Below are 279951 nucleotides of genomic sequence, written 5' to 3' on the forward strand. Positions count from 1 at the left end.
GTTTTCCACTTTTCTGCTGACTCTGCAAAGATTTTCAGGTAGATGTGTGTATATTACAGGCCTCATTATGTCATGGGATTTTCTTATTATTGGTTTGTTCTATCAATCTACACGAGAATTTGGAAATAACATGAGGCACTTTTCTGATGTGAGAATACCATCACTGGCTTATACTTTTGTTGTATCTCATATTGGATCAGTTCATAGGATAAAAAGGTCTCTTGTATTCATCACAAAATGAGTCTTCTTGGATCATACCAAGTTGCAGATCTCATGCCATAGCTTAGAGATGACAGTTTTGAAGGCTAAATATTGTTAAGCCTGTATGTTTTTGACTGCCTTCAATTTAAATGGGTAAAGGAAAAGCTTGAGAGATGATTTAGAAGCAGGGGGAACTGTACTGCAGCAGTAGAACCTTAAAAAACAGTTTACTGATGTGCAAACCATAAAGAATCCAGTTATTGGTCCTGGAGTGGTTGGTTTGTGCTGATGCTTGTAAACATTCCTGTCACCAAATTAAGCAGATGTCGCGGAACATGAACACTCAATACGCATAAGGTGTCCTTTTAATTAACCTTGTTTGTTTATGCTGGGAGAATATGATCTCTTGTTATTGTGCAGGTTAGCAATGAATACAACAAAGAACATTGCTGATTTTCTTTTTTGTGTGTCTGTGTAAAGCTTATTTCTGAATTTCCATAAATCAAGTAGTACCCTACATTTTATGAAGTTTCCTCTACTTAATGCCATAATTTTAAGGGAAAACAGTTTATGTTGGCAAAAGCTGCCACTTGACTGAAGAACATTAAATCTTTTTTTAGTTTAAAGAGTGAAACATGTATAGACTGGAGATAAATAGTTCTCCCAAAAAGGAATGTGTATTTACACATTCTTGGTGTAATAGCAGAGGTTATTTTTACATGTTTCAGATTTACATTCCAATGTGAACATTGAGAAGCAGGATGTTAATTCAGTGGCTTTCAGGGGTTGGTAGAGCAAGCTGGGCTTAGACAATAAATGCTGTATTAATAGTTAGCAGTGACAATTTCATCAACATAGGAATTGTGGGGTATAATTAACATCAGTTGCTTTGACACTATGCTCTTAATGTATGGTTTCAACCTTGCTTTCAGTAGCAGTTGGAGAATGCACTGTGACAAATTATTGCTGATACAAAGTAGGTCAGCAGTAAAATGGCTGACTTACCATAAAGGAACAGATCTAAATTATTGTTAACTTCATGTCTAATGGAATTTTCTTAGTGGCTAAGTCTGTGCTCTTGTGTTTCTCAAGCGTGAACCTTGTATACAGCTTTTCCTAACTCCTTATTTCCTAACCATTTGATATTTTTGTCTAAACAAGAAGGAGCATTTCCTCCCAGCTGCTGGGAAGAAATCCACACAAGCAGTAATGCTACATGCCTGACAGCAGATGTTTGCCCTTGTAGTATTGCAAATCTGTGACTGCAAAGCTGGCAAGGAGAAATGACTTGCAACTAAGGAAAACAAGTAAAATGCTGCATCCTCAAGTTTCCAGGTTTTCTGTACTGAAAGTGACCAGTGACAACACACGAGGAAGGGAAACAGGATGATATTGGATGAGAAAAATCCCAGGCTGAGGGAATGTCGATTATGTTTTCACAGAGGGAAGTGATCCCTGTGATCAGCTGCTCAGTGTCTCATCATGGCTTACAACAGCCTTCTAATGTTTTCTTGAGAGGTGTAGCTTTTACCTTTTAGATATCAGGAAACAGCCTCTAGCTTTCAGGTTCTCTGGGGCATTGTAAAATCCAGTGTGATTGTTCTATGTGCTGATTATTATATAACTGAATAAAATTATAAACATGAACCTGCTAACATAGTAAGGATGCAAACAAGGAGAACTTCAGTCTTCTTGGAGCAGCCTTGAATGTATGCAAAGAGCAGCAGTATCTGGACTGCCCAATGACAGTGTCAGGGCTGGGGATGCTGCCCAGCATTCACAGTTGGGTTCCAGGCAGCAATGCTTACCTAAGGGGCTCTAACATGGAGCTAAGGCTTGGGTACGTTTCTAACTCACTGATCAGCTAAAAGACAGATTTCTAGTGCCAGTGGTATCATCTGATGACATTGGCTGCAATTAAGAATTTCCAACAGTGTGCCTTTGCTTTCCTGTGTTCTATAAAGTTCAATTATTGCTTTTTGTAATGTAAGAACATGTAGTATTGGGTGGGTTCTGAGTTTTGCTGGGCACAAACTGAGTTTCTTGTATGTTAAAAAGAATATTGAAAGACAACATTCCTTTTCTGCACTGAAGTATAAACGAAGTTTTATTTGTATGTATACAGGGGTATATTTGTAAATTTCTTGTATAAATGTATATATATGCACACATTTAATTATTAGAGTATTTTTCAGGGGTTCATCCTGAAGTCCCTGCTGGCTGTGATTTAATTCAAGTCACTGCAGGTGTTCTGAAGATGGTAATTTTGCATAGGTGGGGGGAAATTACCCTCCCTATTAACTTTTTATGCCTTAAGACGTTGGTATTAACAGGAACATGTGTTCTTATTTTTCTCTTTAATTCTTCTGTATGTGAATTTGCAGCTTGACTCAATCTACTACTCAGCTGAGTAGATTTTCAGGATTTTCTGTGTTCTAAAGCAAATTGTAGCTGTCTAAAGGAACGTTTGCAACATTTTAATGAATATGATGCCGGGCTGACAGGAAATAAAGCTTAGATACTTTTTTACTTTGTATATTCATGCCAATAGTTTGTAACATAGGAGAGAGATTTCTCTGGTTTCTGGTAAGCAGTTGGCTGAAGAATCAACCAAGAGTCTGTTTTGGTTGAGCCTAGCACCCTTCCCTGGATGGGTGCACCAGAACAGTTGCTTCTGTATGGTAACATTCACATTCTATAGTGTGTAAGTTAAACATTTGTTTACAGGTGTGAAAAAACCCTATTTCCTAACTACAGAATAAAATCAAGGTGCTCGTGTGGTACATCTAATGCTATAAAGTTATACTAGTGATATTAACCAATTTTGCAGTTCCACCTCTAGATGTAGCCTTTGTTATAATCATTTCATTTTTAACCCCTATCTTCCCGCCTCCTTTGTCATTTGCAGCCTATTGTCTAACTCCCTCACTTGCAGGCAGCATGAGGTCATTCTGTTTGTGGATCAGTAGGGAAAAAAGAAGGCAGTGGAAATGGCAGTATCAGCCTGAATCATGATGACATTTAAGAAAAGGATAAATTTAGTTCAATGTTTGTAAAGGGCCTGTTTCTGTGTGATGAAGGTACCAGACAAATTTTGATGGTATTTATCATACTTTCTTTGTTGTCTGGATACATTGAACATAGGTGACGCTTTTGCAATACAATTGAGGAAAAACATGTTGCAAATATGTAAGTACTTTTTAGAAGGGACAGCTGAACAAATATATCTGCTTGATTGTTTATCCAAATGTTCCTGTGACTATCTTCAAAGCTTGTTGCTTGCAGAATTGACAAGCCCTGCATCGTGAACAGCAGAACCCTGTCTCTGAATACTGAAAGTGATAGTTTCTGCAATTATTCAGTAGAAAAATACGTGCATGTCATTCAAATTTGAAATCACTATTCATAGAGTTTACTGAAGTTGAAGTTAATTACAAGCCAACCTGATATGTATACGAAATGTCTTCTGAATTATTAAACTGATGTAACCCCATGACTAATTCTGCAGTACAGATATGTAATTTCTTTTTCTTGCCCCTTTCGCTACACCCCCCCTCTCTACAGGAACATCCCTTTGCAAGCAGTTTCCAAACAATAAAATGAAGATTGGAGTTCCAATGTTTTAAAAGATAAGACCTCAGCCTTTGCATGTTCCTAATTTTACTGGTATGAGTACCATGAAGGCTTTTGACTTATTCATGTGAATACGTCATATGCCCTTCAGTATTTTATGAGATCAAGTATGTGTCAAAAGCTTTCTTAGTGAAGCAGAAATGTACTTTTATTATTTCCACAGGCACTGGAAGGCACATTAAGATCTTTATTTTTGACTGAAAAGAAACTTTCTTCCTTATTACTGTAGAATAGAGATAGTGAATAGGCTGAAAAGAGAATGCTGCACATCTACTGCATCATGATCTCATTCTCAACATGATTGCCTCGGTGCTTGCCAGTTCCAATGTTCATGAGTCACACTCCAGTATGTGATTTGCTTAAAAGCAATAAATGTCAGCACTTTTATTTACGATCTGCCTTTGAAGATTTGGAAGTCATAACTTCAACACATTTTTTTCTATGACTGTGAAGGCTAGGAACTGGCTTTACCTTTGTCTTTTAAATGAAAGATGAAAGCTTTGACTGATGTATTGCTCAGTCTGACCTAGCTGCAGTGGGTTAAGATGTGTAACTATCTAAACCCACTTCTTCCTCCACCGTGTGAGAAATTACCGTTCTGGTAGGTTGGGGTGGCAGAAATGGCTTTTCTGTCTCCTGCTCAAAATTAGCTGAAGTTGTCAGGGTCGCTAGACTTGTACCACATCAGCCTGAAATGCCTGAGCCACAGTGGGAGCCCGGTGCTGGGGAGCTGACAGCCTCCAGCAGACGGCCGGGGGTGTTGGAAACCAGATGAGCTCAGCACCTGTACGTGTGAGCCACTCTTGTCACCTGCCTGCGAGAGCTGGCACGCACTGAGCAAACGCTCCTGTGCTGGAATTTCGGGAAGGGGTCATGTATGGTCCGTGGGGGAGGGAGAGAAGTGGGGAAGGTGAAAGACCAGACAAATGATCCATATGGTGAGTCAGTGGGAAAGAACTGAATGCAATTCCAGCCTAATAATGATTCATAGCTACACTGTTTATAGTTCTTGAGAGAGTGTCTGATCACATGGGCTGCAACGTACACGTTTGTGTGCTGTCCTTGAGGACAAATGAGGGAATTTACAAGGGAAAAAAACCCAACAAGCTTTCAGTTTTAGCTTACCTCTTTCTTGTGTGCATTTGAAAGTTTCCATTTATTCTAACTCTCATTGCCCCAGGGTCCTGTGCTAATAAGCCTGGCAAATTTTGCTTGTGAACTAAGTGTGCTTGCTAGAAACCTTACAAGCCTTATAGAGCAACTTTTAGGACACCTACAGGAACATGGGGCACGTCTCTGCAGCGTTCATGTTACCTGCTTGCTAGGTAGCACAGCAGCCCTGCTTTGAGGAGCTGGCTTTACACATTCACTACTCAGTGGATAAACCTGTCTCTCATCCTCATGGTCCTTGAGTTTGGTATGCATTTGACTGCCTCCACTGTTGCTATATATTGCTCAAGTCCAAGATAAATGGCAGTGATGATTTGCTGGAATTAGTTTCTCAAGTGATTGTTTTCTCTGCAGCCTGCTTTCCGGATGTAGCTGTGGGCAGTGTGGATCCTGCCCATGTACAGTGAGCAGCCAGGGCAGCTGCAGTGGTGTAGAAGGCAGTTATTCTGGAGGTGGTGGTGGTGGGATATAATACAAACTACAAAAAGACCTTTTTGGCTAAGGATTCCTAAAGAAAGAGCCCTTTTCAGTGGAATTTATTCAGAGGGACGTAATTGTGGTTGAGTGGCTGTTCCCAGGGTGGGTCTGCACACCACCTTCCCTTTTCAAGAATGGTCACATTACTTAAAATATTTAACAGTTCAGTCACTTACAAGCTACATGTATGTAGAGGTACATCCATGCAAGTATGCAAGAACCTAGATTATTGCTATGAAAGAAGATACTGGAATGGCGTAAAATGTGTGAGAAGTTTCTGCAAATACGATTATATGGTTAAGCAATTATTATTGCAAAATATTTATGACAAAAAGTGGTGGGCACAAGCAAAGGCAAGAAAGCCCCCTGTGTCCTTCTCCCTGAAAATGTGGTGAGAATTCTTATACAAAGGTTTTTTTTTCTGATCTTCTTCCCTTTGGAGAAATGGCAGTGAGAGGAGGGAACAGGAGAAACTGGAGGGTGGAAAGACAAATGAAAGTCTAAAGTTAGGACACGTTAAATGTCATTGCAAAATGCTTGAGCCATGAACCAATGCCCCTTTATGAACTGTCTGTGACATAGGTGTCATTTGGGTTGACATTAATTTGCTTGGTTTTTATCAGGAGTTGGAGACAGTGGTCCACAGGTGAAGAAAATACTTTCAGAGGGGCTTTTCACCTCTCTTATTAGTGCTCAGCATCCAGCTGAGAATGCCTCTCCCTGGCCTGTTGTCTCCTCTCTTACAATATTAATCTCTCCAGTAATTTCCACACCTGAGTCTGAGACCTGTTCCCTAGACTCTCCTGATGGTTGATGAAGAGAAGAAACAGACCCTTCATAGGAAAATCCTCAAATAGATTTCAGTGTCCCAGGCTAGAAGAGATGCACTCTAGAGTGAGCACTGGGTTCTCTTCATATGAAGTGAGCAAGAGCTTGCTCAGATATCACTGACTATCTCTCATTAGGTAAGTCTCACCCCCTCCTTCTGAATGGTCCACATGTAATGTACTTTAACTTGCAGTATATTGATACCTGTACCTATTTTACTAACTCCTAATGCCCCAAGTGAAGAACAGCTAACTCTGCTCACATGTACATTTTGAAATGCACTGGAACTGCAGTACCTTAAAGGAAATAATTAGCAGTGTGTTTCCTGAATTTCGGGAACATGTTCCCGAGTAGTTGGAACAGGGGAGATTTATTTCTGAGAAGTTGCAGGGTTTGGCTCACCCCGTGGTGTCTTCCTGTACTCTGTGACTGTGGGCATGCACACTTTTTGTCAGGGAATAGGGTACTATGCTCTAACATATATGTATAATTTTCTTAATGAAAGGAAGAAATAAGTATTATTTTAGTCCTCATCTCTTTTGATTTTAAAGAGTCAGTTACCAAACACAAGAGGCCAAATTCTGCTGTTTTGTTTCAAAGTAAACTGGAAATTATTGAATTCACTTTGGATTGATGTTAGAGTAAATTGTTAATCAAGTAAAGCTCACTGGACATTTTATGTACAGCTTCCTTGAGAAAAGAGTGCTCTAGTAGGACTTACACACACTCCTGGTTGGTTGTTTTTGTTTGTTTGTTTGTTTTTTGTTTGTTTGTTTTTTGTTTGTTTGTTTATTTGGTTTGGTGGTTTGGTTTTATTTTTGGTTTGGGTTTTTTTTGTTTTTTTTTGGGTGTGTTTTTTTTGTTTTGTTTTGGTTTTTTTTTGTTTTGTTTTGGTTTGGGTTTTTTTTTGTTGTTGTTGTTTTTTGTTTGTTTGTGGGGGTTTTTTTGTGTATTAGCTACACTGACTTTACATGTAAAACACACCGGAGTGGCTTGTTTTTATTCCAACTGCCAGGCAGCAGTCTTGTGTTGTGTACAGGGAATTCAGCTGGGCTCCTGCCCATGGGTGGTGGCTGTTGTAGCTATAGCTCTGTCAGATAAATCGAACCCCCAGGTCAGTTGTGTGGGGTTGTGACAGGAGTACCACACTGGCAATAACCAGTTTGAAGATTCACAGGGTAGGACAAGGGACTTTACTTTTATCAGGTGGTATTGCAAGCCCAGAGGAATGCATTGTGTGATACTGGCTGCCAAAGTGCATGGGATGTATGCTCACTGCATCCTGGAAAGTGCCTGGTGAAGGGAATCTCTTGACAGTTTAACACAATTGTTTTCTTGAGTCAAACCCCACTGGGTGAGAGATGCTGCCTGAGTACTCTGCAGTCTTGCAAAGATTGTGTCTGCCATTCCCAGTACTACTGCTGGTTTCTTAGGGGATCTTAAGGGATTTAAATGGTGCTACTTTTGTGTAATAGCTAGAGACCATGTACTGTTTACTTTTTCTTTTTTTGTAACCCACTGATGGAGGTATCAGCAGTTAACCATAATGAGTCAGAATAAGATTAAAACTGATTTTTCTTACATAGCTCCAGATTATTGCTATCTTTGTCTTCTCACATGTCCATTTTTGCACAAGAGGGGTATGCTTCTGCCAAGCTTTGGGGCTCTAAAGTCCAGAAGGGCAGTTAGGGAGCCAGGGCAACTCTAAAATCATCATTATGAAATACAAAATAAATTTTGGAAACAACAGGGGCTGCCCTCTTCTCTTACTTTTGGAGACTGCTAGCACACCCCAAAGTGTTTATTTTCTTTTTGCTCCATGAAACGAGGGGGAGGTTCATGTGGAACTGGCATGTGCAATAGGGCTTTCCCATAGCTTGGAAGATGCTTGGACATTACAGGGAAGAGTAGCCAGGGTCACTAGTGGAGCGGAGAGCAGTAGATAGCATCTTAGACATTCCCTGTTTTAGGTGGTGCACTGAGCTCCACCTTATCTTTCACTGAATGTGTTGTAAATAAAGCTGCCTCCTACTCCTGTTTGCCTGTTCAGCTAAAGCTTCCAAGATGAGTGATGGTGAGAGGGGCCAGGCAGTGGGCTCATCTTCACAGGAGCACATGAGCCCTTTGACTCTCATTGTTTCTCATTAGATTTTTACTTGTGTTTGCTTTAAAAGGTAGGAGTGGGTCTCTTCGTTTTTGTCTTGTGCTGTGTATTTTATTGCACAATGATATTTAAACATCACCCTTCAACTGAATATCACAGTTTTTGCATGATGATCTGTTGATATGGTCATGGAATGAATTTATACCACCTGTAAAGTAATAGACTTAGAAATAAATAATTGCTGCTCAATTTCTTTTGCTTAGTTTGGTTTTTCAAAGTAAGTTGCTATTCAGTCTTGGCTTTTTGTCTATACCTGTGAATGCTAATGGTTGTTTTAGTTAAATCCACTAAAAACTTTCTGAGCTGACTAATGTCATTCATATTATGTAGATTTTTGTTCAGATTAGATAGATTCAGCCAATATTTTGATATATATTTATATATTTGATAAATATTCAGATTGCAAATATTTTACATGGATTACAGAAAATATTGTTACCTTGGATTAGAGGGAAAGATGTTGACTGCTGCAAATTAATTTCCTCTGTGAATGTGGCAATATAGGAGTGAGTTGTGGTTTAATTTTTTTAGATAGTGTCTGCTCTTGCTCTCAACAAAAAACATTCCCAGGCTCTACTTGATTTCAGAAAGAAGATTTGTCCCTTGGTGCTCTAACATACAGAGTTTTCATTTGTTTGGATATTTTTTCCAGTCTTAATAGGTTTGTTAAGAACTGTGTAATGTATCATAGAACACAATAAATGGAGCAGAACTGCCTGTTCTCAGAAAGACTGTCAATGGAGACTCATCACTAAATGGAAATGCTTCCAGTCAGGTTCTACAGGGACCAGCACAAAAGTGCTGTTAAGGATTTTCAATAGTTTTGAAAGTTCATATAAAATCTCTGCTCTTAAAATGCCTGTGTTCTACCATTTGGAGGAACACAGACAAGGGCAAAAAAGTGCTGATACTGAATGGTCTATAGTGCTTATAAGCAGTCTGTTTATGTTATATTTGACCTTACTGAAACATATTCAAAGTCACTTAGGAGTAAGAAATACAGGTCCTCTGTCTAGGCAATGGGAAACTGTGTGCAGTGGCTGGGATGAATTTGCAGCTTGGCAGAGGAGCAAGAGCAGCAGCTAACACCACAATGTTAGGGCAGAAAGTGAGACCCTTGGGTGTATAACAATTGGGCAAAGGAAAGGTGTGATTTTACTCTGAAATGTGACATGACATGCTGGGAAATTGCTTCTCGTGTTGGTGTCAATGTTGGTGTAAGGACTTCAGAAACTGGGGAGAGGGCTGAGCAGTGCCACCAGAGTGACATCAGGGTTGAAAGAGCTCTCTGTCCTGGTTAGCGTATCAAAAGGACAGGTCTGAGAAGCCACTTAACAGACTGAAAGAACCTTCTCGGCATCAAGTACTGGATGATGAAGAATCCTAAAGCCTTATGGAAAGGAGATAATGAAAAGTTTGGGAAATGCCTGAATTGAGGCATTTTTGGGAAGTAGAAGAGACATTTTTCACAAGGAGTTTAATCCTTTGAGCAGCCCACCAAAGGAATCAAGACCTCCGTTTCCTGATGGCTGCATATCAAGGCCATGTGACTTTCTGGAAAATATATCTAAGTTGAACATAAGTTAGTAAGTTTGTTATTTGAAAATCTGTATGAAATGTGGAGGCCTGGATATACTGAGAGGTTGAAACAATAGAAAAATTAATAACATATTAAATTATCTTTTTTTTTTTTTCGTCCTTACACTGAGTGTAGAAATATCTAAGCTTCTATATTTTGGCCATTTTCCTGTTTTCTCATTTTCCCTGCATTCTTTGAACAGCAACTGGCCATACCATGCTGTGTAGTTAGTCATTCTTTGCATATGGGTATAAGGTTCAGTAAAGGTATGCAGGTTTTTTGGTACTTTCTTCCCAAGCTCTGCCTTATGCTGCTGTCCTGACAGCAAAAAAAAAAAAGCCCCTCATAAATATTTTGTAAGAGTATTTAAGGATCAGCCTTTTCTTAGAGAGGAAGAACCCTCCTTCCAACACTATCTGTTATACATACACTTTTAGAAACACTTCTTTTGTTTTCAAGACTAAATTGGTTTAAGCTCTGATTCTTTAAAAAACTTGCATGATTAAACGATCTGCATGTACCCATAAACAATGCCTTTTCAAATACTTGGTCTTAGGCCACTTTTCTGAGTGTACTTCTATTATTATGAAAGTGAAGAAATGTAAAAGAACTGTGGGAGGCATAAACAAGTATAGAGAAGCACTGAAAAGGAAGCCTTGTATGTTCACCTGAACTGGAATAAGAGGCCTGGAGGAAGGGGAGAGGCTCTTGAATCTTGAAAGGCAGAGGTGTTTTTACTGCTTTTTTATACTGTTGAAATTGTGACCTTTCAAAAATAATATTTTAATTGCTTTGATGCCTGTTTTTTGCTTAGGTTATATTATCATTTTGAGCTCACAGTTTATTGGATAGAGGATAAGGTAAATAGAAAAGGGAAACAGAAACCTACCTAGAGTTTGTATCAGAAAAGTGACTGAATGACTAACAGATGCTTCAATGCATGTTTAAACATGTATTAGAGTTCCAAATACATCTCAGAAGTGCAGAGCATCAGTTGCCACTTCATAGTGACAAATTAGTTACCTGCATCAGATTCCTCATGGCTTTGAGCTGTCTCTGTGTTAAGTACAATATTTCAGGATGGACCACAGTATTGAAAGACAGATGTTTGATTGATCTTGTGTTTTATTTTCATGTGTACACTAGTGATTAGAAATGAAAACCCAGATTGTACCCTAGCTTCTAGGACGAGAGGGTCCCCCAAGTAAGGAGCATAAAAGTTCAATAGATGTGGTGCAAAAGCAGTAGCATTTTGCATAGTTGACCAGAATATGGTAGTATGATGTAGGGGACAAGAGAAGAACACAAGTTTTCCAGCTGTGGGTTGTGTTTCTTATTGAAGCAGTTACAGAACTCGTCTATTTTCTTTTTGCTTAAACACAAGTTCAGACAAGAAGCCTAAATGAACAAGGAACTTTTGTTCTTTAGCTGTACTGGCCATGTTTTCGTACTCCGTCAATCATTATTAAGCAAATCTAATTTCTTGTAACCTGGATGTTTTTGTGAGTCAGTCATATCCATGGAAGTGATCCCTGTGGTCAGACATGCTGGTCCTGCATAATAAACACAGGATGGTTTTCCCTGCATTTTACTGTTATGATTAGGAAGCAGTTAATTTTGGAAGCTTACAGCTGCATTTTGGCTTAATGTTAACATTCTGTTTAGGCCTTTTGGTGGCTAAGAATTACCTTATTTTTCTTTGCCAGAAATATTGCTTCTTATTATTTTTCTTAAATAAAAGACCTGTAGAGATTTTCATTAATTTTTGTGGAAGAAGCTATATGGAATCGTTCCTGCAAGACAGGGAGGGAAATGGGCCCGAAGCTGAAGGTCCTGGGCATCCTGTTCTGTCTGTGCTCCTTGATACAAAATATCTTTGCCTATGTTGGTGTCTGTCTTTGTCCTGCTGCTGTAATGGTGAAAGTAGCCACTTACAGATAAAAATTGCATTATAACTGTGATACCGAAAGTTTGATGTGCTCGACTAAAGGGAGTTTAGGGGCCTGAAAGCTTGTGCACTGCCATCTGGATGGTGAAAGAAGCAGCTTTGTCCTCTTAGAAGCCATGATGCTGTGCCTTTTTCTGGCTCTTTCTACAGAAGTGTGCCTTGGGAGCGGCCCTGGGGAGCAACGGCACAAGTATTGCACCAGATTTGCATCACCAGAGAGCCCAGGCTCATTAGAATGCTCCTTCTATTCACGGCTTTACAGTTTTGCATGGCTTTTGGGTAGCGGTGAGAAACCTCTGAAAGAGGTGGGAATGCCAGAGAGAGCAACCAGCTTGTGCATTCTGCTCCTGCTTTAGGTTCACAGTAAAGATGAAGTTGCTGGTTACTCAGGGTTACATACATCTTATGTCATAATAGATAATCTAAAGAATCAAAGTTATGGAAATTATATATTTAGGGATCAAACCACACAATGGAACAAAATTCTTCAAATTGCTCAAAAGCAAAATCCATTAAAATTCTTGCTGCTTGTAAAAAGCTTTAGCTGCATTTTGAATGAAAACATCCTACAATCAGAAACCTACATGGTTTGACGAGCAAATATGGAAAGCAAAGGTTTCTGTGTTTCTGATTTCTCCCCCTCTTTTCCACCTGTCAAATTAATTCACTTAATCCAAATTTGCAAAAGGTTTTTTATCTCTGGAAGATGTTTTTAAGTAGTTTATTGTTTCTTTTGCAAACAAAGAGGGAAAAAGAAATCTCAACAACAAAACCTCAGTTGTATTTTACCTGTGTTCTCATTATTTTCTCAAAGTCCCCTAAGAAAATAAAAAACTCTTTCTTGTGCCTCATAGTTCTTATAACCTGAAGAGCAGTTCAGTAAAGCTTATGATAGTTTCTTCGCTGGCTTTAAGACACTCTGTTTTCACTCTGTAGAGCTTAATGTTAAAAAACTAATGGGAAATTTCACTTATTTGTAAGTGATTTGTTTCTGTCAGTACTAAAAGAGCAATGTTAAGGTTGATACACCTGCACAGCTTGTATGGTGGTAAATAAAGGAGCTGCCTGGTGTATCTGCATACGTTGTCACAAATCTTAAGCCAAGGTCAAAACCTTAATTTCAAGCCTTAACACACTTCCATTTGCCTTGTTCAAACACTATATATAGGCTTATATCCTGCAAATGGTGGTGTGAGGCTCATCCAAGGGTCATGCCTGATAAATGAGTTAGGATTCAGGTCTACACATGGTATAACCCCTGCTCAAACTGACACAGGACAAAAGAGTAGAAATCTGGAGTTCTGTCAAAGTTTCCTTCCTTTGCTTCATATCTATTCCTGGTACCTGGCCAGGGCACCACTGATCAACTGTTCCCAATTAGAAATTGGAAAAAAAAAAAAGCCTATGGGCAGGCACTGGGGAGTGCCAGGTTTTCTTTGTAGCTCTGGTGTGAGCTTAAAAACATCTCTAAGGTGGGTGTCAGGATGAGAGCAGTAATTATTTGAAATCATTTATATCTTTTATAATATTTTAAATTCCTGAGGGTATAGTTAATCTGTAGGTACCACCATTTCACATGTGGTTTTTCTTTAATTTTAGAAATGTTGGTGCACAGAGTCTGAAAAAACAAGTTGACAGTACAGCACACTACAGGTAGTGGTAAATGGAGATAGTCTCTTAACAAGGCTCGGGTTTTGTAGCCATATGTACAAGATATGAGAAGCAAAATACATATTGTGTAGGAATAGCTCTGTTCCCATGGCTGTGGGTGTATCAGTGTGTGCAGCAGCCAGATAACTATCCTGCAAAACACTCTGCAAAGGGCAGTGCCTGTATCTAACTGCCAGATCAGCAGCTCTGCTTCCTCCCAGGGGTGCATCGTCCTGCAATCTGCCCAACAAGGCCTTATGGCTTTTTTGTGTGTTTTGTTGCTTATTTGAGTTTTTCTTTTTGGAGGAAGGATTTTGTTGACCTCTTATTACCATGCAGTGAATAAGATCACCTGGCATTAACACTTGGAAGAATATTTGACAAACATCACCTCAGAAATTCAGTCCTCCTGACACCGTGGGCCACCAGATATAAATACATCAAAACAGTTCTTCCATTAACCTCATACCACCAGTCTGTATTTTTGGGCTGTGGGATACTGTCTGAATATGAAATATTAATTGTGAAATGAACTGTACATGGGGATTCAAACTAAAAAGCAATTTTAGGCAGTTCTCTTATTCCTTTTGACTAAAAATTTTATTCTGGACCTAAGCAACCATTTCTTCCTCAACATTTTAGCAAAAGTAAACCATTCCCATTAAAGTTTCCATTACTATAACTTAACTTTTTTTTTCCATTGTGGAATGAACTTCCATTTCACACTTCTTTATAGAATTATACAACTTTATAGAACGATGCAACTATTTACAGAATTAAGCCATAGTGAGGTCTTTGTCAGATGGGGTCCCAGTATGGTATTATGGTATTAAGGAAGACAGCACATTCTTGTAGATTTGATACATAGACTCAGAAATTTTTGGTCCAGAAAGCATTTGGTTCATTTTCAGGTGACTGACTGGGGCTAGTTCACTTTTTCTTATATCCTGATTTCCATTCAAAAATGGGAATTTTGATACTGATCTCATTCATAACATACTGCAGAATGTACAGATGGAAATGCTACGCGTATTCTATTTATATGAAATGCGTATTATAAGGCAAGATTGTCTATTAAAGAGATTCAAAGATTGAACTTTTCTAAGTCTTTCGTTTTATTGGCATTCTTAAATAATTGAAGCGTGTAGAAGAGGTACATTTAGCTATCTTGCTGGAAACAAGGACTTGATCCATAGGACTGCATCCCTTATGAGTCCTTTGGTTTTTGCTTGGAAAATGGCATAGTTTATCCTGAAGCCAGTCCTGTGTTATCAAGTAGGCATCTGATTTGAGACAATTCTGCTGACTGACCAGATTCATAGAAGAGTTTTATGTCTGGCCCATGAGTGTGATCAGATTGCTCTGATTTCACTCATAGTTTTGTAGTTGTATTTTTTTGCACCTGTGAAGCTTTGGCTGCTGTGAAGGTGAGGGGTGGAGGAGGGGTTGTCCTGTCAGTTTACATTAATTGATGATCTTTCCCAACACTTTCCCTCTGCCTACCCTTGTCTCTTGGGTTGACACCCTATGGGTGATGTTGACTGCAGAGCAGTAGCCCCATGCTAATGGGCAAGGCTTGATGCAGACATTGGGCACTGGAGTATGCTATCAGTGAACACTCTCAATATAGGAAGGTAATAGAAATTCATGTCTCTTCCTGAATTTGTGAGCATGTCCATCTAGCTAATAAAAACCCCAAAGGATGGCTCTTTTATATCCTGACAAAAAGGCTTTTCGATTAATCTGTATTAAGTAATATAGTTTAGTTTATTGTAAACATGTAAAAACAATTGGTTTTGTTTGTTGGTGTTTTTTTTGGGTTTTTTGTTTTTTTTTTTTTTGTTGGCATCTAAATTTCTCATTATCATTTTTGACTATGTGTTTGTTCTTTCCAGACACCGGTACTGTAGTTATAGGCATTGATTTATCTTTCCTTTTCCCTGATAAAAAATCATGTTAATATGATATCCTGCAGTTCTCTGATGTTTACGTAGTATCAGCACAGGGAAATACTACTTTCAGTTTGATACATAAAGCCCTCCTTGTCTCTTGTGTCTTTTGTCTGCAGGCTATTATGCATGTGACTAAAGCCATGCATGACTTGAGCAAATGTTTGAATAGGGTTCTTGTGTAGTAGGACTGTATAAGCCATTAGGCATACTCTCTTTAACTTGCTGATGAAAACATTATGGTACATTTGGTCACACAAAGTAGAGTAAAATTGCTTTTGTGGCAGCAGAATAAACAGCATTCTAATCTGTGGGGTTTTTTATTGTGCACGTGTGTGTGTGCTGCATACTTGTGGCAAAATTATCAAGCAGGACTGAACATGAAAAGTGTTAAAGTTATTTGAGTTGTGGAGTAAAAGCTGGGCTGAAGAGAGAAAAAATGTATTGCTTTTTTCATTCTGAAATTTGAAATCAATATTATTCTCTCATATTTGTGATCTGAGCCTGCAATCTGTTAATTGACATGTGAGGCAGTTGCTAACCATCTTTGTCATTTATAAAGCCTTTTGTAAGGGCATTGTTTTTCTTTCTTTCTTCTCTATATGCGATGAATACTGGAGTAGGGACTTGTATTTTTGCTGTGGGAATGTGAAAAACACAGGAAGCTGCTCTCTGCCAAGTTATTTCCCCAAGGATCTGCTTTACATACTGACAATCAATGGCCTGTCAGGTGTAGTTATGCACCATAGCAATGATATGAGGTCAATCAGACAAAACCAAGGTATGTATTCCCAGCAGATCCCAGCTATCTATTTAACATTGTCAAACTAAGTTTTCTTTGCTTTTCTTTGAAAGAGCAACCTCTTTCAGTTTCATTTCTTTTTAGATTTGATTAACTCTGAATTTTCATCTAATTTGTGAAATTCTAACAATTGAAAAAATATTAATTTATTTTGCTTTGTCTTGACAAATACTATATCACGTTTGCTATTTTGTCTTTTAACATAAATCCATGCTTGTTATATTCCTCTGCAACTCTTCATCATATAAAGAGTGTGTATTTGATGTAAAAAAACTAAAAAAAACATGTATTTTGCTGTGAGGAGATATTTAAGTAATCTGTTTTACAGTAACATAAATTTAGTGTCTCATAAACACAAAAATATTTCCTTAGAAAAAGCCACCTTACAGATATAACACATTTGTTTTGCCTTGCAATTCCATATTTGTGAAGCAAAAGATGTATAAATTTGATCTGTAAATCAGTATTTTTATATAGAGTCACTTCTCATTGTGCTATGGAAACCCTGCATCTTGCTAATGTTTCAAATCTTTTGATACCAGAGGAGAAAATACTTTCTTAAAATGGATACAGGATTTTCCATATTTTTCCCTTAAAAAAACCAACCAACCAACCAAAAAAATAGAGCTGTGTTTTGTTAGCTAGTGACTGAGAACTGCTAGGGATTAAGAATAAACATGCACTTGGTACACTGTGTACTGCATACAGTGTAACAGTACAACAGCATTTTTAGCTACTGTGTGTATCATATTGAAAGCAGAAGACAGCAATGATAACATGCAAACTAAACAACTGGGTTAAAATGTATTTCTTAGGTTACAAAAAAAAAAAAAAGAAAAAAGAAGTGTTGCTCTTTTGGGGGAAATGATACAATGAAGTAACAAGAAACTAAACCCAGAGCTTTTAAATAAAATATTAGAAATATCTCATTCAGGAATGCAGATTAATCCTGTCTGAAAGCAGCTGCAAGGTTTTGTATGAAAAATCTGTTTTGTTTTCATGATGTTGTAATTCATCCTTTATTTGTTGTCTTGCTAAATATAGTTCAAGCACTATCATTTGAGCATGTTAGTGTACATCTGCGCCGTGATTCCTTTTTTTTTTTTCAGATATTTTGAAGTGATCTGTTGATTTTCTGTGCTGGGAGACCAGCATGTGAATCATGTCAGCAACAATACTCCATGTTTCAAAATATGTAAAAAGATTACAGTTCTTCAAACAGAAGAAGAAGAGATCTGGATCTACAGCAGAGTGCTGGAAAAAGAACACAAAGGTGGGATGTAAGATGATACCCTCATCCTTTAATGGGGGATAATTTGTTGCTAACTTACGAAGTTGATACACAATTTGAGGAAACGAGCATCCCACCCATTTTTTTTGTGTGTGCTCTGTAGAATTCATATCCTTCCATTTTTGTTTTTTGTTTCCTTGAATTGTGCCTCATAACTTATTGTCATTGCTCATTAGCTGTTGGTGTGTTGGGAGGGTTGTTCAGACAGTGACCCTGCATGGTAACAGCTGAGCAGTTCAGAAGAGAGTCATAATTCACGGTGACCTTTAATGAAATATAAATTTAAAGAAAGCTTCTTTTAGTTTACCATATCTGAAACAAAGTGAGAACTATTATTATCTTTAGTCTTTGCTGTCATGGTATTTAAAGATACTCTGAAGCAGGGGAAATACATTTTCTCATGGGAGTTACTATTATAATTGTTTTGGTGAATGGGGTACAGCATTTAAAATCCCGTTTACCTCTGACCATCAGGCCCTGGTTGAGCAGTTCTCAGCCAGGGGTGCTACATGCTTTGACAGGGAATCCTGAGAGCTGCAGTGTGTTTGCACATTCCCCTTTCTCCTGGAAGATCTATAGGTAACCTGTGACTGCAGCACAGTTTGCATTTTCTCTTTCTAATTCCGTCCTGTTTTCCCAATATCAGTGAGGAAATGCCAGATCCAATTGCCTTTCTCCTTCCTACTGCTCCAGAGCCTTGCTGTAGTAGCAGTTTGGGTTGCTCCAAACCAGCTGGCAAAGAAAAGCATCCATATGACAGCCGGGCAGAATGGCAAAGGGGAGGTGAAGGCTGGAGAGGACCACGCTCTCCAGGGGAGCTGTTTTTGGGCAAGCTGCAGTCTGCCCTCAGTGTGCACCTGCCCATAGTGCAGGCAGGCAGAGGGTCTGAGGGCTTCGCTGCCAGGGGAGACCCTGCAGGAGGGCATTAAGCACTGGGGGTCACATCCTCAGCTGCTGCTCTGCTCCAGTGGGACAGTGAAAGATGGTCCTGCTTTCATCAGGTGAGGAACTGAGCCTGAAGGCTAATTAAGTGAGTTTTTCCCTGATCCAGTTTATCAGAGGGTGAAATTAACCTCTCCCCCTAGATGAATGTAATGCCAAGACCAAGTACTCACCTCTCCAGGGAACAAGCCCCTCCTGGAGCCTTTCCCTCTACTCCCTGGTCTGTTCCATGCACTGTGCCCTGCAGCTTCATGCTACTCCACTGTTTCCCTCCCCCAAACCCTGGTAGAGCGGGGTTGTGCTGGCTGCCCACCTCTCTGCAGAAGACACTGCATGCTGCCTCCCTGAGCAGTGTCTTGTCCAGGTGCCATAGCCCAAATGACAGCTTGTGGGGCCGCTGGGGTAAAATGCTGCCTGTCCAGCCTATCACGGGGCCCTGTTTTACCCATTTGGTCCTGAATGGGGAATAAATGTTCATTGAAATGACAAAAGAGGTGCCATCCTATTGCCTGAAACAGATGGGAAACCTACTTGCTTTGGCCATATTGCTTTTGGCAGTTCCTAGTTCATCTGCATAAAAATGTCTGTCCCGTGAGCCTTAGGCCTCCTGTGGACAGCTCATTTGAGGTACTACACAAATCTGTCTGGTGAAGACTTACTGGATACATCTGACTTGCTCATATTTCTAAAACTGAGCAAAGGACTTATTTATTTGTGACTGTTCTCTCCGTTTGTGTGGTGCAGGGTTGGTTGCCCAAGAAGGGGTGCCTGCCATGCTCTAAAATGGGGAAGATTATCTGGGTGCAGCTTGAAAATAAAGCTGTGTCGCAGCACCTGTTCAATCCCATTACAAAGAAAGCCAGGATGGCAGGAGCAGAGATGGAGTAGAGTATATAAGATGCGGTTTTAAGTGAAATTCAAACCCTACCACTAGGAATAAACTTGTTCTTCATAAAGCAGTAGCAGGGAAGGGAGAATACATTTTCCAAGCAAATTGCAAAAGTTCAGGAAATTCTTGGCTCACTATTTGTTCAAGTGATATAAAGGAGAAGGAAGAGACTCTATCCAGCACAAATCATATTTTTAAGAATTTCCCAATATTGCTTCCTGTCTTTGTGCTTGTGCAGCAGATTGTATATAGAAATAAAAGAGATTTACTTTATCTTTTCAGAAGAAAGTGTCTGCTATATAATTTGCTGGCTCTCGTTCGTTCATTCATTGAAAAACAGCAGGAAAAAGGCTTTTGTGTTAAGTACAGTCAAGGTCAGGGATTTTTGTTTTTGATGTTGGCTGCCAGTAGCTTGCTTTCTCTGACTACTGTTTCCAAGTCAGTCTTGGATAACAATCTAGTTGTTAGCTTACAGGGAGATATTTCACAGCTACAGGTCATCTGCACTGAGTGCAAACTAGAAAGAGATTTTAGGACCAAATTAATTGTCTTGTACTCAGCTCCTATTTGTGCCAGTCTCAAATTAAGTTCATCAAGTCTACTAAAGGACACCCAAATTTGTGACCCTGATGCTGCAAACTCTTCTTTATGCACAGTCACCTTTAGAAACTGTATGAGCAAAAGCTTTAGCTATGTGACTTGGTTTACAGAATCAGAGCCTTTGATACAAGAATTCACTATAGCAGATGCTCAGTTTCATGGTAAGCAAACAAAACCGGAAAACGTTGTGATTTATAAAAAAGAGAACTAATGTTCTGCAAGTGGACATTTTTTAGGACATAGTACCTTAACATTGCACAATCAATTGCCCTCACTCACTCACCATCAAACTATTGTATTTCCAAAGTCTCAAGTTAGTGTTTAAAGGAAAGGAAAAGAAATCCTTAGACAAAATATCTGTGTCATAAAAGGTCAGTATGAAAGTTTGAGCATTTCTTGTTGAGCTTATTTTCCTGGCAGCAGGGCATTTGGGTGGCAGGCAGGCACAAAGTAGAAATCTGCTGTAGTTTATTTCGTGGACTGTAAAACCAAGCCACTATGTAAGAGTGCAGCTTAATCATACTTCCACTGACAACTCTTGTTTAAACCACTCACAAGCAGTCTGTGACACATAGAGAGATTTCACTTTTTCTCACCCTTTAATATAATTCTAAAGATTTTGTGAATATATCAATTAGAGATTTCCAGTAATGGAAAGAAGGTTTCAAACACTGGAGAAGTACAATAAATCACCAGCCATATGGGCTTTTGTCATTAAAAGAAAGCCATAATAAGACAAAAGCTGAAGTAAGTTAGAACAGCTGAACAGTGATTTTAGGCAATCTTATGCAAAACCCACTACCTTGGTTTGTTCACAGGAAACTTCTTTAGAAGACTGAAAGAAAATCTTTTTCAACTCCTTATTTCTTGGCTACATCAGAAAGAAAGCAAGTAAAAGCCATCTCGGTGATGCTTTTCATGCTCTGCTTACTTTGTTTTCACATGAGATCCTGTCTGCTACCTTTGTTTTTTTCCCCTTGCTTTTTAGAGGGTTCCTTGTGCAAAACAATGAAGAGTCCTGATAACAACAGGCAGTTGCTCCGAGGCCTAGTTGTTCAGCAGGATTCACTCCAAGAAATTGAGAGGGGTGTGTTGGGTCTTTTTTCCATCACCAGCCTTTACAGTTAGCGGGCCAGATGGCATGAGATGGGCGCAAAAAATAACGACAATAAATAATACTACAACTTGCAACGTGGACCAGGCTCAGTTACTTCCACTTCATCTCACTGTTTGGAAGTGCCTTTGATGTATAAAAGCACCCTCTAAGATAATGAAATGCGGTGGCAGCTGGCTAATGGCTGGGAAAGTGCAAACCCCGCATTGAACTCTTCCCACCAGGCTATTCAGCACCCAGGCAATGTCAGTCTCAAGGAGACAAGGAGACGGGAAGAAACGGAGGCTTGTTGCTGTGCAGCATTTGCGCTTCTGGGCAGGCTGCTGTAGGTGGGGTGTTATTTGCCTTGGTGAATAGAAGTGATGTGCCCAAGGCACAGGGAAAGTTTTTACTGTCTTAACACATTAACCTTGCAGACTCCGTCCTAGAAATGTTAAATGAAGCCACAGGGTCACACTACTTGAAGAGACACTGCTCTTGGGTAAACTTTAAAATGGACTTTTTTTTTACACTACAATCCCATCAGTCGTGCAATCAGGGTTAGTTTCCTTTCAGACAGGACTATCTCGTGGCTTGATTCCATAGGCAATAAAAAAATAAACACATCCAGACTTTTCTCTCAGCTGCTCCAGGCCTAAATGTGGGCCAGGGTAAATGACAAAGATCCAAAATAGACAGCAGATACAGACAAATATGAAACCCCTATTTGTTCAGGAGCTTTAAAACAGTAGGGGATTTATTCCTCTGACACAAAGAAAAGTTTCTGGTCTCTCTGTTAAATGATCCTGTGTTTATAATATCATAATGGCGTCTGACCCTGCAAATACTTGATTAGATGTGCACTCATCTTCATGCATGTCATTAGTTCTGCTAACCTCAGTGCCGAAGTTTGTCACCAGAAAGTTCAGAATACGCACAGACTTCGCAAGTTTGGGGCTTTCCCCTGCCAAATGTGGCAACAGCCTGTCTCAGCAGGGAGAGTGCAACAGGAGATTTGTGACAGGGTCCCTCTGTAAAAAAGAGTAAGTGGTGAAAGTCATATTTACCAGAATAAATATTTTGGCAAAAAAAGAGATCAGGTTTTTTAATATATGGCAGAAATTTGTTATTTTTTTTATAGTTAAATTTTGGAACATTCATGTGCAATTATAAAATTCAACTTGCCAACAGTCTACATTCAAGGGCTGGAAATATTCTGAAATATTACTGTTGAGGCTGTTATGATCTTGCAGGCAAGGGTCTTGTATGACCAAATGATCACATTGTGACATTTTAATCCTCAGAATATAAATCCCCAATTGTCTGAGAGCTGTAGTAGCCTCCAAATCTCATCGATTTAGGAGGATGCAGAAGATTAAAAGGGGATATTTTGCATACTTTGTCTCAAATAAGTATCCAGATCCACAGTCAGGGCAAGGCTGCTGAATCTCAGTGTGTATTTTGATTGACTGTATGCCAAAGGTGTATTGATTATTGTCACTTGGACTAATGTGTACCGTATCCCCCAGTACAGCTCCAGTATATTTCCTAAGAGTAAACACAAGTCAATGTCACTAAAATTTTTCAGTGCCAAGAGGGAATAGCTCTATTTAATGCTGAGATTATGGCAGCAAATTTTTGATCTGTTCCTTATGATCCCTTATCCTTGCAATGTGTACTTGATTTTTAGGAAGAGTCTTTTTTTTTCATGAGGTTGGCACTCACCAAGAAATCCCAGCCGGGGTGGAAATATTGGCTCTATCAGTCAGCCTTCGACCATTCCCTCTACAGAGCTTGTTCCCTAAATCTGGTTTTGAGAGCTCTTTGCTTGACAGACTGCTTCGCAGACTTATGATTGTTTTTTTCTGGCTCATTTTGATTGCTCTGCTAATCTCTAGACTTTGGCCTTGAGGCTATTATTTATTTTGTACTTTTATTGGTGTTTGTTATTTGAAACTTTGTTTTCAGTAGATTTGCGGCCCCTTTCTAAACCACTTTTCTGATTAAATTTTGTTGAAGAAGTTGGTGGATTACTTTACCTATTTTCCCCCCTCATTCGTCCTCCTCCTAATCGTTCAGTTGAGAACTCACCTGCCTTTTGTTTGTGCCTGCCTTTGTGATTTATTTTCAGATTAGAAGGAGCAGCTGCACAGCTTTTACTTTTATTAGTTCTTCTCAGTGAGTCAGGCAAAATATTAACCACCCATGAACTGCTCTCCCAAAACCTCAAGTGAATTACAATAGAACTTTTGCCTCCACAGTTCAGAAGAAGTATTTTTATTCTTTGCTTGTCATCTCAAAGAGCTCTTTTGTGTGTGTGTGTGTGTGTGTGTGTGTATAGATGTATGTGCTATAAGGATAAAATAAGTTAAAGTATCAGAACACATGAAACTTGCTCGACCTTTCTGACAATTTGTCTAACTTTATTTCTGCAAGAGTTAGAGCATGAAATTTAAATTCGTATTTAGGCCCCATCCCTGCAACTCCAGGAGCTCAGGAGCATGAATATGTGCATCCAGTATTTCACGAGCATACAGCTTTCCAAAGCATTGTGGTTCTTAGCTCTCTGATTCTTTAGGTTTTGCCTACCACAAAATGTATCTTGGTCCTTTTAATATCTGTTAATAAAGTGGTTTTCCTTGATTTGAGTGATCTACCAGGCCTTACTGTTTCTCAGTTATTGAACATTCTGCCTGTTAACATTCACTTGCTTTGTCAATGCCTTAAGCTTAATGGGGAGCTAGCTTTCCTACAACTTACACACAATAGTCTCTGATGTAGGACTTTCTTCCTATTAATACATTTCAAATATGTGTTTTGCTTCTCTTCAGTGCTCAGGGGTCAGTGGGAAGGAGGGCAAAGGGGTGGAATATGCCACAGATTGAGCTGAGCTCCCCAAAGGCCAATTATTCATGGCAAATTTCAGTTGTTTTACAAAGTGTAGGTTACTGCATTTCAATTTCTCAAACTTGAGGCTTCAAGACCTTGGCCACACGAGAAGCTGAATGGCCAGAGGCAACTAAAGGCAATGGCCTCTGCAAGCATTTTAATTTTTTGGGAATAGGACAGGATGTTCAAAACAGGAGCTTCAGTGGGAAAAGATTAAAGTGCAGAACAGTGCTGACATAAAAGCTTAAGTGCCTACAATACGGGATCCCAAATTAACTGATGCATAGTTAGTGGGTTATTTTAAAAATGTATTTCTTGGAAAAGAATGGTAATAGTATAATATGCTAGCCAATACTGAATTTGCCCAAGTCTGTGTCTGCATAATATGTGCTGAGGCTGATAAAGAAGACAAATAAACTGGTTTTCTTGTTAAACATTGCTCTTTCTTTGTATACCATTTTGAATGGTTAAGTACCCCCTGGTGGGACCCTGGTTATTGAATTTTGTTTTTCTAATTATGGCATGTCTCATAGCAGACACTATATTTGTGTGGTGATTGTGTTCATCTCCTGAGTGATCCCACCCCTGATAAAATAATCCAGGTTACAATTTCTCTTGCTTCTTCACATTTCAGATACCAGCAGTAGATTAACCTTGATCCTTTTTTTTTTTCAGTGAGAACTTAGGTCATTCCCTCTGTTCTACACGGGCTCTTTTATCTTCATTTCTGCCCAATTATGTATAAAAAGATTTGCCTCACATTTTTCAGTGGCACGTTAGCATTCATAATTCTCCCGAGCCATGCTTTCTAACCTTCTGACTGAATGACTTTCTGGATTCATTTCTATTGCTCATATTTTGTGAACTTTTTGACATTTCCATTTGCACTTTTATTAGTCCTCTCAACCATCTTTACCTTTTATAATGTTTTAAGTGATTCTTTTGACATCTGGGGTTGCTGAAGTGAAGCACAAGGTGGGTCCAACTCTCTTTTTAGGGTGACGTAGTGATGGTCTTTTGAGGTCTGAACTGCAGCCTGAGCTCATTCCAAGTTCCATTTCATTCTGCTGCAGGTTTCTTTGAAGCACTGAAGCTGTTATATTAATAACTGGGTTATAAGCATAGCTGGTTGTTTGATCTTTCCTGTGCTTTTGATGCTAATTCTACTTTAGCATTTTGTGTTGTTTTAATGTGAATACCTGAAATAAAGTTAGTTTCCTGAGATGCACACAGACTTGCTTCAATGGATCAGGCCCTATTCTCTACATTCATTTTGAGTTTTGTCTCCCAACCAGGGTCTGTCAGAGGTGCATGGCATTCGATGTATATTTTCTATTTGTCAGGAGTGAGATTCAACATCCACTGTAGGACTGACTTCCAAGTGCAGCCACTATGGAAATTTAACCTATTTACACCAGGAGATCTATATATATAGAGAGATACTATATTACAGTATCTTATCTGCTGGACTCCACAAAGCATTTCATAGTCTTCTTCATAAACAATGCATTTGGGTGGTTCATTTCCAAAGAAAAAATGTCGGAAAAGTGTAACTTCTAGTGTCCAGTAAAAAAACCCCAAACAATCCAAACCCAACCCAACAACACAGAATGTTTTTTGGATTTTTTTTTAATTTTACTTTTTTAATTATCCAGAATGCCTTTTCACACCAGTGTGGTAGTGTACCTTTGTGCCACCAAGTCAGAGTTTCTTCTGGAAATATGTGGTAATTGCCTTTGAGCTTTAAGTGCTCCAGAGCAGGCCTGCCCTCTCCAAGAGAAGTCTTCAAGGGTATATCTGTTACTCTAATCTACTCAAAGTGAGTTGTTGAAAATCTCTGGACTCTCTGACAGATGAAATGGGATTGATTGGAAGACACTCTGTTCTGCAAGGAAATCCAAGCATTATTTGAAAGGACTTATTACTAGTAAAGTATAGGCACTCTCAAAGCAAGAACAAAGTAAAACTACCAGCTGTCAGCTAGAAGGAATAAAGGAGGAAAGGAATGAAAAACTTAGTGTGTAGTTGATAATTAATCTGTAAGCTGCTGCAGACTGCACTTAGCTTTTATAGTATCTAGAGAGAAAAGATGTCTTTCACAATCACACATATTCCTCTGTTTTTCTATCAAAAGTTTGTTAGGCCTCACCTCCTTGAAGATTCGTGTACATATTTAATCTTCTGACTTTACAAATGGTAAAATTAGGCATGTAGGTCAATCTCTGCATGAAAAAGATGCGTATTTTTTTTTTCATATCAGCCAAACTAAACTGCAAGAAGAATCAGGGAAGATTTCCAAACCATTGCATTTAGACTTGCTTGGAGGGGTTCCTGAAATGCATCTTCCTCAGATTTTCAAGAGGAAAAACGAGTTCTCACTTGTGAAAAAAAACACAGAAAACACACTCATTTTGGAGCAAAAATGAATAATCTGCTTTGATTAAAAAACCAAAGTGTTTTATTACTCAGATATTAATTTTCTACAGATCTAGCTCCTGCTTAGGGAGGCTCTGCAGCACACCTTTCCCTTTCAACCCTTGTTATTTGGTGTATTCATTTCATTTAACAATAAGGAACTGAAACATTACAATGTGGAGTGAGGAAAGACAGCTTTTTAATACCATTTGGTTGTTTGCCAAACATTTTGCAAGTGTTCCTGTTAGGACATATTATGTGAGCATATATAGTACTTTATATATATACAGCATATTTATATTCTTACAACATGTTTAAACTTCTCAGTTATAAATTTCTTGTACGTCTAGATTCGCCTGGGAAAGCAAACCTGCACAACCTGCCCTTGTCCTTCTCCCTTGGCAGGGTTAATAGAGCTTTTGTCAGGTTGGGGATCTTGAAGACAAGGTCAGCACTCCACAGCAGCTTGCAAATGGGTGTGTTTAAAGGAGAATGGGAGAAAATCAGAGAGGACAGCTGAATGGGTTATGTGTGATGAAAAGATAGAAAGTGATAGTTAGAGATCAAAGTATGTTGATTCAGTTGTATAATTTGGCCTCACTATCAAACGCAGGTTACAGTTCACCAGGGGAAATTTTTCTGCTCGCCTATTCTCCTGCCAAACAAGAGGAATGGAAAAAAGGAAGCAATTTTCAGATCTACCCCATTGTTTTAATTTAACCAAGCTGTAGCAGAGCTCAAGTTGGGAGTATTTGGAGCATTGCTGAGTGACATGTTCCCTTCCTGGTTTGTTTGGTTTGTTTTTTTGGTTTTTTTTTTGTGTTTGTTTGTGAGGGGATTTGTTTGGTTTTGGTTTTGGTTTGCTTTTTGGTTTGGTTTAGTTTGGGGTTTTTTTATTTCTTTTTTCCTCTTCCTTTGGAAAGGCTTGTAGTAATCTCTACTAAATATGAGTGTTTATCACACAAAGAATTTTGGATTTTTGCATCAAACACGAGGCAAGGTCTTCAAGACACTTTTCTTGGTAAGAAATGACAAAGAGTGCCAGTGGGAATACTTATATGATCCTTTATTTTTTCCTGCTTGAGGTATGTGAACAGTGAAACTGCAACTGAGAAATGCCAGTAGGAATGCACTTCACTTCTTCTTCCTCAACAAGTTCCTACATGTACCTATTACTACAGAACAGAGATTTCCTTCTTATGTCTTTGCCCAAAACTTTAAAAAAAAGACCAAAAAAAAGGCAAGCAAAAAGACTTCCCACATTAAGTTCAAGACAAAAGGAAATAAGTTGTCTGTAGGGAGACTGGTGCACACTCTCTTAAAATCCTGTTCCTACTGAAGTCTCTCTGAACTTTTTGATGCTGTAAAGCATGGCCAAATTTTCTTCACTGGTGATGAAAACTTGGTCTTCTATTTCTTTGGAAAGTCACTTTTATTCTTTACTTTATCTCATCAAGGAGTCTCTAGAACAGCCTTGTGCTATAAGAAAATACCCAGTATTTTCCTACGATGTGGACCCACGGGGCCTGATGATGTACTGTCCTGTAGTGTTTCCAGTGGTTGCAAATGGCTAAAGAATACTGCCCTGAGAGAGAGAAGGTGTGCTACAGGCATTGTCCCTGCATAGACTGTTTCCAACAAGTGCAAGGCAACAGGGAATTCAGCAGTGTTGCTCTCACAAGGAGAGCTTTTCCCTTGCCAAGATATTGCCTGTTCTCTGGCAGTACCACCACATTGCAGGCTCACCCTATGTCATTGTTCAAACAACATGTCTAAATAACAGATAATTTTGTTAATTGGCCCAAATCTGAAAAGCTAGAGAGAAGGTGAGATGTGAGTCCAGCAGAAGAGAAACTACTCAAATTTTAAGCTAAATTCAAAACCTTGTATTAAATTTGTGGGATCTTCAACATCTTTTCATTGTCATCTGGATTGTTTTAAAGCATAAAAATGTTATTTTGAAAGGAACAGTAAAAATTTCATTTGGGAAAATATTGAAATAAACACCTTGTCCAAACAAGCCTTTAAATTTTAAAAATGTCATCGTAGAAGTGTCAATAGTCAATATTTAAATGTTTTCCTGTTAATTTTTGATCTTTCCCCCATCAGATTGGTAAAATATGAATTTCTTTCTTTCCCTTAAATTCCCTGGGAGTTGTGGGGAAACAGAATCTTTTTAAAAAGCTCTGCAAAACAGGGGCCAAATAATGTATTTTTATAGCTATTGATTTGCATCCTTCCTGGGTAAGTTGTAAAAATATCTGCTTTTTTTTCCACAGAAATCCCTATTCTGTGAGATGTACTGCAATCTCGTTTGTCCAAAGTACTATTACTAATACCTTTATCTAAAAATGGTAATTTAATTTCTGTGAATCTTTCTTCCTGCCATAATGGAAAGCCCCCCAAGTATATTACCATGCCTGCTACTGTTTGCTGTATCAGTTCCACATGCTAACGTGATTTCCTGCAAGAGGAGATGAATATATTCGTTCTGCAGTGAAATCAGGAAAAAAAAAAAAGAAAAAATAAAAAGCTTGACCAGTGCTTTAAAGAGAGTAATCTCAATGGAAAATATCAAACTGGTTCTATAGGATGAGTGTTAGATGTAAAATCTTGCTCTAGCACAGACTCCAGACTTTCTGTGCTATTCTGGCCAGTGACGGATGTTGTTTCTGCCACCTGTTTGGAGACAATTGTGCAACTGGGACTGTGGAATGACGTCCAGTTGCCTTTTTTAGAATATGAATAGGACTTTTGAAATTGGCTGTGCTGAGCAGTTTGGGGCTGAATCACTCTGTAGACTTGCCAGAGAAAGCGTTTAGCTGATGGACATGAGCCAAAGCCCACTGAATCTCACAGCAAGGCTCTTTTTGGCTTCAGTAGGCTGTGGCTTAAGCTATGTATGAATGACAGTTTCTTCCCTGGAATTATCAAAAAACTTATAATTTTTAGTTTCTGGCTTTCTTTTCCCAAGGTGTTTCACATATGTTTTTTCAGTTTAAACCACCACTGCTTGGTTCTGCTCTTCCCTCCTCTGAAAGGGATATTAGGTTTGATGGTAACGTGGATGTTTCATCATGAAAAAGTCAGGGGAAAGGAGCAATCTCAGAGCTCAGCTGGCTGAACTGCTCAGTACCCGCTGTCCACTTCTACTCACATTTCATTTCTGAGTGTGTGTTATTTTGAAGTGCCTCAAATACTGTCAGACTCCAAGCTATTTTGGACAGGAGCATGTCATTTCCCTTCCTTCTGCTGCAATCACAATTGGATCCTGCAGGCACTTCCCATAACAGGCCTCAGTCATCAACGGCAGGAGTTTCAGTGTATTTCCCTTTGCAAGACTTTAGTTGCCAGATGGGAGTTGTTACTTGTTTATGTCAGGCTGAGAGTAATGCCCTTTTGCTAGAATTGTACACAATGTTTTTGGGTTTTTTGACATTTATCCTTTCTGTTGTTAGACAATTTTAGCTTTGCAAATTGCAAAGAACAATCTTTTCCCCTCAGGTGTCCTTTTTTTCTGCATTTTGCTCTTTTTTTTTTTTTTTTGAGATCCTTTTCCAATTTTAAAGAAAAAGTATAGACAAAAATAGAAAAATTAGCAAGCTTAGAGGACTTTCCCAGTCTGCTACTCACTGCTGTGAATAGATTTGTGTGTCCACTTTCAGACTTCTCAGATGCCAATTCTTTAGAGCCTCCTTTACATCTGTTACAGCACACTGCATGCTATTTTCCTTGGTTTTGTGGGATGCAACCTAAATTTTACCAGCCCCAGCATTTCCGTTAAATGGTAGGATGAGCCCTTTCTCCAGACCTCACTCCATCATAATCCATATAATAAGACCTTATCTTGTGAGCCATTGAGCATGTCCTATGAGAAAAACATTTAATCCACACTTATTTGGAATATTGACTTTCAGTATTTGGTCCATCACCCTGAAGTCATAACTTGATAATGAAAACTGTCCATGATAACTTCAGCATCTCTTTCATTCTTTTCCATTTCATGGATAGATGAAATTTTTTATCCTTCCATCTGCTTGCTTCCCAACTTTTTTCTTTGTTCTTATTCCAACAAAGTTGGCTTTAGCATGACTGTATAGACTGTAAGGCACTATACATTGCTGTAATGGTGTCAAAACTGTGGAGACACCTTCAGAGCCAAATTATCATACTTGTGCTGCATTTCTACATAGAAAATGGACAGCCCATGCCTACCAAACCATTTCCTTGTGTTGCTTCTTGCACATAGGTATATAAAAATCTGCTCCAATAGCCCACTGTGAGGAAATGTCCTAGTTTCACATGGTTCCTATGGATCAAGCTCCCTGTAGACCTCCTAAGAAGATGGGTGTTTTTTGATCTTCCATACTGGCTAGTGCAAAATTGTCTTTTTTGTAAGTTTATTGTCTTGTACACCTTTCCCACTAGAGCTACATGCCCCATCGCAGTGAATTAGAACCTCCCTGGAATGCTCTTTCTTACTTCAGTTATTTTTCACAAACCTCTTTAAAATAACCTTTAACCTTAAATATATAGGTAACATCTGCACTGTGCATTCTACAATGACAGTTATTTTAGGAGAAACTTGTCAGAACTTCTGATCAGATCTTAATTTTATGATTGTCCTTTTGTCTTTAGCCACTTTGAAGTTTCCCCCCACTTAGGGCTTTGGAAGGGCTTGTGAGAACATAAAAAGAAGCAGATGACTGTTGTTAAGACTCTGCCTTCTCTCTAGAACTAATTCAGCCATGGAGAAAAAGAAAGGAAAAATATGTCTTCAGGCATGCTTCCCCTTATACATATACTCATGTCCCATGAAAATATTTATCTGTAAATTAGCTTGGTTTAGTCTTGTCTCCCAAGGTTATCTGCTTGCAGGGTATAGCGTGCACTTCACAGTAAGTGAAAAACAAGTTTAATCACTGGAATTCTGTTATTTTCATCTGCAATAATATGCAAGATCAAGGTAACAAATTTTTTTGCCAGCTGGAGCTGCGGGGTAACAGGCTGCTGGTTTTCCCTGTAGACAACAGTGAAGAACACATTTTGTGTCAAAGTAATTGCACTAACAGGTGCCGTTGAGCAACTGTGTTTTGGTTGCAACACTATTGTGGCTCATTGCTTACCACAAATGTTTATGTATAAAAAAATTCAGTTCTGCTTTTAAATTCCTATTCAACTGACAAGGAAGAATAGGGTAGACAATGGTGAAGCAATAACTACAGTTTAAAAGGGGGCAAGTCTCCTTCCCATTTCTGGTGGGGGAATACCACTGTTCTATCACAAGTCCTTCCTCAGGTGTTTGTCACAGCAACCGTAAACCAGCCTCCAGTGCTGGCAACATTAAGACCTGTAAGAACTGGATGAGATTGTTGCAATGGGATACATGCTGATATGATTATGTCACATGGTTAGGGAATAATGTCATTTCATGCACCAAACTCTCCTTGCTGAGGGCTCCATGTTCAGTGGATGCTCTTCCTGCCTGCCTTCCTCGTGTGTTCCACCACAGGGCTTGGCGGCTCCCGCAGCAGGAAGAGCAGTCGGTGCGGGGTGCAGCAAAAGGAGGGCTGGCATCACAGCACCTGGGAGCCCAGAGCATTTAGGGTGTACAGAAACAGTGATAAGCTTGGTATAGGTTCCTCCTAGTCTTGTGAATCCATGTTAAGTTTACTTGCTGAAACCATCACCTACTTTGTGCCAGGCACAAGAAAATGTTTTGAGTTTTCAAGGCTGTAGACAGCTGAGGAAAAGGGCACTTCAAAGAAATGCATGAGCTGAAATACCCCATGTCTGAGCTGAAAACCTTGTGTGAGATGCCCCGAGGGTGTATTAAAAGGTTGCAGGCATATACTCTGATGTAATAGGACAGATATAAGATCTCCTAAAGATGGATTTGCTAAATCAAAATTTAACAACCTAAAAATGGGACCAGGGGCTTTAGCTGTCTCCTTAGTGTCCACATAAAACCAATACACACCTCATACTGTCTAACCTAGATATCTATATCAAAATTGGTGTGTCTCTCTTTTTGGAAGCCAAGCATTTATGCTTGCATCCTGACAAATGCATGCAGTACAAAGACATCAGCTCCTCACAACAACACACTGAGAACAGTCTGGGGGCAGAGCAGAAATCCGACGCTGTGCTTTTTTTTGTCCTGCACCTCCACTTCTCTTGATACATCTTGTGACTATGTTCTCCATGCATTGTTGCTCTGCCTTAGCGTCTGCCTTGAGGTTTCTTTCTTGCTCTTATTATGGGTAGATGACTTCTGCAAGGACTGCAGTATTTGACAAGACTTCCTTCCCATGCTTGCTTCAGCATCCATCTTTTCTGACTTTTCCTTCCTAAAGAATACTATGTTTGCTCACTTATGGGGGTTCCTCCCAGTCCTGCTACTGCTCTCTTTCCTTCATCCATACACATTAGCCCTGTTTTGCTGAGCTTTTCAATCTTTCCAATTTCTTTTCTCTCTAAAGCCAATGATGCTCAATCCTTCTTAATATCTTTATTTGCTGTTCATCATTCGAGGTATTTTCAGCCCCTGGGAGCTTGCAGAAGGGCGTTTTACCTCTCGCGTGCCGACACAAAGAAGCCCGGATGTCAACGCTGAAACTCCTCTGGAAGGCGGCACTCAGTGCCCAACATACAGTGAAAACTGGTTAGAGCCCCTCACCCAAAGGGGCTGTATCTTCCTGTCACCGTTATGCAGGCACGCAGGCCAAGGGAAAGAAGTAAAGGGAGGGGACTCTCTGTATGTGTTCCACGCAGGTTCACTCCTGTGAAAAGACAGGACGAAGAGGCCAATTGGTGGGAGGGTCCAGGGATCTTATACTGGGTATGGAGTAGGTGGGGAAAGGGATCTCAGCCAATGGTATAGACACAAGCAGGTGGGATTGACGGGAAGGGAACCAATGGGAACAACACATAGGAGGGACTCAGGGAAGGATCCAATGGGGCGTCGAGGAACAAGGAACTTTCTAGAGCTAATACATATTAAAGAAGGAAAATGAATATGCATAATTTCATACAAAAAACAAGGAGACAAAATATTAACTAATCAGGGGAAAACATGCAAAAGGCAAAGCAAGGGAATCATGGGTTCACACCATGACTGCAAAGTTACATGCTTAACTTGGGTTGCTAACCACCACAGCTGGTTGCCTGAGTTCTCCTCAGGACAAAGAGTAGCTGCAGCCACCTGCGCTGCCACACATCATTGCTGCACTAAATGTACACCTGCGTGCTCTGAGCCACTGCCAAGGCAACGGTACTTACTGATACCCAAACTTCAGTGAATATTGTTTTTGATAATTCATTTTACTTCACATTTTCTAGGCTTGATGAGTGTTCACAGTAATGAAGGAAGTATGAACTGTAATTCTATGTTTTGGCACCCTAAGACTTCTCTGTTCTCATTCCTTTCACCTTTAATTCCTTCTCTGTTTGACCAGTAATTCTCTCTTCTTTTGGATTGGTGTAATACCCACACTGCTATGCAGGTATCTTTTTGAATGAATTATTTTAACTCAGTTTTAAAGATGGAACTGAATTAATCCATGATTTCTTCATGTCACACTTTGTATCACCAGAAGAGTGGATGACTATTCTGTCTGAACCAGATGTAAAGTAATGTCACAGAGACTTCCAGGGGGATTCATCCTGGCTCTATCACAGGGTGCTGTGAAGCATCTCCATGTCCTTGACTGTCCCACTCCCAGCCCCTTTGTTTCCATGCTTGTGAGAATGAAAAATATTGTCATGGTATGGGATGATGCTTTCAGTTTGGGCCATATTTGTAATTTTTTTTCCAAGGAAACATCCCTGCACTTTTGCTAACAGCTGTTTATGTGCATGGCTGTGGAGGAGTTCCCTTGTTCTTGTCTGCTTGGCATCTTTGCTGCCCTTAGAGCACTCTAGTATGATGTGATTACCATTGCTTGGTACTCTTCAGAACACAGTGTTTTACAGTCTCTCCATTGAATCCTTTTCTTACACAATGTCCATACTACCGGTATCAATAGCATTTGTATTTTTATTTCTTTTTCTTCCTTTTTTTCCCTCCCTTTAAACAACTCAATAAAACTGCCAAAGCTACCACGTGTTTCAACTGAGTGGCCACAATACTGTGGTGCTGTGCAATACTTTCCCTTTCCTCTCTCCCTACCCCAGAGGCCATGTGCTCTTACACTGACACATCTGGAATTGGGTTGGAGACTCCTGGCATAGACTGACATTGGTCTTCTGATGGGAAATGGCTGAGAACAACTTTCCACCTTACAAAACTGCTGTATCCAAAGGGATACCAAGGGCATTACTTATCTCCTCATGCCACTGTTTCTGGCAGAAGACATAGCTGACTAGTTAACTTTGGTGCTTTTGAAAGGGGTTTCCTCTTTTCGACTCTCTGAATGATTTTGAGGCAACATCAGGCTAAGAAGACCTCTGCTATCAGACACAATTTTACTTGGTCATTTTTGGGGTATCTGACTGATCTTAAGATACTCTTTTTTGTATATAATAAGGCTAAAGTAGACAAAACATGGTACTGGATCTTTTTCTAGTTCTTATGACTGTTCTTGCTTTCAGTTTTGTAGAGGAAATCTAATGCTTCAGACTGGGCTATTCTATTGAACTTCTAAAAATTACCTTTTTCACTGTCAACCAGCATGAACTTGGGACCTGCCCTTGGGTGCCATTCTCAGGGCTGCAAATTTGCCCTGGGCACAGCAGTGCAGAAACCTCAGCTTGCAGTATGTGCATCGCCCCTCATAAAACTGAAAACCAGACAAGTTCACTAGACATAAAAAAATCTAGATTTCCTGAACAACTTGCATGGATAAAACTGGAGGCATGGAGTGACTAATGAAACTAGATGAGGAGAAAGTGTATAATTTTTATCATCTAACAGCAAATTTCATGAAAAGGATCTGAGGAATTATCTGGATGCGAGGCCTAAGCTTGAACTTGTGGATCGTGAGACTATATGAAATTAAAACAGAACCAACCAAACACACATAAAAAAGTGGGGATCATACACTTGGGGTAGAATAAGCTGTTTCTGTCCCTTATGGCACTTTCCCATACCAAAAGGGCTTGTTCTCTGCAGCAGTGGGGCAGCAGCTGCCATCTCATGCAGAGCACGACAGATGGTGAAGAGAAAAACTCTGCCCTGCTTTTGGTGAGTTTCTGAGCTTTCTTCTTTCTGCTATTTACAAGGCATGGGAGATAAAACAGCCTGATGAAAAGGGAGCATTTTTATCTGCCATTTTGTTAAGCAAAATACCTACAAGATTATAACTCATCTGTTTTTTTGAAAATGCAGGTGAAGGACAAGAGGTGATTTATTTTGGTGAAGTCAAAGGGGAACTGTAACTTCCTGCAGCAGGAAACCACCATCTACAGAAAAAAGGTTGCAGGGTAGCATCTAAGATGGAGCTGGGACTACGGATCCTCAGAAGCAGCAGGAGGATGAGGAGGGAGGGAGCAAGGCTGATGTGGCTCTGGCATGAACTGCTGCTTTTGGAGAGGCATCAGGCCTGGGATGGGAGCAGTGCAGGGTGGGACATGAGTCAGCTGTGGGAAAGGCCCAGAGGCTGGGCCTTCTTCAGCCAACCAGGCAGCAGGACATGCTTGGTGATCTCACCTGTATGGAGGCAGCAGCGGCTGTCCCTTAGCTTGGGTCAGATACCAAAACTGTTTCAAATGGCACCATGGCACATCAGTGCTCTCTGTCCTGTTTCAGACCCTGGTGACAGGGCTGCTGCGTGCTCCCATATGCCCACTGGCCCCACTGAGGCTTTCTGTCACAACTGAAACTACCAGAGGGCAAAAATGCTCTTTTCTCTTTGGTAAAAAAAATACCTAGGCAAAGAGTATCACATTTACTCCCTCAAATAATAATTAAAAATTATAAGTCCAGTGGAAAACAGCTCCTGTCACCAGGAGTTTGCCGGCTGAGTTAAAATCCATCCGAAGACTATTTTTTTGTGGGGAAGAGAGGTCATGTCACATGCTCTTGATTACTAGTCATATCTATGATCAGATTACTTAGGAAAAAAAGAGGTATCTCCACTGTGTGTGACTTGGCTGTGCCACCCCTGGGGCATCCCCTGTGTGCTGTGTATGTCCCCATCTGTGGGGCCGTGCAGTGTCGCTGGGAGTGGGGCAGTTGTGCTCTGCAGGGATGAACGCTCTCTGTCTCCTTGGCAACTGCTGTGCCTGATGAGGGGCTGCTGTTTGCCCTCAAATCCTGACAAGGCAGGTGCTGGTGGTAGAAGAGAAAAGATGGTTTGCCCAAAAGAAGATAGTTACTGTTTAACTACACAAAATCATCTGCTGCACACCTTCATGTAAGAAGTCCACAGTTTTCCTGAAAATGCTGTTCCTGGGAAGGGGAGAAGCTGCTTAGAGCCTGTTTCTCTTTTTGGCTGCAGAATGAACATTCAACATTCCCTCTTGGAATTACTCCTTGCCTGACACTGAGGAGAAATATTTGTTTCCCTTTGCCCTGGACCAGCACATGTGGCAGTTACTTTTGCAGCCCCTTCCAAAATTTCCTTGGATGAAGCAGGACTTGACCCTTACTCAGGAGTGGGTCAGCACTTTTTAGACCTGTTCTTTAACTCAAAGAGCTTTTCCTATCAGAAGATATTTTCTGGCCAATATTCCACTTGCAGTCTGGAATAATAAATGGATAGCTTCGACATTTTTCTTGTGTCTCCCCACAGCCGTAAGATTTTAAAAAATCGACTTCTAGTCAGGAAATATTGAGATACTTAAACAGCTATTTTCCTATCAGTGTCCTTCCCAGTGGTTTATTCCTACAAACTGTCTGCTTTCATTGTTGTGCAGGGTAGAAATACAAGCTGACAGTCAGCAGTCTGACAGTAAAACATCAACTGGAGTGGTAACAACCAGGTAACCTGGCATGATGCAATCCGTAGAAGTCCCACTGAGATCTTAGCTTGAGGCTGGGCAGAGAGGTGAATAGCAGATGTACCTTCATGATATTTAAAATACAGATGACATTTAAGATTTTAACTGTTTTCTTAAACTGATCTAATCTGAAATAATGTTTTCTAAATTTTTAATTCAGAACAAAGACATCCCTGAACTCAGCAGAAACAAATAATTTCCCCATCAAATTCTAGGAGTGATGGGTACTTCAGGGTTTTTTTATTGATACAGCTACAGTCTGCTTGCCCCTCCTCCTTCCTCCCCTCCTGTCAAGTGTGCAGTTAAAGAGAGCAATGCCAGGTTGATATGGAAGGTCTGTGGTCATGGGCAGTGACGATGTGTTAGAAGGGAACTGGGAGGGTCTGAAAGTCAGCACTGCTCTGGAAATTAAAAGTTGATGGGCTATGACTGTAGCTGGATTATGGTTCTTCCTGAAAACTGAGAAAATGGAAAGCGATGAACACAGATGTTAATTTCCTGGGAAAGAGGGAGGAGGTTGTACTTATGGATATGGGGAAAAAAGTTCACTTGAAGCATGTGAATATCCAGCAAAATCTTTTTCCCTTCATTCATGCAAGTTCTCCTGCTAGCACTGAGGGAACTATTTGTCCCAGGTTCTGAGTGGGAAGAAATTGCACATAGTGTTGTTTCAGGGCATTCGTGCTCAGATTTGCTCCCAGCAGAATCGATGGGGTTGATGTTGTTATGAAAGCAGCAGTGAGGCTGGCTGCTTCTTATCAGGTGATGATACAGAAATCATGAAGAAGTCACATTTTGTCTTCTTACACAAGAGAGAGTGGCAATCACATTTTGTTCTTTGCCTTTCTTTAGCTCTTCAGCTTTACTCAGCTCTTTGACAGCTAGTTAATTTTTGATAAATAAACCACAATTTTTGTCTTGATCAAGTCAATTTTCTATACTGATCGCTGGGCTTAAAATGCTACAGGTCTCTGCATGAATCACAAGGAGACAAAAGACATCTCAGATTTCATGGCTGTTTACAGTAGGGCTAATATCAAATCCTTTAGCCAGCAAAACACATTAGCTCAAAACTCAGAGGACTAGAAAAGATTACTTTGCTTGATTAACTTTAAGCTGACATGTCTGAAAACATCAAATGAGAATCAGTCTCCTTTTGAAATTTGTTTCCAGTTACAGAACATGACCTTCTGGACTCCCAGCAGCATCACATCCTAACTTAAAAGAGCTACAGTTTCCTCTCACCACAAAGGTGCCTCCACAGACTCTGCTGTGTTGGATAAAACCACTGGAGACCCCTGCTGAAATCCTCCACCCATGTTGAGAGGTATGGGGAATCAGAATGGTCTGGTGAAGATGTAGAGCACAAGTCCTATGAGGAGCGGGTGAGGGAGCTGTGGGTGTTTAGCCTGGAGAAGGGGAGAATCAGGGGAGACCTTATCACTCTCTACAGACCTGAAAGGAGGTCATAGCCAGGTGGGGCTCAGTCTCTTGCAAGAGACAAGCAACAGAACAAGGGGAAATGGCCTCAAGTTGCACCAGAGGAGGTTTGGATTGGAATTAGGAAAAATCTCTTCACCAAAAGGGTTGTCAAGCACTGGAACAGGCTGCCCAGGGAAGTGGTTGAGCCATCATCTCTGGAGGTACATAGAAGATGTGGTAGATGTGGTGTTTAGGGACATGGTTTATTGGTGCACTCAGCAGCGTGAGTTTAACAGTTGTCCTTGATGGTTTTAAAGTTCTTTTCCAACATAAGCAGTTCTACGATTTTTTGATTTTATAATTCTCTCTCCTTGTCACCCTCACATCCAACCCTTTCAGCAGCAGACTCACCCAATAGAGAAAAGTTGTACTTGAGGTGCAGGATATTCCTTCAGCAGGCATTATCTTGGCAATGGAATTGTCTGCGTTTTCTCCGAATATGGGATTATTCAAATGGATTTTCAGGATATTCTGGCAGAGTTTCTCTTTATCTATACACAACAAAAGCCAAAACTTGTACTGTTTACACGGTAGACATATAATGAATGGCCCTGTCTGAGCCACAACAAGGGGCAAAGCACAGACCTGCTGGCCCAGGCAGACTTATAAACAAAACTGGGAGACACCATCTCCCCATGGCTTTTTTCTCATTGCTGTCTTCGTGTGAGAAGACACAGTCCTCTATCATGAGAGGTAGCAAGACATCTCTGCCAGATGTAGAGCATTGAGTATTGAAACAACAAAGGTCCAAAGACCCAGCACAGAAAAGGGAAGAAGATTTTCCTGCAAGATTTCATATACATATTTTGGGCTTGTCTCAGTAGGGAAGGTAGGAGGCACGCTGTTATGTGAGAAGGAGGTAGGAAAGGAAATAACAAACCTAAAATGATTAGGTGTTTCCTTTTGGGCTATGAAACAGAACTGTGCTGATTTAAAGTGGGTAATCTTCTCTCCAGCCTGCATAGCACTTTCAAACAGGTGACTTTAGCTCATACAGATTTTGGTAGACGTCATATAAAGAGTCAAGTCATAAAAAGTCATATAAAGAGGCAAGGACCAAGAATATTACAGCACTTTACACACTGTGGAACAAGCATCCAGTGTTTTTGTTTGTTTTTTTTTTTTTTCAGTGAGTATTCTGTGTGTTTATTTTTCATTCCCTTTAGCAAAAGTATCAATGAACAGAATTTTAGAACCAGGCATGAATACACTTCTCTCAGACTCTTACAAGTGATATACTGGTATTTACCCAGTCAGGATAGCCAGATCAATTGTTTTTGGCACAAATCCATAAGCATCAGTTCCTCTGTCTGGCAATTGCTGTTTTTGTAGCAATCGTTGGGACTGCTGTCTAGTCCACTTCCAAAACATCCTGATAGAAAACAAGGAGCAGATTTAGCAAAACAGTCAAGTCCATGCAGAGCAAAAGCAGTCATCTGAGGCAGGTGGTTTCCATACACATATGAAGTAGTCCAGTGAACTGCTAAAAATATCTGCAAACCAAATATATAGCTCCAGTTTACAATAGGTGGAATTTTCTCCAATGCCAAAGTTTAAAAGTGGGACCTATTTTACATTGACAGCAATCTTCAGCACATGAGGAATTTTCACCCTATGACCTGCTTTGGTTTTGCTCTTATGCTTTAAAATTATCTGCCAAACTTAGCTATAACATCCAATACTTGTATGGAATATCTTTGGAAGCAGTTATATGGAATATAATTTATTTATATATTGTGTGGGGTGACAGCTCATGAGTTACAAGGAGTGCAATGCCTAATGCAATCAATTCTCAACAAATTATTAAGGTTAATTTTATAATCAATTTATAATCTTTATAGAGATAGCAATAAAAAAATAAGACTAAGCTCTCACCAAGCTTAGAAGGATGCCTGCTTTAAATTTTAGTCCTGAAAAGCAAGCAGACCTTGTTTAAAGTAATGCACTGTGCTTCAGACAACCAAGAAAATGCTACAAAATTAAGTTTTCTAAGATACTTTGTAAACTTTTCCCCCTGAAAACTGTTACCAGATTTTAGGCAGTAAAAGTCAAAGAATGAAATAAATCCATATTCCAAGGTCTGGAAAAAGGGCTGGATTGCATTTTAGTTTTAGACATGATATCAAAATATGCTTGAGTTCTGCATTTGCACTAGTAATTTAATAATCTAAATCATGCTTACATGATGCTAAACTAGAAAATGGTCATTACAACTCAGGAAAAGGATCTTGGAGTTGCTGTTGCCAAAATCAACTCACTGTGCCGCATGGACAAATAAGCCCAAAAAATCTTGGGCACCATCAGGAAGGATGTTGAGGACAGGAGATGCTTTATTTTCTGCCATTTGAAATCTCATGTGTCCGCATCTTGAGTATCGTGTGAAATCCTGGTCTCTCATCTCAAAGAGGACTTAGTGAAGGTGAAAAAGGGCAGCTACAATGTTCAAGAGGGTAGAGCAGCTGCCTTAAGAGAAGAGATTAAATATCTGGGACTGTTTAGTTTGGAAAACAGAAGGTTTTGTGATAAAAATGAAGATGGTGGATACATTGAGTGGGCCTGTGCTACTTGATCAAATTAGCAGAGGATCAGCTTAAAGCTAGCAAAAGGAAAGATTCCTTTTTTCGTTGGGCATCAAGCTTCTGGAACTTGCTGCAAATGTTACCAGCAGATCAGAAAGGGATAAGACACGTCTGTGAATACTAGAGGTAATAGGCAAGGAGGTGCCCTCTAACACCCCAACAAGGATAAAGGAGTGAAGGACATGTCCTCACTCACATGCACTTCCCAAATCGCATATGTCTTCTCATTGTTGAAAAAGAATACCATGCAGCATGTTTCTGAGTGGTCTGACTCAGTAGGCACTAGTTGCAGTTTTATGCTGTACAGCTGCTCCCTGTGCTGGAGAGGATTTTAGTGCTAGTTGTACAATGCTTTTCTGAAAACGAGAGCAAACAAGCTGACAGTGTGACAGGATGGGTTACTGAAATAGTAGCTGGAACTTTTCCCTCCAGGAAAGGCGAACATTCCTGGAAACGCTTAGAAATTTTTACTAGCAGCACATTTTCCCCCATTTTCTCACCATTGTTTTGAAACAATAAGGAGTGATACACAAACCGTCCAAATGTAAGGAAAGAGGTGTTACAATACTGTAAGTGTCCGTAAAATACAGATAAAATATAACCTGTATGAGTAGACGAGTCCTTGAAGAGTATTTTCCTTCCTGTTCTCTTTTCACATTTCAGTATCTGTCCCAATTTTAATAGGTTAACAGTACTCTGTAAGTCCTTAGTTTTCATTTGCCATGTTTTGTAAAAGCCATCCAGTCTCATCTCCCTGAGTCCTAAAGCAGCTTGCCAGAAGGTTGTTGCCTATCCTTGATATGAGATGAAGAGTGGAGCTTGAAGAGTGAAGAAGCCCAGCGCACAAGTGCCTGTTAAAATCTTCATTGCTCAAATATGTCTCCTGATAGCATTTCCAGACCTTTATCCTTGAACCTCACATTGTCAGAATTGAAGAGACTCTTTGTTTCTGGGCAAAGAAATTCACACTATCCTGTTGTATGGGTCCTGTAGGCAGCATGGGAGCTTCTAGAGTGTGAATTGTTTGCTTACAGGCTTTTTTTCATGCAGGAGGTGCACATGGTCATTTCCATTTTTTCTTCTCATGCACACTGTACCACTTATTAAATGGAGGATGATCACTCTAGATTTTTCTCTCTGTTGCCCCATAAATAATAAATAATAAACAAAGATGTGTGAAGCTAGGCATGAAGGATATTGGTAGTTTGCCATTTATCTTTCAAGCAGCAGCCAGATTATCTCCTGCCAGTTGTTGTGCATTTTGCCAGGTAAATGTTATGGTTGTCTTATTGGATATTCTGTGTGTTTGTTCACATGTGTGGGGACCACTAAGCTCATTTCAGGTGGTGTGCATGTGGGTTTGTAGTCAGAGACCAGCTGAAGGCAAGACAGTGAGCTACTAGTGCAGATAACCTGGACTCTTAACATTTGCTAGGTTTTTTCAGACTTTTGCCGAAGACCCTTGATTTTGCAGCTTTCTATTTTCAGCCTGGTGACAAGTACTATCCAACCCTTTCTCTCACAGCAGAAACACAGCACTATGAATCTGTGTGCTCTTACTCCCAGCTGCAAATATCCTTACATAGTCTATGGTTCACTGATGCAGAAGTTGTAGTCTATGGTCTATGTCTATGCGGTAAAGAAATATTTGAGAAATTAAGTTCAAAAGAAAACATTTCACACTTCTGACCCAAAGCTGTCCCAAAAATAAAAGTCATATTCATACAGGCTGGACTTTCATATACAAAATTTCTCAAAGTATTCACTCCTGTAGTAGAAAACAGCAGGTGACATACAAATTAAAATGAAATCAAAAACCATTACGGTATTCTGCCTGTTTGGCTGATTTTTTTGGTTTGGTTTGTTTTTTTTCATTGCTTTAGTTGCTGCTAAACAAACCATTAAGTCATTTGGTTGGGGGTTTTTTTTGTAATATATTAAATGGTGTCAGATTAATAGACATAGTTGCTCTGTCAGTGGTGTGGGGGAGCAGAGCTTTCTGGAGACCCTCAGCAGAGCTTGTGCCCACCAACATTACTGCAACTGTTCTTCAGGCTTGCCTGCTACAGCTGAGAAGGAGAATAGTAACAGGACTCTAAGGTATGTCCACGCAGAGGAGCTGTCAAAATGTCATAATATGTTTTACATATATACTAAGTAGTTCTGCCAAGAGCTGGCACACTGAGGAGATAAATCTGTGATTCTTGCAGCAATGCAAGAAAGTGGCCTTGGAGAAAAGATCTCTGGGTTGAAGTGGGGCTGCAGCCCTTTGCTTTCCAGGCACAGAATGCTTTTCACAGGGATGTTCATGTCACATGGAGGTAGTTGAGAATGCGATACCGTCTCTGCTGGTGCATGAACTGAATTTTGGCCAACTCCTACCTTGGGACATAACTTTGGACATGCTATCTGAAACTGCAGTAGATCAAATGAATGCAGAATCTGGCCATCTGGATGCTTCAGGTGAGATTTATCTCTGAGCAAATCTAACAGAAATCTCAGACTTACGTCTTTCTTTGGAATTTCACTGGGGCTTTGCAAAGCCAGCTTCAGGCTTCTTGGCAATGATGCCCAAAATATAATAATAATAATAATGCAAAAAAAATTGCTTCTTGACAGAAAGTAAAACTAGAGGCAGAATGAACAGGGAATGGAGACAGATGGGGAGTGCTGTGGAGAGTCAGCTTGCTGCTCTCACTGCTGCCAGGAGGACAGGAGATGGTTGTACCTGCTTCTGAAAGACATCCTCCTAGTCTTCCTCCTTTGCTTTGCAAAAGTAGCAGACACAGATGTCTGTGGCACAGCTGAAGCTGCCAACGATGTTTTGTTGCTGCCTACAGTATTGAAAGGCTTTGTTCATAGTCAGAATTCACTGGGGTGCTTGGGCTTAGACATAGAAATTCTTTAATTGTTTAATCCTGGCTATGCACAGGTGCTCATTCTGCATCATCCATGGAAGGTTTTTACAGAACTGAGGTTTGCATGCCTTTTTGAGCTTGGTTTTCATTGTTTCTCAGAAGTGTCCTTTTCTCCTTAGGTTTGTCATTTTGAGAAATGATTCATGACCACTGTCTGTGTGGGTACAAGGACTGGACCACAACTAGCAATTTCTGAGCTCATTTCTGTCATGATGCCACAGATTTTATGCATAACTTTAGGAAGTTACGTCAGCTCATCAAAGCATCACGTCCCCACTTGCGTGTAGCTTCCCACTTCAGGGGAGATTGCTACTGTAACTCAACTTAGATGTGAATATTTAACAGCAGAAATCATGACCCTCTGGTTACTCAAATTACTATTTGAAAAATAATGTTCTTGTTAATGACTGTGTAAAATTTCAAGCTGTTGAACAGCAAAGGTCAGAGTGCAGCTTCAGGTGCATGCTTCGTGCAAGCACTATTTGCTTCACTGGAAACTGTTACAGCTCCAGTAGGTTTGTCCCTCAGCTTCCTTCCCAGTTCCCTAGAAGTTTGAACCAGTCACCGCAATGCAAGCTGCTGACAGAACAGCAATAGTGTGTCTGTCCCTCGTTGCCAAGACCAATTAGATTCAAATGTCGCAAACATTTCCAAGAGAATTAACATGCTGGCACCAAGCAGGGGTTCACAAGGATTGCACAGATGCAGCTGGGGCTTTTTTAAGTGCCATGGCAAAATAGACATGTGGCAGTGCAGTAGGAGAAGGCAGGCATTCTGGGCCATATGACACCGGGAGCCACTGGAAGAAATATCTGTGGCAATGTGCCAAACTGGTGGTGTTGAACCTGTTAGATAAGATGATTGCAGTTTGCCAAGATGCCCTGTTTCCTTCTCACTTTGTTTACTTTTCCTCTCTGCTGAATGGATCTGGCTCTCCCTGCCTCTTCCCTTCCCCGACAGTGAAGTGCATACTCTTGGCACATGCTGCCCACAAGTCAGAGGTGGTTTGTCCCTCTGCGGCTGGTGACAGGGAAATTGTTGGCCTTCAGCAATGCCATCCCAAGTGCATCCTCCTCTCGGCATCTGCAGCAAAGTGCACGCTGCATATGTGGAGCAATCAAGGGTGTGTTGCCAGGGAAGAGATGAGAAACCATACAGGAACGGGCTGCAAATGGAAGTCATTGTCCTGGCTCAAAAATCCCTGCTTATTAACTACACCTTTGGGGCCTGGTGCTGTTTGTGTGGGTGCAGTACGAAATCCTGCTCATGAACACCAGCAGCATGTCAATCTCTGGCCTTTCTGGAAAGAAGATGGAGCCCATCTCACTCAAGTCTTTGTGTCTACAAATGGAACTTAGAGGGTTTCAACCATGGTGATATTTTCTGACCCAGAAAAGGCTGATCTGGGGGAAAATGCACAGTCTTCAAGATATAAAGTAGCATCTTGCTTTGAATACTTTTGGTGGAGGGAAGGAGTGAGGATTCATAGCTAACAAAATATTTCTAACATCTCAGTTTTGAGGGACACTTTCCTTTAATGGATTCCAAATCACTCCACAAATGAGTTTGTGAAAATTTATATGTAGGGAGATCTCTGTGAACAAGGAGAGACAAGATCAGAGTTCTTTTGAAACTTACTGCATGTGCCACCACTGATCCATTGGTGGGAAAAAAAGTCACTATTTAAGCATTCAGCATTGAAAAGCCTCCCTAGAAAGACTACAGATTTTGCCAATATTTTTAAAAATGCCTACTTATTTGGGATTTCACAGTTCTGTCTAAATCTAATGTCTAGTGTGAGCAATGCTTTAAGTATCCCGACTTTCCAAAAGTCCTTATATTCACCCTCTGAAAGAAATCTGTTTTGTTGTCAGATGTGCAAAAGTGTGGAAAACAGTCCTTTTTGACTAATGTTTTGAAAGTGTCCTCAGACTGGACAAAGTGTGATCTGTAAAGTGTGATAAAGTGTGCTCTGTAAAGAAGCAAGAGCAAATCAAGATAATATTCTACTTCACTTTTTATGAGAGGTATGATGAGTAGTTAGAAGCAAAATAAACTATAGAATTATGCCTCTATGGCATGAGAAATGTTGCCCCAAGGATATTAATGCTGCACACAATTGGAAGTGTTAATTCCCACCTTAGACACTGAAAAGACCCTTGAGTTTCCCTGTGGCAGAGTTTCAATTTCTAGAGGAGTTTTTGTGTGTGTACAGTGGTGCCCTGGTAGACACATATGGATATGTCCCCTGCCTGTACCTGCTCAGCAGGAATGTAAACCAGACAGAGATGCTGCTTCTTTTAGCTGCTTCATCTCTTGAAATCACCCAAGGAGATATCATAAGAGTGTTTCTTATGTCTGTATGCTGCGTGTGCACATTTTGTAGCAGAGAAAGGAAATTGTGCTCTTTGCAAGTGAGCCCAAGAATAGAGAATAAACTCCTTGTGACTCAGAGAAATGAGAAATAACATAAAGCAAAGGTTAAATCTGCAAAAGTGTCATTCATTCACTATACAGCAAATGAGGCTGGGGCAATCCCTGAGCAAAAGCATCCAAGACAGACAACGTGTATGTCGGCATTTGTCTTTCTTGGTTAAAGCTCTCATGCTATCCACATTGTGCAAGAATTGATATGGAAAGGTCAGATACATTGCAGAACTGAGAAGAGGGCAACTCTGGGGCATTTCAGCATGTTGCAAATGCTTACCAGACCAAAAACTGCACAGGATGCCTGGGGAGCCCATCTCATCAAACCCATTTAATGCTTACTTGATGCTGCCACCCTTGCTGTTTTTCGTTGTTAGAAATGTGTCCTGATGTCCTGATGTGAGAGACGACATCTATAGCCCCTTTCTGGTTCTGGTTTACGTTTTGAAAGACCTGATTTTCTTGTGTCTGACCCTCAGTTTCTCCTTAATTAGAGAGATGTCACTGTACATATGTGTGTGTCTATCACCAGACTTAAATCACTCTTTGCAAAGAACCTTTCCTTTCTCTGGAAGAGCTAAAAAACCATCAGGTGGTACACCTCTTTGACACTAGGAATAGTGCAGCTGCCAGCTGCTGTTTCACAGCTGTGGATTTCTCCACCATGCCAGTGCTACAGTAATAATTAAAATGACAGATATACAGCATCCATGTTTGCTTTTCAAGTCTAGCATTGAGTAAACACAGTACTGACCATGTTATAAGTGCCTGAACTCTGTTGACTCTTGCCTGCACCACTTGGGAATGCAGTACACTTAGTTATTGTTATTATTTGGAACAGAGGGTTTGATCAATGCAGGATTAGTGAGAAAAGTCACATGTACATCTGTGGTCATAATACTCTATTCCTATTCCTTCTAAGGTACAAGAATATGGTTTCCTCGTGGCAGGAATCTTGACACTTTTATAATTACAGGCAGGGTTAAGCCCTGCACTAGGTCAAACTATGAAATTCAATAGTAAAATTCAATACACATTTAAGCATTTTCAGGTGTTGGGTCTAAGCTCTCTGTGCACTAGTGAAACACTCTGTTTTTGAGAGGGCTGGGGAGGAGGAGAAAGCACGTGTGACTTTGTTTCTTCAGCACTGCCACATGACAAGAAGTGGCTTACTTTACCCTGTCAGGTGGAGAGCAGGTGGTGTAAGTTATACAGCAGAACAGCTGATTCCATGAAATGCATCTCAAAATTAGTTTAACAACCCAAGACAAGCACAGCCTGTGGTTTAATGACAGCTGAGTGAAGGTTTGCGTTGTACTGACAACATCCTGTATCTCTGTGCTGGTGGTGTCGTGTATGCACACGTACTCCTTTGCAGCCAGTAACTTCTCGGCAGATTTTCACACTGGCTGATTTGGCTGTTATTTAACAAGTTTATTCCCCTCTTCCTGCCATGGCTTTTTTTTGTTGCTGTTGCAGTAGTAAAACTGTCCCTGATATTCTCAGAAATTCTTCAGAGTGCTGCTAATGTTTTGATTGATGTTTTGCTGAAATCCGTTTTGCTGCGATTTTTTAAAATGTCACATCTGTTCTCAAAGAGCAGTTACTTAATTGGTGTACAGTGCTGGATTGGATCCAGTACCTACACTCATATTAGCAAGGTACAAAGCTGCACGGGTTGTCGGAACATATTTGAAAAAGAAATGGGAGCTCAGCTTCCTATGGCAGAAAGGTGACAAGCTCTGCTGATGTGGGAGGTAGCACAGCAGGGTAATACTCAAGGCAAATCAAACACACAGGCCCTGCTGAATGCTGCAAAACATGAGCAGAAGCCAGGGAAGATTTCTTTGCAGTGGAGAAAGTCCTGATTTTGGGACCATTCAATCTGAATAAGAACAAAATCAATAACATTGGCATCTCCTATAACTTGTCTGGTATCTTCTCATGGCCATCTGATTTCTTATGCATGGGTAAACACTTACATATAAAAATATATAAATACTGTATATTTTAAATAAATAAAATAAAAGTCTAAATATGAAAATACTATATATTTTATATATAACATACAAACAGAATACTCCAGTTTTTCCATAAGGCCTTTGTAATAGATAGCAATTTCCTTAATCAGTGAGAAACAGAAATAAAATGGCTTTACATAGAGGCCAGAGGTTCAGTGGAAAAATCCTGCATAGAATTTAAGTTTCATTTGCTGTAGCCCAGCAAATTGTAGGAATTGCTGCCTCCATATCTTGCAGCATGAAAATGTAAAAATAAGGGGCAATGGGATTAAAACACCAGAAATAACTCAAAGAAAAATAGTAGACAAATGTAAAAAAAAAAATTGGAAGTAAAATATTTTCTAAGTAGACACACAAACTGATCTATTCAATTGTTACTGTCACTTTCCACTCTACTTGTTTTTCCTAAAACAATATCTGATCTACATTCCTGCTTGTATCAACAGACTTGTATTTTTCCAATTAAAAAAAAAAAAAACAAACCCCAAAACAAACCCTTGAAATTTTTTACTCACTTCATTTGCTCTAGGAGAGTGAGAGGAAAACAAGAAAGTACAGCACTTGAGAGGCGGGTTGTTTTTGGGGGTTTTATTTTAATTTTTTTTGTTGTTGTTTTCCTTTTATTTAGTGCACTTTACAAATGTGCTGTAGGCTCAGTTCATAGTAAGAACACATCTTATCTGACAAATAGTAACTGATGCAATATGATTCAAAAGTCTCCCTCATCTTGCAGAAATTAAAATCCTCTCTCCAGGGACATTCCTCAAAGCATAAAGCAGAGCCCTTCTCCACATTTAAAGCATTTTGTTGTGTGAGAAATGACAATGAGCCATACAATCTGGAGGGCAATGCTTACTGAACACTAACATATGCCCCAAACACGTGGAGGCTGTCAACTGCACTTCAGGCCAGGGAAATGAGTGTCTTGATCTTGTCCGGATGGAGGGCAATTTGAAGTGATGTTGCTAACAGAGTGCTCAGGCCCTGAAAGCCTGTTTTCAAAATAGCAGCAGCAGATGCAGCAGCCAACAATGTGAAGGTGCCAGCTTGTTTTGTTTGCAAATGCACATCCCTTTGTCCCTTTACTACCCTGGCATGCTCTTTTCTTAAAAGAATAATTGTCTCCACCATTATTATTATTATGTATAAAAATGGCATAAAAAGAATATAAAGGTTGCCTACTCAGGCACTCAGAAGTTAAAAAATAATGGGATTACTGTTGCCTTGACAACATTTCTCTCTCTTTCCCCTGCCGCCAGTTTCATTCTTGGAAATGGCTAAACTACTTTGCTGAAACTCTATCAAGTAATTAAATAAAAGATTCAGTTGTGGGGAGACTCATAGCATCAAAAATTCCTCTTGCTTTTCCCAGAGCCTGACAAAATCCTAGCCAGCTGAAAAATAGGATTTTATGATGAGAAGGATCAGGTATTCCCTCATACCTTGATGACACTTGTAGCTCCACCTGCATTTTCTCATTTAATTTAATTTAATTTAATTTAATTTATTTTACACAAATCTCCAAAGACCACATTTGATGTGCACCTCTTTGTGCTGCAAGAGGTAAGACCATGTAAGCAGCAGCACAGGCACCTGAATTCCTTTCAGCTAACCGAGGCGGGTGGGCTTCCCACCCTGGCAAAGTGAAGACTAGGTGGGATTGAGGTGGGATGAAATGATGCTGGAGGCAACGCTTTGGTGTTTTTAGCACTGTGCATCATGCTTGGATGACCCAAATTCAAACCCAATTGATGTGTCTGGCAAAACGAAAGAACTCTGCCCCTCTGGAGAGCATTGGAGGGTCTGCAGAGGTCCTGAGCTGGCAGCCCCTGTGGGCAGGTGACAGTGCCTGGTGACATCAAGTTCTCCTTTAGCTGAGCTCTGGATGAGGTCAGGCAAGAGACTGATAAATGGCCCTGCCTTGTCAACACTGCTGTCACTGGTGCTGTTATCACCAGTGTGAAGGAATTTGTATTCTTGCCCTCTCCAAAGCTGGAGAGCAAGTGGGAACAGGAGCTGTGGAGGTGACTGTGTTTGCTCATACCACTTACATTCTCCTGCAAAGAAACTCAGTGTTTGGTTTGTAACAAAAGGGTCTTTGTAGATGATTATAAAATATTATGCCGTGGTTCATTTTTCATGCAAATTGAATTTATGATGAGATTTCTTTCAAAGAGGGTACAGAACATTTCAGCACACACTGGCATGGCTGAAACATTAACAAACCACTGACCTGGTGCAAAGCCCAGAAATACTGTTACGCTCCTTTCCTGATGTCTGATGTAACAGGGCATCCAAAAATGTAAGGTAAAGTAGAATGCATAGGGGCTGGAAGTGGACTCAGCTGACCAGCACAGTCTGTGACAAATTATCTGACAGCACTGTGGTGGGGGGGAGGACTGTGGTTTATTTAAAAACTGATTTCTCTGGGGGGAAAAAGAAAAATCACTAAATTTGCATTTAATGACACGTATTTTAAACCCAAAACAATTACAGCTGCATTAATTTTTCTTCCTTTTCTTTTGCTTGGAGCATAGTCAGCCCTTGCTTGTTGCTTGGGATTCCTGTTGAACACCTTTCTGACTCAAATCAGAGCCCTCTGGCAGGCAGCTCCTCCATTGCCTCTGTGCACAACCAGCACCACTAGTGGTGTTTCATCAGCAGAGAGACTGGTCGATCAGGCCTATCAAGTCCTGCTCTACAATTCGTACTCAGCTAAGGGGTACCAGTGATTGGCCCCACAGGTCCTCACTGGTGTGTTTATGAAAATTGAATCTGAAGTGACAAGCAGAGCCACCCATGACAGACTCATGTGAGGTGACTGTGTGGCTCATTCCGGTGTTGGGAGTGCTGGGTGATGTGGCTGGCAGTGACCTCAGATAGAGGACTAAGGCTTTCTGGTTCAAAAGCTTCTTCTTCAATTAGATATTTTGTTAATTTTTCAATCTTAGTATCCTGTAATAGGTGTTTACTCTCAAGAGAGGACACCTAAAGGAATTTGATATGTCTTGTTTCTGCAGCTCTGAATCAATCCTTTTTTGTCAGGGAGGTTTTGTCAGCACTAACTAGTACTTTAAAAATCTAAAATCCTTGGATCAGTTATGCGTGGATGCAAGAAGATCAAACACTGTATTTCCCACTGGTGACTATCTATCCTCAATCCCTGCCCCTCTCATGCACTCACGTCAAAAAAAGACAGTAATCTGCTTTCCAAGCAAAGCATTAAAGAGTTCTCTTCTCTCTTCCAAATACCTTATTTATATATATGGAAGCGAGCAGTATATTAGGGTCAGATTGCAACTTGTGTAATACAGGGGAGCAACCTCAACAGAGCAGTCCACATGTAAGCCAGCTAAAGATCTGGCCTATAAATTGATGGTTAATAAATATGGAGTACCAGGTTTAACAACACCAGACTACCAACAGCTGCTATAAAGTAGAACTGGTTGTTCAAAATCCTCCGAATACATTAATGTGCTGCTTTGCATTTTATTGGAGAGATGGATGATTGGTCCTGCTGGCCAAAACCCAATTCTTGCCACAAAGGAGAATGATCTGCAGCTGAATTACTTCTGATGTTGGTGTTCCATATTCCTTTCAACACAGTGACCGTTTTGAAAGCATAATGCAGTTTGGTCATGCATGACAGCAATTTTTGCAGCAGAGTAACACATGAAAAATCTAAATCATGCTGGAAATTTGAAAGGAAAATCCATTTGATTAGGATATATGGCCTGGAAAATGTTCTCTCTGTTGTATTTCACATCAATAAAAGCTTCTCTTAATTTGATTTGTGTGTAGCGAAGCTTCACTGGAGAGATTACAGGAAGTCTTGCTGCAGAATTGAAGCTGAGACATAGGTGGTAGCAGATCCAGAAGGGTGGATAAGCATTTTCAACCAAAATACTGTTGAAAAAATAGTTGGTTTTGCTAATATATTTTCCTTAACCGTGACTTCTGACAGGGAGAACTACAGGGTAACATTGAGGGCACTCAGCAGCCCTAAATGCCACCACAAAGAAAAACACTGTGTACACTGAAGGGGAAAAAAAAAATGACCTGGTTAAAATTTGGGCAGATAAACAGGTGTCACATCCTGCTTTTCTGAAAGTAAAAATGAGAAAAGCTTTGATGCATAGACAACAAAGAGGGCCTTGGCTTTCTGTCTCACCCAGGCACCAACACTTCATGCCGTACAGTCAGCCATACATCATGGTCCAGCACAGTCCTTTCTTCATTCCTGGCTCAGGGGCAGGATGGGGTGCTCGGAGTCACTCTGCTCCTTCCTGCAGCACTCCTGCCTCCTGTGGGGAATGTGTTGTCAGGAGTGAGGTGTCCATCCTCTGACAAGCACCAGTATTTCTTCTTTTGGACAGTTTTCTTTTCCACATCCCACTTGTCTTCCCTTTTCTGTTCTTTTGGTTTTTCCCCACTTTCAGGTTTTGTGATCCCTTTTTTATGCCTAGCCCACTGTCTCATTTTTTCCCTGTGATTCTCCAGTCAGGGCTCATCATTTATGTAGGCAAAGGACCTGCTGAACGGAACGAGCACCAGACAGATGCTGCTGCTACCCTGTAGGACCTTTGCTCAGGGTGGGTCCCTGTTTTGCTGCCCTTCTATCTGAATTCATACCTGAGGCTTCCTGCCTGGAAGAGCCCAAGTCTATTTACTTAACATGGGGCTAAAATCATTGATTTGCACCTTTCAATATTGAAAGGACTTGGGAGCAATTGCCTGTCTGTTGTTAAGTCTAATGGCAATTCTGTTTCACAGTCTGTTGCCATTTGTACCCTAGTTATTATCATAACTCAAGAGGTGACTCTGCCTGGTCTTTGAACTCACAGCTGTTTGTTGCCATTTCCCAGCTAAAAGGCAGCTACCGGCCTCATAATCCCTCTTAGTCCATCTGAGAGCAAAGTCACACAAACTTAAATTGCTGCTGAAGATTTGCTTTTTTATTTTTTCCTCATAGGGGCAAGGAGTGTTTGTACAGTCAGTCATGCCTGTCAGCTGGGAGTAAGTAAACACTCTCTGGGAAACAGTTGGGAGCAGATTTTTTAGCCTCTTTGCCAATGCCCTGGCCATGTGACTGCTCCATATTCTCGTTCTTGCAAGGTCAGAGAGGCTGGATCAGACAACCACTGTCTGCTGACTTCGCACAGAGCGTGCGAAGTGCTGCAGGCACCATTGCCCACAGCAGGGAGATACTCTGGGAGGCTGCTCCTTCCTGCATCCATGACTTTGGTCATGGCCACCTTGTGGAGCTGCCACCACCATTTGGGCTGTAGGAGGTTGGAGCTCCAGGAGTCCTGCCTGTGTGCAGCTCAGGGGTGCCTGGGTGACCCCCCTGTGCTCCTTGAGAAGACAGGGACTGTGTGGAGTCGGCATACCCATGGCTGGCACAGGGCTCCTGTTGCAGTGTGATCCTGAGCAGTGGCACAAAGATGTTTCATGACTCAGACTGGCTGTTCCCTTCTTTCCATATTCTGCCAGCAAAGTTCCAAGCTGAGAAACACCATGTCCTGATGGTAGCTGGCATCCAGAGATATGCATCCCTTGGGAAGGCAGTTTGGATCAGCAGGTAGGATCCACAAGTGTGGTGACACACAAAAAAACGCAACTCCAAATATGGAAAGCAAATGTTCATTTAACATAGATATCTAGGGTCCCAAAGAAAGCTGGAATAGAGTGAGTCATTAACTTAGTTGTGGCGCTTAGTTTCTTGAAAGTTATTTCAAGGATTTCTTCTTGAACAGGTACAAAAAAAAGCTTCTTTCAATATGCCCAGTCTGGTTTTGCTGCAGTGTGCAGTGTGTCTTACCTCCATTTGTCTTTAACTGTCAGCAGATTTCAAGCACTTAATTCTACTCTGACATCTGCTTTCTTTAACAAAAATATACAAGTATATGTCTCATCTACATCTGAGGAGCAAACGTTCCTCAACTGTCAACAAAGAAATGATGATAACCTAAAGAAAGTATAGATTACATCATTTGCTTTACTGAAATTTAAGTACAAACTGAAATTCTTGGATCAATTCAAGCAAATTCTTACTTTTGTCACAGCAATCAGAGGTCTGAAGCCCATCAAGGCCAATTATGTGGTTTTTGACTTCAGAGCAGTTTGAACTGGTGCTACAAATAGCACCATTAGTCCAAGTGGCCCAAGCACCTCCTCTGTCTGCATGCTCCTCTGAAGATGCAAGTTTAGCTTTGCTCTCATTTACTCCTGGGTGAAAGTGAGATCACAAGGTATTTATTTTTAGATGTCATATAGCTACATTAATACAAAATGTACTTTTCATTTCACACAAATGTACAGAAGAGGAAGTAGAGTGCTTTGCCAAACATATTGAAGTATCTTGCCATTTAATGGCAATCTGAGAGAAGGAACAATTAATTTTTTAAAATTTAATTTAATTGTCATCTGATTTAGTACTCATCTGTGATGGCTAATTACTTCAAAAGAATTCTACTGACATGTCACAAAATTTATGAGTAAAATATGTTCATGTGCACTTCCTAGGCCAGGTGTCACAACTCAGTGCAGATATCCACACAATAAAATACTTCTGATTTTAATTACTTTATGAATGAATATGCTGATTATGCAAAAAATCAATAAAATACTAACCAGACAAAGCAAGACAGTAGGTGGTCAAAGGTATCAACAAGGCATATGTCTGTGCAACACAAATATCTCTCTGCAAACAGGTGGGGCATGCTCATGTTATCACTAGATATTCTGTGTCACTGAAACAGCCCACGTCACCAAAGTGTCACCATGCAAAGCTGTTTAATTTTTAAGCAAGACAAGACACATTTTCTTTTTAACCCACTTAGTGACTGACAGGTCCTGCTTCTCTTCTGGAAACACACTTTCCAGGCAGGTCAATGGAGTTTCTTTCTGCCTGAGGTGACAGACTGAAGTCACGGAGAGCAAAGTACAACACCACCCACGCCAAACCAAACCAAACCAAACCAGAATTTATGCTTCTTCTCACAGCATTATAGTGTGTTATAAAGGACTCACACCTTTTTGTTTCTTTTTGTTTCTCTTTGGAATATCAGAAATACCAAGATAGTGCATGCTCTTGTACTGTCTCCCAGACCTTCTGTGCATGCTTGTTGTTTAACTGCTTCCGAAATCCATCTGTGGTTATAGAAAAAAATAATAAAACTGGGCCTGACTTAGCCAAATAAAATATGTAGTTTCTTACTTCACAAGCAGATATAGAGCAAGTAGTCTTGACCTCTTAGTTACCATTGCTATTTGGGTGACTGACAAGGAAAACTTATTCATCAGTGACAAGCCAAACATAGTCATCAGCATCCTGCACTCCAGGGCTGGGCTCTGCTCAGAAGCCAGGCTTCTCAGAACAAGGAGAACCTTTTGGTGCCCTCTTGGCATCCTGGGTACAGACTGTCATGCAAGCTGAGTTACTGGCCTGGAAATATTTCCCTGATAATATTTTGAGCTTTGGGCCCTTTCCTGTGCTGTGTTTTGCAGAGGAATGGGGTCTAGAGTGAGACAGGCTTTGTTATTCTCATGTGAGCTCAGCTTTCCTCCCATTTCCCTTTACAGATCCCTTTGCAGGATATGTTTTTATTGCACCCTTGCTCCCTTTGGTTCAAGCAGAGTTATTCATTTCCTGACTGTATGTACCATATGTGTGGCTGTTGCCAGTGATGTAAATCCTCAGCCTTCAGCTGAACCAAAAACCAGCCCGTGACGTTTGATGTGCTGTGTTAATGGGACACGGCTGTTTTGAGATTTCTGACTTTCACAAAACCAAACGTTCAATCTGTGCCTTTAGGAAATAACAATAACTCATTAAGGCAACGCTCCAGTGTTTCTTTTTAAATACAGATGTTATTAAATGTGGAGCTCTAGACTGCTTCTGAAAGTGCATTTTCTGTTCCTTCTCTGTACAAAACTGAATAATATATCTCCCTGAGTCTCCTTTTACTCAAGCAGTGAAGGTTGCTCTGATGTCAGCTGCATGGGTAAGATGTAAAGTGGATAGCTGTGAAATCCTCTTTGACAGTTGCAATCAAAGTGCAAATATCCTTCCAATCCAGAAAACCCTTTCGTCACCTATAGGCTTCTTCTGTTTTGTAATTGTAACTGCTGAATCTGAGCACTTCAAACAAATACTCGAGAGAGACACAAATTCTTCCTTGGAACATTTTAAAATTCAGAATATAAAAGACACATCCCTGGGAGAATGCAACCAAGAGAGATGATAGAAACAGAGCTGCCCTACCAAAGGCCAGTGAAATCCAAAATAAGATGGACTGTGGAGGCAGGTAGTCTGTAAGGGCCCCTTGTTTCCTTTGGTGCCTGGAAGAATTGTAGGGTGTATTTGGGAGGAAAGGGAGTGAATGGAGGAAGAATACCATTCCCTGAGGAGCTCTCTGGGGGAATCTGGCAGGCATTGTGTTCCCATTAGTCCTTGTCCCAGTGATATATGTCAAGAGAGGGTACAGAAAGGAGAAGAGAACATGCTGATAATAAGGGAGTTTTCAAAAAATCTTGGGAATAGTTACTGCGACTGCTTTTGTGGCATCAAATCTTAAGGTTGATGACAGAGGACAATTGAGTTTAAGATCCAAAAGCCAGCTACTTAGGCAGTGGTGGTCCCAGAAACTGAATCCTGGCTATCTGAGGGACAAGCCCAGGAGCTGGGGAACAACTGGGTGTGGGAGGTCTTTCAGGGCCTTGCAGGAACCTGGAGCTAAAACTCCCTTTGAATTAAGTCAGACCATGGAGCAAAGTTGATGCTGGTGATCCTGCCAAGCTTTGTCTTAAAGTACTGGGATACCTTGGTTCTTAACTGCATCTATTTAGCACAAAGCTTTAGGTGTTTTCATCCTGCTTGAGCAACCCCTACAAATTAGCTTTTTTGGAACATGGGACCCTATTGGACTGTGTAAACAAGCCACATTCAGCTAAATGCAAAGCCAAGCTACAGTTTCAATTTCTGTAAATTATGCAAGGATATAAATGATTAGTACATCAGTAAGCTAGACCAGAGGCTGATTCATTCATGTATTGATTCATGCATGATTTATCTTCATGCCTTCCAGAAAGAAAAAAATTAAAATGGTTACACTAAGCTATAGAACTTGAAAGTGGTGATTGAGGGGGAAAAATGATTCTCTGGTGGAAGAGTGGCAGATGAAGCTGTGGTTTTTGTAATAACCCTTTTTTAATAATTTGCATCATTTTAAATGCTTCTTAGCTATGTGTGACCAAAGTAGAAAAAATAATAAGCTTAAAATATAGAGGAAATTCACTTGATATTTTATTACTTTAATGCTATGTGTTTGTTCAATGCCTTTCTTCCTCACTGCCTCAAAAAGCAAAACCAGAAAAAGATGCTTTTTTTTGTTAAAAAAAAAAAAGTTGTGTAACAGAAATAATAGGAAAAAGTTGTTCCTATGGTCTGGGAGTGTTACCAAGCACCTTTGGTAAAATCCCATTAGAGGTTTTAGATGGACAAGTGGGAAAACCAAGGAAAGAGGGTGTTCAAGTTTCCTGAAAACAAGAAACAAAAGAAAGGAGAAAGAAAATATATCTATCCCTTGCAGTCTTCAGCCAATCAGGGTGCAGAAATGGCATACAATTTTCTTCAGTGTGTGGGCGAGTAAACCATAATTCTTCACTCTCATTGTCTTTGATGATAAAATGTAACTATATGAAGGGCCTTTTTTTTTTTATTATCTCTTGAGAAGCTTTCAAGAAACAAAATATCACATGAACAGACAATATACAGGCAGTTTCTTGTATCATGAACTGTTTGTCTGTAAGCTTGAACACAAATGAATCCAACTTACATAAAAGCAAGCCACATAATGTATCTGCTGCTGATCCTTTCAGCTTTTATTTTAATAAGCTGGTGCTTATTAAATATAAGCTGGTGCTGCTTGTTTTTAAGGATGCCTTAGTCATCTGCCATTTTTGCACTTTTTTGATTGGCTACTGCTAAGGGCAAGGAAAGCTCTGTAGTGGTTGTACATAAGAAAAATAACTCCAATATAATGCTGTGAAAAGCTATTCTTTTATCTAGCTTCATCTTTGCCGCCCCCATGTCATTAAGTTCTTTACCTTGGCTGAAAGTTTTAAGTACATCATTAGTAATATCTACTTTTATGTACACAGTTTTCACTTCATAGGTTGACTCTCAGTGTAACTCTGTTTATTCCAGAATAAGACACCTGGGGTTGTTTTAGCCCAGCATGGCAAGGTGTAATGTTAAACAGTTGCTCAGATTGTAATCAATTTGTGAAATTTTACTGCCATAACTGAATCATGGATAAAATTTATTTCCAAACTATGAAAAGGAGTAAACCTGTTTAAAATAGGAAAATATATACCTCTGCTCCCTGCCCCCATCTTTGATTTTTTTTTTTTTTTTTAATCTGGTAAAAGCTGAGAAAATAGGGTTGAACTTGGTTGGGAAGTGCACATGGACCTCCCAGTCCCTGCTGCCCTGAGGAACAAAGCAGTCTCACAAACACTGTCTTTGTCAATGTTTGAAATGGAGGTCTCTCATGGCAGTTTATATAATTTTTTTTTCTTAAAAGCCCGGAACAGCTTTTCAGAATGCCAGCTGTCCACTCTGAATGCATGTACAGATTTTTGATAGACAAGGAACACAACATGTCTTTTCATTTAACCTAGCAAATGTGTATAAACAGACTGTGCCTAGAGTGGTTCAGTTTTATCACTCACTCGAGAATGGTAGAAGTGACACAGTGCCAGGCTTTCCTTTCTCAGCAGTGTGGCCTCCAGCCGTATGTGTCTGTAAACACTCTTGAACGCCATCACTGTATTTTTAATGATACAATGGAATATATCAACCTCCCAAAACATGAGATAAAGTCAACTAAGAATACCCCCAATTAGCCTTTTTCCTCAACTTACAGAAGAAAAAAATCACTTCAATCCTGTAATTAGTGGTTTTGCAAATTTCTCATAATTAGAGAAAGAAAAGAAAATGTCTGAAGAGCAAAAAAATCTGAACACTAAACCCTTGATCCTGGATTTGAAGCTAATCTGTGCAATTAGCAGTGGTATTGTCACAAAGGGAAGAGTCTCAGGAAGAAAGGAGGGAACACTGCGCAAAGAAGTGATCAGGTAAGACTGAGAAAATGGTGCTTCAATCATTTACACAGTCACACAAATCCTTCCTTGAGAGTAAGCAAAGCACATGAAAAAATGACAAATAAAGGAGAACATCAAACAAACATGGGAACACTTCTAAACAATTCCCTCCAGGTTATCTCACCCCAGAGGCAAAATTTAACACTGTCACATCTGGGAGGCTAGGTTCAAACAAGGAGCTTCCCAGTGTGTAGGAGCTATTATAGGGATGTCAATACGGCTTCAAGCTGTTTTTTGGCTTCATATGAGAGGTTAGTTATAGCCCAAGAGAGTATTTGATGGCTATTTGATAATGCACATTCCCACAGCCAAGAAGAACGTTTTTGGTCTGGCAGACCCAATGCGGCCCTAGATGCTGCCAGAGCAGGAGGCAGTGTAATGCGTTTTCTCTGGCAGACCATAAACACCCACTTGAAGAGAGACCCACATGTAGTGGTCCATAGGTATCAATAACCTTTTCTTATGCTGACAGAGGGCTTACAAGAGCAAAATCTTGCAAGTCTTTCAAGAATCAAAAAACACAAAACCAGAAAAAGATGTTTGACTAGCAAAAAAACCCTAGCAAGTTACAGTCCTCCGACACTTTGAACCAATCAGCATTGCTTAGCTGATTACTCACACTAAGCTCAGTGGCAGTTTCTTGCCATTTACACAAAGGATGCAGTAAATTCTTTGACTGTGGATCATCGTTGGGGATGACCTACCTGGAGAACTCCACTGTGTTGTACTAGCTTTGGAGACCTGCTGCCGGCAACAAACCACAGCTCCACATTGCTAGACATGATCAGGTGGCGGGGATTGGCTTGAAATATATCCACAAATGCTCATGTGAGGATACCTTTGCCAAAATGGTCTTGTTCAAAATGCTTCCTGTGAAACAAAGATGTGTCTGAGGCAGTATAGAGCGAGAGGAGGATACCAGCTTTTCATGATTCATGCTGGGTAATGGGTAGATAGAGCTTTGTGCTGAGGCTGCTGCTTGGCTGGCAGAGCTCCTTTCCTTTGTTGACAGCATAACTCAGTCCGTCACATTTCTGATGCCAACATCTTTCTTCCAATACTCCACAGCTTACCAACAAAGGCTCTGCAATCCCCTCTGGCGTACTGTGAAACCAATGAATTCTGCAGCACTAGATTTTCCGACAGTTCTCTGCTGCTACTGAAATGAGGATTGGCTTTTCAGGCAGAGGTTATGGGATGCATGGAGTGGGAGGGAATAGACTCCAGGTTTCCAGAGGCAAGTTAGGGTGCCCAGAGATGAGAATCTGCAGATGAATCCAAACTGTTCAAAGCACATTTAGGTATCTATGCACAGTTCAGCTAAAGGACTGAAGCGTGCCTCCTGTGGCACCATGCTGGTGAAACCATAGAGGCTCAAGGTTAATAGGGCTTTTTATGCACTCTGCACATATAAAAATGGATGAAGCAGATGACATTTAAAATTTCCCATATATTTAACCATGACTTGGAACTTCTTGGCTTTAAAAATTATTTTTCAAGAACTGGACCAATTTGAACTAGGTTTTTTGCTACTGTGTTACTTATTTCTGCTGTCTAATGCATTACAGCTTAATGAAATTTGTTACCTACAGTATTAATCATTGCAGGAAATCTAAACCAACATTTGGGGTGTCCTTGCATTTTTTTTTGTTTTCTTGTTTTGTATTTAAATTGGTTTTCTAAATGTATTTTTGTTTTCTCCCACAATTTCTTTAATTAAAATTTCAGTTTTAACTCTACAGAAAATTAAAAGTGCATTTTACTGCTGCAAAGAGATGCAATGAATTTTTCTTGACTTACTCATCAGGCCCACTGTATTGCTTCTCATATGAGGCAATATGGAACCTAGACAAGGCTTTCGAGGATGGCTTCAACGAACCATGGAATGGTTCTCAGCTTTGTGAAAAGTAAACAATTTGAGCTGAGGAACTGACTGAATCGAGCACAGATTTACCAGAAGCATGGGCGTATCTTGGCTAGAGCTGGAGAGGTTGTGCATGATGAAGTGCTCAAAAAAATATGTTGATGTGGCATCTGGGATATGGTTTAGTGATAACATGACAGTGATGGGTAAACAGTTCAGCTTGATGACCTTAGAGGTCTTTTCCAACCTTAACAATTCTATGCTTCCATGGTTCTATGTAGTAACTCTTTCCTGCATCAACACTTTCCTTGCTGCGGCACCGAGGATTGGTAGCAGAGACTCTCTGGTGCTCTGAATCTTACCATAACCTCACTTATCACCTCAGCTCCTTTGTCACCTCCCAGGAAGTAAAAGGAGCATGGACTGCACTGGCTGCTAATACGTGCTTGGTTACTGACCAAATGTACAGGGTGCAGTTTGTTGCATCTTTTGAACAGTTTAGGCTTTTTGTAGTTGGGTCAGACTGGCAGCATTGTCTGAAATGAGAAGGAAAACAATGTTTTGATTGCAAGCTGTGGTCATAGCCAGCAGGATATTCTGCATTGTTCTGAGGCAAGTGATGCAGCCTGGGAATAACATATGCTATCTTCTCTGCTCTGCACCTGCAGAGATTATTTTCTTCATTAGGTCTGAAGTTTCATGGCAGGGGAATCAATGACAACAAAACCAAAGGTTAAGAACTGTTTGGCTTTACCTTTCCCCCCTGCTTGTGTTTATTTAGCTGACAGACAACAAACAGCGCAGAGCAACAGAACAGGGACAGAGCAGTTAGAAGGAAAAATTAAAAGCCTGCTGTGTACTTCCACTGCCTTTGGTACCAAAACAAGTGAGTGCAGAGTCTAGTTGGGTGTAAACTGAGATGCTATATCATAGCAGAAGTATATGTTTTATATCTTGTTAATGTATATGGATGAGAAGGTGCAAAGAAAGTCTCTTCATTTACTGGAGAAAAAAAATCACATAAAAATGGGAAGCCAGTGAAGAGGGTAGGGTGTCATCCCATTTCACCTGTGAATACTTGGCATGTCTTAGAAGGAAAATCTACAAAGATGAACTTTAGTTATGGACTAATCTACAATGTAAAAAAAAAAAAAAGATCCTTATCTAGGAACAGTCTGAAGAGGCTCTTCATTTGTGTGCGTCTGAATCTTGCACTGGGGAAGTCAGTCTCTCCACTGGCAGAGGAGAAAACCCAGCAGGACTAGCGCCTTGTGCCTGAAGCCAGCCTTTGGGAAGACTTAGCCTGTATTTCTGAGCATATGCACATTCAACACGGTAGTTGGTGCCTATGTCAAAGTCTGTACAGTTTGCTGTGCATTTCAGCAGCATTTGCATCTAAAGTAAGTAAATCCTGTTGTCAGAACAATGAACCAGTAACACGTCCTAGAAATACAGTGGAGAACATGATTCTGGCATAGCCCTTTATTTTTAAGTTTGAAGAGTGAGATTTTTTTTTCTTTTCTATTTTAAAACAGCTTCCAAAGAGTAACTCATGCCAAGAAAAACAGAGCCATTCTCTCAATGACAACAATGCTCATTGTGTTTTCTGTAACAGATGCCAGGTTTTTATCACCAGGCCAGACATTAACCCCCTTGGTATCATTCTGAAAGGAAGCATCCGTGCACCCTACTGACTTCTATTCCCTATGAGGCTTCATTATGCCTCCTACCTTTAAAGCTTCATGCGTATTTCCTTGCCCAATACATCAAGAAGATCTGCAGAGCTGACCTTATTTTTTCTCCTCTCCTTTTGAAAGGTAGAATTTGTGCTTTCTGGTTTCCCATCAAACTTGTGTAATAAAAAAATCCAGAACTGTATCTTGGGGAGGGGGGGTTCTTTTTTTTTTCTTTTCCTCTCTAAACAAAGGAAATAATTTGGATAACCAAGCTTTAAAAAGCTTTTTTTTACTGGACAAATATCACCAGACCTTGTCCACAAAGCACACATTTTTCCACAGAAGTATCTATCCAAGTGATATCTCTTCCAGTTAATGGATTTCAGCATGTGGAAATCTGAAACCAGCAACTATATATTTATGGCATGGAAGGACTCACTGGAAGTGCTCCTGAAATCCCTTCAGGATTAAAATACTGCAGTCACACAGTCTCAGAGATGTGCAAGGAGAGTCTCTGCTGATAATTACCCGAGCACCACAGTGAAGAAGAGAGGCTGATCCTCCAGCTGCCAGTGGTTTTCGAGTGACATGGGTGTCCTCCACTGACAGCATATTTCTCTGTGTACTTTGCAGTAATGTTTATACCTGTAGAACCAATTCTGAAAATATTGCAATGACCAGTTTATGCAGCTGCTACTGCTTCTCTGAATGGTCATGGTTTTAAGGCCAGCTGGAATTGAAACACCATGCAGCCTTCTGACATGCAAAATTGTAAGTCAACACTGTTAATTTACTCAAGAGCAACTTGTGTAAGACAATGGCCAGGTATAGTTACAAAGACCAAACTGCTGTCGTTAGTTACTGTTATTACTGTGTCCTCATATAGTGCTTTCATTTCAATTGCAAAAAGATGGATCAGACCTGTCTGGGTTACTGGTGGTTTTGAAAGGAAAGATCTAACAGCGTGACTTTTGAATAGATTTATTTAATTACACAACCTTTTTATTTTGAGGAATGAAGACGTAGAAATGGATGCCATGGAGGCATATTAAATGATCCATGTTATAGAGACAGTTGAGGACAGCTGGAATCTTCATCTTGCACTTGTGCGAAAACCAGAAATACGAGAAAAAGAAAAATGGATGAAACTGAAACCTGCTCATTTAGATCCACAAGATCAAAACCAAATGCAACACATTAGCCGTGGGAACTCACGGTCACATTACTGAAAAGAAGTAATCAGTAGGATTCAGAAAAGAAGGCTCAGGAATAAAAATATCATTTGCAGTCGCACTGGGTAGGATAACAATTATCTGTCCTCATACTTCAATATATGTGAGCTGATTATCAACTGGAAAAATTTTAAATTTCCCCTCAAGCAGTAATATTACACAAGTGTCAAGTACACTATGGGGAATTTAATGTTTTCCTCTGGAACATCTGCCATAGAGCATTGCCTGAGAAAGGATATGGAACCAGGCAGATCACCAGAGTATTACAGTGGTAATAAGTCCCAAAATAATTCTAGCATGATTATGTATGCTACTGCTTTACAAATACTTGGTATGAGACAGGCCAGATATGAATGTGAATGTGCACTGTGGTGTGGATGTTTAAAAGGGCTCAAGAGGTTACTTTGGAGGACTATATTTAATTTCATTTTTATTTTCCTTTTTTCTAAAGTTAATTAGAAGATATTTTTAGCTTTTTTTCAGGCATACGAAAGGACATTAATCTGCCAGGTTAATAAAAAAATTCAGATATGCTATCTTAGCTGTCCTTATCTTAAGGAGAAGAAGGAAAGATTTTAGAAATGAATAATTAAATGAGCATTAAAATAATATAGCTACTGATTTTCCATAAATCTATTGGTATTGTTACTATTGCTCTTATTATTTCTACTTAGACAGATTGATAGTAGCTTTTATCATCCTTCTAAGTGTCCTATCAAATTCTGGTGTGTGCAGCAGAGCTGATAAGAGACGACAAATGCCACCCCTGGGATCTCCATATATTATATTTATGCATGGCTGTTCACTGACAGCCAGTCACAGAGAGCTGGAAAGTAGTTTTATTGTTCTGGTGGGGCAGCTGCTATTCTTCTTCCACCAGCAGAGTAGAAAAGGATGTGCCTGCCATTGTGTGAGAAATTGAAATTTAATTTCTTGCTATTTTAAAACTGCACTGGTTTGCAAAGAAGCCATCATCAGGGGATCCAGAGGCTAATGAAAGGGAAAAAAAAAGACAGAGTAGATGAACTCCAGTCTTGGAAGCTGATGCTGAAATACGAAGTACGGGGCACATGAGCGCATGCAGGGACTTAGTGGATAAACAGTTCTCGAGCCGTGACTGGTGGGAAAGCACAAAATAATTCACTAATTTTGTCTTGCCTCAAGGACCTTTCATGGATTCTCCTCCTGGCAGGTGGGAGCTTCCTGCCTCCTGGTGAGAGAGAGGTGTATGTCAAGAGTAACTTCCTGGCTTGGCAACAGTGCTGAGCAAGAAAGGTCTGCAACACCTTTTCCTCCCTCCATAAATCTCTTCCGATATTCAGCCTTGTTTACTGCTGCTCCTTTACTTATGGAACAGAAAGCAATTATGATTTTTACACTTTCTGCTCCTGTCTGTGCTATGGGCCCAGGTTGCCTTCTGTTACCAAGATCTTTTGCTTGAATGGGATTTACTCTGAGAACAGCTGGGACCATTGATCATTTGGCAACATCTATCAATATCTATCTTTTCACTTCTTCATTCTTCCAACTGCTCTTGTTCATTTTTTCTTCTTGCCTTTCTCTTTTAGAGTATTATTTTTGCCCAGACACAATGAAGAAATCATCAAAATATGACTCACATATCCTCAAGGCTCAGCAGCCTTGGGACAAACAAAAAGAACCTGAAGCATATTTGTTAGAAAAAACCCCCAAAAAACCCAAAGCAAATCCAAATTCATATAATGGTCAGTGGATGTCAATTCATGTATTGACAACTTTGGTTCCACTTTCCTTCCATGCTTGCACTGACTTTATGGATAGTAATTTATTTAAGTAGACTCATAAATGAACTGCAAAGACATTTCAGGGAAATTAATAAAGCAACCATTTAAAACCAAGTTTCTAATTGGTGTAAGACATTTAGCAGAAAGGTACTATGTGTACTGTGCTGAAGAACTACTCATTTAATTGGTTAAAAAATAAGAAGCTGGACTCTTTATCTGTCTCTATATTTAAAATTAGGAAATGGTCATGTAAGATAGTGTGGTTGGCTTCTTCAGAAATTATGAGTTAAAATTATATTGCCCACTGCTTAGGCTGAGTCCTTGCTTGATTATATGTAAGCAAGGCTGAGGGCTGATCTCCATTTTTTTTTTTTACTTTTTACTTTATTACAAATCATTACCTCTATAATATGGATTGTGATTATTTGTTAATAATATTTTTCAGCCATCAGCAGCTGTACATAATTGTGGTGGGCATGCCAGACAAATTATACTCCCTAGTAACTGTTTTTGTGTACACTGGTTGTTTTTGCTTAACCCCAGCTGGCAATGAGCACCACACAGCCTCTCGCTCACTCTTCCCTCAGTGAGATGGGGTAGAAAATCAGAAAAGTAAGTGAGAAAACTCATGAATTGAGGTCAAGACAATTTAATAGGTAAAGAAAAACCCACACATGCAAGCCAAACAAAACGAGAAATTCATTCACCACCTCCCATGTTGGGGTCCCTCCCCTGCCATGGAGCCCTGGGAGAGGGGCCCTGAGGGCACAGACACGGGGTTTCCTGTCCCTGCTCAGCCTCGTTCCCATTGGTTGGTTTGTGTTCCCTGCGCGGGCAGAAGGACCCTTGGTCCCGTGACTGGAACAGTTCCTCAGCAGAGCCCCGGCCATGCGGCTGGAGAAATAAACATCTCTCTGAAACAGCTATCAAGAATCTGTCTGTCCATATATATTTCCTTTCCACGGGACTCCTGGTTTGATATATGCATGTTGCAGGATCCCCACTGCAACATAATGGTGGAGAATTGAGAGCAGAACGATCCCCGATCCCTAAGCGACTGATTTGTGTGAGTAAACCCTGGAAACTTTGGATTCCTCTTCTTGGTTTTGCTTTGCTATTCCATATCTAAACTATGGAGGAACCGTGGGAAGACTCTTGGCTCTCAGAGCCGCATATGGACATTTATCTTAAACTTAAAATGATTCTTGAACAACGATTTGTGAATTTTAGCTTGATTCAAGCTCAAAAAGAACTGAAACACTTCCTGGCATGGTTGTTTAAGAACTTTTTCTATGTTTCTTGGGATTTAATTCTTACCAAGGGCTTTTGGAAAACCGTTTGGACACAGTTAATACTGGAGTCAAAATATATGCCGATGGAAGAATATTTTCGTGAATATTATTTAGTTACCGAGACGGTTGAGCAATGTCAGCTGTGTCTTGGCGAAGGGAAGCCTGGCGCAGGGACTGTGCGGCCCAGGCCACGTGCACCGAGCGCTCTGCGAGCAGCAGCGAGGCAGTTCCCGCGCGCGGGCGGAGCCACGCGAGCCGCAGTGTCGGTGGCGGAGCGAGGCGCAATGGGAGCGGCGGGACCCGGCGGTGCCCGCCCGGCCACGCGCAGCGCGTGGTGGAGCGAGCCCTGTGAACGCCCGACCGAGAGGGGCAGCGCGCGGACAGCAGCGGTGGTGGTGGAGCGGAGCCGCGCCCAGCCGAGACGCGCGCTGGAGCAGGGCGCGGGGGGGTCATCGCTCGGGGGCCCGGCCGAGACGTGGGTGCAGCGCCTGGCAGCAGCAGCGAAGCTGCGACCAGAGGAGGCGACGCACGGAGAACTGAGCGGCACGGCCCGGCCCGGCCCGCGCAGCCCCGAACGCGACCCCGGGAAGAGCGCGCAGGCACCAGCAGCCCCGACAATTCCAACACGGGAGCGACCGAAGGAGAGAGCAAAGACGCAGCGAGACAGAAAACAGCAGCCACTCGGAAAAAGGAAAAGATCATAGTAACTAAGACCTTAGGGATAGTAAAATGGTATAATGTTAAGCAAAATTATGGTTTTATAACAAGGTGTGACAACCAGCAAGACATATTCGTGCATAGAACTGCTATTAAAAAGAATAACCCTGAAAAATGCATCCCAAGCTTGGGAGATGGAGAGGTGGTGGAATTTAATATTGTACTAGGGAGAAAAGGGTTACAAGCATCGCAGGTCACTGGGCCTGATGGTGTTTCTGTGAAAGGCAGTATATATGCTAAAAATCGTAGTCATGTTAGACAATATCTCCATTGTAAGCCCCCCCTACAGTTTCCCTTTCCTAATCCCACCTTTCCCTTTTACCCTATGTCCTATTACCCCCAGTGTATTCCCAATCTGTTTTTTCACCCATGGTTTCCCTCACAAAACCATGCTTTTGCCAGTTGTTTCCCCAAAAATCCCTTTCCAATGCCGAGTGGGGGATGAAAAGGGGGAGGGAAGAAGTTAAACTCTCTCCTGCCTCAGTTTCCCCACAAAGCATGCTCAGAGTTCTGTCTCCCTTCTGTCAGCCCTAAGATGTTCCACAGAATCTGATTGGACATTTAAAGACTCAGGAGGGTGGCTTGTTTTGTTTTGAAACTGTTCTTGTTATGTTTATCCAGTTGTTTTCATTCTCCTTTTATTAAAATAAAACGGGTGAGGTGTTGGGGTCCCTCCCCTGCCGTGTAGCCCTGGGAGAGGGGCCCTGAGGGCACAGACACGGGGCTTCCCTGTCCCTGCTCAGCCTCGTTCCCATTGGTTGGTTTGTGTTCCCTGCGCGGGCAGAAGGACCCTTGGTCCCGTGACTGGAACAGTTCCTCAGCAGAGCCCCGGCCATGCGGCTGGAGAAATAAACATCTCTAAAACAGCTATCAAGAATCTGTCTGTCCATATATATTTCCTTTCCACGGGACTCCTGGTTTGGAATATGCATGTTGCAGGATCCCCACTGCAACACTCCCAGAGGCAGGCAGGTGTTCAGCCACCTGCAGGAAGGCAGCGCTTCATCACACATAATTGTGGCTTGGGAAGACAAATGCCATCACTCTGAATGCCCCCCACCCCCTTGCTCCTTCTTCACCCAGCTTTATGTACTGAGCATGGAATATCCTTCTGGTCAGTGGGATCAGCTGTCCTGGCTGTGTCTCATCCCAGCTCCTTGTGCACCCCCAGCCTTCTCTCAGGTGGGGTGGTGTGAGGGGCAGAAAAGACCTTGACACTGTGTGGGAACTGCTCAGCAACAACAAAAACATCTCTGTGTTATCAGCACAAATCCAAAACACAGCCCCGTACCAGCTACTATGGAGAAAATTAGCTCTACCCCAGCCAAAACCAGCCCACTTGTGTAATGTAAGAACCATGTCTTGAAGCTAAACAGATTCTGAAGAGTGGCATGTCACCCAGATGCATCTATGGAAAGGTGAAGGACTGATACTATATTTTAAGCATTGAACATGTTTTAGAGAGGGGCTGAAGAGTAGCATTTGAAGGTGAATATTTTCCCTCCAAGAAGAATTTCCTAACTGTTGGGAAAGAGAGGCTCAAGGGACTGAGTAATTCTAAAAATATAAAATGTGTGGATCCATAGGAAGGCACTGGGATGTCTCTCTTCCCACAAAATTGGGCAATGCATTAAGTGACAGGTTATTCACGGTATGTGAATACTGTGTTGCTACTCAATAGGTTTTAGGCCAGATTTTCCTTTGCCACTTTAGCTGTCTCATTTCATTACTGTGGTGCTTGAGATATAAGTGCCAACTTGATTGTGGCAGCCTAAATTAGACATCTGGCTATCATATACTGATATCAGAGACCTGTGCAGGGAGGAAGGCACCTCCAAGGGCTGATTCAGAGTCTTGAGGTGAGTATTCTTTATCTACTGCACCAGGAAACTTCCTCCCAGTGCCTATACAAACCAAGCTGCCTTTCAGCCTGTTGGAAACTCCATGTGCAATGGTGTCTAAATGAGTGAACAACTGACAAGCCCACAACTTTTGCATCAGTTCATTCAAGAAAAAGAACATTGTAAAGGACAGATGTCAAAGGACCTTCTTTAGGGAAAAGGTATAGTGGCATGTGTGAGGAGTGGAGATCTTGCAGGCTGGACTTCATGACAAGACTGCCAGTTTCTGCAGGCAGTCTTCTAGTAGAACCTACTTAGTCCTATATCTTACATACATCTTATCTCCTTCATCATCCTTTAAACAGAGAATTCCCACAGGACTTGTGCTGCTGTATGCAAGTCTGATTCCCTCACTACTCGGAGTTGTCATTTTTGTTCACGCTTTCCCTACCTCCACCTGTTGGATAATCCTCCAAATGAACAGATAAAGGCACTCAGAATATGAATGATAAATTATGCTGGAAACCAGAAAGGTTCCTAATGCTCTATATGGAGTTGTGGAACTGAGGGTCAGCAACAGGTGATCAGTGATGAAAAACATGTCAACTGTTTTGAGATGCAGGTTATCTTGTCAGGTAAAATGAAGAATTAAAACCAATCTATTTTTCCTCTTCTCTCTAAGTATTATGAACAGCCTCAGGCTTTTCTTCCTGCCTAAAGCCACCCCAAGGTGCAACACTTGGGGACATCACAAATTCCTGCATCTCTTGAAAACCCTTGTAATTGCAAGAGTCTTCTGTGATAATGTCATTGTAAATAGATTATCTCATTCTGACAAAAGGCTGGACATCAGAGATTTTCTGAGAATATGGAATTTACACATATATTTTTTAAGGTGAATGAAAATTGCCCATGGTTGGGGGAAGGATGATCAGCAGATCTTCTGGTTACAGATTTGATTTTCATTTGGGCTTTGCAACTCTTTGCTTTTTCTTTTTACTTATTTGCTATGAATATGGAGCAGTACCTTGAACTTGAATAAGATATTTTTAATGTTTCCAAGATCAGCATGTATGCATTTAAGCTTTTTTTCATGAATCAAAGCAAACTGCTAGAAGGAATCTGCTATCTCTTTCTGCAGTTGTTGGTTTTCTGTCATAATGGAGTTGTCGCCTTTGGCTTACATTAGATAAAGCCATACAAACATCAGTCAAAGGAAGTTCATACAAGAAGTACAATACACACAAACATGTAGATTTTTCTATTTGCCTTTATCAGACAAGGTTTAATACTAAAGAACAAACACTTCGGAAAGTTACCTAAGCCAGATAAAATATTTTATCTGAACTCTGCTATGGAGTGATACCTTATGAAACAAAAGGTGGCCTCGAAAGGTAAAATATACAGTAATAGTTTGTTGGATCGGGACGGTGTATTTAAACCAGGCCTTGCCTACAAACAGCATCCCGGTTTGGGGGAAGGTATGATTGGAAAAGTTTTCTTGAAAGAGGATAAAATTCACCACTTTCTGAAAACAAAGAAACTTCCCAATTTTTTTATAGGACCATTTCCAGCCCCCAACTGAGCAGCAGCCAAGAGCTGTCAGAGGGCATGCTGGGTGAAGCAGAGATGGTGGGCTGTTGTCATTGACCTCTACATTTGCTTTTGTGCTTCAAAGAGCACCAAGTTAGTCCTGCTGTTTGCAAGCAGAAAAAAGCTACACACAAAGGAACTTTCGAGTGTGGAGTGTGGGGGAGACATACAGGGCAGCTTCAAATCACTTCTGGGCCATTCTCAGTTGCACTCACAGGTGGCATGTGTTGTATGGTGCTCTGCTGAGCTAGCAGCACTGGCTTTCAGAAGCCAGTCACTTTTTCGAAGGTCTTTACCTTCCCTGACTTCTAGAGCAGGGAAATGCCAGAACACCCAGAAAGATGCAGATACTCCTTTTTAAGAAATGTGGTAAAGGAATAAACAACAGAAGAATGGGTTTTCCATTGAATAGAATTTGTCCGTATTTGAAGAATTTTTTTTCTGTCAAAACAAACATGCTCAACTAAATGGGCAAAAATACCAGGAAAATGGACTCCTTAAAATCAATATTATTTTGCTATGAATATTCAAAACTTGAAATCAAAACACGGTTTCTGCTAAAATCCAGCTACTTTCTGAATATACTTCGGAATTTTTTGACAACATGTGGTGTCCCTAAAGTGATATTAAAAAAGGAAAAAAAAGGTAATTTGAGTTGAGTAGAAATGTTTGTAAAGGGAAAACATGTTCTGCTGATCAACCGTAGCTACCATAAAGCCCCTCTCATTTCTGTGACTCCTCTGCATTAATGTAGCCTTTTTGGAAACCCTGAGGAGGCAATATGTATTCCTTCAGAGAACCACTAATTTTTTCAAAGACTCGTTCTTAGAAGAGAGGTACTTGGAGTGTTTAGACTTGCAGCCTGCACCAAAAAGCTCAATACATTTCACTAACTAGGAAACAAGTTATACTTCTGCAGCTTAAGCTTTCCTTGTCTTACATCTGAAACTCCAAATCACTTCTAGTTTTTTGTGTGGTATAGAAGTAATGTCCCAGAATATCAGTGTTCTAGTTTTCTATTAACTACAGGTAAATAACCAGCTAACTCTGAAAAGATAGGATATCAAGACACGAGTGTTTACAATAGCAAATCTTATAGTAACTCAATTTTTAAATACAATTAATTTAGAAAATTGAAAAAGGCAAAAAGAATATTTAAGGAAACTGGAATAGAGATCATTCTAAGGACTTTTTTATTCTTATCATGGAATTTCAGAAATACCAAAGACTTGAAGAAACCTTGATCTCCAAAAATCTAATCATTATTTATCATTTATCTACTGTCTTCTTTGGAAAGATAATACAGGTCTGCTGATACTGGCAATGCTACTGTGTTTTGTCTGGAGAAGAGTGGAGTCACTAGCTGCAAGATCAAGAAGGGCTGTAAAAGGGTGAGATAGTGCTAGGTGTTATTTTTGAGCCCACATATTCCAAACACTGCATTGCCATCTCAGATGAATCACCCTTCATTACATTTTTCATTGCATTAAGCAATGATACATATCTTAAAATATACCCTGTACTTTATGAGTACTACTTAAACACTGTTGTTTCTATGGAGACAGAATGATTAGCTCATTGCATTGACTTACTGCCCTGATTTTGTTTTCTTCACTTTTGCAACACCCCAAATATTTGATAGTTTCCTAGAAAAAAATTCTCCATTCTACATACTTGATTTCACACATTTCCCTGTCATTTCTGATTGAGTTGAAGCAGCCCTTTTGAAAAAGGTATTGAAGTTAAATTAGATTGTAAGTGATAGTAAATGTGCCAAAATATTAGGGAGAGAGTTGCAATGTTTGATTGTGGTCACTAACGTCATATTTATTTTCATTTTCCAGCTAAAGCTGGTTCAAAGTTTGCCTTTTACGTTCTTCAGGACCCACATGTGCTCTCCTCATATTGCATAAGATAGCAAACAATGTCCCTGGGGACAGTTTTGGCCAGTTGTCTAAGTCCCCTAGGGCAAATTTCTTACAAATTTTTTGATCTAAAGCAATTCAACTTACGTAAATACTCTTCTCTACTCTTCTTTCCCTATTCTAACCTGAGATCTCATTCCTGTATTACTGAGGTTAAAGATGATGTCTGCATGATTGTCATTGACCTTCTTATTGATGAAGGGGTTAAACATTTCAGTTTTCTTAATTCATCTGTTACCTCTTCCTCTTTCTACTAATCTTCTTACTGAATGACTATGACTCACATCTCTTTGTTCATTTACAGTGCCCTTTCTTCTCATGTCCCCACATGCCTGTGCTCTTCTTTCGTACTCATCCTTGTTAATCTGGTTAGTTTCCACTTTCTTATTGTGACACTTTTAGGCTTGAGATTGTTGAAAAAACAGTGATTTTAACCAGGAGGTCTCCATCTAGGCTTGTCATTCCCTCTCCACATTGAGATAGATCATGCCCAAGTCTCTACTGTTCAGGAAACTGCTGTCTCTCCTTATGTATTTGTTGTTATTTTTCTGTTTGTTTGTTTCTTGTCTCTTTTATGGTTTTATCTTCCAGTCTCTGAATGTATGAAGTCTGCATGTTGAATTTCACTAGCATTTTTGCTACTCCCTTCCCTTCCTTTCTAAATATTATGGATTTCACAATTTCACTGTGATTTTCATGTTACCTACAACTTTTTATTCTCATCTATTCTTTTCATTGAATTCTTCCTTCTCACTGCTTCCAGCACATCCAGAATTACTACCTTTCCATATCCTGCTGGTTTATTTTCCCAGTGACAAAGTGGGGGACTAAAACCGCCAAACAGACTCTGTCTAGTTGATGGGCTGCTTACATAAAGCTTCATCCTCTCCATAGGTATTCATGGTGGTCTGCCTCGTCTTTCACTGTAGTCCCCAAGTTTGTTTCCCTTTCCATTGCTAACCTTTTTTCGTCAGGTTTACATTGTGATTTTAAATCACCCTTCCTCATTTCCCCCACTTGTCCTTAATGAACAATTAATATTACTAAAATTACTTCTAGTAATTTTTTAGCATATTAATATACCTTAGTAAGTCTTCATTATGCCAGGAAAAAATTGAATTTTTATCATGTTGCAAGAGTATAATTTCTCTCTCTTTATTCTTGCAATGTCTATGCACACACAAAGTTTTTAAGTTTTCAGCTAATTGAACCACTACACTTTCTTTGGTCCTCTTCTGATCCTGTTATCATAAGTGACCAGTGGGTTCTTATTCAGTTTATCCTAAAACAATCCCAGTAAGGTTAGCAAAGCCTACATACAATGATACATTCCATGCTTTTCAAAGGGGGATTGCACTGTTACCACTACAAGGTAGAATATCATATTGAGAAAATCAAACTTTTTATTGAGATACCAGTTTTTCACCATACATTACATTTTGGAGCACATTTTATTTTTCTGATCCTTTATCGATGTCTGAAAAGATTATGAGGGCAGATCAGAAAGGTAAATTCTTCTGCCTCTTCTTCCTGAGACATTTTTGATCTCTTTTGGCTCCTGTCATTATCTCCATGTGCATAAAGAGCATGCGATAGTTAATACATGAGATCACTTTGTCTGGAAGGTCACAGAATAAGTTCCTCAAATGTTTTTCTCCCAATTGTGCAAGAATAAGAATAATGTGATGGGCAGCACTTTTAGGTGAAGCATGGTTCTCAGTTCTGCTTACAGTCCATGGTGTCACACATCAAATGATTCTAGCATTATTGTTGGTATCAGTTCATAAGAAATAGTGGCTCAGCATGCTAAAAATTAAGAAATGTGTTAAAAAAAAACCTATTAGGAGCAGGTGTGAGACCAAAGCCAAACTTGTACTTTTTCACTTGCTGTCTCTCTTATTTTTCCTTCCCTGCTTTTTCACAGGATCTTTTTGTCATAATCACTCTCATAGCTCACAATTACAATCTCGTTAGACCGAAAACTTTTCATTCTTATTTGTTCAATGTTTAAGGAAAAAAACAAGCAAAAGAAAAGAAACAAGCCCTGGTTCCAACTGGAGACATTTGCAACTACTGTAATGCAAATAATATGTAGCCCAGACATACAATGAACTGAGGGACTGCCAGTACTTTCTGGGCCCACACACTTGGAAGGCAGTGGAGGGAGCAGGAAATGATTAGCAGAGGGGAAAGGCAGAGCTCCACCAGGCAAAGCTGAGGAAGCTCTGCAGTTTCAAGAGTTGCCAGCCCTGCTCAGGGCTGTCTTTGTGCACATGTTGAGATGTGGAAGCTGCTTGAGGTCAGCCAACAGAGTTGTTTCCACACTCACTAAGATTTTGTCTTACTGGCCTGAAAGCACTCACAGGTTAACAATAAATAACAAGCATGTAGTGAAGAAAGGAAGCAAAAAACTCGTTTTGAATTTAGAGGTTGCCAATAGCACTAGCTGTGTTAGTAGCAGGAAAAAAAATGCATCATAAATGTCTAAAGCACCTCAGAGTCACTCAAAGGATGAAGAAAAATATTTATTTGGGCTCCCTGCTTGTTTTCATTCACATCTACGAGCTTGCACACACACACACTAAACCCAGCTGTGTTCTTTGTAAATTTAAAGCAAAAATCATTTTATTGAGTCATCAGCTGGAAGAGGTATGAACTCTTTCAGTAAGTAGGAGCACAAGAGATTTTCCACAGGATCCTTTGAAAGTCTCCTTCGTCTGGGCTGAACCATCACGTCTGGCAGAAACTCACTTCTGCTGACTCCAAGACCCACATCCAGGACATGAATATTCATCATGTTACTCATGCTGCCTTCTTTTCCCTCTGATGTGTTTGACTCCCAGCACCAGGGAGACACTCAAGAGCAGCTGTGGAGATTTTGCCAGGTTTTACTGTTTGGCCTAAGCATGAAATAATTTTCACATCCCATGAAGCTTTCCAGTACAAGGGAGTTCTTTTCTTTCTTTTTTTTTTTTCTTTTTGTTTTTTTCTACCCTGCTTTAATAAAAAATTCTTGACTAAATGAAAGTTTTCAGTGAAGAAAACAAACAATTCCTCTTACCCACCCTAAACTAAATCAAACCAAGAAAATAATCCCCAAATCAAGAAGAAAGGCACATTTTCCATGATTCAGCCCCCAGATCTGAACTGGGATGCCCTGACACCAAGTTATCTTTTATTTCAGTAAACATTATTTCAGTCTGTCTCCTCCTTTCATTCCCCACTTGAAATTCCAGCTTGAATCTAAGAACTTGTTTTCCCAGTAGAGCTTCACTGAACTGACTGCTGAATTTTCAGGTTCTAAAAAGTATAAAAATTTTATATTTTTCTATAAACAAACAAATTCCTGCCTAGCTTTACTTGTAGCATTATTTGAGATCCTTTAAGAACATGTGAGAAAATTTATTCAAGACTGCACAACTTGAAATACAATGATTCATATGACTTCTACAGCCTCTTTGTAAGACGATAGAATCACAGGATCACAGAATGGATTGGATTGTAGAAAACCTTAAAGATTCATCCCCCCTGCCATGGGCAGGGACACTTTCCATTAGACCAGGCTGCTCAAAATACCATACAGCCTGGTCTCAAACACTCCCAGGAATGGGGTATCCACAGCTTCTCTGGGCAACCTGTTCCAGTTCCTCATCACTCTCATAGCAGAGAACTTCTTCCTAATATCCAATTTAAACCTGTTCTCTTTCAGTTTGAAGCCATTCCCCTTTGTCCTGTCACTACATGCTCTTTAATAAATAGTCTCTCTCCATCTTTCTTGTAGGCTCCCTTCAGGTACTGGAAGGCTGCAATTAGGTCACCCTAAGCCTTCTGTTTTCCAGGCTGAACAATCCCAGTTCTCTTTCTTAGTCTTTCCTCACAGAAAAGCCCCAGCAGGTCCGTGTCCTTCCTGTGCTGGGTACCCCAGAGCTGGATGCAGCACTGCAGGTGGGATCTCACCAGAGTGGAGCAAAGGGACAGAATCCCCTCCCTGGCCCTGCTGCCCACGCTGCTTTGGATGCAGCCCAGGACATGTTTGGCTCTCTGGGCTGTGAGTGCACATGGCTGGGTCATGTCCAGCCTCTCACCCATCAGCACCTCCAAGTCCTTCTGGGCAGGGCTGTTCTCCATCTCTTCATCCCCCAATCTGGGCTGATACCAGGGGGTGCCCCCAACCCAGGTGCAGCACCTTGCATTTGGTCTTGTTAAACCTCATGAGATTCCCATGGACCCATTTCTCAAGCTTGTCCAGGTCCCTCTGGATGGCATCTCCTGTTCTTCAGGTGTGTCAACAGCACCACTCAGCTTGGTGTCATCAGCAAATCTGCTGAGGTAAGTTGTAGTACACAAAAGGATGCTATCCAGTTCCCACACTTGTCTACTGGAGCTTACAACAAATGGGAGAAAGATGACAACAGTTGCCTCCTTCTGGGTAATTGCAGGAACTGTGGGATCCCCATTAAATACCCTTTGTGGCTGGAAGCAGGACACGGGGTGCTGTGCAAGCCCTGCTTGCTGCATGACCACCACCTGGGAGCTCTAACATAACCAGAAGGCCATCAGCCTTAACAATGCCAGGAAAGGGAAGTCTGTGAGATGATGGTGGTACAACATTTTACAGGTTTCGAATACCCCAAATGAATAAATAACCCCAGTTTTGAAATAGGCAATGAATTGCTAGTATTATGGCTAGGCACAAAGATAAGAAGCAAATGAAGATGCTTCTATAAGATTAAAGGCCAATTTTATCTAAGAGATACAGAAAACCATATCTAAAATATTATTGCCTAAAGGAGAAGCTATTAATACTGGAATAGACAAAAGTGGTAGGGTGATGAGCCTATAAAATACAACATAATGCATGTAACTCTTCACAGAAAAAAAGCAGGAATCTGCACTAGCTTAGTCATTGGTTAATGTTAATGTTTGCTATTAAAAGAGGTGAGTTGAGTATTAAAAGAGGTGGCTTCTACAAAAGAATAATTCTATTCAGGGGAATGGGTCTATTTAGCCTTAAAAAGACTTTTCCCATTAATGCAACCCGTAAACTCTCATGTAGATGTTTGACTCAGTCAAATATTTTGCATGACACTGACACATTTGACAATAAGATATTTGTGTATAACCTGAGCTTTAAAACACATTTTAATATCTCATTAAAATTCCACTTGGAGAACATATGGCATATAAAAATTCATTTGTTATCTTGATTGATGGCATTTCAGTGAGCACTCTTTGATTTTAGAATCAAAATATAATCTTAGACCTAATGAAGCAGGCTGTGAAGGCTGAACTTTTTGTAGCTTCCCACAAACTGCTTCAGTATTTTTTGGCAGCAATTTTGTGAAACACATCAGAAGGGACAGATCAAACATACTTTTAAAATATGTAGTCTGGTAATAATTGTGATTATATGTGCGAGAGATAAAACAGATATTCAATGACTGATAACATTAAATAATGGAATTAATAATAAATGGAATCATCTGGGAGAAATGGAAATATTCTATACAGGGAGAATTGTTTCCATTCTGGGTGGGACTGAGGGAAGGTGAACCCAATCTTAACAAGTGATGCAGTTTGAAAAACAAGTTATGCAGTTTGAAAAACAAGTTATGTGAACAGTGTGTGAAACATGAATGTCAGCAATGTACCATTAGGTGGTGGCTGAAGGAAAACAAAGAGGTTTTAAATCTGTTGGCTTATATACACTTGAGAAAAGCAAAAGAAATCTTATAATCAACAACAGCTGAACTTCCTGAACTCTTTTATGAGTCCTGCATCCTGTGTGTATCTTTGTGACAGAATCCTCCTGAGCATTTCAATAACTTGGCTTGCCAGTTGCCAAGATTTCCATTATGGAAATCCATATCCAGACAGCAACAGACCCTGTCTTGTTCAGACACCTGTCTCACAATCCCCCTACAGAGATGCCTTTTTTGCTCTTCATTACAGGGAGAAACCTAAACGTTCAGTGCAAACCGAACAATTGGATTTTAAATGGCTGCAAATAGCATAAAAATATGTTATGACTATCTTACAGACACACAGAGCAGGAGTAGGAATAAGTGTAGGAGAGTTCAGCCTGTCACATTCAGTTCTTCTACGCTGCTGCTTTGGGAGTTTCTCCAGGACTGTGCAAATATGTACAGCATGCATCTAGCTTAGAAATTTTTACTCCACCTCTGAAATGCTTAATTTTGAACTGCATGTTTTGTTTATCTTTCTTTCTTTTTCCTTTTTTAATTCTCATTAGCTTAAGAAACCTGAAAAAGCTCAAGAGAGAATGGAAATGCATCAAACCATCCCTTCCTCCTCCCACTTGCGAGCAGTGCTTTATTTTAGAGGTAAGTTTGGGTGCAAATACCTGCGCCAGACGTAGCTGTACATCATCCTTTCATACTGAACCTGGGCCTATTGCTTGGGTCTTCCTGCATAACTTGGTCCTTTACCTCACAGAATATGGGATAATCTTGTGAATTGCTTTTAGATTGAGTTTTAGGATTATGGAATTTTGCCCTGTCTCCAAAGGGGAATAATGAGCTACTCTTTTGTGCTGGTAGATTAACAAGGTCTCTTTTTCCCTAGATAGTTAGGAAATGCAGAGGCTGGCTCAGTGAAGCCCTTAAGGGCTCTTTGTACCTCAAAGCCTACCATGCTGTGGATGAAAGAGCATGACATGACCATGCATCCCTTCTTACTCACTTGGGCCGTGTCATGCTCCTAGAAGAGGCATTACCTTCCATATAAGCCACCATCAATCTTAAAACCAAGTTTTCTGAAGTATATGCATATAAAAATTCAGGTGCAAAAATGTCTCATATCTATATTATATCCACATTATTCCCACAGAGACCAGATGTTCTTTCTGAATGATGATGATGATGATGATGATGATGATGATGGTGATGATTGCAAGGGCAGCAGTTGCTGGGAAATTTGTTATTGCAAATCAGAGAAGTTCACAATAACAAACCCCACCCTCTCTGCCAGCACGTATTGAGTACACATTACACCACAGACTAAATTTATGCTTTCCTCAAGTTCCTTTTTAGCTGCCTTTTTTTTTCTTTTTTTCTTCCCCCAGCTTAAAGCTGATATATTTCTTATTTAAGGTTTTGATCTGTTCTCACCAGGACTGCTACAGGGTTATGGGATTTGATATGTCATTAAGATGGGCCACGTGCAGTTCAGGGCAGTACATTAATGGCCGATAGTGGGTTATTCAGAACTCTCAGGCTCTCCAACATGCCATATACCACCCTCCTCCCCCTCACCCACAAGATCAGACTTAGCTCACGTTTGTTTTTAGAAAGCAGGACTTGAAGCCAGGTATTTTGCCACAAACATTTTCAGGCTTACAATCCAAGCAGTTGTAACTGAATGCTGTCTCTCACATGGAAAAAAATTCTGAACATGCTGTACATTCTTCAGTGCAAAATAAAATCCAGATGGCCTTTATTTTACAAAAAGGGTGGGACCAGCAGATGAAGAGACAGAAGTCCTTTCTTACTCGCATCCATTTCCAAACCTTGCTAAAAAAAAGCAACCAGCCGAAAGCTCTTGTGACTGGCCAAAGGCAGGCAGTTACTGAATTATGAGATAACAATATGAGAAGAAGCATGTTCTTTCTAAAAATAAAAGGACATTACCAGATGCAAATTGAATTAGTATAGGTGTTTATCGTCTTGCAGTCCAACAACTCAGTTTTCAAAAAAGAACTGGACAGCCTGGAATGTGGAAAAGTCAGGTCTTGTGAAGAACATAGGTTGCTGTCACAGAACACTGGGAAAAAAAAAGTGGAACAAGGTAATTTTGAGTCAAAAATGAAGATGTTCTGTTATTGATAAAGGCTGGATGGAATATTCCAGGGCTATGAAGATACTTTCTCAATTTCTTTCAAAAGAGAATTTAAACATGGTTCCGCTAGTTTTGTGCTGGGGTGGAAACAGTTAACTAATGGTCAATTGATGCCCTCTTCCTGCCACAGCATACTAAATCCAAGAAGAAATAAGAAATGTTCCACAGTATCCATTTAAAATTCACCTAATATTTTCAGAAAATTCACTGATTCATTTGCACAAATAATGAAGGCAGACATTCCTTTTATTTTTCATCAACATTACAAAGGGGGCTTTTTTGAAACGTGTTTTGAAATGTTTCTATATATATAACTTTATAGTTGCTGTTTACTCTTATGACCCCCTTCTCTTCCTTCCAGTTTTTCTTTTAAAAAGGGAAAAGTAGAGCAAAAGCACATTTAAAAAAATGTGTACTTTAGCCAAAAGAACTTTTTTGTCTTTTAAATTCCTTAAAAACATTAGGAAAAAGACTGAGAATTTTTTTGGATTTAAAAGTTCATATTTAAACAATACCCTCCATTATGGTGGGAGGATTTAGATCTAGATCTATTAACAGCTTTGAAGATAAGCCAAGAACTCAGTCCTCAAAAATTAATTAAGTGAAAATACTAAACATTTCATTTAGTTTGGATGGGAGGAGAAAGGGAGGGATCTGTATGTTTCAGTGTGGCAGGAGAATTGAACAAATTAGGAAACTGCCAGGGATACTGAGGAGTTTTCTTTAGATTAAACAGAGATACAAAACAACAAAGCAGTAATAAAAAAAAAAAAAATAGTAGAGCAGAGAGAGTGGTTTTCCCTCCAGATTTTCCTCTTGAGTTCACAAACTGTATCACAGTGTTCTAGGTGCTGTAATAAGGGGGAACAGCCCTGACTTTTTTGGATGAAATTTTGTTTGATCTAAAGCACTGGAGTTTTATCCCTGTTTTTAAAATAACATAGAAGGTTTTGTTTTGCTCCAAAAATTCCTAAGTGAAATACTGATAGAAAAAGAAAACTTTGAAGAAAACCTCCACAAAATGCTGTTGCAATTTCTAAATTCTCCTAACCCACTTTTTTGGTGATTTGTGAGAGGAGGCTGAAACCAGAGCTATTCTGTACAAACCCCATTTTTTAGCATGTGCACATGTACGTGTATGCATGGCTATGTGCACATAAGCATACGGACATCGATACGTGTCTGTGTGTAGGTAAGGATAAGAAACACCCCGATCCCGGCAGGTCTGCTCCTAACCTCGGGCTGTTCCCTTGATAAGCCCCTGTGATCCATAGCACAGCCTGTCCTGGCCAGGTGCTGCCCCTGGCTGTGCCCCTGGAGCCCAGCCCTTGCTGCGGGGCTGTGTCCCAGGGTCGGGAAGGCAAGACCGGCGCTGCCAGAGAGGTGTGCAGCCACAGCCTCATGCAGTCTGAGGGTGCTTCTGGATCCTCCCACCAGCTGTTCTGCCTTGTGCTCTGCAGGCTGGTTGCTGTCGCCACGGCTGTGGCACGGCCCCTCTCCATCGAGCCTGGGATCCCGCTGGTAGCTCCAGGGCAGGTGCGCAAGAGCCAGAGTTCAGGGGAGAAGCACCAGTGTTAACTACAGAGCTGAGAGACTTCTTGCCTGAGGGAAACGGCATAAGACTGTAGCTAAATGCAATCAACAGCTAGAAATAGCTGCTTTCATTTGGATCAGAGGTTGCCTATCTCTAAATTGGCTGCTGTGAAGGAGAAAATAAAAACAAGAGCTGTGAGTCACAGGTTCTGAGGGAAGGGATGTGTAAAAGACTGTAATGGATTCCTCCCTGCTGCCGACATCCTCCAAACTGCCCTTGGGCTGTAGTTTGATAAAGGCAATGAAAGCTGATATTTCCATACCCAGATACTTATTTAGCCAATATTAGCAAACCAGCATAAGCTGAAACACATTGCACTCTTTTGTATGCTCAAATCTGAGACACCATGAGAACAGCACTGAAATGATCTGATTTCATGTTCCTTAATGAGTTTGCCTGCTACCAGAGACCTCTCACATGCACTCGGCTTTGTTCCAGAAATGACTAAGAAAGCTTTCACTCAGGGCCAGACCTCTAAAACCAAAAAGAGTTGGACAACACTACCTGTAAACTATGCAGACAGTTTTTAAACATCTTGTTGAAGCTATGCTGCTGATAAAAACTTGCAATCTTAATATTCAACCATATTTGCTTGATTTTTTTGTTGTTTATATGTTTTATTAAAATTCCTTTCCTTACAAGAAATCTTACATGAATTACATGACTAAAAAATTTAGAGAAAGCAAATGCTACAGCAGTATAAGTACAGCTGGAGGAAATTCCTGTTTTATGTAAGCCAGAAAGCGATTTGTGTTTTCAGTAAGCAGTTATGTGTTTGTGGGTTTGTTTGTGTATCTTTATATTACACATTCTCTTCTAATGTGCCCAAAATCTATGTTTTCTGTATCATTGTTCATTCATATTCCACACAAGTCTATCTATTTCTGCTACAGCTTCTTTTGTTGAACTTGGTATTCCAGACAAGGACACACAATTGATTTATACAATCCTATCATTCATTGATAACATTTCTGTACCTTTGTTTACACATTGTTTGTTTTTATCAATGAAGTTATGTCTTCAGCGCACACTTGAGTACTCATTCTGACTGATAAGATACCTTCGTGGGTGAATAAAGCTATTTTGGATTTTTGATATTTCTATGAATACTTCTCACTGTTCCTTTTTCAATCTTCTGTTTATCAATCCTGAAAAAGTAGTTTGATGACACATTCAGCAACAGTATTAGATTTCCCTAACATTCTACAAGGAAATTTGTGTTGTCTGGCAAAGGTACTATCTGATGCCACAGGGAGAAGAAGTTCCATGCATTTTTTAATTGTTTATTAGGTTTTATTTCAATGACAAATTGTGTCTTATGGAACCAGGCAAGAGTTTAGGAAATTTTTGCCCTTTAAGTTGTGTGATTGCTCATATAAAAAAACACAGTGAATTTTTGAAAACACATGGAGTCTCTTTTAGGAGTCAGTGAAATAAATTTGAGTCTTTTCTATTTTTTCTTTTTTTTTTTTTTTTTTACTTCAGTAAGCTCCAGGTGAGGCCTTGAGACTGAATTTGGCCCACACAGTGAAAATCTGTATTTTAAAATTTAAATATTCTCTGAGAAAGCGGAGAGCCAAGAGGATTAATTAAGTGTTTTTCCATGCTTTCCAATGCAATAGAACTGCCTTTTGGAAATGATTTTGGAGACTACTTTGAAAATCCTACATAGTAATAGTAAAGGTTTAACAACAATGCAGTAAACATATCAAGTTACTGTACTTCATTTTGTTCCACCTATTTTATCTGGAAAGGAGCAAGTTATATTTGAAAATTGTGTAGAAATGTTTGTGAAAACTGACTGCTCATCTTGCTACCTAGCTGTGCGGGTAACAAATGGAAGGAATCTTTTTACTGTGTTTGTTAGGCCTTACTGTATGACACTGCCCAGAAAAAACTGATGTAGGAGCCAAAGGATCCTGGGACTAATCATATGGCAAAGCAATTGTCTTATTCTAGGGAAATCAGTTCTCATCTCTGTATAATTACTGTCCTTCCTGTCTGTGGTCTACTTCATCTAGACTGTAAGTTTTTACATGCAGTAAAATGAGACCCATTTCATCATATGTTAGCCTTAGAAAAGTAAGAATCTCATTTCAGTTAGTTTTCCAGGCTCCCTGTACATTTAATAAAGAGAAAGAGAGAGAGGCACTTCAGGGGATGAAACATTTTCCTTGTCTAAGACTGGAATAATATTAATTGCTCTCTGAACAATATTCTCATTACCTCTTCCTAATGACAACACTTTAAACCAGATGTTAAGCTATGAACAGATAGAGTTAGGTGAGACAACTCAAGCCCTTTTGTACATTGCCTGACACCTTATCTCAGTTGCAATTTCCAGATACGACTTCAGTAGAAATAAATAACAATCTATTGGGCCAAATGGAGGCCTGACATTGTTTTACTGTCTTTTGGTGAAAATCTCATAGAGATGTTAAGTTTTCAAGGGAGTTCTCAGCCTGCATTCGGCAGAAGACCAAACCATATGTCTGCAATGGTTGTTTCTTCCCTTATTTATATATTATATGGAGTGAGGCAATATTGGCTAACTCACTGTTCTATGATACAATACCTCAAGGGCCCCAGAATGAGATCTGATGAACTTGTGAGCTTCATAAACAACATGCCTTTTTAGGAGCAGCAGAGGATCTCTGCTGACCTACCTCCTCTGCAGGTGCAAGCCCACCTTGGTGTTTAGGCCACCTCTCATGTCACGCCCTGGTCCCTTATTATGCCACAGGGCTTCAGAAAGAAAGAAGTGAGAGATAGGTTTGTTTCTACTCATGCTAACTCAAAACTGAATTTATTATAAAACTGCATAATCTAAATCAGCTTTAATATAGTTTTATAGTCCATTAGTGCCATTCTTAAGCTGCAGAAAGCCTAAATTACAAACCTAGCCCATAGTTCAAGATATATTTTATAGCAGTGCATCAAAATGGAGGCTGTTTATTCAACTCCTATGTTAACTTCTCTTAATATCTCACCAGAGCTTTCTAACCCAAAAAGATGGATTTTCAGTTCACAGTTGCTGCACATCCCTAAAAGGTCACACAGAACTTACTCTTTAATAAAATTACTCACTAGAAATATATTTTAGAGAATTGGTAAATTGCCAGAGTGAGGTTCTGGGTGACTAGATACCGTCCAGTTCAAAGCAAAAGGCTCTGCTGCAGGGCTTTCTGTATGGGCAGCGTCTTCTCTGTGAAGGTGTTTTGCCCTATCAGTGATTTTGTGCTAACTCCAGCTGTGCTGGACCCTGTGGAGCAGAGATAGTGAGTCATGTCAAGGTGCTGCAGACTTTTCACCCATCCTTAACCAATCCATGTCTGGGCCCATCTTCCACATCTCACTGTACAAAAATATACATTGTGGGAGTTGTACATGAACAGAAGTTTTGGATTGTATCTTACTCCACTTATGTACCTACACACAGGGGTAAATTGTGTGACTTTATAGGCCTTGGTACACATACGTTGCAAATTGCCTTTTTAGTGAATCCAGAATCACAACTGAAAAATGACACAACTAAAGTTTCTGCATAGCAGAATCCCCAAGCATTTCTGTCAGCAGTTGTCTTATCAGATATCCAAGTTCAGCTGTTGCAGGCTTTTGTTTTTACTTAGGGAAAATTCCATCTTGTGAAATAATTGTCAAGAGTTCTTGAAAAAAACATGAAAAATGAGAATGAAATATTCATGATTCATATGCTAAAATTCACATTTTTCTATGGTCTGTGAATGTTGATTTCTGAAAGGCACAGCAAATGGAAAGAGAAGCTTAGCTTCAAAGGGGATGTTATGAAGGTAAAGAATCTGATTTAGCAGTTCTACCTTTGTTCCTCCTTATGTCTGTTAGGTGGGTTACTGCCTTTTCTGTCTCTTCTGCCCCTGTATTTAACCTCATTTCAAAGGACAGCTGTATTTCATCACTCATAGCATACTATGAAAGCTCATTAGGTGAGAGGTCTTCCTTTTCAAAATGTTTTAAATTTATTAATTATTTTCTAGAGTATCTTGAGCACATTCTAATTCAAAGTTAAATAATTTCAAATAAATGCATTATGATGTATTCTTTCACTTGCCAGGATCCAAATAAGAGGGAAAATATCTCATTTGAATTCAGTATAGCTTTTGAGTCCTTGAGATACACTTTGCCAGACAACAGCAACCAGTTGAAAGTGAGGGTATTAGGTATTCAACAGGGGTAACTAATACTTCCTAAAATATATGTGTTCTAATTGGTAATATTCAAAACTTTTAATTTTCAGCTTTGCTACCTCAAAGCAAATTATGATTTGTCTATATCACAGAAACTCCAAATGAAGAAAACTCACAAGTGTATTCCTCAGGCAGGTCAGAAGAAACAAGCGTCTATTTACAAAAGTTGTATTTGTGTACTGCTCTCTCTGAGACTGCACTGCCTGTCAAAGCTGGTCTCTAGGAACCATTATGACCTATCTATTCTTTGTATATCACAGCACATTTTTTTAAAGTGAGAAAGAAACTTCACAAGGTGTGAAAGTTATGATCTTCAAATATATTCTATGAATTCACACATAGAGGGACAGACTTTTTTTTTCTCATTAATTGTCTCTGTCTTCTGCTAAACTTTGGCATTCATATTTGTGTGTGTTGCATTAGCAAATGAAATATCTTTTTTGACTTAAATAATAGAGCGATATTTTCATGTAAAATTTTTCATGTGCTTTTTAGATTCTAGTGTGCAGAGTACACAACAAATATACAACTAATTTCAGGTAAACTGACTCAACCCTTTATCAAATCGTGCATATAAAGGCATTATCAGGAGATACTGCTTCTATTCCTAAACTAAAAGAAAAAAATGTCCATTTCGATTAAATTAATAAGCTCCAGTAAGTCAGTAGAATAATGCTAAGTAATGCCAGCAGGATCTAGCTTAGAGCATAAAGACTGTTTCCAATGCCAAAAGAGCTCATTATGGTTTGATAGCCAGATTTTGAAAAGATAAAATGTACCAAGAGCAGCATGGATCTTTATGATCTTCAGAAGTGGTTTTAGGACGGAGTAGTTTTGGAGGGTTGAGCTAAAGTCATATTGTAATTCCATGGAGCAGGGACTTCCTCTCAGCCGTTTTGCTTCCTGTAGTAATCCATTTCCTCAGCCAAATGTTTTGTTTTAATTCTGGCCACCAAGAGATAAAGCTTCTCTACCTGAATGAGACCTGAACCCCAGAGTCCTCTGGATTCTTACCTGAACCCTGATAATGACATTTTCTTTTCCATAGGTCTCTTACCTATTCTTTCTTTTCTCCCCTTGGCACAAGTTCTGCTGTGTTTACGTCAAGTCCTGTTTCTCTTGGGAATTAAGCATTTATTCTGCCTTGTTGTTCTCTAAAATTGGCCTCAAGACCTCAAGCCACTCAGCTCCTGAGCAGAATCCACATTTTCTTCGGATAGAAATCCAAAGTGTCTCAGTCAGGAATCCACAATACTCACAAGACAGATTGTGAGCAAGAAATTCTGAGGACAGGAAGAAATCTTAGATTTATTTTGCATTTTTTGAAAGATGCCTACATCCTCTCAGGATTCTGATTTAGGGGTATGAATAGCCTGAGTCATTATCTGAGGATTAAGAAGAAAAAAGAATATGTCTACCACCTCTGATGATTAAACATCTGAGCCTTGTCAGGACTTGCATGAATGTGAATAGAACCTTTAGTAATAGTATGGATATTTTCAAAGTGCTTTAGTGGCACAGATGCAGGTATTTAAATGTTGTGAACTCCAGCAGCAACCTAATGAAGGCTTTGAGAACTTTGATTTTGATCCTAGACTTAAGTTCTTAGGTCCTTTGTGGCACTTACATGACTATCCATGAGAAAGTGTTTTTTTGTGTTTAAGGAGTTGTGTTGCTCCTTTCTGTACAACTGTGACTCTGAATGAGGAGGTGCTGATGGTGGCTCATCCTACACAGCCAGAGGGGTCTGAGAGGATGATTTACCAGAATGAAAACCGTACCTATAGTTGCTTGTTCCATACTGTAATGTATGGACTACTCACACTTGTGCATATTTGAGTATATTATCCACTGCACTCTTTTTACTTCTGTTTTTTTGGGTTTTGGTTTTGTTTTGTTTGGGGTTTTTTTGGATGGCTTTTTCCCTCTGTTCCTGCTCAGTGTCTGATCTTTTAAGTTTTGGCCGTTTTTTTAGTCATTTTATTTCAAATAACTTGTTAAGAAAGAACAGAAACTTAGTCTACCTGAAGACTGTAGTAGCAGACCTTCTGGTTCTGCGATTAACAGAATAATGATCTGTTTTGTTGTTGTCACTCCAGAAAAGTTACTCAGTTCACCATTTTCTGCAAATCCAGTGTACACATCCGTCTATACAGGCAGACGTGCACCTCTGGCATATATTGAGTAGAACACATTGCACAGGAACAGATTGCTGCTTGCTTGCATGGTTTTTGCAGAGTAGCTGTAATTCAGCAGAACCTAGCTGAAGATGTTACCCTTTTCACTTAACAAAATGACTGCAAGGTTTCTGCATGTTTTTGTGAAAGAAAAAAAATTCTTGAAAATGCTTTTCTTATTGGCATTTAAATTAGTTATGCTGCAAAACTCTCGATGCAGCTGTAAAATGATCACTATCCCATTTGTTGCTTATAAGGCTTTTTGGTTTTGTTTTGATAAATGATAATGGTTAAAATTGAGACATGCAAAGACATTTCAGTTTTGCTATTTAATCTGTAAAACTCCAATTGTTCAAAAACATTATTTTAAAAACACATATCTGATGCACTTTTACAACTTTTTCTATAGTTATCTTGCTATTAATGTGCTTGTTTTAAAAGATAATAATAATTTTATGCATGGAACGTCATTTCACATTTTATGAAGTATGATAAAAGGAAGCCTCTCTATCCATCTTTAAAGCTTAATATAATGAATCAACATGAAAAAAACCACTTGCCTAAAAGCCTGTTCCACAGGTAGGGTGGAAAATGAGAAACCTAATGGAAAAGACAGGAAAAGTCAGAGTGTCACTGCCAGAGCTAGACTTAGGGCTGAAGCTGCCAGAGCAGCACACTCTGCTCACAAGGGAACAAGTCACATGTGCAAAGGAACACAACACCCCCCAAAAGTGATTATTTATGCCACTATAACTATATATTCATTCTTCATATTCAGATAGAAAGAAAAAGAATTATGTGGTATCATGTTATCCATTAAAGATGCGCATTCTTACCACAGAAATTCAGTGATTTCACCATAACTCTCCCAGTCAGCATATTAGATGTCCTTCTGCAGATTACTGATTGCAGGCTCTTCGTGCATGACCAGATTAGTCCCATGAAGGGGGTTGAGTGCTCAGACCTGCACAGTGCTTCATCTAGAAGCTGATAAAAAGATGTGACTTTTACCTGGATTCTGTTGTTGTGCTGAAACAATGATAAGAGCAAGAAGTTCTAGATTTAGCTACACATACACATCAGGAACTGGAAAATCCATTATGCACTATGTGTCAGGAGAGCATAGCTAACTGAGAGGGTGCTTGACAAGAATGGAAACCAGTCCTGCACATCAGACCCCCTCTCCTTTCTCACACACATAGAGCAACCATTTGTTGTGCTGCCACGGGCAGTGCTTGCTATCAGTGGAAACTGTTTCCTCTCCACTGCTTTCCTTTTTGCAAAAGGCTAGGGGGGAGAGACGGGTATTTCCCTTTCATACTAACTGCAGGCTCAAGATGAACCCAGATAGGTAATGTGATTAAGAACTAAAAGCTGTGCTAGCAAGTGACACAGTATCTGCCTCTACATGCCCAATTCTGCCCCAGGTTTCAGTGGAAGGTCTGCACTCTAGATTGCTCAGCTCGAGTGTAAACCTTTTTTCACTTCTCTGTTTTGAGTTATTTGCCATCAAGATTTGGGTGAGCTCTTATTAATTTTCATGTTGATTTTTGGCTGTTTTTTTTTTATTTGTTTCTTTCTTTTGCTTTCTTTTCTTTTAAAATTTTGTTTTAAGAAACTGAGACAGCAGATATTTTTGTTCAAAGCCATTTCAATTAATAAGGCTGTATTCAAACTTTAGAACAAGTCAACACATATTAACCTTCAGGTGGCAGGCAAACTGAAAATCTCACTCCCAAAGGACAGCAGTTGAAACAGTTACAGGGAAGGAGAATATGGACAAAACATTACATGATGGCCATTTGCAGCATTGCCAGGTTGGATTCTATATTGTTCAGGTGCTGATTTGCCACTGAGCATGGACTGGACAAAAAAAAAGTCTTAAGGTTAAAAAAGAGCTCTCTGACCAATGAACTTAAGCATCCTTCAGGATAATTAGCAGCTTTGAAAACAGGGTTTATGGACATGTATTAGAAATATGACCATGTATCACTGAAATGGGAAAGAGGTACGTGAAAAAGTGAGACTCTTGACTTCTTGACTATTTTTCAAAATCTAGGGTTCATTAAGGAAGACAAAACCCCATTGTTTGCCATATTTATGTTTAAATGACCTGAGAAGCATCAGGAAGACTTTCTTTTTGAAGATGCACGTGCTCACAATTTTATTTGCAGTGACAGTTTTAGGTTTTAACCAGCTTGTAAACTGGGAACAAAAATTAGCAGAAAGCCTTTATGTTTATTGAATGAACTTTCCCACAAGAGCCACTAAGGCTCTTATAGCCTGGTTTTTGCTGTGTATATTCAGGATCCCTTAAGCTTAATTTTCACATGGGAAGTTTTTTTATTAATTTAAGAACATTGTTTTCTTTGCTCAAATAAACAAAGAAGTTGCAAGGCACAATTATTTCTGGATCTGAAGTACTTAGGGTACAAAATTTTTAATTTTCATAGTGTTTCAACTATCAAACAAACCTTAAACTCACTTTTTATACAAATACCAAATTATATGACAAATGTTTCTTTCTAGATGCATCACTTTAAGTTTGCATGCATACTAGAAATTATGTTTTAACTTTTAATGTTACAAGTTTTTAGGAATGGGCCTAAAACACCAAATATTTTTTGCATCTTTTTTCAAGTGCCTGAAAAAACAGCTTGGAAATGGAAGTTGCATATTCCTCTGATTTTTTTATTTAAACACTCTGAAGAGAAACGTCCCAGTCCTAGGATCATGTTCATGAGTTTCTTCATTAAGTGTTTAGGTTAGACCTGAATATTGCTAGAATTCTCTTACTGTATGCTGATGCCATTTCACTATTTCTTCTCAGTCACAGGTAACTAACTCCCTTTTCCCCAGCAATATTGCTCTGTTTAAATATTTCAGGAAAACATCTTGTCTTAATGAGATGGTATGGCACTTCCAGTGGAATCTCTCCCACTTTGCCTCTCCCTGTGTCATGTTACACAATGATTTTTGTACCTCTCTGTAGTATTAAGATGTGCCAACTTTATTTCCTGACTGAATACCTGCTTCAGGTATGATTTAAAAGGCCAGCCTGTCGTAGAGCTTCTTCTCCTCCTAATCTCACTGCTGTTCAGTGAGAAATTTCAGGTTATGCCAAATCTTTATCTACCTTGCCCAGCCTCCAGAGCTCTTGGCAAAAGGCATTATTTGAGCTACATTCACGTTCCATTCCTATCCCAGGGCAGCTAGTCAGATTCTGAGAGATGCTGAACAGGCATTTGTTTTGTTAGATTTAAAATAGTAAATCTCACTTATAGTAACTGTAGAAAGCACTTAGGAATCTTCCTCACCCTCGGTCATCTTAATGTGCATTATGATCAAATTCCAAGACTTTTCACTGGTGTGTATAAAAAGAAATTTCTGAAATTCATCTTTAAGAAAGTACAATATCTTTCAGCTTTCTTAAAAAAAAAGAAAATGATGACTTTCCACATGCTGGGAATATGTTGTCTTATTGCAGGGTTGTGATTATGTTTTGAGAACAACTTACTCATTAGTGGCAAATGTGAATGACATCACTAAAACAGAAAGATATCTTATTGTGTTCACCAAAGTTAGTCAATAAAAAGGCTTCTTTCCCATCTTTTTTTTTTTTTTTTTTTAAATTTATTTCTGAAATGGGATGTCTGTTTTATTATGGTAACCATGAGGACTTCAGAGTATATGCAAGACAAAGCTTATGAACACAACTAGTATTTACTGCTAGGTCAACTGATACAGTTTTAAAGAAATAAAAACAGTCAAGCCAAATCTTGAAACATGTATTTTTCCAACAATACTGGCTGACCTACTAGAAGATACTACTTGCAAATATGGCATAATGAAATATTTTATCTTTCATGATGACTGGTAGTCACAGGCTTCCTATCTTGTATTTTGCAAGATCATTTTATTAGAAAAAACAGGGAACATATACTGGAGGAAAACTAGCTCATCAACTCATAGACAATGTTAATTTAATCTAAACTTTGAAGTGAATTTCAGCTTCCCAACTACTGTATCAGCCTTTTAGATCAGAAACCAGAAAATCCTGAGATTTTCCTCCTCCTATGTTATGCAAACCAATGATCTATTATTGGAATCTATTTTATTAGTAGCACAAATAAATTCAACCTGTACTTGAAAAAGTACAACCTGTACTTGCCTTAAGGAATAAACAGTGAAACATTTATGAAAAGTGGAAATTATCCTTAAATGACTGCAAAAGTGTAGAACAGTTTTATATACCATGTCTTATTAAAATTCTGCTAAATGAGTACAAAGTTGGTTGGCTTAACGTGCATTTATACATTTTTAAGCAAGATATATATTGCATGAACCAAGGAACTCTGAGATTTTTTTTTTTTTTTGTAAATAGAGATATCTTCAGTCATCTTTGTCATAGCACAGGTCTAAGTAATTTATATTATTACTATTATTCTCTATGGGTTGACTAGCTGCTGCCACAGCCTTTTACCAAGCCAAGAAAAGGGGGATATTTCAGGGAATTTAAACCTAAACCAGGAAGAGTTTTAGGCTTCAGTGCCTTTCATCATCTATGCCTGGAACTGCATGAGAAGGGTGCTTCAAGATTTGTTAGGACAGACGTAGATGGAAAGGAGAAAAGAATGGCTGTGGAAGGGAAAGAAAAACATAATTCAGAGAAAAGAGATTCATGCTGAGCCTTGATGTTGTGAACTCTCATGTCTGAGAAATGAAGATCTATCAAAAGGAATGTTAAATTAGGAAATATGGCTATTGAGCAAAGAACATGGTTTTCAAGTCCTCTGACTGATGCATAACCATGCCACAGTTTTTATCACTGCCCAGGAAATAAACCAGCCAAGTTATTTAAACTTTCTCCTCTCCAGACTTACATTTGGAAGGGAGCTGGGTGTGCACTCTCCTTCCATGCATAAGGTGACCCAACTACCTTTCCCAAAATGTCCCTGGCTTTCCTGGCTGGAATCAACAGAACTATGATGGCTGCATGAAAGAAGCAGACACATCCAGGCTCTCCATGGCCTAATGGGATCAGGTCTTCAAGGAAAGCAAAAGATGCTGTTTTGTGTTTGGGTACCCTGAGGGACAGTGTCCACTCCAGCTTACAGGGTTGCTCCTCTCATCTCAGCCAAACTGGATCGTCAAGGGAAGGAGGGTGGGACAGCATATCTGTATTCATCCTTTTATCAGTAATTTCCCGTTCTTCCACTTAAATTACTGTCCAGCAGCTCAAGGACCAAATCTACTGTCCTTCTCCTCTTTTCTTCCATCAAGAGACTGGGCATTGTCTGCCCATTTCTGGTAGGATGTTCTTTGTTTTGTGTTCATGCACAGTTGCACCTGTGGAAGGCAGCCATCCGTTCTCTTAGTTGTATCAGAATAACTAGAAATACAGGCAAGAGATAATTTCTAACATCATTATCTAGCTGGGGGAGTGTAACAGCAAAAGCAAGTGTGCAAGTTAGGGGAAAAGAAGACATGCAGTGGAAAGCTGCGTATCTCACTGAAAATTGGCACAATGCTACCTAGAGAAAAATATATAACTTTGTGCTTCACCTTCCATTATTTGGTCACTTAAGGGATTTCATAGCCTGAAATTGCATTTATTTCCATGTTCTATTTAGGCATAGTTCTATTTAGGGTTTCCCTCCCCTGTCTCAGGCATCCCAGAATGACTTGATAGTACTGCAGTATCTTGGTTTTGCCCTCCTATGAGGAATTTTGCATTTGAGCTTTTTCAATGATGCTCCAGCTGTTTGCCAACTAGAATACAAAGTTTGGTTTTTGCCTTGAAAGCAAACATGCATTTCTTTTTGAAGGATCTCCATGGTGGAATTTGTCTGTCACTGAGACATTAGATGTAGAAGATGTAAAACTATCCCTCAGCTACGTGTTGTGCATATACAAATATACATAGATATACATATGCTCAATAGAAACCAGCTTTATGAGAAATAGCTATTCTACTTAGAAACATCATGTCAATTTAGTTTTATTGGTGGAAAAAAATTACCCACACAATAAATAAGGAAGTGAGTTAAAACTGAGGCCAAACACACAGTTTTGTGATGTTCTTCTGCAAAGCTGCTTCTCTTAGACATCAACGAGGAGAGCTTCCCCAGTGTCATTGAAGTTTTTCTGTCTTACTGCAGCTAAGGATTTGATCCTGTTATTTGAACAATTGTAAAAGAGTGCCTGATGTTTAGGAATTAGGGGAAGATAGACAGCCATGTGGTGTCACATAAGCCAATGATTTAGCCTTAATTTTGTCTGACTAAAGTATGTAAAGCAGTGGTCATGAAAACAGTAAGTAAAGACAAAGCAGTTTTGTCCTAAAATTGCTTAACGAAGGCAGCACTGGCTGAACAGTAGCACTGGTTTTTAGTGACCTTTCATAAAGAAAAGGCAGTCTGTCTGTCATTATGCAAATGCAAGAACATCTGTTCCATGAAACCCTGTAATAATGCCTGAGGTTTGCATGGTATGAGAATAAAAACTGTTTTGACAAAGGCTACAGAGTGCTCTTGTATTAGCCAGACAGCCTTTTTTTCTAATCCAAGTCTACCTCAAGCATAGGGGGCCAGACCTTCAGCTGGAGAAAATTGTTGAGGCTCAGTGGAACTGGTTTCTCAGAGCACTGTTTTATTTTGTGAATAATGAAATCTAAGAGGTAGCTGCTTTATCAGAGCGTTGCTATTTCATTAGTAACAATGGCAGCAACGGATGGGTGACACAATGTGAAGTGTTCATTGCAGCCTTCCTATGCAAGCCACAGAAGAGGCAGTGAGCACTGTTTTTAAGAAGTCTGCCAACGACTAACTCACATCTGCTTTGGTTTAATGAAAAAAAAAAGAAAAGAAAGCAGTATTGACAGCAGATATAAACAAGTGGATGTCTCAGTTCTGTTTCATACTTAATAAACCTCAGGAAATACCTATTAAAATCTATTGATTTTTCCCAAGACTGTTACCACCTCTGAATTTAAATGATGAAGGGGCTGGTGTGCTGTGGGTCGTGAGTGCTGGGGACTTGTGCACTCCAGTGGTGACTGATAGAAATATTATGAAGATGGAGATCAGACAGGAACACAATGTACTGCTGCTCACATAATCTTTTTAGGAAGAGCAACCACAGGCTGCTTTCATAGGCCTAACTGGAGCACGGGGGAATTAGAGCAGAATTTCATCTTGCTGACGTACGTCACAGCTTCTTTTCAACATCAGAAGCAGGGGCCTCCTCCATGTATGGAGCCAAAAGATAGCTCTGTCCTTGGCTGCAGGGGGAAAGAGGAGACTGCTTGATTTCTCTGCATGGGGGTAGTCATGGGCTAATGCCAGTCCTTGCTAGAGGATCTGCTTTAGAGCAACCATCACCCTTTGAGAGCCTAGCTGAGCAGCATAGGATTCAAAAAAAATTTTCTGCTATACCTATATTTAAAAGCACTTAACTTTCACATCACAGATATTCACAGATATATGCACAAATATTTGCAAGGGCTCAAAATTAGCTGGGAAGTTTTCCTCTAATAGTGGGTTTTGTTTGATTGTTTTCAAAATCAAAAAAGGGTGGGAATTTAGCCAGCTTTTCTATAGGAATGCAAACATTTAGACATTAGGTCTAAGTTGAGAAGGTGCCTCTGGCTGATCACAGATGTTTCATATAAGTGGGAGCGTTCAGTTTCTGCCTGTTCCCATGTTTGTTCACCAAGTACAGGGCAGAAGCCAGGACTTAGCTCACACCACCCTCACGGCGTCCACATAGCTAAACAGGGATGAAACAAATCCTACCCCAGAGCCTGTAACGCAGAAAAGGTTATGATAAATGATTAGTCTTAATTTGCCTTAAATAACTAAAACCAGGAAAGAGTCTGGCATTTGTTAAACAATTTGGCAGTTATTTTGGGGGTGATGGTGAAAATAGTGCAATCGACACTATCTCTGGTCTCCTCTCAGGAAGTTACCACCACAGCCAGCAATTGTTGATGTGGATGTTTGCAGGAGATGAGCTCTGTGTCCCCTTTTCTCACTGCAATCCCTTTCCTGCCTGTTGAAAGTGACAGCAGTGTAGGACCATCTGCCTTACCACTACAGTGCTGAAATGTTTGTCTTGGTCTGGAGTGACTTTCTTGGGCAGGATGACCATCCAGCAACGATTCCTGCAGTGAGTGGGCTCAACAGAGCTCTCAGGAAATGGCTGTTTCAAGCACAGGGTTACTTGTGTTCCTGAGGGTAGCACATGAGCAATGGGCTATTTCTGGCAGTTGTCATCATGGAATGGTAAACATCCCATGATGATATTTTTTCCTGCACCTTGCAGGTTTGGGGGTGGCATCCTGGGGAGTGCTGCTGGTTTCTGTTCGTGTTTTTTTCTGGTAGATCTCATGTATTCCCTCACGAATTAAATTTACCTTTGGCAGTGAGCCCAGCGCCATATCGATTTTGAGTCTGTTTTTTTTCCCAGTAAATATCTGGGACTAAAATTTTGGGAGCAAACTACACAGCAGATTAAAGAAATAGATATAATTATTTTTTTCCAACAAAGAATAGATCGCTTGCTTTTAAACAGAATAGGTTACTGAAAATAGCAGATGAATTGTTAAAGCCTCTAGTTGTTTACTGGTAAAATTGAAATGTTTTCAACTCCTTAAAATTTACGCAGATGTTTTACCTTCAAAATTGGCATTACTAATTCTCAGGCTAAGAGAGTGATCTGAAATATGACAGGAAAAGCAAACAGAATTTTTTCTTACAAGATATAACCAAAAGGTCAGAATTATGAGGCTTTTGTGAAAAATTGTTTTTTCTCTGAAATTACCTTCTTCATTTCTAAATGCAGTTATCGATCAAATATTGAAAAATCTATAGTGTTTTCCTTCTCTGTGTGAATCATCTTGCTTTCCAAGGTGGAATTGAGAAAAGGAAAAATGTAAGACACAGCAACAAAAGCCAAAAATCTCCTAAATCAACTAGCATCTTCATATAGTTTTAAAATACAAGGAAAATAAAATTTCCTAAAGCATTCCTAAAATAAAAATATTACTGAAATTTTCAAGATATTTGATACAAGAGTTATATCCTTCCACCAGCTCTGCAATTGCAATGGTCAAGCAAACTTTTTAAAAAATAGTGCATTAATTCTACATTTCCTGTATTTTTTATTGCTTTCATTGCTAGTGTTCATGAAACGTTAATAGGCACTCACATCAACCAATATATGCCTGCAACTTTAGCTTCATCTCAACATACTATTATGTGATTACTATATAATGCATCAGAAATTACTTCTCATTATTGTTTTTAATCATGATGATTAACTTGGATGGCTTCTTCAAAAGTCTAATTCTGCATCTTTATTTGAAATCATAAGAGACCTTCCTTAGAACCTGAGACATGCCAGAACCAGACAGACAAATTATGTCAGCCACCCTTATTTTATTACTGGTTACATGACAAGTTTGTACTCTTTGGTGAATCTGTCCATGAAGTAAACAACCTTGTTTGGTCACGCTGTATATGGATAGTGAATAACACGTTCAGTTAACTAGCTTTCCAGAGAGGCAGAATGTGAGGAAGCAGAGATCATTTATTTATGGCATTATTCATATTTTAAAGCCATCATTTATTTATACTGTTGATGCAGTTTTCTTACTACTGTCATATCACAGTTGCCTATGATTTCCAATAACACAAGACCCCATATATTCCACAAACCAACACCCAGTCACCACGGGCCATGAGTGCAGCTTTCTAGTATGCACTGCACAGAAGAACATCAGAGCAAAATAATCCTTCATGCATAATTCACAAATCCAGTCTCTACATGCTTTATGCACTGCTGAATTACTTGGTTGTGCTGAGGTAATTCAGAATGAGCTAAAAAGCAAATTACAGCAGGCATGTGCTGTAACATTATTATTCGGCAGGCCTGGATTTTGAAATTGCTGTTTTTGAGACCTGATTCTGACATAAAATGTATTCAGCCTCCATTATATTTCAGCCCAGTGTCTTACGTCTGAGGACATCCGTGGACTTGTTTCAAAAGATTACACTGTCCAGAAACTCTATTTGATTTCTTTCTTTTTGCCTGAAATGGGCCTTGACATTTTAAAATCATTAAATGCAATCTGTTTCAAATGCTCACAAAAGGTCACAAAGACTATGGGACTGCCCCTGCTATGCTACACCACCATGGCTCTGATCCACTTTAGCAGGGGGACTAAGTGCTCAAGGCATTCAAAATCGAGCTCCTAATGTATTAAGTGCATTAGTAATAGTCACAGCTCTGCTAGAATTTCCATTACAAGGTCTAGATTACCAAGAGGAACTGGCTGTTTGGGATGCAGTTGACTTTAAAAGGGTTTTAGTATTGCGTTGGATCAGAGCCTGAGCACATACTTGATCTTTCCAGGATTTAGTTTTACTTTTCCTGCAAAACATGGTTTGTGTCATTTTGTTTTGGGTTTTTTTTGGTGGGGAGGAGAGAGGGGGAGATAAAAAAATATAGTTGGGGAACAGTCTGAAAGAAATACAAACAGCATGTTGCATGTATCAGCAGCTGTTTACAAGCCTCTCTTTAATTTCACACCAAAAGTATCTGATGACAACCTAAAAGAAAAAGGAATAACTCTAGAAAAGAGAACAGCTGTGACATGAATACCTTTCTTTCACACACTGCATCATTGTCTATTTGACATCAGAAAGACAAGTTACTGAAAAGAAAAAGGTTCACCCATTTGGAGAATAAGATCCAAAATGCACTAAGTTTGCTAAATTTAATCTGATTTATTTATCACTGGACCAAGTTTTAAGGCTGCCTTTTTCATTCATTGAAAGTAGTAGTAAGCCCTAAATCTCTTCTGTCAGGTCAGACTATGACCAGACATTGCTTTTTAAGAAATCCTCACTCTCCTATTTCCAGCTGTTCCTCCTCACTCTGGATGCCCCCTTGTCTCCATTGTGCCAGGGCAGTGCTGAAGCCTTTTCTCACCCTGATCCCAAGTTCATGGCACATCTGTGTGAACAGCTGTGCTGGCACAACAGAAGTGGCTATAGAGGCTCCTGAGTGGCCTGGATGCTCCCTACAGCATTCCCACCAAGAAACGTTCCCGGGGCTACAGCCTAACTTTCAGCTGGGCACTCCTGCGTCGCAGTAGCAGTATCACAGTGTTCAATCCCAGCCACCAGAACTACACCAGCATTGTTGTAGGAGAAAAGCAAATGTTATCATTTAGTTTGTCCAGAGTAATGCTGCCAGTCTTGCTGTTTCTCACAGCTCTCCTTAGCTAACAGATAAGGCAGGCATCAGATCTGCCCATCCGTACAAAACCGCACACATCTGTGTATTTATCTGTGCGTTTTGGGCACAGTGAGAGACTCAAAAGCAGTGCATGGGCATGCTGAAAGGTCACACGCAAAAACATCCTGAAAAACCGAAATGTGGTCAGGACTGAAAATGATACAACCCCCCCCAAATATTTGCACTGAATTTTTTTCCCCCAAACGTATACGCTGTTGGTCTTGCTGGACAAAGAACTCTTTTTTGCAACTCTTTCGATCAAAGCCATAATAAAGTGCAACCACAGAGCTCAGAGAAGCCCATCCATATTAGTAACATTTTTTGCCACATTTGGTTCCAAAGGCATGTAGTTTACTCTATGGATATTTTAGTGAAATAAAGGCCATGATGCACCAGTGTAGACTGCCACTGGTCTTATTTGTACAGTGGTGTGACAGTTTGCAGAGATTGCAAGGGCCACATTCAGAAAAGGCTACATGTGACTAAAGTGAGAATGCAGAAGAATTTTAGGTCGTGGAATCAAAAGTGAGATCTAGGAATCTCACTTCAACCTTTATTTATAATCCAGCACAGTCACTCCTGAATTTGTCTGAGAGAAGAGAGGTGATTGAAAGGAAGGTCTGTCCAGTGTGGCAACTGCCCTACGGATACAAGGATGAGATTCCTTCCTTGTCATTTAGAAGTTTACAGCACAGACTTCTGTCTCTGAACTAATTGTCTAGATTCCCTTTACAGTCATTGGAATCAGGCACTTCTAAAAGGCAATTTATATGACCTGTTTTAAGTGAATCTGTGAGGAGAAAATTCACTATACATTGGAAATGCCTATTTCTTGCCAGAGACCAAAAAGGGTGTGTGGATGGTGACAAAGACACTGCAATTTAGGCAAGAAGAATCCCACTTCAAATAAAGGATTCACAGAAAAATTTATTCTGGCATTTCCCAGATTTAGACTGTAACCAGTCCCCATTTATCTTCTGTTATGGGTGGGCAGGAACAGGTGACATCTTATGGACATGTTTCTTTGACCCCTGGGAAGCACTGTGCTTCTTGCAGCCCCCTTGCCCCTGACATCTAAGAAGTGAAGCAGTGCAAAATACACAGTCACTCATAAATGGAAACTGTTGATGAGCAAAACATGCATGTCCTAACATCTCATCAGCTTTGCAGTTGGTACTATTTTAGGCTTCGACAAACATTTTTGTAGCAAAGGTCTGGCAGGGCCAGCAGTAACTGCAGAAAAAGTATCACTTATAAGCTAATTTTGCACTCAAGAAAGTTACACAGGGCTCTTGTAGCTAAATCAAGCTCCTTCTGTCCCATGCCTCACCACCTGTAACAGCTCAGGTTTTCTCTTCTGAAACCTGGTACCATCAAGTGACCTGTGCAAGCCCATGACTCTTGCATGCTTCTGTACCACTATGGGCTGAGTTCTCAGCAGTGCTCATGAAACACCCCTGAGCACAGCATCCTGCCTGTGGGCTGTGTTCCCAGTCTCAGAGACAGGACTTCGAGTAAGTGCACATGCAACAAAGCCACAAATGAAGAGAGTGTAACTCTCATTCCCCTCTCGGCCCCTGAGGTTACCTATACAGAACACATGTCCTTTCCAGATTCTCTCCTTGTTTGACTTACTCTTGGATAGGTGTTGTCATGAATTTGAAACTTGAAGATGAGTATGTCTGTGATCTACAGACGGATAAGTTCTACACCTGAATAAATGTACAGGAACTGCTTCAGAGAAGAGGAAAGAAAAGAAATAGTGACATTATCGTATTTAGGTTATGTTTTGGTGTCTGCAAAATTAATTCAGGAAGTTATCTACAGCAAGATAGCAAGACAGCAAGATAGCAAGACAGCAAGATAGCAAGATATTTTTAGTGTATGATGGTTCAATACTGCTAAGCTTCTGTAATCCTTAAGTAGTTCTTTTACGGTGCACTTTAAAATTATATTTTACACGTGTGTATGGCAGTTTGTAGTCTACTTAAAATAAATATTTCCCATATATCCATATGCATGATCCACATTTATTTTGTAGTACAAGATGTGCTGACAGAGATTAAAAGATTGCAACACAGCAGAAGGCGTTGTGCTATCTTGCAAGTGCAAAGTAGGTACCTTTATCTGACTCAGTTTTTAGCATCTGTCTTCCAATTCATAACAGCTCCTGCTCCACATAAAGCTATAATCACCTCTCAAGCCTCATTTCTTCAGGCACTGACACTGTAGGCTCTTTGGGGTTGTAGCAAATAAAAACCTAGATGGAAGTGTAAGTCCAAAGTGTGAAAATACTTAAACTGCAAAGTTTTTTATTGCAGTCTTCAATACAGCCTTCGCACTGGGGCAAATAATCAGAGTGGGTTTGACAATAGCCAATAATACTGATCTTCGTTACAAGGATGCAACGCCTTGCCTTTTAGGGTGGGGTTGGGAAGAAAACCCCCTTCTCTCAAACCCATATTTCCTTCCAAAATGGAATGCCTTGCAAAACTCTAGAAGCAGGGGTCGCTTGCCTCCTTGTGACTTGTTATAAAGTTAATCTGATCAGCCTGAAGTTGTGCCCAGGCTCAGTCAGGAGTGAGGCACACTGAGTGCTGCAGTGAACAAGGAGGTGACATGAGGAAGCTTGCTGTGCTTTTTGCCCATCCAAAGGAGGTGTCAGTACCCATTCTTGCTGGGGAGGCTGAGGAATCAGGGCACAGGGCATTGTGCACATTGCCATTGTGCTGCAGCCCAGCACGCCCTTGGCAGCACTGCCGCTCCTTGCCTCCCATCCCACTGCTGGGGCACTGGTATCAGCCCTCTTTGCTTGCTTCACTCACCAGCACCGTGGATGGGGCATGGTGCTGCAGATTTCTCCTTGACAAGTCATAGGATGTGTTTTATTCTGCTTTCTGTCTTAAAAAGTTTTTGTCCTGTTGGACTTGAAGCACAGTAAAATCCAGGCTGGCTCCATGGGCAGGGGAATGGTGTTGTCCCACTGCTAACAAAGTGATGGCAGTGGAATTATAAATTACAGTAACAAGTCTTAATCCTCCGTATTTTCTGTCTCCACCTTTGCCTCTCCCATTGTTTCTAGCACCTCCTTTTTGCACTCCTGGAAGGGATTTTATGATGTTTTTACTGGCAAATAGCAACGAATTCTGTATAACAGGGTTTCTTGAGAGAGCAAGATCAAACAAAAAAATGCAATTTAGACAAAAGTAGTATCAAAACTTGCAAGTAAATGAATGAAACTCTGAACTGTGGTATTTCTCTTGCCCTTCCTGACACAGTCTAAGAAGTAGGTCCCTCACCTCTCAGCTCATCGCCTCACGCGTTTGACAAGGGGAAACCCCTGGAAGCTTGCCGCTGTTTCAGACATATGAGCTGAGAAAGGGATTTGGCACATAGCAAATGGACAGGACCTTTAGGTGTCTGACCTTCCCTCAGGACTACGGTGGGGGAGGCACACTTCACTGGGATTGCCTGAGCTGAGCACACCAAGGAGATACTGCAAAAAATGTGCCATGCTTCCTTTCTAAGAAGAGACTGCAAAATCTTCCTTGTTTACTCCACACTAACTCTCAAGCAGTAAGTGAAAAGTAAGTCTCATGAAGTATCACTACCAAAGCGTGAACTACATGAGCCAAAGGCATATCAACTGTGGAAAGGAATACTTAGGAACATTTAAATATTTTAATTAAAGTAATGAATAATATAAAAAATAAAAATTAAGAATGTAATAGTTAAGAATCCTTTTAGACTACCAACTTGCTAAAAAAAATTGTTAAAGAAGGACAAAAAACAAATCCCACAATCTCTACTAAAGCAAACAAACTCTCTTAAATCATTGCTCATGACATCTATATTTTCTAAAAATGTTGTCAGGAATGGAAATAAAAGAACATCAGGTATGGAAACCTCTTACTATTCATAGTTTTCGCAGATTTTTTATAAACTGTCTATGACGGTATTTCACAAGACAATATATGATTAACTGTTGACTCTGTGGTTCAGCCAGTATTTAAGACTAATACTGAAGCAAAAAATTGAGTTGGTATTAGTAACCTTGTAAAGAGAATAAAACCTACCCAAGAGAAGAAAATAATCTATGACAGGACACTTATCTAGGAGGAAGATACATTCTATTTTCTGACATTTTAAAATTTTAAAATGCAGTGTGCAAAGATCAGTGAAAAACAGTGTGCATTTGATTCAAGTCCCACAGCATGAAACATATTTTTCTGAAAAAGATCTTGACAATTTCTAATATTTTTGAAATTCCTTTTTCCAGAATGAATGGCCTTTCCAGATCAGCAGTGGAGAAAGAGAAAGAAATTCTGAAAATTTAAAGGTTAAAAAGTCAAGCATTGTTTGGTGAAAAAGTGACAGCTAGGGTTTCTAATAATTGAATGTTTAATGTATTACTAAAAATTTTGCCTATAGCAATCATCGCTGCACATTATTTTTCAAAAAATTCCTACCCTAGAGTACGGAAAGTCATCCCCTATCAGCAGGTATTCTTCAGTCTGCTTTTGTGATTATTTGGATCTAGATCTCATCCTCTGTGCTATTCAAATGATACTTTACATGCAGGGTCATTAGAGTCTTCTCAGTGTTTTCTCATTACAACCCAGAGATGCCAAAAGCAATTTTTATAGTTTCTAGATAAAAATATAAAAGAACAGTTGTTGATTCTCTCCTCTGATAAATTCATTTTGTTTACTGAACTAGTCCTGTAGGAACTAAACGGCAAATGCTGCACAGTTGTGTTAATCCACTTTCTTGGATGAATGCGGGACAAGCCAGGGCCAGAACAAGCAAAGGTCACAGCTGTACGATACTCTTGAACCCATAAAGGGAATATCAGAATTGTAACATCCACATGCTCCTAATAAAGATACAGTAATGAACCTTACTCTATACCTTACCTGTTTGAGCAAATGATACTTTATGCACAAGAGCAGCTCTTCTGAAAGGAGTTTATAATTGCTACTCTTTCTGACAGTGAGGGAAAATATTGTGAGCCTAAAGCAGAAGGGTGTCATGGTTGAGCACTAGGAAAGTTTTTCAGCCCTCTATTCAGTCTTTTCAGGTGAAGCAATCCTCCTCTTAAGGAGCAAATCCTTTGTTTTTCATCCCCTTCTGATCCTTTTACCTAAGAAGCTGTGATGAGAGGCCTACAGGATAGCTGAGCTATTTGTGTTAGCTCAGCCACGTTTATGTTACCAGCTGAGCAAACCAAGAAAAAATATATGTCAAAGGAGAGATAAATATTTGCGTAAGATAATAGCATCAGAAATACAGCATCATTTCTAAGCCACAGGTTGCTAACAGGGGTTTGTTTGTTGTTTTTGCTTTTTTGAAAGAGAGATTAAGTTGAGCCTTACCCATGCAATATTAGCAAGCTCTCACAGGTAGAGGTGGTAATTGTAAGGCTTCATTCATTGAGAAGAATGCTGAAAGCCTGAGGGGCATGGTTTCTTTGTATGGTATAATTGTACTTCTCATAAAAGGCTGGTGCTTGTTTCCCATAACAGCCAGGTAAGCATAAATACTTACCTTTAGCAGACCCAAACCACTGTCCATTCATGACAGGGGAAAGAGCTTCATGGTCCTCACCAAGTGCTGCTGGATTGGGTTCCCAAACCCTGTCAAATAAAGCAAATAGTTTTATTGCTCTGAATGGGAATATTCATGTGCTTTGCTAGGCTAGCTGAGGACATCAAGCAATATCTATTTATCTACATCAACAGCAAGTCAGGCAAAAGAACACAATAACAAATACTTCATTTGGAACCAAAAGATAGAAATCTCCAGCTGGACAATACTGGTTTGAGGCCCCCACCATATGGGACCCAGGCACCTTCAAACCATTACTCAGCTTGAGTAGGCTGCTGCTCTCACCATTTCTCTGGCTTTTCTTTTGTTTCGAGCTTCCTTAGTTGCTTTTGTTTGTTTCCAGGGTTTTTTTAGGCCTTTTAATAAACTGCTTGTGGCTCCCAGAAATAGATCTAACACTTCTCACAAAATTCTCAACTTCAGAGCACTCTTTACTACAGCTCTTTTATGATGAATATTCCAGTTCCAGGGATACAACCTTACAGCAGACTGCAGACTTTATCAAGGATCCCGTACATAACTTTGAAGAAAAATGCTAAAGCCTTAGTCTTTTCTCTACCCCTAGTTTTCCAACAGTTTTTTATTCCTTGTGATTAAGTCTGTAAGGAAATAAACATTCTCTCTCTAGAACATACGTTATTTTCTGAAAGTCTGGGCTTTTTTAACATCTTGATCCAATCTGGTAATTTTCTTCTGTATCGTCCCACCTGCTCTCTAAAAAGAGCAGTCTGACAAATTCTCTCTCCTTTTAAAAAGTTTTCTAATTAGTCTAATTAAAAGATGATTCTGTCCCCAAATTGCTCATCTCTCCCCTCCACTTTTTCTCCAAGGCTCAGTCACTTGCAGGTACAGTCTCCAGGAGTGGTTTGTGTGACTGGACAATCATCAGATTTAATAACTATCATCATTCTCCTAATGACAGCTTTAAAAATTTCTCCTGTCGGCTCCTGTGGTTTCAGCTCAAGATGAAGGAAGTTGATAACGGCAAAGACAAACCCCTTCCTCCTGTTTACTGTCCCTTTTAACACAGCAGTAGAAGCATCACAGCACACACCTGGGGAAAGACCTCTGTGTCAGGAAGAATTGATCAATAATGTGCTTATTTCTGACATCCTTGCTTTAGATATTAATGACCAAATAAAATGCAAGAAAAAGCAAAAAATAATTTAATTCTGCTTTATTTGGAATTCTGGAAAGGAGAAAGGAAGATGGCAGGAAGTTATGAGTTTACTGACACTACAGGGTTTGAAACTGTGGGGAAAGGACTTCCCCACCTCAGGCATGGTCTGTGTGGAGCAGTTCAGAGAAGGCCATAGTCACAATTTTAAGCCCGAAGCTAAATGTCAGAATCTGACTCTTAATCGTCTTCTTGCAGTTCAAACCTTTCTCCATGGGACTGTACATTTAATAACAACTGAGGGTGGTGTCTCCTAAAACACAGGGTGTGAGCAGAACCTGAGGGCTCTTCCCTGGTATTCCAGCTGGTTGACACATCTGAAAGCAAATCTCAGCCTTCTCTAGAAAGATGAATTTGATGGATTTCATCACCTCCTCATTTATTCATTCATGTACCCATGGCCTGTGCCCCATGACTCAGAGCCTGTTGAACTCCACAATACTTGTTTCCATGAACCTCCACGGATATTTGATTTAGCCTCCCCCAAGGCAATTTGTTTTGGAGAGTTTTCCTTTCTAAATATTCCTCCTTTATAGACATTTGAATAGAAGCTTTCAAAACTCACAATGTGTCTTGTAGCATATTTGGGGAGGGGCAGTTGCAATACACAATTATAAAAGTCAGCAATTCTTTTTTAATCTGGAGAAGAAGGTTATTGTGTTCTTCTGGCTACAACCATGAAGGTGTTGATGCAAAAGAAGACTGCCATGCTGCTCAAAATTGAAATTTATACTTTTACGGAACAAAAAAGTAGTGTTGTAAGTCTTATTGTGAGATTACACCTGTAGTCAAATCACCATCATGCCAACTAATTCCACCATAACAACAAAAAAAGAGATGAAATGGAAAAACTACCTGTCCTTTATTAAAAAAATAATACATAAAACCCTGTCAAATAACCAGGTAAATTTATTAGCTGTGGTAATTTCTCCTGAGAAATTGTTTTAAAGGGGATTTGCTCAGTTATTAAATATGAAGGGGAAAATAATAAAAATTGTCTTCTAAGTAGCAAAAAGATTCTTAACTGTCCATCAAGATATTCCAGTATACTTTTTTTGGAATTTATACTTGACACAACTATAATAATGGATCACAGTTAACCAGAAAGAGTTAATTTAAGATCAAAAGCTTAATAGCTGGAAGTCAGTGGTTTAAGAATTACGGTTCATCTAAATTTTCTAAATTTGAGCAAGAACTTTATGTGACTAGATCTTAGGTGTATACCTCTGACCAGGCACTGTAAGTGCAGTCCTGAGAGAAGTGACCCTGTGGTTCCCATCAAAGGTTTTCTGCCGTAGTTTCACTGTAGAAGGCTCAGACCAGGATGTAATCTCAAGCTATTTCAAAATCTGAAGGGAATCTGATTTGGAAGAATCACGGGCAGAAGACAGGATGGCTTAGTTCACACGGAGCTCTGCAAGAGGTTTTCACAAGGCCTGTGTCAAAATGAAAAAGTTGGTAAAACATGCGCTCTGGAGCTGTTGCATTTGCAGAGGACTGGGCTGGAGCAGCTCGTGTGAACACACACAATTTTCTCCACATGGGCAGTGCACAGCTCCCAGTCCAGAGCTGCAACGTGTCCACTCCCCTTGATCTCTGGCAGAGGGTCCAGGGCAAGCTGGCACAGAGGCCACTTGCTCACCTCTGGAGTTATGCTGTTGGTCGCGGACCAGCAGGACAAGTGCCAGCCTGGTCTGGTGACTCACATCCCCCTCTCCCAGAGCTGCCCCTGCCAATGGCAGGAATTGCCCACCAGTTGACCAGCCTAACAGGAAAAGAGCAAAAGTGGATGCGAGCCTGACGAGGCTGGTTGCATGCCAAGGCAGGCTTCAGTCTTGCTTCAAGGCAAGTCTGTGTAGACATAGCAAAGAGCAGCTCTCCCATTCAGTCACAGCCCTGCCATGGAGCTTACCTCTGGCTGAAATGCATGAGATCGGTCCTGCTGTCTGGTAATACAATTAAAAATAGTCTATTTTCCTCTTGAGTCCTTGAAGATATGTGCAAGTGTTTGTGAGAGACTAAGCACAGCCAAATGTGACATTTCTAAATACCTTAGCATAGACTAAGCATCTTATAGTGTTTAAACTGTTCAAACTGTTCTATTTTCTAATTTAATGAGCTGGGCTTTAGTTCATTGTAATACTATCTTAGAAGAGAAAGAAAAAAGAACCTCAAATTTAGAAAAGTAAAAATACATTATACTCTCAGTGTTCTGGTGCAGACAAAGCAAAACTAAGTCTTTGCTTGGATTCACAGTCTGAACCTTATTTAGGCCAGATTGCAGCAGCAATGTGAGTGGGAGCAAATTAGTCCTTTATCTATGCTTCTAGCATACCTATATCATAAAACTTGAATGGCTCACCTTCTTTTCCCCCCTCAAGAGAGCAAAGAGAAAAACACAAATATCCTAGGAAAAATGTAACAAGAAATGTGTAAAATGTAAAGTATTTTCACAGACTATAGTTTGACTGTTTTAGACTACAGTTTGACTGTTTTCTCAGTGTCAGAAATTTTATGAATGAACTCTTTATGGTGTTTGACAAATAAACCCCCAACATTTAGAGGCTTAAAGGCTTTAATTACTGCTGTGGGGCTTTTTTTTTTTTTTTTTACTGTTTCATTTCAAGCACCTCCAGCAGGACTGTGTAAATCAGAGAGCTTGGACCTTTGTGAACATTATTACTCTTACATGTGGCTCATCTCTATTACCCAATCATAAAATTCAGTGTCAATATTTTGAGACAATGTATATTTAACTTCTTTTTTTTTTGGTCAGGTGAAAATCTATTATTCCTCTGTATCAGGAGCTATCTGTAATGATGTGTAATAGGACTGGTTTAGACCTCCCAGAAGGAGGAAGTATGCATATGAATCATTCTCCCCACCACCACAGTCTTTTGGGAAGAACAGAGAGCATACTTTCATAGTGATTGTAGAGAATACTAGCACTTTGTGGGAGGTAACGTGAAGAAGAAACGTAGTTTATTCTCAGGAACACACAAGACTTCAAATAGACTGCTAAGTGGTACTTCTTCTGGTTAGCTAACAAGGCTTGCTGGTTTCCCAGGAATGATAGAAGTACCCTTCATTCTTGGGCCACTCCTAGGGCAGTGGTTATTGCAGATGGATAGGTCTGTTTCTAGGGCTCATCTTGTTTTCATCCCTGTAGTCCTGCTACTGTAATTAATCTTCAGTAATGTGGTAAGATCTCCCACTGAGGCACCAAATCTTTGTCCAAGGGACACAAGAAAGTCTTTTCTAGTTGGAAAGGCCAAAAGGACAAAACTTATCCTCAACCCACCCACAGTGATGCCTTGCCTAACCAGAGTGCTGCACTAAAGGCACATGATCTTGGACCAACTCTGGCTTAGACCTGTCTTTCTTGGACCACCCTGGGAATAGATCCAGCAATACTCTCTAGCACTCTGAGTTCAAATTTTCCCCCAGTAAATGAGAGCAAACCTGCTGCTCTCCTCTGTGTCTGAATGTAGTTGCATGGGAAAAACTCAACTGCAGCATGTTGAGCATGATGTGCAGCTGCATGTCAGAGTACAGTCTGGGCCTTGGAGCTCATTTCCAGAGCTCATCTGCAGCATCTGTTTGGGAGAGAAGTGAACCAAGGTGCTTGCTTCCAGCAATTAGTGGTTTAGGGATTTCTCACGTTGGAGGCTGCACCCAGACTTCCGTGTTTAATCTGTCCTCCATGGGTTTGCCTACAGCGCACCCTTATCTCCCTCGCACATTTCTGCAGTACGTTCTCATTGCTCCTCAAACGGCAGCCGCTCCACAGACCTCATCGTGCTGGACAACCCTCCATGCACTTAAACAGTGCCATCAAAGATGGCATAAGCAGAACTGAGGGTGGTTTCCAAGCTATGGGCACATCAGATATTTATACAGTGGCTTGACAATGCCTTCTGTCCTGTCCTCTGCTCCTTTTTCAATAGTTCATCATATTTTATTTGCCTTTCTGACTGCTGCTGAGCACTGAACTGGCACTTTCAGAGAACTATTCACAGTGACATAAACATCACTGTCATGAATGTAATAAAATAAAATTTAGAGCTGCCATAAGCTTTTCTTGGACTATTTCGGTTTGATTGTACTTCCCATGATTATCACTGGAGGCTGGAGTGCATTTTTGGCACACGGTAGATACTTTTTTTCATAGATACTTCCTTTATTACCAGCCCTTCAAGTGGCTTGTGCATCTGGCATGGACTGTGTAGTCTTATTCTTGGGATGTTCTGAAACAATATATTTTGAATTTGTGTCTTGCAGAAGCACCCACTAGCTGTGGCTTATTCAAGAGACAGTTTGTTCTGTCTTTTGCTGCACTATTAACCTGCCCTACTCTCTAGAATATCTCCTCCTCTCAGCAGAACACCTACATTCTTAACTCATGGAGAGTAAAATGTTCTTTTCAGCTGGGAATCCACTTCATAAATCTGTGTGTGAATATTTCCAGTACATCAGACCTGATATTTTGCAAAACCATGCAGATTTACAGCCATAGTTTATGCAAACATATACATACCATTAATATACGAATTTCATTAGTGTCTCTTGATTGGGTCTAGACAGAACAAGGATCTCTTCAAGGGATACAATGAGAAGAGTTCATTATGCATATGCAGTTAAGTGGGATGAGATCTGTAAGCAGAACTAATATCTTTCATTAGACAACTGGTGTAGTTTGAAAAAATCCCCAAGCTCTTGGGCTCCTTGGATATTTAGATCTGAAAGAAAAACCTCAGCTTTAAAAGCTAAAGACAAGCACAGACCAATTGCTCAAAATTTAGTTAAATATGTATCAATTAGATAATCTCTTAAAAAAATGACAGCTGGTATCAGTGAAGAAGAGGTAGAGTACCACTAGAAAATGTAGAGTTAGGGTTATTTTTTCCTCAGCACTTGGCTTTTATCAACATTGAATTTCATTTGCAATTTTATCACCCTGTCTCTTCAGTAACGTGAAAGCTTTCTGCTGCTCTTCACAGCTCGCTGTAGATCTGATTATTCTGAATAACTTTGCCATCAGCAACCTTTATCACCTCACTATTCCTCGCATTCACAGATGATTTACATTAAGTATCCCTACAACCTTCTTGATTAAACAATAATGGCATACTGGCACTGTATGGCACTACAGCCGTAGTCTGTGCCGTACTCATCACCAAGCTGTTGTAAATTTTGAAGTAAAAGCAATTTTCATGAAGATGGCCATCACAAAATGAGATAGATTTTTGAGTACTTGAGAATGTTTGAGAAAGGATTCACTTGACAGCTCTACTTAAAAATAAAATGAAAGCCAGAAAACTTGGGAATACAGTACAGCTCCTCTGGAAAATGCTTGTTTACATCTGGTGAAGGTCTATCCATGTGTATTTTCTGCTTTTAATTATGCATCACATTCTGTAATTTTTCAAAGACCATTGCAAAATACTTTCTATTTCACTCTGAGCTGTAAATTTATTGACCTGTATCTCCCTAATTTGTGAGCCAGCCACTATACCTGCTGATTTAGAGCCTTGTAACAGGGTGAGCTTTAGTGGAATTGCATCTGCTGTGCTTTCAGATCTAACTTTGATTTGAACACTGGCCAAACAGAGGTATGGAGGTTTTTTTTTTACAGTAATTTCCTATATCTCAGAATGGAAGAAAAAAAAATCTATTCACCGGTAAATAAATGACTTGCAGCATGGATTGACTGCTCTGGCAGGAAATGCAATTTCATGATTGGTCATAGTATATCCACATGAGATTTGTCTGGATTTCTGCCTAATATTTAACATAGTCTACATGTATTTTTGGAATTGGAAAAGCTCTTATTTAAATGCTGTAATATGTACTTTGGATAGAATAATGTGCCTGACAAGCACGGTAGATAGTTTGAAAATACCAATTATCATAATTTTCAGTATCTTTGAGATTCAATAGTTCTTTTTCTGGAATTTCTTTGCCTTTCAAATTTTGTATGAAAAGTTTGTGAAATATGAGAACTACTATTTTTCACTCTTTACCATGGAAATATGAATTCTTACAGACATAATAAATAAGACATCAGTGACAGTACACTGCAGACTCTGAATCTGTCTGTCCCTGGGCTCTACACTTTCCATGCTTGTCTCCTGTAAGGAGAACAATAGATGGGCACCTTTCCAAAACATTCCCTACTTGGCAGCAAAATAAGACTTCACCTACTCTGCAGGTCGATGCCATGCCCTCTAGGTTAAAACAGCTGGAAATGTTAATCCTTGATTATTATCACTGGGCAGCTGAATTAAGACCTCACTGAAATAAAGGAGGAAACTGATGTTGCTCAGTACCACAGCGCTATGCCCTCTGTTAGTCCACACTCTGTCTGCCTGTAGCAGACAACAGGTGCAGTGATCCTGCATATTTTCCCCACTGTGGTCATTCCAAAACTGAAAGCCAACACATTAAATCAGTATAATGTTCACTTAGAGCTCCTATAATCTAATGTGAGACTGAACTGAATTATGATGCAGCATGTACGTTTGCCCCTAAGCATTTCTACATGCAGATTTGCTCTTTACCCTTAAGCATTTCCGCATTGGTTACTCCCTCTTCAGCTCCTACAGGTTTTTTTAGGACCATATCACGTAGGAAATTACTTTGTAATAAAAACAGAGTGGGCAGCAGGTTGAGGGAGGTGATTCTGCCTCTCTACTCCACTCTGCTGCAACCCCCCCTGGAGTGCTGCATCCAGCTCTGGGGTCCTGAGTGCAAGCAAGACCTATTGGAGCATGTCCAGAGGAGGGCCACAAAGATGATCAGAGGATGGAACAAATCTTCTATGCAGACAGGCTGAGAGAGTTGGGGCTGTTCATCCTGGAAAACAGAAGGTCCCTGGGAGACAGCGTAGCACCTTCTAGTACATTCTGGGGACCTATAAGAGAACTGGAGAGAGACATTTTACAAGGACATGTAGTGACAGGATAAGGGGGAATGGCTTTAAACTGAAAGAGGAAAAATTCAGAGCAGATAGAAGGAATGAAATTTTTTACAGTGAGGTAGGTGAGACACTGGAGAGAGAAGTGGTAGATGCCCCTGGAAACATTCACTGTTAGTTTGGATGGGACTCTGAGCAACCCGACCTAGTTGAAGATGTCCCTGCATATTGCAGGAGAAGGTGGAACTACATGACCTCTAAAGGCCCCTTTCAACCCAAATCCTTAATGTCATTTAAAAAAAATTAAATGGAAAATGATGAAGAACAAGTGTATCTTTCAAGGTATTTTTCATGGAAGGTAGAAGGCAATATTATCTCACTCTTGTCACTGAAAGACCTAAGTCTCATTGCTTTAACTTACATAAATAAATAAGTAGTTTGTCAGAACTATACCACTTTGTAGGGGGGTTTTAGGAGTCATAAAAGAAGTAGTTTGGTGTCCATAGTGTGAAAAAATTATTACCTTCCAGATTTCTGTTTTCTTACAAGTTAAACATATTTTTTTAGAGATATATTCAAAAGGCAAAATAGAAACATGTATGATAATAGCTAAGAAAAATGTTGTCAGATTCTGCTGACCATATTTAGACAGTGTTTCATTTTGAATTCAGGTCCAGTCAAAAAAAGGGCTATGTGTCTAAATCTAGGAGTGTGAGAAAAGATCTTGTTCATCTTTTGTGAAAACAGGAGTCTCATAAATATCACAAATGCCTTGCCTTTCTATTTGTCAAGAATAGAAGAAATGAGGCTCCTCTAAACCTGGGGAAAGGGTAGATTTTATGTAGTGAAGTTGTATTTTATTTTACTTAGTTATCGAGGAAATAGACTTACTTTCCCAAGATAAGATGATGGAAACTTTAAAGAACAGATGGAAATTTGTTTTGAAAGGATATAATTAAGGATCAGGAAAAAACTAATCTGGATTTAAATAGCTTAAAGATGTTGTTGAGTGTATTAATACAAGAAAACATTAAACTGCAATGCAAGTCAGAGAGTCTTTGAAAGAAGCCCAAGAACTCCAATCTGTGAGCAGTCATACTGAAATTTGGTGCATTAGGGAGACAATGTATATAAATTGATGCCAAAATTATTTAAAGAATTTTGGTTGCGAGATTTGACCCGGGGAAATTCAACATTCAAGTCTTTCTAGTTCAGCTTAATCTCCATCATCTCTCAGGTCTTGATACAGTGAAACTATAATACAAACCCCTTGATCTGAAAAGTTAAAAACTCTTTTATATGTCTATATATCTGCATATCTATATATCTGTCTGTGTGTTATGTATGTTTATAATATATATATACATATATTAAATGTGCATATTTTATATATGCATACATTAAATATGTATAAAGGTGAGTGTGCATTTATGTGGTTTGCTGAGCAGAACTGTCTTTTTGAGTTGTGGGACATAAGGATCATCTTGTTTCAGAGCTTGCCAAGATCATTAGTGTATTCTGAAAATCAGTACAAGGCTGATATTTCCAGCTGCCTGTGAGATTCTGTTACGTGAGGCAGATCCTGACAAAGCGATCAATGTGCCATCATATACACATTCTGTAGGTTAGAATGTATCGCCTCTCTACTGAAAGCTTTCAGTGAAACCATGGTGAATATGATGTTGAATTTTTGGTAGATTTGTTTTCTTCTAAGGGGTGGATGTGTGGATGGATGAGGGCAAAGAGCTTGGTTCCTCTTACTTTTGCCATGGTGAGATGTTTGAGGAATAAAGGTGTAAAATTTAAGGGTAGTTCGCAATGGATGTTGCTACGGTTGGTTGGGGGTGGTTTTGTGTTTGGTTTTTCTTATTAGTGCTTCAGATATTTTTACCTAATTAAATCTTTAAATGACAAATAAATAAGAAAAAAACCCTCTCACACCTTATCCCTCGCCTTAATGAAATGTTAATATAATAATCCTAAGCATATGGCAGTTTTAAATTATGGATCTGATATAATAGTTCCAAGTGCAATAAACTGTCATGTAAACTGTGATTAAGCTCCGTAAGAATACGAACACCCACCTATTGTGTTAGAAAATCACTTTTACAGCTTGTGTCAGTGAGGCAATCTCTCAAAAGATTGGTAGTAGCTAGACCTAGCCCTCTCCCCCACACTAAAATATGACACAGGTGGGATTTGAATGAGTGAATGCAGGAGACAATCCACTACACCGCTGCCCGTGGTGACCTACAGAGAGCAGAAAACTCTGGTGGAGGATCAGCCCTGGGATCTCTCTGCCCTGTATCCTGGAGCTGGGCTTTGGAGTGATGTTCCTGTTCCTTCTGGTTTGCCTCAGGCAATCGGCCTCACCGACCGCTTCCCACAGGGAGCCTACCCTGTGGTCTGCACACTGCGATCAGCATAATTGCTTATGGGATTCCTCCCTGCACATCAGGGTGTACTGTTTGCTCACCCAAGCCATTACTACTCTTTCTGTGCTGAGAACCTCATCAGGGAACTGAGCTCTCCAAAATAAGGCTCTGAGAAAAAAGCAAAATAAAATTTTGCATTCCTTACCCTGAAATCATACATTAATTTCCTCCTGCTCCCCCCACTTCAACATGTGATTGTCACTTGTGCTGTGTCCCCTGCCATTCTCACTAGGGTCAGTCCGGGTTAAAGAAGGTCTCACCTTCCCTAAGCCATTTTCTCTTAATCCCTTACCTTCCTTAATTCAGCCATCCCTGCAGCTGGGCATGTACAGGTCTCTGCAGAGCTGTGTAGCTGCTTGATCCCTTGTACTGTTTTGTGGCATGGCTTCACAAATAACTTCATCAACAAGACTGAGAGGGAGAAAAACTCAGGTGGGTGGTGGTGGGAACCTAACCCTCAGGGTGGGAACCTCTCAAACCAGCTTTGCCAGCAGGGATAATGCAGGATGGAGCTACACCCCTAGGCACTAGATGCAGTATCCTGAATTTCAGTCTAAAGCCAGAACCTCAATTTTTGAGCACTGTAAAACAGAGCATGATAACCCCAAAAACCTACCTTCCTTCTTCCTTTCTTTCTCTCTCTCTTTCTCTCTTTCTTTCTTTCTTTCTTTCTTTCTTTCTTTTTCTTTCTCTTTCTTTCTTTCTTTCTTTCTTTCTTTCTTTCTTTTTCTTTCTTTCTTTCTTTCTTTCTCTTTCTTTCTTTTCTTTCTTTCTTTCTTTCTTTCTTTCTTTCTTTCTTTCTTTCTTTCTTTCTTTCTTTCTTTCTTTCTCTCTTCCTTTCTTCCTTTCTTTCTTCCTTTCTTTCTTCCTTTCTTATAAATCCTAAATGGCTTGTGCTAACAAATCTACTATATCTTAGAATGGTACAAAAACATCAGTCATGATCCTGTTGAATCTGTTTAATGGAATTATGGCATAGCATCTTATTTCCTTCTTTGCCTTTTAAAGGGTCATTTGGCATTGGTTTGTTAACTATAGACAGATTTGAGGCTGCTAATCAGAAACAAAGAAGCAACCTGTGCCCAGAGGTACATTCTCAATTAACAGAGATGGGACTTCAGGGAAGTCTGCACTAGCATATTTCCAACATGTGTGGCTGTATCTTAACCATTAGATCATTCTAGATTTTCCCTCATTCTAAATGAGTATTTTATTGCAGTTTAATTTAGATGTATTGTAGAAAAGTTCACTGATCATCTTTTGTGATTCACAGCAAGAAAAACTGGAAGGCCTGTGGTGACTTGGCAATTATGCTCAATAATTTTTTTCAGTATTATTTTAGATTAAATAACAAAAAAAAATAGTTTCTTAATTCAAACTTTAAAGTCTGCTCTATCTCACCAGACTTCTTTTGAATATGCCAGTGGTTGCTTAATGAAGTATGAATTACTGATTGTGAAACATGAAGAGATAAAATAAAATCTAAAATAAATAGCACACACCCTCTTACAGTCAAGCAGGAACTAAAGTCTGATTGTATTATTAAAGGACACAATCCTTTTATGGATGAGAGGAATAATTAATTGAAATTAATGAAATTTTTTTTAATTTTTTTTTTTAGTATTTTTTAAACTAAGTATATGGCTTGCCATTTCATTAAATAAATGAAAACGTCACAACCTGTACCTTGTGTTTTTATACATATGCACAGATTCAGATGCGTGGTGCAAATGCAAACCTCCTCTCCAGAAATCAGCTGTTCCCAGGGATGGAGAACATCATCATCGGTGCTTGAATGGTCAGTTTGTCACAGCTGGAGGGACTATCACCAACTCTCCTCTTGTAAAGAACCACTTTGCCATTTTGGGGAGGCATGGGGAGGGTATACTGAGGCACAGTCCCTTTTGTGATGGGTTCTTGTTACAGGGAAGGAAAGTCTCCTTGCAGCCTCTGTGTAGCTCAAAAAAAATTTGAATTAACTTTGAAAATAATTTGACACTCCCTTAAATGACAGATCCATCTCTGGTAGTCCAGGAGTCCAGTCTGGGCTGCCCTTCAGCTCTGTCACGCATGTTCAGGAGGTTCAACTTGGGAGGCTCTTGTTTTGCTGCTTTCTGACCTGCTACTTTTGGCCCAACTGCATTTCACAAATCCCAGCTCACTATGCAGAATATTACCACATCAGACCAGCTTTTAGGGTTGCTTATATGTTGAATTTGATTGTGCTTTTAACAGTAGCTACTACAGCGAGATTTTGATCTTGCCTCGAGTTTATAGACATACTATTTTTATTATATTTGGTAAATCAAGTGTTTTCATAGGTTAGATCTGAAAAGTTCCCACATGTATTTCCTAGTTTCATTCTCAAACTTTGCTGAAGGTGACTCAAGGAGAGGGGAGAGCAGGTTGAAGTGACAGCAGACATGTCATGTGTTTCATGTGGCTCCAGGAAGGCTGTGACCAACTTCATGAGCACCAGGAAAAGGTCCAGCTGCCAAGGCCAGGCACTCCTCTGGCAGTCCTCTGCCACACATGGGTGTTGCACCTTGGCCCCTGCTCCTTCTTCTGTTGTTCCACAGCTTCTCTAAGCATTAGTTGGGTCTTTGTGAGCTGAAACCCATGTCCAAATCTCCTTTTGCCTGTTTGAAACTGAGTCCAGGTCCAGGAGGAAATTTACTTTGCCCCTAATATTTCAACAGTCTGATCTCCTTCAAATCAATGGAAAATAAAAATTGTTGCGCCTTCTCTTGTCACAGCTCCACCTTGTGTGAAAAGAACAACTTTAGGAAAGCTTCAAAATAGAAAGCAAATTTTATTTCACAAAAAGGATACTGCTTCATTGTAATTTTTTTATCTTCTCCTTTTGTACATTGTTTAATTCCCTGCATTGCCTGTGAGATTTAGCATTTGTTGATAGCAAACCTCCCCTGCTTACCTAAAAATCCTGGAGGCCATGATTACTTCTAAACTCAGCCTCCCTCAGTGTTTAAAGCCTCTTCAGTTTTGAAGTTATATGGAAATATCAGCACTTTTTAATTAATGCTATTAGAACACTCATCAGCAGTTAAAATCCTGAATTACTTCAACATGCAGAGTTGTCATAATTTTTCACTTTAGTTTTATCTAGTTAGACCCTGGAATTGCTACAGTTTCTAAAAAGGAGACTCCTATGTGTAGCTCACTGGTAAAATTTTCAAATTTTTTTTTTTTTTTTTTGGTAAATGAAATTTGGCTTTCTGAAGAAAGCCAGGATAGGGATTAAATCTGCTTAAATTTTGCCTGAACTTGAGTCCAAGCACTTAGAATCCAAGTAATCCTCAGCCTGTGAACCACATGTGACTCTTTACCAGGACTGCCTAGCCCTGGAGCTCTTTATATTCACTAGACTGCTCCCTTTCTGGTTTGGGAATTCTCCTGGCATGTGTCCTGGTTTGTCCATATGTTCTAGAAAGAAGGAACAGAGACTTTTATATACTATTGTCTATATTTTCCTTGTAAAAATTTGGTGAAGTGATGCCTAAAGGAGAGAGATACAGGGAAATGAAAGGAAGAATAAGGTAAAAGAAGGTTAAGAGTCCACTTCTAATTTAGGAGTTTTCAAATTAGTAGGACCAGATCAATTTCACAGAGGATATTTGAAGCACTGTCTGAAGAAATCACAAAGCTACTGTCCTTGAAAAGCGTTGGTGAATGATGAGGTGCTGAAAGATTAGTAAGGACAAATATACCATATAACTTCTAAAAGGAGGCAAGAAATTAAGGACTAATCAGCTCGATTTTATTTCCCAGGCGAGATACTGGAATAATCAGTCAAACAAATATGTGAAGTCAGTTGTTTTAAATGCTTGCTCCAGAGCAAGCCAGGAACTCAGTCTTGAAGAAAATGTAAGGAAGGTGCAAACCTATCTGTGTATGCACAGATCTAGGGATCATTTATGTATGGAAATATTCAAGGGCATAAGAGGAAATAAGTATTCTATAGAAAACCTTAGAAATCAGATTTAATTACATTCGTTGCTTTTATTACTTCCCGGATAATAACTGCTTCTTTGCAGTTTAGAGGAGAGAAGACTGGAGCTAGTCAGGGAGTAGGGGAAAAGACCAGACTGCAAATATTTTTTACCAAGAAGACAAGAATAACAATTTGTCTGTGTACAGGATAGGAAAAAAATAAGAAAGGATGGGTTCAAATTGCAGTAAGAAATGCTAGTTAGATGTTAGAAAACTGTACATAGAAAGTCTATGAAATAAGGGAAATGATGACCAGGGAGGCTCTGGATATGCCACCAGTAGAAAATTTCAACTAGTTTGATCACTGTATGTCAGAATATGTATAGCTGATTCTGTCTTCTAATAGAGGAGTGCAGTAGATCCCTCTTGGGATCCTACTATCCTGTGATTCCATTATTGTATGAAAATGGCAGAAACACATGAGTTCACATAGAAAAGATAGCTCTTTGCAAGTAATTCATAAGCTTTTGAAAAAACACAATAGTCTTTATCACAGAAGCTAAATCCACTAGCCTCCCTCTGACATTACTTTTCTGTTAGTCTCAAATACACCGATGCTAACAAAAAGCCCCCTTTTGTCCCAGGATGGAGAGATTTTCTGTAGCATGCTCCAAAAGAGCAGGAATAGCAGAAAAGCCCAGACTCCACACAGGGCACAGCTGATTCTCAGCAGAGGTGAACTGTTCGCTACAGTAAATAGAGTCTTAGATTACAGCTGAACAAGTGGTGAATAATCTGGGGAAAGTGTATGTGATATATGCAGAGCACACATAGGTTGGTGTCCATGTGAATGGGTGCTGTAAGCTGAGATGGGTGATCTGAGCTCCTGAGGAAGCTCTCCCGAATCTATGTGGCTGCACCATGAACGACGGAGTCCAAAGTGAAGAAAGGGGGAAAATGTCAGGCACAGGAATTTAAAGAACCTTCTTTAAGTAGAATACATCTGCTTTTTCACCAGCAGTCTTCTGGAAAGCCATTATCAAACGACCAACATGGAGAATATATGAAAATAAATGCTTCAGGGAAGAAAAACTTTTTTGTCAAAAGAAAACACGGAAATTACTTTCTTTTCTTTTTTCCTGAAAGACTTAGATGACCATGGAGGTTTTCTGTTGTTTTATATATACCATGGTTGTTGTTTTATATTTATCATGGTAAATGCAGGACAGCACTACTGCACACTCATTTGCATTAATCTCATGATAAGCAGGAAAAAGAATAGATTCACTTGCTGTCTTTTGCTCAGACAAAGCATACCATGTAAGTATTATTGTTGCCAATGGAAACACTGTTCAGGTGCATAAACATGCAATAACATCCCTGTGCTATCTTTAGCACAGACAAATAATTCTGGTCACTATGGTTTGCTCGACAGTTGCTGAATTTCTGCTGATGTGTTTGGCACTTGGTTGTAATTATCTATTCATTTGAATTAAAAGATTGATCACTGCAGTCAATGACTGATACAAAACAACATAAAAGGGATACATTAATACTGAAATTTTATGTAAGCGTTGTTCCAGAGGGAAAAGAACATATGCAACAGGAAAATTGAGAAGACATCTGTCACAGTAGTCAAGCCTCTATCGAGCTTGATAATGATTATGAATCCATTACCATTGATATATTGCATAAAGCTGTGGGAATGGGAAGCTTTTCACATGTCACAGAGAGTAATCAACATCCAACAGAAGTAGTCCCATCACACACACACCTGCTGCGTGCCTCACATCAGAATATGTCATTTGGAAATCTAAATGTTATTGGCATGGCAGAAGGAGACAGACAAATAATGAGATTCGCTTGTGAGATATTTTATTCCTCTGCTAATGAGGTTTTCTAGTAACTAAACAAGCATTTGGTAACTTGCATATATTCCTCAGAATGTGTTGACAATATATAATTTAATCAATACATTTCAAATGCAGCTGAGCAATATTTCCAAACTGTTCCTTATGAGGAAGGTCCAACTGCTTTTAATAAAAAAACCATATTTCTTTCCTATATATTTATGGTTGTAAATGTTTTTCTGGACATTTATACTATTATTAAAAAAAAAAAAGAAAGAAAAAAACCCCTTACATTTTGTGGGCATGAGCGTGTACCCTAAAAATGACTGCAAAAATATTATTTAAAATTAAGTATTTAAATTTAAAAATAATTTAAAAGCACTTAAAATTTAAAATACATGCCTTTATTTCAATCTTTTTTCTTCCCAGAGTTGGGCTAAGTTCAAGTGTGTGTAATGAGTAGGAGCTGGCATTTTGAAGACAAGCAGATACTAGAAAATTCCATCTAAGGGAAAAAACGTGCAGCTCAGGATCTGCTAAAATCAGATAAAATATGAATCTCGTGTGGTGGATTTATATATATGAACTGCAGTTCATGGTTTTCAAACAATTTCAAAATTTCCCAAAATATATTTACCCAGCATGAGAGTTTACATACACACATTTGCATATGCACATCCACAGCAGGATGTTTCAGCATATACATATGTATACATATACATAAACAGAGCATACAAACATGAATATATTATATAATATACATTAAATATTTCAGCAAGTATTTAGGTATTTTTTTCCTACTAAGTGTTTTGAATTATTGTGAAAGTCACAAAGTTATGCAATATTTTAACCTTTTGGTTACAGGCACTTTTAACACTTGAATAAACAAATTGCTACTTTTTCCATCTGATTTATATACAGCACTAAAAAAAAAGGAGGCATCTCCATATAAACTAAAATCAAAACAAAACTTTTAGCTTTTTAAATTATGAAGGATGTATTAAGATGACTACATAAAATACGCTTTTTGCATGTATCTGTTACACAGAAACATTCTGGTAAAACAGGAAATCAGAGATGAAATCCTATGCTGTTGTGGGGAAAAAAAGCCTTAATAATAAACCATTAAAGTGGTGAGCTGGTGTGACAGGTAAAGGACAACATAGACAACAAAAGAAACAATACCACAAATAACAAAACAAAAAGTTTAAATTTTTCTCTCAGACACAGCTTCAGTCTGGTCTCTGAGTGAAAAAACTGAATAAACTTCACTTTTGTTTCAAATCACCATAGTCTAGCCACGATGAGTCAAAGGAGAATCCATATAATTGTCACTGTTCTACAAAAAGAGACAGATATTATGTGACACTGAAAAGGAATCCTAATTTGGGAAATACAAGGAAAGTTAGACTAGATTTTCTTTTCTCTTAATTTTTTATTTCTTAGCATAATCCAACAAAAATTGTGTATTAGTATAGGATCTGTTCCACTAGGCATGCTCTGAAAATGCCTACTGGACTGCATGCTTTGGATGAAGGTACGTGCTGTCTGTAAATCACAGCAGTCCTTAGCTCGGGGCTGCTCAGCACTGCCACAGCTAGGAAAGCAGCAGATCTCCAGAAAACTTATGTAGGAAAATTCAGAAAAGAAATTTGCCAGCATAGGCCTCATGTGAGATGAGAAGAGTGACTCAGACCAGCAGCTGTTGGGAAAGAACTTTGGCTCTGGCACTGACAAGTGGGACAAGAGTTTTTATTATTTTTCTGCTCAATTCCTTTTTGATACAGTAGAGTTGAGTTGAGTATTGGTTCTAGTTTAAACATCTCCTAAATCCTGCCTGAGAGCAAGGCATACAATCAGCTAGGTGTTGTTAAGAAAGATCAGAAAATACAAGCAGGAGTAGAAGCAGGAGGAGCAAAAACTGGGAAGAAATGAGGATGGGGAGAGAAAGTAAAGGAACGAAAACCTGAAGGTTTTTTTGTTTTTTTCCTGAAAAAGATGCTTGGCCAGGAAAATTTTCTGCTTATGATAATGAGTTCATGAAAATAAAACATCCCTTTCAAAATGGTGTTTTTGCATAGTATCAGCTGCATGTGAAAAAAAATAAAATGCATTTCTGAAACATCTGTAATCTCTTATAGAAATCTGTAATTTCAGATCTTGGTTTGTAACTTGTGATCTAAATCTTGGAAAAAAGATTTTTTAGAGACTCTGATTTTAACTTGGAAGAAACAATAGCAATTGGGAGGCTACACAAAAGAACCAGTGAGTAATGAAAGCTCTGGAGATAAGACAGTTCTATGATGGTCTTTATTGCCTAAACCACAAACTTACAAATACATGCAGTAACAAGAATGTGCTGAAGACATTAAGAGAAAATCTGAGAAGCACAATGAGACTGAAGTGGCAAGAGGCAGAATGCACTTGGGGTGGAAGATACTTTGTGGACAGAGCTGGTAGATCTGCAAGAAGCCAGTGAAAATGGCCACAGGCAAGGTTGATCATCCCTCTAAGGAAGCAGAGTAAGTACACATGCATTCTTTTCACTGTAATGCAGGTTTCTGCAGCACATCCTGCAGCAACACCTAGCTCCATTCAAGAGATATTAAGAGACTTCAGCAGTCACCAGCATTTATTTGTGGGAACTGCTCAAAGGACATTGAATGGATGGAATACGGGCTGGAACAAGAATAGAAAATTTACAAAATAGAGAACATATAAGTCTTTTGAAAAGGGTAGATCGACGGGTAGATGAGCTGGTGATAGGCTGGGACATCATGCTTCAAATTAGCTACTGTACATGAAATCCATTAGCACTTGCACCTACCAACATGGGATACAGATGTATCTTGTACTATGCCTTGCTCACATACACATTATTTTTTCTCTAGTGTCCCAAGGAAGACTTTTTATGTGCTCTGGTACAGATCCTTCATGACCACCCCAGAAGTGTCACCTAGTCCACTCTAACCCATTCAGTGTGATGTCCCCAGGCTGGCATACACCTCCAGGAGCAGTGTGACTGTGCCTGTGCCCCCTGTGCCTGTACTATCAAACCCTGCTGAGGGCAGGGCTGTGCCATGGCAGTGCTCCCAGGCCTGTGGTGGCTCTTCACAGCACAGAATTGGCCCAAGCCAATGGACAAGCTCTGACAGAGCCAGCTTATGGCTCCCTAAAAACCCCTCCAGACTCTGTACACATCCTCGCAGAAACACACATTTGTAAGCAAGCCTCAGTGGCAGGGGCAGGTGTTCATGAGCCAGTTTTTGAAAGCAGCACTAAGTCTCTTAAATCCTATCTAGTCCTCAGGGGTTCTAGCATAAAGTGCTTTCAAGTCAGTTGTGCAAAATAAGCAGCAGTAAAAATCCTTGGCTGCATTTTCTTTTTGTTGTTATTTTAGTGACACTGAGGTGGATTGGTTTTACAACTGGCTTCAGACAGAAAATACCTCCTTAGTATTTGGAATTTTTTTATTATTAAATATGCTTAGATGAAATGGAAATAAAATGTTGAACTTAGAATTCAAAAGAATCGTTAGTTTTGAAGTTCAGTTCACTAAAAATGTATATCCCTAAAGGACAGTATTTGCCTCGCTAACAAGTATGTATTTTAGTTTTTGTGTTGAATGAAATGTGATGAAATAAAGGTCTAGTAAATGAGTTTTGAATGCACTCTTCTGTCCTTGAAAGAACTGCTATTAAATAAAAATTGATGATTTTGTGTTTACAAATTCATTCTTGTAGTGCAAAATTTGCCTATGTAAACTTGTCACAGGGCAGTCCATCTAAAAGATTATTCCTCCCATTCTGTGTTCCTGCCAGCATCCCTGAAAAAAATATACTGCTCATATCAATGTTTATGGAAACTTAATTTGATAAAAGTAAAAATGCAGGTTCTTTTCTCCAGGCTAATTTTATTTGGAGATTTTGCTGCCTTTGTTGCTGTGGAATACTGTAAAAAGCTTGAGTAGTCCTGAAGAAATGAATGTGTCTATGCAACAATAAGAGTCTAATTAGGCTGAGTAACTGGGAGAGTATTTGGACCTTGCAAATTTGTCTTTTCAATCTACATCCATTTTGTTTCATCATTTTATTCGTGGCCAGAAATTTTTTTGACGTTTACATTAATGATTTCAAACCACAAACTTAGTTCAAATTCTTTGAAGTTAGTGAAATCTCTTCCATTTATTTCCACAGGATTTCATTTCATCCTACTGAAATATATGAAAGCATATAAAAAACTAAATGCGTTTTTTCTTTGAACTGGTCCTTTTTTTTGTGAATTCATTGCACTTTATAACAAAGGTAAGCCAGATTGGTATAACTTTGACCATTACCAGCTGAATCTCGTATTTGCTGGCACACAATTTTGGCAGGAACATAACTGAGTTTATAGGGAGTTTTACCAGTGCTTCCAAGAAGGCTAGGAATATAAAGACTACAGATGAGCTTTTGGTCATGGTGTTTATAGGGATCTCCTTTCATCTGATGAAAGTACTATAAAACAGATCTGGAGCTTTGTTTCTTTTTCTTCTCTTCAGCTCAGGCGTACAGTAATTATGAGGTATTTTCCTTGAGAGGTTCCATTATTGACATGCATTATTTGCAATAATTAGTCTTTTTACTTACAATAATATTGAATAAAAATTAAAAAAAATGAATGAGCCCTACAGATAATGTTATGAAGTATGGCCAAACACTGATGTTTGCCTTCTCATAAAGGGGAATGTACATGCGTGCATTCACTGAGTTTGATAATTATACTCATGACATAATTACAAACAGAACATGCTGCACCTCATTGCTGAATTCCTATGTAAATTTTAATAATGACTCACTTACTAAAGAAGCAAGCTCTTTGAAGTACATAAAGAAGTACATATCAGATTCAACTTGTCCACTGAATCTTTGAAATGATTCAAAAGGTCAAGCTTTTATGCAGGCTTCTTTCTTACAAAACAGTTAAGTAAAATATACAAGCAACAGATACTTGTTTTCAGTGCTTGTTTCATTGGGTCATGCAATGTGAGATGGGTTTTTTTTGAGAAAGAAAATTAGTGTGTGGTCTGCTATCTGAAAACAGTAAAATAATCCATTGCAGAAAAGCACAACAGTTTTCAATTTAAAAGAAGAAAGGGCTTTCCTATGTACTTTTGGCCTCCCTTATTAAGCTTACTAAAAAATTATAAACTTCTTTAGAATTCTAAAGATAAATATTAAACAGTGCAACAGGGACACTGATGCCCTCAGCTTGTTACCAAAAAAGGAATTTCTATAGAACATTGTTGATTTCATCCTTTTAAAAAAAACATGCTAAGACTCCTAGGTTACATGCAAATTAATGCTGAATATATGTTTAGTCAAAAATAATACAAGAAAAGACAATGACTGTGACTATTCACATTATCAAGTTCTATTCTGTTCAAAGGCAGATAGGTAGACAATATATGCCGATATGTATGTCAATCCAAGGCAAACCTAGTGTAATCTATACATAGTTTTGGTTTAAAATTCTGAGATGCCTTGAAACACAGCATGAAGGAGTCTTCATATTTTTCCTACTCTAGCTGAAAAATTATTCTTGAAGGACTACCAATGAACATCAAAATAACATCAAATGTCTTTGATGTTATTGCCCTGAATTCAGAGATTGGCACTTTGCTAAAGCTGCAGAAATTCTGCTCTCTGAAAGTCTGCCCAGTGACTTACATACAGCTGGTTGGCATTTTTCTCCTGCTTTTCTATCCCATTACAACCGGGCACTCATCAAAAAGGTGGGGTTTTTTCCTATAAAAATTAATTGATTAATTTCATCACTTACTGCTTTGCCCATTTCTCTGCCCTTTTTAGAATTCAGGTGTCAAGAGCATAGGTTTGATGAGTGAAGAGCTGACCAGTGCTCCCCGGCCCCCCAAAGTGCCTCTGCCAGCTGTGACCAGATCTCAGGCAGCAGCCACAAGGACAGGTGACTCAGTATAGTTGCTCTCTTGTACTTGCAGGGTTAAACTTGTTTCTCTCCAGTTTCCCCTTGGGCTTGAAAAATACATTGGTTTGCTGGTTTGGGGCAATGTAGACCCTGTGAACTCTTCATTGAGCCCACTATTCTATCTCTAACAATAACCATTCCTGATGAAATAGGACAGGATGAGGTCTTCCGGCAACTTGATGGTTCTTCCTTGAGCCTCCCTGAACTCTTATGTTTCCCCTGGCACAATAAAAGTATCTTGGGGGAATAAAACAGTAGCCATAAACAGATGCCTAGGGAAGACTAAGAATAGAGCAAACTTATAGGATATTTCTTCTTAACAGTTTTCCTACCTCCAGACATTTTCAGCTAAGAATTCCTGGGCCTACTATGACTTATATGATTGGTAACCCAAAAAAATCTCTCTCTTCCAAGACTTGTCTCCCCTTGAACTATGTTGAAATTTTTGCACCTGCAAAACTCTTTAGTGAGGAAGCTGACTGAATGTTTCTCTGTTGCTTGAAGAACCACACCAATTTGTTTGCTTTGAACCTGGTTTCTTTTAGCTCCATTTGACCATCAGTTTTTCCTTGACTGGGAGAGATCATGGAGTCAACCTCCCTCCATCCTCTCAGTGCCGCACACGATTTGGTTGACACCGTCACTTCTCCTCTGAGCCAGCTGCGAAAGGTCCTTAGCTGTTCCCTCTGTGGAAGCAGCCCTAGATCTCCCCTTTAAGAACTTCTCTGTTTCTCCCTTGAGCAGGGTCATGTCCTTCTAGTGCTGCCCAATAAAATATACTCTTTTAGCTGTTCCTTCTTCTTTTAAACAAACTCCCTGATCTTGACATGGTTGTCTTTGAAGCTAAGCATGGCTGTGGTGGATCTGTAGAGAAGCCCACTGGGAACCTCATGCCCAGTTTTACAGAGCAGCACTTCTGAAAACAGATTTTTGAACATGACCCTGGATATAGTTTGGCACCAAGCTAAGGATGCTACTTCCTCTCGAGCACTCAATCAGCAACCATAGAGAGAACCTAAACATTTTAACTCTGCTTCATGCTCCCCTGTGACATTTGCCCAGTTAGGATGGGGGTAATTGAAGTAATACAATAAGGTTGTTTTTTCTGCCCTTGCTGCCTCCTTGACCTGATCTGTCTCTACACGTTGCAGTCAGTGCTGCTGTCCTGATTGTGCTGTCAATGATATAGACCCAGCACTGTATTCTCCCTGCTGAGGCCCTGGATTTCGATCTGTACAGATTTCGTGTTCCACACAGATGAATCTGTACAAACTCTATCAAAGCAGCCAGGGCAGTAATTTGATTTGACTTTAAGCTCTCCTTAGCATATAGTATTAAGCTGCCCCTGGCACAGTTCCATCTAACTTTCATAACGTATTGTCCTGTTGATTGCACCCTTTCTCTAAAATTTCTCCAACCAGTGCTTTCACTGGAAGCCAAATGCCTTCTTTTCTAGATTCCTTCTACCATTTGTGTAACTGAATATGCTGCCGTTTCAGGTTCTTTCTTGGCATTGAATTAAAATAACAATCTGTTTGTTTTCCATTTCCCATTTCATGAGTTTCTGAGTTGCCAGTGGCCTGATTAGAACAGGACTAGGATAAAAGCCAATGTATTTTGGCAATCAGTGAATTCTGGTGTGAAAATATACCTTGCCAAGACCAGAACCTAAGCATACACAACTGTACAGATCCAGGCTTCCTGCCACAAATCTCAGAGTTTGTGAAGCCTAGTATACCTGGCAGTGAGCAAGGCACCCAATTCAATTTAAAATGACTGACTGCACAATCACAATTAAGATATGCAATTTAGCATAAAATAAGGCAAACTAGCATGAAACAACAGATTTGAATTTGTAATGGGATCATAGGAATTAATTCACCCTAAGAAAAAAAAATTATGCTTGAAGAATAACTAAGCAAAAAATTTTAAAGAGAAAGCCCTTAACAAGCTTCAGCAGAAAACAAACAATTTGAAAACACTTTGGCAAGGGATCCAAGTTAGAGAGATTCTAATGTAAGGAAATGCAAAGGTATCAGGTGCAATAGACTTCAGATGCAATATTAGTTCTTTTGGAGAATATTGTTTTGTCCAGGATTTAAGTACAACGCTGGTCAAAGTAAAGGCACCCATGGAAACTTGCAGGTAAAATTAACAGCAACAGAGAGAAGAATATTTGACTTTCTGCTTTGCAGTCAAACTTGCCAGCAGTGCAGCTCTGTACATTACCTAAATGGGCTAATAAGGATCAACATGTAAAATCCTGAAGCTCATAATCAGTTTGTAATGAATCAGATCTCAGCTGAACTCAGAGAGCCTTCTGCTGGAATATACACTTGGGTGTTTTCTTTACAGGGAAGATTTTACTGCTAGAGATGCAAAGACTGGGGGTTTTTTTGGTTTGGTTTTTTTTTTTTTTTTTGTGGCAGAAATGGAGGCCTCAGTTGTGGCTTCCAGTCCTCAGTGTCCTCCTTTCCAATCCACTGTTCTGTGATTGATTTCTATCCATTATTGTTCCAGGGTGCTAAGAGTTGCAAAAAGGATTTCTAGGAGTGGTAAGTGTTTGCTTAGCTCTATCTCCCTGTGGTTAATATGATCTTTAGTGCTGATTTTAGCAGAACAAAATTTAAAAAATGAAAATTTCTTGAAAAGTTAAGATTTTTGAAAATCCAAATTTACAATAGGAAAGAATTCTGCCAGGCTTCCTAGATACTACAGGTCACTCTTTGGGAGTAAAATAATAAAATATTTTTTCATATATACCTTAGATATAGATGATCTTGCCACAGTTCAGGTAGATGGAATAGAGAACTTTGATGTCTCTTGATTTTTTGCTATTTGGTTTTTTCTTTGTTCACAATTTCTGCTTTATGCTCCTTTCAGTCTCCAGCTTTGCCTTTTGGCAGGACAACAGTCACTTGTCACATTTCTAAGTGTTACATTAGGGAAAAAAAGGGATAACTTCATGGGGTGATAGATTATTGCAGGGTTTCCTTTTCTAGATTTAAAGAGATTATATTCCTGCAGGCTAGCTAACCAAAACAGAAAGACAAAGTAAAATAAGGCAGACGATGATACAGGATTGAAGCAGTTGCCATCTGTTGATTTTAAACTCTCTCTGGCTGCTGTTCAGCTAACTGGATAGGAAATACCACAATTTACCCTCATTGTGATGAATTTTTGAGGGCTTTGTACACTAGGCCTTCATCTGTCTAAGATTAAAGCAATATATTCAATTCATTTTTTCACAGAAAGAAAGAAGCTACTGTTACACAAAGTAGTCTGCCTTATCTGGAAAAGCCTGAATTTTGAGTTTTCCCTAATCCTTAGCATATCAGATAGTGACAGGCCGTGAGTGGCCTAACATTATTCTGTGATCCTCCCTGGGAACTGAAAACTTTAATTCTTTCCTAATGTTTTGACTGACATGGGAATCATAGCCTAATTTCTACTAGAATGTATGTGTTAAGACTTTAGATGTTACATGAGGATCAGCACATGCAAAGTGAACCACCGGAGTGGGCAGTAACTTTAATCTGAACATTGCTCCCATGTTTAAAGTGAAATGTGACCATGAAAAGGAAAAGAAAACAAAAAGACAAACAAAACCCTCAAAGTGTTTTGCAGCTAGGAAAACCCTGGCCTAGATATCACAAAGATGGAGACAGGTCAGGTGATTCTCAGATTTGCTGCTTTTAACCTCAGCCTCTAACCAGTAGTGTTTCATTCAGAGCAAGTAAGTTCTCATATGAGAGAAAAGGTTTTTTGGTTTGAGCAGGCTCCAGCTATTAGTGTGGCAGCTGCAGAAAGCAGGTTGCTCTGCCTGGGAAACAAGACAGATATAGTATCTATTGAAACAAATAACTACTATTCCAAATCCCAACAGAAGGTGGGATTTAGGGAAATGTGGTATCTCACACCTCCAATAGTCCAGTATGCCTTCCAACCATCATCAGCATGCTCTCTTCCCCTTCTTTTATACAGTCATACATGGAGGCCTTAGCCTTCAGGACATTTCCAATCCAAATCTTTCACAAGTTTAAGGTGCTCTTGTGCAAATTGAAACACATTAGCTCAGTAGGTTAGACAGACCACCATAAAAGATCTTTTCTTGTCAATCAAATAAGCTCTTGTTAAGGTAAAAATATATTTCCACATCTCCTGATAGATACCTTTGAGACCTTGGTCTCAGAAACTGTGTGTTACGTATAGTTATAGAATGGTTTTGCGCAAACACTGTTATACAACTTCTACCAGGAAGTCACAGTCATTAAAGAGAGGAAAATATTTACACTTTGATAGTGTTGAAGATAAAGGGAGGAAAGCAACAGAGAGGGTGTACTGCATATACAGTGTCACTCTGTTCCATGCAGTTGCCAGGAAATATTTCACTGACTTCACTCAGGCCAGGATTTCATCTCAAGTTCATCTATGACAAGAAGGGAGGCTTAACTAAATAAATGTGAAACACTGGGGTTGTGTTTCTATATAAGCCTCCTGAGAATGGAGGAGGATTCAAAACAGATCTGAGAGTTTTGCAACCTCTCACCTCTAGAACTGTGTTGCCTAAGAGAGTATGAATTCTTAACTTTCTTCATCTCTCTAAGAGCAGACAGGGTCTGTGCTGTTTCTTTTCTTCTTTACAGTTCTTGTTTCTGAGCTCTGGCTTTCCATCCTCCCATCTGTCACAATCTTTATACAAATATAGAACTAGGGAAATGAGAGGGCAATTGTTATTATATTTTTATGTACTGCACTTACTGTATTTAACTGACTTTACAAATGCTAGGTATCTTATTTCACTGGCTTCAATTTGTATGGAAGATGAAATGTGCTCAGTCACTGCCTCTGAAGCAGTGCTTAAAACCAAGACTACTCACAGAAGCTGAAATTAAACTAACAGTCTCCTTTTTTTACATTTAGTAGCATTGAAACATTAATGATCCCTTTGTTGTAAAAAGGGTAGGCATAATAAAATGAAATGAATAGGATATGAAATGTGGCCCTCAAATGTGAATTCGTCCACAACATGCATCATCAGGTTGCTCTGGAAATGGTGATGTGAGTCAGATGAAGGAGTCACTAGGTACATGACTTGCAATTTAAATTGACGATCTTCAAAAAGCAGAAATTAATTTAAGGAAAACAGACCCACAGAGCATCAGTGATTTGGAAGGCAATTTTAGTCACTGTTGACATTGAACAGCATCACTCATACTGATTCCAATCTATGTTTACTATTGTTTCATTTCTCGCCAAAATTCGAAATCTATTATCCTGGCATCCCAAAACTTGGAAGCTGTTAATGCAATTGGAAGAGAAAAAATAAACAGAAAGAAATAAAAAAACCCTGCTCAACCCTCTAAATATCTGGTTTATTCACTTTAATGACAAAATTACAAGTGTCTAAAAATTTAAGCATTTTGTGAGAGAAAATATCACCAACTATTGCTATACATTTTTCCTAAAAGGTAACAGCTGCAGGATTCTTTTTCAACATGCTTCTATAATAATAACTTTTAAAAAATGAAACCAATGTTTACTCAACATGTGCATTTCTGAAGAAAGAGAAGCTCGGGAAGGTTTTCATAAATGCTCATCATACATAATGTGAAATATTAAGAATCATTTCCTGAAACTGTTTTACAAATCTATGAGACAATTTTGAGAAATAGTCCTTCACTCTTCTTTCTACACTTCTCTTATTGCTGACACGGGCAGGCAATGATTCTTTAACAGCAGATGAAGGACTGTGGGGTTTTTTTTAATAACTGCACTGAAGATGTTTGTGTGTTTAGGGGATAGAAGAAGATGATGAACCTTTTAAATCTTACTTCACATTCCAGCTTCAACTTGAGATTAGACAGCAGCAGAAGCAGACAAATCTTGAGTAACTGTTTGGGGCTGCAGGGCTCAGCATAAAGACAAAACATTTCATCCCCACTTATCTCCATATGAAACACAAAATACAAATAGGGGAATACGTAGCTTTAGAATATATAACATCAGTTGGGCGCTCAGGGTGGAGGGGAAGAAATACATAGTTACATTAAGAATATTGCAAGATTAAAAATCACAGCATCTGCAGATTTTACATGCAATTAGCAAAGAAAAGGTAATATAGATACTGGCTAAAGAATGCACTTGTGAAATCTTTTTTCTCCTCAAATTACATTATCCTTAAACAGAATATGCTGAGAGTATTTTAAACCATACAAGGAAAAGTTAGCTGAGATTTCATAAGATCCTAAATTTCATGGCATTGGTAAATCACATGAATATATTTCTCAGAATGATGTATTTATAGCAGTAGATGAAAACTACAATAATACTGGTTATTTTAAAGTTATTTTAGGAGCTAACACAGTTTACAGCAGTGGAGGGAACAGGGAGACACTTTCACAGAGGAAAGAAAATTTTTGAGAACACAAACCATAAATTCAGATGCCAGCACTTGTCCCGTTCATTATGTTCTTTTCACTGATGTACAAAAACATGTGCCAATTGCCTAAGACCATGAGTACAGTAACATGAAAGATAAATCAGCTCTCAAGAAAAATAGCTACATAAGGATTCCCTTCTTACCAACTCTCTTTCAAGTACTGCTGCAAATTCAAAACACTGAGACAGTCTCCACTCCCAGATGTACAGTCTATGTCATTGTTGAACCACTTGATGTCATTAATCATGGAATAGAACAATCAATCAATCAAATAATCAGAGAATGATTTGGTTAGAAGAGTTCTTAAAGGCCATCTAGTTCCAAATCCTCTGCCATGAGCAGGGCACCTTCCACTAGACCAGGTTGCTCAAAACCCCAGCCAGCCTCGCCTTGAACACTTCCAGGAGTGGGCCATCCACAGCTCCAAGATTACTGAACAGGTGTTTTTTTCTAATGTGTGTAGAAAGACAGAGGTCTTCCTTGTTATACACCTGTCTAAAAGAGATGAAAAACTTTCTACAAGTAAAAAGACACTACACACATCATCACCTAACCTGTTAAATAAAAGAGTTGGCCTTTTAGAGTTAAACAGAACAAGTACTGATAGTCCCTTCTCACAGCACCAGCTTTTAACTGAATGCTATTCTGATGTTTAATTGTTTAGGATTGCAATAGGAAAGGTATACTCCTATAACTGTAAAGCAAATGCATCAGTTCTTCAAGAGGACTTGTTCTTTTTTTCCTGACATTAAAGCATGAAATCCTGGCCCATTTGAGCCCATAAAAATTTGGCTAATTATTTCAACAGAGCCAGACATAAAGGCTTCTCTTACATCCTTTAATCAAAGCAATGTGATCTGTTGGAAGCGATCAAAGTCCATATGAGCTGTATTCACTGATGTTAAGTCTTCTGATTTGTTGTCACAATTGAAACTCATCAAAATGCAATGGCTTTAAGATTTGTTTTACTGGCAATTGCTTTACTTCTCCCTGCAGTAGAGCTTCTTCCTCTATGTGCATATAGATTTATAATGGATATAAATCTAAATAAGGGACATGCAGCCGTACGAGAAGATTTAGTTGATGCATAGTACTATTTAAAGCCAAATGGTATGGCCAGTTGAACACAGACTTGGGGAAAAATTTGAGCTGGTTTTTCTTTTTTTTTTGTGGTGAGTGTTGGTCTCTAACCAGCTCATTGTGATGAAAAATAAATCCAAAATAGTCTATTCTAATTGCTTTAATTTTATTCTCATTATATAAAAAGTATAAATTATCCCATTTATGATACTCATGAAAAATTTCCTCTGTTATTTTGACACAAGAAAGCTGAATTCTGTTAATGTTAACTGAAGGTGTATAGGGAATTCAGCATTGCTGCCTGCTACAGCTGTGGTTTTGATCCAGCAAGTTAACAGAAAAAAACCTGTGATCTGCTTTTGTTATTAATCTGCTGAGTTGCTTTAGCATTCACCTAAAGCATGAGATATGTCAGAGTAACCTTCTCAGAGGTTCACAGAAACACAGAACAGAGTAATTCCACCTCAGAAATTAAATTACCCAGGTTTTAAGAAGTGAACTATTTGGATGATTTGAATTTGAATTCTTGCTGATGTCTACTGACTCAACTTTATCATTGACTCATTCAGTAAAATACCAGAAATGTTTCAATGGGTAAAGGCATATTGTAAAGAAAAACATAGCAAGTATCTATAGAACCAGAAAAATCATGTAGCATTTCTTTGGATGTTAAACAAAGCTTAGAAGAACAAATGCCTCTCTTTGAGCACTAACTGTAACCTCCCAAGGCGTAAGGAACAGAAAATAATATAGCTACTGTAGCATGATATTTTGCTGTATAAAATCAAGGAAATTTAAATTCTTTGCAATGGTAACAGGGACTTTCTTTTTGGTTTCCTAGGAAACAAAGTGGCCTAGACTCCTCCTGTGCCAAGAAGCAACTGGGACATCAGGTCAAAGGCTTAATTAAATTTCATGTGAATTACTCAGCAGTAAAAACCAGTTAGCCTGCTCAGGAAAGATGATGCTTCTTATGTCAATCAAAAAAGCACTTGGGTGGAAAAACTTCCACAATTAAAAGACAAGCACAAAAATAATAATCACAACAAAAAAGCCCTGTGATGTAAGTGTGTCTGCTTTATAATTTAAGGAGCTAAATATCATCAATATTTCAAACCCTTAACTCTTTCTTGAAACTGATCTTTGCTGCCTGTTTCCTAACATCAGTAGAAATGACTTGTGAACATGAAGAGGAGGCAGCTCCACACTTTCATATGATATATACCATGGTCATGAAGTTCAACAAAACAAGTCTTAGGTGCATCATTAAAATTCATCTTCGTGCTGTCAGATGAAACAGAGTGTGTAACAGACTTCACAGTAAACTCTTTAAAACAACCAAAGTATTATCTTGAAACGTCTCAGGGGACCTAATTTTTGCAAAATATACAGAAAGGAGCAAAGACAGCCGCTCAACAGACACCTCTGCTCATAGTTTGCAAGCTGGCTTCTGGATGCTCCTCTTCACCAAACACATTTTGAATATTAAAAGCTACCCTTGAATGGCAGCTCCTCCATGCAGGCTGCCTTACCTGGACTTCTAAAGCCATCAGCTTTATCGTTCTTTACTTTGTGCCATGGTTTGTACAAGCAGCAGAGCAGAACTTGTGACCCCAAATCTGTTACTGTTTCACTGCTGAAATAGGGTTAAAGCCAGTGGTTCTATCCCAAATTTTGACACATAAATCAGATAAGGTTTTGGCATCACCTCCTAATTTTCTTGTGTGTGAAGTATCCCTGTGACAGTAAAGCTTAACAGTTTGCATTAATAGCAGATCAGCGTAACAGATAGTGTAAAACCCACATAAACTACACATGAATGCCATGCAGATACACCGACTCTTTGCAGATCAGATTCCCTTCCTGTCAAAGTTACATTTAAGTGGTCACAATTTTAGGCAGACTTCTTTGTACATAAAATGTAAAACATTTGTGGGTGCGTATGGAAAAACTTAATACTCTGCTTGTTTTTAAAGAAATAAGTAGAAAAATGTGGGGAAAACACCAAAAAATATTGGAATAAATATCTTTCTTACTGACTGAACTTCTCGGTGAAGCCATAATATCTAATTTTGAGGGTATCATCTGTTGGCAAAGAAATAACTGTCATATCACCATTTCTGTAGCATGACTTCATTGGCAGACTGGAAAAGAACAGCCAGATGGTTTGCAGAAAAAGAGCCTTCTTTAATTAATGAATATTTTTAACAACTAACACCCCCAAAAGACACAAATAACATTTCTGATAAATAAAATTGTTGAAATATTATTAGTTCTATCTTTAGAAGCCTTCTCCTACATATACATCCTTCTATATTAAGCAAAATTCATTATTTTGGAAAAAGAATTTAGATTAATTTCACATCTGAGAAGGGATTATTAGAACAGACCAAATGTAATATAAAATTTCTGCAGTTCCAGTTCCTGACCTACATATGGCTGTTATGTCAGTTGTTATTGGATTCATTTTCCCCAGATTTCTCTTCAGTTTGTAGCACCCTACTCACTAGGGATTAATATTTTACTAGGGAATTCATTTGTTCTTGAGACTGAATATCAAATTTAATTCCAAGTTGTGAATTTTAGACTTGGCAATAACATGTAACAAGAAGATTCTTTGACAGGACAGCCATTCTTTTATGATTAGCTTTTTAAATATTTTCATTGCTAATAGAATCTGACTTAGCATTTTAGTTTTTCGAACACTAAGCCCAGGATTCTCAGGAAACGTTTGAAAATAATGAGGTGAACACTGTATGTCTAAGGCATGTATTGCTTTTAAATATATGTGCAAAATGCATTCATCTTCATTGCTTTAAGAAATGATAACAGAAAATGCAGGCCCACCACTGAAAGAAGAAAGAGTACAGACAACTTATGATCCAGGGAAGGATGAGGTACTTAATGTCACTTTTTTCAGTCTTCATAATGAAGCATTTCTGTCAACCATTATAATAAGGCTTAGCTGTGACCATCAATATAAGTAAGATAATAAGAAAAATTGAGGGTTTGGTAATTAAATCAGAATCCCATATAAATCCCATATGACCAACAGTGATAAATTTAATATAAACAAGTAAGCTAATAGGCATTGGGGATTTTGTAGAAGAGAAATCCGTGGTTGCCAGAGTCAAACTGAGAACCATATGCAGGTTTAAATACAAATGTTTTATGGAATGTTGAATTTCATTCCAAATCTCAAAAAGAACAGTCATCCTCATACAGGCCAGAATTATGAAAGAAATAATTTTTAGGACAGTAAGATTTTTCAGATTGAATACCCTGATGAAATTAACTTCAGAAAAACACCAGAAGAGCATTTCAGCCACCAGGCATTATTTTTAAGAGTTCACATAGATGAAATTTAAAGGCAATGGGAAAAAAAGTAAATACAACAAATATAAATATCTTATAAGACACAAGGTTGGCAGAAAAGAAACTATTTTAAATACAATCTCCAGTAAAAAAAAAAAAAAAAAAAAAAATTCAGTTATTTTTTATAGGATTGCAGAACATACAAGGCTATTTAAACTAAACAGTATATTTTTTTCAGGAAAGTTGGCACAAGATTTTTCCTGTTTCTGCTTTTACAGGTGAACATACCTTCAAATACATTCAGCATGCTTCTCTTCTTTCCATTCACCTGACAAAAAGATGCAGTTCATATTGACACACGTTTTGAAGAGCTACTGGTAACAATCTTCCTTTTATTTTACTGGCTTTACTGAAGTCTGCGTTTCTGCTAAAGAAATTGCAGTACCAATATCATGATATTCCAACTGTTCAGTCAATTCCATTTTGTTTGCACTGTTGATTCAGCTTACATGAATGAGATGAAGACATTTGCTTTTTTATTATATTTTTATGCAATATATTTTTTTCCTTTCAGATGGCTTAAAGTGGTTAATATTTACAGAATATCTGCAGAAGTTAGAGCAAAATTGCTCATGTTTGTGGTCACTGATAAATTTGCTACAAAAAATATGCAAATTTTTTTACAGGTTACATCATCACTGTAAGAGCAGAGCTCTGATTTTTTGGGTACTTGTGTTTTCAAAGGTTTGAGAATTGAATCCTGACTCGATGCTTCCATTAGTCAAATGGCTTGCTTTCCACAACAATATAGCTTTACTACTCAGGACAATATTAAAATAGTCCTGGAAATAGACACTATGATTTGCACTCAATAAGGAGAGGCACAGAATTTACATGCACCAATTGATTGAATTCAGAGCTTTCACCATAAAAAGAAATTCATACAAAAGTATCTCAGTTTCAAACCACAGTGGTATATAATAAATTATCATACCCTCTAACCTCCCACCTGTGTTCTGCACACTAATCCCTTTCTGCAGTGAATGCATTTAAAAGTCTGAAGCAGTTCCAAATGAAAGTTATTATAATATTTTCTAGGGTCCTAGTCGAGAAATAGCTCTGATGAGAGAGCAAATTTAAACATCAGTTGGTAAGGTTTTTTGGTTTTTTCTTCTGGGATTTTTTTTGTGATTCAATAGCTTGTGGTCATGTTTTTCAGCAGTTGTACACTGTATTTAATTGTGATTTCTGAAATATTCCCATTTTTCACAGTGCAAAAATCAAGAAAGAAGTTATTTAGAAACACCTTTCTGTATGTATGCCATCAGTAATGGTTACACTTCAGGAAAACATAATTAATGTCAAGGAGTTTACCTGTACATAGTTTATATTTTCCTTCCTATACCTGCAGTGAAGGGAGGCTGCTTTGCATCACATACAGCATGAAAGCTGGAATACCTCTGATGGAATTGCAGCAGTGTCTGTTAAGCCTGTGTGTGCCTGACTCATGTTGATGCAGAGGCTGATTTCCATATGGACATATACAAATGTGAGTGTTGAAATGCAGAGCTGAAAGACCAAACCCTTATGCTCTGCAGATGCAGGCAGGGTTCAAATGCCTGCATACCTTTTTCCAACACTTTCTCTTCAGTTACTTTAGTAGCTTACAACTTCCAGTTAAGTGAGCAGAACAGTTATATGAGTGGTGGTAGACTGTGACCTTTAAAACTAAAGCAGTTCTGAGTAATATAGGAAAAAATATACTGATTTATCCTTAGCTTCTGGTTTCAACCTCAGGTTTATTGAAGAACCTTCATGTTCTTCTGGGTGCTTTGAGCTGCTAACATGGCCAAGTTACTAACACTTTTTCATAACCCCTCTCACTGAGTAAATTACCCTACAAAAAATTATCCTACAAAAATGTCTTTCTGCCTTGGAATTCTCCTGTCTTAATCCCTGGTGCCATCTTTGGAAATGCCTGCAGATGTGAGCAAATGATGGTTCTGGAAGATGCCATAGACCAATCTACATCCTTCAGTGTGGTTTTTATTTCATATATGTCTTTTTGTGGTATACACCTGTCACATGCTCATGCTTGAGAACACCAAAGTAAAGAGTCCCATGGGTGTTTCCATAATTACAGACTTGCAATATGTTTTCTAGAGGCTACATTTCTGTGAATTGCAAAATCATTCTAAAAGGTACATGTTCAAAAACTGGATTTTGAGAATTCTTTAATCTCTAGTTCACACAGAGAGCTCACAGAGAACAGTAATTCTGGAACACCAATTCAGAATTTCATCTTAGCAAAAAGACAAGCCCTTGATATATCTGTTTAGTTACTCGTAAAATCACTATAGAACAATAGAAGTATCTATAAATTAGCCATATTAAAGTCTCTGACAAGAATATCTTTGCATGGGATAAAGCCCTGCCTTCGAACTGTTCCAATGGAAGTCCTGCTGATTGTAATGGAACGTCGTGCAGGTGCCTGAAAACTCTTACAGCTCTGAGGCTAATGTTTTATTTGGTATTCTCAAAGCGAGCTAATAAGTCTAGGTCTGTGACTGCATGTATAGATGGAAAGTTGAAGTAATCAAAGGCTAAAGGCAAATGCCCTCGCAAATATGAGGAAGAGATGGAAATTGGTACTGAACCGTTTGGATCATGGTCTAGCTAGAGATTCATGCTCTAAAAGCATCCAACATATCACAACTAGCTGCCACTTCCAAAAATGAAAACATAGTTTTGATCAAGAAAATATACATGCTAATAGTTAAAAATTTAGCATGCAATTAACTCAGTTGGCTTCAGTGGGTTACTATAAATTATGTTCATTCCTAAGGTTTTTGTTTGCTTGTTTCAGAAGAACTGGGATAGGAATAAATGAAATCATCCTTTGGGTTGCTCTCAGTCATACAATGACTCACCTGCTGAGCTGATAACAGAACTGTCTCTGCTGGATCTGTATTGCTTTCCCTATGTTTCTGGCACCAGGCTCGCTGCTAGCTCAGTATGATCTGCAAACTTAACATCACCATCTGCTACCACTCAAGTGGTACAACTCTTTCCCAGCATTCCTGATGTTTGATGTGCCAAAAGCAGAGATTTTAGAATTTCTCAGTGCTTTGAAATAAGAAAGTGCTAAACTACATCAGTTTTATGTCCATTCTGGTCTTAGCACTTGCATAACCTGAGCTGGATTTTGGAGATCTCTGATCCTATAGAAACTTTAAAAAAAAAAAATCAGGATGCAGAAGTCATTCTGGGAATGTATGTTTATGGTGTATGTTTGTGGTGATTGTCACAAGACATACCCCTCATGTATTCCTGCTGACTCCAGCACAGCAGAAAGATAAAAAGGAAACAGAGTTGACTTAAATCATAAGAAACAGTTAATGACATCCTTGCCAATCTTGAATGGGAACAGTTGATGTAAACACAGAGGACTTTGGCAGGAATGTTAGCATTGGTAAAAAAACTTACAAGAAAATGCCATCCACAGAAAGGTGGAATAAATTGCAGGTAAGCCTGTCTGAAAGAAAATTTACAAGGACTAAATTTCCACTTAAACCTACCCATGTGCCAAGTCAGAGAGGCTGCAAGAACAGAAGAGGATTTTGAAGACAAAACTATAATAATCATAAACTGATTTTCTTTGTTCCATGTCTATACCTACTCCTGTCCCACATGTTGATGACAGTGAAGGGGATAGTGAGTGAAGGCTGTTGACGAAACTGTGTGAGGAAGGGAATATGGAAACGCATTTATATCCTCTAACAAGTGCAAGACCATCCCATTTATGCTCTTAACACATCTCTAAATAAGTTTCCAGAGACTTTTTCTACAATCTCTTCAATCTGATGGGGAAACAAAGCAAAATGGAAAATCCTACAGTGATACAATATTTTTAAGTTACAAGGACAAGACCCTGAGAAACACAGTCTAATGTCAAGGCCCTTCTCCAGGTGAGGGACTGGACCAGATGACATGCAGTAGTCCTTCCTATGACTCTAATCAGCAAGTAGTGTATTGTTTTATCTTAGTACCAAAGAAACATGCCCTGGGAAGGGACATTTTTTGCTTGAATGTTCATACATTGACAAGAAGAGTGGGAAGTTACTATGCTGGCTATGAATATGGGTGTGAGACCCAATGAGACAAAATGACTGCTGAAACCAGTATTGTGTTCTTCCAGCAGATGATAAAGAAGGGTATAAGAATGGATCAAGCAGCCAATGATACTTCCTATTCCTGGTATTCAAGTATCATAATATAAATGATAAAGTGAAATAGCAGAAATAATAAATAAAAGATTTTCCTCTGTTTTCAGATAGCTCATTATTTCACACTCAAGAATAAAAGAAGTAAAAAAGCATTTCAATGAATTTTTCTTGATGGCATCCCTCATATTTGTTTGTTCCGTATGTACTGCTGTGGACAGCATACAGTGGCAAGAGATGACCTCCCATTTGCTTTGTCCTGTGTCCCAGTTTACAAATAGCTGCCAAAAAGCAGGGTAATCTGCACCTGAGTGTGCCAAGGTTGGAGGAATTGTTTGTAGTACAGGGCAAGACAGGCGAAAGAAGAATCGCCTAGCCAAGCCTCCCAAAAAAGTAAAAATAAGATTTCTTTTGGAATTTGGATGAGAAAAGTAGTGGCTATGGCAGTGCAGGAAGCTACTGAAAAATTGTTGGCTTGACAGCAAACTGAATGGAGGGAAAAACACTTTCCCTCACATGGGAGATGCTGGGCAGAGAGAAAATTGACTGTTATTCCTTCCTTTTTATTCTGCTGTTCCTGCCTAGTACATTTGTGTTTTCTATTTAAGAACAGTTAATCCTCCCTAGCATGCTGAAAATACGTTTGGTGTTCTTGACAGACTCATTTTAATTAAACCATACAGAAAGTCGACCTCCTGACTGCTTGATCTGAGGTATCATATTCCCTGTTACCTGAGAAGAACCCACACGATTTAGACACCAAGAAATGAACATCTGGACCTAGAAATAAAATCCTGCCCTATGCCTGGATCTAGTTCTATTGAGATGAATATAAGACTTTGTAGGTTCTGGGGTTCAGTCGGGAGATCTCTATAAGCAGATCTTGGGACATGCGGTTTATTGCAAAGGGCGTGGGTATAGGGGCACTGCTTAGAGCTGCAGCTGGCAGCTCTGAGCAGGCCCAAGAGAGCAAGAGAGTAAGCAGGTAAGAGAGAGAGAGAGCGAGAGCAAAGAGAGTGAAGAAGAAGTGATGAGAATAGAATGGAATGGAATGGAATGCTGAAGTCCTGGTTACAATACAATAAATCATCTTCTGTACTGAATATCCTAATTGTCACTAACCAATCTAATACAAGATACAAATCCTATAGCATTTACATACAGCCTATAAGAGTTCTTATATTACCATAGAGTGTTACATCTTAACTTCTAAAAACTACTCTTTGGACCCCTTCTGCTGAGCTAGTAGGGTCTGCTCTGACCCTTGGACCTGCCTGCAAGCAGAGGGTATTGTTCAATCAAGAGGGAATTACCTTCAGTCGGCCATACCATTGTTTTCCAGTTGTTCAGTAACTAAGACTTGGTATCTCAAAGGTGGCCTTCATTTCGATGTTGCCTGTAGTTTTCATATTCCCAAAATCTTTTGTCAGGCAATCATATTTATAAGGCTTTCCTGTTTCATCTTCCCCAACAAGACTTACATTACAATTATCCCTTCAGATCTGGAAAGCACCTGTAAGGCTTTGGATAAGGTCTAAAATTAAAACAACTACCCCATCTTCAAATATTTTCACAAACTGGAAGAACGTTGGCTGACATATTCCAGGGGCCCAGGAGAATGAATTGTGCATTTGGAAATATATCTGTTTTGCTTGCTTTATGTACCCTCCCCGAGGGAACAGATCCTCTCTGTAGGTTCTTCTGGCTTCCTCCAGATGCTATAGAAATCCCTGAAATAGTGGATTTCTTCCCACAGCTTGTTCAGTGTCAAATCTTTCTTCCGAGAAATAATTTTACATGAAATGTTTCAGAAAAAGAATTTTTAGGTAAAATTTTTCCCTTTCCCAACTGAGCCTCCCAGACCCAACTGGTTTTTCTGCAGGATCTAACAAAATACATAAGAATTGTCAAAAGACATTTGGACAAACATTACAGGACCTCAGCAGATCTATTAATATTCATAAGTCGATATTTCTGGCAAATATCTTGGGTCTGGGAAGCCCTGTCACAACCATTTCAATTCCTTTAGAGAGAGCCAAAGAACCAGTCCCATGCCATTACCCATTGCTCAATGTAGTGTGCAGCTGGAGCTGGAGCTGAGGTCCCTTTCTGGGGATTCAGAGTGTGACAAAATTGCTGCTGGGCCCACTCTGCTAAACAGCACACATTCAGCAGGGCAAGTGCTGATCTCTGTGGATTTGCTTTGTTGGAATCAAACATGCATATGCCCATATAGAAGTGAAAGCTACAGCCTTCTGAAGTCAGTGGGAGTCCTCCCACTCTTTCCAGGAAGTTTTAGAGCTGTTTCAATAGCTTGCTAACCTGTTTTGAGAAAACATGCACGCAAACATCATAATTTCTGCCCTGGGCTTTGCAGGTGCATTCTTCTGCTCAATGTGACATTTCTTGTGTATAGCACAGATTCCTCAGGTTCCTACCCTTATATTTTTTCTAGTATTCAGCTCAAAAAAGACCTAAAATGAGATCATGTTTTTTAGCTACTTCTTTTAGACAAAAGATTAAAATAATCATCAAATCAGTTTGAGCTCCGGGAAATCTGAGGCTGTTTTTAACTCCTGACCATCAAAAACTCATCCTGAATTATATCCACACAGCCATGTTATGAGAGAGAGGCAGATGAATTAATAAAGATGTGTTCAAAAATTAGCCTTTTATTATAAAGATCAAGCAAGAGGAAATTGCCAAATAGATCTCTTATTGTATCTTCTGAGTTGTGAATTTTTAACTCATTTTGGTAGATATCTCTGGTTCTTTACAGCCACAACTATTGTCTTCAGTATTATATTTGCACAGAACTACACAACTCAATGGTTTACAGAAAGGGAGAATGGACAGAAAGTTGATGTGCAGTTCTGTGCTTTTAAGGCTTCAACTGATCACAGATGCAGCAGATAACACAGTGATTTACCTGTGTGAACCTTGTCAGCCCTGTGAAGCTTATAATTATTCAAATTAGAAAAGTTTATGGAGTTTGCAGGAAGAAAAAATTGCATGAGAGCATTTTTGTTTTCCTCATATTTACTGATAACCCAAATTTTGTCATGTCTAGATTCTTCAACATCGAAATTAAGTGGAAAATACAGTTTGGCAGCTCACTAATGGTTTTGCCATTTGCAAGAAAAGTGGCTCTAGGTAGGAAAAAAAATGGTGTTAATAGTTAATGTTCAGCATGCTCAGCAAACCAATTTGGCTTTCAAGTCTGGCATGGCTGGTTTCATATTATACTGATGGATTTTTTGCAGCTAGAACCAGTGCTATTGAACATTTAATTTTCCTGTGTTTCATAAATATATTATGCTTTTCCATTTTCTATAGTGATAAAGAATAGTATGATTATTTTCAATATTTTGAAAATTTACATCTATTTCTTATTAAATTACCAAAGGATAGTTCGTGTTTCGTTTTAACATAAAGTCCTTGGAGAAAATGCACATTGGAATGGTCATTTTCCTATATGCATTGTACTTTCAATGCCTTGGATCTCAAAATAGCAAAATGATATTAAACATTTGTATGTTTCTATTGCAATGGAAAAACTGCAAGGATTGGAGTTCTGTTTGGAACTACTGTTTGTGCACAAGGATTTAATAAACAGTAGCTAAGAAGTAAAGGACAGAGTGATCCATACAGAGAAACCAGTAGATCTTTTTTGCAGCACTCAGAATAACTTGGCTAGCTTTATTCAAGAAAGAGAGGAATTATTCCTGCAAAGTAATTCTTCTATGAGTGCTGTGGCACTTTGCTTGCAGCAAGAGACCTTGGGGTAGACAGTCTGTGGAGGATAGGGATGGGCAAAACTGCTGCTCCTGAAGAAAATCCATGCAGCTCTGCTTTAAGTGCTGCTCCTGCTTGGGAGATGCACTTCCATTTTGCTGCTCATGGGTGTTTCTTTGGTGACAAAGGTGAATCCTGAGGTATAAAGCCGGCAACCCGGGGCAACCACAGAGAAAAAAGGACAGCTGATAAACAGGGAAACCTGCTGAACCAGTACCTCAGGGAAAGTAAGAGATGCTATCATCAATGGTTCCACAGCAAAAAAAAGGTTCTGAAAGTCAGGTTTTGGCAAATAGACACAAATACTCTTAAAAGAGGTAAGTCTGTGTTCTCAGACACCTTGAATTAAAAAATTCCTTCTCTGTAGGGCTTTGAGGACATAAATACCATCAGGTAATCACTTTTATACAGGTGGGGTTTTTTTTTCAGATTCTTGGAAGGGGTGCTTTGGCAAGATCTGACAAGCTGTCTGCAAAGCCAAACACTAAAAACTAAACTTTAAAAGGAAAACATTTCAGTGAAAGACATGCAAGTTTTGACACTCAGTCAAAAAGTTGGAGAGCAGCCAGCATTTTATACCCTACCTAAGTAAAAATACAAACACAAAGTCCTGTTCAGGAATTTGACTGAGATTGCTCTGAGACCTCCTTCTAAGGCCATCAGGCCCTATATAAAATGCAGTTGTCATTTTCCTAATAGTACTGGAGTGCACTGATCCTTATAATGACTCAATCATTTACCATGGTAGAGGAAAATCTGAGTTTGGTTCTCTGTTATCCTAAAAATTTCTCCTCCTCATAGGACTAGGATATGGGGAAGAGAGATCATACCTGTTGAAACTATGAGTGTGACAGACAGCATAGCCCTGCAAGCTTATGTGTAAGGGCAAGAGTGGACAAAAGAGGTCCTGGCTTCCTGCTCCAGCTGCGTAAATTTAATCTGCAAGAATTGACTTGAGAAAACATCAGCTCTATTTAATTTTTTAATCACAGAATCACAGAATATGCCAAGTTGGAAGGGACCAACAAGGATCATCAAAGTCCAGTTTCTGGCCCTGCACAGAACCATCCCCGAGAGTCACACAATGAGCCCGAGAGCATTGTCCAAACACTTCTTCTGTCAGGCTTGGTGCAGTGAACACTTCCCTGGGAAGGCTGTTCCAGTGCCCAACCACCCTCTGGGTGAAGAAACTTCTTCTAATATCCAACCTAAACCTCCCCTGACTCAGCTTCAGGTCATTCCCTGAGGTCCTGTCACTGTCACCATAGAGAAGAGATCAGTGCCTGCCCCTCCTCTTCCCCTCATGAGGAAGTTGTGATGGCAAAGAGGTCTCCCCTCAGTCTCCTCTTCTCCAGGCTGAACAGACCAAGTGACCTCAGCTGCTCCTCAAGGCTTCCCCTCAAGGCCCTTCACCATCTTTGTTGCCCTCCTTTGGACACTCTCTAATATTTTAATGTCTGTTTTATATTGTGGCACCCAAATCTGCCCCCAGCACTCGAGGTGAGGCCACCCCAGTGCAGAGCAGAGTGGGACAATCCCCTCCCTTGCCCGGCTGGTGATGCTGTGCCCGATGCCCCCAGGATACCCCAGGTTGACCCTTCTGGCTGCCAGGGCACTGCTGACTTCAATTCACTTTAATTCCCTTAATAGGGTAGACCAGTAGATGGGGAAAAATACTGAAAGACACCAAGAGAGCTAGACTTATTTTGAAAAGTGGATTGTGAAGAACCCCATGAGGTTTGACATTGGAAGCTGATACTTCTCTTATTTGCAGGGGCTGGGATTCATATCTCTGGAGAGACCTGGCTCATGGGTGAAGCTGAGCCTTTCTGCCTCTGCTTACCTGTGAGCCTGCTAGCCCTGCTCCTGAAACAAAGATGTTAGATTTTTGTTGTTCTTGTTTTTCTTCCTCTTGCTTAATGGAGACCAGATATTAGTCTGGGCTGCTAGTTTAGATGTTCAGTTTAAACACCAAATCATTACCTGATTTCCTCTTCAGAAGAAATCAAATAATATTAAAAGCTATGCATTTTAAATAATGACTCAAGAATGGCATTCTTAATTTCAATGAGAGCCAGGGAGATTATTCAATGCATTTGAGGTGGAACAAAATATCACTTTCACAACTGATCTGAAAATCCAAGTAAGTCAAGTAAAAAAAAAAAGAATCAAATATAACAAAATTTCTTTTTTTTTTGCCTCAAGATGCTTGATAATAACATCCTGTGAGGGATACATAGAGATTTGTAATAATGATCATGGGGTCTCTTTTATGCTTATTCCATACATGAGCAGGGCCATGGAAATTAATGGATCTAACCAATAGAACTATAGGCCCACAGGATCAGGCACCTGATCAGCAGTATTTACCTCTGCTCTTTTTGGAGTGTACAAGATTTTGGAGGGAGTTGGGGGCAGAGAGGAGGCAAATACAAGAGAAAATATCATAGGACTGGGAAGGTCATCTAAATAAATCATAACTAATGAGGCATCTACTATCAAGAATAAATCATCATCACTTTTCCACTATCCAATTTCCCATTAAATTAGTTTCTAGATATGACATCAGGTCCAATCTTTTCCTATATGCATTGATGCTTTATTATTGTAAAATGTGAGCACTGGAAGAATGAAAATGGTCAATGTGTATCAGTAATCAGACTCAGTAATCACACCGCTTGAAAAGGTGCCCCTCTTGACGTGTTGCCATTCCAGCTGGCGTTTATGATGTACCAAATATAACTAAACAGTTAACTCCTACTTGTGCACTTTTGACAAGGCGGTGGATTCTTCACATAAGTAAATATTGGTTGACTTTTTTAAACTTGTATACACTATTAGTAGAAAAATAACACTATGACAAAGACTGTCAATCCAAGAATTTAATTGCAATCTAACAATTCTATCTTAATTAATATGTCTCCTTGGAGAGAGTAATTTTCCCTCAAAATACTGCTCAGATGTGCTGGATGGCATTATTTTCCTAACAATAATTTAAGAAAATTCTGTCAATATCATTGTCTTACTAGTTAATCTACTTTGCTTGTTCCCTTGTGTCCTGATTACAGGTTTATTTTTTCATTTGGAGTTATATTTCACTGAACTATAACAAAGAGTCATATAAAATGTAGTAATTAAATTTTATCAGTTGCTGGTGTTTATATAACCAATACATTAGTGGTTCCCTTTCTAGTGACAGGGTAGGTTCACTTACAAAAACAGTTCCTCCAAATTTAAACCAGGCAAAACACAGAACAGGATTTGGCCCATCATGTAGTCAGCATGTACCTTTATAGTTAAGAGTGTAATTGTTAACATGTGACAGTTGCAGCAACACTGAGGAAAGGGCATTGCTTGATTAACTGCCCTGGGACTGTCATATTAGATGGATGGTTGAGGGAGTGCTTCTTTCAGGACTCCCTGGCACTCCCTCTCTGAAATAATTGGTTTCAAAAGCCAGCCTTGGACAGCATGCAATTGTGTACACAATAGATCATCCAGGTATAAGGAAACTCAGTGGGAGTGGGACAGGCCAGGAATTGTGTTACAATTTAGTTTAGACTGGTTTCCATTGCCTCATAAACCTGCAGCTTCAGCAGTGCCTGAATTTTCCATCTCAGGGGAGGTGAATTTACGTCGTACCTTACACAAGTGGTGATAACCCTACTGAGCAAATAACTTTTGCCACTTCAGTGTAGCTGCTCACAAATGGGGCTACTAAACGTTGCCACATCCCTCGGGTCTGATTTGCAGTTGATTGTGACCTTTTAAGACCTTTTTGAATAGTCCTCCAGCCCACAGTCATCAGCCATCTGTACTTTAATCCCCAGGCACGGTTCAGCCCAGTGAACTCCCAGGGATGAAGCTGACTGCATAATTTCTTCTCTGTTTGTCTTATATCTTGTTCAGCATCTAAAAACACATCACAGCTTTAAGCTCATGAAAGCACAAGAAATTTGCCAGCTGCTGTCCCACACTTCATTTTCCCTGCACTCTCATTTTCTGCAATTTCTCCATAGCATACAAGACACAAGGAGCACACCCAACATTTTCCAGAATACTTTGCTTGACACAGCATGAGGAAACCTTGAGTACACATTGGCGCTGCACTTTCAAAACACACAAGGCAATGTTGGAAGCTTTGGTGTGGGCTAAATTCATGTCATGTGGACTGATGAGAAGTGACCTCTTGGTTGGGGCTAAACATCAGTGAAGACTAAAATTTACACAGCAATTTCTGCAATCTTGTTCTTCTAGTGTGTCTGGGGTTCCCCTTTGGCATTCCTGATTCTCATTTGCTCAGGTCTGAAGATCAGATCTACATTAGTGAGAAAGTTTACTCTGTAGTTTGCAAGAAGCATGTACTTCATTGCATTGGTAAGATGACATGAAACTATTGTATGCAGTGTGTCAGCAAATTGCCTGGGAGAAGGATAGGCTGTTCTACATGAAAAGCAATTGGTACTCTGCAGCATTAAGAACCTTAAAACATGAGCATTATTTAGTTCTTTAAACAAGTTGTTGAAAATCTTACCAAAAAGCATCCTTTATCAGGAGGAATTAAAACTTTAAATTAAATAAAAGGAGTGAAATTTATTCTGGACAGAGAGAGAGCAACTAGAAGCCAGTCATGGTCCAGAGCATCAGAAGATTGAGAAAGACATTTCAGAATAGAAGAAAATTCCTCTTTCTTATGAAGTCAACTTCTACTCATTCTCAGTGACAGATAGGAAAAGGCTGCCTTAAAATATATAATCCCAATGCGGTGTTTTCCAAGGTATCTTCCACACATAGGTGCTTATGTTGAGAGGTACCCAGCAACTTGAAGTGAGAAGCTCTGCTTTTCTTGGCTCTGGACACATTGAAGAATTTCTTGCCTGCATTGTACAAAATTCCTTCCCAAAACAGGTTGTTCCCTTGGAACTAGTGATATGGAGTCCATCAGGAGATGGAAATTCAGGACCCTTGCCAAGTTTCCTATTTGAACAATTGCTTTCACCATAAATGAAGACAAGAGTGAGTATATTACAACTTTTCATTAAAAATTTCTAAAGCTTGTATTCAGAAAAGCCAACATATTTCACTTTGGGTTGATTCAGCTTTAAGATGAATTTATCTGAGCTACTATCTTTAGGAAAATGTGCTTCAAATGCTGAATAGCTCTGTTCACTCAGGTTTCCTAGTTGGAGAATGTTTTATGTGTTCTTGGTTGGGCCATGGTTTTAGTGCAATGCACAGCCTCAGGGGAGACCATGTGCTGCATGGGCCAGGTAGTCCCATACCCCAGCCTAGTCCATATGAAGCATTCTTGGTGTCACTGTCTTGGATTAACCAGTGAAAAGCAAATGTGTGGATTAGGTTTTCAGAGCAGGTAGAAAAAATCTTTTCAGTACATATTACACATATGGGAAAAAGACTGTGTTGAGAGAGATAAAACAAAAAGAGATTATTGAAACACAAGTGCAAAGCAGCAAGTGAAGTTGCTGGAGACAACTTCTACATGTGCAGAAGACACCTAACATATCTCTGGAGTAGCCATCCCTGTTTTACATGGACTGGGCCCCAGGGGTGAGGATTTACCCTCTAGTCCCTACCTCTTTTAGCTGTTGATTTGGACTGTATGAATGAAGTTTAGTTTTGTGTAAAGCAACATTGGTGGTGCTTCAAAGCTGCAGGTTATTCAATGAGACTGGTATGTCAGTGGGAAAATAAATCAGTTTCTGTAAACCAGGAAAAATAAAGCACTCAGTGGGTCATCCTCCAAATTTAACGGAGAGATTCTGTAAGTTTGATTTGCTTGTTTTGTGGTGCTCCCGGGGGCTTTGTTTTGTTTAGAGTTTGGTATTAAGTATTCTAACTGTGACTGTAGATGGGGGCCTTTTTAATTTGCATAATTTTCTCATGGGACTACAGCTGCTAATTTGGTGATTAATTATCCATATTACACACTGTTTATTTGACCATGCCTAGATTAATTTCTCTTTCCAAGCAAATCACATTCAGATATGAATTTGCATATCTTGATTACATTTTAATGCCTTGGCTATCATTGTTTCTTCCCTGGGTACCTCATGAGATTACAGTAGAGTGCTCAAGCAGAGAATGATGGAATGTCTTAAATGACATTGTGTATCACTGGACAGACCATGCACACAACTCCATGTTAATGGAAGAAATGTTCCTTTAACTATCAGGGAGGTTATGACACCTAGACTGTAGATCCTTTGCTAGTTTTGTGGCATTATTACTTATGGTGATATGAAGAAAATAGCTCATATATGTTTACAAATTTTAAAGATACTTATGTTCATAGATTTTCATCTACATTCAAGTTTTTCCAAATTTTTTCCACCTTTATAGGAAGAATAAACATATGTAACACTTCTCCCTGATTTAACAGTAGAAGTCACAGGTATAGAATATGTATTTGGAGAACAAGGTTCAGAATGCAACATGGAAAAACCACTGAATATATTCCAAAAAAAAGCAGAAAACAAATTTGCTCCTGACACAATTTTCTGAGACAAATTTTTGCAGAAATTGCATTCTAACACAGCTGGAATCTGTGCAAACAACAGGAAAAATTATTAGCTTATTCACAAAAAGCTTTCCAAAGATCACTCTATTATCCCAAGAGACAACTAGGAAATTCTCTGTATAAGGCAAGCTGCTTATCCTGAATAACTACAGGTTATATTTGGAATTTTGTGTGTCTCTTTTATTTACTTTTACAGCATATGCACTACAGAGGCACTACAGCTAAGTATAGTCTTAAAAATAGAATAATATTTATTGTATAAAGCATAAATTTTTATACATCTTATTAAAAAGAGTGCTTTCATATGCATATTTGTCTAGTTCATCATAGCAATGATCTGTGCACAACATAAATTACTAAATGCAGTACACCACTGTTGTAAAAGTAATCAGTTCCATCATTCTTCACCAGAAAATGAAGACAAAAATACACTGAGATCTCCAAACTTGTGGTTACAAATAGGCTCACTTGGGAAGGGAGAGGAATGTTAAATAGATTAACTTATAGGAATCATTAACGCTGATTCTATTTAATCTCTTCTAAGTGCTCCTCCAACACTACTTGTATTCAGGAAAAGAAAGCTAGCAAGTAGAACTGTAACTGTTAAAACTTGATAACCCAAACATATTCCTATCTTTTGGAGGGGAATTATTTGTGTGTTTAGAGCATTTTATCACCATATGAAAGTCAATGACTCCTACCCACAGAAGATTTCAAGAAGTATGTCAAAATATTGGGAGCCTGACCCTAAAAACACATCTCTGTTAAAATCAATTTGATTATTCATATGAGTGAAGTTTTTCACATGTGTTAGTATTTGCTGTAGCAGACCCTTGACCTTTGGCTTTACGGGAAGACAACACAGTTGTCATGATTTCACAACATAAATAGACACTATTAAAAGACCCAAAGTAACAACATAGGCTTACTGGGATTAAAAACAAAGCATCATAAATGTTTATGGGTATCGCAAATAAAGGGCAAATTCAAGTTCATGTGAGCTGTGCACATTTTTTGTTTGAAGTCCAAGTTCATGAGCTGAAGCTCTCCTCAAGAAATGCCTGCCAGCACTTGTACACATATTCCTGTATCAGTTTGATCCTCCTTTTAAAAACAAAACTGTTTTGTTGCACAATGAAGATGAAAAACAAATTAAACCAGAATTAATACTCCCTAGGGAATGAAAACCAGCTTTGGAAATCACATACAAACTTTTAATCATTATATATTAGATTGCAAGACTTTCAAAAGCCAAAGTAACATTTAAAAAAATAAGTGGGTGGGAGACTACATCATGAAGCCCCCAAACACAATAAACAAAGCTGCTGGCAAACTTGATGCCTTTCTCTTTCCAAAACAGTGTTCTTTGTGTTATTGTCCTCAGTGAGGCATGAAGGGTTTGGATGAAATTCTTGCCACATTGAAACAAATGTTAAAAACTATTGATTTGCAGCCAAAATGTCATCCTCTGTATTAAATGAACAGAACGAAGGGGGAAGAAAACTGTGACCAAACAGGCCCATAGCACAGAAAGCAGAGCCTGCTGTGGGCTGCAGCCACTGGCTGGGGATGCTCTACTGGCCCCCAGGCTTGACCCTGCTGAACAGTGGGTCACTCTGGTCCCTGCTGCTGCTGGCATGGCCCAGAGCCTTGCACAACCATGGCAGATGCTCCAACCCTTCCCTGCATCAGTGCTCCAACCAGCAGCAGCTTGTCTTGGCAAGTGTGCTTTGCCAGCTTAGGAGGAGGAAACAGGGAGGAGGAACCTAATGAGGGCTTTACTGAACTTGGAAGCACTTGGGAAATTGTGCTAGAGAAGGCTTTGGATCTTTTCAGTTGACAGTCATCCTCAAGCTCCCACATGTACTTGGGCTGGTCCTGGCCACGGGGTGCACAATGTGAGTGATGCAGTAATGTTCTATGCTGCTATCAAACCTATTCCCCCTAGCTGAGAAGAGGCTTCCCCGAAGAATCTTGCTCACATTCTTTCCCTTCCTGTCACACTAGTTTAAAAACAAATGGTCTGAGAGACTCAGATAAGTGTTTTTCTGTCTGACTTCAAGACAGGAGATGAGTTTTACTCCCCTTCCACGCATAACTCTCCAGATCACCTGGCATCCTTAATTTGACCAAGCTATTCTTATGTGACAAAACTAGGAGGGAGTTCAGTAAGAAGTCAATGAAGAAAATGGTCCATTGTTAAAGGGAAAAGTTGAAGAGGAAAAAAATTTCCAACAATAACAAATCACTTTACCAAACAATTCAAATGGTTTTTTGAGTGAGATATCCTGCATGGAGCCAGTGAATATTGCTCTTTCTGGTGTTATAAATTGTGTGTGTATTTATTACTTGGATGCATTCCTTAGCATTATATTTCTTCTGATAACAAAACTGGAAAATTATAGAAATTACTGCACATGGAAGAAATTAGGAATGTTTTTCCAAATGCCCTGGAACTTTTCATTAGTTCTCATGGACTTGGAAGTACTCCTGGTTGGAAGTACTCCTACTGTATTTTTAAGACATGCAGTAAGTGTACCTGGCTCTAGTACAGGTACAAGGGTGCTAAATTTGAGTCTAACTACTGCAATTTACAAATCAGCATGATGATAAGTGTTAAATCAGCATGATAAGTAAGCATTACAAATCAAAGGCACTTCAATGAAATTCTGTCAAAATCATATTATGCTATTTGTGGTGTTTTTTCTCTTTATATTTTGTATATTCTTAGAAAAAAATTCTCTATACAGCTGTTCTGATTATACTCACATACAATACAGCAAATCTTGTATTTCTCTCAGCCCACTTCCAGAGGAATTTTGATAAACATCTTTAAAGTCTCCAGATTTATGTAAATGTTAATGTTTGTTGTATGAGAAAGACCACTTTTGGGTGGTAGCTTCTATCAATTGCAGCTGTCCACAACTTCTTTGTATGTTGTGGGTTCTTTCACTTTTTAATGCAATGGCTCTATGTCTAATAACGTGTGCCTTTGAACTAGCACATACCCTTATAACCCTTGTAAGCAGTTGCCTCTTGTGTATTAACTCAGATATATTTCAGCAATTTTGTCATGGCAAGAGGCTCTGCTAAGGAATGGGAAATGTATAAAAACACGTGGATGCCATCCTGTGTTAGAGTTCAGCTTGTTGGAGTCAACCGACATTTGATATGAATTAATCTTTTGAACATTTATTCACAAATGGCAAATCACAGAATCCCAGAAAGGGTCAGGTTGGAAGGGGCCACACTGAGTCATCTGGTCCAACATCCCTCAAGCAGGGTCATCCTAGGGCATATGGCACAAGATTGTTCTTATATAGCTCCCGTGAGGGAGAATTCACAACCTCTCTGGACAATCTGTTCCCGGTGCTCAGTCACCTGCACAGTAAAGAAGTTTTTCCTCATGTTCAGGTGGAACTTCCTGTGCATCAGTTTCTGCCCATTGCCTCTTGTCATGTGGTTGGGCACCACCAAGAAGAGCCTTGAAACATCTTCTTGACACTCTCCCTTCAATACTGATAAACATGATGAGGTCCCCTCTCAGTTGTCTCTTCTCGAGGCTGAACAGGCCCAGCTTCCTCAGTCTTACCTCATGAGAGAGAAACTCCAGTCCCTCTGCAGGACCCTCTCCAGGAGCTCCATGTCTCTCTCTTGTCCTGAGGAGTCTGGAACTGGACACAGCACTCCAGCTGCCTCACCAGGGCTGAGCAGAGGGGCAGGATCACCTCCCTTGACCTGCTGGCAATGCTCTTCCTAATGAACCCCAGGATCTCATTGGCCTTCTTGGCCACAAGGGTGCTGGTGGCTCATGGACAGCTTGTTGTCCGCCAGGACTCCCAGGTCTTTTCATTTCTGAGTCATATTCCCAACAATAGGAAAATACAACCTATTTTAATTACATTGGCATATATTCATTGGATTAAAATACGAAGAGTTATTTTATACTAGCAAAACTAATTTTTTTAATGTTTAATATTTATGACTTGCATTGCTAAAAATCAAGTTTGTCAAGAATATATTTACAGGATATTTTTATAGGAAATTTACAAAAGAAAACAAAGATGGTTGGATGGTATAAGTAAATAAATATAGATTCTAATGAATAACAGCAACAAAGTTGTTTTATGTCTGTACTTGGGACAATGCTGCTATTAAAAACAAGAGTCTGGGAGATTTATGGAGAACAGCCCTTCAAAAAAAATGTCAAGGGAGCCAAAATTGAGTGCATACGTTGTTCATCACAGTAGATTAAAAGGAATGTCTGCCTAAGAGTTAATAAATACCTGTAGGATTATTCAGCATGCTCCTTCATCTCTCTCTTAATCAGGATGAAATTAAATCTTCTGCTAATCAATGTAAGACCCCACTGGATCCTGAGATGAGCAGTGGATGTGACCTGACCAGCCTTACTAGGGAAGAAATTTTCCTCGGACTTTGCAACCAAACTCCTGTTGAACAAACCAGGGTCAGAGTTGCACATGATGCAGTCTCCTCTGCCTTCCTTTGCTCCTTCTGATTGAGGTGATGTTGACCAGCACTGTGACCTCATCACTGATGATGGCAGCTATGAGGTGTGTGTGTACCAAGCTTTTCTTCCTCACATCTTTCACACTCTTGTTTCTGCTTTACTAAGTTGCTTACCTGCAGAGTAGTGCTGTACACTGAGATACAAAACTGTATACATGTGTTAATTTAGAAACTTACCTTTAAATTTACCTTTCCTTGAAAGCCAGCTCTTGGATAATCTGCCATGGTCCGTCAGCCCAATGGGCTTCCCCATGCAGGAGGAGAGCTCTTGGTCAAGCAAGGAAGCCTGGGTTGCATGGGATGAGAGCCTTTCCCTCCCCCCTGCCATTGCTGCTGGCTGCTGTAGAGTTCCCATGGGGATGAAAACCCATCAGCCTGGGCAAAGCACTGGCTGGCACTTCAGGAGAGGCCAAGCTGTTCCCTTCAGAGTGCAATCTGGATGCCTTAGGCAAGGCTTTTCTGGCACCCACCTGGCTGTGGAGGACATCAGCTGGGGCCAACCACCCAAAAGACTCAGACTGCACGGGACAGCCCTGACACAATAGGTCTTGGGATTTACTGCAGTGAAGACGTGGAGGCTTTTTAATTCCCTAGCTCCCCCTTCCACCAAACCTGATAGTCTGGAGACAGCTTGAGAGCTTCAGCAAGTGGGTGATGAACTGCTGCTAATTGCTCTATACCTTTTAAATCCACACTTGCCTGACCCCAGGTAAACTCCCTGTGTTTTCCTTCCACAGTCCTGCTTTGGAAACACTGAAGGTGGAGGAGCAGTGTGTGAAGGTTTTTAAAAGCCTGCTGATAACCTGTGGGCCACAGCCATGAAAACATGGTGCCCCTCACTGTTATAGGAATTCCCCTATTAATTTTGTCAAAAGTTTCATACATGTGTCAAAAGCTAGTGACATATTTCTCCTGAAATGTTGCTCCACCAAATTAGTAAATGTTGCTGCATAAGCATTCTGATCCTGATTCAGCAAGTAACCAGCTACCTCAAGGTCTTCTAAATCAAGAACTTTGTGTTGATGGAAGAGCATTGTAAATGCCTGAGTTAATTTTAACCTACTGTACACATCTGCATTTCTTTCATACTTTCTCAAGCTTAGAATACATTAACTTTTATCTTCTTAAGGCAGAGAAATAAGTGTTCATATGTAGTGATAGTCCAGCCTGACACAGCCTGAATGACCCTCATGTTTTGTAAATTACATATAATCAGTGAAACTGGCTCTGATGTAAGAGATCCTTCGTTGAAAGATGGCCAAATATTGGCCTTGGGCATACAGAGTAGCAGTGCAAGGGAAATGGAGTACTAGAATTTGGGAACAAACAAACAACTTACACCATAACAGAAGAGGTCAACAGAAGTTAACAAGAGACAGAAAATTATTTTGATTTAAATATGGAAATTGAATTATTGTATGAACCATGATGGAAGAGAAAACTGTTTTAGATGAGTAAATAATCTTTCTGTCACATTCTCTGAAGTATAGAAATACTGAATAACGTAGCTGGTATGTTGTTCCTATAAGTTTCTCTAGAACAATGCTGTACTTCCAAACAGGGACAGCCTGACCTCTTTAACGGAAGAGATCACTGTACTAGCACAGAGAGTAAATCACTTCCTTGGCAAGCTAGGCATGGTTTTCATTAAATCTGCCTCTTAACCCAAATTCTCCAAAGTTACAGGGGTTTAAATGCTTAGTGCATTAGAATCATGTTTTGGTCAGAGGATTCAGAGCTGCCTTTGGTGCTTCCTTAAGCTGCCTCAGCAAAGTGTGTGGTAGGCATGAGAGTGTGGGTTATGTTGTTCACTATGTTCTCTTTAATGCAGTGAGTGCCAGAAGTTAGGCTGGTCAAAACCAGAATTGGTTTTTGTGTTTGTCTTTTTTTCTTTTTAAAATATAATTTCAAATTAATTGCTAACTTTCATGTTTTATTTTTTTTAACCCTTTCCACTCCCTATTTGAAATTTTAATTTAATTGGAATATGAAACAATATGAAGAAAATTCTCTTCAAAATGGTCTTTGGAAACATTTGTTTCCATGGAACAATAAATAGGAACCACCTTTCTACCTTTCTAATAATTAACATTCCTTGCTGGGTGAATCAAGGTGTGTAAAATGCATTTGTTGGTGTCAAGGCAGCCCCCTCCAATCCCATAAGTAATGTTCCAGGGGAAATTTACCTGTCTGTCCTTGAATAATAGGCTGTCATATTAGCTAACATATTCAGGTGTCAAGAATCTGGATTGTTTAGATAATATTAAATCAAACAACTTGGGGACAAACCCAAAACACACTGATTAACAAAATAATATATTCAAATAAAAAATCAATTTATAACAGTCACACATGAAGTCTGATAAACAGAAGGGCTGATGTTATTTCCCTGCAAAGTACCTGGAGCCTAATCTTATTTTAAACTACAGATACGTCTCACAGTATCCTGCTATGTCATATAAATTGGATTTTCTGATCCTTTTTGCACACGGTCATGGAAGGAGTGTAGGGAGAAGAGTAACAGGTGGCAGGGCACTGTTGTGAGACAACCTTGTTTAGACAACCTTAGTATTCAATTTAGAAGCTCCCAGAATAGAAAAGGTGGAGCCAGTATTTAATTACTGTGATGAAATAATGTATTTCATCAGCTGTAAACAAAATTAATCACATTTCTTATGATGAAATATGATGCAAATAGTTACTTTTGATTTTGAGAATGTCAGAAAATTAGAGTCCTGTTGCATTATGATTAATTGATTCAGAATGGTTCTTGCTGAGTAATTTTAAGCTTAATGAGAGTCCCTTCATTCAATTTGTTATCCATTCTCTTTTCACAGAAACCATAATGGTCTCAGGTGAAAATTTAAACTGTGTTTCATAAAATATAGATCTTCTGAAAAATAAGTTATATTTCCAAGATTTATGAACACCCTTTAGAACAATGCTGTTTCAAAGAATTGAGATTGATTTATGTGTTTCAAAAAAGAAAAAGCTGTTCCAGTGAATTTGTACTTTTGCCTACCTGCAAGAACCAGAAGTGTAATCAGAGTGGTCTAATAAGAACTGGTACAAGACATGGTATACAGGCAATACCTCTGTAAGTCTGTATGCCAGCCTGAAATATATCACATAGATGCACAGCACCCATCCTGTGCCCTGTTTCTGGCAGTTATCAGTAAACTATCATTAGCTAGTGATTAATTAAGGGAGGTACACCTGAAGTTGTTAGGACCAGTGGGCACTGGCAGGAACCGTGTTTACTTTTTTGCGTATTTCATCCTGTCAAACTGCGTTAGGATATAAGTTGTCATAGTATCTTATCCTTTATGACAGTTGACAGGATCACACTGTGACACAATGCACATGGAACAGTGACACACAATATACCAAAATATGATGGCAAAGATGGGCTTTGGGAAAATTAAATCAAACATGTCTCTTGAAAAATGTACATGGAAACACACTGTGACCAGTAATTTGCATGAAACAGAAATACATCATCTTCCTCATGTTACATGAGCATGTGAATGCCACCAGGACCAGGATTGCACCTGAATCTCCTGTTACAGTCAGTGTGAGTGGAGGAGACAGAGGAAATGCCAGCACGATGCCAGTTGCACAGAGGCAACAGACTGTAGGTCTGTGGAGGTCCATCTCTATAGCACACAAAGAATATATAGTGTACTTCAAATATGCTGAATGAATATTTGCTTTCCACAGAACTGAGAGCAGATGGAAATGGCAGAACTCAGTTTCTTGGCACTGTACTTAAGCCATGACTTTGGAGCTACAGACGTATACAGCTGCTCTGGAAGTCAGGCAACTCCACTCAATAGCTCCCAGGTTACTCAAAGGGATACTGTCCTGCTCTTGCAAGCTCACAATTGTGTCTTGCCTCTCATGACTGGGCAGGAAACAGGAAGAGACGTAATTCTCACAAATTTTCGCAAGGGATGCAAATACTCCTAACCCTAAGCTGCTCAGTTATCATGTAATGCCCTTTGCCTTGTACATAATTTGATATTGCTAGTATTTGAAAACTGATGTAATGTGCAAGATCTACTTTACCTTGTTACCAAGGCGTGCAGTGATCTAACTGGTCTGTGTCTGTTCCTGGTCCACCCCAGGTGTCCCTGCAGAGTACTTTCTTAGGCATCCATCTGCACTCCCTCTTGTCAAATTCCATTTCACACAAGGAAAACTGTTTGATGTGCATAAATTTTCATTGTGATACATGTGATTACTATTGTTTACAGCTGATGAAATTCAAAGTTTTATTCACAGTAATTAGATATGAGCTCGGTCCTTTTCCGGGAGCCATTAAGCTGAATCCTAAAGCTGTTTAAAAGAGGTCGTCTCATAGCAGTGCCTGCATCAGCATCTAACAGAATTTAACACAGTTGAGGCTGAGCTTTCCAGAAGTGGATTAACTTCATGCTTTCACCATCTGTACATGTGGATGTGTTACTCCTCTCAGACCTGCTGAGCTGAAACCTTTTGCTACAAGAAGGAAGGACTTGTTTACCCTGCCCTTGCTCGTTTCTCCAGCCTGAGTGTGAAGAGATGCAAGCCCATTCCCTGAGCTTTGACTTTCTGGGGACAGCAGAAGCAATATGATCCCCTTTTCCTCTCCTGTCAGACACCACACTCTGCTAAACTGTGCCTACAATGTGCTTACCCTAGCTGAGAAATCCTCCTCCAGGAGATCAATTTTTGCAGATGGAATCATCCTGTGGCAGATGGAAATGATATGTTCAAAACAGCATCCCACACCCATTGGTAAATGATGCTCTTACATGTGTGAATTCATTATCTCTGTAGGGGCAATACAGAATTGAGTCATGACATAACCCAAGGTTATCTTTAAGGATGAGATGAAACTGCCAGGCATAATGCCTTGATTGATGAAGATAGAGCGTTGACAAATGAATATATGATCTGCTCAAATTAAAAGGAAATTCAATTCACAGGCTGAAACAGCATTTAGATACCATTAAGTATGAGATAGAAACTGACAAGTCAGTAAATTCTTCAGTGAGAAGAGTGTCCTATCTGTGACTTTTCCGGCTTTTTAAAGTTTATCCTGCAGGTGTAATTATTTACCTACAGTTATCATGTGTGTTGTCATTTTCTCCTTTGTGACACAGTGTTTTAAAAAACGTCTTTTTTAGCATACACTCTACAAAAACATTCCTTCCCACAAATACAACACATTGCATTTAACATACTCCTGAATCATACAACATATATACCTGTGGATGTTTCCTCTATGTATTATTAATGTTTTGGTATGAACTGATCACACAAAACAAGAAAAAATAAGGAAGGCCTTTTGCAGAAGATAACCCTGCATAATATTTTAGTAACCAAGTATGCTTATTTTGTTAGTCTCTTTGTATATACATAGATCACACAATCACCCTACCAGTCTACTCACAGAAACTGTGTTTTGGTTTCAGAGAACCCATTATCACTGAATCACAGAATCATAGAATCATAAAATGGCCTGGGTCAGAAGGGAGCCTAAAAATCAACTACTTCCAACCCTCCTGCTGTGGGCAGGGACACTTTTCTCTCCCAGAGCCTCATCCAACCTGGCCTTGGACAATTCCAGAGATGTGGCATCCATAACTTCTCTGGTCAACCTATTCCAATGCCCCACTTGACCTTTGTTGCCCATGGACACTGCTTTAGTGTATTGACTTGGTCCCTTTCTCTGTTTTTTAAAAATACTTGCTGTCATGCAATAACATTACCATACTCAAGGGCAAGGACAAGACTCTGGGCTTGTCTCTACATCCAATTCTGAGACTCCTGTTGGACAGAAGAGTAGAATTCCCAGCAATATAAAACCATTTCACACCAGAATTCCAGTAACTGAACTTTCAGAATGCATTGGGATGTGACTTTATATTAGTTATTGCATTTTTACTGTGAAAAATTGCATCTCATTCTTCCCTATTTTTATCTCTTGGACTTCTGTTGAATGTAAACTGAATTTGACACCCAGTTGCCTCTAAATAAGATCACAGATATTCCATTTTAGGCCTTGGAAACTTCATAGGTCAAGGAAGAAGGTCCTCACCCAAGTCAAGTTATTCCTGGGCATGTTAAATAAAGCCTGAACATTCATAGAAGACAGTGCTGGAACAAATATCTGACATCTCTGAATACATATTTGCCAGTGATGAAGAAGCTGAAGTAGAAGATTTGGGGGGTTTTTTGGTATCTGTCTGGACATTTGTTTCCCTATCTGTTTCAATTCAAAATTTCCTAGCTCCCAAAGAAACAAGTCCTTGAATATATATATTTCTCCAAATTATTCTATGCTGATTAAATGGACTTTATGATTGAAAAATGTAGCTATTGTATAACAATTACTATTATCAATACTATTATTATTACTACTTTTTTTTACATCCTTATAAAAGTGTCTAGGGATTTAATTTTGGCAAAGAAGTGGATGTCTCTAAGTGTGTATGTACATTATGCTAACAACCTTTCTGTCTGCTCTTACTCAGTTTAGAAGCATTTTTACTTTCAAGAGACAACTCTGTCATGAATAATAATATCAGTAATAATAAAACTTAAAATCTTTTTGTTAACTCCACTGTATAAGTCAGCACACTCAAATTACAACTGGAGTACAAGACACTTGGGGCTGACCTTATTCTTGATAGAGTTAGGGTCCTCTTAGAGTTAAAGGACATTCAAATTCATTCCCTTAAGGATTTAGATACACCCTTGAAAAAGATTCCAAAACAATATTGACCTACACAGTACTTTATTCTGAGGGACTTATTCTGAATCTGCTTTTTGTGTTGCTTCATGTAAAAAATGTGTTAATGCACTGAAATTGCTGCATAGCTGCAGGAAAAAAGCACTTAAACCTAAAGGTGACATTGAGAAGCTAAACAAAAAGAAAGGGGATTTGAAGTGACAGGCAAAGGTAGAATAGCAAATATCTTGTTCAGAACCTGTTATTTTATGTATGGCCATTAGTTTCACAAGTGATGATTCAGTGGGAAGACTTTAATCAAGACTGGAACCCTTGAACACCAAGTGCCACAAAGCATGGACATGAAACACAGCTCCCACCTTAAACAACATCCCATACAGCTAACAAGTAAAAGTAGAGTGGAAGGAAGAAACGAAGCAAAACCAAGGCAGGATTCATACTTTCCATGCTAATTTCATTACTTATGGCTACTGTCCTAGGATTTGACAAATCCATGTATGTCAGTTGCCTGCCAAAACTGGCAAATTTCAAAACACCTAATTTATATCTGATAATAACAGTCAGTTATATGGTTTTTTTAAATGTCTTAATTTTTCAGAGAAGTTAAGCACTCAGCTCCCAACATTTCCAAGTGAGGTAGTCTTCACAGGCCTTTCAGAAAGATCACCTTGATGTTTGCAGTGCTGCTGTAGCAATTACCTGATTTAAAAGAAGGTAGAAAACTTCATATACTGAAATGATCAGTGGAACATGCCCTGGCACCTACTGCCAGCTCCAGCAAACTAGAGCCACAACACTACAACACTACCACAATACCTAATGATGATCTTCCTATGTTATATTTGGACCCTGTGGTGGGGTTTACATAGAATAGCTACAGGTATTGAAAACCTACACTGCTCAATAAGGCAGAATGAAAAATTAATCATGGAAAAGTGGTACTTAGAGGTATTTTTCATCTCACCCAAAAGTAGAAGTCCAGAACTGGTCAGGTGAATTTCCATTTTACAGCAAGCTCTATCTGCATCTCAAAATCAGTTACTCCTTTCAGAAAACTAGTCCAGACTACCACTCCTGTGAACATTAACCCAAGCTTGCTACCCACTGGGTGACAAGAGTGCCTGAGTCTCCCTTGTGAATCTACTGCAAGGGGATTGAAATCGTGCAAGTGCTAATTTAATAATGATCCTATAAATAGATTGTGCATTACTCACTTGAAGCAATTCAGTACAGTACAAATCTAGGTCAGAATTATCTTAAATGAACTGTACCATTCTTGAAACAGAAACCTTATTTTTTCAGCTAATGAACAGTAGGTTGCATGTTAGAGGGTTTTTTAATAATTGGCAAAATACTCACAATTTTCCCCTTTTTAGATACATAATACACACCTTGTGATTGCTGTGAACTGGAAGACCCCTTTTAAGGAGTGAGGGGAAAAATCAGCAGCACATTTGTCCAAAACTTCTTTTCCAGTTGCACGGTAATTATGTATGTGTCACTGCCTTCAGATATTCACCACAGAGAATAAAGGCAATTAAAAGCTTCTTACGCCAGAGATATTTGTAGCTATTAAGAGGAGACTGTGGCCAATACATGGTAATGAGACCTGTGGTACTAACGTGGAGGATTTTAACAAAGCAAAAGCTTTAAAAAATCCATGTATGTTTTGGGCGAGAAGACAAAGAGCCAGAATGAGTCAGGATGTTTCAGCTTTTAGGATTTGGCAGGACAGGATGAGAGTGCTGTCATGGGCAGGGGCCTCTGAAACTGCATGTGAGTAGATGTCATCGGTGGGTTAGGGAGCTACAGGCACCTGTTTGCCCTGGCATCCCATTTTTGGCCACTGTTCTGGCATCTGTGGAGAACAGAGGATCATACCAAGGTTCCCAGTGTGGTCATTGACCCTGTGGAAGTGGGACTCGGAGCAGACACCCTGAGTCTCAGAGCAGGAGGATGCCTTGAGCCACTCCACAGGAGCCACTGCTGAGGCTGTGTTACACGGGTGCTCTCAAACATGCCCCCCACTGTGGGGCAAGGATGGCTTGCTCTTGGTTCTCAGGCTGCTCAGAGACCCAGCCTGGAGGGGTTTCCAAAGAACAGGTACCTCCCGACTCTCTTCTGGTTAACCAAGCCAGGTTCACTCATCCTGTCATACTATTCAAACATGCTATTAGTGTTACAGTCCTGGGACAAGGCATCAGAGGCACGTGTTCCCCTTTCAAGCACAATGCTCTAACAGTCCTCTTTCTTGGTTTGCCAGATCACTGACTGGGGAACTCACATGAAATATTTGGAAAAGGGGCTTAAATCTCCTGGGCAGACAAAAGAGTGTAGGCCTTAGGACATCCATTTGTTGAAAAGACAATTTAACAATATGCACACTAGACAGAGAGTGATCATCACCACAGTCTTCTTTGGCTCTGTCTTAAAGGCAAGGGGAATTGCAGCTTCATTTTTGGCAAGGAATCCAGCCAACAAATCTTCACCCCAATATCATCTACAGGATGGAGGAGTTGGATGTGGACTTGCCAGGTCCCACACACTGGATTGATTATATGGAACTAGGCACATTATGGTTGCTTATGGTTGCAGCTGATCCAGCTGCATCCACCTGGAAAAAAAAAATCTTAGCACTTCAGGCTAACACAAGAGGAAACCCTTTTCAAGACTGCAGTTCTGGACTGGTGCACATTTTAGATTTGGCTCAAAGCCAACAAGTAACATGTCAACTCCTGATTTGTATCCCATTATAGCCAGCTCCCAGCAACAAAATTCTCACTAGCTTTAACTAGAAAAGGTTACAGCTCTCAGTATTGTTGCTTATATCAGAGCTGTAATACCATGGATGACCTTGCCTTGTAATCTCATACAGGGGAAAAACACATTTATGCTGAGGCACCAATGGTAGAAGTGCCTGCTGGACAGGCCAATATTTTCCAAACCATGCTTGCTTAAAGCATAAATAAATGACAAATAAAATCAACAGATCCCTTTGTTGTGTAAAACCGGAATGGAAAAGAAAGCAGTCCAATTGATCACTGTTATGTTTGGTCTCTCTGGAGTCATTATGCCTGAGGAAAAAAAGAAAAACCCTATAAAAGCCAGAGTTGCATAATGCCCTTCGGGTTATGCTGCTTACAAAGAAAGATATGAATCACTGTTGTTTTTCTACCTGTGAGTTGGACCATTAGCTTTAAAACCTTGTAGAACAAATAAATGCCACTTTTGTTTCTGAAAACAACCTAATCTAACATAGAGCTAACATTTATTTTATTGCATGATAAAAGAAGCCAAGAAGGATAAATAAAAAGGAAAGAGGGAGAATGTGAATTTGAAGAAACGGGTAGGAAGAAATAGTTGATATTACTGAAAGAATGCTTTGGCTCTTAAATGATAAAGGTGGGAATGAGTATTTTTCTTTTGTTTATTGGCATAATCCCATGAAAAAGCAAGTACTCAGAATAGTACTGTCCTATCTTTAGAGACATATTTCATTTTGCCTTCTATGGAAAAGCTGAACAGAAGGGGAGGATCCTGGCTGCTGTCATTGAAGCTGTTTCAGTCAGAGTGAATAAAAAGCACAGCTGCCAGAAAAGATACAAAGTCCAAATATTCATTTTCTCATTAAAATTGGGCTTTATTGCTAGTGGATGCAAATAGGCTGGGAGATTAATTTCTCCCTGCATTGAGAAACTAACAATGGAAAATGTCATTCTGGTATCAGTCAATACAAATAAAGCAAAGATTCCATCTCACCACCACAGAGAATGCAATGGTGCTGGTCCAAAGTTCACTGATACTACACCAGGGCCAATTTCGAAAAATTCTTGGTAGAATCCCTAGGAGAAATGTCATAATTGCAGAGGATTCCTCAGAAAAATAGATTAGTCACAATATTTTAAATATCTTTATCCTTCAGGTTTGAAGAATTTAAAGTAAAAATAAAGATCATAGTCAAGATAAGATTTTTAGAAAAGCCTTTATAACCACAGAAATATGTGATTGATACAAAACACAAAACCAATAAAAACCCTACTGCTGTTTAAATGGTCAAATTTGGCCAAGCTAGTTTAAGGTTAATATCTGCTTTTAGTCTACAATAAGCTCAGCAGGGGTGAGCTTTACATGGTTGTGAAATGAATTGCATGGCTGAACTATTGGCTTTCCCCACAGGGACTAGAAGTCGAGGACTGCTCTTTTCGTTGGCCACACACAATACAGGACAGAGGTGTCTCTGAGCTATCTCGCATTTAACAACCAGCTGCTAGCTGAGAATACAAAATTAGATGCCTACAATCATTAAAAAAGGAGAATTAGGTGACTCAGAGCAGCAATCCAATCAAACCCACATACTGCGCTGCCTAGGGCTAGGAAGTAAGAATAACTCTTCAGGCACACACCTGGGATGTGTGTCTGAAACTGTTCCTCTTCCTTCAGTCTGTTCAGCCTTCATGAAACATCTCTGTTCAGGGACAGCAGCACACCTTCCCCAGGTGGACACCTAGAGTCTTCCTTCAGTGAATTGAGTGCTGTCACTGAGACTTTCCTCTGGCAGTAGCTCACCGCCACTCACAGCTGGGGTGTGGGCTACAACCAACCCATGTGATGACATCACAGTCACAGGGCATGCACCCCATACAAACACTGGGGGGGGTGCAGTTCAGGAGCCAAACCCCTTTCTGGTAGTCAAAACTCACTCATATTTTTCCTCAATAAAGACAAAAATGGTAACAATATTACCTTGTCCACCTGAAGCAAATTAGTAAAGTATTACAGTCCTTCATCAACTCCCTCTCCTCCACTCACAGGCTAGATTACATTTCTCCCAGCCATAGTTACCTGGCCATTGCCCTCAGCTTTTCTCTTGCTGTATTTTCATCCTTTCCTGCCTAATATTGAACCACAGAGCCTTTTAGAGGATCTGTTTTCTCTGATAGATTTGCAATTTTGTCCCAGCAGAACAGCACAGTCAAAACTCAGCCATGGCAGGCCTCACCTGGGGCCAGAATTTCCCTGCTGGAGCTATCCTGTGTATAAAACCCAGGGAGGTGATCCAAGCACCAGAGCACTTTACTTAGTATGTCAAAACGTGTCTGAAAGGTAAAAACGGAGAAAACCTTGTCATTGCGAGCAACACCACCTGCCTGGCCTTTTTGGATTAAATATCGGTATGGAAGCTACTTCAGGAACCCCCCAATAGCTCCTATTTGAGGTCTGGTATAATAAGGATAAAATTTAAGCCACCCCAAAGCACTCTCAGGGTTTGTTGAGTACCACAGATGTCCCCGTCGAGTTGGTTGGCCTGACTTGAGAGAAAAGCCGCTGCTACCCTCCCACAACCCGTTCCCAAGTGATGGCAGCAGCTGGGCTTAGTTAAACAGTTACCAAGCAAAAGTCATCTTCTGGCTCTGCTGTGAAAAAGCTTTTTCTAAATATTATTTCCACTACTTATTTAATTCTACTAAAAGGGCAAAACATTCTCTTGAGAATAATGCTTTGGCTCAGTCAGTCAGTCAGTAACGTGTTTTGAGTATTACTGGTCTATTTTAAGTGAGATTTATTATCTAGATCTTAATTTATTAAATCTGTAGGTTTTGCTTTATTTGTTTGTATTTATTTTTTATGGAAAGGGAATAAATTCTCCTATAATTCACAGGCTTAAAAATAACTTATACAACACTATCACTTATTTTGAAGCCTACTTCATGGTGTATAAAAAAGCCTCTTCATGCTTTTGGAAAGTTACCACAAGAAAATCAAAGTCTTATAGGAAGAATCGTCTGCAGTGAAGACCAGTTTAAAAGCTCTGTGTTGTGAAGACAGGTTTTTATTTACTTCAGTTTGATTTAAAGACTTCTAGCAGTCTGTTCCCTACATCTTGTATTCGTCCTAAATTGTGGATTTCACTTGATGAAAAATCCCAGCATGTACTATCACAATTTTGGATCAGCTTTCTTCACATTCAGATGGAGTAGATTTCTGGCTAATAAGCTACATGTTCCTTACCTGGGATAACTTTTCAGCAGTCCACAGGCATCAAAGAAACTGTGGATGAAGGATGTTCATCTGTGTTTTCACAGACTATGCACTTAAGAAAAACAAAGTATGAAAATGTTTATAGCCTACAGAAGACCTTGAATACAGCTTTTCTCCTTGATAACATTTCTAGTCTTAACATAGAAAAAACCCACCATCCTGAACTTTAACACAGACGGATGTTCAAATTAGTTGCTTCATGTATTGCAGAATTTTATTTCAGGTTTCTCAATTCCTGTTTAGATTTGGTTAAACCTAGCCACATGCTGACAATAGGGGACATAACTCAAATATTCAGAGCAGAAGATATTTATTGTGTCTTGGCGGACCAGACTGGAAAACTCAAAGAAAACATTTTACAGGTTTGAGTGCAACCTGAGGAAGTTATCTGTATGTGTGCAGTCTGTCTATCTCCCTGTCCCTTCAGGGAAGGAAAGAAGGCACTATATAAAAGGAAGGCACCTCTAAAAGAAGGAAAAAGGGCCCAGAAAGGGGTAAATTATTTTTTTCATATATAATATGTGTCCATGACCTTTTCCATTTCTCCATGCTTGCTTTATCTTTTGACCACCAAATAGTATCTGGCAACAGTAGCACGTTATTACAGTTGTTTAAAAGCATTAATAAGTTCAGATATTGTACTTTCTATTGACATTTAGCCAGCAAAGAGCAGAATGGAGAATGACATACTCCAAAAGCACTAACACATGGTATTGATAAAACCACTGGAACACATACTGAAAAAAATCAATCTATTGCTTTAGTGACTGATGCCTCCTTATTTTGCAGTTTTCACTGTCCTCAAATGTGCTAATTACATCAGTTATTGCTTGCTGTGCTGAATGGTTTTGTGGCTTCATAAATCATCATCAAACATTTAAAAAGCCTCACCCATATGAAGAATAAGCAATAAAATGCTGTAAGTTCAAACAGAAAACTTTAAAGAATGAGATTTTGTCTTGATTTTCCCCACAGTTCCTGTTACATATGCTCATCCTAACGAGGAGTAGAAGAACTGGTAAAAACATTGGCTCCCAGACACTGAAGGTCTCAACAGTAGAAGAAACTGAAATCAGCACCACCAGAATTGTTACACACCTGGTGCCTGAATGCTGTATGTCAGGTCCCCCCAAAGTAATTAACTCGATTTCAAACAGCACTGATCAATGCAATAAAAACTACATTTGGTCATCTGGATTTTTCACTTGTGTTTCTCTAGGTGGGTTCCCTCTCATTGATCTGTGCTGTCACACATTTAAAAGACTTGAAGCACAGAGTCTTTTAAAGAGCTACTTGTTATCACAAGATTCGAGAGTTAGCAGCCTTGGATCCTCATGTTTCCCTGACAGCTGAATAATTACTTTGCTCTGTGATTCTGAAGAAGTCATTTTCTGTCCAGCAAAGGATGGAAGAATTAATATTAAATGTGGAATATCCAGGGGTGGTGATAAATTCATAGTGACTCTGAAAAGTCATACCAAGTAAATCCGAAAAAGAAAGAGTGAATGAGTCAGAAATCTCAGCATCAGAGAAAATAACTCATTCAGATTCAGCCTAAGAAACAGAAAAGTAATTTCTGATAGTTGGATTTTTTGAATTTACAGGTAAATATCTGTAATTTTATTTCCAGAATCCTGGACTAAAGATATTAAAGCTGGAAACATGGAAAAGAAAACAATTTGGATCCAGTGACAAAGTGCCAGTAAAGACAACAGGAGGGAAAAAAGGAAAAATGCCCAACTGATCAGGAAAGGAAAAGCAAAAAATGTACTGTAATTAAAGTGTCAAGAGAGATACTTGATATTAAATGCAAATAATTTCTCTGTATTTTTCAGGTTTTCTAGGACTGAACCAAATATTTATGTCCTCTAGATCAAGAATATTTTTACCATTTAAGACAGAAATTTCTGTCAAGTATCCAGGCTTCTGCAATCAAACCCTTTTAAAACTAAAGCAGCAGATGTGCTACAGCAGTCAAGCTTCTTACAAACTGCAATACCCTTTCTAGAATAAAGCTGAAAAAAAGATTTAAGAGCAGTTGAAAAGTACCATTTTACTTGAATGTAGGTCAAGAATATATAAAGGATTCTTTTTTCTTTGAGCATGTTAGCTACTCATAGTGAGCTATCCTTTTGCTTCTGGAATCTAAAGTTTTGACCTGGATGCTTAGGGCCTGACTTATTTCTGCAGTATATCGTTTATGTACCAATTCCCCAACACTGCTTTTAACAGCAAGAAGACTTTTGAAGGAGCTTTTTTAACACGGAACTACAAGCCTTCAATACACAGTTTATTTCATTGCTCCTTTAGACTGTTCTGCAGTATTCAGAGCCTGGATGTAACAGCACAGAAAAAAAATTACAGAACTCCTACTGCAGTCTGTGAGTCACTCGTTATTTTGTCACAGTTTTATTCTCCAGTATTACCCTATGTCATTTCACTGAATTTTTCTTCATTAGGCCATTTGGAAACCAAATGGGAAGTTCAGGATGAGCCTGTTTCTGACAAAAGTCTCTTCTAAACTTCAATTTGCACACTTGATGGGGAATGTAGGCTGCAGAATACACAGTCACCAGTTACACTGCTTTGAAGGAATTGGAACAATATCTGGAATCAGGTTCAGTGTTTCATCTCCTAAGAGAAGTGGAGAGGATACACAGAATGGTTTTACAGTGCTTTTTGAATCTGTCTAGGGACTGTCCCATGCTCTGGACTTGAGAGATTACAGCACGTTGCCCACTCTCCTTTTCTGTCCTTTGGCTGGTTCCCCTGAAAATCCTTGTTCTGGGAACTGACAGAGAAGGTAATTATTCTTTACTTAATGGGTGATTTCTCTGTTGGGTCAGTTCTCCATCAGGGAGCTACTTGGGGCTCAGAAGACATTTAAGACTTTTGTAAATATTTGTAGGAAGCAAACTTAAACTCAGAATTTTATTGACAACAGTATGTGGTTATGGTTGGTGGAATGGTCAGAGCCAGGTTCAGATGTGGAGGTGGAGGGAGACTTGAAAAGTCACAGGCAGCTCGATCTGTATATCTGAACCACAGCTGGCTGATGGGGCACCGTGTGAAAATGCTTCCATTGCACAGACCCTAAGCTAGGGCTGGGAAACCACCACTGAGCACGTGTCCCTGGTAAGTGGTAAATGTCTTGGACACAAATGACCACGAAGATGCTGCCTGAGGTGCGGGAGGGAGGGTGCATGGGGTCCTTCAGGAAGACTTTCTGTCTAATGGAGACTGTGAAGGTCATCAGATTCAGGTTTCCACCAACCTCCTCTGATTGGATGTGCCCTTCACAGACAGCTTGGAGGATGGATGAGTAGAGCGGATCTTCTTTTATGCTCTGTGCTTGTCAGGCCATCCCCACAAGGTCCTGTGGCAGCACAGGCTAATGTCATTGCTGATGATGCCATCAATGTCAGCATATGTCACCAGTGGAAGAACAGAGTGCTAAAATGGTTGCTCAACTTTCCACAAGAGAAGAGGGTAGATCCCTGTAGGTGTGTATTGTGCATGTATTCACTGAAGCTGAGGCTCACGTGGCTGAAGTGGAATAGCACCTTTACAGCTGCAATAACCACATGAACTGTGAGAAACTCCATTAATATTCTCAGTACAGCTGGACACCTCACTTTTCCAGAACCCAGTGATGGTAACTGGAATGTCATGGACAGTGACAAGTAGGGGAGTGTTTTTAAGATTTCAGTAACAGAAGGTTCTTGACTTGAGTACTTTAGTACTGAACTGCTAATCTACTCCCACACAGGTCTGGCATACCAAATACCCAAAGGGTGATACTGATTTCTGACACAGACTGGGCCTAGAACAAATTGAACTATTGCTCTGTACCCCATACCAACCCCTGAAGAAAAGCTGAATGAACAGACTCCTGAACCTTGTACCTGGAAAATAACAGCCCACTGCTGACATGGAAGCCAGCAGGCAAACTTAGGCTACTATCCTGACACAACAAGGCTGATATGAACATCAGGAGCCTTCAGCCTTCTTATCAGGGCTCTGAGAACCGGCAGGCAGGTGATTGGAGCTAGTACCCACGTGCAACTGCAGCCCTGAGAGATGACAGTGGGCTTGCACCATAGAGAGCACTTATGTGGTCCTCCCTGCCCTGTGGTGGCAGGCAGCACTGAGGCTGTGCAGTGCTAATGTGGATGGGGTTACTCTCAGGATGGGCCTTTCTCTCTGGAAGCCACAACTAGGGCAGCTTTAGAAGTAACTCAGGCATGGTAGTTTAACTTCATTCTATTTAGAAGTAAATCCATGCATGTTTAAAATGTTTGCTAACTCTAGAGCAGGCACACGTTACCCATTGTATGGTTCGTGTTCAGCATGCAGGTATGCAGGTAAGTGTGTTTGGCATATTAAAGCACTGGAAAAGACACATTTGATTGAAGACTTGATTTGATTTTTTGTTTGTAATATGTTTTCATATTGAAAACTTAATTAAAAGCAGATTTGATATATCCATCATTATGGACTGAAAATATCTACCTGTAGCTTTAGAAAACAAATAAGTTTCACTTCAAAAAAGTAATTCTGTTACAGCTCTTTAAAAGGTGGGCTCAATGCAAACATCCACAATTTTTTAAAAATGTTTGTACTCATCAAATACCTTCCAAATCATCCCCAATCCTGTGTTTCTCTACAGCGATAGTTATCATTGCTACAATTAATGAATCCAAAGAGCTTAATGGAGACTGGCTGCTGGGTGAGACAGACAAGTGCACTAAGTCCATTGCTGTGTTTCTGTAGTACCAATTAGTCTAATGTAGATTTAGTAATTCATTTTGAAATGATGTTGAATGTTTTCAGATCTTGCTGTTAACTGATTTCAAATAAAGTTTCTTGTTTTGATTTTCTTCTATGAATTATTGTGCTGATACAATGTCCAGAAAGCCTTTGTATTTTAAAAGCCTGGAAATTTCTCACAGAAATTTCAATTTACAGATTTGAAATTACAGCATTATAAAGGAATTGGGGAAGAAATTCTTCACTTTCCAGCTTCCCCTACTTTTTCAGGAAAGTGATTTGTGTGGTAGAAAATATGGGAAATTAAATAAAATACTTGGTCTTTTTTCAAATGTTTTAACATATTTCATTCTAGAGTGAACACGTGTGTAATAGTTCAACTATTTGAATACCCCTTCTGGGCTTGGAACCACAAGGTGGTTTTGGTACCGACCTGTCCTACATACAGCACCAACCACCTCTTCATTTTGGGCCAGTGCCATAAAGTGGGGGCTGATATCTGCTGACCCAGGCACAGTTCACATGAAGGCAGTTGTGATTAATGCCCAGCCTTGCACCATCTTGAGCGAGCTATCAATGTGCTGGTACATTAATCCAGCAACTCAAAAATCGTTCTGTCCTTTTTCTCTGTGACTAAAGAGCCCAGGCTTGCTGTGATACACTTTCTGTTTCTAGTACACAGGCTTTTTGTCCAATTTATATCCACTGATTAGAAACGGTTAACAAAATAGTGTTCACTAGAGGCTAAAGTTTAATGCAAGATCACTCCAGCGCATATAGATTCAGTAAAAGGAATAAATGAATGAATAAATAATAGCTCCCAGCTCCACACAAAAGAGTTGTCTGTACCACTGTACAGTGTCACATCAATGTAGAAAATCCCTTTTCCTGTCACAATATTCATCATTATACCACCCAGGGTTCATAAAGCACCACCTAGAGATAATGGAAAAAATACAGGACACAATATGTTTCTGGCTGTTAATATTGATTCCAGATGTTCTGAGAGAAAATTAATTAAGTCATGTGTTTCAGCTATAACACTGCTTACCCCTTTTATAGATGCCTGTTGAAACAGTTCCTAATATTCTGCAGACCCCAGACCCCAGATCAAAACTAATTACAAAAATCAAGCTAATTGTTTAAGAGCTTGCAGCAGAATGGAGATTAGAGACACCAGCAGAACGATGCCACCTGGATCTTTTCTTGCCCATGCAGAGTTTATGAGAGGAATGATACTCAGATGAAAATTAATAAATTCAACAGATATAGTCTTAAACTTTTCTCAGGACATGGTAGTTATTCTCTTGGAGCCTAGATAAGTCACAACCATGATGTTCCCTCAGGTTTTTAAACTTGCACATAACATCTGTCAAAAGATGCAAAGAATTTCCATTCATTTCAGCCTGTACATTAACCAGAAAACTGGTTAGCAGGACAGCTGAATTATTCATCACAAATACTGTCCTTTTAGTCTGCAGATCTTCAGCAGCTCCATTCACATCTGTGCAAGTGAAAAAAATCCAACCCAGCTATGTGGCAAGCAGTTAACTTGTGGCCAAATCTGAACTTATGACACACTTATGAACCACTATTTTTGGCTAAATTACTGTCCCTTTGCCATGGTTATTCATCACGTATAATGTGTCATCTCCTGCTATGTGATGTTACCTTTGTCTCATGCCTAACTGATCTTGCCAAGTGTGAGGGTACCCATACAAGTGTTGAACAGTGAATATTGCCCATTGGCAATAAGTCCTTGGATAAAACTGCATTTCTGTTGATTAAAATAACGTTTCAAGGCTACCACATACACTGTTAAAAAAATTGCATATTATTTTCTAGTGTTCCAGAAAATTAACTAATCATTTGCAGAAGACCAAAGGTTTAATCATATCTTATTGCGAAAACAGTGCAATGCAAGATACATCTCCACTTCTGGAGTCAGGACCATCACTATCAACTTCCTTGAGCCAAACACTGAATTTGTACTGGACAGGAAACCCTGAGGATGCCCTTGTACTACCCACAGTGCTGATATGGCAGAGTGTTCTTCCTTCAAACCTCTTTTAAAATTACAGTCAAAAGTGAAAAGAGGAATGTGCTAACCATAAAGCTCCCTTGGGTTTTCCAAAATTAATCTGTCTTTGTGCTCAAAGAATAATTGTTTTTCATCTACAGCTTTTAGTCTTTTGTAAAAAGGAAGGATGATTTTGCTTAATATTCATAACAAAGGCAGGATGTTTCTTGAGGGGTCAGATTTTGGATGTGAATAAAAGTGAACTAGGATTCACATAAGCAGTCAGTTTTTATATTCATATTTACTGATCCTGGTCTTAAAAATAATAGTGGACAATGACATACTGTGTGGTGAATCTGAATTTCCATGGTCTTCTGCATGGGACAAAAGTAAGTTTATTCTGCCATCCTACAAAAACATATTGAAAAGCAGTCTGACAGCAGAGCCTTTTAGATGTTCTTCTTGTTTACTTTATTTCTAATTATTCAACTACAGATTCCATTGTGAGACATAGTTCTAATGTAACCTCTTTTAATTTTGCTATAAAGCTATTTTGAAGCTGCTTCAGAGCTGATTAAGTTGCTCTCTGAAGATAGCAAAGAAATTCCATTGCAGGGAAAAAATAAGCCAATTTTTAGCTATGAAACTCTGTAGTGCTGCTATCCCATATATTTTTTCAGATAATATTAGAATTCATCTGACAAGATATTTCTATGTGTTTGTCCCATACAGCTGAGCAATACCATTGAGCAGTATGCATTCCAGTATCATGGGAGTGGAATTGTACACATTTCATGAAAGTTTCCTCTCCTTTTATCAGACTCATACCTAGTTATATGACATTTATCTTAAATTGACTGTAGGCCCATAATTACATAGAATTTATCTCTTTTCCTTGAAATTTTGTTTCTGGAGTTTTTTGTTGGTTCGTTGGGGGGAGGTTGATTTGTTGTTGGCTTTTTTTTTTGTTGTTTTTTGCACTACACTGTAACTTTAAAGAAAGCGTGCGGGTACTTATAAGGCCTCCTGTGAATGAAAATGTATGCAAATGGACAATCTGGTGTTCCTTTGTGGAGGACATTGGGAGGCACAATAACTTGAAATTCACATTCCTGTTTGCATTTGCCCTCCCATTTATTGAAAATACCCAGATGGAATGTGCTGAGTTGTGCATTTATCAATTCTAACAGGCCACACTCAGAACATTTTGTAGACAAACCAAACATTAGCAGCTGGAAGAATGATTTTAATGGCTGTATTGTGTAATAGTTTTTACACCTGAACTAGAACAAATAGTCTGATCCTTAAGTATGGAAATTCTAGCTTTGTCAATATTCCCAGTGCACTGGGTTTATTTGCATTAGGTTTAAAAATTCACAAGGTCTATCACTTGTTATGTACTTACAGTATATTCACACGTCATGTTAAAAAGTAAGGAACTTCAAATCCCACTTCTTAACAGCTAAAGATAGCTAAGAGTTTAAAAAAAATATTTATTAATCTCATTTCCTGTGAACCCTGTAAATCTTTTTCTCCCTATTGGGAATGGGCAAGCCAGAAACAAAGAAGTTCACTTCTTGGATAAGTTTCTCCAGATACCTGCTTCAAAGTTTTGCAAAGCTTCTCCTAAATAGTATATATTCAAAATGAAAGCAGGTGAATTCTAAGCTCTGCATTCACTGTTAGGGAACTACTGAGAAAACGTCACCACTGGGGGAAGGAGCTCACGCTGATCCTAAAGGAAACTTTTACTGAGGAATGGAATAGAGAAGACTCGATCCATGACTCATATTAATATTACATTTTGTGACAGGAAGTTTCTCTCTTAAAATAGTCCTACACCAATTACTACTGGGTGAGGCCATCAGATCAGATGAAGAATCAGGAACAAAACCATGCCAAATAATAAACACAACAACTAAAACATGAGTCAGTCCTCAGGTTCTCCACTGATTAAACTATGAAGATGTGGACGGAACAGGAATGCCAGCTGCCAGCGGAAAGTGTACCGCAGCCACAAACGTCTCAGCAAGGAGAGTCCAAGCTTACGGGGTTGACCACAAAAGTGTCTTGACTTCTTGAACAGTTTCTGAAGACAGCTGCAATTCCCAGCACTGAAAGTCTGGTAAGTACAGTATCTGTAAGATATGTGGTCCTGTTTGTTCCTGCCAAGAACCTTATCAGCCAAGCTCCACATTTTTTCACAAAGTATATGCAATATTAAGGGCTGAGAGCAAGGTACGGAGATGTCAACATCTTCCACATTTTTATCTATTTAAAAGCTTCTCCAGGAGTTTAGAACAACTGCTTTACCTTTCTACAGCTGCTGTAAAAGATGCCACCTCAAAAGGACACTTAATTCTGCTTACTGAAGACATACTTTAGCAAGCTGGATTGTCCTCCAGAGGTTAGTCTCCCTCCATTGACCACAGAAAGAGCTTCAGTAACTACTTTACATAGGATGTCTAACTTTTAAATTGCTGGTTAGTGAGCTGAGTCCCATTTCAATTCTGCAACTACAGAAAGGTAGGGAGCTGGCTTGAATGGTTGTTTGTTCATTATTTTGCCAGTGCTGTGCTGAGCAGATGTTTCTATTGAGCTCTGCACAATGACTCCAGAACTTCTCCCAAGTGCTTGCCATTCATTTAAAAGTCAGTCATGTGTGAGAAGTTTAGATTGCTCCTCCCAGAAGCCCATTGCATTTGTACTGAATTTTATCTAACTAAACTAATACACACATGCACTGCTTTCTCCAAATGACTGTGGAAATCGTATAATGTAACAATCTGAGTCTAACCATGATGCTTTTAAAAAACATGTGAGCTAGCATATATGGGAAAGCTTCTTGACTGAGATTTTCACTGCATATGCAAAGAATAACAGAAATAGAGATTCAGAAGATGAAATTAATAGACTCACAATTAAATACCTAGCAGTCTGCCTCAGGAATTCTAAAGAATGACATTTCCCATCATTAGTTCAGAGCATATAAACACACCTGGTGTTCGTCATCGGACCACAACTAAATATTATCAAGATATATTAAACTGGGCCAGATGGAATACAAGCCCAATAGGCAGTTATAAAATAAATTAATTAACATTCAAATTAAAATAATTACAATTCTCATCACATACAAATATTGAGTTGTCAGATCTAAGCTTTGCTTGGAAATACAGCATTTGCCCATATTGATGGGTGGGAGAATCAGAATAACTATTGACTTGAATGCTCAAGGTCTGTTAAATACATCATTCTGGATTCCACCCTCTGTTCACTGACACGTCTGAGTGACATTTGGTTAATGGTTTGGTCTTGATAATATATTTAGTGTAATCTCTTCCACAATGTGATTAACTGTACTGGAAATGCAGATGAAAATGTGTATTCAGGGTTTTGCAGAGTCACAGATGGGGAACATTGCCTTCAACCTTTGTAGTTATCTAGGCACAGAAGGAGATAATCCATACTCAGTGGCAGACTACCAGGGCTTCTCATACTACATGTAATGACTACACATAATAGATTTCAGAACAAAAAGTAATTATCTCATCATGTAACCTAGAGACACTAACAATGCCTAATAACTAAAGAAGGGGAGCAACAACTCATTAAACAATGCTTAATATAAAGCATTAGAAGATATAATTGCTAAGAGTTTTCACTTAGCTTCAGTCAATAATAGAGGTCAGACATATAAGAGTAACCTGATTCTGCAAAGAGACGCATATGGATAAATAATCACATGCACACAGACATACACAAGCCATTGTGAATGGCATAATTGAAATCAATTGGCCTACTCACAGAGTCTATCATTTATTTACTCTGTGGTTTCTCTAAAACGGTCTTGTAACAAGACTGGTTAGAAAGTAGTCATCAAATGCACTTACATTCATTACAATGATGTAAAAAGGACTCAGTTTAGCTAGGAAAGACCCAGGATACATTAAATTAAATACATACATAAATCTTTGCACGATCAGAGCTTAAGGGCTTTATGCACAAGGTAGTGCTTTCAGATGAAGTAATTTGATATAAGCAGCTAGCATAATTCATGTTACTAAACAAATATGAATAAGGTGAGAAACATATATTTAAGAGAAATTACTCCAAAAAATCCCATTGCTTTCTAGCTATATTTCTCCTGTGCCCTTACCTACTTCATTCTTTGATAAGTACATGTTGACATCTTCTATGCCAAGGAAAATAAAAGTATGTTATTCTCTTTGCCTTAAATTACAATTTAATAGACCAGGAAAGCTTTCCCTTCCCTCTTTTTCTCCTCAACAGGACACATCTTCTGAGCAGCAAAATGGAACACAAATTTGGTTATCACTGAATTATGGACTTCCCACACCCCTGCCTCAGCAGAGAACTGCTGGTGGGAAATGAGGCTGTCCATTCTCCTCATGGCAGGGCTACACACGGGGGGCAGGACCTGTGCTCTGCCAGCACAGCTGGCCCTGCACAGCCCTCTGCCTGCACTAGGGCAGCAGCTGCCCCTGCATGAGCTACTAACCACATGTGCAAAATGGTTATTCCTTATCTACAGGTTGGCCCTCTCTTGTGGAAATATTCCTATGATGGTTTGCTGTTCATGGCTGGAGTTTTGGGGAATGGTCACATCTCCTCACATATGGAGAACACACATGAATTAATGTATCTGCCAAAGGCATAGATTGAATCCACTTGTCTTCTATCAGTCACCATTTATTAATCATGAACACACTGGTCTCAGTTTTGCCTACTAGACAGTAGTCTAAGTAGCTGACATTTTCTCATTCTTCTCACCACTTTCTTACAAAAACAACCAGATAGGACACAAATGACAGTGCACTGATGGAACTGAAGTAATGCAGCAGCCCTTTCCAGCCTGGGCAGGGTTACAGTAGTACTGAGGGAACATGATTGTATGTGTGGTTGAGTACTTATCACTAAAATAAATTCCTATACTGGAAGGAGAACAAACTACAGAGTAGGGATATTTATGTGACCATCTTAGTCAGGCTATATCAGTAAAAATAACAGTATGTGAACATACAGGGAAATAATACTTAATCCATTCATTGTTATGAGCAATGTGTTTGCTTAATTATGTTCCCAGGCAAATAAATATCTCAGTTGACTGAGTTCTCATTCAGCCTTCTCATCCCCCATCCACTCCCATTTATTAGTGATTGAAACCCCTAAATGTGGCAGGTATCTTCTTCAAAGAGCATTTACTACAAAATTCAGCAGGCTTCGTCCCGGACAGCATGTCGCTCAGAGTACTAAGGAAAGACTCAGTGTGGAATCAAATATGGTGGGGGCCATGAAATAAAATTCTCTGGGAAATTTTAATGTTTTAATATATGCCTGACTTCTCATCAGAAACTTCCAGAAGAATAAGAAGTTTAAAAATAAATACTGACAAAATAGTACTGAAACATTTATTTTCCAGGAAAAAGAAGCCTTCTTAATTTATATAGTACATGATATATTGCAGCATATTGAATAGAGGCTGATTTATTAAAATAACTGAAAAGTCTAAACAAAGGAATCAGAAGTAAAAACAAAGTATATTTTTAATGTTATCAGAGCATCTCCTTGCAAAGATTTACCCCAGAAGATTTCATTAGAGCTGATTTATTAATTCAAAGTGTTTCAATTTCAATAAAATTGTGTTGTCCAATAGAAACATTTCCCCTCATTTTTTAAGCACCTCTCTTCAATCTTTTTCTGAATCTGAAAGCATTATTCTCAGTTTTTTCTTCCTGGAGGGAAATTCTCAAGTCCCAGACACATTTCATTTGGTTAAACTTGGAGATACTTATGATATATCTTAGTACATTTTGTACATTCCTTGTCAGAAACCTATTTAAATGAATTTTTTTTAAACCATTACTGAAGAATTTTTACTTAATCAAACTCCACTCAGTAACTTTAAGCACTACTTTTCCTGACTCAATTTTATGCAAGTTTTCAACAGGTAAATTCTGAATTCCTTGAGAAACTCCACAGATTCAGTGTCCAAGCTACTATTTCTGTTACCTGCCACTGACATGGAAATTTTCAGATGGAATTTAATGCTGCACTGCTAAATGTTTCCTTTCCTCACAGGCTCATGAAATATTGATAATATGCCCTGAAGAGGTCAGATCTTGTACCTATGCAATATTTTCTTCTATCATAAACCATCATAAAACTCTTCTTTCTTATTTTATTATCTCATCAGTAATCTCTGAACTGGCTATTCATTTTTTTATGCACGAATACCATTTTCTTTCAGTAGGCACAGTCCAGCTCTCATGCAAAGGCCAGTCCCTGGCACACAGATGAGGGAGGAGAAGCCTTTTGAAGAAGTTATTGACTGGTTTGCTTCCCTCAGCTGCTCGTTGCCATAACCACCACTATGTGGTTTGTTTTTCCACTGGCTCAGCAGTACCTGTGCGCTGAAATGAAGGCGTATTTTGGAGAGGGCTTTTCTTTTAACTATTCCTGTGACATGCAGTATGGATCCATAAACTACTCCTTTCATAGCACTGAGGAGGTGAGGGAGAGGAATCAGCAGCAGGAAGCATAGGAGAAGAATGAAGCTTCTTAAGCCAGCTTTGCTGCTGGAACCTGTGTCCCCCTGAAAAATGGTTTCAGACAGCTTTGCTAATACTGTGGTAATTGTGGTTTGAAAGAAAAAGGGCTATAGGTCAGTTATTTAATTTTTTTTTTGTGCTTGACCAGTGTTGAGTAAAATGATAAAGGGGAAAACAAACCAACCAACGCTGAATCCTTTGACCAGACCTGATTAAAATCAAATTTGGTGGTACAAATTAAAGGAATCCCATGAATTTTGGATGAAGTAGAATGGTCAGTGAATGGGAAGAATGCAATGGAAAGAGAAACAGGTGGCCAAAGGAGACATCAGAGCCCTCTTGAAGCCAACATGAGATTCTCTGTTATCTGCAAGAGGAAAGACACATCACACTGAGCTCCTTGCTCTGAAACAGAATTATGCTGGCTTCTGTGTCTTTATTTATAACTTTTCAAAATAATACAACTCCTCAGTGACCCCAGAGAGCTTCATAAAATAGCTGAGGTGCCTGGATTTTTGCTGCTTTTTGTGCTCATCCAGGCTCAGGCTAATATATCCATGAAGTGCCTCTCTGTCCTTTGTCAGGCCAAAAGTATTTTATCTGATACATTGTGACTCTGGGTGGGACCTTTTAATAGATGAAAAATTAATTAATAATGGAATAAAAACTCCATACTTGCCAAAGGACTAGTCAACATGTATTGCATAGGAAGAAGGTACTGGGACTTTGCAAAGAGAAAGGGGGGGAAAAAAAAGTATCTGGGGACCGAAGACAGGCAAAATTAAAGCAGAAATAAGGTACAAGTTATTAACAAATGAATGCATCAAATATCTTGTACTGTGAATTTGATCTTGGCCTCCCAAGTTCTTCAGTTAGGAAACATTTGTAAATAGAAAACTAGGAAAAAATTATTTGGACTCATTAGAACTTGAAACTTTAACATAATTAATTGCAATTTAGAAGACTTTAGAAAAATAAAAAGATGAAAACCAAAACATAAAAATTGAAAGCGCTAAAATACATTTTCACAAAGCTAATTTTGTGACAAAATAGTCTGAAATGACATGCCAGAATCTGTTTGCCTGTCAGCTCTGCTGCTATGAAACTCACAAATATGCTATTAGCATTCTAGCACCTCATCCTAGCACTTACTTTCATACAAAATTAGCCCTGCATACAAGATGTACACACATGTCTTTTTGTGACATAGCAACGCTGATTTAAAAACTGGAATTCACAGTAACCCAATAAAAATGAGGGCTGTAAATTAACTGGGCATAATGTAGTCTTTGCAGTTCTCCAGAGCACTTGAATAAATACAAAAATAAATGAGTAAGAAATGGAAGTGAAAAGAAATAGCCTTCAGATGGTCTACATTTCTAATTGAAAATTTTGGCTAGCTTTAGTTGGGAGGAGCATGGAATACACAGCATGAAAGGTCAATAAATTAGTCTAACACATGGAAAAATTGCCTTACTGGAAAATTTGATGGACACCATCAGTTTTAGGGTTACATATTCTGCTTGTTTACCCATTTCAAAGTCCTTTCCAACACTTTAGTTATACAAGCCCATTCATTGACAAGGACCTAATCAGTTCAGGTTCCAAATTAGGAAATATAGGGGAAAATTGGTTAGTATGTATATCCAGTTCACATTGCTGGTAGGAAACCCATTTTTGTAAAAGAATAATGCTGAGGAGAAGATGCACATTTTATTCTGCAACACTAATAGGCTGTACCAGGGGTATTTTAATGGCTTGGAAAATGTTAGTGGTGCACAAGAACAGACAAATTAAAAAGAAGCCTTACAAAACCACCTGAAACATGTTGACATTTCACATTCATCCAGTGCTGTTCTATGCAACAATTCACGATAATTGTATTTTAGACTATTTTGTGCTTAGCCTCAGAGGAACTCTCTGCTGATTTTTACACCACAAAATGATTGCATTTATTTAGATACTGAATCTTTTGGGGGCAAGACTGTCTCTGATCACGTCTTTTACTGGGCCTGGCACAGCGGATTTTGTCCTGATGGTGTTGTAATACAAACAAGGAACATATTTTAAAGCCAGAAGGTGCACTGCAATCACCTACTTTGATTTGCAAAACAAAATGGTTGGGGTTCAGGAGGATCCAAGTCCTGCTTGCTTAGGAAGCAAATGTGAAACAAACAGTGTAAGGACTTTAAAATCTTCCTACGTAAAAGTTATTTACCACTATCAAGCAGAATATGAATGCTTTTGTATTGAATCCACAATGTCAAGCCACTTGGTAATAATAACAACAGTGAATAATACCAGAAACAAATGAAATGTATTTGATTTTCTTGCATTTCATTCTTCTCAGAAACTCAGAAGTGGTTCTGTATGCAATTTAGTGGTTATATTAAATTACATTTTCAATAGTGTTTAAATTAAAACTATGCACACAGATGTCAGCTGAGATTCTGTATTTGATGGGACTGATGATAAAATTAAAGCAAGCTCAAATCAGACTTTTAGGAATCCAAGGTCTTTCAGCATGGCCAAGGCCTTGCTCTACATAATAAAGAAAAAATTTTAGACACCTTTTTTTTCTATTATCGGTACATGGCTTTGATCTGTTTGATTTTATTACCTGCATCATTTAAGTTCTTAAGGACCACAGCTTTAGATTAGCAAGTAGTCCTGCAATGACTGAAGTGCAGTGAAGTGTTTTGAGCAGAGCAGCACCTGCTTTGTGGTTTCCATTGGTTACTTTTTAGCCATCTGAAGAGTAAGAAATGTCTCTTAAAAAAAAAAAAAAAGGCCAAATCAATGTCTGTAACATCTTTTCTCTGCCATATATTCAATTCAAAAACATTTCACTTGACCCTGCTCCTGAAGTCATATTAATCAGTGCCACTTCAGTGATGCTAAAGGAAGTACCTGCACTGAGCAGCAGCTGAGGTTCAGATCTGTGCTTTTTCTATGACAGAGACCACGTGCATGAAGGGGGATGCACATGGCTCTCCACCCACAGAGCGACACACAGACACAGAGGAACCAGAGCTCATGCTGTGTGTGATACTTTGGGTCAGTTTTTCCCAAAGACTGAGCACAAGTAGCAGCTGGCTTGGAGTAGGGGTGCTGCTGCTGGAGGGTTGGTGTTCAGCAGAATGCTGAGTGCTGCTGGTTTAGTTTCATCCTAAAGGATTCTAATTTAGGTGCTCCAAGATTACACCAATATGCAGACGGAAGCATATTTAGGTGAGATGACTGGGAAATCTGTCCAAAAACACAGTTCTGATATGAACAAACATGAATTAATGGCATGAATCAACATAGTAGATTTAGGTTGTTATCTTAGACTACATAAATTGACCTTAATTTTGAAATAGGACTGCGCGAATAAGTGTGTTTTTCTAATCTTGAATATTCCTCAAGAGACCATTTTGGCCTAGAGCCATAAAAACATAATCTGCTTTCTTTTTTAAAAAATTTATTACTTTTTAATATTTGCTCATTCATGAAACTCTAATTTTCATATTTTCCAAGGAAATGGAACATGAAAAACAACAGTGATATGTTATCTCACTAGTGGTACAGGGATTAGTGTCAGTTTCAGACTTGGAGTACCTGCTTAGATGTTTAGAATCATGTTGTGAGAATACCACCAAAATTCTTAACAACAATAAAGTGTCCTCCTGGTAAATACTGTTTCACTGTGCTGAAGTCCTATTGTAAGCAGAATGGATGTCTTTAAGCTATTGTTAAATCCATCAAGCATGGTTTAAGGCCCCTTAAGCTTTAAGTTTACTATATAACAAAGGCAGACTGCCTTGCCAAAAGTTCCAAAATGTCCACACTTAGCATGTGCCAACCAACAGTTTCAAGCATCACATTTTCATTCCTAACCTTGAAAAGCCAGAAAAGAAAAAGCCAAGCAGGAACATAATAAGCCAAGGCATAAACCAAAGACATTTTAAGGAAGCAGATGTTTTTGTGTTTATAAAATATTCTGTCAAAAAAAAAGTCCCTTCTAACACTTCAGTCTAAGCTTGGCAAAAGAATGACTACTGGTTTTATATCTGTTGCTGCAGCACCTGAGAGGTGTCACTGTTGTGTTAAAAACTCTTCTTTGGCTGACTATATTTTATCCAGAAGGTTAGGGAAATTTACTGCTAAGCATCACACTGCTAATGCAGAAGATCTAAATCTTTCAGCTGTCCTAATAAAGCTTAGCTTTATGGTTCAGAATGCAAAATGCAAGGCTGAGAATATATATCACATACAAAGGACAGAAATCCAGACCAGCATCTTGAAAATAAGAAAATAATATTGTAAGAATACAGGGGGTTGAGTTTTATTGTAAATATTTTGCACAACAATCTTCATCTAAGGAATGTGCTTAAATGTGTCAGAAGTTGAAAATACAATGCTTCTGAAAAATACTTAGATAAGACTCAGAGTGATGTGGATTATTACCTACTATTTTGTCTGAAAGTTCATTGAAGCATATCAGGAAGGCTTGTAAAGACTTTTTATAAAATATCAATTTAAAAAAAAAAAAGGCAGACAAAGTTTGTAGCAGCCAGGTATACAGGGTGATCAGGAGAAGGTACAATCCCTTCTTTTTAGGTGAAGAACAGAAAAAAAGGACAATATTCTTATAGGTACACAAAGTCAGACGACTGAACTATTTAATTTAGTTGTGTACATGGGCAGGAAATCTACTGGTGATATATAATTTTTAACTACAAGCAGCTTCCATTTTTGATTCTGTCCTCTTAGCAAACAGGTCAGACCCATCCTGATGCTTCCCTCACAGCAGGTAAAAAGGGCAAGCAGGCGCAGGTCAATATTCACCACGTGAAGGTGCTGGTGGGAAAGGATCTGAATACTTAGAGGTAGAACTTTGGATTTTTAAGTATTTTAAAGTTCTCAGTACCACTGACAACATAGGATATGATCATGGATATGCAGGTCCATAAAACTGCAGGGACCAGTGGTGAATCATCTCTTCTGCTCTCCAGATCCCACCATGCTAATACCGGCTTCTGCTGGTATGGGAATGAGAAAGATCTGTGCCCAAACCAGTGCATATACTTTGTATATAAATACAATATTTATTTTGTACATGAAAACTGTACTTGCACAAGCCAGGAATCATCTTTGTCCAGCCTGCATACATTTACATTATGCAGTAGGACAATTTCTAAATTTCTGTGAGATAAGACACTAGCAGCTTTACTAAGAAAGAATTTTGCCTTACAGATTAGTTCAAGTAGCAATCCATTTTGAAACACCAGAGGATGGATTGTGGGAATGAACATTTAAGTGCAGCTTGTTCAGGCAGGGGCTGGTATTTGGTGCTGAATAGAGCTTTAAGTGATGACTGTGGGAATCTTCAAATAATAGCTTTAAGAATTTGCCTGACAATGAGCCTGGAGAAAATACCCTGGTATTACAAGATATTTTCCTTTCAAAATAATCACACATTAATCATATATATTATAATGACTGGTATCACTTCTTCACTCAAGAAAATTCAATTTCTATATAGTTCTAACAGTTGAATCTGGGCTGAAATCACAGCTGGTAAATACTATTTGCAGTTATCATTTTTCATTGCTTTTCAGTTAGAAGTCTTTTTCTTCAACATTTTTGGAACAAATAAGACAAAAATATATGTGTGCTCAGGATATGTATCTGTTTTGCCTGTCACTCAGAGTGTAAGGAAAAAAGCAAGAATGTTTTTGGAAGAAAAAAGCCAGCAATTCCAATTCAAATCAATAAAATATTCCTTACAGTTCAAGCATGGGATTAATCTAATTCAATGATTGCTTGCAGTGTGAGCACCTACCTTGGAGCTAGATATCTTAGACCTAGTTTACAACAAATTGAGTGAATTAAACAATTTTAAGGTGCAAAAGTCCAAACCATTTAAAATATCTACTTTAGGAAGAAATTAATTTGCCCTTTTTTTTCTTTCCATTGACCATCAAATGATGTCATACAAGTAGGCATTTGCCTTTAGTCCAATTAATTCTATTTTAATTAACTAACAAAATGAAGCTCTATAGAATATAAGCAACAATTGGGGTTTTGGAGTGTTTATTTGAAGGTTTTTTGGTTGCGTTTTTGTTGGGTTTCTTGCCTTCCTATGAAGCAGTACACTTGCACCACAGCTAGCTAAGAGCATTAAAACCTCTTGAGAGGTTTTTTGGCTCAACCACAAGCAGTGGTCATAGGAATATTTTCGCCTTGGGTCTGATTGGCTGAACTTTGGGATTTTTTTGCTCACCATGACGTAGGGAATTAGCTCCTCTTTCTAGGCCCATCTGAACATTACACGCTATGTTTACAGACAGAATTGGATTGGAGGGCTCAGATGATGCTCTTGAGCCCTCTGTTCCCATATTCCCACAAAAGTATGCAATACAGTCAGAAAGATCTTGGCCCAAAAACTCACTCAACTGCAAACTCAAGAGAAGTCAAGTTGCCATCAATGTCATGAACTAGAGTTAGGCAAATGTTTATTAAGGGCACATGCAGTCAAGAAAGTATAAAATGAGGCTTTTCACAAGGAAGACATATAATTGTATCTATTCTGATATATTGTATATATTCTGAATTATTTTCTAGAAAGATTATATTGGGGTCATAAGTTTTCCTGGAATATTTCCTAGGTCTCTGCAGAAGTAAAAGCAAATACAAGAAACCTAGGAAATTCATCAAGTTTTATGCTAAAGCTACCAAGCCCCAAAGAGGTTTTATTTTTAATATCACCTGATAAAGCCAGTTTCACTCCCTGTGTAAATTTCCGTTGATTCAGAAGGGTGACAGCATCTGTTTTACCTGCTCATTAATATCTTTGTGTGATGAGTATGAATACAGGGCATAAAAAGGAAGGAAGGCCGTGACTAACAGGATAGAAAACAAATCAGAATGTTGCTTGAATTAATGTTGAAGATTTGTTGTCAGACCCTCATGTTAGTCCATCCTCTTCACATCATGTAAAAGGGATGAGGCAGCAGAAGGTGTTATGTAGGAATTGCTAAAACTCTGCTTTCACGGGAAGATAAATCCTCTGGCATGAGTGCCACAGGAAGCAGGAAAAAGTTTTCAGTCTGGACCAGCCCGTTTAGGCCCTGGAAATGGCAGGTGTATGTACAGCATAGGATGCAGTTAGGGATGCAGAACTGAGGGATACTTTGTTCCACTGAGCAGCATGAGGTAAAGGATATCTTTTAGGTCTGTAAAACCTTCTAAATTATGTCTGGGGACTGTTACTGTTTATTTATTGCTCCAAGCCATTGAGCGTGACAGTCTGCACATTTCAGTGACAGATCTAACTAAGAATCCTCATGTAACACCAGAGTTTATGTAACTTAGCAATAGCTAAGTAATAGCTAATCTGGGAGCACCTTAAAGCATGATACTTTTCTAGCTGATGCTTTTGTGTTTTCCCTTTGTGATTATATATTCCAAATCTGTATGGAAAGTGAGTGCTGTTAAAATTTGACATCTGAGACCACCCCCCAACCTCTCAGTGTCTTCCTCCTCTCTTGAACAGCAGTTGAAGAAGTGGGAGGTGATGCATTAAATCTTGTTAATACTTTTGGTTGGTTTATCCTTTCTGTTTTGACATCATATCTTGTATCTGTCAATTTTATAGATGTACATAAAATTGGCTTAAGGAACATATTCAACTGGCATCCAATTTTTAACCAGTGTTGCTCATAGATCATACACAGTATGTATCAGTTCTAAGTGGAAAAGGCATGGTTGTCCATGACTCGCAAATTTCATGAAGCTCATAAATTCTTCTGGAAACCTGGCTTGAAATAATGTGGGCATACAGTTTCCACTTAGTTTTTGGTGTTACTTTGACTATCTCAGACCAAACTTTAGAACTTGCTTTGCCATGAAGAAATCACAAATTGCATCTGTAGATTCATTTTGTTATAAACTCAGCATTACTAAGCTTGATAGATTTTTTTTATCATTGATTATACTGATGAAAGAACAAAATTTCTGTATATAGACAAGATGAAGGGGAAGGTTTACTTTCCTAAATTAGCTATGGAAGTTTGAATCTGAGTTACTGAACTCTGTATGCTGCTGATTTCCAGTGGAGCTGTGGTATCAACAAGCCTTTTTGTACACCAAAATTATATTTTTGTGTTTTTGCTTTTTTTTTTTTTTTTTTTTTAAATCAGTTCTCTCCAATCTTAGGTAACTCTTAGAAAATGTCAGTGATTGAGAATTTTGGAGTCCTCCACCCAGGAGCCAAACAAGTACAGATGTCTAAAGATGAGTATGGAGAAAGAACCTCTTATCTTTGGAAGATATCTTGGACATGATAATTCTATCATCTCAAGAAGAGTTTAACACACAGATTGAGGCTGACCATAATTTCTGAGACTTAAGAGATTCAACCTGGAGAAGATTCCAGGGAACCTTATTGTGGCCTTCCAGTACCTGAAAGGAGCCTATAAGAAAGCTGATGAGGGACTTGTTACAAGGGCATATAGTGACAGGACAAGGGGGAATGATTCTAAACTGAAAAAACAGTAGGGTTAGATTAGATATGAGAAAGAAATTCTTTGCTGTGAAGGTGGTGAGGCACTGGAACAGGTTGCTCAGAGAACCTGTGGATGCCATAAAACTGGATGTGTTTCAGGCTGGATTGGATGGGGCTTTGAGCAACCTGGATTGGTAGAAGGTGTCCTACAAAGATTCTATGATTTAATGATATTTTTATTATTTCTGAATGAACAGGGCATTAATTTTATAGAAGAAGTTCTGATTGCAAACTACACTTAGAAAATATTTTATCAGCCTACTGAAGTACAAGTGAGATGTTTAGTGCATATGTGAAAGAAAAGAGGTCACTGTTGACATTTGTGAGAGCTCAACATTTTCCTGATCAATTTTGTCAGGAAAAATCAAAATATTTTCATAAAATACTTTCATATATGCTCATATCTTTTCAATGTTTTCATAAAATATTTTTATCTATTGAAAAATTTTGAGTGGAGAAGACATCAATTTAAAGTCTTTTCATAAAAAATGAGATAACACTAAGGTAAAACTATGTCTGATAACACTTTTGGGATTGATGCAATTTTATTTTGTACTTCTAATTATATTAAATTTAGGTGATGTTTTAAGACATTTAAGACTTCAATTTTTTTATTCTTGTGAAGTGAATAATCCTTTTCTTGGTTAGCAATGAGTGTCGAAAAAAATCACCCTTTCTCTTTAAATGGAAATGAACTATTACAGAACATTATTCTCCATGTTTTCTGGGCTACTCATACATATACAGTCCAGTAAACTGATATGTGGATCTCTTGTACTTGGTTTTGGAAGGGGAATTTAAATCTGTTTGCTTGAAGCCTTGTAAAACTGCAGTAGTTTAGATACAGAGATTTTCATTGACACATGAGAAATTTACACAAATTATTTAATTAAGTGCTTCCATTTCCATTTCACATCAGAAATGATTGTGTGCCCAATTTTTTTTTTTAACCACTTGAATGCCATAACCAATGCATTTTTAACTCAAATATACATCACATGGATGGAGGTTGACTTCCTGTTTTAAGGAGTAGCTATGTTTTTCAGCTGCAATCTGGGACAATGATCATGTTTCACTGAACTGCAGTGCTTGTTCTTCCTCTACTAGTACTTCCAGCATGTGGTCCTGACTTCAAGTCATGACACTTTGTCATCTTTTATTTGTGACTCTTAGAAGGAAAGAAAACTCAAGGGGAAGTCAATTGCACAAGTCAGGCTCACAAGTAGAAATGAAATCCGGGTTTTCAAGGGAGGCAGTATGACTGAAGAGTGTGGTGTGACTGCATAAACACCCATAGCAAGTGGTTTTTTCCCCTATTCCTACTTTTCAGACCAATTAGAAGCCTCTGTTTCAGCAAGTTGTCTTTCACAAGGATTTTCTGCAACACCAATTTTCTAGGAAGGTTCTGGTACATGGAAGAGGTTTATTTTAATAGACAGTTTATGGTGAAAAAGAAAGGTTGAAAGAAAGCAGAAAGTAGTGAATTTCTGTCTCATGTCCTGCTGACAGAGGTACTCACTTACACAATGCTTGGAAAAACCTCTTTTATGTGCTGCACATTGAATTCATGTCTGTTAATGCAGTGGATTGGCCGGTGGAGGAAGTTTGCCTGCATTTATCCTGTATTTGCACCCAGAAACGGGGTCTTCCTGAACTGATGGAGGGGAGCCTTCATCTGATTCAGGTCTGTAGTACTACAGACCATTCTTTCAAGCACACAAGTGTTTAGGCTAATTAAAGGACACAGACTTAGGTAGTACTTAATTATTAAAAATGAAAAGGAGCTACTTCATGTCCACTGTGACACATCAAATATTTCTTGTCTAATACAGAGGGTTTAACACTACTGATTTGGTAACTGTAGGCCTGATCCATTAGGATTCTGTTTACCTCATCAGGTCATGCCACTAATGCCAATGGAAATATGGGGGGTGAAACTGGTGTGAGAGAAGAGCTGGTACCATAAATTTAAAGAAAAAATTATTCCCAGCTTGAGTGCCCAATGACTGCCATAAATTTCAGCTTCCTCATTTTTTTTAAGTAAACTTTTTCTCCTGCCTAAGTTTTATGGAGTAAAATATAGTAACTTAAAGGCATAAGGCTGGAATAACAAAAGATTATCGACAAGAAAACCAAAAAATAATATGTTTTAATTGTCATTATTTTTAAACTTTTCAGTGATTTTGAAAGCAGAGGTTGATGGTATCTCCTGCAACTTAACTTTAGAAAGTAAACAACTCTGAGAGCTTTGCAAAATTTTGTCTGCAAACTTTCCTTACTTAAAAACCTGTATAAGCAACTTGGTTAATGCCAATCTATAGTACATATTCTGGCATATTTTTTTTCTTGGTATATATGCACCTATTTCTGTATTCACTTTGGGTAAAAATATTTCTGCACACGTATTTCATCTTTTACTCTTTAGGAAGTTTTCCTGTCCAGACTGTGTCTGTATAAATACCTGCTACACAGTCAGCCAAAAAAATATAAGAAAAAGGAAGGGAAAGAGTTAAAGATTCTGCTGTGCAGTACTGTTCATCCTTCTCTTTGCTATTAACATAACAGCAAAAGCTATCAGGTCAGGGTATATTTTTATGTCTGTGAGTGTAATCTGTATCTGATCTTTGCTCTTTCCTGAAAGGGTTTGGTTTAAATAACCCCAGTAGTACAAAGTCTCACATTCAGAGCCTTCTATTTCAGTTCTCCTTTCAAGGGAATTACTGCAGTTTTAACCTGCCTCTTGCTCTCTTTCCTAGTGTAAAGCTGTGTGATTACATAGGAACGGTGATGAAACACATCAGCTCTGTCTCTTAATCTTCTTATAAACCCTAACAGATTTTGAAGATGAAATTTGGCAAATGTTAATTGCACATACAGAATTCATGCTGGGAAAATCTCCTTCAGGAAAAAAAAATAGACAAGGGAAAAAAGCTGAGTGCACAGCCGGACTGTTATGTAAGATGTTTATTTCCATCAAGTCTAGCCCAGTGAAGGCTATGCAAAAAATAGGCCAAAGCTGCAGAGTTGTGACATCATAACATCACCAGAAAGGTCAAAGAAGAGAAATACTACTTTATAGTAATGGTAATTTTTCTCTATACTTAATATCTTTTTTTTTTCCCCCTACATATTGGAACAGAACTTGATAGTGGTAAGCAAGCCTGGTCTTTTTTAAAACTTCCAAAGAAACATGTTTATGATAGTGCACAGAAGCATAGGAACAGGGCTATGAAAATTACATATTACTTATTGTTTTGATGACAAAATTAAAGCCAAGAAAAATAAAGAGAAAAGAATTGTGGTAGAGGGTGAAAAATTGTGTTTGGCTAAAATGTGACTTTGGAATTTTGTCTAAAAAAATGTGAACACCTTCCATACAGCTGATCTGAATGAAACTACTGATTCCATATAAGACTTAGTTAATCCAAGACCAAAATAATGAATTAATTTAAATGTCCTGAAACTTTTTTCTGTTGAACAACCTTATGGAAGCATTTCTCCAGCTCTCGCTGTATTGTTGTCAGGCTCAGAATGGCACTGATGCACAGTTGTTGCTCTGTTCTGTCCTTGAAGAATTTACAGTTTTGCCAGGCAACCCATTACATTCACATGAATTGCCTCTTCTCACAGGAGTTATATATACCCTGAAGTACATCTAATCAAGATTTATTTTAGCTTTCATGCGTCTTCATATTTGGGTCTAGATTAAAAAAAAAGAAAACAAACAGGCAAAAAAAAATCAGACAACCCTATTTACAAAAAAGATAGGATATAAACACAATTGCCTAAGTGTAAAAATAATAATTCTGACTAACTTCTTACATACTGTTTAATGCCCATTTTTATATCAATTTTTTTCTCTTGCATGCTGTATATAATGAAAACAAATACCGGGTGCATATTTAAGTGATCATATATAAGTATCTTGGCTTGAGCACAGAGGAAGGTTCTGTTAATTCATGTTTTATTCCCTGTCCTGTGCAAAATAAGTATTTCAAGGAAGGCAAGTACATGGTACTGAGTGATCAGTGGCAGCTCGTAAGAAGCACCAGTGAGCTGACACTGCAGGGACATCAGAAGAGGTGCATCAAGTGTTCAGGCTCCAAGCTTCTGCTGCTGGGCAGCCAAGGCCTCCCACATGATTAAAACACGGGATCTGCACTGTAGAGGTCTGAAGTCAAGTGAAATAAATCTCATCCCAAATATCCTTTTGTACTTCTATCTGTTCTGGGACAAGGAGTCAACACGGCTTCTCACATGGAAACTTCTTTCAGGCAGGTATGTTTGTGTGTGCTTGTATAGTGCCTGGCTCAATGGGGACTACTTTAGGGCTTCACACATATGGTGTAACATCTATCTCCCAGGGAGCCTGGGAAAGTGTCCTTACCTCAGGGTATGTTCTGCTTACAAAACTATCCAGCCCTAATGCTCAGTGATATTTTATATCTTAACATTAACCTCTGTGATTAACATGTATTTCTGAGTTTAAAAAAAAAAAAAAAAAAAAAGCAAACCCATAAAGGTCTTACTAACCTGAGGTTTGATTTATTACGGTAAATTTTTACCTGAATACTTTAAGTCTTTTAGGGAATGCAACCTACCCTTGCCTACTTATTCCCAGATAGGCACTTAGACACGAGATGATCCCACAGGCAAACTTAAGGTCATGGCTACAGGTTTGTGCTGCCTTCAGAAACCAGAGGAGCAGTCTGTGCTCTTTGGAGAACCTCAAGGCACATAGTCATGTTCGTAATTTTATACCTCCAGCAGCACTGTTGTTGCAACTGAAGAATAGATACTGTAGATAGCACTACAAAAATATTTATTTTGTTCCTATGAAATTACCTGGCCCTGTAAGCCCTAACGAGCCATGCCCTTTCTTACTTGCAATGTGTAAGCCAATGTCCTGGGCTGATGCTGGACTCTGAAGGCAACAGAGGAAGTGCTTTCAGCCTCAAAGTGGTTCAGACAGCTCAACCTTTTGCTCTTCTTCGTTGCAGACTAAGTATATGTCCTTTAACAAAGGTTAAAACTTTGTATGTCAGGACAATAAGTTCTTGATTCACTGTCAGTTCCTTTAGCTCTGTCCCTTGGACAACTTTCTGTGTGATTTATTTGATTAGGGTATAAATGAGACAAAATGGAATTATAATAAGCACTTAAACAAAACCAACTTTGTCTTTATTATTCTGTGATTTATAGCTGATATGCAGAGGACAGAGGAATGCTAATCAAAAGACAAGAATTTTTTACATAAAACCCAAACAATCCTGATGCAATTAAAATTGAACTGTTTGTGCATTTTCTTGATGATCATGGGATCACCAGCATCTTCATTCTGGGCTTTTCCTAAGGATCCATCTGATAACTGTTTTATCCTTTCAGGTTTCCTCAACCATTATTTTGCTGATCAAGTGAAATAATTTACCAGAGCAATATAAGCATACTTCAAATGCCTTATGTATTGAAATGCTTCCGATCTTTATGCTTGCCCTTTCAATTCTTTTGTGCTTGACATGAAAACTGGGCCTGATAAAGTGTTAAGAGGTTTCTTTCTGTTATCTGGTGTTCCCTTTTTATCTTGCCAACCTCTGCAGATTATCCAGATTAATATCTCAAATTACAGAGGGCTCAATCTTTGGAGGATTCAGATGGCAGCTAAAGATGAGATTTCCCAATATTGATTCCCTCTCCACCTATTTCTTTTTTTTCCACATCTGAATCATATCTTTTTGAATTACAAGCCAGCACAGTTTTCTTGATCTGCCAGATTGCATTAGAGTCATATAGCATTGGACTTCAGGTTATCAATTAGCAGCAGACTTACTCCACTCTTAATCAGACATTTCCTCTTCTGCCAGAGATATCTTCACTCACAAATACCCAGTGGAGACACAGAACCTGCTGCACTGTGGTGAAATGTTGTGCTTCCATTGTCTGAATGGATGTTAGTAAAAGGAACAAAACTGTCTCTAATGTCCTTCAGAACTGGCACAGACATTGCTGACTCACTTTTGACAGGTGATGTACTTGTTGGGAAAGACAGAAATGACCCTGTGATCTGTTTAAGGCCTTTGCTTCCATGATAAACAGATAAAGAAATCTGGGCATAAGCAAGCAGCCGAATTCCTACATGTAATTCACTTATTCCTCCTGACGAGGAGGAGCAGTAATGAAGACAGGTTCAGCCTGGGAAGAACAGTCACCTGAATGTCCTTGCATGTAGAAAGACATGAAATGCAAGAAGGAAGTTCCAACTCATGTGCACTGGATTGCCTTCTAGAGCTGATGGCATTCCCCATGGATAATATTGGACACATGCAAGAGGCAACAGTGGAAAGTCTCAAGAAAGGAAATCCAGTCATGTTACAGGACAAAGCCTCTTCAGGATGAGCATGGTTGAGCACTGGAACAGTCTGCTTAGGGAAGCTGTAGGTGAGGCCCTGAACAAACTTACCTCACTTTGCAATTAGCATTGATTATTGCTCAGCCTAGAGGTCAGACTGGAGACTCCAACTAAAACCAACCTCAGCCTTTCTATGGTTCAGTGTACTTTTAGCTTAGGTACCCTGCCTCCAGCCCTCATCCAAAATCTTCCTCTTTTTACAGTAGTACTGAACCTGGAGATATTTGCAGGTGTTCTTGGTCGCTGATCTTGCTATGGGTATTTAAATGGATAAAGCTAAGCATATTCGTGGAACAGGGATATTATATATGTGGATATTAGTACAGTCTTTTCCCTATCCTACCTTTCCCATCTCTGCAAAAGTTTTAAGAGTTTTAAAATTTTAGTTTTGCCAACTTCCATTCCAATTGCTATGTTTACATACTGCTGCATCCTTTATCTTTCTAGCTGATATCTGTTTTGCAGTAGCCACTGATACAAAAATAAAATTATTTGTGATCTTTTTCTATGCTCATCAAGAAAGCAGCTTGAAAATCACTGAAAAAAATACATTCTTTTTGGTGCCTCAGAAGTGGCTTGCAGTTTTTGAAAAGGAAAAGTAACCATTTGAGCAGTATCCGTCAATGTTCAGAGACTGCCTCAAGGATGAGTCACTAGGGCTGGAAAATGCCACCTTAAAAATGCCAGAAGGCTGTTGTTCTCCTTTCTGTTTGTCATTATAGAGAATGAAATATTACCTTGACGTAATTTTCATATACTAGCATTGCCCTCTCCTACACTACACTCCATGCAAGTTATATTTACTACTGTTATTCAAATGATCAAAGGTGTATTGTTGATGTTAAATATTATGGAAAATTTTTATCAGAGATGGTAAAAACCTATACAGCCTGTGACAAAATCTGCAGAGCCTTGCAGGACCAAGTTAAATATACTTAGCTTCATAAATTCAGTACAAAGGATATTTTCAGCTATATGAAGGCCAACACATGCAATTTTGTGAATGCTAACCATGAAGAGACTCTACATGCTCTTCTCATAAAAATATATCTATATATGTGTGCCTAATTTTACCCTTGGTACATACACTCATCTTTTATTCAAAAGAATGGGAAGACAGAGAAATTGGAACTTTTTCAAAGCTGGTCCCTGCTTTGAACAGGGACTTGGCAGTAGATGATCTCCAGAGGTCCATTCCAACCTTAACCATTCTCTGTTTCTCTGTTACAAGGAATACTGGTTGGTGCAGTCACGAACTCAGCCAAACCTGTCCTGGGCTGCACCCAAACAAGTGTGGCCAGCAAGCTGAGGGAGGGGATTCTGCCCCTCTACTCCACTCTCATGAGATCCCACCTGGAGTGCTGTGCTCAGGTCTGAGGCCCCAAACATAGGAAGGACATAGGGCAGTTGGAGGGACTTCTTGCAAGGGTGTGTAGAGATAGGGTAAGGGGGTATGGTTTTAAACTGAAAGAGGTTAGGGCTAGATTTAATATTAGAAGTAAATTCTTTACTGTGAGAGTGGTGAGGCACTGGAACAGGTTGCCCAGAGAATCTGTGGCTTCCCATCCCTGGAAATGATCAAGTCCAGCTTGAATGGAGCTTTGAGCAACACAACTAGTGGAAGGTGTTCCTCATCCTTGCAAGGGTGTTGGACTAAGTGACCTTTAAAGGTCCCTTTGAACTGGAACCTTTCTATGGTTTTATGATTCTATGAACTATTTTGAAATAATATAAAGGCTAAAAAGATGAAATAATAGTGGGATTTATGAGCTAAAGTAATCATCCTTTAGACAAAACTCCTGGAAAATGCACTAATGTGATGGAAAATGCTAAGCTTCTGAAAGATTTTACACCAGGCCATGCAATATAATTGAAAATTATATCACTTCCACAGGTATGAGAATGGGATACTTCAGAAAATCTAGGCAAAGATTTTAATGTTCTGTTAAAGGTGAAAGATTTCTAGTATAATTTTTGTAAAGCTGTACTCAATAGCAGATGCTTGGCTTTCTCACACCATTCAGATCCTCAACAGTAGTATTAACATTAATTTCTTTATTGTTATTGCTACTTTTGGCTTTCTTTTACTTTCACTGGTTAAAAAAAATGAAACTCACAATAATGATAAACTCAATTCAGAGTTGTTGTATCTAGTTACTAGAGCATGCATTGTATCTGTCATGGTTTTTTAGGCTTCAGAGAGCTAGAAAATGCTTTTAGCCTTTGTGACTCCTTATGGAGAGTGCATACATTACTGTCTGGTTTTATACACACTTCATGGGAGAGCAGTTCTTTTTTTACTCTCTGGTATTCTCTCTGAGGCATAACTGCTAAAAACACTATTTAACTTCAAGTCAAGTGCAGGATGGCTATGAAAGATCAGAGATAAAAGAGCCAGGGCTTTTAAAAATATGATTTTATAAGAATGTTCTTTCAAAAATAAAGTAAAATGAATTGAAATAAAACAGAAGACAATAAAAAAAAAAAAAAAAAAAACAAAAAAACAAACAAAAAAAAAAACCCGCCCATCTTTTTCTACAAGATCACCTGAAAGTGTGCTTAGCCTGTCTGATAGATATTTGACAATCAGGTAGGTATGTGATTATCTCGTTGGTGGAATTACACAGGAAGTGCATCATCCTGTTGTGTAAAACTCTTCTGACAAGCTTCCCTAGACACAAAGCACAGAAACTATTTACCAGCCAAGCAATTGCTTTAAGTGAACTTCAGGCTTCAATGTGCTTGGTATTGGAGAGTATTTGAGTGCTGTACATGCAGTGGTTTAGCCAGTCTGTGCCTTCCCTTTTTGAGGAATTCTGACATTAATTGTGTCTTCCATTAAATCTAAACCCGCTGTTACTCTCTGTAAGAGCAAGATGTGAAAAAGTTATTGTGTGTTATCATGGTTGATAATTTTCTTCTTCTACAATTTCAAAACTCACATGAATCCAGATTTTCTCTGCTATTTATTTTTACAGTAGACTAGGCATGTCAGTGATCATACAATGTACAGCAACTGAAGAAAAAGATCCAGAGTATGTAATGGCTTCTTATTCTTCATTTTGATGTTTCTCTAACAACTGTCAGGTAAGTATAAGAATCTTGTATCCACCTCTTTCTTCCTCTGTTTCATGCAATGTTCTAAAAATCTCAGAGTTATGTTTAAACAGAGCGGCTACATGAAACTTCAGCAGGTGTTATGGAATTTTCTGCTATAAAACTGCTCTTGTTCTGGAGAGCTTCAGCTACATTATAGCAGGATGCTATTTATGTACATTTATTTCTCCTCTAAAAGTTTGCAAAGGGCAAACTAGGTAATGTGATTAAGTGGCTGAACACAGTAAAGGTTCCAAAAACTAGGTCATTATTGAGATTAACGACTGGATTAAAAGGATTTAGGAGAGTGGTAGGATTTTGATTTGCATATTACTCCAAAGACCTTTGACTTATGTAAAGCCTCCTCTTAAAGACTATCAAGCCAAAGTATTACATCAAGCAATTTAGTTGTTGCAAATTACTCTTGCCTGTTTTTTGACCTTGCATGTTATTACCCATATTTCTACACTGGAATTATTTTTCATAATTCAGCACTTGGATTGCTCCTTTGCATGTGGCAAATGCAGGAGAAGCACTAATGGGAAAGAGATAAGTTGTAAAATAATTAAATCTTATTAAGTATAAGCTATGGGATTCTTGAAGGATTTTACCTGAGAGCATTTTAGCCAGGCACTAAAAAAGGAGACCTTGTTTAACAGCAGAAACCATCAATTCAATCAAAATCAAGTCCTCCTCAAAAGCCTCACAAACTTATTTAGATTAATCTTTGTGCCACTCTACAAGAATATACACAGATATTTTAGTGTATGAGAGATGTATCTAAGAGCTCAAGCCTGTAACTGCTTTGGGCAATTGAGCTTGAGGGTCTGCATGGCTGAAGTCACCTATTTAGCATCAGCTAAAGGAAAAAAATAGTTTTAGGGGTTACTTAGTGTAAAAGTCCTTCCATTGGCAGCATGTGTTTGTGTTTCACCCTATGTGAGAAGGTTGCTTATGGCACTTGCATGAAAGAAGGAGGGTGGGGTGCTTTTCTGTGAGCAATTTAGAACAGACAAATGTGACTGTGGGAAAGAGGACAGATGACATTCTGAGGATGAGTGATTCTGTAAGACACAAAATTTGTGACAATAACCAAAATAGGAGAAAAGCCCCCAGTACACCACAGGGTCAGAAAAAGTAAATAATCTTATAATTTTCAGGAGAAGTTCAGTACATGACAGAAAATATCTGCAGTTCATATTTTCATAAATCATAATCTTTCTGTATTATCCAGTAATTTGTGTCTGAAGAGCACGGTGTTTATTTTTATGAACCTCTAACCTGACAAGTGTTCTTAGTGTTTTACTGCTCTGCTTTTAAACAGTATTGGTTCAAAATGTCTGTCTCCACTTGCCCATCCAGGACTGGGATGATGTCATTTCAGAAATTGCTTCAATCACCCTCAACCTCAAAAGTACAAATTCTGTTCAAAAGTGCTAGTAGCACTGATGTGTCTGAAAAACAGATGAATATGTGGTATATGGGATCATCAGTTGATCTGAGGCATTCATGTAAATATGTTACTCATAACATGACACTGAACCATGCCATAAATCAAATCCCTCCTGATGGGAGAGAATTTTCTAAAAGCCCTTGCAAGGAAATTCAAAGATAAACCGAGACTTTTCCTTGAGTTTCAATCCTGGCAGATAGTTGTTTATTAAGTCTTGTCAGAAGAACAGAGCCACTAGCATGACCCAGGTACAGCATAGAGCACAGAAAGCAGGAGTGAAGTCTCTAATTATCAAGATTTACACAGCCTTTTAAAGATAATTTAACCAATAGTTACTAAAAAGGTACATTATTTTCACTTTCCTACCAATTATTCAGTAACATGGGCAGGAACTGCGGAATTCTCTATCCAATCATTCCAAACTACTTTTACTGCAGAATATGGAGTAGTAGAAGAAGGAGAAGAAGGTTTAGAGAACAACAATCCTCCATTTTGGTATTTTTTACTCTTATCTATTTACTATAAAGAGAAGCCCAAAACCTCTAAAATTTTCATCCTGTGACAATCTTACATAGTAGTCTATCACCTAAGTCACACCACTGTATTTTCTAGTTCTTGTCTGACTGTTGGTAATTTTTTCCAAGGTTGGAGGTTAAAACAGTGCTGTTCAGGGGGGTAAGAACCCCTAAAAACAGGCAGAGAAATATTCTCGGCACTCTGGGTTCCTACACCTCTCCCTCCTGTTTGAACCAAAACCACTTCCTTGACAGCTTTGTCCGTGCCTTGTCTAGCACAGTGAAGTATACAAGGTACAAGTGTAATACCTGATTGAGCTTCATTCTCAACAGCTTTATCCCACATAGGAATCTCTGATCCGTAACACAACTTCTACCACACTCTTACATACAAAATTTACACCATTAACTATAACACGTAATTTTTTTCTGGGTAAGTCAATTTTAATTATGAAGTGAGTGAATCAATATAGAGTTAAGGCCAAGGAATGGTCCAGTATTTCGACTTTAGATTTATTGTTCAGGAGTTTTAGTGTCAAGATATCACTCATGCAATGTTGTATGAGTCTATTAGTAACTTTTATATTTTAAAAATCCCAAACTAAAACATACACTTCTTACTTTTAGAAAATACCAGAGCTGCTTTCAGAAGCCAGCTTCAGCTCTAAAAAACTGTAGCTTTCAACATTTTTTTCTGTCAGGACTTCTGAGGCAGAGTTGTGATGAGGAACACAGCTTTTCCACCTCCTGGCTTCATCCACTTAATTTTGTTTGCAGTCAAGCTGGGTTTCTATTTCTACAGCATTCAGATTTCATCAAAAGTTTTCTCCTCTCTAAAAGTATTCTTCTTCTTCCTTTCGTAAGCACTTTCCCACTGTAATTACAGAAAACAACATCGTAAGTGTGCTTTGTGAAAAGGTATCACCACATTTTAACATCTGGTCTCTGAGGTCCCAAGGCTGGAACAAGATAGAGGAATAAAAAGAGACAAAACAAAAGCTGATATGGTAAATTGACCTGACTAATGTCTGTGGTTCTGACCAGGTGCTAGACTTTGATCCCAAGATTTTTTTTTTCTCTATTCTATTTAATTAATGATCTTTGACTTGAAAACAAGAGGATTGCAGGCTGCCTCAGTTAAAGACAAGAGTTCAATATCCAAGGTGCAAATTTAGCTTCTCTGTATTGTTTCTTTATCCTCTTCTGGACTCTTGGCTGTAACATCTTCAGAGGCAGTTGTGGATAGCTGGCCCTATCCAAAAGTGCACTTAGCCTGATGGCAAAGGCCACAACTTCAGAAGAGAGAACTGTGCCTTTGAACTTTGTTAGACCGAGATGTCCAGGCCAGGAATCCTATACATCCTAGGAAAAGTGCCCTTGCCACTAAGCTGTAGCATTAGAAGTAATTTGTACTGATTAGCTGTTGTAACTACCTTTCATGGAAGGTCACATCTTGTTGATTTACTTTGGACATGTCGTGAGGATAGCTAGCAGATCGCTCCCTTGAGGGCATTCACATTGAGAAGTGCCATGTTGCTGGACTCCCTTCACGTTTGAATGGAAGATAGATGCTGAAAGATCCAACTGCAATGCTCATGGTCCCACAGAAAACAGAATTTTAGCTACCAGGAAACCTTAGAAGCACAGAAGTAGGAAATAGCTGAGTAAGTGGTCTGGAGTTGTGATACTCAAAGCTGATTTTGGTGTTTAAGAGCCTTAAGGAAGTCTTTCAAAAAGCCCGCAGGTTTGGAAGGCACAGCACGCTGGAGCAGAAGTGCTGTGACAGAGCGACCGCTGTGCCACAGGTGGTCCCCAGCTCTCCACAGAGGGGTGAGGCTGCTCCTGCAGCCAGCCCTGCAGCAGATCCCGGAGGAGCTGTGTGGGAGCCCCTCCACACACAGCCCCTGGCTGCCTCCCAGCCATGTGTAGCAAACAAGCACATATTGGTGGGCTGTACGAGTTCATCACGACTGACAAAAACATGTTTATTATTATCTATTCTTGGCTTCAGTAGCTGTTTCTTGCTCTGGCAGAGGTTCCTGTTTAACAAAGGATTAAATTATGTTCTCTACAAAATGAAGAAGTAACTAAGTGATATTTCTTTCACTTCTGAGGATCAAAGCAAACATTTCAATGCACAAAATCAGGATGTTTTTAATAGAAGATTGTATTTAAATTACTAATTCTTATTTGCAGAATCTATAAGAATGCAGTCCTGAAAGAATAATTAGTAAACATCAGTCATAATAATGCTACAGAACAACAACTTTGTAACTCTGGATTAAGGAAGCCTTCCTTTAAAATAATCAGAGATAAACTACAATTTTTCACCGTCATTCTTGCAGACATTATGGTTTGCAAGGAGATTTCTTGTTTCTCTCCAACTGTTTCGGATCTCTGAGGCAGGGAAAAGTGACATCAACAGAATCAGAGGAGAAAATCAATTCTAGAAAGAATCTCCATGCTGCTAGATCACTAGTGAAGTCAAAATGTTCAGCCAAGGATGCCTTAAGTAGCTTGGCTAATACAGCTGATAAACATATTGATAAACTCAAAAAGCTTGCTACCAAAAAAAATTAAAATTCAAGGTACTGCTTGAAGATTCATGTTCTTCAACCAAATGTATTTAAAATGTATCATGTATAGGACACAGAGAAGAAGAAAAGATTCTTGCTTTTTTTTAATGAAAACAATTTTTTTCGTAAAAAGTAGGCACTTTAAGTAACAATTCAAAATCTCTAGTTTCACTCTTGCATAAAAATAATTATAGATTAAAAACCAGGTATGCACACCATAAACTTCAGCAAGGCAACACAAGAAGAGCTCTAACTCACAGGGACTGTGCAGTACACTGGAAGTTTAAGACTGGATTTCTCAGTAGCTCTAGAAGGTCTCAAGCAGGCCCAACATCTTGATGCCTTATTCAACCATCTAGATATAAAGGGACAGCATTTCCAGGATTCTCAAGATAACTCAAGAAGATGTCAACAGAAAATTTCTGGTAGAAACCAGACATGTTTGCATCATTTTAGGAGGTTTATTGGTTTGGAATGGTGGAGGGTTTTGTGTGTTTGTCTGCTTATGTGTTTTGGTAGGGGGTTTTTCTTGTTTATTTGTTTGGGTTTTTGGTTTTTTTTTTTTTTTGTTGGTTTGTTGGTTTGATTTTTTTAAAATCCCACAGATATGTACAGGAATATCTGGAAATGTTAAATTGTGGCCAAGAATTACTCCCCCAAACAGTTTTAACTCTACAGACATTATTCACCTAACTTTTCCTACATAGTAATTGGGCTTCTGGATCAAGTTAGATGGCTGCATTTCCTGTAACAGGTAAGTGGGTACCCCACTTGCAGAGAGCAATTAATTCCAACCTGGCTAAGATACTTTTTTTAGGATTAACTGTTATCAGCCTCAGAAAATTTTTGTTACTTTTCATTGACTCCCGCTTAGACTAGATTTTTAACATCTAGATGGCTAAAGTTAGGTGAATCCCATGTGAAAAGAGAGTTTAAATGATGAATGGGATAGACAGGAAGGTGAGAAGAAACAAGAACAAGAAAGGAGTTTTTTAAAATATGTTTTAGAATTGATCAGTGCAGTGTATACCCCTTATCAAATCTGTACCAGAAACTGCATTTTTTAAAAAAATCAAAGTTTTAATTACTTCAGTTGGAATGCAGAGAACATCTATTAGTAGGAGGAAAATGGGATTTGCTACTCAAATTCAGCCTGCTAGTCAGAAAATTCCTTGTATCACAGAAATGAATCAAATTGTCTGTCTTTTCTTTTAACAAAAGGTAATGCAGATTACAGACTATTTCCATCAAGATACGTTGTCATATCAACTAAACTTATAAGTGATCTGACCATATTATATTTTGAATATGCCCACAAACATGCATATTTCTCCAAACTCCTGTAGCAGAATGGAGTGGCTTCCAAAAATAATTGCATAATTTTAAGTTTCTCTTCTTATTACTGAGTGTACACATATGATATAAAAATTGCATTTAAAATTTTGGAAGAAGGAGCAAAAAATCATGAAAATTATTTCACATGATACAGTAGCTGGGCTTATGCCATGGGCCAATGTGTGGATCTCTGTGATTGAATTCTCTTTGTGAATTCCAGCTGCAGCGTATCCCCATGTATCCCAGTGTCCCCTAGTGGGAAATTTGGATGCCCACAGGGCTTTGATATACTCCAAGAGATTTCAGTCAGCAAACGGAACTGGATGGCACAGCTCAAAGTGTACTCACTTTGCAGCACAGACACAACCACCATGAACTAATTAAGTATGCTGTAATTAAAATGGGGTGAAATCACTAGTGATGATTACCTAAAACCAGATCAGTTGTGGCTTTGAGTTGGGTGGGACTACCTTGTTAAACATTCAGCAGAGCAAACTCGTGATCAAATTCTTAAAGTGCCTATATTCTATTTAGCTCATAAGTATCTTGTTCCCTGATGCTGCCCTTGTGAAGTGCTCCCACTTTGAGTCTGCAAAACACCTCTCTCTCTCCCTTTCCCTCTTTCTCCTCTCCCTCTTTCTCTTCCTCTCTCCTCTCTGTCTCTCCTGTCCTCTCCTTTCTCCTTCCCTTCTGCAGCCATTATATTCAAAGAAGAAAAAATCAATAAGGGTGACACATCTTTCTTTTATTTATGAACTAATTCAATTACCTCAGATGAAATACTGATGTTTCCAAATATATGTTTTAACGCTTCCCATGAGTGATTTATATTGTGGGATTTACAGGCCACTATTCTTACTCAACAGTGTCTGATATATCGTTTTGCATCCAAAAAAAAAAATCTCTGAGAGGTACGAGATTCATTGTAGCCTGCTATCTGTTCACACTGCACAGTTGAATCATAGCCTTGGGTAACCATCATTTCACACAAAAGAAGAGCATCTTCTGTGGCTCTGTATGCTCTATGCAGAGACCTACAGTGTGATACAAAACATAACTTACACCCCTAAAGTAAAAGATCCTGCAAGATCAGGCAAAATCCAGACTATGGGTGAGGTGTGCTCTACACCACAACCCGAACGCCCTCGTGATCCCAACCGCTGGCCGGGCCGATCTCTCAGAGGTGAGCAGGGCTGTGCAGGTGGCTCCCTCCTGGGCTGTGTCCTGGGCTGGCTACCTCTGCCACAGGTGGCATGACGGCAGAGCAGACAGGCACAAGGGGCAAGACATAGCTCGGGTCCTCACAGAACTGGAAGTCTCAATGAGATCTTGAGGTCTCGAACAAAAAAATAAACTATTCTGTTACTAGTGGAGTTACTGGACATGTGCTGTTCTGTGGAACTAAAAATCTAACATTTTTCACACAGAAAGATCAAGAGAAAACAGTATTGTCAGTGGTTCAGGTCAAAAAACTTTGGACAAGGTATTGTTTGAGTATCTGATTATGTAATTTATTAAACAAATCTCACATTACAGAATCTAGAAAAGAATTTATGGGGAAACATGATTCTTTCTCTCTCTTTCTTGACAGCAGAAAGGAAATCAAGCTATATAAAGCTTAAGAAATAAGAGGATGCAAAATTAAGCCAAGCTGAGTCAGGAAAGTCAAACTTGTGGCTGTAATTCATGATGGTTTGAGAGTGGGGGACGGTGTCACTCTTGCTTTAGTTAAGTGAAAAGACCGCTTTAGGCAAGGCCTTCTGGCTTATTTTTTCACCTTGGATTTGTCTTTTCCTGGCAATATGGTGATTCAACATTAAAATATTAAATCCAAGAATCAAAATTTAAAAGGCTGGTGACGTTCCTGTCAAAGGTACAGACTAAATTTACACACTTGTACAGAGAGAACTCCAAAGAACAGACACCTTTACAGTAATTTTACCTGCAAAAATAGACCTTACAGATATAAATGGACAAACCCCCTCAGTTTTGTAGTCAAAGACAGTTGTTCTCCTCTACACATTTTCTTAACACTTCTAAATATTTTTACCACATCACAGAGAATTCAAACACAGTGAAAAGATTTATGAAAGCTGAGGTGCCATTTTTTGCTACTTCTCCACTTTTCAGTTTCCAATTTCATTAACATTGACACCAAAAAATATTGTTAATTTCCTCATCCCCCATTGTTCTCATATGAGAAAGTAACTGAAAAAAAGAATTTTAATTAATGTTTTAGGCTACACCATGAGTTGGATATATATTTAGGCTATTAATTTCAAGGTAATCATTAATTAATTGCATTCATAAGGCTGTTAATAACTTTATTAACTTAGTACCTCAGCATAGTGCTGTTATCCCAAAACTCCTCTTGAATATATTAACAAGTGTTACTTAGGCTGTGGGATATGCCAACATGCCAAGACAGTCTGGATGAGATTGATCTCACAAAAGTTTCAGTATCTATGATCCAGCTGTCTCCTTTATGAGCTAATTTTATAGAAAATTGAGAGAAATATGTACTCCTAGGGAATTATTAATCTGACTTATCTACTTAAGGTTGACAGAAATCATGTCTTTCTCTTTCTTTTGTCTCCAAAGGGACTCTAGACTTCTGACAGACATCCTTCAAGGGCTGTGTGATGAATTCTAACAACCCCAGCCATAGAGATATTTTTCAGTGTGTGGTGGAATGAAGCTCTTTGCTCCAAATGCATTGAGCACACGTTCCATGCTTCTGGGATAAGAATCTAGGGTAGCTTTGGGCTTTTGTGTAATCTTAGTCCCACCAATAAAATGGCATCCTTTAAAAAATATCAAGACCACTGTAAGAGGTAGTTAGAAAGTACTATTTTTTTACTCACTATGATTGTGCAGAGTTAAAATGTGAATTCAGTACCAGAGATCTTTTCAGTGCGGTTTAAATTTCTTCCTCTGACATGTTATTGCCCAGATTGAACTCCACTGAACACTTTGCAAACTTTTCATTTGTGGCCCCTCCACAACAAGTACTAATTTCCCTTTGAGATGCCCATTCTAAGGGCACAGAATGATCCCCAGTTTCTTGTAGGCATCAGCAAAATTGATTGCTTGGAGACTGCATGCAAAGAACTAAAGGCAGCTTCTGATACGTTAGACTGAATTACCAACTAAGACATGTCTTTGGGTTTTTTTATTTATCTCCAATGTGTGAATTTCTACCCAGTTTCTGCTCTGTCACTCTTGAGGGCATCCAAAAGATATCTGGAATGGGTTTAAAACAGCTCTGAAGTTTTTCCTAATTATTCTGTTCTAGAATTGCACTGATATTTGCACAGTGAAATTTCTATTTGAAACATCATCATCATCTTCACGACTGTAAATAATTGTACATTTTTGATCCTCTTGTAGCTCCTAGAGTGTTGTTCAAGATATTTGGGGTGGAAGATCTTGATGTGGTCCAGCAGTAGATTTACCTTATGCTTATCATTGGGTTGGTTCTGTACACAAGCACAACAACAGCAAAGACACATTGTTGAAAGAAACCTTATCCATTATAAACTCAGAAATTTCAGAAAGTAGTTTAATGCACGTGAAGTCATCTTGTAATCTTAGAACTTGTGGTAAAGAGTTTAAAAATCTATGTGCATTTCTACTGTGAACAAATATGTATACAGAAGTGTGTCTACATGAAAAAGGTCGGGTGCCAAGTAAGGAAGGATTGGTTGAGTGTTACACAAATGCCAAAAAAACAACCTGACCATTCATCAAAGTGATGAAAAATTATAAACAAGTACCCAGTGTTTCCCAGGAAATTACAGTTTATGTAAAATAAAACATGTCTGATGCTTCAAACCAGATATGGACTGCACAAAAAACTATTTCCTTTACCTAGTCCCGCCTTCACAGCTCCATATACTCAAAACCCCCACCAATTATTAGCAATTCCTCATTAGTATGCACCTGACAGTATCTGAGGAGAATACAGGGCTACAGATGTAAAACTCAAAAGAGGATATCAATTATTTGCCTTAATCATTGTCATCCCTAGCATTTAAACAATACTCTGTCCAATGCTGAGAACCTGTTCCTGAACTCAAACTGCATAATTATCTACACTATTGCTATTTTAAATTATTTTCCTCTTCAAATCATCAAGTCAACCAGTAAAAACGAATTTTCACTAGGAAGTGAGCAAACCTCTTATCTGCCCTTCAGTAAGAAGGCTGGCACAGATTTTAGATATAAAATTTGTTTAAAGAAACGCTGTGCTCTAGAATTGGTTCTATATAATTGGTAGTAAGAATTCTGCAAAAGCCCAAGGCTATCAATATGGCACATAAACTGTGTTTTTGGATGGATTCTGACTCATATTCAGATATCACCAGACATTTCCTGCTAAATCCACAGCTAACTGCAGGGAAGGCAGAAGACAGGTAATGCAATAATTATAGGGGAAAGAAGAAGGGAATGTAAACATACTGTGCAAAATTAGAAACACAAAGTTGGCAGGGAGAGGATGATGAACATCCTTTCATTGAATATTGCGATGTCTATCAGTGCTGGACTGAGGTGCTGCAAAGCTCTGCCCCCTGCCCTTCACAAACACCCCGTCATTATTCCTTATACCCTTCAGATTGTCCAGCTTAGGGTAATACTGCAGGCAAGGCACAAAGCTTGTCTCTACCCCTCTTTGGCAAATCCAAACTCTCTGGCAACTGCAGCCACAGCCACTCCTTATTTCTGTGTTTGCAAGTATTATTTTAAAGCCATTCTTGCTAAAGCCAGGGTAAGATAAACAAGTAATGGGCTTGTGGAGTGAAGAGTGATAGACACTTTCACCTTAGATCCTTCAAATTTCCATATTTAGGAAAAGCAGCTGCACTAACATGCAGACATCTTTCTCCTTGAACTCGAAATGATGCAACTCACATCAAACTACAAAGTCTCTTGAAAATATAGCACCATTATCCAAGGTATTATTAAAAAGCTGAGTGATTTTGTAGGACCTATTTTTTAAACTTATCCTGGCTGAATATCCTTCATCTGATTTCTAACAGTCAACACTAAAGTGCTGTTAATTCACACCCACACCGTTCATCCATCTAAAACTTGTGGGACTAAGATGAGTTCTCAAGTCAAGGTCAGCAAGGGGACTGAATAAGTTTGTACTAATATTTGACAGAAATTTCTTTCCCCACCAATGCTCAGGATTATAACTCCAGAATAATTTTAAATCTTTAGAAACAAACAGATGATGAGACCTAGAGAACAAGTGAGAAACAAAGATGAGAACAAGTCATAGAGAGTTACAAAATGCAGTAAATTATGAAAAAAATGGTTGAAATAACAGAAGATCTGACAGAATTTCACACTCAGAGAAGCTGATGGAAGACTATGCAGAGACACAACATGGGATTTAGTGCTGCTTTCAATAGGACCACACAAGGCCACCGCACTACAGTTTTATATGTAGGGGTAGTCTTCAACTGTCCTTAGCAAGTATTTATGTTCCCATATCAGAGAATAGCAAGCTAAGATGGAACTTTTTTTTTAAACTTAAAATCCTTTCATTATTGAACTCTTCACATTAAACATCTTTCCACTTGGCAGTTCAAGTAGCGTAATTTGCAAAATATAGCTTACTCTGAAGATTCCTAGTATATGTTTCAGGCTGATAAATATTACTTCCCAGCTGCTTCCCATTCACAGGGAGTATGTGTGGCCTTCCCTAAAGAGGATGGAAAACGTGATACTATATCCCACTACCACATGCCTTATATCCACTTTATGTGTTTATGTTGGGGTTTTGCCTCTGGTTGCCAAAAAGCATGTTTTTTTGAGACACTACTTCTTGTATATACCTATTGGTTTTGTTACTCTTATTGTTGCTGTCTTTCATCCTGCTATTTAAGAAAGCATTCATGGGCCTTTTTGTGGCAGATAAAACTGGAAAACTTCTTTGCAAGTTTATGTTGGAAGTTCTTCGATACTATCATTACTCTAAAGGAAACTGTGCCCCAGTAGGCTCAACTAGTGTGAGAAATCTAGTGTTATCTACAAATTGATCATCTCATGCTGCCCTTTAACTGGAGGCTCCACCATCAGCAGTAATAAAACTAGGTGACAGACCTTGGGAGGTAAGCCAGCCATTGATTCACTCTGGATACCTGACTGTGTTGGCTGATGTGTGATCTCTCAGTGCTACAGAGATAAAGTGCAAATTGTTTTTTAAAAATGACTGCTGGGAGTGGAGCAGATGCTGTTTTCAGAATGTCACACCCAGTGAGCTGTGACACGCAGCCAAGCTTTGGTCCCCCTATCAGATAGAGGAATTAGGTTTATGTTTTACGGAAAGATTCAATATCATCCCAGCTTTGTGTTGATTTAGTTATTTTTAAATAACTCTTCTTTTCCTCGGTACTCTTCTGGAAATAACAAATTAACATTTTATCTGCTGGCAACTCCGCAATCAAAGAAATAGCTTTTCAAAAGATGGTGACCCATAGTGTGCATTAAACACATGACTTCCCAAGTAGCATTTATTTTCACATTCTGATGAACAGGGAAGAATCAGTGTTCTGCAGAATCAGTGTTCTGCTACGCTCATAAAACATTCAGCTCAAGAAGAGACTCTGAGGTCACCTGTCACCCCCAAACAGAATGAGTAAATTAATCTCTTGTTGATGGCAGAGGAATGAGGTGCAGTGTCTCTCAGCATTCCCCACTCTCTGGGCTGCTCTGGGTCTAAATCCACCCCGATAATGTCTGGCCACTTAGCTGGCAACGGCAAGTCATGGGAATGCAGAGACACAGAAAGCTCTTGGGCCACAAACCACTGGGGGCTGGCAGAGCACTCCATGACAGGAAGCAAGTCTTCTCTTGGCTTCTGTCAGGCTACCACGTTGCCTTGGCTTTTGGTTTTAGTCAGCAGGACATACCTATTGTATAAAGAGGAAACATAGTATTTTTGAGTGCCCAGCCTGGAGAAGCTTTTTATTTGTATAATGACATCTTGCTCAACTACTTTGCCATTTAAGATATCTTGGTGGCAACAGAAGACCACTTCTCAGCCATATGTATCTATGGCATAAATTTGAGTAATTTTTATGTTCCAAGCGTTTTCTATCCCACAATTCAGATTCCCTGACACAGACTCCAAACATTTTAAGACCAAAGAAGGTCTTAAATGGAAATATCTCAAAATAGAAAAATAAAGGAATAAATGCTATTATTTTTTGCAATGGAGTGAGCTACTTCCTTTGCTTATCTCCTTCTGGGTTTCATCTCCTCTACACCTGCTTGTACTGTTTGCATTTTGGGCAGGCCATGTCTCTTGCTATATTTACCTATGTGCACAAAGCCAAACTCAACAGCATTAAAAAATGAGCATTAAATTCTAAGTTCAGTGTGGAAGGGTCCCATTCAAACTGGGTATTGAAAGACCCACACAACTACACAGAAACCCCAGTATTACCTGGAACTTCTACTGATAACACAAGTGAAAAAGACACAGTGTTGGAAAAAAGAAGACAGAAATGGCAATGACACTCAGCAAACAGAAGAACCAAGACCATGATTTCTAATGAAAAAAGAGTGTAGGAAAATTACTGCATCACTAAATGTGGCTCAGCTTCAATCATGGTCCAGAAAAAGAGGTCAGGAGCAAGGCAGGAATAAAAGAGGCAAATAACTGTTTTTCAGAGAAAATAAGGAGAGAACATGCTGAAAGATACAGACTATGCAACAGGAACAATTACATCATGCCCAGTGGGTTAGGAGGAAAGGCAGTCACAGTGCCACTCACTACTGCCCAGGGAAATTGCTTTGGCCCAGGGTTTCCTATTACCTGCTTAATTTTGTTTTGCTTGAAAATGGCAAAAGCTTTACAAGATTCTCTGTTGCACTCAACACTGAAAAGAAGTTACTAAGAGAGAAAACTTGTACTAGAGATACAAAACAGAAACAAGAAACTGAGAAGCTTGCCAAAACAGGCAAAAAGACATGAAAAAACAACTGCAGGCAAACGTGCTCCTAAAACATAACTGTGAAGCACTCCCAAGAAAGAGGTCATCCACGATTTAAGTGACCAGCTGCCATGTCCCCAAGGAGCACCATGGGCAGCCCCGTAACTGCTTCTCTCATTACAGAATCCAGCTGAGTATGAGAAGAGGTTTTTTTTCCCTGCTTTTCCAATTTTCTTAGAGGGAAGGAGATTAATTCATTTTGCATCTTAATAAAATTAAAGAAAAAACCGAAAACCCAAACCCTACACAGCTAAGTATTTCCTTTAGTAGTTAACAGAATTAAAACTTAATATGAAAGTGAAGAAACTACAAATTACCTTCAAACATAAGCCAAGATCAAGGTTGCCAAAATTCATAATCTGAATTATATTTATTTAACATCTAGCATATGCTAATGAAAAACAGCACCAGTCAATGTCCAAATTACAGGGAGACTAAACCAACTCTTACTAAATAAGAAAAGTACCTTTGCCTGAAACTTGGTCTGAACCCACACTAAATATCATCTGAAGGTTAAGATAACTCTGCTAATGTTTTAATTGCCACATGCCTCTTTACAGTTACTGGAATTAGAGTTTGGAGTGCTGAAACCCATAAAAGTGCATCTATGATAATGTTTTCCACCAAAACTTTTGAAACTGCAGCTGACTTCTGACTCAACTGAAACAATTACCAGCACAAGCAGGGGAGACACAGTCCCATACATGGAGTGGAATTCAGAGTATAAAGCAGTACAAAAGTGCACTTTCTCTCACCTGTCTTTTTTACTGCTGGCTGTATTTTATGCTGAAAATAAGAAGAGAGAAGAAACAAAGGAGCTTGATTGCTTGATTTCTGGTTTTCCTTCTTCCCCCCTTACATATGTGAGAATATGTTGTGCACAAGTCCTTTACCAAAATTATTCCACACAATTCACTCCTCCCACAACCATTTCTGAGGTTCTCCTGTCTTTCAGCCTCTGCAGTTCTGGGAATGTGGCTACTCCAGAGTCTCACAGTTCACTTCCATATGGCAGAGCACAGCACCTACTGTGCTCTCTCGATCCAGAGCAATAGAAACACGGTACTTCAAGGGTACTTAACCCAAGAACAAAGTAATGAAATAATTGTGCCCTTGAGTCAAAAATGGCTTTGGTTTTGGGCTGGCAACTTTATATTATGAAAATTATGTGCTGAAATAATGCCTTTGAGGTAAATGGCAGCCTGGGTGTGAGATGGGGTACTGTGCGTTTCAGCAGAGAAGTGTTTGGCTGGGAGTTGAAACTAGGGCTTATTGTGTGCCCTTGAGTAAACAAAGCCATAATGGGTTACTGAGACTGCTGACTTCAAACTAACAATGCTCTCTGTGTAAGAATGACATTTTACAACCATGAAGCCTGAGGCATGTATGCTTATTATCATATGTCTTTCTATCAGCTCATTTTATGTAATGCTCTTGCAAGAACACCACAGAAACACGCAGTATGTGAAGGGAACAGAGCTGAGCTACCCGGATTGGACTGTCACCAAATATTGGCATATGCCACTATGATGGCCAAGGAACAAGAAATCTAGGCCAACACTTTTGAAGTAGCAGCAACTATAAATTAGCAATATAATTTTTTCCCAAAGGCGTGGCCTCTCAGGGAAATTTTCAAACTGGAATGTAATGATGTGGAGATGGTGCAGACATACAAAAATCCTTACAATTGTGCTCACACATTGGACCAAGTTCACACAAAAAACTCTTTTCCAATCCAACTTTGACAATTCTTACCATAAATAACACCAACATGCTTCTTTGCCAACATTTTATTGGAGAAGGGAAAGCTTTATGGATTGTATATGAATGACTCCCATGTGCTGGGCGTCATTTCTATATGCTGTTACCTTTACCGTTTTCACAAGCAGTTTGCCAGTTTCTTGTAGGATCAAGATGTAGTGAAAAGCGTATTTAGTTTTCCCTCCATTTAATATTTAGTTTTAAAAGATGGTCAACTAGAAAAATTTATATAAATCACCTATTGGTTGAGATTTTCATGACTTTAAATATTTCAAAGCATATCCCTAGAAGGAAACTGAGCCTCCTTGTCCCATTTCTCATTCCTGTCACAACCTGAACAAGCAAACATGCTGCTGACTTCCATTCATGTTAAGTTAAAGATGCTGGAATGGGAACGGATTAATCTTGTGCCACGGTCAGTTCTCATTTCTGTCTGTAGATAATGAGATATAGCAACAGCACAACAGTAGTGACTCTCATTATAGACTCATTCTGGGGACAGAGGGAGTAAGAAGAAAAGCACATTAAGAAATAGAATTCATTTCATGAAATTCTTGAAGCTGTGAAGAAACTAGAAATAAAATTAATCCTTTTGAGGGTCAAAATTTTCCTGAAGATTAAGGGGAAACCTCTTTCCAATCAATGTTATATAACTGACACAGCAGTGTCACGACAAATGCATATGTGACAGGGTTTAATCTGCAAACAAATAAGCTCATGAAGAATCATTCCAGAAATCAGTGCAAAACATCTTCCTTGATCCCAGTGTGTGCAGTAACCCCCCGACTGACAAAATTGAATGCTGAAGCAGACAGAGTTAAAAGCAAAAGCTTTCACTTGGCAATGTGAAATTTGTCTCATGTAAAATATTGCATCTTGATTTTCCAAACAGGAAGTAAAAGCGGTACTGGAGAAATCCTTATAACCAGTGGTCAAAATCTTAAATTGTGACATCTCTCCTGGCCACATCTCAGATCCACCTGAGATACCCAGCTGGAATAAGTGACTACAGAGACAGGACTTAATGTTGATGCCAATCAGTGTCTCAAGTATCCTTGTTTCTGAAGCAGGAGCTCAAGTTCTGCTTTTAGCTCGTCTGGCTCTGTAAGGCAGCACAGCTACGCTCCAGCTTTTGAGGCTGAGCTCCTCTCAGGATAACCTCTTTTTTCCCCACCAGAAAAAAAGCAGCCTTGCAAAATAATGCAGAAATGGTATTTTTTGCCATGCTCTTGGTACTTAATTACCTCCCATTTCCAGACATGAATACAAAACCTTTTGTGTTTACTCATTTTCCAATATATTCCAAGTAGCCATGGACTGAGCAATAGCATACCAAAATGAAGAGCTACACACAATGGTACCTTATGTTAAGATGCATCCCACTATTGAATATATTTCACGTAAGAAAGCAAATCTATGTTTCATATTTTAGTAAATATAAAAGGAGACAAATGCTACATTAAAGTGTCCCAATTCAATTGAATATGTGATTGTAGTAGAAGCTCAGAAAAGGTTAGAATCTCTTTACTTTAGTTTTTGACTGTCTCCGATATAATTTTCACCTATAATAGCAGCAGGCTTGAAAAACATATTATAATTCTCACTGATTTGTTTTTATTTATGGCATTATGAGTTAGAGGATGCATTTGACATGAGATATGACAGTTGTTACTAAGTTCTTTTTACTTGCCATTTCTTATTAAGTTTTTTTCAATATTTTACACAGAACTCTCCTGTGGGGAAGAGATTAAATTATCTGGTGGGAGTGTTAATATACTGGAATAACTATGGGAAGTCAGATAAGGTGGAAATACAATTAATGCCACCAAATATCTAAAATGAAGGGAGGTAGGAGACAATTGCATTCAGCTAATTTATGACATTATATATAATAAGTTAACCTCAGGATAAGGAAATAAACTAGTTTCCCAGGTAACATGGATCTATTCCTGGCTCAGCCACTGATCAGAATTCTGACATAGGGTGAACCATTTCACATATAAATAGACATTTAAAATATCTTGTTTCTGGCCAGCAGTCAGACCACAATCTAAACCAGATCAGTACCACAATCAAACCTAGAATCTAAGGTATGTTAGACACCTGCTTTTCTTCCAAACCCTCTTTGTCTCAAATGCTCAGAATATTTTAGACACAAATTCCCATTTCTATGTGCTTTTAAAATAGCAAACACAGCATGATCTCAGTCAAAATCTCTAAGTATGATGCAAATATTCACAATACTGTACCACTGACATATGGATAGTATAAACTTTTGGACAAATATATCTGGTACTTTTTCAAGCATTGTTTTCTCTTTTGTCTTCTTTCTCCTGTTTCCTTTCCTGGCTTGGTGCAGCTATTGGTGCTTCATACATCACTCTGCAGCAAAAGAACTCTGCACTCTTGCTTTTGGTGACTCCAGAAGAAATATGGAGGAAGGAAAAGGAGATCATCCAAATTCCTGATACGATTTCTTCTTTACCATCTCACATTCTGCCATGCTCACAACTTGGCCTTAGCTATACTATTTGCACAGGAATTTCACATTGCTGTAAAAATATTTTATTGACAAAGAATATGCTACAGGTACTTTAAAAAGTTCTACATATTAATATCCTTATAAACACTCTTTTTAGTATAAAAATATTCTCAGTGTTTTTTCCCCAAACTCAATATATTCTGTTTTGTTTCTGCTATTACCACAAAGCTTCAAATAAGCTTTTGTTTCAATTTGCTACTAACTTTGACTGAGTTCACTCTGCATTAAATGTTGTTTGCCTTGTCTTATACTATGGTAAGATTAAGAAAAGAAACACGGATGAAATAATCAATTCAAAATGATTAAGGCTGATTGAGACAGCTTTGATGCTTAGGCATGTCATCTAGCAATGAAAAAAGAGTTACTAGGATATATCTTTATATCTCTAATCAGTTGGTTACAGTAGTTCCACCATCTCTGTCATCAATACCACTGAATATCTGAAACACAAAATGCTCACTCTACATTTTTACAATGTAGTTGAATACAGGCACACAACACTCTTCAAATACAGCTTCTACTAGGATATCACATTTGTCGGTTCTAAATAAATTGATTTTCAACAAAGTCTTTAATACTTGATGTGCTCTTTGGCTCATCTGCCAGAGATTAGACCTTTTCAAAGGGATAATGGAGAAGGAAAACAAGAGGAAAGAAACCTCTTTAGAGATTTAAACCAGCACTAGATGCGTTTAGTATACACATGCTTATTTTGATACTAACTAACTAAAAGAATCAAGCTCAGATTCTAATCGGATTCCTGACATGGCTCTGTTGAAAAAAGAGCTACTGCATGGCCAGACATAAATGCTATAATTTGCATTAAGTCAGGATGCGCAGTGACGCAGGAGCACGTGTCTTAGATTAGGAGTTGCCCTTTCATCAGTATGCCTGCTAAAGACCACATCCCAGTCTTAGCCATGTGCCACTCTGCACAACACATGCACACACATCAGTATGAGAGAGCTGTCCCAAGACATGGCATCAAAAAGAGGATGTTCATCTTGCTGTGCTCCACGAAGCACCTGGGAAAAAAAACCAAAACCAAAACAAAAAATCCAATAAAATATAATTAGGTGAAAAGACAGCAGAGTACAGAGATGTGTTTGACTCTTGGGTCCCTTTAGAATTATCCATTTCAAGCAGTTAATTTGTCAGTGGGTTTTTTTATGTGAAAGGACAACACAGTCTGAACAAAGCAAGAGTATTTTAATCACTGCAGCTCTTGTCACCATCCTTGCATAAAGCATTACGTAAGCATCTGATTAGCATCAGTGTACAGCTCTGATTGCTGAGAAAGCAGTTTGCAGTTTAAAAAGATTAATACACAACATTGCTTTTCTCTTATTTTCTTGTGTTAATGTTGGTAGCTGGAATGATACCGATTTTCTCCTCACACTAACAAGCACCAAGGCTGCTGTGAATAATATGATTCTTGTCTCTGGATGTATTACAAGACCTTTCAAGACTAGGAGAGCTATTGCTTATATTTCTTACACTCAAGGCTTAATATGAAAAAGCCAAAAAAAATGTCACCGGGTCAAGGAAGTCCAGACATATTGCTTTCTTTAAAGAGAAGGATGGGATATGCTGTACTTTTACCTCACAGTGACTGAACCACTGGCTATCTGGAAGCATTTTCTTAGCAAAAATCTTACCTAGCACTTCTGAGCTCAGCACATTACGTTTTGATTCAAAAAAGGCTAAAGATGACACTTCTATCCCTAAATAGCTGAAAACCACAATAGAGACCAGAGATAAAATCCATGAGATTTACAAGAGGTGATCCCAGACATCTTTTACAAGTGATCCCTGCTACAATGAGCCCTCAGTATAAGACACAAGGGGAAAGATAAGTTACCTTTTCCATTGTCCACATAAAAATGTGAGCATTAAACAACATAAAGGGCTCAACTGAGAGGCATCAGGAATCCTGTAGCAGAGCTGGAAGTGGGGCCTGCAGATGATTCCTGCCTGACACTACCACCAGAGAGCTGCACAGGAGACTTAGGTGGAGAATGTGGATTCTTTTCACAAAAGTGGTCTTGTACCTGCTTTAAAACAAGTGGAAACTCTTTATCAGTGATGTCACCAGGAAAAGTAAACACTAGTAGGGCAGTTATGATAAACCAGGTAGAGTTTGCTAGCCCTGTGTTTGCTAATCACTTGGTCACCAGAGGTTTTGTAAGAAGCTGTTCAATGTTTGAGCTAGAAAAGGCCCAAAGTTCAACAGAAGAACTTTGGAACTTCAGTGGAAGGAGTTCAATAATGGGTCCACCTGGAGACCATAAGGGATATTTAGTGCTGTGAGTATCCAGCACAGGAAAATGTGCTTCTTTAAAGAAGGATTTTATTGGTGAACTCTGTAGACTGCAGGAATATCAAAATTAAACTCTGAAATAAATACAAGAAAACAGTGGCAAAAGATTAAAGTGATTGAGCATTGTGGGAAAGCTATGGGAACATCAAGGTTTTTTTGTACAGAAACGGATTACTTATTCTTCAGTTCTTTATTTCAAGGATAATGCACTATACAAGTGGATTAAACCTATTTTTCAGAAGATACTATCTGAAATTACACCAATAAACCAGAGTTTCTTAAAATCACCTTTTTTTGATTCTGAGAATTCAGGAATCCCTCTTCAGATATGACAAGATAACTGAATCCAGGTGAATGAAGTGTAGTGAGGTCTTGGGTTTTTAACTTTCCTGTACCCAGATTTTTCAAATACTGCCATTGAAAGAACTGAGAAGTTATTTCTAAAAACTTTTTTCCTCTCTGAAAGAATGGAACTTTGAGACACCCTTTGGCAGTTAAGCATGTGAAACAAAGTTAAAACAAATGGCATATTTGAGCCAATTAAAAAATTCCTAATAGTGAAACAAATGAAGTCTTTATTAACATGAATGAACTAAACAAATTGCATCAACTGTTTAGGAGCTTCTTATGGATTTCTGTAGCCAGAAAAGTTCATGACATTTTTATCTGTTAGTCACTGTATTTTGTTTGAGATTATTAAAAGGCTGCTGTGATATTTCTTCCTCCCTTCTTTTTAAATCATTTAGGTTTCTTTTCAAAATGTACTGCCAATGATTTAACTATTTTATAGTGTTCTTTCATTATATTAAAATTTTGGAGGGAATATCAGTTTTCTACAGAAATGCACACTGGAATAAAGAAGAAATGGTTTTGTTAAAGCACTTTTCTGTAGTGCTCTTGCCACTGCTAACACTTAGGAGTATTTTCTTTACTCTCAGCTGTGTAATATGGTAGAGAATATCACTCCAGGTTTTACAGCTCAGATGATGGAAATGGACAGATAGGACACAATTCACATACATATGGGTAGAACCTCACAAAACATAGCTCTTTTAAAGTGTCGTGTGGAGAGGCTACACCTACTTAACTGCCTTCAAAAGACCATTAACAGTACAATTTAAAGCTCACAAGGGTTAAGGAAATATAATGAGACACCATAATTCCATGGGAATAGGCGTTACTTAAACAATTTTAAACATTTGTTTTCCACCAAGTGCTGATCTGTACGGTGTCTGTTTCTCCTCATCACTGATTCCCGGTATCATTTGGCTGTTCTTCCCAGTTACCTGTCTGTCTTTCGCTTCTCAGCAAGTGCCAGCATTCAAAATTAGCCTTTCTTTGCTGCAGCAACAATGTCTAGTCCCAATTTCTCTATCTCATCTTCTTTGCCCCAATTATTTAGATCACATCTCTGTGCCATTGGCATCCACCTTGAATGGCTTTCTTCCCACGTGCGTAATAGAGAACAAGAAAAATGTTTAAACAGACACATTTCACTCCCTCCCTCCCCCCCATGCCCTCCCTCCTCATCCTGGTACTTTAATGTCTGGCAGGGCTCAAGTAAACAATTTTACCTGGTTTATAGCACTTTCTAGCATGGATGGATTTTTAAACAGTAGGCAAAAAGAACAACTTTTAGAAAACCAGCTATAGCATTTGGAGACAAAGAAAACCCCGAGACTGCGGCAGACACCCAGCATAAGAAAAGTCAGTGTGCCTGGCTAATTCCAAATGCTGAATAGTGCATTTTGTAATGTCAAGCACTTGGCTGTCTGAAAAATAAGTGTTGGTTATGCTAGGAAAACCTTCCATATGTAATACACATGGACATCATACACTAGCCCTTTGCTTTTTCATTCTCTGTGATCCTTCTTCCCTTGAGTTTTCTGATTGAATAGTTCATTAATGCTCTCCCATATATCAATTATTATTTAAATTAAGGCTGGTGGGTTTTTTTTGTCTCTCTATTTGTTTCTCTTTTTTTTCAGAAACCCTATAGACATTAAATTGGACTTTAGAACAGCTCATTATAACAGATTTGAAGAACAAGACAGATGTAAAGGCAATACCATGCCCTCAAATTCATCATTACAGAAAGGTAACTAAAGAGGTTTTAGGAATACAATGGAAAATCATAGGTGGTGCAATGACACCAGAGGAGACCCTAATCAAAAAGAATTTTTTTGTCATCTGATTCAAATGCCTTTTTTTTTCCTTGGCTACTGGTTGTCTTTAGAAATTTGTATTGAAAATGGCAAATATTTCTGTCAACTTGCTCTTTTAAAACTTCCATTTCCTTTTGCAATTCTTCTTGCAAATCCTAACTTCTAAAGCCCAGTGCTACCAGACATAATATTCTCTTTCAGTAAAATAGAAAGCATTAAAAAAACCCCTTATTTAGTTTTAAGAATTAAATAAAAATCTGAGTTCCAGTCTTAGCTTAGAGCTATAAATTATAATTCTAAGCCTATCTCTCAGTGTTCTGTATCACTTTTCCTCACCATGCACATCAGTACATTCAAGAGGCGTTCCTCTTTCCTCTCAAAATCAAGATTATTCATAATCATGGACTCTGCCCTTCCCTGGAAAAGGGTAACACAGATGTGAGAGAAATACAATCCATTATCTCAAAGTACTTTTTGTTCCCTTTTTTTGTGAGACAGAGAAGTGTTTTCTCTGCCAGAAGTGAGGGCTTACACCCTCTCAGCTATGGATCAATTTTCATAGAAAGCCCCAGCACCAACTACTTCTGACATCCATCTACCTCCCCTCTGCCTACTGACAGCCCCACAGGGCTTCAGAGACTCCAGCTGCCCTGTACACCCCCTCAAAGGACAGCTCTGGGACTGGAACCTGTCTGACAGGGCACAACCAGCCATGCTGCCTTCAGACATGTCTTTGGAGAATAGCAGAGACCAGCAGACATCCAGAAACTCTCCTCTGCAACTTGGCATGACTGGTGCTCTGTGGAAAAACCTCTACTGCATCACAGAGAAGAGGCATAGCAGAGGTAGATTTCTGACCTTCATTGCACATGTTAAGGAGCATGTGTCCCAAAGAATCCCTTCAGATGACAATCCCCCAAATGAGAAAAAAGCCTAAAGGCAGGGATAGCATCAATAGTATGCCCTCCAAAATATTAATTCAGGAGTGAGCACTCCACCAGACATATTCCTTTAGGCTTAAGGTGACCTTTCATTGGTTGCTTTATTGAAGGAGTTTTTCCTGAAACTGCAGTTGCACCCTGGTGCTGCAGCAAGCCCCAAATAACTCCCAGTAATAGCAACAATAAGAATAAAAGAAGTAAATTGGGCAAAAAACCAGGTAGCACTGAGACATACACAGAGGTAAAGGTAAGGGAAAGCATGGTTTGAGTCTGTATTTGCTTTCAGTATTGCATATGGAGTTAGTAATCTCTACCTTCTACTCCAAAAGTCTTTTTCTGTGCCTTCCTCACAAAGCAAAACAAATCCCTGCAGATTTAACACAGGCAGCTTTCTGAAGAGCCTTGTTCCACGTAAAGCATGCAAATGGTGCTGTGAACACAACAGTTCCCAGGGAGGGACTGAAAGGAGAACAGACTCCTTTCCTGCAAAATGCAGCTTCTTAGCCATTATGAAAAAAAAAAAAAATTAATTATTTTGGAGTCTTTCTTCATAATGTTTTCTTTCTGTATAGTGTGAAATTAGCAAAGATCGTTTGTGATGGGAACATGTTTGCATTGATTAGAAATTAAGATGATCAAATCAAGAACCGGTATCGTTAAAATCCACCAAGCCATGGAGAATGCAGGTCGTCCTTCTGACTTCTTAGTTTTCTGAAATAGCCAGAATATGATTTTCACACATTTTAGAGAACCTTTGAGGGTCTCAACAAACACACCACCAGACTTCACTCCTTTCCTGAATGTATTCCTATAAAAGTAGACAAGGAAACTAGAAGATGGGCAACAGAAAACCAGCAAGTAAAACATGTAATTGCACTGTGTAATATACAGGTTTATTCACAGACCCAGGACTCAGACTTCCCTCCCCAGGTGATCCATCATCTACTATGTTGTACTAGAACCGAGGTATCACAGGTCTTTGAAAAAATTATGCAAGAAGGCCTTCCTCCTGTGTCCCCTGCCACCCCACCACCGATGAAGCAAGAATTGAACTGCATTTTGTCTGAAAGGAAAGGAGGAATTAAACCTTAAGTTTGGGTTTTTTTTAATCTCTTCTTTTCCCCAGGTTGTATTAGCCATACAGCTGTCAGAAAGTATGTGAAGCTGATCCTGTTGGAGTGCACTGTACCTCTCCTCAGAATCTCATCTTTCCGAAAGTGGGAATGGACTACTCACGGCTAAGTTGTCACTTTGATTTTCATCTTCAGAGGGCATTTTCTGATCCTTCTTTTGAAGTCTGACATTTGCAACTTTTGTTTTTAGTATCTTCGTATGCTAAACTGCACATAGTGGTTTCTCACATGGAAACTCAGGGGAAACCATAAAAATGAGATGGCATATTTAACCAGCTGGAAAAAAACCAACAGGTTTAGGTCTCTGGATACATTTCTAACCTACTGACTTTATTTTTTTTAGCAACGGTGGGTTAAGTCCTGTACTGTGAGGAACAAAGAATTTTGGGTTTAGAATTATATTTTTTAACAGGGATGTGATTCACAGACGCCACAAGAGCTTGGCTTTATTTGTGACCTACTTCAGGGTTGGTGGTAAACTCATTATCTTAGCAATACTGAACAGAGATTAATGGGGGAACTCCGATAAACAGAAAAGCGGAAAAGAACAAGACATGTCAAGATGCCTGTGCTCAAACAGCTGTGTGAGCTGGCCTGTGAGAGAATAATGGTACTACAGGTGTAAAGACTAAAAAGTGATCAGGCAAAAGCTCAGCATTTTTATTAGAAAGCCCACAAAAGTCACAGTGAAATCTGGTGAATATTGTTCAAATGTTAATTTAAACACACCAAATATAGAAAAAAATAAAAAGGAATGTTGTAATGTCACACCTTCGTAATTATGTGAAATGAGCTTATAATAAACAGCTCTCAACCAGATAAATTGGTATAGAGTATCTTCCAATAGTGCACCATACAAATGATTTTTACAGCATCATTGTGACTTTCTTTTCTAACATTTTAATGACTTTGTAAGATAGAAGACAGCAGTGGAGATCCAACAATGCACCCAACAGTACATTTGGCCTGGATAGTAACATCTTCCAGTAAAACAGGATCACAATTCCTTAGTGTGAAAAGTTTTCCCCTGTATTCCACCTCAGTTGCTCTTGTTTCAACCTGTGAATGTTACCACATTGTGAAGAGTCTGATTCCATCTTCTTGATGGCTGCCTGATAAGCCTATGCAAAGACACCTCTGCTCCCAGCTGAGTCAGCTCCAGCTCCTCAGCCTCCTCCCACAGCTGCTCCGACTGCATCAGTGGGTCTGTACTGAACCCATGACAGTTTCCCAATCTCTTTTGGCATTGGCACCATCTCATATCCATACTGAAGATCTACATCTAAGTAAGCTCATCTTGCATCTCTAGTATGTACAAACAAACTCATAGCCTCAAAGGACCTATCACATAGACCTATTATTGCACTGGCTGAGCTCCTTTCTGACAGGGCTTGTTTTCTCTCCTTAACTGGGGAGAGAACTCGTACCAAACAGCCACATCTCCTCAGCCAAGTTAGATTACAGACAGTTCAACCATTCACCCTTTTTGCTCCCTTTGAACTAGTTTTTCAAAAGATTTGCAAAAAATAAAAGAAGGGAAAATCAGTTCTAGGAAGTGGGTCACTACATGATGCTTGTCTGTGAGTAGATATTTGCTGAGATTGACAAAAAATGACAGCAGTCAGCAAGTTTTTTGTTTACAGTTATTTTCACTCTGTAATCTTGCTATCTGCAATGGTTTGACTTTCACAGAGCTGAGGAAGTTTCCTATTTTAACATTAGCTTTCTGAGTTTCATACTAATATCACAAAAAGATCTGTTTTTACTAGATTTATCTTTTTTCCTCATTTTTGTTTTGACAAAGACGTGGGAGTGTGCCAATGCAGTTTGATTTGCCAAAGCACCTCCTGATGCCAGTCAGAGAAGGGTTCCTCTCATCTGCTCTGGTAGTCATTGCACATATTGGAATTTACGCTGATTAATTAGATTCAATAGAATGAACCAATAGAGCAGGGCAAACTGTCAAAGCAAACAATTTGTAAATAACCCACTGGCTGAAAATTCAAAAATTTAAATTCATCCAAGTAACTTCAGCAAACATGAAGCACTAACACACGGTCCAAAAACCTGGAATAACTTCCAGTTAAAAAAAGAAACATAAAAAAAAAGCTAAATTGCATGAATACTATTTGCGCAGCCTTCACTTTTACATTAAGTTCTATAAGGCAAAACTGTTAGACTTTGTTCAGCTTGAGGATTGCCTAAAAATTCTCTACAAAAGTGTTATCTCCAATCCTGAAAAAACCCTTCTTTCTTATTTCAGACTCTCCACCTAGTGGGAGTATCATACTTTGTCAAATTTCTTAAATCAATGGCAATTATTATTCCAAGATTCCATACCAGTGTTCTTCCTGTACAACATTTTTGCATATCGCAATTTTTATAGATTTTGCTTATAACATCATAGGTCAAACTCTCAAAAATACACTTATAAATTATAAATATGAGTCCCTTTCTTTTAAGATGTTGTCTAAATCAATTGTTCACTTACCTCCAAAGTCAAAATTACAATGCTATATGAAAATGTTTTGATGTTTAGGTCTTGAGCATACTCTTGCCTGATACACTTGTTTGGTAAGGAATACGACTTCACTAGAAAGCAGCCCTTGATCACTGCATATTGTATCTTTGCAGGAGGGCTGTCTTTGAACTCATGTACTCATACAGAGTGAGATTTAATGATATACAGCACTTGCATGCGACTTAATTACATTGGAGCCCAGAAGAGTTTTTTGTGGTTCAATGATAAAACTATAAATTAACTCTTCGAACAAAAATCCCCAAGTGGTTAAACCACATTATAAAGTAGAGACATTTGGCTAAAGAATCAAAACCATACAAATAAATAATTATATATGTATGTTTGAGCAGGCTGTGCCTGTGAAGAGAGATGAGTCACTTCATTTTTTTATGTTGCCCTTGTGACAGCTGAGCAATGTAATTATCTTCTTTTGCATTGTGCTGGTTTTATCTCATTGGGAGTAGATTTTTTATTTTTCCATATTCTAATTTCTGTGGTGGGTGAAGTGCAAGACTCAGGGAGGCAAGGCACTGCTATGATTTGGTTTGCTTGAGGTTTCAACTGAATAATATTTCAATACTTTTAAATAAAAATAAAGCCAATGTCGGGGGATTCCTGTCATTATGCACCCAAGTAATGATGAATAAATATTTTTAGTGGAAAGTTTTAAATTGTATTAATTTATCTTTATTTAAAATTATGAAGGAAAAACAAACAAGAAAATCATTTCAACCAGGCCAAAGGGTTTACTGAATCCGTACTATGCATAACATGTATTAAGAAGGTATATAAAGCTAGAATTATGTTTGGGGCTTTTGTTACTCATGACAAACAAAATAAAAAAGCAAAAATTACTATATTTGCAGCAATGACTCTGCTAGTTGACTTATAAAAATGCATGAACACAGGGCAAATGGCAAAAGGCAAGAGCCTGAAAACATAAAGACAAATGAAAAATACACAAAAATCTTGAGGTACAGACACAGTAGAAAGCCTGGATATAAGCTTGAAAAACGAAATACTAACAAATGTCCTTTGCTCATTATCACGTGTCCTGAATGGAATTAATATGACATCAAAAAGATTTCTTCCAAAATCAGGCTTTGACAACATCCCTGAAAGTGAGTTAAACTGGACAAGTGTTTAGACAGAATTCGTTTTAGAATCCCATGTACTTCTCTTGTTGCTAATGAGCTGGAAGACCAAGCTCTTGAACAGGCTTGTTCACTGCAAATAGATTAATGGGAATCAAAAAAAAAAAGTACTCATGGTAAAGTAACATGCAAAGTGGAATGCAGTCATATTTTACATTAGTTTGAAATAAGACATTCAAATTATCAATATGAGTATCTACAATGGTAAACATTGACATCTACAATAGTACACTTGTACAGTGTAGCATACAGTAGGACACTATACACAGACATGTACAGTAAAATGAGATGGCTGTGACCTAGAATAGACATCTGTAAAGCCAGTATCTGAATTTAGTGAGAAAAATTTCACCTGAAGGAATAAACGTACGTAGTCCAGTCATCAAGCTTTTACTTAAAATATTGCTCAGCACTGCAAAAGGAGTATCACCTGGCATCTTATTATCTAGCTAAGCAGTCAGACAAGCACTGAACCGATGGTAGCGCAGGTGCATAGAAAAGGGAACCCTGGCTTTCAGACCACCTCTGTTCTCCAAGCAACATCACTTTGGCCATGCTTGGGTTGCGTTTCAGCCTCAGGGTGCAGGAGGTTTGGGTGGATTTGCAGTGGCTGCTCTGCCAGAGCTCTGCAGGAACACTCTGCAGGTATTGCTGCTGTGGTACAGGTGTTGTCACACAGTGTGAACCGAGGGAGGTAGAGTCACTGGCAGCCAAAAACACCAGACCAAATCCAGGCTTCGTTACTCATCTTGTACCTCACTGACATTCCCATCAACTCATACAAGCTCTAGCAAAGAAAAGAGCAACTTCGGACCACTGACTTTGGAATCCTCTGTGCTGCAGTAAAAATTTTTACTAGCCCATAATACTGCTGAGTAATACAAAGACATTTATGAATATGAGAAATTAGAATTTTTTAAGACAATGACATCATATTGAACTTCATATTAAATTTAGAACTTTTGTGGTGAAAACCAGTGTAGATTACCTGTTTACATGAAAGTGTTCTGGTACTGCACTGTTCTCCCAAAGCAGCACATTTTGCACATCCAGCAACTTTTTTGCATGATTGTCAGCAGTAAGCAATCCACTGGAAATGCTATACAAGAGTAAAAGGATTGCCTTACACACAGAACCTATTAGAACAAAAACCACTAGGCTGTGTGTTCAAGGCATTCAAGAGTCGAAGTCAGAAGCATTACTAATGACAGGCACATGTAATAAGATCTGTGTGGTGAGGCAATGCATCATTGCAGCCAGATTTAGAGCCAGATCATCACTTTAGAAATATCAATAGCTGGATAAAGTCCAAGTTACTTCTTCATCAAAGCAGTATGACTCCTGACTTCAGTGAAAATAATAACCTGAATTTGTGGAGACAAAGTTCTGATCAATAATGAATCTTAACATGCCCGTGCAATCTTCTGTCTTCTCAAATGTGAATTTGTACTGACGCCTTCTTGGCACTCTGCCAGCAGTGGCTGCTCACTGAAAGCTGAGTGGCAAATGTGGGCTTGTGAATGTTGAATAAAAATCTGATATCTGAAGTGTGTTTTACCGGAAAAACTATGATACAACTGTAAAATGTATCTATGGGAAAACTAGAGAAACATTTGATTGTGATTATTAAATTTCTGATATGAAATGTAACCTCACACATGCATTTTTAGGCCCCGGAAAAAATCACACAAGAACTTAGTTCTTCAAACCAACTTCCCAGGTTCTGGAGCCAAATATCTGCGAATGTTTTCAAGTTCCTCGTGGATTACTCCCCTGCCTTGAAACTGAAAACAGTACCACTTTTGTTTAACAGAACACCACAGACTAGCTGTGGGCCACATATCACAGCCATGTGACAGCAGTGGAGTTAGAGATGCACAGCTCTAAACTGCACACACTTCATTATGCCAGCTCAAATTTCTGATGCTTTGTGTCTCAAAATAATTCAGTATGCACCAAGAAGGTCCCTGGAAACCTCTGGGAAAACAGGATTTGTCTTACTGATTGAGACCCCTGACCGCTTTAATCCTTCCCCTGGTCACATGAAGAAGTTAGACACTCATGATTACCAGGATAGGTTTCACTCTGAGTTTCACTATAACTCAGAGATTGATTTAAATGCTAAATTGCAGGCACTTCATTTTTAACTTTTTTTACCATAAATCTGGAAGTGAATTATAGCTTTAGAATCACAGCATTCTTAAAATATATTTCAAAACACATCCTGAAGGTCTCAAGTTTATGAACGATGTTTACATGAGGAAAGAGGATAATTTCAAATGATTGCCTGACCAGGTTTCCTCTGTGATCAAGTTCTATGCCATTTGCACAAACATGCTGACACAAACAGAGAATTCCCCATGCTCCGGGAAATCTGTTTTACCAGCAGTCAGTTAGGACTGAGCCCCCAAATAAACGTCTTGTACGTTTGATGCAACTATTGTATTAATTTAGTAAGTATTACAGTAGATGTTAAAAATACTCACAGCCACTACTCTGATAGAAATATAAGTATCTCAGACAGGCATTTGAACATTCCTGCAGGATCCAATGGAAATTCATCAAACAGCACAAATATTTGACTGAACACCGATGTGCAGCATAACCATATGTGGAACTTGTGACTGAATCAGGAACTCTAACTGCTTTAAGCCATTCTTTCATCTGGACTTTCAGACATGCCACTGCTGTTCCACTCACAAGCCCTGCACCGCCAGATAATGTTTCATACATTTATTTACATTTACATACATTTAAATACAGAATCCAGAGGCCAGAAAGATGCATTTTACTCACAGCATTCCAAACCTTCCCTAGAGCATATATACATATATTAAATTCTAGAAACCCTGACTTTGTAGTATTTCTGTATAAATTCAGCTTGTCCAACATCTTCCAATGAAAAGCTGAAAATCAGGCTTCTGAACTCATGTTTACATGCTTTAAGAGATGACCTGGTTCTCAAAAGCACTGAGCCTTGGGTGACTTTGGTGGATTTAGGGGAGAGGTTTGCTATTAGAGCTGGAAAAAATGCCTTATCTGCTCCCTTTGTGGCTGGTAGGAGTATTACTGTTGAGCTCTGTAAAGCTCAGCTGCTAGCTTTTAGACTTCTGCTTTGCAAAACAGGTAGTCATAAGAATTGGATACTGAAGAACAGGGCAGGGTTCTCAGAACACAACCAAAACACACTCCCTGTTTCTGACTGTTTACTGTCACTGCTTGCTTGAAAGACTAACAGGTGTATGAGAAATAGGATATGAGAAAGATGTCTTCTTGTTTCAAAATAATTTAATCCTACCCTATTTCCTATGCTCCCCTTGCCTAAGCCTTGAAAGAGGAGATATGCCATCTGTTTCAATAAAACATGAAAAGTACACACACGTGACTGACACAATGCTAGAAGTAGGGAGGGCAAAAAAAGAATCTGTCTTTAAAATATTAAATATGGAAAATTATGAAACAATAAAACAGCTACCCTTTCAGCACTCTATTCTACCATACATGGGGAAATGCTTAACTACTACAATTATATTTATAAATTTTTATTGGAGCATCACATTTTTGCAATCCTCAAAGGTACAAAAAGTTTATCATTTAAAGTAACAGTCTCAAAGAGTCCAGAAAGCTCAATTCTTTCTATTTCTTTTTAATTTTCATTTCATTTACTGGTTATTAGTAGAATCTTCTCAACTGTGTTTCTCTTCTAGGTACATTTTCTTTTACTGATTGACTTTCTTCATATTGCAGCTGATGCACTTTTCAGTGTTTTTGTTATAATTGCCAAACTCAGAACGAAAATGAAAACCACTTAATTACGTAATTGTCTTAGAGACAGCATGATAATTACAGCTCTCAGAAAAGCAGCCCAGAGGGATTCGCTGCGCAGACAGGTAAAGAAAATATAACACAGACATTTCAGAAAAGGCCTAAGTAAAACACTGAAGGAAAAGAAATTATACATGCAAACCTGAACAGATGCCCTCAAGAACTTTATACCTTAATCAACACAAAATACCACATTTACATTAACAGCGCATATGCAGCAAGACACATCACCATAAAACAAGCTATTCAGGAGTTAGAAAAGGTAAGAGACTGAAGCTATACACGAAATTGCAAGAAATGGTACTAAAAATAAAATATACGACAAAGATTAAGAAGAAAATTAAAAATATGGGTGAGATAAATCTGAAAACAGAAAGTTAAAAGTACTAAGCCAATGTACACAAAACAACAAAAGCTGAAAATATTCTCATTGAAGAACTAATATATAAAGTTATTTCTAGTGTTTTGATAGATCTTCAAGCTGTGGTACAAAAAGTGTGCAAATGTCATATTAGATGTCTGCAAAAACTTTTTTAGGCACATGTCTCCAAGTTATTATGCTTTTCTAAACTTTGGAAGTATCTGCAGCTGCACACAGCAAAACCAAAACCAGCTGTACTCTTTTATACAGCAAAAGGGCAAATTTAAAGAAGTTTCACATTTATGACTTTCACGAGAAATCCTCCAGTTAAATCCAAGAGAAACATGAACATTTATCCTGCTAAAGAGACTTAACCCTTTCATTCTGGCTTTGTGCGTGAATGACACAGGAGAGGCTATGATCAGGTGGTGGGACTTGTTAAAACCCACCATATTTCTGCTGCTGCCAATAGACACAAAGGGTGAGTGCATGCACAAAGGAAAAGTCCCACCAGCTGCAAGCTGTGATACAAGCCCTCAGAACGGTTCAGAATGCACGTGGACAATGGTCCCTCTGTGTACAACTTAGTACACCTCTGAATTTTCAGCTCCAGATTTCTTACACTATTTCTCCTAAGTGCCATCACCACACAGAAAATACTGTTACATTTGAAACTAACAGAATATGTGAACACTTATTTTCTTTTTCATGCTAGAAGCCTTAAACTGCCACAGAAATCAACTTCCTTCTGTTCCCAGCGGTTAACATTAATTTTACATGTGTTTTGACACTTGGCAGTAGATAATTAATGGCTACACTCTTTGCCATGAAGTACTTTCCTTTTACAATTAAGAAATCCTTTGAATTGTGGACAGTTAACTTTTCTACTGCTAAAGATTGCGAGCAATTAGTATGTAAATTACGAGATGACACCAAAAGCTCATAAGGACAAGATAATCCTCGTGTACTGAAGGCTACCCGTGCATAATGCAAAAGCAACAGAAAATAATGACTTTTAGAAGTTTCAAATCATTCAATTTAAAATGGACCAGAACACAGAACTGCTTGCTTCCTTCTATGAGTGTGAGCCAAGGCACAAGCTCAGTGAGAATCAGAAGATACAAATTTCTTCAGAAGAAAGTCTTCTTTCACTTTTTTTTAGTTTTCACCTTTGCCACACTTGGACTCACACCTCTGTGATGCTCAGAATGTGTGGCACCCATGAGAAAAGAAGTTCTGAAGAAACAGATATGAAAGAGTGAAAACACTTCTTAAGACTGTGAGGTATTTTAACAGTTTCAGAGGTGATATCCAGTGCTTGAATAAGTTAGGAGACAGCACTCCGATAATCAGCTTCTGTTTCTGCCTTCCAAGTCCCCCCAGCACACTTTTTGAGACTATAAAGCAGTAATATAATAATTCTACTTATTAGCCAATTTAATTTTTTACTATATATATATATATGTATGTGTAACTATGTTGATGTACAAAGCTGATGCCTCTCTCCAGTGAAATTACTGATTTCATCCATTTATTGCAGAGTCTATGCATTCACTGCACAGATTTCAGGACATTCTCCTAACTCCCCGCTGCAATCAGTTCAACACGGTTCTTTGGTAATATCTTGGGGGAAAAAAATTTACATTTTTATTTAATTTCTGTTCTTTCAGCTACCTGTTGTTTCCCTGATTTATTACTCTGTCACTGCAGGTACTACTTTATACAAAGAAGTGCACGAAGTATCTTCACAACGTATGAAAGTACACGAAAACAGCCTGGTAACACACTCCCGCAAACGGGTTAACTCTTCCGCGCACTGCCTTTGTTAAGAAGTGAGGAAGGCAATGCTCCGCCACAGCCGGGAGCGCTCCGTGCCGGCGCGGGCGGACAGCGGCCCCCACAGGCCGGGGAGAGGCGGCGGGGCCCGGGACGGAGGGCTTGAGGCAGGGAGGGCTCGAGGGACGAAGGGCTCCGCTCCCGGACGGAGATAAGGCGGCATCGCCAGCTCCCCGCGAGAGCTCCCTCAGCCCCTGCAGCTCCTGCCCGCACCCTCCCCGCTGGCTCCCTCAGCCCCTGCAGCTCCTGCCCGCACCCTCCCCGCTGGCTCCCTCAGCCCCTGCAGCTCCTGCCCGCACCCTCCCCGCTGGCTCCCTCAGCCCCTGCAGCTCCTGCCCGTACCCTCCCCGCTGGCTCCCTCAGCCCCTGCCCGCACCCTCCCCAGTCCTCATCCTGTCGGCCCCGCGCCCCCGGCCCCGCGCTCCCATAGGCTGCCGGCCCCTCCGCGGCAGCCAATCAGGAGGCAGTCGTCAGGCGCTCCCGTCTATTTTTAGCACGCGCGAACAGCCGCGCCTGGCGGTGGGTGTGCGCTCGGGCGCGGGGGTGCGCGCGCTCCCGGGGGCGCACGGGCACGCGCACGGGCAGGGCTCGGCGGAGCTGCGGTGGCGCCGGCTGAGGTCCGGGCCAGGGCCAGGGCGGGAGTGCGGGAAAGCAGCGTTACACCCGGGCTGCTGGGCACCGTCCCGTCGGCAGGAGAGGGGAAAACCAGAGCAGGAACCCCACCGCCTCAGGCAGTTCTAAGGAAAATGAGAAAATTCCTAATCAGAAGTATTACGTAAAATAAATAGATAAATAAAGGTTTGCATATACATATATGTACACGCACACACACACATATACATATGTGTATGCCGCTCATGCAAAGTGCCTGGTGTCCCCGATCAGGACCCCGACCCAGGCAGGACTTGGCCTCTTGCGCTAATTAGCAGCAGAAGGCAAAGGTGGGGTTACTGTTATAAGCTAAACTCTGCATCTTTAAAGATTGTTAATTAAGTTCACGCATAAGGTGGCCAGCTATCTCTGATGTGCTTCCGATACGTTTGGATGACAAGATGTGTAAGCTGAGGAGAAAAAAAGACCAGACATAACACTTAGATAATGCATACACTGGGTATTTTGGACAGTTCAGATACTTCAGGTAGCTGGAGCTGCATTCTTTCCCAGTTTCTCACAGAGGTCTGGATTCAATAGAGCTTTTTAATATATCCTTGAATTCAGAAGGATTAGACGTGCTGAAGCATTCAGTACAGGCATGAAGCAGGATTTCTAGTTTCGAAAAGAAAATACTAAAGGACAGTAAGGAAAACTGTTTTTCTAATATTTTAAATTAAAAATGAAACCAGCAACAATGTCAGCATTTTGTAGAATTGTCAAGGAAAAAACCAGTCTTGCTAAGCAAGTTTTAAAAGACCTTTGTATAAACATAAAAGGTTTAGCTATCTGTCTAAATATATGAGTACTTAGCCCCCAGGTGATCAACTGTTTTGGGGTTTGTGCATAGTGATGGGTTGTAAGAGCTTCTTGGGCTTTGTAGTAACCTGCTCACAAAAAATACAGAATGTATGAAATGTAGACCTAATCTGTGCACTAAATCTGCAGCCCCCTAAAGGAGTAAACTGATCTGCAGCTCTTGTACTGACCCTACAGCACAGGGATGGGTTTCACTGCCCATGTGCACTGAGTTTTGGACACCTCGAGAAGAAAATCTTGCAAAATAAGATTCTTCAAAAAAATAAGATTCTTCAAAGTCAGCCAACTGCCATTTGTTTTTGCAATGAAAAGTATTCCCCGACAAATCTTGCAATATCAAAGTGGATCATTGGCTGGCTGCTCCTCGTCATCACCAGCCTTTAAGAGATGGTCAGTGCCAGGCTGCTCTGAAATCCTTGTCCTCATTACTCAATCCCCATGGATGCTTTTCAGTTGCCAGTAGGACATACCAAATCAGCAATGAAACAAAAGAACAAAGTCTGCTGTGACAATGTTTGAGTGCCATTTCAAAAAAGTGGCCTGTGGATTTAAAATCTGCCTGAAAAAAAATGTTGTTTATTCTGTCATTGCCAGAACATTGGTATAGTCAGAAACATTATTTCAATGAAGTTTTTACATGCCACTGAACGTTTTCTCTGTGTTCACGGGTTGTCAGTCTTATGTGCAGATTAAACTTAAGTTCTCACAGAGGAAGTTCACGCAGCGTGAATTCCGTTAGCTTTGCTGATCCCATTATGCACCATAATTCGAGAGTGAAGATTGCTCTGCATAAATATTCATCTAGCATCTTTCAAGTTTTTACTTTTCATTCTGCTGCTGCCTGACCCTGTCTGCCACTTTTCTCTGAATAATCATTACTGCTGAGCAACCCATTTGGAGAAAAAAGGCATTTGCAAGACTAAAATACCCAGACAGCACTGGATGCGTGGATTGTCACTAGGACAAGTTGCGCCCCATTGCAATTTATAACTGTGGACATTAAAATAATCTAATATGCTATTTGGAATTGATGTGCATTTCTCTCTGCAAATGTCATCGCCTCTGGCTCACACAGAAGCCATACTGAACACATGGGTAGTAGCACCCCAATTCTCAGTCTGAGCACTCCAAGCCAAAGTTGACAAAAGACAAAAGTTTTTCCTATTTTAAGTCCAGCAGGAGCAGGTTTTTTTAATTGTAATAATTATTTTTTAATTTTTATTTTTTTGGTGCAGTTTCTATCAAGCTGCATCCCAAAGGTTCTGCTTGTGCGTTGAGTTGAACTGAAATTGGTGAAAATAAACAAATGTGATGTGTTTTTGTGGAAGCAAAGAGTCAAATCAAGGCCTCTTTCCATGTGAAGTGAGTTTAAAAGACTACAGATTAGAGAATTTAAGACCAAACATGATAAAACTGACCACAGTTCTCTTGTGAATCCTCAACAGATCCTGGCACCTGAATGTCTGTTTTCCACAATTGTTAATCTAGCCAGTAAGGGAAATTGCTATTCTCATCTTTTCCCAGATGTACTGTCATGTGTTTCGGATCGTGTGTTTCCAGCACGTGAGAACATGCACAGATTTTCTAGGTGAGCTGAGGTTATGGGAACCCATCCCCCTCCATTGGTGTTGCAGTGTGTGCAGTGCACTTAACTGAGCGTGTGGTGGCTGTGCACATTAGCTGTCTCTTTTCAAGGAAGATTGTGCATGAGTTCCCCACCCTCCCCCTACAATTCAGGCCAGCTGAGTTACCTGCATTTGGGAAAATCAGGGTCAGCACCGCTAAAATGAAAGGAAAGACAGTCCCTGGGAAAGTCATTCTCCAGATTATGAGGTCTCACATCCATGTTTCCATACTGTGACTTCAGGGGGATGAGCATAACAAGTTTTTCAGCAGCTCAGACTTGCAGTCACTGCTCCCTAATACAGAGCTCCTATAGAAGAAAGCCCACCCACCCCCCCCGCAATGCAAACAGCTGCCTGAAAAAGGCAAGAGACACCGCAGGGATGCGTCCCCGCGGCAGGAATGTGACAAGCCACTTCACAGACTGCGCTGCAGACCTTGCTGAAGCTTTTGTTGGGCGAAGCATTGGAGAGCACGGGCCGTTCTGCCATGCAGTGCTCTGAGACAAGGTGGCAAAGAGAGACGTGCTTTTCTACTTATAAGAGACATACTTTTGCCAGGTACTATCTTTGCACTTTTTTTCTTTCCCTTTATTTTCATCCAATAAGAATTCCCGTAGACACCACTTGCATAATTTCCCTGCTTATCAGCTTGACATCTTAGTTACAGAAACTGCACCAACAGGGAAAAGCTGCTAGATAGCAGGCACCAATGCCACATCAGGTGAAAACAAGTAATCACATTACTCAGGAAGACCAAAGTGGTGAAAATATGCCCTCCTCGAAATTCAAGTTTAAACCAGACATACTTCCAGGCTGACTGAAGTGACTGAACTCTCTTGCCAGCTAGACAGCTTTGATCCAGTCTTCCAGTAAAAAAAAACCCCACAGTGCAGGGTAGAAACATTCATGTGATGAAGGCTGTATGATTCAGAAAGGTGTGTTACAGCCTGACTTCAGGCCAGCTGTTTGGCCCTGGTCCTGCACCAGTGTGCTTGCCTGTGCACTCACACAGAGTCTAACAGAAGCCTGGACATCAAAGAAATGGGCCAGGCATTTTCCAACAGAAGACTGGGCTGTTATTCTCCCTGTAAAAGACTGCTGTGTTCATAAGGATGCTCCAGTCTGGTTTAGTGAGAAATTATAATGGCAATCATTTTCCCATTCAAAATAGCATAATCCCATTTTTAATGTGCATATCTGCAAGGCTTAACATAGATGTTGTCTCTGTTTTATGGGGACTGATGCTGACATTAATGTCTCTTAATGCCCTATGCCTTTTTCTGAAATAAAATTTTCATGTAAAAGACTCTTGTTCTAATTAAGATCAAATAATTTGTAAAGTACATTATATTTTGGACCTGTCACATCAGAGCATATACATCACATTGACTTATGTGTGGTGCAGTCAATCAGCCATGTGAATGAGGGATTATGCACAGACTTTCTGGATGCTTTGAGGTTTGAACCCTGCAAGCAGTAGATCACAGATGCTTTCTGTCATATATTAATAGCTGTCTCAGCATGAGAACTGGAAGCCCAGAGCTCTCATAAATGCTAAAAACATTTCACCTCCAGGACTTAGAATGTGTAACTTAATGTGCCAGTGAAACTCTCTGGAATCTGCTTTTTTTTTTTCTCCAAGCCACTTTTAAAAGGATTTCAACTTTGGAGAAACATTACCGCGTCATAAAATTTTTAAACTAATATGGCATTCTGTGATTATTTTATTTTTGTCATGGAGGCATAGCAAACTATATTCACAGGCAAAAATGCCTTGTTTCAGTCATCTGAGGGCAAACTTGCTTATTTGGTGTTCCTGGTTGAGCAGTAAGAGATGAGTAAACCTGACCTACCCTTAATTACAGCATTTGTTGTACAAACATATTGTAATGGAACCCCTGGTGAACTGACTAGGCACTGCCTCCCAGTTGTTCCTAGGCCTGAGCCACTGCAGCTTGCCATGACATATTATTATTTGCTGTATCCTAGGCGCTGGAAGAAGAGAGAGAATATGGTGCAGGGTGTTTTTTGAAGTTGTTAGTGCAGGCTTAGGAGGAGGTTGGTAATTGAATTTGCTTCTCACCACACTGGACTAAGTTTCAGGATTTTCTTACTGGGTGTCCCCACCCATGTGCAGCCTCAAATGGTGGAAGCATTACTGATAAGCATTTATTAAAAGAAGGAGTTGATTTTTGGAAGCATTCATTTTGGTACTAGAGATAGAAGCTAATTTCCTCTGCTCTGTGCTACATCTGAACTGCTTCTGAGAAGCAGTTCTTTGAAGGAAGTCCAGACATCCACTTTCAGTCCCCATCTCTGATACAGAGCCAGCAGGTCTGGCTACATCAGCCAATCTGGTCAAGTTCTTATTCTCCAAGTTTGTGGGAGTGTGACGATGTGTGCTGCCTTCAGGGCTGGGAATGAGTTCAATAGCGTTTACAGTACATTCATGGTAGGGACACAATGTGGATGAGGACTAATCTCACCCGTTCCCAACCAGTACTCAGGTCCAAGTGCTGACTAACCTGCCCTCAGTGTCAGTTCTCACTCAAGTCAGTGAGTCTCCGTTACTGACCATCCACAGCCATAGATTTGAGGTCACATTCCAGGCCCATTTCTCCATCCAGTGGTGTCTGGAGTCCTTCATATCTTTGGTGCTGCTGCCGGTTCAATAGAGCCATCTGTAATGGTCCTTTAGCCATGAGGAATATTTGGACCTGTTCCTGTTTGAGTGGAGAGTTTCTTCTGTTGCACACAATGCCTACAGATGTAGTGTCAGTGGGGTACCCACTCTATTCTTCACTTGGTGGGTGGAGAAGCAAATTCTGCCTTGGGGCTCTGATTGGTCTCCTCCCTTTTGTTCTTCCTTGCCAATGCTTCTTTTAACCAGAGCATAGTTAACCTGCCTTGCTCATCTCCCTGCTTCTTTTTGCTTTGATATAGCCTTTTATGAACTGAGATCTAGGTAATCTCATCCCTGGGCAAATCCTTCCTCTGTCTGCAGATGGCTCTAGGCAGAAGCAGGGCACACAAATGCAGGTTAGAGAAACCATGCTGTACCATCCGGCAGAAGCAGCTGTAAAACAAGGCAGCATCTGAGATGAAACCCAAATGTGTCCCTGTCACTGGTTTGTGCTGTGGCTCTGGCAAGCTTACTTGTGTGTGCTGACTCCTGGTCTCCCCCTTCCCTGAAACATCAGCTTTTAACTGCTGCCAGAGGCGCTGTCATTGGCCTTGTTTTTTTGTTCTTGCTGCTGTTCCAGGTCAATAGATCCCATGTTCTTCCAGCACTTGGAAAAAATAAATGGTCTCCTAGAGCTGCATCCATCGTCTCCTTGTTTTCCCTTCAAGATAACCATCACCAAATGAACAAACATTGAAACAGTTCATATTGATACAATTTCTTTGTGTAACTGGTTACTTTTAAAGCTTTTTTTGTGTCTATTTTCTCTTGCAATAAGATTATACATTATGGCGACCAGATAGTTCAAACCCTGTCATGATGCTTTGTAGGTATTTAGCCAAGAATTGGAACAATAATTATATAAATGTTGTGGGTTTGTGTTTTTTTTTTTTCTTCTTCTTTTCAGTGACTTTCAGTAGCATTTTTGCTGTGAAGTTACTTCTGAGAAGGAAGCAGACTGTTTTAAGAATAATGATTACACTAAAAGTGAGAGAAGTGCAATTGCAAATAATATTCAAGAAGTCAAATATATCCTGACCTTGCTTAGCTTGTTAAGCCATTTGCACAGCCCTAGTTAATGACTGGAAAATTAATAACTGGATCAGTTGCTTCAAGAGCAGGCACAGTTAAATGCTCCCTGCACATCATTTGCCTCTGAGTCCAGATGACCTATTATGATATTTTTGAAGAGATGACTACTGAGACTTCTTTTCATTCTCCTTCTAATTATATGCACTAGTGTCTTTCCTTCCCTTAGAATTTTGGCCCTGGAAAAGATTGCTTTTGTGCCCTTTGGATTTTTTTATCTAGATTGCCCCTCTTCCTAGTATGAGTTAGAGCAGGCTTTGCTTTGTCCCTAATTTATTGAATACATGTGATACAAACCTGAGAACATTACTAGAGCTCATAAATTCTGTATCATAGAATGTGGGATGGAGAAGAATAGATATTTATAACAAAACTGGGAGAAAAAATAAAGCAGAAATCATTCAAACAAATGACCAATGCACCTCCCATCCTAGCAAATATGACTCGGGTATAAAAGGATTTAAAGTCCATTTGTTTGTACAAATGAACGCACTACTAAAAGACAGCACTTGAGGCTTTACTATCTCTTAATATCTCTATAATTTAAAAAATGCCCTATATTCCAAAGTGACAGGATCTCTCACGTATTTCATTTATGATTTTTAGAAATTCATCTTATGCACAGGTTTTAAAAGTGTATTATGGAGAAGGAGCTCAGTATGTTGTTGAACAGCAGAGACAGTCTGAAATTCGTGAAATGAAAGATCACCTTAAGCTGTTGCTTTGAAGTTTCACCAGAGTTTTCCAGCTCATTTCCTACTGATGGAAAACTTGCCAAAAGTACTCCCAGAAGAGATAAAAAATATTTGGCGTGCTGGAATCCACACTTGAAGATTATCAGCAGATCAAAGACACAAGAGTCAAGCTATATGCTATAGACAATTTACATAAAATTAGTATATATATATATATATCACTGATTATTTATCTCTAGCTAATTAATGCAGTCATTACTTATGCAGGTAGCTCTAAGCAGGATGTGGAAAGATGTGCCAGTGAAATCTATAGTATGAAAAAGCACACTTCAGTTGATTGCTTTAGATTTTAAATATTTCAGGCTGACCCTATCAGATTTGTTTTCTTCCTTTGGAAAACTTTCAATGATTCTTAAGTTCCTCTGTCAACTGTTTTCTATTGTTGTTATTGTTAGAGCGTTTATTGAGTCCAAAGTGTCTCTTATGTTTTATTTTGTTGTACAAGCATGGTTTATCTTTCATTAGGTTATGGTTATTTGGAAAGTGTCCTTCACACAGAAGCAACAACTAAAATTGAGATTCTTATTAACACAAATGTTTGAACTGATAATAGGCCCTGAAAGCTTTCTTTCTTTTAATTGCCTCCTGTGGAAGGAGTTTTTTTTAAAGATGAGTGTTTGAGTGCAGTGTGTTTGTTTTGTGCAGTCCCTCCTTGCTGTGTCCAATGCCCTTGTCACCAGTAGGCCTCTGCAGGAGCCCAGAGATAGGGTGATGGGGACCAGGGAGGAGGTGGCACAGCCCTGCCTTTGGTCCCCGCCTTCTGGCCAGACCTAACAGGACAAAGCAGGCTTTGGTAGCTGTATCTGCTTCAACCCATAGACCCGCCCTAAATATTGCACTTTAAATTATGTTACGCAGTGAAACATTGAGCAACATCTACCAGGAAGAAGCTTGTGAAGCAACATAGATTGGAAAAAAGAACCTGGGGCTGCTCTTCCTTCCCACTGCAGCAAAGTGCTTGTCCTCTGCTGGTTGTGAAGCTCCTCACCTCTTGTGGAAGTGGCATTTGCAGAAGTCTCTTTGATGGAGCCAAGTATCCCACCCATGTATTTTAGCTCTGGGAAGGGCTGTAGCAGAGTAGGCTGGGGAATCCACACACACACCTGTTACAGAGGCAGGTGGGACACTTCAACACTACATTTTCATGTCATGGACTGAAAAGTTTTTTTTTCAACAAATCAGTAGGAAAAATCACACACTGCATCTTTCTAAATTGACCCAAAATGTAGTTGACCTTAGTCAGCCCAAGCACAGAGCTTAGGACAAGTTTTGCAGTATCCCTCACCTTCATCCCTGACTGGGTGGTGAAACATATGTAAGGAGTCAAAAATAAAATGGTTTGGAGGATAAACATAAAGCAATCCTACTTGAGGTGAAAATTTCAAGGTGGTATAGTGTGAATTCACTCTAAGTGCTTCTTTAATGATCTGTAAAAATACAAGCACAGCATACAAAGCTCATTTTAATAAATTATTTTCTTTTTAACTCTTCCTTGCTTTGAACACGTCAAGGTTTCCTGCTCTGACTGGTCAATCCTAATTTTTTTCTTATTACTTACCCTGTGTTTGTTTGTTTTTAGTTACTGCATTTCCCTTTTCAGGGTAATGCTGCATTATCGTATTTCAGTCTCAGTTTCTAGACCTGTTTGCTACACACAGTCAACTAAAAATAAGCTGCTTTATCCTTGGACATATTGTATAAAATCAGTGGGTAGCAGTTACACGCTGCTTTCCAGACGATAGTGAGTTGCGTTCACTGATATCTTGTGTAACTTTGATGACACCAACAGAGACAGAATATGCTGACAGGTGTTTCCAGCAGGAATTTGTATCAAGCCCTTCTCTCTTGCCTTTCCCCAGATCACAGCCCAATTAAAATGTACGATAGACCCTTGATCTTTCTTGATATGTTTACTATCATTTCATGTAAGAAAAATTTAATTTCTTACGGATATCTGGGATATATAAGCCAGTCCTAAAATAAATGTTGCTGTTTGATCTGCCACACAGTATTATTAGTATTAGTATTAGCTGATCATAATGGCCCCTCAGTTTAGAATCTATTAATTGTCATCTTGCTTCGTTCAGATACTAATGTTAAAAAAGAAGAAAAAAAGGGAAAAGAAAAAGGAAAAGAAAAAATTAGCTCAGAGAACAGCATCATTCCCCAGTTCAGAATATTGTTGTAGACCCAGGACTCAGAGAAGAAGCAGCAAGACTGTGAGTGACTAGTGGCAAAACTGTGGGGAGGGCTAGGGGAAATGTGGGAGAAAAAGCTAATGATAGGATTAGATATGATGTAAGCTTTACCTATTTATTGGTGAGAAAGAGTTATCCTAAACATTATCAATTGGATTTAAGCTACAAATATGCCCACTCCTTAACTGTTTCCAGTTAGATCAATAAACGTACCTCTGAACTGCCTCAGTCATATATTTCTAAAACTTATGTCCTTAAAATGCTTGCTCCTCTGCTGCCCAGGTCCCCGTGCTCCTTTATCTACGGTCTTGATGGGCACTGAGAGAAAACACCCACAAAGCACATAATTTGGTAAAAGGTTCAGGGCTTATTGCCAGCTCCACAGGCTCAGCTGCTAGAGGGCTCACTGGGTGTGGGGTCCAAATTTTGTTGAATCCTTGGCCTGCAGGAATAGAATTTTTTCAGCTCCAGACCATCTGTTGAAACTTTTTCATGCGGCAGTAATTAAGTAATTATTAGGGCAGAGAAAGCATGCGTCTATGGCCTGGGGACAAGGGTGGGGGTGGCTTGACTCCTGCACAAGGTCTATTGAACACTAAATGTGAAATACTCAGACACTTGTGAGAGCAGAGGCAGGAGCCTTGTCTCTTTCTTGTAACTCAGAGTATCATTTTTGCTGGAGTAGACACTTGGGGCCTTTGAGATGGATCTTCAGGTCACAGACACCAAAGAGGAGCATAGCCCAGGTGTCCCTTCTGCTGGACAGGAGAGCTAAACCAGGGAATCACCTTGCAAAAGGAGGAGGCACACTCCTTCCTTCACCTCGGCTTTCCGTGACAGGCATACACCAAGGTCAGTGCTCAAGCTCATCAGCTTGAGGCTGGCACCTCCTGTCAGCCCCAAGTAACATTTTCTCACAGAGAAGAAACTCAAACAATACAACTGAACATGTATAGTGAAGGCCCAACCCCACTCAGCCCATGGGGTTTTCTGCTACTGTTTATAGGGTGCCTCAATCTTTACACTGAGTTTAGTCTAAAGTCATGAGTTCGTCTATTTCTAACAGCATCAGCTGGTTTAATAAAAATGTTACTTCATTCCCTGGGCCCTCCTGTGGGCCCTCCTCACTTTATTGGGATCCTACCTGCCCAAATCAGGGCTGTTTTGGACACAGAGGTAGTTTTGTTGATCTGAATCATAATACTTTTGTATCGTACAGAGATGGTACCTGAAGATGCATGCATGATCACTTTTTTTATTAGAGGTTTGGTTTTACAGACCCTGTTAAAATTGTTTTTGTTAACCCTGACATCAGAAGTTGTATCACAATGTCATATGACCAGAAAAGACATTTTGATAAAGTGAATGCAGTCCAGATGATTTGGGTATGAATGTACCATCCTGACATAACTGAACTGGGGAGATAAACAGAAATGTTAGAATGGGCAGGTATATTTCAGTCTTTTTTCTCCCATTTTTCTCCAGTAATTAATTTATTTGCAGAGCTATGTACTTTTTTTTTTAAAAAAACCTTTCTCTAATGTCACGTCACTATAAATTCTTCAAAGCCAGTTTGAGAATTTTCCTTTTTTTTTTTTTTTTTTTTTTTTTGCTTAAAGGGAGGGTAACAAGAACACATTAAGGAGTTGTAATGTGGACAGGACTATATTATATTTCAGTAAAAGGCAGGCTCTCATATAACCCCAAAATTTTATGCCTAGGCCTCATTTTTGGAAGTTACTTAACACTGAAGAACCTACCTCCCCTGTGTGATATCCAGTCTGTCTTCTGTGGTTCATCAGTGGCTTATCAGGACCTTCAGTGAGCACATTCCCAAAGCCAACCTGACATGCAGGTAGGAGATGCCCTGTAGAGCACATGAGGCACCACGTGTGGCACTTGTCTATGCTGTAATCTGTGCCTGAACAGCCTAGGGCATGCTGCAGGCTATCCCTGAGATATACACAGTGCTCAGAGGCAGATGGATCAGGAGAAACAGTGTGTTTACTTATGGTCCCAAAATTAAATGCTGAATACATGCTGCCATGAGTTTCAGAAATATATTGACTGCCTAACTCGGGTCAGCAAAGTGGTCCGAGTTCTAGCAGCTCTGTGAATGTGGAATGACTGAGACAGTAGCCTTCTGTAATATATTTCTTGGAAGATTTAATTTAAGTTATTTAAGCTGAAATAATACTGTCTTCTTCATACTCTACATAGTACCTGCCTTGATACTGAAATCCTTGAAACAGCAGAAAAATGAAAAAACCAAAGGAATAGTGAGTTGTCCTCACCATTCCCCTGCTGTAAAATGGGAGGGGAAGCCATGGAAATATCAATGACACATCCACAGCTAACATTGATTAGTGGCATTTCTGGCTTGAATATCCACCCCATGGAATCTTCTGAATTTGGAGAGGACTTTTTATTATTATTTCATTGTCTTCTTATTATTTCATCTGAGCAAAATCCAGTTTACAGAATATCCTTTGGTGTCCTATTGTTTACTAATGCTCTTTGCTTCCTAATTCCCAACTAAGATGTATGGGAAAATGGAAAGTATTTATAAAAGATGTAGGCTGGGACCCATGTGGAAAACCATGCAGTATCATGTTGATCTATGCTTTAATAGCTAACATTTTATGTCTCTAAGGCCTCAATGAGATCTCACTTCACTGAAGGCTTAGTCCATCTGTACAGAATGCTGAGTACACCACTGGATGTCACCCTTGCTCTCCCCTGAAGCAAACAGAGCAATAAACCGCGAAGAATGGCGTTTTAAAGTCCTGAATACACTACAGGGTGCTAACTGGCAGGTTATGACCAGAATATGGATACTGTGGGATAATTTATGTATGATGTGAAATAGTCTGTCTCTAAGGGTATGTATTACCTGTTACATGGAGAAATTTCTGAGGCTAAAACTAGTATTTATTGGTTTACTTCTAGTCCTTCCAAAAGCAACAAGGTAAAGTTGAAGCCTGTAGAATCTACTCCAACTGAAATTTTGTGCTTCAACACAGGAAGTCACCACCTGCTGCTTTTGTATTTGATTGTTTTTCTGCAGAGTTTGGAAGTTAAAACTGAGTTTCAGTAAAATGAGGTGAATAGTTTGTAAGGTGTTTATAGGACAAATGTTATCTGCCACCTTCTTGCCAGTGCCACCAGATTCGAATACTGTCTGCTAGCAGTTGTACAGGTGTTCACAGTTGTTTCAGTAACATCTGCAGTAGCATCCTTCCAAACAATTTTTACCCTTCACTTCTCTGTACTTTTGCTCATAGCTGACTCCTGTTTCATGACTGTCAAGAAAAGTCCCATAAATGCCAGGAGTATAAGCTGTATGCTCATTAGTCATAACTCACTGCATCAGCTGTGTGGGGGAACAGAAAGGAGGATACACAGGCCTTGTAAATTGACCTAGATCTGTCTGAGATGAGCAGATACCAATGAACATGAGCTGAGCATTTGCCCCAAGAAGTTTAGATAAACCTGTCAAAACTTTGCCTCCCTTAGACATCCTCAGACACTCCCAGCTGGTTGTAGGTACCCAGGAACACTTAGTACTCTCAGGTTCCTCAGGCCAACAGCAAACAGGGAAGGGCTCTCGGGGTGAGTTTTGCTCATACTCTTCACTTGTAAATCATCCTGTGCAATGAGATAACTGGAGATAACTGCAATTTGGTGACTCACCTTCAGAAAGACAGAAATTAAAGATCAGAGAGGAATATTGGCTTCAGAAACAGAAACATGCATGTAATACTGCAATTATCCTTGTTTGTGAGACACAGTCCCAAGTGAAGAACTAGTTATCAGTTACTAGCACTCTAGTTGTTAAAGAACGTTATTTTTATGTAGTGATTTCTATGTAAACATAAATGTCTTCTAAAAAGTATGCTGGTTTTGGATGGAGTAGAGTTAATTTCTTCACATTGGCTAGTGTGAGTCTATGTTTTGGATTTGTGCTGAATACAGTGTTGACAGTGTAGAGATTTTTATTTTATTTCTGGGCAGTGCTTACACAGAACCAAGGCCTTTTCTGCTATTCATATTGTCTCGCTGGCAAGGAAATTGTGAGTGCATGGGAGATTGGGAGGAGACACAGCCAGGACAGGTGACCTCAAGTGACCAAAGGAATATTCTATACCACATGGCATCATGCTCAGTATATCATGTAGGGGGAAGGAGGAGGAAGAAGGGGATGTTTGGAGTGGTGGTAATTGTCTTCCCAAGTCACCGTTACATGTGATGGGGCCCTGCTCCCCTGGAGATGGCCGAACACCTGCCTGCCCATGGGAAGCTGTGACTGAATTCTTGTTTTGCTTGTGCATGGCTTTTTCTTTCCCTATTAAACTGTCTTTATCTCAACTCATGAGTTTTCTAACTCTTACCATTCCAATTCTCTCCCTGATCCCGCTGGTGGGGGAGCGAGCGAGTGGCTTGCTGGGGCTTGGTTGTTGGCTGGGCTTGAACCTTACACAGAGGAAGAAAAGCAGAAATCACTGAAAATGGAAACTATCTTGTGAAGAGTATCAAAACTTAATTCTGGTTTCTCAGAAGAGAAAAAAGGATTCATCAGTTTTCAGGCAAGAAAAGAATAATCCATAAATTTGATTACTCAAAGTCACATAAAGATTGAGATAAAGAATTGTAAATAGCATTTTGCCCTCTGATTTTACAATACCAAGTGTACTGAGCAGTCCATACTGTAAGAATTCAGTAGTTCTTAAGACTAATATATTATATGTAACCAGGAGCTGGGAAATGTCTCAAAAGTGAGGCAATCTAAAGTAGCTAAACCAGGAGAAGACAAAAAAAGAAAAAATGTCATGTATAAATTCGGGAGGAAAATTGAAATCTGTTGTGCAATTCTTCTTGAGCTACATTAAAATAATGAGTCAATAAGAGCTATGACACTTATTTTGGAAAAGGAGGAGAAGAAGGAATCTAATCTAAAGTTAAATTAATCTATGCAGATTTATGGGACAGTCCAAAAACAACTGAGTTAAAGGACTAGAACATAAGGCTTACATAAGACTTACAATTATGAGAAAGAAGCTACAGAGCAATCATATTTAGCTGAAATACATCACTGGTGTGATGAAAATGGTAATGAAAAAATGGTACCAAATTCTTTTACGTTTTTCCTAAATGTATTCCGTTACATATATTTTTAATGTTAATGTGAAAAAAATTATAGATCTTACAATCCTAAAAGTGCTATCTGCTGTCATCATGCTTCCTAAATCTCAATATAATACTTCGGTTCTTAGAATTCTGGCTACTTGTACTCTTCAATTCTTTCTCTGCCCACTAGATGGTACTGCCAGCTTTAATTACACCATCCAAGGCTGAAGTTACAGGTTGGTTGTTTCATCATTTCCTCCCAGATCACAGCATCAAGGACTATATTGTATTTTTCAGCTGCCCCAGTGTAAATTTGCTTTAACTCCACTGGTTTTATATCCCTGTCTGTAGGAGTATTTATGGATAGTCAAACAGATATAGGTGCCACACTTTAAAATAAAGCAGAAATATTTCAGCCAAATAGAAGTACTTGCAAGCAGGTCCTATGGTTATTAACCTCATACAGTCACAATTAAAAGATATTCAACCTTTTTGGCTGGGAACAACTTCTTCCTCAAAATTGTCTCTCACCTCTAAACCACAAAATGCACAGATATCTTAACTTTCTTACAAATGGAAGAACACTCTATTTGTAATTTTGTTTCATTAGTCCTTTCAGCATAACCATGCTATTTTGTAGGCAGAAATTTTGAGTTATCTAAATTTAATATGAATACCTGATCAAGTTTAATTTATAAACTCCAAAAAAAGTAAGAAAATATTTGATTTCTCTATTAGTCTCAAATATCATATATTTTACCAGCCAACCCCACGCCCATGAACTATGTGTCTGTTTCTGCAGATATTCTTCACTAATTAGCAGCAAATAAGTCCAGATTTGCTCTCTGGAGAAGAAGGTCTAAGCAACTGTTACTTAACATTACTCTGTCCTTGGTTAGAGAAAATTATTCATTGAAGGAATAAAGCTGCTTCTATAAATCTTAATCATCATAGATGTGAATTAATTTCAGGCTGTGGAACTGAGGGCGTTTAAACAGCAGTGAGAGATGGGGGGAAGTAGGACTTGTGAGTCAACATGAACCATCCTGAATCATCACCACCTTGGGGTAATGGGAGAGGTATGACATTCACAACTGGAAGGACCATCCTTCCATGGGGCAAGGCCAGCTACATGGTCTGGTGCATATGATGCACTGGGAAATATCATGGACCACATGCTATTTAAACGAGGATTTTGTTGGTCTTCTCTAATCCTAAGGGTTCAAGGGGCTGCAGAAATGAGATTTTTCCACTAAATGGAAAAAACACACAGACTTTGTTAGAGCAAAAACATTACGAAAGAAAAGGAAAAGGCCAAAAATTAATATTTCATTGGAATGAATATTCTCTGGCAGTGAAAAGGGAGCAAGAGTGTCAGGAAGCAAAGTAACTGGTTGAGAGTCCTCCAAAATATCCATGCTACAGTGCTTTAGTCTTTCCAATTCACAGAGCTGATCTTTTTTATGTTCACAGTGAAATGAAATGTATCTGTTTTGGAGAAAATTAAGAAGTTGCTGTTTTATTTTAATCTCTCAAATGTTTTTTTTTTTTTGGTTGGACTTCTGTGTCCTCTCTTTTTTCTGAAGTCAGATGCATGACATAACCTTCCTTTAGATCATTCACTTCAGCAAACAACATTTACTTGAGGCCCTGTTTTCCTTTCCCCTGTTCTAGGCTCCCCACAATGCAGTCAATCTATCGTGATTTCTTTAATTTGTGCAGTTTTGTCATGGAGCAGCTGTTGCATTTGGTCTGGAATGATGTGAAGGAGACTGTGCCTTGTACACAGAACCTGAAGCAAATGGTGTGGCATAAGCAGAGGTTAATATTCTTTCAATCAAAGGAGAACACATGATCCTTCAATTGAGCAGTAAATATGGAATGCTATTATATGAAGTATAAGAGCACTTGAATGAAGGCAATATAATTTTTAATTACATTTCTGTTAAAGAGTCTGTTAAAGTTGAATCACTGAGATAAAGATGAAAATCATCTTTTGAGATGTGGCAACCATAATGTTTATGACAGCCAAAATAACTGCTTTGTTCAGCAATAGTTTAAACTAATACATATATAAAAATTTTCTGTGTTTAAAGTGTTATACAAAGTACTTGGTTTCTATACTGACTGTGTTTTACTTCTATTTTGTAAAGTGATTTAATACTAGAAAGCAGTAGGAGAAAAAAAACAACTATTCAAACCAAAATTTCCTACTGTATCAGTGATTCTGACCTTGATTTTTTTGCCTAAGGATTTCACAGGTGCTTGTTTCACACAGGAGTCATACTTGTGCACTTCAGCAATTCTTTGAAGTCAGTCTGTAGAGCACAAGATAGAAATAAAGCCCAAATTCCTAATCACTAAAATGTTGCCCCCAAACAAGAACAGAAATGAACAAAATGAGCTGAAGTAAGAACGGTTTAAAATTGGTGGAAATTTGTGCCTGATTCTATTGCCTGGATATGCTATTCACAAAGGAGAAAAAGTAACAGTTCATTCCTGGGAAATTCCGTTTTATGCTGGAGAGACTTCAAGACCACCCTAAAAATATGTACACGTTGTTCGTTAATTTTCCATCTGCCTGTATTGGGTATGTTCAATTCATTATGTGCCATTGATATAAAGAAGGTTTCACATTCTTTGTCAGAGTTGGATAGACTACAGGTAGAGTATATGTTGATGTATTTGAGTGGCATCTTCATATTTCCAAGGGTATAGTGATTGATCTAGTAATGCTGAATGCTGAAATCAGACACTGGCCGTGTTTTTGTGCGCCTGTGGTGTGGTGTAACTGACAGGATCAAGGCATTGGCAGGAAAACCGGTGGGATCTCCATCCAAGGACACACCAGCACAAACTCCCTCTCTTTTCTTTACAACCTGCTACATAAACCGAGACACGGTGGAACTCGTTGCTTACTTGATGACTTTACCTTAAAGCAGTAGAACAATATGTGCTGCTCAAGGCATTGCTGCTCAGTGCCTATTTTACAAAGGCATTGTTAAAAGAGGACTTTATTTGCATTAATGTTTTCACAGTAATTACCCTGGGAGAAAATGAAGCTGTTGTGAACTGAGATAGTCTCACTGGACAAAAGCATATAGAATGAATATAAGAAAAAAGACCTTGTAAATGCATTTGTCAGATGAGAAAAAACCCTACAAAACCCAAAACCAACCAACTAACCAACCAACCAAAACCAAAACCAAACAAACAAAATACAAAACCCAGTATAATCTTTATTACATTTATTTGACTTATTTTCTGAAGTTTCTATCCTACAGATTCAGGTTGTTGTTACTGTGGTAGGCATGATCCAAGGTCATGACTTGGCATTTGGCAAAGAGTAAACAACAGTAGAAATGACAAAAAAGAAATTATTTGGTAGACTTCTTTGGTGCCATTTGTACTGGTCAGTTGATGGGGAAAAAAAGAGAAAGGGAAGACTGTGTTAGGGTGGCTCCTCAGATCGTTCATAATGATTCATACCAGAATTCAGTGCCTGGAGGGAAGCTTCAGGATGTCAGTACAAAGGTTATGCCAAAAAGGTAAATATAGCTCTGTAAGACATCCATAAATCTTCTCCTGTGGTAAAAAGGAGACAAAAATAAAGTAAATGAAGAAAAAAATCAGTGAGAGTCCAGGAGATCAAGCAGGAGGCTGAAAGGGATGACAGAATGAACTGGCTTAGTGGTTCTTAATCACTACTCAAGGACATGCTTAATAGACTTTGACAGGGACTTTGGTGAAATCAGAACTTCTTGATTCAGTTAATAAAAACTAAAGCCAAAACCTGCAAACCAAGTAATTAGAAATTGTGAAATTGCAGTCTTTATCGCAAACTAAATTTCTCAAAGTTTGGGCCAAAGCTTGTATCTGTTTTTATGTTCCATGTCTAATAGGTGCAAGAGAGATGATTTAATGTGTTGGCAGTGCTGAGATCTGATAACAAAATAAGTCATATTATGGCCCACACATTTTTTTTTTATCATAGATCAAAAACTTCTCTGCTTGAAGCAGAGAACAAGAACAAGTTTTTTTCATTTAAATAGCTGTGCTGGTGTGTGATCCCTCCTACATGTTTTCACATTCATTAAACCAGTTGATTTTGTAAGCTGATGTTGTTAACAGATGAGTTTCTGTGTATGTATTCATTAGTCATCATGGAGTTTATGTTTTGTGTTCATGATGTGATTTTGGGTTTTTTGAGGAATAATTGTTAGTTTGTCTGGTCAGTTTAGTTTATTTTTCCCTTCTTTCAACTTAATAGATGGAAGGAAGTCCATTGTAAGGATATTGCTTTCTAGCATCATCACAGCAGGTATATCTGGTAGTTTGCCTGATAAATAAAGAAGCTTCAAACATATATTCTCAATGGTGAGTGTACTGTTTTAACTGATAGCAAAGTGTAGTAGAGAGAATCGATTTACATTTTTAGGCCCAGGTAACTCCTAAGCCACAGGAGTTCATTGTGTTAAGTCCTCATTTTTTTTATGAGTACATACTTTAGGAATAAGGCCCCTCCAACAACAAAAGTCCTATCTCTCTGAAGCTCTGGCATGCTGCTGAGAAACATTTAAGAGAGTCCTTTTTCCTTTTTCCAGGAAGCTTAATGAGCTGCCTTCTTGGGAAGAAATGGAGTTAAATTTCTCTATTCTTGTTGGAAATGAGGGGGAATATGCTCCACCACGCTCACATATGCACATTCACACATTTCTTTTAATTATTTGTGTTTCTACATTGTATGTGAAAGACCAGGTCTCCACAACATTAGGCACAGAGTACACCAAAAGAGGCATTTCTAGTGAAGGAAAAAATATAAACAGATCTGTAGGAGAGAAATGAGAAGACCTTACATGTTAATGTAGTGTCCTCAGCACACAGCAAGCCAAGCAGAGGTAGTAGGCTTTTAGGAGGAAGGGAAAGGGAAATGATGTTCATTTATGTATGATTGCTGGAAACTTTTCCCAAGGATAAGGATCAGATCAGAGAAAACCAAAAATGTTTGCTTTAAAATTTGCGACTGACTTACAACAATGGAAGAACATCACATCTGATAAAGTGAATTTGATGGATTGCATTGAGAGAAACCATTAAAACCTTCAAGGAGGAAGAGGAGTCACTTGAATCATTTCAATGGAGTGGTTGTATGAACTTGCATCAATCTCTATCTCACATGGCATCACAAAAGCACTCACTTTTGTCAGCTTTACGGAACAATGCCTTCAGCTGCAGTTTGGAGACTGGTGGTTTATGAGTCACCTGTCACAGTACTGCAGAGGTCCTAGGGATAATCGTTTTCTCCATAAACATGCCAGAAATATTCCTGGACCTCCAGAATACAGCCTATTATAGAAAAGAAAGAAACAAGACTGCCAATCCCCAGGAAACGAACTGATCTTGAGACCAGTCTACCCTCACAAATACCAGCATAGGCATCTATAAGAATATACTTCTGCACAATTTATTCCACCAGTCACCTTCCCATGCTCTAATTCTCGAGGACTTTTCCTTCTATATGGGAAAAATGCTGACTTTACACAGGTACCTCCAGTAGACTCATTCACATGTTGACATCCTCGCCCTCCCCCCACTCCCCATCACACCCTGCTGCATACACATGTACAGGTCCCAGAAGAAAAACAGATACAATAATCTAGAGTTTTTAGATATATTTCTGTACTTTTTCATATTAGCATTGAGTCATCCTCTGTTTTATTTTTCTTCCACTGTGTCAGTGACTTCTACACACTTGTGAAAAATGAGTTGTAGTCACTGGTGTAACCTCTAAAATAATTTTAGATTTGGAACTGAAAGCAAAATCCATCGTGTGTCCAGCTGTCTGGTTCAAAGCCCATGGACAGCATACACTTTCCATGCAAGGTTGTCTGACATAGCTCTACTATCCAAAGCTGACTCTGTCCATCATCAAACATCATTGCAGCCAAAACCACAAGGAGGAGAGAGCAAGCTGATGCTGACAAGCAGGGGCTCTTTGCATGCTGTATTTGTGCCGATGTGCATGATTACACAACTCATTGGCTCAAAAAAAGGGGAGAGTGAGTAACAAAAAGTGGAATGCAGGTGGTCTTCCGCTCAAACATCCCTATATAGTTGCACTGGGGTGTCTCTGTCTTTCTGTCAGCAGTAGATTTCTCCTTAGTTGGCTCTTGAGGATGGCTAAATCCAGAAAAAAATTTATGAGTTTTATCATTTCGATGCAAACTTTAGTCTAGTGGGAGAGAATAGGTGCAGTGATAAAGCATTCAGAGCTAGAAAAAGCATCTGTGGCAAGAAAGCCACATAACACACCATTTGCAATGCAGAAAGCAGACACAGAAGGATATAGGAGGGGTTGCCATGGACTATATTTATTTTCATTTTCCTGAGTGACCCACAAGGATGATGTAGTCAGTGCTGAGTGGAAAGTGAACAAGCAGAGGCCAAGAATCTATTCTCTGAGGACTGATCAGTGGGGGAGCTGGGTCTGAGCGCTGATGACTTCAGCTAGAAAATCTCGCTAAGGTTTTGGAGTCTCTAGGCTGGCAGACTTGGATTTATATCCCAACCTTGGTCTTAAATTCTTTCTGTGTAATCTGAGACTATTCACGATGTGCAAAAGCAGAAGGCTTGCATCTGTCAGAGAGGCCAGAGAGAAGCCTGTGTGTTGTAACTAAATGGTAAGGCATGATTTTACTGTGAGGCTTAAGCACATCCTGAAAACAAGGTAAAAAAATATGATAAGAAACTAAGAGAAGTTTTGGAGCTAGCACGAGGACTGAATGAATCAGTTATGAACTCTGCAGCTGGACTGCAATATGCTGACCTTCAAGTTTAAGAAATTTAAACTTATTTCATGGAGTATCATGAAAGACTGAATTGAGCACAGAGTCAGTGGGGAGGGTAACTTGCCCTATTTGGCAGTCTGAGATTGAAGTTTGAATGCTTCAGCTGTTCGGAGGGCATTGGCATCAGTACAGTCAAAATTAGGCTGGACAAATTTACAATATAGAGAGCCAGAAGTGTCTAAACATAAGCAATTTATTGTCCTATGGTATCAATGAAGAACACAACACAGCAAACTGAAACCTTAACAGTGTCTGAAGAACTTTTTTTCCAGAACTTCCATGTAGCACAGAGGCTGGGGAAGGCAGGATCAAAGATTACAGGAAATGTGAAGTCTGAGAAGGAGGAAAGGGTGCAGTTGTCAATAGCAGAGAAGAAAAGTAAAAGGAGGGAGGATTTTTAAATGGAGGAGAGGTTCAAATAAGACAAGCAGCAGAAAGTCCAAAAACACTGCATCTGGAAGACAGCATTAGAATTCAGAGGTGTGGAAGGGGACGGACAACATGGGGTTTGTTAGCATTCCATTCCTTGGGGAAATAACCTGGAAGGATAAAAAAACATTGATGAAAATGGAACTTCTTACTGTGACTGTGGCAAAGTTTATAAAAAGAAATATGGGAAGAGTATTGCCCCTTAGCTCAGAGAAAAATAATCTTTATGCTTCTTCAGACTAGGGTATAACCTAATGTGTTGGGTTGACCCTGAGTTGATGGACAGTCTTTAAGACCAATTACGCTTCTCACAATTTACATATTTAAACCGCACGGAAAGGCGGGACTTCCCCTTTTGGTCGGAGCTCGCCTGCTGGAAGGTGGGGGGGCTCCGAGCCTCCCGGCCCCGCTGGGCCGGGCCGGGGCCACTGCCCCTTTCCCCCTTTTCCCCCTTTCCCATCGCTGCGGCACGGACCCTGGGTCACTGAGGGGGACTGTCCCAGAGCCACAGGCAGCTAAAACCAGCCATGGACTGCTCACAGCTAAACCCATCCAGCGCGGCTTCTGGGGACAGGCGGGTCCCTCTCCTCTCCATGCGGAGCCGGCGGAGCCAGCGGGAGCCGGCAGAGCCTCCTGTCTGCAGCCAGCACACTCCGTGCTGAACTGAAGAGGACACCACGCAGCCAGAAGCAGAGAGGGAGCGAGGCTTTCTCCACCGTAAAGCCCGAACAAGAACACTCTTCAACATGGAGGCCTCAGAGTCAGAGAGAAAGAGAAGTGAGTCACGTGGGACGGAGCTGAGCATGGCGACGGGAGAAAAGAGGGCGGTGCCGCGATTCTGGCGCGCAGCTTAAAAGAAACCTTCTTGCATGCCGTGGTAAGAAACTGTAATACCACAAACTGTTTGTCTCTTTAATCCATTTGAAGAACATGGGGGGGGGGGGGTGGGTGGAGAATCAACGTGTGCCTATGAAGTTTGTGAAGAGTGCCTATGCCAGGCTATATAGAAGTAGTAAGAGGCTGTTAGAGACTTGTGGCGAAGAAAAGCCTCTCTGTGCAGGCCAAAATAACTTATCCTTAAAAAGATGAATAACCCCATGTGATGGCCCATGTTCTGTAGTGTGAAAGAACTGTGAAATTCTTCATGGGAGAGATGTTCTACACATAGCAGACTGTTTGTTTCCGGGCGGGTCTGCTATTGGTGGCAGTTTGGGAACCACGTGCAACTGAAGGAAAACCCTTTTTTCCTTAAGCATAAGAGAGAGACTTTTCAAGAACTGCAACACTGACTAACATCCCATGTTCTGTTATCCCTTGTGTGAGCTGGATAAAAGGAGAGAAGTGCTGGAAAGAAGGGGGGGGGGGGGAATTTACTTTAATTTTGTTTTGTTGTTTTCTCTTTACTTTTAATTCTGTTAGTAATAAAGCTCTTTCATTGTACTGCAACTGTTTAAGGTTTGTGGCCTGCTTTGCTTTTCTCCTAATTCTTATCTCACAGAAGGAAAATAAGTAAATAATGAATATTTTGAATCAAAACCACTACATTTAATTGGTGTTTCTGCCCGGTTTCAAACTCAACCCGCTACACCTAAAGAAGGTATATATCTGTGCTTGAAAGTTCCCCCAAGTAATAGGAAAGGCATGTCCTTTTTGGAAACTTGGAATTTTTTCACAACTCAGAAAATCTTGCAGCACTCTCCAGTTACAGTGCAGTAGTATCTCACTGGCAGGCAAGGTGGAAACTCTGCAACAGCTTTTGAACAGTAAGCTTTGCTTTTCACTGTGTCTCTGTTGGCACTTGGATCAAGTCTGGGACACATGGATATAATTTCCCTAGCTGATAAATGGGCTGAAAAATTAGTTTTACTCAATAATCCAGTGCTTTGGAGTAGGACATTTTGTGGCTCCTGGGTCCATCTTTGGCTTGCTTTCACTAGAGAGCAGCATCACAAATGCTGGTACCTCAACTGTGTTTCCAGATGGTAAGACAACAGAAAATTGTGAGATGGGAATGGGAAATGCTATTAGCTTGGCAGGCAGGTAAGCTTTGAGTGTTTTGGTGGTGAGATGAGGCAGCATCATTTGTAACCATTCACAGCCTCTCACACCTCTTCAGTGACCTGAAGTAGAGACAGTACCAGCAGTGTTAACAGCTAAATGTGTGTTGGGTATCACAAGTGACTGCCAGGGTACATTTTGTACTGCTCCCCTTTTGAGTCTGATCATGTGCTGTGCAGTAATATAGATACATTTTAAATATTGAGGGTAAATTATTCAGATTTCGGAGGCAACAGGTGACTGATAGAAGGAAAACTGATCAAGTAAGAAGCTTGAGCTCACACTATTTTTCCAACTGTTTTTTCAACTAGCAAGCCTTAGGTGTTAGACTTAAAATGTGAGGATATGATCTACCTTAGCACTTTATCCAAATAAACAAAATTCTGAAGGGCTGCTTTTAGAAGGAATGCTCTGGAAAATTCAGCACCAAACTACACATATCGACTAATCTGATTCATTCAACTGCATTTTTATCTATGCCAAAAAATTAAGTTTCAAGAAAAATCAGCAGAAACCCCATGTCTAGCATCCCATTTGTCTCCTTGGAAACACAATACTCCAGACAAAGGGAGTGCTGGGTCAGAAATAATTTTTCTGAGTTCCTTTTCAGCAATATAGTTCAGTCCATGTAAATTGCACTAAAGTTGCTCATTTACTTCATGGGAGGTATTCTGCTAAAAAATCCCTGACAGAACCTTTGTAGAGATGAAGTTGTGGTGGTTGGTGGTCATTGGCCCCTGCCCTCCTCTTTTTCCTCCTTCCTCCATTTGCAGCCTGTAGAGGAGCCCCTGGAAAGCTGAGCAAAACCTCTCAAAGCACTAATTACCCCAACTTCCTTAACTTTCCTAGATGATTTTTTACGTCTTCAGCCTTCAGCAAGAAGGCTCTCTGTGCAGCTCTGCCTCCACTTTTAAGTCAGCAGCTTTTTAGGTACCAGAGGGAAGTGATATTGCTTAATCCAGCTGTGTGATCAGCCTTAGTGAAGACACCATACAGTCAAAAACGTCATCCTAGGACCATCAACTACTTGGTTCATCTCTGTATTGATGTCATCAGCCTGTGTCTTTCTCACTCATCTTTTGTAAAATATGCATGAGGAAAGCTTGGAATGTAAATCAGAGTCCTGCTTGCCTGGAAGTAGATGTTAGGATGGAAAGCCCTTTAGGATAATTCCAGCTCACATGCAGATGTTTACACATCCAGACTTAAATTTCATTATCTCTGTCTGAGGATGAATATTACCTTAAGTACGAAAAGCTCCCATACCTTTCTGCTTGATTACTAAATAAATTAAGAGCTAGTGAAAATGAGTACCATTGTTGATAAAAATAGGGAAACATTACTTAAAATCTATTGAAAATGGACATGGTGATATTCTAGTGTCAGAGAAACAGAGCAGATCAGATGTAGTTTCTGTGGAACGACTCTTGTCTGTACCAATGAGTAATTTTTTCCAAGGATCTTTGTAGTCCAGGATTGCAGAATCAGGTTTCTAAGGACAGAAATATTATGAACATCTTCCCTGAACTGCTCTGTTCCGTGAGCAATGGGACTTCCATATTAAATCCTGTATGAAAGGTATTAAGCCTTTTAGGAAAACATGCAACCAACAATAAGACACTTGATGTAGAATAAGGTGCAACAGCTGATAAGATGTTGTAATAATTAATTATCTTCTGACATCAATAGGTGTTGCATTTTTCCTCAAAGCTTCTTTGGTTGCAACTTTCAGCTACTTAGTCTTGGCTGAACTCTTTTGATAAGTGGGAAAATAAAGTCATAGAATCAGAGGCATAGAATCATTAAGGCTGGAAGAGACCTCCGAGATCATTGAGTCCAGCTTTGACCAAATACCACCATATCAACAAAACCATAGCACTAAGTGCCACACCTTGTCATTTCTTGAACACTTCCAGGGATGGTGACTCCACTGCTTCCCTGGGCAGCCCTTTCCAATGCTTAACCACCCTTTCTGTGGAGAAATTCTTCTTGATGTCCAACCTGAACCTGCCCTGGTGCATCTTGAGGCCATTTCCTCTTGTTCTGTTGCTGGTTGCCTTCCCCAGCTTTGCTGCCCTTCTCTGGATATGCTCCAGCACCTCAATGTCCCTCTTGTAATGAGGGGCCCAGAACTAGACACAGTACTTGAGGTACTGAAAAAATGTTTGGGGTTTTGTTATCCCCTTTTTTTACTCCATGTCTGTGACTCATTTGTGATCATGTTAACTAAGTATTTCTCACCAGACTGATCCTTTTGAGTCTGCTTCTAGAAAAAAAGATGTTCAAGTCTCTCAGTCATTCTCATGAACTATGTTATTCTGGGGACAGGTGACTTGTCAAAGAAGACAAAAGAATTACGCTGTCTTATTAAACTATGTAACCTAGCTGAGAGGTGCTTCTGATCATTGACCATTGTTAATTGACCCAGTTGTAATCCCAACAAAGCATATCATCAGGCCAGAATGTTTTCCATGTGGACAGTTCAGAGAGACACATTAGAAAAATAACACCAGTAATAACACAAGAATTTAGCCTACAGTGCAAAACACAGTCAGAGCTGGGAACATGCTGAAACCTATAGCATAATATGTAAATGTCAGCACATAGTTGGAGTGGAAATAATTATAAAAATAATTCACAGTGGAATAATTGTAATGCAAAGCCTTGAAGCAATTCTTCCTATTTCAAGCATTCAGGAGGAAAATGATTGCTGGATTTTAATCGTACCTCTCTAAAACCAAAACTGTTTAGGTAGTGATTAAACTGCTTTCTAAATACTTCAGTCGATCAGTAAAATGTTGGGGGGAGTTAGTGGAGATGTGCGATTGGTAAAGACTTTGTTCTTTCCTTTTTTTCTTTGTTTGTTTGTTTAATTCAATAACAATCTGTGCAGAGACAGTTCAGAAATCAAAGCACTAGTACAGACCTTCAGGTCAGAGATCACAGAACAGTTTGCTAGTAGTAAAGAATTAAGCTGTAAAAATGGCAAGCATGATGGTTATATCTCTGGTTTAGGGGTAAAGAAATCAAGTGTCTTCGACCCCTGGTTTGGCTCTGTCAGCTGTACCCAACCCCACTGGTGCCTCTGGGTCTGAGGTGGTACCTATTTGTGGAGTTATTGCTCCAGGAGTGAGGAGCAGAACACTCAAGTTGCACCAGGCAAGGTTTAGATTGCATATTAAGAAAAATTTCTTCTCCCAAACGGCCCTCAAGCACTGGAACAGGCTGCCCGGAGAGGTGGTTGAGGCACCATCCCTGGAAGGATTTGAAAGATGTTTGGATGTGATGCTTAAGGACAAGGTTTAGTTTAGGACATGGCAACGCTGGGTTAGCAGGTGGAATCTAAAAGATTCTGTGGTTTTACAGTTTCACAGAAAGCCTCTGTGAGTGTTCTGACAGCACCCAGGGATGACTCCCCAGCCTCTGATTTCATTGCAAAACCATCCTCAATCAGTCTTAATAGAAATATTTGGGTGCTGTTGAATCTAAATGGAAATCTCCCTGGCAAAGCATTGCTCTTCCCAGCCTTTCTGAAACCCTCTGAGGGCTGTAGAGAGCTGTCAGCACAGGAACCCCTGCGGGCCCTCAGGGCACCTAGAGCTCACTGGAGCTGTCACGGGCACCCGCTGTCAAAGAGGGCCTTCAGCGGGGAAGGCGCCGGCCCCAGCTGAGCTGCCTTGGTGCTGCTGCTGCCGACAGCAGCGTTTCAGCGCCGCTTTCTCGTGTTCTCAGTGGCACAGGCAGCGCTGGGCTGTGCAGGGAGCAGCAGGGTCAGTGTCACAGCACTGGCAGCTCCGGCACTGCCTGGGCGTGCAGGACATGCTGGGCACAACCTGCTCGCCAAACTGGGATCCTGTTCCTGAAACTACTGCTGAAAAAGCTCAGGCACTCTGAAAATGCAGATGTTTGTGGGTTCTTTTCTTCTTCATGGTTATGTAAATTACTGTATCAAAAAAAGCTTGAGTCAGATACACAGAGTCACACGTCACAGCAGGGTGATGAGAGATTGACACAAAAATGTAGTGGTCAGAAATCTATTTGACATAATCATTAGGCATTACTGTACAGTCAGAAATATATATCTTAGATTAAAATAATGCAAACCATCGGTGAAAATCCATCTGATTTTCACACTTTCTAACAAAATAACCCTTCCTCTTACTTATAAATGAGAATATTAATTTTTATTGATTGAAAAGTGGTTTTTTTTTTTTTCATAGTCTTGCTATTTTAATAGTATTTGTTTCCTTAGAAGCACTATAACTTCTAGAGTGTTGAGAAAGCCTAACCATACCTTCATTGTATTTAAGGGATAGAGTTTGCAAAATAAACTATGGTAGGGAAATTTGAAGTTTTGCGGTTAATTTTGTGTTTGGTTGGAAATCCCATGTCTTAATCTACTTTTTTTTTAAAATGGGATAAATAATTTCTTTATAGGAATTAAATTTTCTGCATTAATTATAGATTCAAAATATTTGACTTGCTATAGACATCCAAAGTTTTACTTTAATCTCATTAGTGAGGTTTTGCCTTGGAAAATTCAGATAATTCTAAAAGGATGAAAACTTCTGCTATGGTGCTCTACATAAACTAATAATAGCACACACACTATTTTTAAGCTACTTTCATCCTACTTTCACCCTGTTTAAAAAAGAAAACAAACTAAGGTTACTCAGTCATAGTCCTATTGGTCCTAATTCTATTGTCCAAGTTCATTCAAGTTTGATAGAGAACTACATTCCAAGTTCTTACATTTTCATAAAAATATCAGCAGCTGGATGAGGCAAAGAAACCCTGAAAGGGCTCTCACCAAGGGAGGAGGCTGCCAGGATCCCAGTACAGTTAAAACTTCCTTTTGCCAGCACATCTTGTATCTTGTGCTCAGCAGTGGGCTAAACAAAATTAGGCAGGAGAAAGGAGAGCTGCAAATGTTCTACTGGAGTAGCATTGGGTAAAAGCAGGGTTTTCAGAGGAGACCTGTGGTGTAGGAAGAAGCTGAGCATGCTGAAGGAAGTTAAACTTACGTAAGGAGAGAAAAATGGGACGTTCATCAGGAAGGGGCTGTGGAGTATTGCCTGTGGCTGCAGGCAGCAGGGTTTATGGCAAGCACCAAAGGGTCTTGTCCGGCAGATTTGGGAAGAACCTGGCAGGGGAAGTTAAGATATTGCATTAGAGATTCATTCCTGTCAAATTCTCTTCAAGACTACAATAATGAAGTAATAATGAGCCTTGCAGGGACTCATGTCACTGTCAAACATATCCCTTACAAAGGTGGTGGCATCATCAGCCTTGCCCCTTTATGAAGTCTCTAACCCTCCTTGAGGTCACTTTTAAAAGCCTTCCGAGAAAACATTAACATGAGGCATTTCCACACAAACACTCCATTTGGGAAAGGTAGCCTGGGGCACTTGAGGCCACAGGATGCCCTTTACTGCTGCCTGTGGGGCAGTGGGCCATGCAGAGACCTCACAGGGGACACAGGTGACCTCTGTGTTCAAGTGAAAGGCTGTGGAAGATTATGCTCGCAGGATGTAAGTAAGAATAGAACCAAAGGAATGTTGCAAGACATATTTTCATTTTGTTTCCAATTTAATTGTTAGCTGTTTCAACTATTTTTTTTTTCTTTTTAATATCCATTTCAGCAAAGTATGGAAACTTTCCTTGAGCCAATGGGGACGATGATCATTATGGTTTAATCACTGCTCTTCCTCTCAGCTGCATAAATGATTGTGAGTTTTAAGTAAGCTTAGATTTTCTATCTGAATAACTGGGATGAGAGTAGTTTCGGAAGTATCAGGAGATAAAATAGAATAACTCTTGAGAGAAACTTAATAGCTTGGTGGACTGTCTGTTGGAAAATGGAAGAATAGTTAGACAAAGAGATAGGAAAGAAAGTAACAATTTCAGAAATGAATTAATTATAATTGTGGGGATGTAAATAACTAGCTGTCATAAATATTCCATTCTTTTCTACTTTCCTGGAGTAGACAGACAAAAATTCATTATCTAAAAAGCACAGTTCCAACAGATATGTAAAAACTATTTTCATATGACAAGGTTTTGATAATTATAAACCTCTCCTAGCAATATGTATTCCCTGTATGAAGCAGGAAGTCACATTATACCTAAAGGTACTGAAATTGCTTTATAGTATGCTAAAAGGCAGGTTAAATACAACATTGCAAAGAGCAATGTTATTCATACCCATGTTGAAATGCAGCAAATGTATTTTATAGCTTCAAGATCCTCAAGCATTTATAATGGAAGAAGAAATTACATTCTCTTTCACCAGAAATCCAGGTCCCCAGGGTTGTTATAAATCAGAAAAGAAGCAAGAGTATCAATCAAAATTTTCTTAATTTATGTCATTTATAAATTTTTTCAACAGACTTTTATGCTAATAGACTGTGTAGTTTATGATTTTATGTAATCATGTCTTTTTTTTCCAGAAGTATTTGTGTCTTTAACAGAAATAAATGCATGAGGAACAGTGAAAACCCTGAAAATAGGAAAAATTGCAGTGAAAACATTCAAATTGGCTCATAAGTTCAACAAGAAGTTTAAAAATGCAGCCTTTGCCTTTGAAACATATTAGGAATAATTCAGTCTTGAAATTAATGGTTGAGCCAGAAGCTGCAGAAGAGCTGGAGGGCAAAACCTGTGAGTAGATGAGAGATCTTTTGTTTGTTGCTGCACCTCACAGGCATCCCCTGCAGAGATCAAGGCCAGTCTCTTGGGTAGCAGCATCACTACTGACATCCAGGGACAGCCCAGTAGTTCGTCTTTCCCAGCATCTCCACAGGCAGGCAGAGGCACCTTCCAGCTGGCAGGAGTATCAGTCACAAATCAAACAAGGGTGCATGTTTTCTCAGGCCACAGTGCTACACTGTTAGTCCAGAAAGTGTCAGGAGAAGAATCACTAATATTCCTTCTGGTATAGGGAAGAAAAAAGAAGAGTTAACAAAAAATGCAAAAGAAAAGCTGAATGGTCTATTAAAACTCTTAAAACAGCAAAAAGCAAATATGAGGAGCTCAGAAACAAGCAGAAAGCTAGCAATGGGTGTGAAAGGCAGAGAAATAATATGTTTTTAAAAAGCAGTAATGCTATAAGGATGTGGAAGATGAGATGATCAGATCAACAGGCTGTTTTGAGGATGACTCTTGCGCTCCAGTGTGCCTGCTCTGGCAGCTGAGCCCTCCAGCTGAAGTTGTCTAGTTACATTCGGAGGGTAAGCTGTTTATAAATGATTGCCGTAAGGTATGTAGCCATACATGATGATGGATGCTGGAAAGTCATAGGCGAATAATGACTCAGTCATAGGATATAAATAATTAGAGGCACATTAATATAAAGTCCCTTTGTGGTTATTCATCACATGCATGGGATTACCAAATGAGCAAACTGTGCATCAGCATACATCAGAGCATGAGTTATTATTTTACCCTTCCTTGAAAAAAATTTGTGAAAATGTAGGAAACAGATGCTCAAAAAAAGCATTAGAGAGGGATACTGGTGTCAGAGCACACATCATAGACACTCAAACAAGAGAAGGAGTTCAAGATAAAACAAATTATGCAACCCTAGAGAACTTAGTTTATGAAATATATTGAGGACAGAGGACTAGTGCTCTAACTGTAAACACTAAAATTTTATATTCAAATACAGATACAGAGGAGTAAATGACAATACATCTATTACAGCCATTATTACAGCAATATAACTCATACAGGATTTAGAAAGGAATTTATACTCAAAGTGCTTTTAAACTCTTCTTTGGCTGAAAACAGCGATAGTTGCACTGTTCTCATTTTCAGAATGATTTAGTTCTCAGGCAAAAGGCTATCAGATGACCCTGAAGGAATTCCCTTTAGTGTTAGATGTTTACAACTTATGAATAACAGGATAAATTTCATTCAGCTGGGTCTTCTGAAGGTATATTTGTCACCAGGTTTCTCAGTTCAGAAGAACAAGCAACTCAGGGGTGGAGCTATAAAAGGAGCCTATGAAGGCTTGCAAAGGCTCGTGTGTCTTGATGAGGTTGACAATAACCTTAGGAGCATCCCAGCAGATGTGCCATTGTGGAGCTGGGACACCTGAACCATCATGGATCGGGCTTTGACTCAGCACAGGGGTCTGGCAGTGCTGAGCCTCCCCAGCAGCAGGGTAACCCACCAACCCTTCCCCAGACTGGAGTTTGACTCCGTAGCATCTTTGCACATGGTGAACTTCAGTCAACTTCAGTCCCTCTGTTCTCCCCCTTACCCTTAAGGAATTATATTTAGCATCCAGTAAAATATTAGTAATTCCTACTGATGTCTTCAGTGAGCTGTCAGAGCTAGAAAAGCTTGATCTCAGTCACAATCAAATTACTGAGAAAGGCATTAAGAAAGCAGTTTTTGGTAACATGATTAAACTGGAAAACTTGAACTTGGAGAGTATTTGCTCACTGGAGTACCTCAGAATTTGCACTCATGTCTGAAACACCTCAGGGTTGACAAAAGGAGAAGGATTTAATGAGGCAAGAGGCATTTCTGAAACTAGAAAATCTCACTTAGATTGATCTCTGAAATAAAAGTATACTCTATATAGTATGGAAGATTTAAGGGCCTGTAAGGACTGTTTCCCTTAGATTTAAGTCATAACAAGTCATCAGAAATTAATCACCAATTCTGATCATGTTGTTATCTTTTTTTCTCTTAAATACTTATTTTCAGTCTATGCCATCAGACTTTTTCTCTGGCAGTCATAATGTTGAGAGCCATCTTCCTCTTGCATGGTTAGTGAATAACCAAATAAACCTGGGTAGTGTTGGGTTATGTGCAGTTAGATGCCCGCAAGGCTTTCAGAAAGTTCATTATTATTAAAAATATATTGAAAAGGGGATGAAGAGAACATAGAGACATCAGAGTGGAATTTCCTTTAGGTAGAAAGGATGGATAGGTCTTAGCTTTTGACCTCGGCTGATTCAGTAATAAACAGTTTAAATAAATGTAGTTAATTGCAGGCAAAAGAGTAGGAGAACACCAGATTTCTTTTAGAATATTTAGGAATAGTGTTTTTAAAAATCTCTATACTCAGTTTTCTTTAGGTAACTAAAATGAAAACACCTTGATCTTTTAATTGCTCAGTGAAGTAAGAACTCTGCTGTGTTTATGGTCCATGTTATGCAATTGACAGTTTGCATATTTGCAGTTTAAAGATTACCTGTTTTTTAAGAAATCTTAAGCATGTCAAAAGGAGAATTCCCAGCATACCCAGATTAAAAGTCACTGATAAGTTTAGTGCTGTACTATGCCATTTCAGGGGTCCATAAGAGTTTTTCAGTGGTCTATATTTTCTGAGTTATGTTGCAGCTTTTCCACTACAAAAATCCACTGCTAGGATAAGGATAATTATAGGAAATATTTTAGACTGCTGCTGCATTCATTTAACTCTTACTAAAATTCAGATATAGTTTTAGGTATTAGTTTCATATTCCTTTTACACACATGACAGTTTCAACATCTATGCGTTCTCTCTGATCCTGTAGTCATTTGAGATGCCAGTAGTGATGTAGCCTACAACCTCAGGGCACTTGAACAGAAGCACACACGGGGGCAGCTACATTTAAAAGCAATTCCCTTCAGCTCTTTTTCAGCCAAAAGAAACAGGTTAGTACTTAAAAACTGATCACTTTCTGTCCCTGGAGTCAGTGAAGGTGAACATCGGCTCAGGTGTTTGTGAATCAGTGTTTGAGGGAAGCAGTCCTTTTTCGATCCATATCTCAGCTATCAGGTGGATATAAAGCCTTCCCCGCCTAACTCCAATGGCTGCTGTGGCAGACTACATTCACAGTGTATCCCTGATGCAGGGACAGGCACAGAAAAAAGGCTGAAAATGGGACTCCAACCCATGTGTCTGATATTTGCTTCTCTGCCCTGTCTAGGTTTCTGGCTGACCTCTGCAGTGGTGGGGCAGGCAGTGTCATGTGTGCCTGCTCCTCCAGCTCTAGCACCACCCATTTGGTCCAGCTCCAAGCTCAAGTACCTTCATCTCTGTTGATACAGAGGATATATTTCTTCCATTTTGTATTAAAAAAACCCCTATTCAATCAATCAATCAAACAAACAGACAAACAAACAAAATAAAAATGATACTAACACAAAAACCCCTCTAGTTTTAAAATTGCCGTGAGTTCTTTTAATGATTTAAATGACCAGGGAAAAAAGGGGTGGCAGAAATTGCAAACTGAAACCTCCAAGGTCTGGATGTTTTGAGGTAATCAGCCTGCACTGTGCTTCACGCAACTCCTCTGGGATTCCAAACCAGGAGAGGGTAAAAATGTAACCTGCATCAACCTGATAATAAACTTAGTTCTACAACTCCCAGGTGTGCACTGGGCATGCAAATAAACTAAAACCTCATCACCTCAACTTAGGAGATGAATGGAAACAGACAATGCAGAAAGAGCGGCCTTAAAGCATAAACAAATTCTCATTTAGGGGCAAAGCAACAGCAACAAAAACCCAACAAAAACTAATACAGACACATCCCTCATCCCCCCAGATCCTTCCCTCTTTGGCATAAATGAGAATTTTGGACACCACAGCCAGACCCTGGAGCTTCATGAGCCTTGTACCGCAGAAATGCACGTGCTTAACATCGCAGTTCACTGACAGCACTGATTAGCAGCTGGGGGATATTTCACTATCTGTTAGGAATTGCACTGTTTGCCATTAATCAGTGACATGCCCTTTTAAACACACTCCATGCATGTCTGCACAAGATATAGGACAGAGCACTGGTCCTGGGAAGAATTAGATATGCAGATAGGCAAAGATGGAGGTTTACCTGACTAAATGGAAAGCTGGTGGAAAAAAAAAATAAAACAGGCAGTTTTGGGCTGTCATTTAGCAGTGAGAATGGAACGTGACTCCCCCACAGTTGTTCCCATCGGTTGTAATTCAGTTATTCCTGCAGTGCGGAGTTGGGTCAAATTCTCAGGTGCAGCTGACACAGCTTTTAGCTGCATTTTCAGATACAGGCAGCAGATTGGTATTGAATATCTTCTTTTAGCTTTCTTAGGGCATCCTTAGCTACATTTTTCTTTCTTTTAGGTCCTTTACTAATTAAAAGGAAATGACACAGGCTTGCTTTTCCATCACACCCATTGGAAGGAATGAGGGACTTTCTCACTAGGTTGTTTGAAGGAAAAGCTTTGGACCTTACTGTGTTCCTCATGTATAAACCTGGGAGGCCTGTATTCAACTGACCTTTGCTGAGAAAGCATCGTGCATGGAAATTTCAGCAGCCCCCCATAAGCAGAAGAGCCAAAATGCAGCCAACAGAACCTCTTTTTCCAATCAGCTTCAGGATCTGGGGGAAGACAGGCAGCACATGGGAGGCAAGTCATACACAGTGCCAAAGTCTATAAAGATTTTGTGGGAAGCCCTTGCCAAGAGAGCAGAAGAGCCTGATGTTATGGCTGTTGTGACCAGCTAAGCTTCTTCACCCCATTTCTGGGGAAGGATGGCCTTGTGGTTTAAATGGGCTGAGCTGCCTCTCCCACACACTGCAGTGGGTGGTGGGAGTTTGCTTTCTTTTGTTGTGTTGTTTCTTTGTCCTCCTCATCTTTGAATGTTTGAAATGAGTGCTTTCTCTTTGCCTGCATGGTACTGGAGATTTAATGTGTGAGGCAAGGGGAATCAAGTCTTCCTTCCCAAACAGCAGGTGGTGGTGCTGGGTTACACAGAGCGCTCAAGAAACTGCTTACAGATGTTGCTTCGTTGTTGAATAACAGGCGGAAAATGGATGCTAAGCAAACTTTTCTCCATTTTTTTCCCTCCTTACTGAGGGTGACTTAATGTTTACCCCTTTTCATCAGGTAGCTTAACAAAGTGTGTTGAAAAATAAACCCTTCTAAAATAAGTACTTGTAAGGATAGGATAAATATAGCTCACAGAATATGTTATTAATCCTCTAAATGTTTTGCTGTGTGTCATATTTTTCTGAAAACTGGTGGAGTGGTTTTGTGTTTCTTAACTTCTGGAGTAATTGGATTACATTTTTCATTAATTTTCTAGACTAGGGTCTATATTTGTTCTTTCTTTTTCTCTCTCTTTTTTTTTTTTTCTTTTCTTTTTTTGGTCTTTGTTTAAATACAGGTCAATCCTACTTTTCCCCTTGGTAATTAGAAATGCTGTGCAATGTCGCTTATTCTTTTATTCTTCAATGTCTGTTTCATGTAATTTGCAAAACTGATCCCCTCAATATGAAACCTTTTGCTAATTATTGCAGTAATAAATCAAGTTCTAAATGAGTTTTCATTGAATTGTTCTGTTTCTTTTGGCCAGGGAGTGCAAATACCTTTCTCACAAGTACGTTTATCTGAAATTATCACTGTAACGTGAATGTTGTGAACAGTTTACGTTGTATCATTTTGAAGCCAAGCCTGGAGTATCACAGTAGCCCAAACACCAATCAGAGCCTGCAGGTGAACAGGTTCACCTTTCTTTTCCCCACAAACTGTGCAGGCTTTGCTCCAATTTTTTTTTATTTTTATTTTTTTTTTATAATCTCTTTGGATAAGATTTAAAATTTTTTTGGTTCAGGCCTTGATTTTTTTCCCTTGTTTTTGTTTTTTTTTCTGTCCTGGAGCAGGAGTTAACCAAATATTGCTGTGGCTAATAGCTGTCCCAGTTACAAAATGATCATGCTTTAGTAGCCTATGAAAGCATATATGTGACTTTATTTAGATCTTTTGTATTTCCAGAACTTTTGTATTGCCTGGGCAAAAGCTAGTGAGGGCAATGTGTGTATGCCATTACCCTGACATAAACTCCTTGATGGTGAAAAAAGCATACACAGGGAAACATCTCTGCAGGGACGCACTGGTCCTCAGCTACTCATGTCCAATATGGCACAGGACGGAGGCAAAAAGGAAACCCAGATCCCATTGTGTAAGATTTTGACAGACTGTTCCCCCATGTTGGACTGCAAATTCCTTCTGCTATGTCTCTGCTCAGAATATGACTGCATGTACAATAATGCAATATTTTATGTAGTCTGGGCTTACCTGTCTAAAATAGTGTAATGCACAAAGTGGTTTTGCTAACAGCATAAGCTAACCCCAAATTTCCCTGAGCTCAGTCATTCAAACAATTTCATTATTGCTTTACCAGGAGGTTAACAAAAAAGGTTGCAGAGGCTCCTGCGTATTAGAGGCATGTTTGCAATTGCTATGGGCAGGAAGGATGATCTTGTGACTCAGGCCCTGGAGTGTCCCAGATGTGCCACAGATTTCTCACACAGACTACTTAATCTTCTGAGGCCATATGTTCAGCTGGTATAAATCAGCACAGCTCCAATAAAGTTAGCTTAGCTTTCCGGATTTTCTGTAGCTGAGGTTTCTGACCCCTTGCAGATCAGATGTCTCTGTAGAGCAGAGATATTAACACTTCCCTGCCTTGTGCACTGCAAAAGGATCAGCTCATTAAAGTTCATGTGCCTCACATGTAACAGAGTTTGTGAAGCTGTAGAAATGCCCTGGCAGGCAAAGAAGCTTGGCATCCCAAGTAGATCTTAAAAAGATTTGTTACAGAAATAATATTCCTTTCTAACAGAGGGTTGTTGAGCACGACTTTGTGTACAAAGTAAATAATCGCCAAACCTTCTGAACTTGTCAACTGCTCATCATCCAAAAGCGGAAGCAACTGTAGTTTGGTGGTCCTGCCTAAAGTGTTGCTGAGTGTGGACCACAACAGGAGGAGCAACTCATCCTGAGCAGAAACAGGAGAATTTTAGCAAAAAGCAGCCCTTGTGCAAGGCTGCTTTGGCTCCTCACTTTATCCATTTGGTTTGGGTTGGGCTCCTCCAGTGTTTTATGTTGGCAAAGCTCTGTTTAATAATAAGTAAAACAAAGGAAACTTGACGTCTTTTTGCAGCAGTTACTGAGCAATTAAGGGCTCAATTCTTCAAAGGATTGTAAACCTGTGGGTGGTCTCATTGATTTTGGAGCTACTTGTGTATTTAAAACTGGGCATGCGCTTGTGCATCTTGTGCAGCTGAGCCCTCCTAGAGCTGCTGCTGAGATTTCCATTTTAGAGTCACTTTACAGCCTCTAAAATTATTACTGGAACTCCCTCCTCCTCTGGGCATTGCACACACTGGCAGTTTGCCTCTGTCTTCTGACTGATTTAATGCCACAACATAAGCGTAGAATCGTGGCAATGTTTCCATTAAATCCACACTGTACTGCACATTTCTCAGTATTTAAATACTGCATCTTTTCCAGACTATGACAAGAAATATCAAGAAGGACTTCCTTTAAAAAATGCTTATTTCGCATCGAGCAGGACAAAGGCATGAAAATACATATGCATTAAGTAAAACAAATGATCTGAGAAACCTTCCCTCAAAAATGTTAAATGTAGCTAAACAGAATTCCTATGTGGTAAGTGTATTACAGGGTTTTAAATCAGAGCACATGGAACAGGCTGAGCTGCAAGCAAGGAGAAAACTCTGGTTACATATGTTCAGCTGGTAATGTGTGCTTTTATGCTTTCCAGTGTCCTGCTGGGGTTCTAGGAAAATATTTACAAGATGCAAATAAAATATAAATGGCATCATGTTCCCATGAGGAAAAATGAATGAACAACATCCATGCAGCTCATACAGTTTTACACGTTGCACCAATGTTGCCTTATGATCCTCAAGGACCTTTCTTTGCACAGAAAGTCAATTACCTGAGACATACCACTTCTTTCTTTTTTTTTTTTTTTTTGTTCAAAACTGACATTCTATTAAAGATTATCTTCCCTTGCAATACATGCCTTCAGATTTTATTTCTTTATCATCTAAACAAACCCTGGGTTCTGAGATGGCTTTCCATTTCCACAGGTGTTTCTTATCAGTTCCACATTTTCTTCTGACAACATGAAAAATAAATTCATATGTCCTTGCTTAGTAGCTGTTGCCTCACTCAATGCTAAAGCTTTTCTGAAAGCAGAAATGTGCTGCGTGGCTGCTGTAATATCTCTATACCCCAAGGGTCTGCTGCTGCTTTCTTTTCTACAGCGTCGAGGAGTCACATGCTTGGCAGTCAGCCCAGAGGAAAATTTGATTCAGAGTCAGAGAGGAAAGAGGTGACCTATTTAAAAACAGTGAGAAAAAAATACAATTATTAGGCATTGTACCTCATTATCTGGCCAGTCCAGTTATTTGTTTCCCAAATGCTGGGGTGCAGATCAGTGCTCCTGTTGCTGTTTCTCCTATGTGAAAGCACACGTTGTATGAAGGCAATAAACCAGGTCTCACAGCAGCCATGTTGGTGCTTTTCTTGATTTAAGCTAAGCTTTTTTTTTCATGCATCAATGCCTATCCTTCACCTTTGGCACCTCAAATATGCTCCTTTCATCCCATCCCCACTACCAGAAAAGAGAAAGGTCAGTCCGTGCTGGTGAATTGATATATTCTGTGTTCTGAGACAGCTGCTGCAGCAAAGCACTCAAGTACCACCAAGTAGAATTTGATTCATTCTGTTTTATCTTTTTAAATGTAGAAATGTAAAAACACACTGGGAATATGCAGGCCTTCAAATTATGTATACAGTGCATTTGTATTTCTGTCTTACATGAGCTGTCATTTTACAGAAAATAGGTGTTTACAAAGCACCTGAAATTCCTTCTGACATTTTAAATCTTTGATATGTACTTCAGGTGATTATTAAAATATTTGTCATTTATCAACCCAGACAGAAAAAAATGTTTTGTAATAATTTTGAAGTAATACGTGTAATTAGATAGGAAGCTTCTCAGGGCAAACACTGTGTTTTACTGCTGATTATAATTACCTAGGAGGCTTCAGTTGCTTTACCTATTGAAATAAATAATCAATTTTTTTTCTGCAGTCAGAAACGAAGGCAGAGAAAGAGTGTGCTGAATTCCTGCAGTGCTGGCAGTGTCCAGGCAGTTGTGCACTGCTGGGGCAGTGCTGGCATTAGCCAGACTGCCACTGGCTCCCCCATGCATCACCACTTGGACACCCCATGGATCTCCACCCAGCCACCCCACACATTCCCACCCAGAGACGTGGCTGGGAAACCCTGAGCAGCACAGCCCTCTGAAGGCTGCAATGCCTCTGGGATTGACATAAATTCGTATTATTGTGTTGAAGGGACTTGTGGAGCAAACTACAGGCTTTTCTGAGATATTAATCAAGTTCTGGAGGGTTTAGTGGGTTTTTTTAATCAGAGAAAGAAAGGTCTTTTTTTCATGAATGTTTGTGAAACAAAAATCCTTGCAGTGATAACAATAAGGGGAACAACAGGGGAAGCAGCAGGTCTGTGTTCAGCTGAGTCGTGGGGATCGTCCGGCCTCAACACAACTAACAAGCTTTATGAGTACAGCTGGTTTCCGTACATCTGCACTGTCAAGTCTTGCAAACAAGCCTGTGTAGCTGTCCAAAAGGATGGCTCATGTGAGCAAGCCACAGCACTAAGAATACAAGAATCACATTGTTTCTATCAGTTGTACTTTCTTTGTCCACATATTAGTGTAATGGCCTCTTAATATATTCTGAAAAACAGAGAAAAACTTTTCTAGCCTCCCCAGTAAAGATGACTGTTGACAGAGCATACCTGACCTCAATGGCGCTGTTTTGTTCTCCATTTCATGCTGATACTACTTTAAAGGTAAGGTAAGAGGGGAGCATCACAGAACTACCCTCCTGGTCTGGTTTTGTCTCAGCCTCTTGGGATTGCCCAAGCTCCAGCTGTTCCAGCAAAGGGTGATGACATACAATGCCACACCTCTGGCTGCTTGGCAGCACCCCGGGATCCTCAGCTGTAGGAAACCCAACTCCACCACAGCTTTGCTTCTCCAGGGTGGCATGAAATACTTTGAGTACAGCTGACCCTGTGGCCTCTTTCTTCATTGGTAGCATTACCAGGTGCGAACAGGAAGCTCGGATAGAGTTTCTGGCCTAATCTTTGTACAAGTGTGTTATGCAGGACCTCCTGTGTGTGCTGTCAGTCAGAAAGGAGGGAGAAGTGAGATGTCATAATACCACTGATGTGATCCTACAGTTTTCACACCAGTGGGGATCCACAGAATGGGCTGCAGGTTTGCGCGTGCGGAAACTGAGCAGAGGCAGGTTCAGATTTAGGGTAGGCAGGGGAAGAGGGGCAATGAAACACCCTATTTTATGATGACAGTTTAGCTGCTGGTGAAACAAAAGAAACGAAATCTTTTAACCTGTGTTTCCTGTGTGTGAAATACATGAGGAAAACTTCCATTTCATCCTGTGACAGCAGTGTCAGTCACTTAAACTGCAACTCTTCCTTTAAATGTGTTTTGTTTTCTTATTCCCCTTACAAAAAGCCTTCTTTTCCAGAGCTTGTTTTTACATCTGTGGAAGCCAGGCACAGACACTCACTCACGGACTTTAGGAGAGGCTTGCAGCTGAATAGCCTGTACTTAGAGCGCGCTCTCTGACAGCCCAGATAAATAAGGGAAGGGTTTTGCCGTGTGAGAGGAGCTGTGAAACCCGCCAGCTAAGCCCCTGAGCGAGTGAGGAGGCGCCTGTGTAGCCCTGCTCCCTCCCGCGCCCTGTCGCGGAGCCAGGGGAGCCAGGCGGACCCAGGGGCTGAGCGCTCCGCTCCGCGCCGGCCCCGCTCGCAGCCGGCTCTGCGGAGGACAGCCAGGAGCCGCGCCGCTCCTCGCCAGCTTACGTGGCTCTGCAAAATGGACAGTCCTGTTTACTTTTGGCTGTGATGGGGCTTTCATGTTTCTAATGAGACAAATTTCTCCCTCTGCCTTGCTTTAACTTGCTTGATAAGTCTGCACAGGCATGTTTTTCATCCTAAAAATAAACAATTAAAGAAAGCTAAACAAACAGAAGGGAGAGAAAGAATGCCTTCCTGTTCTCACAGCTAATCTCTGCAAAATTTAAACATGCTTATCAGCCAGCTGTGCTCCATTATTATCTTTTGCTTCCATCTTTTGTCCCAGTCTGCAGCGGATGCTGCCCGTCTGGTTTGTGTCATCCAGCAGTTTGCACTGACTGATTCCGATAAAGGAGCCATGAGCTTCTTGG

General features: G+C 39.3%; 1 long non-coding RNA gene across 1 annotated transcript; it reads left to right on the forward strand.

The window, feature by feature from the left end:
• Positions 1 to 10614: 10614 nt before the first annotated feature.
• LOC125324572 lies at positions 10615 to 165564 on the forward strand. Its single transcript, XR_007203039.1, has 10 exons — positions 10615 to 16380; positions 17511 to 17674; positions 38641 to 38788; positions 80214 to 80304; positions 131557 to 131591; positions 137400 to 137451; positions 140152 to 140250; positions 152800 to 152907; positions 158760 to 159003; positions 162450 to 165564. It is a non-coding gene; the product is annotated as an uncharacterized LOC125324572 (long non-coding RNA).
• Positions 165565 to 279951: the final 114387 nt, after the last annotated feature.

The sequence above is a fragment of the Corvus hawaiiensis genome, chromosome 4, assembly GCF_020740725.1.
Source record: "Corvus hawaiiensis isolate bCorHaw1 chromosome 4, bCorHaw1.pri.cur, whole genome shotgun sequence".
Taxonomy (NCBI): Eukaryota; Metazoa; Chordata; class Aves; order Passeriformes; family Corvidae; genus Corvus; species Corvus hawaiiensis.